The following is a 288,358-nucleotide window of genomic DNA, read 5'->3' on the forward strand; positions in this document are numbered from 1 at the left end:
GCCGTCTTGTTTGAACTCTTGTAGCACCGTCATCTTTCTGCATCTCATTGTTCCTCTATTGTGCTTTTCAGAATTCACTACATGCCAAGTTCTGTGCTAAGCAGGAAACCAGACCCTTGCCATCTAGGAGGGATCAGTCTGGCAGGAAGAGAAGGGCATAATTCAAACAGTCACATGTATGAGTTCATAATTACAGATCCGGAGACACGATCTGAAGGAAGGAATGGGGATTCTTGAAGGTGTGTAACCAAAGGAACCAGTCTGTTCTGGGGGTTGAGACTGGGAAGTGGTCTTCTGGTGGCAGAGTCCTGTTTGGAATGCCAGATAAGCTACAGCCCCCAAAAGGAGCTCATGAGAAATTGAAATCACAGTTGGATTTTAAGCGATGAGAATGATATTTATAACCTAATAAATGACTTCTGTTCTTCATCTCCTCACCACTCACCCTCAACCCACCACCCACGTGCCATGTGCCGTGCAGCAATTTTTTTGGCATAAAATATTTGAAATTGACTTAAGCACTATGACATAGCCACCTAATGTTTTGGAGAGAAAAGCAATAGAAGATGGGAACATTAGGGGGAAAATGTTCCATGTGGAATTCTTTAACCTGCCATAAATGAAACCAGGTAGCCTGGGCAGAAAATACCTAAATTCACTTCATTTGCAAATGTGAGCAGTTTCTGAGGATTCTCCAAGCCTCCCAACAAAGCCAAATACAACTCTGACCCCCATTGCCTTTCCTTTCTGGTATTTTCAGAGCAAACAAAGGGATGTGTCTCTGCAATCCCCAGGTGGCTCTAGAAAATGGATTTAACAGGTGCAGGGGAGGGGGAGGCAGGGGCTCAGCTGAAAGTTGTTATGTATTTAGAATAGTCTCCAGGAAAGCTAGCCAGTGTCTATATGTGGCTGCTTGATGTATTCCATTTGTAGTGATCCATGCCCCTTTTCACAGCCTGCCTTCTGCCAGCCCCCATTCCCTGCCTTTGAGAATTGAATCCTGTAGCTGCTCAGGGTCACCCTCCATGGACCCAGCCCCCAAAATGTCCCCTTCCTCGTCTGTCCCCTCTGCATCCAAGCTCCCAATTTTCAGTAGGGTCAATACTGAGAATAAAATATATTTTATTTTATATATTTATTTTTTTGAGGATCTCAGCTTTGTTAGAATTCATTAGGCTTCCCAGGTGGCTCAGTGGTAAAGAATCCACCTGAAATGCAAGAGACGTGGGTTTGAGCCCTAGATCAGGGACATCCCCCAGAGAAGGGAATGACAGCCCACTCCAGTATTCTTGCCTGGGAAATCCAGTGGGCAGAGGAGCCTGGTGGGCTATAGTCCATGAGGTCACAAAGGAGTCAGACACGACTTAGTGACTAAACAGCAACAAGACTTTAGCAAGCCAGAAACGGAAAAAACAATATTCCTTAACATGACAGAAAGGGAAACTACCAGAAATCAATAGCATACTTAATGTTAAATTATTAAAAGCATTCCCATAAAATATAAGACCAAGACAGAAATGTCCATTGTTTTTGATATTACTCAACATTATACAGAAGGTCCAAGATGATACAAAGTCTACTTTTTGGAAAGGAAGAATCAAAATATTATTAATTGCAGGTGTTGCCGTTATGCACCTAGAAAAGAGTTAATTGAAAAACTATTATAATGAAAAAGAGAATTAAGTGGCCAGTATAAGATCAACATACAAAAATCAATAATAATCCTACAGAACAATAATACATGACCAAAATACATAAAAGTTAAAAGATATTATTTCCAATAGCAACTAAAAACTATAAAATACTGTATATACACCTTGAAGTGGTTAAAGTGGTAAATTTTTTGTTTGTATTTTTCACAATTAAGAAATTATAAACTATATATGATTTAAATGAATAAAAAAGCAACACCTATATCAAGAAAGCTCTAAAGCATTACTTAAAAGCTATACAAATGAAGAGACACACCATATTCCTCAATACTATTGTTGTCTAGCATTATAATTATGTAAAACTGATTTTAAATCGATCGCTATAGAGGTTTGATAACTGGTAACCCCATTATTCTTGGAGAGGTATTTTCACTTTGGCTAAATAGGTAAACCCAAGTGAGTCTCCCTTTGGCAGGGTTCCAGAAGGTGTGGGGGCCATATTTTAAGGTAAGTTTTCTGTGAAGCCCTAAAATGGGAATCTTGTAGCCTCTGCCTGTGTGTATGCATTTGGTGAACATCAGTGGGATTGGGGCAGGCAGAATAAGTCCTTTTTCACTTGTTTTTCGATAGTCCACTTAACTATTTCTCTTCTCCGTTCCTTCCTTCTCACTCTTCTTGTCTTATCCCCACCACCTGTCTCAGAAGTGTGTGTTATAGGCTGACTGGTCATCATTAGAGACTTTTCTCCCTGGTCTATTCAGCACCCAGGTGAGAGGTCTGGTGTTTCTTGAATCTGAGAGCCTTTCTCAGGTGAGTGACACGACCCCACCATCTTATTTCAGCACTTGGAACTGGTGTGGCTGCAAGCTGTCGGGAGTCAACCAGAACCAGCAATTGTCACAACTGCTGTCGTTTCCCATTAGCCCAAGATCTCTTTTTACCTGCTTTGTTTTCCTGCATCAAGATCCTTCTTCACAGCAGGAAGATCTTATTAAAGTATTTCCTTTTTTAGAATACTGGAGTGGGTAGCCTTTCCCTTCTGCAGGGGTTCTTCCCAACCCAGGTATCAAACCCAGGTCTCCTGCTTTGCAAGTGGATTCTTTACCAGCTGAGCCACCAGGAAAGCCCTTTCTAGACCTATGCACCTGTATTTATGGGTGGGACAATGGCTGGAATGGGCTTCCCTGGTGGCTCAGCTGGTAAAAAATCCATCTGCAATGTGGGAGACCGGGGTTCAATCCCTGGGTTGGGAAGATCTCCTGGAGAAGGGAATGACTACTCACTCCAGTATTCTGGCCTAGAGAATTCCATGGACTGTATGGTCCATGAGGTCGCAAAGAGTTGGACACAACTGAACAACTTTCACTTTCAATGGCTGAGATGAACACATTTGAAAGACATGGGGGACCTGAAGAAGATATATGGTGTGTGGTCTCCTTGTCAATACTGCAGTTCCCAGACAGGCTTCTACTCAAGGCCATTTTGGTTGATTTCTCAAGTAATTCAGGAGTGTGATCTTGGGATGACACTGCTTAAGATGAGTAGGATGGAGATCCTACAAAATGATGTTGGGAGAAACTGTTGCTAAACCAGATCAAAGCCCATAAATTCATGACCTATGTATGCTGTGGGCTTCACAGGTGGCTCAGTGGTGAAGAATCTACCTACCAATGCAGAAGATGCCAGAGATGTGGGTTCAGTCCCTGGATCGGGAAGATCCTCTGGAGGAGGAAATGGCAACCCACTTCACTATTCTTGCCTGGAGAATCCCACGGACCGAGGAGCCTGGAGGGCTCCATGAGGTCACAAAGAGTTGGACATGAGTGAGCACATGCATGTCCTTCCTATGTATGCTGTGCTGTGTGGCCCAGAGAAATTGAGCCTGCTGATGACTATCCAAGTAGGAAAGGCAACAAGGTAACTCTGTAAATGCAGCCTGATCACCTGATGCCGAAGCGGAAACGTCAAGACTAGGGCCACCTAATGCGAAGAGCCAACTCACTGGAAAAGACCCTGATGCTGGGAAAGATTGAGGGCAGGAAGAGAAGGGGACAACAGAGGATGAGACAGTTGGATGGCATCACTGACTAAGTGGACATGAATTTGAGCAAACTCTGGGGATAGTGAAGGACAGGGAAGCCTGGGGTGGTACAGTCCATGGGGTCGAAAAGAGGCAGATACAACTTAGCAACTGAACACCATCACCTGAATTCAAGAAACCTAGCTGGCCTGTATTCACACACAAGCCTTATGTTCTTGAGCAAGTAATTTCTCTTTCTGTGCCTTAGTTTCCTTACATATAAAACAAGGATGTTGGGCAAGATTTCTAAGACTCTCTGTTTTCTTCATTTCTGAGTGTCTCAGTCTAAACTCCAATTATCGCTAGAAAATTCATTCTGGAGCACATGGTTGGCCAAGGTTCTCCCTTGTTTAAAACACATCTGCAATTCCCTGTTGACTTCAAGGTGAAGTCCATGTCTATAAGTGAGGCATCCATGGCCCTTTAAGATCTGGCTCCTGTGGTTCCATCATTTGCCACTTCCTCCTGTCACCTGCAGACGTGGGTGCTCAGTTGTGTCCGACTCCTTGTGACCCCGTGGACTGGAGCCTGCCAGACTCCTCTGTCTGTGGGATTATCCAGGCAAGAGTACTGGAGTGGGTTGCCATTTCCTTCTCCAGGGGATCTTCTTGACCCAGGGATTGAACCAACATCTCTTGCCTTGCAGGTAGATTCTTTACCACTGAGCCATTGGGGAAGAACCACTGTCCCCCTGCAACCTAGCCATATCAGACCACACAAAGCTCTGGAAACTTGCCACAGCCTTCAGACCTCAGTGAATGCTGTTTTTTCCTGCCTGGAACTCATCCAGTCCCACTGCTCCTTCAGCTGGCTACCTCTTATTCACCCTCCAGGTCTCAACTGGAAAGTCACATTTTTCTGAGAATTCTTCTCACCACCCCCTCTACTCCTGGGGGAGGACTGCTGTCATAGCTCTTACTATAGGATAGTGTGATTTCCTGTTTACTTCTGTTTCTCTCCTACTGAATCATAAGCAACGCGAAGGAACAAACTGTGTCCCAGGCCCTAACATGGTACCTGGCATGTAGCAGACAAGCAGTCAATGTTTGTCACCTAAACCATTTTTAAGCGGGTGTGCTGCTGCCCAGAACATGGTATTATGCCAGCACATGTCTTCTTCCCAGGAGGCAGGGAGTGGACCACATTTCAAAGGCTCTCTAGTGAATCGATTCAAACTGTTTCTAAATGATGGTTATTCTGCTTTCTAGAAGACCTAACTATCTCCCAAGGGGGTGGAATAGACTCCCTGTGCACCCTATCTTCCCTTGTATCCCTGGTGTGACCCTTTATCTTTAAGGCTGGAAATCATGGGGACTTGACTGCTTTTTATTTTTTCTTTTTTGCAGCATGGTAACACTCCACCAAGCACACACATCCCATTTTAGATGCATTCTGGCAAGCTGATTTCCTGTTCCCATTCAGTCAATCATCTTCCATCTCTGGCAGGAAGGAGAACACACAGCTTTGCATGTGCCAACCCCAACATATTTCTAATTCTATCAAGCATGGCTGGATGTGTGCCACCTATGCCATAGGAATTTAAGATACTTTTTTAAAAAAAAATGTGTGTGTTTCACAGCCAGGACTGGGAGTGTTCAGGCTGAATTATATATGCAGTATGGCCACGCCTGTATCTGTGAATCACTCTTGGCTGTTAGTCACTAGTTAAGGACCACAGTCCAATCTGATGGTAGCAAAGAAGCTGCGTTCCTGAGACATGCTTGGGAACCTGGGTACCAAAGATTCCTGAGTGATGAGTTAAGAGTGAATTGGACTGAAGGACAATATCAAGTCTAGTGTGAGGTCAAGTTGGCTAGGTATTCCTAGTCCATTCTTTGTAGGAAAGACTCCACAGTGAGGACAAAGGGAATTTGTGAAGGGACGAGCTGGTGGTCTTCAGTATTGGCAGCGATCCATTTATCATTTCAAACCTTTGTGATATATGAAAACTGGCCCTCCTTCTAAGTTCCTTTTTTTAAAATTTATTTTTAGTTGGAGGATATTTGCCTTGCTGTGTTGTGTCGGTTTCTGCTATACAACAGCCATAAGTATGTATATATGTCCCCTCCCTCTTGAACCGCCCTCTCACCGCACCCCATCCCTCTGTGTTGTCAGCTATCTGCTTGAGCTCCCTGTGTTATACATCTGTTTTCATATGGTACTTTCTCAATTTATCCCACCCTCACCTTCCCCTGCTGTGTCCACAAGCCTGTTCTCTACATCTGCGTCTCTATTCCCGTCCTGTACATAGATTTTGACCACAGCTGCGTGTAGATCTACTTCCTGAGGACTTCACTGTGTATCTGAGCAGTGTGTGTGTATGTTTAAACCTTTTTCTTCTTTCAGTTCCTTAGCTTATTTTGAAGTTTCAGTAGGAGTCTCCCAGGACTCATAATCTAACTCCTTTTTTGCCATTTATTCTCTGCTAAAATCCACAATGTCTTTTCTTTTCTATCAAGAGTGATTTTGACCCTTATCCTCCCTTCTTTACGCTCTGATATTTTTCTTCCATTTCTCCTTGGAACATAAATTTGATTTCCTACCTGCACAGCCCAGCATGAACCTGGTGGTAATTACTCTAATTTGCAGCTACATAGGAAAGGTGATGGGCAAGAACTGAGCCACTATTTCATTCACCCTAAACTCCTCACCTGCTGCCCCTTCTCCTCAAAATGCCATTACTTATCAAAAAGACTGAAGCATAAAATAGTAGCTGCACTAAAATTTTTATTGAAGTTTCCTTTATTTTTCTGATAGCTGGGAAAATCTTTTCTAAGAGGACAGAGGGATTTTTTTCCTTTCCTTTTTCCACTTTAGCCTATGTTAATTTTGCTCTTTTCTTGCTATCCAATTTTCTTCTCTTCAGTTCTGTTCTCAGCTGGATCCTGGTGTTTCACTCCACATATTGAACTAGCAGAGCAATAATATGTTATGATTAATAAGTGGCTTGACGGGCAGGAAAAAGCAAATCTCATTCATTGCATCAGTGCTGCTGTGCAAATTTTCTATTTTTGAAAAATGTATATAGTCAGCAGGATGGTTTTTGTCTAGCTCCTTGGCCCTTAGCTCCCTGGTTTAGCTGGCTATTCCATTTCTCTTTGCCTGCCAACTCCAAGCTTGCACAGCTTGAGGATAGTTTCCAGAAATGCTTAATGCTTCCTCACCTTAGAGACACTTGCTTGTGGAGGCTATATCCCACATCACATCACATGCATCCACATTCCACTTTAAATGCAGTTTTATAGTAGACCAACATGAGAATTTTGACTTGAGTTACATTTGACTGGTTGACATAAGAATTCTGTTTAAAATGGATAACCAACAAAGACCTACTGAATAGCCCAGGGAAAGGAAGTCAAAGTGTTAGTTGCTCAGTCCTGTCCAACTCTTTGTAACCCCATGAACTGTAGCTCACCAGGCTCCTTTGTCCTTGAGATTCTTCAGGCAAAAATACTGGAGTGGGTGGCCATTTCCTTTTCCAATAGCACAGCAAACTTTTATAACTATTATATGGCAGGCTGGATAGAAGGGAAGTGTGGGGGAGAATGGATACATGCAGATGTATGGTTGAGTCCCTTCCTTGTTCACCTAAAACTATCACAACATTGTTTGTTTATTGGCTAGACCCCAATACAAAATAATTGTTTAAAAAATTTTTTTAAAAGAAGAAATCTTGCTGTGCTCCCAGCCCTCTCCTGGATCCTGACTTACACACAATGTACAGTAATTTTTTTTTGAAAGTCGCTCAGTCATGTCCAACTCTTTGTGACCACATGGACTATACAGTCCAAGGAATTCTCCAGGCCAGAATACTGGAATGGGTAGCTGTTCCCTTCTCCAGGGGATCTTCCCAACCCAGGGATCAAACCCAGGTCTTCCACATTGCAGGCAGATTCTTTACCAGCTGAGCCACCAGGGAAACCTAATGCTAGGAGCCAAGTGTTCTTATGATCCAATTTTCTAACTTGTTGACCTTTATTGCATGTTGATCTATTTCTCAGTGTTCATCTATTCTCTGTTGTTTTGTTGTTCAGTCACTAACTCGTGTCTGACTCTTTGTGCCCCCATGGACTGCAGCATGCCAGGCTCCCTTATCCTTCACTGTCTCTCTGAATCTGCTCAGATTCATGTCCACTGAGTCAGTGATGCTGTCTAAGCATCTCATCCTCTGCTGCACCTTCTCCTCCTGCCTTCAATCTTACCCAGCATCAGGATCTTTTGCAGTGAGTCGGCTCTTCGTGTCAAGTAGCCAAAGTATTGGAGCTTCAGCTTCAGCATCAGTCCCTCCAGTGAATATTCAGGATTGATTTCCTTTAGTATTGACTGATTTGGTCTCCTTGAAATACAAGGGACTCTCAGGAGTCTTCTCCAGTACCACAGTTTGAAAGCATCAGTTCTTTGGTGCTCAACCTCTTTTATGGTCCGACTGTCACATCCATATATGGCTACTGGAAAAACCATAGCTTTGACCATATGGACCTTTGTTGGCAAAGTGATGTCTCTGCTTTTTAACACACAGTCTAGGTTTGTCATAACTTTCCTTGATCTCTATTACATGTTGATCTGTTTCTCCTAGGGTGTTTTATTTGCAAGGTTTAGAATAGCAAAAGTTTTCCTCTAGATCTCTAGAATGTTTTCCCCTTGAAATCATAGGTTCTAAATCTGCCTCCTCTAATATGGTATCCATGAGTCACTGAGCACTTGAACTGTGGCTAGCCTGAGTTGTGCTCTAAGTATAAAATACATCTTAGTTTCATAGGGGTTACAATAGCTTCATCTGGTTTCTGCCTTCATTCAAAGTATGACATATGCCATCATTGCCAGGGAGGCAATGGTGTTTATCTGATACCCACTGACACAGATATTCACTGAGGGCATGCTTCATGCCAGATGTCAGGCAAAATGATGGAGATAAAAGGAGGACAGGAGAAACAGCATCTTTGCCAAGGGCCTCTGCATCAGAGCCAGCCAAAAGCATATATGGCCATATATGGCAGTCTAACCCATACCTTGCCCACTAAGTGGGATTCTGGGGCAGGGTGGTCATACTTGAAGGAAGGGATTCATTTTTCTTATTCATACAATGGGGAAATCTCTCTCCAACCATGTCTCTTGGAGTCTGCATTTGTCTAACCAGGGCGCCTTGAACATGAGCCTCTGTGGGCCTCCCCAGCCCAGTTTCTGGCTTCCTTGATGGCTCAGATGGTAAAGAATCCACCTGCAATGTGGGAGACCTGGGTTTGATGCCACCCAACCATCTCATCTTCTGTTGTCTCCTTCTCCTCCTGCCTTCAATCTTTCCTGGCATCAGGGTCTTTTCAAATGAGTCAGTTCTTCACATCAGGTGGCCAAAATATTGGAGTTTCAGCTTCAGCATCAGTCCTTCCAAGGAATTCAGGACTGATTTCCTTTAGGATGGACTGGTTGGATCTCCTTGCAGTCCAAGGGACTCTAAAGAGTCTTCTCCAACACAATTCAAAAGCATCAGTTCTTCAGCACTCAGCTTTCTTTATAGTCCAAGTCTCACATCCGTACATGACTACTGGAAAAACCATAGCTTTGACTAGACGGACCTTTGTTGGCAAAGTAATGTCTCTGCTTTTTAATATGCTGTCTAGGTTGGTCATAGCTTTTATTCCAAGGAGCAAGCATCTTTTAATTTCATGGCTACAGTCACCATCTGCAGTAATTTTGGAGCCCAATAAAATAGTCTGTCACTGTTTCCATTGTTTCCCCATCTATTTGCCATGAAGTGATGGGAGCAGATGCCAGGATCTTCATTTTTTAATGTTTTAAGCCAGGCTTTCAACTTTTCTCCTTCACTTTCATCAAGAAGTTCTTTAGTTCCTCTTCACTTTCTGCCATAATGGTGGTATCATCTGCATATCTGAGGTTATTGATATTTCTCCCAGCAATCTTGATTCCAGCTTGTGCTTCATCCAGCATTTCATGTGATGTAATCTGCATGTAAGTTAAGTAAGGAGAGTGACAATATACAGCCTTGACATACTGCTTTCACAATTTGGAACCAGTCTGTTGCTCCTTGTCCAGTTATAACTGTAGCTTCTTGACCTGCATATAGATTTCTCAGGAGTCAGGTAAGGTGGTCTGGTATTCCCATCTCTTCAAGAATTTTCCACAGTTTGTGGTGATCTAGTCAAGGCTATGGTTTTTCCAATAGTCATGTATGGATGTGAGAGTTGGACTGTAAAGAAGGCTGAGTGCTGAAGAATTGATGCTTTTGAACTGTGGTGTTGGAGAAGACTCTTGAGAGTCCCTTGGACTGCAAGGAGATCCAACCAGTCCATTCTAAAGGAGATCAGCCCTGGGATTTCTTTGGAGGGAATGATGCTAAAGCTGAAACTCCAGTACTTTGGCCACCTCATGCGAAGAGTTGACTCATTGGAAAAGACTCTGATGCTGGGAGGGATTGGGGGCAGGAGAAGAAGGGGACGACAGAGGATGAGATGGCTGGATGGCATCACTGACTTGATGGACGTGAGTCTGAGTGAACTCCGGGAGTTGGTGATGGACAGGGAGGCCTGGCATGCTGTGATTCATGGGGTCGCAGAGTCGGACATGACTGAGCGACTGAACTGACACAGTCAAAGGCTTTGGTGTAATCAATAAAGCAGTAGTAGATGTTTTTTTTTCTGGAATTCTCTTCCTTTTTCTATGATCCAACGGATGTTGGTCATTTGATCTCTGGTTCCTCTGCATTTTCTAAATCCAGCTTGAACATCTGGTAGTTCACGGTTCATGTACTGTTGAAGCCTGGCTTGGAGAATTTTGAGCATCACTTTGCTACCATGTGAGATGAGTGCAATTGTGTAGTAGTTTGAACATTCTTTGGCATTGCCTTTCTTTGGGATTAGAATGAAAACTGACCTTTTCCAGTCCTGTGGCCACTGCTGAGTTTTCCAAATTTGCTGGCATATTGAGTGCAGCACTTTCACATCATCACCTTGTAGTGGTTGTCTGGGTCATGAAGATCTTTTTTGTACAGTTCTTCTGTGTATTCTTGCCACCTGTTCTTAATATCTTCTGCTTCTGTTAGGTCCATACCACTTGTGTCCTTTATTGTGCCCATCTTTGCATGAAATATTCCCTTTGTATTTTTAATTTTCTTGAAGAGATCTCTAGTCTTTCTCATTCTATTATTTTCCTCTATTTCTTTACATTGATCAATGAGGAAGGCTCATTTCTGTCCTTGTTATGCTTTGGAACTCTGCATTCAAATGGTATATCTTTCCTTTTCTCCTTTGCCTTTATCTTCTCTTCTGTTCTCAGCTTTGTAAGGGCTCCTCAGATAACCATTTTGCCTTCTTTCATTTCTTTTTCTTGGGGATGGTCTTGATCCCTGCCTCCTGAAACAGTGTCACGAACCCCATCCATAGTTCTTCAGGCACTCTGTCCATCAGATCTAATCCCTTGAATCTATTTCTCACTTCCACTGTATAATCATAAGGGATTTGATTTAGGTCATACCTGAATGGTCTAGTGGTTTTCCATACTTTCTTCCATTTAAGTCTGAATTTGGCCATAAGGAGTTCATGATCTGAGCCACAGTCAGCTCCTGGTCTTGTTTTTGCTGACTGTATAGAGCTTCTTCATCTTTGGCTGCAAAGAATATAATCAATCTGATTTTGGTATTGATCATTTGGTGATGTCCATGTGTAGAGTCTTCTCTTGTGTTGTTAGAAGAGAGCGTTTGCTATGATCAGAACGTTCTCTTGGTATCTAGCCTGCCTGTAGTGACATCACCATCTTGCTTTGATCAGACCGTTGTAAGTGGTTCTCTGTTAAGTGTGTCACCGGGCACAGAGGATGTCTGGCACAGAAAGTTGAAGCTGAGTTCTTGGCATGTGACAATGACAGCACTTGTCCCCAGCTCCTCAAATCATGTTTTTAGATTGTTTCTCAGAAGTGAGAGACTGTTCATTTGTCTGATTGTCTGAAAGTTTTGTGTGTGTGATGTTGGCACTTCTACCCTTTTGGGAGAAGTTGTTTCAACTCAGGTTCACGGTCCCTTTTCCTAAGCTGGGACTTTAGGGCACTGTATAAATCAGATCCTGTTGCTCCCCTGCCTCGGCCCTGTGTGCTTGCCCACCCAGTGCTGATCAGAGTCCACACTCCTTGCCCTGGCTCTGAGGTCCTGCGTCACCATGGTGTCTTCATAGCCACAATTTGGTTTCTCTTCCCTGCTGGGCACCTCAGGTTCCCTCTGGCCTCAGGGCCTTTGCACCAGCTGGCCCTCCTCCCAGAACTCTTTCTTTTGTTACCCTCTTCCTTCTTATTTCTTTTTCAGTTCTCCATTTATTTATTTATTTTTTACTTTTTGTTTTATATTGGAGTCTAGCCAATTAGAGACTTCACTGGTGGCTCAGATAGTAAAGAATTTGCCTGCCAATGCGGGAGGCCCAGATTCGATCCCTGGGTTGGGAAGATCCCCTGGAGAAGGGAATGCCAACCACTCCAGTATTCTTGACTGGAGCATTCCATGGACAGAGGAGCCCAATGGGCTACAGCCCATAGGGTCACAAAGAGTCAGATATGACTGAACGACTCACACTGCCATTAGCGAATTAACAATGTTGTGACAGCTCCAGGCGCACAGGAGAGGGACTCAGCCATACTTACACTTGGATCCATTCTCTCCTAAACTCCCCTCCCATCCAGGCTGCCGCATAACATTGAGCAGAGTTTCCTGTGCTAAACAATAGGACGTTGTTTCAGGTCTCTATTAGAAGTCACTTCAGAGATGTCTTCCCTAACTACCCCATCTAAAGTTATGATTTAATCCTCCACTTTATTCTCCATCACAATACCCTTTGTATTTTCTTCAAGGAACTTGAAATGACTTGTAGTGATCTTGTTTATTTTTTTGCCTGTATTTTGCTTAGTCTTACCCATAAAACCAAGAGATGGTAAATATATTCTATAGGCCTAAGGTGGCTACCACCTTTTAAAGACATTTTTGAAATTATAGTTGATTTACAATATTGTGTAGTCTCAAGTGTACAGCAAAATGATTCATTTATATAACTGAAATGCTCCCCATTCTCGCATGCACACACACACATACACATATATATGTATATTCTTTTTTCAAACACTTTTCCATTATAGGTTAACACTGAGTATTGAGTAGAATTCCCAGTGCTATTCAGTAGGTCTTTGTTGGTTATTTATTTCATACATAGTAGTGTGTATCTGTTGATCCCCAACTCCTAATTTATCCCTTGCCTACTTGTTTTTATAAAGTTTTATTGACGCACAGCCACTCTCATTCCTTTACTATCATCTGCGACTGCTTTCCTACCACAGAGGCAGAGGTGAATAGTCATTATTGAGGACTGCAAACCTGGGAAAACGTACTCTCTGGCTCTTTACAGAAAAAGTTTGGTGACACCACTTAGGACCATATAGTCATGTGGACGGGGGCTTGTTTTGCCAAACTTGTTTACCAGTGTATCACCAGGACCCAGTACATGCCTGGCACACAGCAAGTGTCCATTAAGAATGAACAGGATGGAAGAGAGAAGAAAGGAAGGAAAGGAGAAAGGAAGGGAGGGAGGAAAGCAAAAGAGGTCTGCATGTCTCTGTATCACTCTTACTTCTACACATCGTCTTGGCTCAGTAATTTACTACCGGCTTCGTGAGCTGTGTGCCATGGCGACACAGAAGCATGCCCTTGACTTTGAGACTAGGGCTCCGTGAATGGAGTAGGTACTGTAGCCAGATTTGTAGAAATGCTCCCCATTCACATCATCCCAGAGTGCAGCCCAAGAGTCTAATCTAAGGAATAAGGCATCATCATAGCTAGATGACCGTGACCAAGTCACCTCACTGAGCCTCAGTTTCCTCATCCGCACAAAAGGGGAGTAGTAGTCATCCTGCCTCACTCCAACTCTCATGAGCAGAAAAGAAGATAATGCATGAAGAGTGCCCAGGGCAGTAGTGGGTCCAAGAGGACCTCAACCAAAGTTCCTCCACACTTTATGTGTGCATCCTTATAAAATAAAGCCTTACTTTTTATTTCTATGTGTAGATTTGTCTTTGGGGAGGTGCTCTTTCTTTCCTCCCCTCCCCTTCCTCAGCATCAGGAACCCCTGTACAGCTTTGGGCTGTTTAAGTGTTATGATAGCAGTAGAGGTGCTTGGTCCTCAGCACTTTCTCTGGAATGAAAGCAATGTGATATGGTCTGTGGGGGAGTCGGCGCTGGCTGAGAATGCAGATATGCAGTGGCAAATTCTGTGCCAACTCTGTGACATGAAGCTGAGGAGTATGGGGACAGATGAGCCAACATCATGCTACATTCTCAGCTTAACTTTGTAAATTCTGTCTTTATACAGATAGTGACATGTAAAGAACTTTAAGAATGCAGAGGCACAGTTAGCCAGGCTCTGAGATCAGACAAATGAGGGTGACAGTTGATGACATTTATTAAATGTTTACCCTATGTTTGGCATTTTTCTATATTTCCATGTTAAAAGTGATTACCTTGTTTTCCACCCAAGGGAATTGAAACTCAGAGAAGTTAAGTCACTGTCCCTGAATTGTACAGCTAATAAATGAAAGGGCAGGGCTTCCTTAGTGGCTCAGTGGTAAGGAATCCACTAGCAATGCAGGAGATGTGGGTTCGATCCCTGGGTGGGGAAGAGCCCCTGCAGAGGGAACTGGCAACCCACTTCAGTATTCTTGCCTGGGAAACCCCACAGACAGAGGAAGCTGGCAGGCTACAGTCCATGGGTTCACAAAGAGTCGGACATGACTTAGCAACTAAACAACGAATGAAAGGGATCAGCTGAGAACCCAGGTGATCTGTCTGCAGTCTGAGCTCCTAACCAAGGTGCTGGGGAAGCCATCCAAGCTCTTTGGCTGACAAGTTCTGAGGCCTTGGGCAACCACTGAACCTTTCTGAACCTCAGTCTTCTGTTCTGTGAGAGTTTTGGTGAAAACCCAATGAAATCATTAATGAGAAAGGTTGTGCACAGTGGAAGCTGTCAGTGGGACAGTGGGACAGAGAAGACAACAAGGCATCTATTGGCTGGGTCTCTGTGGCCTGTAGAATCGAAGGACTTTTGCCCTGAATATGTCCCCTAGTTTGAGAGGAAGGGTGAACCTCAGTGGTTTTGCTGGAGAACTGTGAATCTGGCCATGAACATCCAGGGGAGGGCGCTCCTATCTCGCTGCTGGGTGAGTTGCCTGCAGCCTCACTGTGCAGCTCCAGCAAGAAGGGCTCGCCACAGGGCCTTCAGCCTCTCAGAAGTGCTGGGCTCCAGGCTGTGGCAGTGTGAGCAGCAGCCCCAAACCTGGATCCATTAGGTCGCCCAGACCCAAGGCAGGTTGGTCACAAGAAGGCCACTTGGACAGCATGTGAGGGGGTGACTGAATTTGTCATGTTTCAGCTACTTGGGAGGCAAGGCAGTGCCCAGTCCACTTCTGGAGCAGAGCTCTGACCGTCCCCATGGCTCCCTTTCAGCTCTGGGAGGAGGAAGGACCCCGGGCCATTTCTAGAACTGGGAAGGAGGTGGTTCAGATTTTTGAAGCCATTCTCACCTCTCTAGCCTGGAGCGCTCGTGAATCCCACATTCCAGGTGTCCATATCAAGTCCCCATGCCTCCCACTCCCCTCCCTCTGCAATCACACTTCAGCCTACTCGGTACTTAACTGCTTTCATCCCCCCTTCCCTCCTCCATTCACCCATCTACCGCTAATGATGATAATGATTTGATGGATTTCTCCTTTCACATATCAGATTGTCATTTAAAAAATTGTTTATTGGCTGCACTGGGTCCTCAGTGATCAATGCAAAGAAATAGAGGAAAACAATAGAATGGGAAAGACAAGAGACCTCTTCAAGAAAATTAGAGATAGCAAGGGAACACTTCATGCAAAGATGGGCACAATAAAGGACAGAAATGGTATGGACTTAACAGAATCAGAAGATATTAAGAAGAGGAGGCAAGAATATACAGAAGAACTGTACAAAAAAGATCTTCATGGCCCAGACAACCACTATGGTGTGATCACTCACCTGGAACCAGACATCCTGGAATGTGAAGTCAAGTGGGCCTTAGGAAGCATCACGACGAACAAAGCTACTGGAGGTGATGAAATTCCAGTTGAGCTATTTCAAATCCTGAAAGATGATGCTGTGAAAGTGCTGCACTCAATATGCCAGCAAATTTGGAAAACTGAGCAGTGGCCACAGGACTGGAAAAGGTCAGTTTTCATTCTAATCCCAAAGAAAGACAATGCCAAAGAATGCTCAAACTACCACACAATTGCACTCATCTCACACGCTAGTAAATTAATGCTCAAAATTCTCCAAGCCAGGCTTCAACAGTATGTGAACCGTGAACTACCAAATGTTCAAGCTGGATTTAGAAAATGCCAGAGGAACCAGAGATCAAATTGCCAACATTTGTTGGATCATCAAAACAGCAAGAGAGGTCCAGAAAAACATCTACTTCTGCTTTATTGACTATGCCAAAGTCTTTGACTATGTGGATCACCACAAACTGTGGAAAATTCTTCAAGAGATGGGAATACTGGACCACCTTACCTGCCTCCTGAGAAATCTGTATGCAGGTTAAGAAGCAAGAGTTAGAACTGAACATGGAACAATAGACTGATTCCAAATTGGGAAAGGAGTACATTAAGGCTGTGTATGGTCACCCTGCTTATTTAACTTATATGCAGAGTACATCATGAGAAATGCTGGGCTGGAAGAAGCACAAGCTGGAATCAAGATTGCTGGGGGAAATACCAATAACCTCAGATACTCAGATGACACCATCCTTATGGCAGAAAGTGAAGAGGAACTAAAGAGTCTCGTGATGAAAGTGAAAGAGGAGAGTGAAAAGTTGGCTTAAAACTCAATATTCAGATAACTAAGATCATTACATCCGGTCCCATCACTTCATGGCAAATAGATGGGGAAACAATGGAAGCAGTGACAGATTTTATTGGTTTGGGCTCCAAGATCACTGCAGATGGTGACTGCAACCATGAAATTAAAAGTCACTTTCTCCTTGGAAGAAAAGTTATGACCAACCTAGACAGCATATTGAAAAGCAGAGACATTATTTTGCCAACATATGTCCTTGTAGTCAAAGTTATGATTTTTCCAATAGTCATGTATGGTTGTGAGATTTGGACTATAAAGAAAGCCGAGCACCAAATAATTGATGCTTTTGAACTGTGGTGTTGGAGAAGACTCCTGAGAGTCCTTTAGACTGCAAAGAGATCCAATCAGTCAATCCTAAAGGAAATCAGTCCTGAATATTCATTGGAAGGACTGATGCTGAAGCTGAAACTCCAATACTTTGGCACCTGATGTGAAAAATTGACTCATTTGAAAAGACCCTGATGCTGGGAAAGATTGAGGGTGGTAGGAAAAGGGGATAACAGAGGATGAGATAGTTGGATGGCATCTCCGACTTAATGGACATGAGTTTAGCTAAGCTCTGGTAGTTGGTGATGGACAGGGAAGCCCGGCATGCTGCAATCCGTGGGGTCGCAGAGTCAGGCATGACTGAACGACTGAACTGAAATGAACTGAACTAGGTCTTAATTGCAGCACATGGGATCCTCGATCTTTGCTGCAGTATGTGGAATCTTTAGTTGAGACATGTTAACTATTAGTTGGGATCTAGCTCCCTGCCAGGGATCGAACCTGGGCTCCCTGTGTTGGGAGTGTGGAGCCTTAGCCACTAGGTCAACAGGGAAGTCCCTACCAGGTTGTCATTTCAGTAGAAACTTTCAATATCTTCACCCCTAAAAGTGATGACACAGTGTCAGTTTAGACGTGGTGTCAGCTTAGTTTTTTAATCTAACATTTATTGAGAGCTTACTATGTACAACAAAATGCTGAGAACTTCTAATTTTGTTCCCACAATAATTCTGTAAGGTAAGTGCTATTACTAGTCCTGTGTATGTATAAGGAAACTCAGACCAGGAGGTCAGCCAGCTTACTCAGTGACTGTTTGGAGGTGCTGTCTCAGATGCAGAAGTGTAATATACAGATACCACACCCAGAGCTGCTCTTCCTGTCCTGCCTCTGTTGGGATCTGCCTTGGTCAGCTTGGCTGCTGTAATGAAACACCATAGACCAGGGGGCTTAAGCACAGACATTTATTTCTCACAGTTAGGAAGACTGGAAGTCTAAGATCAAGGCTCCAACTGAGTTACTTTCTGGTAAGAACTCCCTTTCTAGCTTGTTCATGGCAAATTCTCTCTTTCCCTCTTCTTCTTTTTTAAAAAATTTCTTTATTTATTTGGCTGCATCAGTCTTAGTTGCAACATTTGGGATCTTCACTGTGTTATGTGGGTCTTCTATTGTGATGCACAGACTCTCTAGCTGTGGTTCACAGGCTTAGTTGCTTCAGAGGCACGCAGATTCTTAGTTCCCCAACCAGGGATTGAACCCATGTCCCCTGCATTGAAAGGTAGATCTTCAACAAATAGACCACCAGGGAAGTCTCTCTTCCTCTTCTTATAGAGTCACTAATTCCAGCGTGAGGGACCTGCCCTCATGACATCATATAACTTTAATCACCTCCCAGAAGCCTGATCTTCAAATACCCTTACACTGGAGGTCAGGGCTTTAGTGTATGAACTGGGGGACACAATTCAGATTGTAGCAGAGTTTTGGTCTTGAGCAGGGTCAGCAGGTTTCAGTCAGGGAGTGGGGATGTGAAGAACAAAGGTGGGCTTCTTCTTAAATACCAACTTCACCTGAGTCTAAATTGCAGCTCTGCTGCTGTGAAAGAGTGACCTTGCCACGGCAGTCAGCCTGTCTGATCTTTTCTTTCCTCCTCCAACAAATAAGACTGGCAGCAATGATGGCAAGCACCTCATGGCTATTCAGGGTTCTCTTTGAAGGTAAATCATTGACTCAAACATTAGCTAATTAGCAACCAAACCAGGAGGGTCCAGCCTAGTCCCATTGGCCAGATGGATGGTAATAATACTTTATCATCAGTGTATACTCTTTTCTAGTTTGCAAAGAGGTTTCCTTAATGTGAGCCCAGCATGGAACTGCATCATTAATTCTTCCACTAACTTTAGGATGTCATCTCAGGGCCCAGTGGACATGAGACCAGGGCACACTTTTGGCAGAGTTGTGTGGTGGGCTCATGATGGGAAAATCAAGTTTGCAAGACCAGCTGAAAGGCAGCCATGTTCTACTCCACAATTTTCCAAAGAATATTGAAAATGCAAACTTTAGATTAAAACCAGCATGTATTACCTTCTTACCAGCTACTAGGTCCTGTGCTAGATAGTTGTTTTGCATGTAAAATATTATCTAATCCTTACAGCAAGAAACAAATCATAGCATGGGCTAAGATTTAAAAACCCTAGGTTTTTGTTTGTTTATTTTAATATTTATTTGGCTGAATAATAAGTCCTGAATATTCACTGGAAGGACTGATGCTGAAGCTGAAGCTCAAATATTTTGGCCAACTCATTAGAAAAGACTCTGATGCTGGGAAAGACTGAGCACAAGAGAAGGGAACGACAGAGGATGAGATGGTTGGATGGCATCACCGACCTAATGGACATGAGTTTGAGCAAGCTCCAAGTTGGTGATGGACGTGGACGCCTGACATGCTGCAGCCCATGGGGTCGCAAAGAGTCAGACAAGACTAAGCAAATGAATTGACTGATTTATTTGGCTGAGTTGGGTCATAGTTGTGGCGCACGGGCTCTTCATTGCATCTGGTATCTTTCACTGCAGTGCATGGACTCTCTAGTTGTGACGTGCAGGATGTGCTGTGCTCAGTAATTACTGTTTGTGGGCTTAGCTGCTCTGTGGCATGTGGGATCTTAATTCCCTGATCAGGGATTGAACCTACGTCCTCTGCATTACAAGGTGGATTCTTAACCACTGGACCACCAAGGAAATCCCCCAAATCATAGGTTTTTAAAAATGGAATAGGTCAAATTTCACAGTCAAATAGCAATTTTTCATTCTTCCCTGACCCCACCAAAGGTTTGGTAGTTATCATAAAGGCAGAACAGTTGGAAGGCCCAGATGGCAGCCGATAGACTTCCCTTTGGTTTCTTTTTGTCTTACTCAATGATTCTCAAGCTTCGGACTGGGTGAAATTTGATACATAGGATTGCGAAAACAAAGCCCAAAGCCAGGGTGTAATATATGCAGTTTATAAGGGTAATTTTTGCCTTACCTATTGACAATAAATGCTGACCTTTTCTTAGAAGCAGAACACCCATGAGGATGTTTGACCAGGACGGAATCTCAATTCATCCCAGTTTGTCAGGTCTAATCCTCCCACTTTACAGAAGGAAAAACTGAGTGCCATGGGGAACAAATGGATCATGGTGGGTTGCAATACTGGAGTGGGTTGCCATTTACTTCTCCAGGGGTCTTCCCAACCCAGGAATCAAACCCCAGTCTCCCGCATTGTAGGCAGATGCTCTAACCATCTGAGCCACCAGGGAAGTCCTATACTTAGTATAGAACTGGAAATGTTTTTGTGGCATTGGCTTCTCTGCCTGCTGATTAAACATCTGACCTGCAGTTTGACTAAAAATGTGAAGGTTTTTGAAAGAATGTGGTAGGTTGGTGTCCTAGAATTGGGAAGGAAACAACTCGGCATTATTGTTTGGAAAACAGTTGGCTTCAGACTTGGCAGTATAACCAGAAAGGTACCCATGGATGGTATTAGCCTTGGAAAGTCTGTCCATTTCCACATGTACCCCAGGGTTCATTGCAGTACTATTCACAGCCTCCAGGACATAGAAGCAACCTAGATGTGCATCAGTAAAGGAATGGATAAAGAAGTTATCCATTCTACAATGGGTATTATAAAAGTTATCCATATCTACAATGGAATATCATGAAGCCATGAAAGCAAATGTATGTGAGTCAGTTGAACTGAGACAGATGAACCTAGAGCCTGTTACACAGTGAAGTAAGTCAGAAAGAGAAAAACAGCTATCGTATATTCACGCATATATGTGGAATCTAGAGAAACAGTACTGATGAGCCTATGTGCAGGGAGGAGTAGAGATGCAGACGAAGAGAACAGACCTGTGGACACAGCAGGGGAGGAGAGGGTGGAGCAAATTGAGAGAGCAGTGTTGACATATATACACTACCACAAGTAAAGCAGATAATTAGTGGGAAGCTGCTGTATAAAATGAGGAGCCCAGCCCAGAATGCAATTATGCTCTGACTAAAAACAAAGGAAATAAAATATTGGAAGTATTTTTAAAAAGAAAAAATGTCTGTCCATTTTAAAATCCTTTGCTAAATGTGAGAGTCTCAATCTTTTCTAGAGAGATCAGATAAGGTGAGTCACCAATGAAAAGCATTCTGCTTTAAATGCTTTTTAACATTTCTTCTTTCCTGTAGGCTAGATTTGGGGTTTTCATAATGAGAAGGCAGTCTTGTCCAAGGGTTTGCAGGGGAGCAGGCAGACCCCTTCTTGCTGGGGCAGTAGAGAGCATTTCTTCCCTGTCTGCAGACCTTTATCAAGAGTCATAAGCATAGCTCAGAGTCTCAGGCTTACCCTTGACTGTTTCCACCACCAAAGTCCAGAGCTTGGGTCCCCTGCCCTCAGCAGAGTCTGCAGGGGCTTAGAGACAGATCAGATCAAGGTAAGCTGATTATGTCAAGGTCATTACTTTCCCTGCTCAGACAGTTAATTATGGGACACAGAAAGGTCAGCAGGGATTTGCAGCCACCTGGTGTGTACATGTCAAGCTTGGACCAAATGTTGGAGTTTCTCCCAAGACTTGATGCTGGTGCCCTGTGGGGTGGATTTCCTTCTGTCTTCCATTCTGCTTGTCTTAGACCACCATGAACTCAGCCTTCTTTTTATAAGCCAGTGGCAGACAAGGGCTGGTCTTTTACTGAGCATACAGATTAATTTGAGTTAGTGAGAGTCCATCCCTGTGTGGGATGTTGGTATAACGTGTACCTGTAAACGTCTCAGTAGCTGACACTTGAGGAAAACTTTCATCTTAGGGAGACATTAAGGGACTAGGGCTTCCCCCTGGCTCAGTGGTGAAGAATCTGCCTGCAGTGCAGAAATGCAGGTGTGTATGCTAAACCGCTTCAGTCGAGTCCGACCCTTCGCGACCCCATGGACTGTAGCCTACCAGATTCCTCTGTCCACAGGATTCTCCAGGCAAGAATACTGGAGTGGGTTGCCAGGCTCTCCTCCAGGGGATCTTTCCAACCCAGGGATCGAACCCAAGTCTCTTATGTCTCCTACCTGGCAGGCGAGTTCTTTGCCACTAGTGCTACCTGGGAAGCCCACAGTACAGAAGACACAGGTCCAATTCCTGGGTCAGGAAGATCCCCTGGAGAAGGAAATGGCAACCCACTCCAGGTGCCAGGGATTTGTGCTTGTATATGCAGTTTTCTCACAGGGTTTGGGTTTCATCTTACCTAAAGATTAGTTTTAATATCAGTAGATGTTCAATCCCCATCTTTTTCCTTGGGCACAAGGGTCTCTGAATCTATATTTCCATGGAACAGTATTTTTGTCATTGTTCAGTTGCTAAGTCATGTCTGACTCTTTGTGACCCCATGGACTGCAGCATGCCAGGCTTCCCTGTCCATCACCATCTCCTGGAGTTTGCTCAAACTCATGTCCACTGAGTCAGTGATGCCATCCAACCATCTGCTCCTCTGTCATCCCCTTGTCCTCCTGCGCTCAATCTTTCCCAGCATCAGGGTCTTTTCCCATGAGTTGGCTCTTCGCATCAGGTGGCCAAAGGATTGCAGCTTTAGTTTCAACATCAGTCCTTTCAGTGAGTCTTCAGGACTGATTTCCTTTAGGTTTGACTCGTTTGATCTCCTTGCTGTCCAAGGGACCCTCAGGAGTCTTCTTCAGCGCTGCAATTTGAAGGCATCAGTTTTTTGGTGCTCAGCTTTCTTTATGGTCCAACTCTCACATCTGTGCATGACTACTGAAAAAAACCATAGCTTTTGCTATACAGACCTGTGTTGGCAAAGTGATATCTCTAGTTTTTAACATGCTGGCTAGGTGTGTCATAGATTTTCTTCCAATGGGCAAGCGTCTTTTAATTTCTTTTAATTAATTTTAAAACAATAGTAGATTGCCAGTTCCTCATGGAGGAAAGACTCATTGGAGAGTATTGGCAGTATTCTTGGGACACAGGACATGTGCTCTTCTGGCTTCCAGTATCCATGTATCCTTCTACTGATAATTTTGTCTGATCTTGCTTTCAACCTGTGGGCCCCTCTAGTGACTTCAGCCCTGACTTAGTAAGCATTTGACTTAGGTTTTAAATAAACAGAGCATCGTATTCTACCACAGTGATTGAGTCAGGGATGGGCACAGGAGCTGATAACAGCAGGAGAATCCAATGGGAATCCCTCACAGTCTTTCACTTGATCACAATCTGCAAATATGTCTAGTCTAAAGTTGTGGCAGCAGTTTTACCACCATGAGGCAAGAGCTGGCTGAGGATGAGGCCCAAACCAGTGGAAAGAGAGCCAAGAGATGGAGTGGAGAACCCTCATGTCAAACTTTGCCTACTATGGGTAATTGAGTTTGTGCCTCTATGTTACTTCATCAAAGAATCTTAATTGATGTAGTCTCTCATATATGAATATGATTTTGTAAGCTTATCCGTGTCATGCCTTTATAGAATGATTAGCTAGGGGAAGGTGTGTAAGCCTTCCCTTAGAAAGCTTTTCCTTGGTCATCTACCTGGTCAATATGGTAAATGAAGCCTCACATTCTGGTTTAGCACATACCAACCTGAGGTGTGAAAAGCAACAATTCCGCAGGGATTATTTCAAAAGAAAAGAGAGTTTAAATGTCCAGAATGAAAGTCAGGTATGGAGAGATTACATCAAGAAATGGGAGAATCAGCATTCAAAAGCACATGACCCAGGCCAGGACTTCAAAGTCTTAATCATTATGATGAATACTGGGTTGGCCAAAAAGTTCGTTTGCACTTTTCTCTAAGATGTTATGGAAAACCGCAAATAAACTTTTCGGTTAAGTCAATGCTTTTTGAGTATTTGTTGAGGACCTACTATGGATCCACCATGGAAAACATCAGTGAATAAGACACAAAAGACCCCTCCCTCGTTGCGTGAGCACTGAAGTGTATGTCTGTGGATGGAAAAGATAGAAAACAAACAACAAAAATAATAAATAATGTTAGAAGTTTTTAAATTCTGTGGAAAAAATATAAACAAGTTAAGGACTAAGGGGTCAGGTTAGGTGGGTTCTGAGTTTTAGTAGGTTGGTCAGATTTGGTCTCTTTGAGAAGGTAGGATGCAAGAGGCAAAGGAGTTAGCCACAGGGCTATCCGAGCACAGAGCATTCCAGATGGGAGGATGAGCCAGTGCAATGGCCCAGAGGCTGGGGCACCCCTGGTGTGTTTCAGGAATAGTAGGACGCTCAGTGAGTTTAAAACCAAGTATGCAGTTGATGATGAGGTCAGAGAAGCAATTGTGAGGGTAGGGAGATACCTGGTGGGGATAAAGAGAGTGGTCCCAGCAAGGTTTTTTCCAGGGACATGGCCTGGCTCAGGCTGCTGAATAAGAACAGGCTGTTGAAGGGAAGTGGAGGAACAAGAGGTCAGTGGTTAGACACAGCCCTAATTCAGGTGAACAGTGATGGGCGAAAAGCTTGACTAATTCAATTAAAGACAAATTCTTTGAACTTTACTCCTATGGCCAAAGAACCAAACCTTTTTTGTCGGGGGTCACTTTTGTGTTATTTTGTGCAAAAGTACTGTGTTGGGGGTGAGTATGATGCTTCACGACAAAGAATTCCTATATTCATTATCCCATTTCATTCCCACCCCAACCTTGAGGTTCTTCTCTCATTTGACAACCAGAGAAACTGAGGCTCGAGAAGATGATTGGCTCATCCAACCCAGATCACATAGTTGATGAACTGATACTCTCTGTTTTATTCTGTTGTGGAAGAATGTTCTGCTTTAATTGTGTCTCAGTAGAAGCAAAAATATCCTGGTGATAAAAAGAGCTAATTGCACCCGCGCATGCTCAGTTGTGTCCAGCTCTTTGTGACCCCGTAGACTGTAACCTGCCAGGCTCCTCTGTCCATGGGACTTTTCAGACAAGAATGCTGGAGTGTGTTACCATTTTCCCCTCCAGGGGACCTTCCCAACCCAGGATTAGAACCTGCATCTCCTGCCTTGACAGGCAGATTCTTTACCACTGCACCCCCTGGGAAGCCCTACCAGATTCATTTTCGTAATCTATGTGGTCTATAACTTTTAAGCTGCAAGTCCATCAAAATCCTTGAAAAGGATTGTCCTTCTGAAGGTGTCTCTCTAAACACACTTTCCATTTGCTTTTAACTTTCTGCAATATCATGCCTTAAGATCGAGAGTTTTTGTCCTTGCTTTCACATAAAAATGTACATGTATTATGTTCTGCTTGATTGGAATGCCTGTCTTTGCGGCTGCTGCTGTTTGTTTTGGGGTTGTGCTTGCTGCTGTCTGACATCCTTGTTTTTCCCTAGTTTGATTCAAATAACTTGATTATCTCTCTTTCAGAAGCTGAAACTTTGCTTGTTTTATAAGCAAGACTATGTTTGATAGTGAAGGCTTGGGTGGTAAGCAGAAATGGCTTTTAAAATGTAGAAAAAGAGGCACACATTACTTGAGAGTACATGCCAAGGACAAATCCAGCTGTTTTCTGGAATTCCCATCACTATTTTTGTTAATATATCACTACTTGGGCAACAAGCATTTCTTGTTGGGACAAATTACATAGTTGTGGTTTTCATTGCCATTTTCCTGCAGAGGGTGTCCCCCTCATCTCTGCACTCTCCTCTTTGAATGCACAAAATAAAACCCAAAGGCATGGCTTTTATTTTAAGCTACATTCATGAAGTGTTAAAGCAACAGAGTTTAACTAAGTCAAGAAAAGTGAATGTGGAGACTTCTGTAAGTTATTTGTCTCTGGAGGTGTCAGCCTTGTTAACACGTATATACCTTATGGTGCATCATCAGGAGGATAGTGTCTTCCTGTACATCTGTGATTCCTGTTTTCATCAGTGGAAATTAATGCACTGTTGTAGAGAAGAGAATCACTGAGTGTGTGGATATTCAAATAAACTTTTAAGTGAGAATCCTTGCTATGTAGAAGAGGAGAGGAAATGAAGAGACAGGAGGGAAAAGTGAGCACAGTTCAGAACGTCTTTGTGAAATAGGCAGTTCCAATGGAGTTAACCATTTCTTGCCTGGATTGTTGTGATGGCCCGTGACCAGGGCAGCCACCCCTCTTCATAGTCCCCTGATCTTTCCATTCTCTAAAATTAATCTGCCAAAATCAATTCTCTGGTGCCCTTCCTGACTTAACAGCCTATAGGGAGGGTGTGGAAGGATGAATAGACAGAGCACAGAGGATTTTTAGGGCAGTGAGACTGTTCTCTATGATACCATAATGATGGATACATGTCCATATACATTTGTTCAAACCCATAGAATGTACATCACCGAGAGTGAACCCTCATGTGAACTAGGGACCCTGGGTGATAATGGTGTGTAAGTGTCGGTTCATCAATTGTAGCAAATATGCCACTTTGGTAAGGCATGTTGAGATGTTGATAATGGTGGGGTGGGGGTGATGTGCACACCTAGGGGCAGGGAGAATAGGGGAATATCTACCTTCCTGTCAATTTTACTGTAAACCTAAAACTGCTCAAGGAAAACAGTCTTTACAAAAAGCCTTCAGTGACACCATATTATCTATGTATCAAACAATACTCTTGATCCCAGTGGTCAAGGACAGTGTGTAAAGGACTCTAACCTAACTCACCCAATACTGTTTAGTGTTCAGTTGTAGTGTCTCCTTAACTACAATCTAGTTAGTGGTTGAATCTAGTTGTTGAAGTCAAGGATAGTACTTCTAACTGCATTTGTAATATCACATTCCTTACCATGATACTGAGCACAGAGTAGACACACATTAAATCCTTGTGTTGACTTGAACTCATCAGAGGGGGAAAAAAAAAGCTTTTCTTGCCTAAGAGCTCTGGAAAAGGAGACTTCAATATATCTTTGGTGGCCCCTCTCAGTCCTTGGAGACCCATCAGCAGCACCCTCCAAAGGCATTGCCACATTGAAAAGTTGCAGGAGATGGTTGCCATGACTGATGCCTCTGGGTACCATCCACTTCTTGGGTTCACCTGTTCATCCATCAGCAAAGGTATATGGAGCATCCACTTTGCTCTCAGCATGGAGTTGTGGTTCTGAAAAACACAAAGTCCTGCTCTCATGGAGCTTGTGGTCTGGTGTGTGTGTCGTGTGTGTGTGCGTGTGCACACGTGTGTGTGTGTAAGAGGGAAGAGGGAGACACAGCCAACAAGTCTTCTGACACTGGAAAATATCTGGCAAGACAGGCTCTATTGGGTTGAATGGTCACCCCCAAAAGAAATGTTCATAGGCTTCCCTGGTGACTCAGGAGACACAGGTTTGATCCCTGGTCCAGGAAGATGCCACATGCCTCACAGCAACTAAAGCCCATGAGCCACAACTATTGAGCCTGTGCTCTAGAGCCCAGGAGCCACAGCTGCTGAGCACATGTACTTCAAGTACTGAAGCCTGTGTGCTCTAGAGCCCTTGCTTAGCAACAAGAGAAGCCACCACAAGGATAAGCCCAGGCACCATAACCAGAGAGGAGCTCCTACTCTCCACAACGAGAGAAAAGTTTGCATAGCAAAAAAGAACAAGCACAGTCAAAAATAAATAAATTAAGAAAATTAAAAATATGTTCAGGACCCAACCACTGGAATCTGTGAACATGACTTTAATTGGAAGAAAGGTCTTTGTGGATTGATTACACTGAGGATCTTGAGACAGTTTCATCTTGGATTATCCAGGTGGGGATAATCCAGTGATAAAGTGGAGACAAGGGAGAGGGAAGACATAAATGCGGAGGAGAAGGCAGAGAATGCAGACAGCCACCAGGAGCTGGAAGAGAAGAGCACAGATTGTCCCATGGAGCCTTCAGTTCAGTTCAGTTCAGTTCAGTCGCTCAGTCGTGTCTGACTCTTTGCAGCCCCATGAATCGCAGTATGCCAGGCCTCCCTGTCCATCACCAACTCCCGGAGTTCACTCAAACTCATGTTCATTGAGTTGGTGATGCCATCCAGCCATCTCATCCTCTGTCATCCCCTTCTCCTCCTGCCCCCAATCCCTCCCAGCATCAGAGTCTTTTCTGATGAGTCAACTCTTCGCATGAGGTGGCCAAAGTACTGGAGTTTCAGCTTTAGCATCATTCCTTCCAAAGAAATCCCAGGACTGATCTCCTTTAGAATGGACTGGTTGGATCTCCTTGCAGTCCAAGGGACTCTCAAGAGTCTTCTCCAACACCACAGTTCAAAAGCATTAATTCTTCGGTGCTCAGCCTTCTTTACAGTCCAACTCTCACATCCATACATGACCACAGGAAAAACCATAGCCTTGACTAGATGGACCTTAGTCGGCAAAATAATGTCTCTGCTTTTGAATATGCTATCTAGGTTGCTCATAACTTTTCTTCCAAGGAGTAAGGGCCTTTTAATTTCATGGCTGCAGTCACCATCTTCAGTGATTTTGGAGCCCCCCAAAATAAAGAGGGAGCTAAAACTCTTGACTCCTGAGTTTTGTACTTCTCACCTCCAGAGAATCAATTTCTTTTTTAAAAAAATATTTTTTAAATTTTATTTTAAATTTGATTTATTTGATTTTTGGCTGCACTGGACCTTTGCTGTGCGTGGGTCTTCTCTAGTTGCAGTGAGTGGGGGCTACTCTCTAGTTGCAGCGGCTTCTCTCGATGCTGAGCATGGGCTCTAGGTGAGCGGGCTTCAGTAGTTGTGGCACACGGGCTTAGTTGCCCCACGGCATGTGGAATCTTCCCAGACCAGGGATTGAACCCGTGTCCCCTGCCTTGGCAGGCAAATTCTTAACCACTCGACCACCAGGCGTGTCCTAGAATCTATTTTGTTTTTTCAACTCCCCAGCTAGCAGTGGTTTGTTACAGCCATCTCAGAAAACAAATACAGGGGACAAAATCACCTCTGATAAGAACCGTTGCTTTCAGGTGAGAAAGTTTGCAGCCAGTCTGTGGAACCACAGGTAGGGTTGGGACCATAATGAAGAGAAGCCAGAGAAGTGGGCGGAGCCACAGCAAATAGGACTTGTAGGGTTTATTGCAAGTGTGAGGGCTGTTGAGCACAGAAGGTTTCAAGAAAGTCAGCATATGTATTTAGCCAATTTTCCCCACTACCTTGTGGATGGTGTGTGTGGTGGAGTGAAGCAAAGGTGAGATTCCTTAGGATGGGGCTGCCGTTTAACTGGCTTCTGACTAGCTGAGCCTTGCAGACCTTCCTCTGATCCAGGGCATTCCTGGGGGAAGCGGCCCAGGTGAACACAATTCCTCCTCCAGTTATTCCAATGACCAGGCTTTGCATTTGGCATTTATGTGATCCTAAAGACAAAAGCCTTTTTTGTACTCTTCATGGGTTTCTCATGGCAGGAATACTTTAGTGGTTTGCCATTCCCTCCTGCAGTGAACCACGTTTCATCAGAACTCTCCAGCATGACCCATCTGTCTTAGGTGGCCCTTCATGGCATGGCTCATAGCTTCATTGAGTTATGCAAGCCCCTTTGCCATGACAATGCTGTGATCCATGAAGCATCACTGACTCAATGGACGTGGACTTGAGCAAACTCTGGGAAATAGTAGAGGACGGGGAAGCCTGATGTGCTGCAGTCCATGGGGTTGCAAAGAGTCAGACACAACTTAGCAACTGAATAACAACAATAACAAAGGCAAAAGACACCCCAGTTCAGTCCAGTTCCAGTTCAGTCGCTCAGTCGTGTCCAACACTTTGCAATCCCATGAATTGCAGCACGCCAGGCCTCCCTGTCCATCACCAACTCCCAGAGTTCACTCAGACTCACATCCATTGAGTCAGTGATGCCATCCAGCCATCTCATCCTCTGTCGTCCCCTTCTCCTCCTGCCCCCAATCCCTCCCAGCATCTAAGTCTTTTCCAATGAGTCAACTCTTCGCATGAGGTGGCCAAAGTACTGGAGTTTCAGCTTTAGCATCATTCCTTCCAAAGCAATCCCAGGGCTGATCTCCCTCAGAATGGACTGGTTGGATCTCCTTGCAGTCCCCAGAGATGGTTAATGCTGCTGCTGCTGCTAAGTCGCTTCAGTCGTTTCCAACTCTGTAAATTCATTGATTTCACATTAAGATGAGGAAACTGAAGCTTGAAGGAGGAAATGACACGAACCTAGCATCCTCAGGCTGGTAAGTTTTCACAGGCAGAGCTGAAACCTGCCCCGACCCTCCCCCTGTTCTTTCCTGGTCAGCTTTTGTTAATTGTACAGAGCAGCACATTGACAAAGGGTATCATTTGAATTTTGCACACCCCTCCTGTGAGATATGAACTTGTTGTTTATTTGCTAAGTCATGTCAGATTCTTTGCAACCCTATGGACTGCAGCACGCCAGGGCTCCCTGTCCCTCATATAATTCTTATTTTATAAATGCAAAATATTTATAAATTAAAAAATAAGGATCAGAGAGGTGAGGTCATTTTCCCAAGGTCACACAGCTTTCAAGGGGGCAGATGTGTCAATCAATCTTGGGTCTTCCATCCTTCCCAGAAATGTCAATTTCACCTGCTGGGAATGACACAGCTACCTAAATCTTAACGTCTTTCACCATTTCTTTGCCTCTGGTGACTTCTTTCCAACTTACAAGTTTTCAATTTATGATTATATGGTATTCCTTGCCCTTCAGGCAAGTTCGATTTCATTGTCCAGATGCAAAACTATTTCACAGTGAAAGCTGCAACTAAAAAGAAAAAAGAACAAGGAAGGGGGTTAATGTAGGTTGTATTGGATCTGAAAACAATTTCAGAGGTAATGTGGGGTCCATGAAACATACATTTCCTGAGAGCTGAGAAAAGCTTTACCCTTAACTGTTTTCCTTCCCAATCTGTGTTGTGTGCCATGTAAGAGTAAAGATTCACATAACTAGGAAGCAGTGATAAAGCAGGAGGCCAGGAGATGTGATGCTAAGAATAACAGGATATTTCTCACTCAGGGGAAATTAGTTGTGGATGCTGTGCTATCATCTAGATCTGTATTTGGTCGAAAAGTGCTCCAGGGTCTCTTAACCTCTCCCCTTCATCCTCGATAAGAGAGAAACTGCATTCTAAATAGATAATCTGAAATGCTATCACTTGCCTCTTGAGTCCTGCCTTGAGAAGAATGTACATGGTTATTAGAGAAAAACTGTCCCGTGTTTATTTATCCACTCTACAGATTTGATCATGAAATAGATATCAAGCCGCTTCTGTGAGACAGGCTTTGTGTGGGTGCTGGGGAAACACTGGGCTCTCTGCTTATGGGGTTGTTCAGTGTGACGAGATGAGAGTTTTGGAGAGGTGGGTGAATGCTGTAACACAGACAGAGGGACCCTGGTCAGCTCATGATGCTAGGAGAACCGAGTAGTCCCCACAACGTTGAGGAGAAGGGCTGGGGGCAGGAGGTAAAGGAGCCACAGTCAGAGCAGGCAGGATGCTGCAGAACCTAAAATCTCAAAGCCCTCCACAGGCTAAATGGGAATGTGGAGCTGGAAGACTTTGACTTCCCTTGTGGTCCAGTAGTTAAGAATCTGCCTGCCAGTGCAGGAGACACGGGTTCGATCCCTGGTCCGGGAAGATTCCAACATGCTTCAGGGCAACTAAGCCTTTGGGCCACAACTACCGAGCCCATGCTCCCTAGAGTCTGTGCTCTGCAAAAAGAGAAGACACTGCAATGAGTAGCCCTTGCACCACAATAAAGAGTAGCTCCTGCTTGCCCCAACTAGAGAAAGCCTGAGTGCAGCAACAAAGACCCAGCACAGCCCAAAATAAATAAGTAAATAAAAATAAAAGATAAAGCCCAAGAGTCACTGGAGCTCAGTGGCAGTTGCTGATCAGGGCAAGGGCTCAGTGCCAGTCTCTGAACAGCAGGCAGGACGGCATCTCCTTGGTTCTGGATGCCAGTGTATCTTTCCATGGGACTGAGGCAGGGCTACACTGCCTTGGAGCTTCAGCTCATGGTACATGCAGCCAGTGGAAGGGGCGCCTCAGGCTGGCTACATGCTCCTCAGTGGTCAGCCAGAGAGGGGAGATGTGGTCAATAAGCTCTTCAGACTCCTGGCTTCTGGATGGAAGGTGTGACAATAGGAAACGCTGCTGTATCAGTCTGCCTGTCTGCCATAGCAATACCACAGACCCAGTGGATGAAACAGCAGAAATTTACTTACTCAGTGCTCTGGAGGCTGGAAGTCCACAGTGAAGGTGTCAGCAGGTTTGGTGTCCTCTGAGGACACCCCTGGTGGATCATGAATTTAGAACACAAAGCTCTCTTAGAGCCAGAGACACAATTTATGTGAACTCGGATTTGCCTGAACTTGGCTGTGCCAGCTTGCAGGGGATTTCAACACAAACCCAACAGCTGGTAATGCTGATGTACTTGTTTCCTAATTGTTTATTTATGTATCTGCTTCTCTTGCTAAGGGCTTCCCAGGTAGCTCAGTGGCTAAAGAACCTGCCTGCAATGCTGGAGACACAAGAGATGCAGGTTCAATCCCTGCATCGGGAAGATCCCCTGGAGGAGAGCATGGCAACCCACTCTAGTGCTCTTGCCTGGAGGATCCCAAGGACAGAGGAGCCTGGTGGGCTACAGTCCATAGGGTCGCAAAGAGTTGGACACTATTGAAGTGACTGAACACTTCTCTTGCTAAACACAGGCTCCTAAAGGACAGAGACTTCAAGCCCAACACATAGGGGGAACAAACTGTGGAACTGAATTTGTTGTCTGATGTTGAGTTGGTCTCTGTACCTAGAAAGAAGGGTGTGAAAGGGGATGCTTAATTGGAGGTTAAGTGGCAGAGAAACCAGACAAATATCAGCCTTTGGACCCCATGTTGCCCTGACACTGGTCCCTGTGACCCTGTCTCGCAGGCACGCTGCCGATCCTAAAAATCCAGTCAGTATGCCAGTTCCTTTTCTCACCATCCAAGTCCAGGGATATTCTTTTCAGGCCTAATTAATTGGGATGTGAAAGGCAGGAACAACCATGTGCTGACTCCTTCCCCTCAGAATCTCTCCAGATCCTTTGCTTCTCTAGGAGAGAATTGGGGAGGGGGGGTGTTCTTGGCTGGCTGCCCATCGGTGGAGCTGCACTGTGTCTTCCTGGAGCTAAAATGAGTCTGGGGCTGCAGCCTCAAGGCGGAGGCATCCTGGTTAGAGCTCATTCAGCACATCCCATCAATCTTCTCTATGTTCTTTGGGTGACAGGTATTACCAACCTCTCCATTTTCCCAGCAGTCACTGAAAAAGAAAGCCCATCAGGTAGAAAACAGGAAGAAAGAAAGATAGTGGGGAGAGAATGGAAGAAAGAGAGAGAGAGAAAATGAATCTGTGTGTTTCTACCCATTTGTGAGTTTACTGAAATGCTAGCCTTTGTACAAAGGAAAACATTTCATGTTTCTGCTCCCTGAGGAGTGAAACTCAACAGATCAGGAAAATAAATTAAAAGAGAGGCCGCCCTTGTCACATTTTATGTGTGCAGATAATTGAAAGAAAGTGAACAAACAGAGCAAGTGAACTGTACATGTAATAGCTTATAAGATAGAACATTTTTTTTTTTTTAAGAATAAGATTCAGAAACCATGTCAATACATTTTACAGCAGTTAGTAAGTCTGTCTCTTACTTTTATTTTCTTTCTGCTGGCCATAACTGAATTAGTACCTTCTGATTCCAAGCTTTTTCCCTTTGGCCAAAAGTTTAAAGAGATACCACCTATCTCCTTATTTCCTGTCTTCCTTCATGTAGCTCTGAGCACAGACTTATTGTCTCCTTTTCCAAATGCGGGGGAAAGTGACTGGTGCTTCTCCATTCAGCCATCAGTGGGGACTTGCTCCCACCTGTAATCTGCTACAGCTCATAACCAGGCTGAGCGACTTGTTCTCTATGCAAAGTGGGAATGTCACACTTAAGAACAAGAGTCTGTTGGTGTATTTTTCACCATTAATAGGTCATTTTTTTCATTAAAAAATTCTGAGATTAGTTTTTTTCCTGCTTCCTTCCTCATTTGGTTATTGCATGTTACTCCTACAAAAATAAATATTAATGTCGCATGCCTTGCCTGAGCAGGTCTTTGGGGGAGGTCGGTGCACCTGTGTATAGAACATCTGAGCTTCCTGCCATTAAGATGATAATCAGGCTAACCTCAAGTGAAAGCATGTTGTTTGGAGTTATTCTTTGAGTAGCCAGAAAGCTGTGGATCCCTCTTCTGACTGCCTCTGAAGTCAACTGATTCTTCTTTCATGAAAAGCCCTACTGGGGGAGGGGGGCTGTGATCCTTATGTTAATACCATCTGAGCTGATTGTGCTATCAACCCTCAGATACAAATAGAGTATAAAGCCCTTATGTAATTCTGAACAGAACATCTTTAAATAAGGATCAGCAATCCAGATTGTCCAGAGGGTAGGGAGACAGCAGGAGAAACAATGGCTCAGCAAGGAAATGTCGCTGGTTAATGACAGAGCTAGAATGGCAGACGGAGGAGCAGGACAGAGTAGGAAGTGCTGTCGCCTGGTCTCTTAGGCAGAGAGCTTTGGCACCAATTCAGTTTTCAGTCAATCAGCTAGTTCAGAGATGAAATGGATTTTGGAAGTTGTGTAGTTTTACCTCCCAAACACCTCAAACTAACTCAGGGTAGAAGAAAAACCTCCAACACGTGAGATGCATGTATAATTGTGTTCTGCCTGAAACTCTCCAGTTACGGGGAATGGGACACTTTTCATGTCAGACTTTTTGATTGTTAGGCAGTACTAATAGTTTGAAACCTACTTCTTTGTAGTTTTGACTAAGAATTGTTTGGTTGAAAGTGGTAGGGAGGACTTCCCTGGTGGTCCAGTGATTAAGAATCTCCCTGCCAACGCAGGAAACATGGGTTCGATCCCTGGTCCAGGGAGATTCCATGTGCCTCAGAGCAACTAAGCCTGTGTGTCACAAGTACTGAAGTCCAGGCACCGTAGAGTCCACGCCCTGCAACAAGAGAAGCTACCGCAGTGAGAAGCCTGCACACCATGGCCAGGGAGAAGGCTCTGCTCGCTGCAACTAGAAAAAGCCTGCAGACAGCAGTGAAGACCCAGCACAGCCATAAATAAATAATCAGATAAATTAGGTGGCACAGTAGTAAAGAATCCACCTGCCAACGCAGCAGGTGCAAAAGATATGGGTTCGATCCCTGGGTCAAGAAGATCCCCTGGAGGAGGAAATGGTAACCCACTCTGGTAATGCTTTGCTGGAGAATCCCATGGACAGAGGGGCCTGGGGGGCTACAGTCCCAAACGAATAAAGCTTAAAGGGAAATTTTTCTGATTCACATACTTTCAAGACTCCAGGCAGGATGGGCTTCTGGTGCAGCTTGATTCAGGACTCCAAAGGTATTGGCAGGTCCCATCTCGGAACTATTTTGCCTCCTAGATGACTCCATTCTCAGGCTCTACTTCATGGCCTCTGATAAATTCAGGCTGATTTTTTTTTTTTTTTAATGACATCAGACCAATGACTCCTTCCTAATTTTGGGGAAGCCCATTAGCCCAAACTGGGCACATCCTCAATAACCGTTACCCATTAAAGTGAAAGGAACACAAGAGAGGCCTTCATATCTGTCAAATTTCATTTTGTTACATCATTTTGAATATTAATTAAAATTCCTCTTACAAAGGTGTTTCATTCGTATATCACCAGTCACAAAACACACAAAAAGCAATGTATCTCATTGGCCCAAACTGGATAATATATCCATTCCTTGGGCTTCCCTGGTGGCTCAGAGGTTAAAGCGTCTGCCTGGAATGTGGGAGACCCAGGTTCGATCCCTAGGTTGGGAAGATCCCCTGGAGAAGGAAGTGGCAACTCAGTCCAGTACTCTTGCCTGGAGAATCCCATGGAGGGAGGAGCCTGGTAGGCTACAGTCCATGGGGTCACAAAGAGTCAGACACGACTGAGCGACTTTACTTTACTTTACTTTACTAATGGCTTAGTTTGGGTTAAGTGCATCCGTAAAGCCTGAGACTAAGATCCCAGTATAGGTGGTTAATTTGGGAGGTAAGGCCAAGGAAATGAGGAAAAGGAAATAAAGCTTATGTTGCTGAGTTGGTTATTGCCATAAACAAACCAAGGCTCCGTCCCACTGAGGACCAGGACCCCCTGAGAAACTGTGTGGAATGTGTCTGAATTTCTCCTCTGAAGGAGAGGGCAATGGGTCGTTGATACTCCATCTTCCATCCCTGTTGGTTGAAGATTATCTGTAGAGGCCACTTGCATCCCTTCCCCAGGCTGCTCTGAGCTGCCCTCAACTCAGACTGGAGGAGCTGTGGTGGGGAGTGGGCTTCTGGAAACCACCTGAGGCAGAATGCAGAGACACAGATGGTGCCTGATGAAGGACATTACTGGTGTCCTGGGAATGGGGCCCCCAGCTTAGATGAGATCACACATGGGCCTAGGGCACAGAAGCTGTCTGCCACCACTGACCAGGGATGGTGGCCTGGAGCATGGACTGAGTTGCTTGGCTTAAACCTTGATCATGGGCTGTAATGGAAGCTGCCCAAACTACATGTGGTGAAAATGAAAGAAAGCATTACTCAAGAACAAAATCAGAAAAAAAAAAAAAGGTTACTATATCCAGACAAAGAAAGGAAGCATGTTGGGGAACAAAATTGAAAAGTCTCCACTGTACTTCTGTTGAGCCAGAAATCTGTTTTCTCACAACTCAGGCCATCAGTTAGAATGAATGCTGACTCTGAAGAGAATATAGAATCAACAGTGGTTTTTTTTGTTTGTTTTTTTCCCCCATAAGTGACAGCCCTTAAAGTATTAGGAGATAGCATATCTACCTTTGGTCTTCTTTTTCCTAATCCAGTTCAGACACACTTGGTTTCTTTAACTGTTCTTTTTTTTTTTTTTTGGCTGCACCACAATGTATAGGATTTTAGGTCCCTGACCAGGGATGGAACCCATATCCCCTGCACAGAATCTTAACCACTGGGCCACCAGGGAAGTCTCAGTTCTTTATATGACATGGCTTCTAGAACCTTCTGTGATCCTAGGTACCCCCCTCCCAACATCCTCATCACTAGGCTTCTTAACCTGTTATTCCATCAACTGAGCACAGAAGGAAGGATGGAATCAGATCCATTATAAGAATGGAAATACACCAGATAACCCTGGGCAAAGATATTGTGGACATCCTGTGATGTCACTTGAAGAATATTCTATGATATTCTAATTATCTGAAAGTAGAGGACCTACTCTATTAATTGGAAAATACTTTCCTTCTGCATTACCTAGTAATAGCTGTTGTTGTTTAGTCACTAAGACATGTCCAACTCCTTTGCGACTCCATGGACGGTAGCCTGCCCATCTCCTCCCTCCATGGGATTTTTCCAGGCAAGAATACTGGAGTGTGTTGTCATTTCCTACTCCAGGGGAATCTTCCTGACCCAGGGATTGAACCCACCTCTCCTACATTGGTAGGCAGATACTTTACCACTGAGCCAATCTGGCTAACTCTTTTGACTATTATCAAAGCTTTATCTCTAGGCTGACTCATTTTGTACAATGGAGATCAGTGGACAAATGCTGGTTTGACCTCCCCAGTGTCAGGGAACAGAATCCTGAATGACCTCTGAGGAGCCAGCCCTACTTTTGTGTTCAGCGGGTGAGGCTTGGATGGACAAGTGGTGAAATATGTGGTCTGCTCTCGGCCAGTGTCCTCTTGCCCCTCTCCAAAGAGTTGGTTGAATGGTGAGCTAGTGATTCAGGCCTGGCCAATTGGCACAATCCCATCACTGGCCACCATGATGGATTTGTGGAGGGACCCACAGACTCATGGTGGTGCATTTGGAATGCCTCTGAAGATGTAGGCCTGGAGATGCTAGCAGCCACTTGCTACCACATGGAGCCTGAGAATGAAGACACAAAGAGCAGCATGCAATGGCAGGAAGCCAGCTTAATCACATCCTTTTGGCTTCTGAGTCCTGCTGGGTTTGAAAATCTAGTGAGGGCTATTCATCATGCAAGACAATACATTTCTTATTTCTGCTTCTGTTACAAAATGAATCCTAATTAATACAGTCATGACATTAAGATATTTAATAGATTGTATCAAATAGTGGGAAAATAACTGGTTTTAAATCACATGTGCTAGGATTTAGCCTGGTGCCATCACTCTCCAGCTAGAGATGGAATCAAAGCCAATTTTCTTATCTCTGTGACCGGGGTTCCATTTTCAAGAAGGTCAAACCCAGATAATATAAAATGGTAAAATGAAGTAAAATGAGAGAATATGGGTATGGCTGCCTATATTCATTAAATGACACAGTCAAAGAATTCATCTAATAGGTCAGTGTAGGTCATGAAGCAATAGCTTCATGAAAGCATGGCCTAAAAGGAGTATTCCTGGATGCTGCAACTATGGATGCTCATAGGACATTCTGCTGAGCAATCCACAAAGCATTTTAGAGTGATTATTTCATTTAATTTCAACAACCCTGTGAGCAGGTGCCACTGTTATTCTTAAATCAGATATGAGGAAACAAACTCAAAAAGATCAAGGGACCAGTCCAAGGTCACACTGCCAGGACACAGTAGAGTTAAGGTTTCCTGCAGACAGGCTAACTCCACATCCTCTTGGTCCTTACTGTAGATCACCATTTCATCTTATGAGAAGGTCCATGAGTAATGATGGAAATCTGTGTTTTGGACAGTTGAGGTGCCCAAACACCATGCTGCAGGTGGATAAGGTACCCATTCATGCCTTTGTTTTCAAAGTAAGATGATAACAGCATGTCCTTTCCTGAGGGACTCACCTTGGGCTTTCCAGCTTCGAGGCTTCTGTCTTCACGGTGCGCTTGAAGGGCACTGATCATCTCCTGCCCAGCTTCCCCCTGCTTAATTTTTTTCACTTTTAGAAAAATGGATTTTTTAATTGGAGGGTAATTGCTTTACAATGTTGTGTTGGTTTCTCCCATACATCAACATGAAGCAGCTACAGCTTACATATGTTCCCTCCCTCTTGAACCTCCCTCCCACCCCCCACCCCATCCCACCCCTCTAGGTTGTCACAGAGCACCAGGTTGAGCTTCCTGTGTTATACAACAACTTCCCATTAGCCATCTGTTTTACAAATGGTAATGTATATATTTCAATGCTACGTTCTCAGTTTATCCCACCCTCTCCTGCCCCTGCTGTGTCCATAAGTTTGTCCCCTGCTTGATTGTTATCAATACCACAAACAACTTGACAGCAATAAAACGGAAATACTGAAAGATAGAAAAATATCCTGTAGTTCTATCTATTCTTTAAATCTCAGACTAAATGCCTCCTTCCTAGGAAGCTATCCTTAGAGTGTTCAGTTCCACACATGCATACATGTGTATGTGCTGACACACACACACACATGCATACAGCTTGTTAGATAGGATCATATATTCCTTCTCTTGCTGAACTGCAAAGGCAGGGTCCAGGCCTGGTTCATCTCTGATTCACCCACAGTACCCTGAACGCCTTGCCCATATTACCTGCTCAGTAATTATTGGTTGAATTATAAGCAGCGTACAGTAAAATTTTATGATCCTCTCCAACGGACAGTGAGTAATCACACTGATTTAAAGTCAGCCAACTTCACTGCTATCTGGCTCTTAGTCTTGGCACGGCTCCGGCTATTTCTAAAAAGTTGACATTCTTTTTGGACATGCAGTCTGACTGCACGAGGCTCTCTAGGGAATAAAAATTAGCCTGCTGTCTGAACTGTTTATGAAAACAGCTACATTTAGATGATCAAAGATTTCAGGAATCCTGGGGCCTTTGAGGTTGAGGACTGTGGTGTTATGTACAAGTATCTTGAAGAGCCATGATTTTTCTCCAGAAAGTTGCCTTCTGAGGCATTGAAGGTTCTACTCGGAAGCCAGTTTAATTTCTCACTATTTGACAGAATGAAGCAAGGTCCCGTTTGAGGAGCTTCCATGGGCATTTTGTTTTTCTCAGTTCATCTGCCCCACTCTAACTTTCAGAGAAGAAGAGTGCTGCTTTTGACCAAACTGGGATTACTTCTAAAAGAGGAGGCAGATCTGTAGCTTAAATTTAATGTATGGATTCACTTGTCATCTTGAATCAAAAATGGAGCCTGCTCAAGATTCCAAAAGGAAGTATCTGCTGTCTTGCTGACACTTGGGGTGTGGGTTGAAGTCACAGAGATAAGGACCTTGCTCTGAGTAATACTTTCATATCATAAAGCTCCTGATATAAATTTAGTTCATGCCAGGTAGGGGACTGGTATTATTTTGGCTGGTTCCTAATAAATGACCAACTTTGGTGTCTTTGCAGGAGAGGAGGAGGGACAGGAGATGCAGACTGGGGGGAAGATAGGATGAGATCCTTTGTGTAACCAGTTAAGGCCTCAGACAGCAAAGTCAGAGGCACCTGTTTTGGTGGAAAGGTAACACCGCCCAGTGTGTCAGTTTCTAGGGTGACCATTTGGTTTGCACTGAATCTCCCTCTGGGGGAAGCAGTACGTAGAGTTATGGGCGTCCCCAGCTCAGCTGAGCACAGAGGATCCTCCCCTGGATCACCCCCAATCTGTGACCTTGGGCAGATTATTCAGCCTCCCTGAGACTCTCAGATGCCTCACCTGTAAAGCAGGAACAATGACAGTACCCACCTGACATACTGTCCATGGAACTAACAAGGTGATTCAAGTTAACCCAGAGCCTGGCACACTGTTGTGTTGCTGGTTAGTCACTCAGTCATGTCCTCCTCTTTGGTGACCGCATGCACTGTAGCCCTCCAGGCTCCTCTGTCCATGGGATTTCCCAGGTAAGGATACTGTGTGGGTTGCCATTTCTTTCTCCAGGGGATCTTCCTGACCCAGGAATTGAACTCTCATCACCTTCATTGGCAGGCGAATTCTTTGCCATTGAAACACCTGGGAAGCCCCTGGCACATTAGTATCATTAAACTATTGCAAAACATCTGTGAGAAGATGCAGGTGGGACATTGTGGTGAAATATAGTGGATCGGCTGCAAAACTCCTCCTTACTCATGCGAATAGGACAGAATGCTGCAGAAAGGCATTCCGTAAACACCCAAGAGTCTCCTTCAGCCCCAACACTAAAGTCCTGGGTGCACAGCTTTTGCAAAATGATGGAAGACAGCTCAACCATCAGGAAGGAGAAGGGCAGGGGAGGAGTGTGGTGCTTTTCCCCAGCTGCTGCCGCCTGGCTCAGTGTCAACAAGGGTAGTTTGTTTGTAAACAGAAAGCTCCAAATTGCCACTCTTTGCCAATCCCCTGCCCAAGTGGGAAGAGCCTGTGATGAGCCAAGGCATCAGTAATTGCTGTCACTAGCTCTGCTGCAGAGTATGCCTGAGGAGTGAGGTTGCAGAAGAGGAGGCTGCTCATCAGACTAGCACAAGGACAGGGTAGGAGGTGAAGCTAGGAGTCAATAAAGGCCACCCAGAGCCAGGCCACTGCTCCCTTCTGGGTTGTAAAGTTTCCTTTGAAACTCTCGTGGATTTCTCCTCTTTGTTTTCCAAAGCAGGAACTAACTTGCCCCCGATTTGCCCAAAGAGGGACAAAGGCTAGGGAAGCTGCTGGCAAGGGTAAGGGAAATGCTTTTGTTCAGGAGAGATCCTAGCCAAAGCTCCTAGGAATTTTTCCAAGCCCAGCCCTTAGGAATTTGCCTGGGTGGAGTTATTCACACCAGAGATGTCAGGCAGGTTTAGACCCATGGGTTCCTCTCTGGCTTTCCAAGCAGCCAAGAGCGACATTTCCCGAATCCAGGACACAAGTTCCAGTAAGAGGTAAGACACTCTCTCCAGGTGCATGAGCCAGCAAGCCCTGCTGCCCTGGGCAGCTTTGCTGTCCTGGCCTTTCCTGGCATATGATCAACCACCTACTGTCACAACCGGAGATGTTTGGTTGGTAGGTTCCCTGCGAGGGGTGACCCTGAGGGCTTAGGCATGCAGACTTTAGAGCTAAACTGCTTAGATTCTGATCCTATTGCTTCCACCTCCCAGCTGGGTGTCCTTGGGCGAGTTGCTCAACCCCTCTGCATCTTAGTTTCCTTGTCTGTGAAATGGAGATAATAATAATTCTTGTTTCATAGGACGTTGGTCCAGATGTGTAATAAAATACAACAGTATCTGGCACATAGTAAAAGTGTGAAAGTGTTAGTTGCTCCGTCATGTCTGACTCTCTGCGAACCCATGGTCTGTAGACTACCAGGCTCCTCTGTCCATGGAATCCTCCAGGCAAGGATACTCGAGTGGGTAGCCAGGATCAAACCTGAGTCTCCTGCATTGCAGGCAGATGCTTTACCATTTGAGCTACCAGGGAAGCCCCAGTGCATAATAAGCTTTTGACAAATGTGAGCCATTTTCATTGCTACTTCTCCAGGCAGCCCATTCCAAACTTGGTTAGGCCTAAGTATGAGGAAATTCTTTCTTCAAGAGTTTTAGGTGTTTATTTGGGCTATACCACTTAATATCTATTTTGCACAAAGCAGTCATACTTTTTAAGGTGTAGTTCCCCAACTGTAAAATGGGGATCTCATTATTAATAGCATCAATTTTGCAAAGTTGTTGAAAAGATTAAGTGAGATACTCCATGTAAAACACTTTGTCCAGCATTAAGTAAGTATTGCAGTGTTTATGTGTGTTTGTGTGTATGTGTGTTTTAATACATGTATCCTATATGCTAAGATGTATGTAGGTACAAGCAATAGAAAATCTACCTGAATCTATCTTAAGAGAGAAACGTATCATAGCATTTAACAGCAAGTTCCAGGGCAGGGTACGTTTCAGGGCTGTTTGATTCAGAAGTTCCATGATATCATTAAGGACCCAGGTTCTTTCTATTACATTTCTTCCATCTGCCATTCCCAGGTTGGTAGCCAAATGGATGAAGCATATCTAGGAATTATCCAGGTACGACCACATCCAGAGATGAGCTGTTTCTGTGGCTTCCTCTTAGGAGTAAGAAAAATGCCCTGGAAGTATCCCGACCCTGAACAAAACTGATCTAGTGTCTCACTGACCACATTTATATCTCATGTCTAAACCAGATCCAGTTACTGAAAGGGGAACGTGGGATTCCTTCAGACCAATCTACCTGCATCTAGAGGGTAGATCTAGATAGGATCTAGACCTCTACCGTGAGGTCTTTTCTGTAAAGGGGAGAGAGGATATATGAACACTGTTGGGATTCTGTTAGGAACAGAGAAAGTGAAAGTGAAAGTGAGATCGCTCAGTCATGCCCAACTCTTTGCGACCCCATGGACTGCAGCCTCTCAGGCTCCTCTGTCCATGGGATTTTCCAGGCAAGAGTACTGGAGTGGGTTGCCATTTCCTTCTCTGGGGGATCTTCCCTACTCAGGGGTTGAACCCGGGTCTCCTGCATTGCGGGCAGACGTTTTACCCTCTAAGCCACCAGGGAAGCCCTAGGAACAGAGAAAGGGAACAGAAAATGGGAAGACGACAACATTCGTCCCAGAGCCTAAACTCATATTTCAGTAGCTTCTCTCTCACACTCTCTCTACCCAGGGCCTATCTAGCCCCTTTTCAAATTTTAAAAGGACACCTTCATGCTCTTTCTTCCCCAGGCATCTTTATTCCCACTAGTGGAATGAATGAGCCCAGCCCCATGTTTCCTATACTAATAAGTGCTGCCACATTCAGAGCAGGGTTGTCCTTCCAGTGTTAAAGGTGAATCTAGTCTTAGACTTCATGTGATTGGTTCAGGAAAATTTAGATTAATAGAGACTGCCTGAACTGATGGGCTCAAAGATGCATGGGGAAATTTGCAGCAACCTAAATGCAGCTAGAGATGATCATACTAAGCGAAGAAAGAAAAAGAAACATACCATATGATATCACTTATATGCGGAATCTAAAATATGATGTGAGTGAACCTCTCTATGAAACAGAGGCAGAATCATACATACGACTAGACTGGCGGTTGCCAGGGTTGGCCAGGGGTGGGAGTTAGGGGAGAGGGTAGGAGTGGAAATACAGCAGATACAATCTGGTGTATACAGAATGAATAGAAAACAAGGTCCTATTGTATAGCATGGCAGCTATAGTCAATATCCTATGATAAATCATAATGGAAAATATGAAAATGGATGTGTGTATATATATATATATACACATACATATATGTTATATGTATAACCAAATCACTTTGCTAGACAGCAGTAATTATTAGCATTGTAATTCAACTATACTTTGATAAAAGATAATTTAAAAAGATGCACAGGCAATCCCATGTCAGTGGAGTCAGGGTCTCCATGAACACAGGTCAGGCCCACAGGACCCCGGTTGCCCCGAGAAGCAGCAGCCCCTCCCACATCCCTAGTGACCATCCATAGAGAGCAGGTTCTAGGCACCTGGAGAAAGCAGGCTGAAGTGATAAACCAAGCCATTTACTATTGTTATGGACTGAATGCTTGTATCTTCCCGAAATTCATACACTGAAATTCTAATCCACAATGTGGATTATGTATTAGGACTTGGGGCCTTAGGTAATTATGTCAGGACGATGGAGACCTTCTGAAAGGTATTAGTGTCCTTATAAAAAGAGACGCATGTGAAGACGCAACAAGACCACAGCCTCTCCAAGTCAGGAGGGAAGCCCTCACCAAATACCAGATCTGCTAGCACCTTGATCTTGGACTTCTCAGCTCCTAGAACTGCGAGGAATAAGTGTTTGTTGTGGAAGCCACGCAGTCTATGGTGATTTGTTGTAGCAGCCTGAGGGGTCTAGGGCAATTATGATCTTGGCTGGTGCTCCCCAGGTTTCCTGCAAAACCTGTTGTACTTTAAATGTCTTTGTTTGTTTTGTTATGTGTGTCTGAAATCAGTGTCTTCAGCCTTCCTGCCGATGTCCTTCCCATCACCTTCTGTTCACGTCTTACTGGTTCTTCCAAGTCTGATTCACACACGACCTCTTTGCTGACTGGTTGCTAGGGGTTACTCTCCCCTCCCCTGAGGCTTCAGTCCTGTTGCTGTGTCTCACTCCCACTGCACCCAGGACATGTGACCGATATTTGTTATTGATAAACTTGTCCCTTGTCTCCTTTGGACAGTTATCCTCTGGAGAAGAGGCCAGTGTCCATGACCTTTTATATTTGCCTCCTACCCAGGACTCAGCCAGGGCATGGGGTTTGGAGCGTAGGATAAAGAGCATCATCTGGAAAAAAGGAATTAAGAATTCCAACGTGGCATTGGCCATGCTCTGGGGCTCAGTTTTCCTTAATCATGAGATGAAAGGATTGGATAAAATTGTCTCTTAAAATTTTTTTATGGTCAAGTAGATTTTTGATGGGGCTTCTGTGGTAGCTCAGCTGGTAAAGAATCTGCCTGCAATTCGGGAGACCCTATCTCAATTCCTGAGTAGGGAAGATCCCCTGGAGAAGGGATAGGCTACCTACCCCAGTATTCTTGATTGAAAGCTTCCATGGACAAAGGAGCCTGGTGGGCTACAGTCCATGGGATTGCAAAGAGTCAGATGTGACTGAGCAACTAAGTACCGCACAGTATAGGTTTTTGATTGGCTTCTCAGATGGTACAGTGGTAAAGAATCTGCCTACCAACGCAAGAGACACAGGAGCTGCAGGTTCGATCCATGGATTGGGAAGATCCCCTGGAGGAGGAAATGGCAACCCACTCTTGTATTCTTGCCTGAAAACTTCCATGGATAGAGGAGCCTGGCAGGCTACAGTCCATGGGGTCACAAAGAGTAGGACATGACTGAAAGACTGATTAAACAACGTTTGTTTACCCTCCATTTCCTCCTGATAACAACAAAATTAATTTATGGTCCTGGTATATGTGAAGAGGAAGCCTCATATCTTTTGCTCTTATGAATTATTTTCCCTCTCCTTGACTTTTAAAAGAAAAATAACCCAATTTTACTCTTTAAAAGTTTTAATACATGTTTAACACATTTTATATAGCGGCTCTTTAAACCCACTCTACCTGTGGGTATTATGCTTGATATAAATCCTCCCTAGAAGCTTCTGGCTTCTTTTGAAGGTTTACTTAGGGCTCTTCATTATACTGCCTTTTAAGGACATGCAGCCCAAACTTGTACCTGCCCAGGTGATGAGAGATTGGCTGGAAAGATGCCCTCCTTTTCTGGGAAGAAAGGCATCCCGTCTAATCCTTGGCAGGCGGTGGAGGAGAGAGGATGTTTGCAGACTGATGCCTTCAGGATCCCTCCTGCCAGGAATGAGTGGCATGTGAACGAGGCTCCGCTCAGCAATTCTGGGCAGATGCCCAAGCTCTGCTAGGATGGTCCCCATGGCCCTGGAGGAGTGATGCCAAGAATCTGTGTGCTGCCAAATAGCTCTCCACCTCGGGCGTCATTCTGGCCGCTTAATTCTCCTGCCAAGCTGTTTCTAGATCACTCTTCCAAACTACCCCATAAAATCCCCAGAAAAGGAATTTGAAAACCTGGAAATTGTGGGGAAGTATTTGGCTCTCTTCCATGCCACTGTGGAAGTGATTATCAGTAAAAGCTAAAGATAGTGGCTTGGAGTAATTGACAGGCTTACCACTGTTGGTGACATGAGCCTTTATATAGCTCAGGTAACCCTGGTCATGGACTCTCATGGGAATCATGTGCTTGAGCTTAATGGCCTGAGAGGCATGTGTGCATGGGGTTTCTGATGCCCACCTGTTGACCCAGAGCCTCTCCAACAGGCAGACCCATAGGGTTTCGTGTGTATGTGTGTTCAATTGTTGTCATGTTCAACTCTTTGTGACCCCGTGGATTGCAGCCTGCCAGGCTTCTCCGTCCATGGAATTTTCCAGGCAATTTTCCAGGTGGCCATTTCCTACTCCAGGGTATCTTCCCGACTCAGGCTTCAAACCCATGTCTCTTGCATCTCCTGTGTTTGCAGGTGGATTCTTTACCACTGTGCCACCAGGGAAGCCCATAGGGCTTTTGGGGGGAGGTAAAACGTGTCTTGCTGATGGAACAAGGCATAAGAAAGTGTTCACTTACAAGAAACCCCAATGATTTCTTGGATCTCCTGGGGATACCTGAGTTCTCAGAGTGATGATGGTGGAACAGATTCCCATAGAGATCACTCTGTGGGCCTTGGAGAATTGAAGTTAGAGGGACAATGACCTGGAAGCCATTTGGTTTCAATAATTTGTGACCCTGTGGGGTCTAGTCCCTCTTTGGACTGTCAAAAGTTTTAGCCTAGGGCAGATAGAACAAAAATAAGAAGAAAAATAAGTACATTTTGGCAGCCTGTGCAACTGAAGGCAATTTTTTAAAGACCTAGAGAAAAATCTTTGTGGCTTGAGACTACAGCTGTGCGTGAATAATGGTGTGTTTCTGTTTGTTATCACAGCACGTTGTGATGTCGTGGCCATTACTGAAATGGTGGAGAATTGCTGGATGCTGTTAAGTTTGAGGCTGTGAGTGAAAATGTTAAGAGTTGGTACTTGTGGGGATTGGAGGGTTTTTTTGCTTCATTTTCTGTTATCTTATTGCTGTAAAGGATATACTTTTAATGAGAAGTCTATATAAATTTATTTAACTTACTAGAGTAAATGTATTTACTCTAGAACCAAGGATTTTTCCTTCTCTTTCCTTCTTTCCCTTCTTTTTCTTCTCTCTCTCCTCCCTCCTTTTCTTTTATTCAGCTTCTTCTTTTTTTTTTGTCTTGCCTTAAAACCAGATGGCACTAGTGGTGAAGAACCCACCTGGCAATGCAGGAGATGCAAGAGATGCGAGTTTGATCCCTGGGTTGGGAAGATCCCTGGAGAAGGGAATGGCACCCCACGCCAGTAATCTTGCCTGGAGAATTCCATGGATGAGGATCCTGGTAGGCTATAGTCCATGTGATCCCAAAGATTCATATACAACTGAAATGACTTAACACACACAAAACCAGATGGATGTAGAATTATAGGTTCAACAATGTGTCCCCATTGCAAAATATAATTCAGGAAAACGCTGCCTTCAACTGAGATGTCTAGCTGTGCCTGCTTGAAGTCTTTAAAACTTCCATTTTCAATACCTGCCTGTGCATTCACAGTTAGAAGCATTTAAAATTCCAATAAAACATACAGTCTAAAAATGTCTTAGCTCTAGCTACCAGGTCATTCCTAACAATAAATGTAAATGGATGGAGAGCTTGAGCTTCTCAGCAAAGCCTTTGTAAGTATGTCAATATTTTTGTACACAACTGGGCAAGTACTTCCTGTTTACGAGCTTTGATGCATTTTGCAGGATGTATAGCTCACATACCTTTACCGGGTAGGTGGGGTGGCTGCTGCTTGGAGGAGGGGGAGCAGGTGCCAGATTTGTGCACTTTTCAAATCCCTGCCAAGACTCATGAGTGAAGGAAGCACTCAGCTTGAAAGCTCTTTAGCCCCCAGCATTTGCTGTTAGCTCTTCAAGAGAGCGGAAGAACTCTCTAAATGATATTTATCTCACTTCATGTTCATGGACATCATCACGTGAGACTGATGGGCTCACTGGAGCGGAAGACCTCTCATACTCATTGAAGATGATAAAATCCTTTCTCCCCTCTGTGGCCCCTTGACTTGACAACTGTACAAAGTACATTTTCTCAGAGTGCCGAGTTGTAGGAGTTGCCTCTATAATTAAGTTTTTAGAGGAAGCCACTCTGAGCTGCCTGTTCATCCCTTCATTTAGATGGGCCCACATTTCTTCTCAAGTATTCACTGATTTTTCTGCCTGGACTGCCACCATGCCGTTATGCCCCTGAAAGGAAGGACATGTCTAATTGAGGTCAATGTGAGTCACAGTTTACAGTAATTATCTCAGAGATGGAGCACTTACAGGGACATTATCTAATGAGGTCAGTGTGGGTTCCAAGACACCTCTCATCTTGGCCCCCGCAATGACAGTGATACTGGACTGCTGCCAGGGCTGGGAACATTGCTTGGAACAATGGTTCCTAATTGTGATTATCTAGGTAGAAATAGCATTGTTACTTGAGCCATAACATATAATGATTTTGAAATTTTTAATTTAACTTTTGGTTTTATTTTAGGATATAAGTGCTATTGTTGTTTAGTCACTGAGTCGTGTCTGACTCTTTTGTGACCCCATGGAGTAGCCCACCAGCTGCTCTGCCCATGGGGTTTTCCAGGCAAGAATACTGGAGTGGGTAGCCATTTCCTCCTCCAGGGATCTTCTCAACCCAGGGACCAAACCTGCATCTCCTGTGTTGCAGGAGATTCTTTACCACTGAGCCACCAGGGAAGCCCAGGATATGTATACATAATTTTTAAAAAGTCAGATAATTCTCTGGATCTTGAAATGAAAAATACCAACCTTCTACAAATTCCTCCACCCCACTATAGAACTGCTTCCCTAGAAAACCATTGTCAACTCTGGGCTGTTTTTCCAGTTTTGTACCTCCATATTTATAATGAGCACACTTATACTACAGTTTTGTTTATTTTCTGGCCTTGCATATTTTTTATTTTCTACTGTGAAAGGTGAGGATTTAGAGCGTGCATCTTCCCTGCCCCTTCACATACACACAATTATCCTTATTCTCTCAGTTTCTCCAGTGTTATTATGTTCATGAAATGACTATTCAGGGATTCTATTAAGATGACAGCATACCTTTTCTTAACAACTGAGTTATCGTTGTACTTTTTGTCTTGAAAAATTTGTTTTCCCTGGAGCTTATAATTGCCTTTTATTTTTCCCTTTGTTTTGCTGTGTACCTTTAAGCAGTGCATCCCCCAGCTCTCATCTGTACTTATAAATCTCCTCTAAATTTGTTCAACAACATCAAGTCATCTCTCATCTTCATTTTTTAGTTAACCCAGACTGGTGGATCTCTGGGTCTGCCCCTTAGGCATTTTCCTGAGATTTTCCTTTATAATCATCCTTAAAATTCCCTTGGCTTTTTGCTCTGTTGTGGATCCCCTAGTTCCTAGATAGCATGTCTTACTGTCGCTCTAGTGGACCACATCTTCTAGAACTTTCCAGAGAAAAAGAGACTCTGGATATATGAATATAATAGTTATGTCCCTTTTAGCTCATTTCTTGGTTACTTTGCTATAATAATTCTACTTCTTAAATCTATTCCAGACTATATCTCCTGTAAGATAAAATTATTATGTTAAAGTTATTACCTTTACTGTTCCCTTTATCACTTTTGATCTTTCTAACGTCAATGTTGTCTTGTTTTACAATGTTCTCTTGATATTATTTTTACTTTTATAGCAAATAAAAACCTTTCTCTATAATCATAATTAACTCTGTTTATTTATTGCTTTGAAGTAGTGAAATGAAGTGAAAGTCACGCAGTCATGTCTGACTCTGCGATCCTATGGATCCTCTATACATGCCAGGCTCCCCTATACATGGAATTCTCCAGGCAAGAATACTGGAGTGGTAGCCATTCCCTTCTCCAGGGGATCTTCCTGACCCAGGGATTGAACTTTTTCTCCTGAATTGGCTTCTTTACCACTAGTGCCACCTGGGAAGTTGTCTTTAAAAAATTTACTGACTTTTATCTCATCCTTAACTTTTTCTACTTCTAAAAGTAGTGAATCTCATGATTCATCTTTATTTCTGGATATGCTTCTTCTGAGGACCTCTTTTTTCCTCCTTTCCTGTTCCAGGCTCTCTGGGTCACCTTCATGATCATGACTTACCTTTTTTTCAATTGAAGTAGAGTTGATTTACAGTGTTGTGTTAGTTTCAGATATACAGCGAAGTGATTCAGATGTGCGTGTGTATCTTTTTCAGATTCTTTTCCTTTATAGGTTATTACAAAATATTGACTATAGTTCTCTGTGCTATATAGTAGGTCCTCGTTTGTTATCTATTTTATATGTAGTAGTGCATTATGTTAATCCCAAGCTCCTAATTTATCCCTCACCTCCTTCCCCCTTTGGTAACCATAAGCTTATTTTCTATGTATGTGGGTCTATTTCTGTTTGGTATATAAATTCACTTGTATCATATTTTTAGATTCCACATATAAGTGATGCCATATGGTATGTGTCTTTCTCTGTCTAGCTTACTTAGGTGACAATCTTTGGTCCTTCTGTATTGCTGCAGACAGTGTTATCTCATTCTTTTCATGGCTGAGTAGTATTCCACATCTTCCTTATCCATTCCACTGTCGATGGGCATTTAGGTTGTTTCCATGTCTTGGTTATTACAAATAGTGCAGCTATGAACATTGGGATGCATGTACTTTTTTGAATTATGGTTTCTCTGGATATATGCCCAGGAGTCAGACTGCAGGACCATTTGGTAGCTCTATTTTTAATTTTTTAGGGAAGGTCTTCTTCATAATGGGATCATGACTGTCCTTTAATACTGTTCTAGATGTAGTCTCACTTTCCTGAACCCAATGTATTTTTTTTTCTAATATTACTTCTCCTTTACTAGAGAAATCAATAACTTTTAAAGAAAGAGGATATTGAACTAAATTTTCTAAAACCCTTGCAAATCCAAAAATATCTTTATTTTGTCCTCAGAGTTTATTGATAATTTGGCTGAGTATAGAATTCTAGGTTGAAATGATTTGTCTCTCATGTCTTGGAAATCACTGCTCCATGGTCTTCTAACATTATAGGATGCTGAGAGAGATTTAATACCAGTCTGATATTCATTCATTTTGGTAATCTTCAATTTTTTTTTTTTTTTGACCAGAAGATCTTAGGATGCATTCCTCATCTTTAGTCTTCTTAAATTTCCAAATGATTTGTCTGAGGGTGTTTTAGATTGTATTTATTGTTGTTGCTTAGCCACTCAGTTGTGTCTGACTCTTTGCAACTCCATAGACTGTAGCACGCCAGGCTTCCCTGTCCTTCACCATCACCCAGTCTAGTTCAGTTCAGTTGCTCAGTTGTGTCTGACTCTTTGCGACCCCATGGACTGCAGCATGCCTGGCCTCCCTGTCCATCACTAACTCCTGGAGTTTACTCAAACTCATGTCCATTGAGTTGGTGATGCCATCCAACCATCTCATCCTCTGTCGTTCCCTTCTCCTCCTTTCTTCAATCTTTCCCAGCATCAGGGTCATTTCAAATGAGTCAGCCCTTAGAATCAGGTGGCCAAATATTGGAGTTTCAGTTTCAACAACAGTTCTTCCAATGAACATTGAGGATTGATCTCCTTTAGAATGGACTGGTTGGATCTCCTTGGCAGTCCAAGGGACTCTCAAGAGTCTTCTCCAACACCACAGTTCAAAAGAATCATTTCTTTGGTGCTCAGCTTTCTTTATAGTCCAACTGTCACATCCATACATGACCACAGGAAAAACCATAGCCTTAACTAAACAGACCTTTGTTCACAAAGTAATGACTCTGCTTTTTAACATGCTGTCTAGGTTGGTCATAACTTTCCTTCCAAGTAGGAAGCATCTTTTAATTCAATGGCTGCAGTCACCATCTGCAGTGATTTTGGAGGCCTCCCCAAAATAAAGTCTGCCACTATCTTAGTTTTCTGAATGTTGAGCTTTAAGCCAACTTTTTCGCTCTCCTCTTTCACTTTCATCAAGAAGCTCTTTAGTTCTTCTTTGCTTTCTGCCATAAGGGTGGTATCATCTGCATATCTGAGGTGATTGATATTTCTCCTGGCAATCTTGATTCCAGCTTGTGCTTCATCCACCCCAATGTTTCTCATGATGTACTCTGCATATAAGTTAAATAAGCAGGGTGAAAATTTACAGCCTTGATGTACTCCTTTCCTGATTTGGAACCAGTCTGTTGTTCCGTGTCCAGTTCTAACTGTTGCTTCCTGACCTGCATACAGATTTCTCAATAGGCAGGTCAGGTGGTCTGGTATTCCCATTTCTTTCAGAATTTTCCACAGTTGATTGTGACCCACACAGTCAAAGGCTTTGGCATAGTCAATAAAGCAGAAGTAGATGTTTTTTTCTGGAACTCCCTTGCTTTTTCAATGATCCAGTGGATGTTGGCAATTTGATCTCTCTGTCTTTTCTAAATCCAGATTGAACATCTGGAAATTCACAGCTCATGTATTGTTGAAGCCTGGCTTGGAGAATTTTGAGCATTACTTTACTAGCATGTGAGATGAGTACAATTGTGCGATAGTTTGAGCATTCCTTGGCATTGCCTTTCTTAGGGATTGAAATGAAAACTGACCTTTTCCAGTCCTGTGGCCACTGCTGAGTTTTCCAAATGTGCTGGCATATTGAGTGCAGCACTTTCACAGCATCACGTTGTAGGATTTGAAATAGCTCAACAGGAATTTCATCACCACCACTACCTTTGTTCATGGTGATGCTTCCTAAGGCCCACTTGACTTCACATTCCAGGATGTCTGGCTCTAGGTGAGTGATCAAACCATCATGATTATCTGGGTTGTGAAGATCTTTTTTGTACACTTCTTCTGTGTATTCTTGCTACCTCTTCTTAATATCTTCTGCTTCTGTTAGGTCCATACTATTTCTGTCCTTTATTGAGCCCATCTTCACATGAAATGTTCCCTTGGTATCTGTAGTTTTCTTGAAGAGATCTCTAGTCTTTTCCATTCTCTTGTTTTCCTCTATTTATTTGCACTGATCATGAGGAAGGCTTTCTTATCTCTCCTTGCTATTCCTTGGAACTGTGCATTCAAATGGGTATATCTTTCCTTTTCTCCTTTGTTTTTCACTTCTCTTCTTTTCACAGCTATTTGTAAGGCCTCCTCAGACAGCCATTTTGCTTTTTTGCATTTCTTTTTCTTGGGGATGCTCTTTCTCCCTGTCTCCTGTACAATGTTATGAACCTCTGCCCATAGTTCATCAGGCACTCTGTGTATCAGATCTAGTCCCTTAAATCTATTTCTCACTTCCACAATATAATAGTTAGGGATTTGATTTAGGTCATACCTGAGCACTGAAGAATTGATGCTTTTGAACTGTGGTGTTGGAGAAGACTCTTGAGAGTCCGTTGGACTGCAAGGAGATCCAACCAGTCCATCCTAAAGGAGATTGGTCCTGGGTGTTCTTTGGAAGGAATGATGCTAAAGCTGAAACTCCAATACTTTGGCCACCTCATGTGAATAGTTGACTCATTGGAAAAGACTCTGATGCTGGGAGGGATTGGGGGCAGAAGGAGAAGGGGACGACAGAGGATAGATGGCTGGATGGCATCACCAACTCGATGGATATGAGTTTGAGTGAACTCCAGGAGTTGGTGATGGACAGAGAGGCCTGGTGTGCTGTGATTCATGGGGATGCAAAGAGTCAGACCTGACTGAGTGACTGAACTGAACTGAACTGAACTGAACTGAATGATCTATTACTTTTCCCTTCTCTCTTCAATTTAAGTCTGAATTTGGCAATAAGTAGTTCATGATCTAAGCATGAACTGGTCTTATTTTTGCTGACTGTATAGAGCTTCTCCATCTTTGGCTGCAAAGAATATAATCAATCTGATTTTGGTGTTGACCATCTGGTGATGTCCATGTGTAGAGTATTCTCTTGTGTTTCTGGAAAATGGTGTTTTCTCCGACCAGTGCATTCTCTTGGCAGATCTCTATTAGCCTTTGCCCTGCTTCATTCTGTACTCCAAGGCCAAATTTGCCTGTTACTCCAGGTGTTTCTTGACTTCCTGCCTTTGGATTCCAGTCCCCTATAATGAAAAGGACATCTTTTTTGGGTCCTTTTCTAGAAGGACCCAAAAAAGGTTAATTCTAGAAGGTCTTGTGGGTCTTCATAGAACCGTTCAACTTCAACTTTTTCAGGATTACTCGTCGGGGCATAGACTTGGATTACTGTGATACTGAATTGTTTGCCTTGGAAAATAACCAAGATCATTCTGTCGTTTTTCAGATTGTATCCAAGTACTGCATTTAGGACTCTTTTGTTGAGTATGATGGCTACTCCATTTCTTCTAAGGGATTCTTGCCCATAGTAGTAGATATAATGGTCATCTGAGTTAAATTCACCCATTCTACTCCATTTTAATTAGCTGTTTCCTAAAATGTTGACGTTTACTCTTGCCATCTCCTGTTTGACCACTTCCAATTTGCCTTGATTCATGGACCTAACATTCCAGGTTCCTATGCAATATTGCTCTTTAAAGCATTGGATCTTGCTTCCATCATCAGTCACATCCACAACTGGGTGTTGTTTTCACTTTGGCTCCATCTCTTCTTTCTTTCTGGAGTTATTTCTCCACTGATCTCCAGTAGCGTATTAGGCACCTACTGACCTGGGGAGTTCATCTTTCAGTGTCCTATCTTTTTGCCTTTTCACACTGTTCATGGGGTTCTCAAGCCAGGAATACTGAAGTAGTTTGCCATTCCTTTCTCCAGTAGACCACATTTTGTCCACCACCGTCACCCAGAATTTGCTCAAATTCATGTCCACTGAATCGGTGATGCCATCCACCCATCTCGTCCTCTGTTGTCCCCTTCTCCTCCTGCCCTCAATCTTCCCCAGCATCTGGGTCTTTTTAATGAGTCAGCTCTTCGCATCAGGTAGCCAAAGTATTGGAGCTTCAGTTTCAGCATCAGTCCTTCCAATGACTATTCGGGGTTGATTTCTTTTAGGATTGACTCGTTGTATAGTATAATAGTTAAGAATGTAGATTATGCATGCCTAAATTTAAATCCTGGTTGTTTTACTTGCTAACTTGAGTAAATGTCTTAACCAGTTAGTGATTCTGTTTTTCTCAGCTGTAAAATGAGGATGAAAATAGTAGCTACTGCTTCGATTTATTGAGAGGATGAAATAAGTCACTATGTGTACAACTATTGAGAGTGGTGCCTGGCTCAGAATTGGTTCTCAACCTTTGGCTATTTTTACTATACAGGGAAGCCTGGCATGCTGCGTTCCATGGGGTCACAACGAATCAGACATGACTTATCGACTGAACAGCAACAACAACAATTGTTACTATTACTGCCATTTATTGTAAGGCTATCTTTAAACCTGAGACATTACAAATTTCAGTTCTGTGATGTGGACTTGCATTATTGTTTGACAGTTTTCTTCGTCTTTGCTTTTGCCATCATCCTTGTTCTCTGTCTCTGAGACTTTGGGCATAATTCTCTCTGTTGCTTACATTGCCCCCACATCTTTTCCTTGGCTTCTTGTTTTACTTGATAGATGATACCTTCAAAATCTAGCCTCTATATTAATTTTTTTATTTTGAAAATAACAGTTTTAATTTCCAAGATCTTTTTCTTGTTCTCCATTGTCCCATTGTTATAGTATCCATTCTTATTTTATGGATAAAATAGAATCTAGAATCTCTGTGGGTTTTTTTTTTGTTGTTGTTGTTTTTTGTATATCACCTTCTGCTCCTAAAATGTTTCCCTAGGGCCATATTGTTTTCTTTGAGTATGTCTCTTTCATGTTTCAGTCTGTCCTTCAATGTCAGAAATCCTTGGGGGTCTGTTTGTTGAAGAATAAGGTGGTGAAAAAGCAAATGGGGAACTATGGCAGGCTTTGCTTTATGGTGAATGGGTGGGGCCACCCATTATGCCAGAGTCTCCCGAAGGCCAGAATTCCTGCAGCCCTGCAGTTCTGCTCTAGGGCGCCCACACCCGCATCAGTTGCCCTTTCCCTTCTTAGAGAGGTCAATTCATTCCTTTGACCAAAAAAATGTACTTTTTGTTTGATTAACTGGATACGGTTTTGAAGGTAGGAACTGGTGCTTCCACACACAACCTTTCTGTTAATCTCGCTGTTGCAGGTACGTGTCTGCTCAGTCTCTCGGTCGTGTCTGACTCTTTGTGACCCCATGGACTGTAGCCTGCCAGGCTCCTCTGTCCATGGAATTTTTCAGGCAAGAATACTGGAGTGGGTAGCCATTTCCTTCCCCAGGGGACTCTTCTTGACCCAGGGATCAATCCTATATCTCTTGTGTCTCCTGCATTAGCTGGTGGATTCTTTACCACTAAGCCAGCAGGGAAGCCCCCTTACTATACTTGATCTTAGCCAAAAGGTCGAAAAGTGATCATTCTATTGTGATGTTGTCCGGTCCTGAGTCCTTCCAGGCATCCAGAGAGCAAAGGGGCTCCTGTTTTGGCCCAGTGTGTTCTCATCTTCCTAGCCACCACTGCCTGGTCTACTTGATGCTACATTTCCTGAAGCACCCTTCTTTAGTCCCACTACATCACCTGATTTATATCATGCAAAAGTTTGTTGTCATCTCTAAGCTGCTGATAGCCTCCATTTCGTGAATGTGGATTTGTGCTCATTTAATTTCCCTACCATCATTTTAAGGAGCAAGGCACGGAGATAAATAAATATTAGTCTGTCCTTTTGATCAGATACCATGATGCTTTTAAAGCCTAATTGAAGAACTAAGACTATAACATGGAATGAAAATATATTGTTTTCAAAGATGTACACTTTTGTGTGGTTTGCATTCAGAGCAACTCAGAGGCCCGTTAGAGGAAAACTCTTAAAACAGTCTGAAATCTTCTGGACCAAGTATTTCTCTATTAATTCAGAAAATGGTGATGCCAACAGCAGTTGTAGTCATAACAGCAACAACATAGTTTATTTCCCCAGCACTTTATGGGTTCTCAAAGCATTTTCACAAGCATCATCTCATCTTTATAAAGACACCATATTTCCTGTTAGCATTGTTATCTACATGTTTCAGCTACAGAAATCCAGGATCACAGAAAATGAGGACTTGCTAAAGGTTACACAACAGGCTAAACACTGCTCTTGTGTGATTTCTACTGTACCACAATAGAAATCCCACCCTTCTGTTTGTTAATTATTTGCATGGCATTAACTCCTGTGAGTCACTTAGCTTAAAATTGGTGCCAAGTAACTTGTGTAACTTTATACAGCCTAAAATCTTAGTATCAGCTTACTGTTTCTCAGGGGCAATTTTATTCCCCTCTATAGTAGAAGGTTTCCAGAAACAATAGGAGTTATCTGTATGTGAACCAAACCTATGCTCTTTCACTTGGCCTTACAACAAAGACCCATATGCCCTCTGAACTTCCAACTCCATTGTACCCATGAAATCTATGCTTTCAAATCTGCGCTTTTGCATTTTCCTCTGAATTATCCCCTGAGAAACAGTTCCTACATCTTGCATATCCATTTGTGTGTTAATACAGCTGGGCCTGTGAAAAGATGGTATCAAGTACCAGACCAGTGTGCACCTATTATTGGAATCTATGTCTGGAGAGAGATAATTCCACATTCCCATTGCCAATCTTCAAACCACTGAAATGTGACAGCAGCTTTTTTACCTCACTTGGAGATAACTAAAGAGACATCACCAGATGTAGACAAGCTTATACTCAACCTAATAGTTACTGGCATTAGCTTCATTTTTATTTTTAATGCAATCGATAAATAACTGTAATTTAACTGCATAGTATAACCAATGTATAGTCAACTTGGGAAATTTTTTTAAAAAGAGCAAAGATGGATGCACAGAGGTAATAACATCAAGTAGGGATAAATCCTATAATGTCTGTATATATTTATGCTTATAGATATAGATACTGAAATATGTATTTAAATATATAGTTATATAAATAACTCAAATATATATAGTTATATATTCATATATATATGAGTTATATATATAACTATAAATATATAGTTGTAAATAGAACTCTCAGATGTTCAAGCTGAATTTAGAAAAGGCAGAGGAACCAGAGATCAAATTGCCAACATCCGTTAGATCATCAAAAAAGCAAGAGAGTTCCAGAAAAACATCTACTTCTGCTTCATGGAGTACCTAAAGTCTTTGACTGTGTGGATCATACCAGACTGTGGAAAATTCTTAAAAAGATGGGAATATCAGACCACCTTACCTGCCTCTTGAGAAACCTGTACACAGGTCAAGAAGCAACAGCTAGAGCCAGACAGGGAACAACAGACTGGTTCCAAATTGGGAAAGGAGTACATCAAGGCTGTATATTGTCACCCTGCTTGTTTAACTTATATGCAGAGTACATCTTGCAAAATGCGGGGCTGAATGAATCACAAGCCAGAATCAAGACTGCTGGGAGAAATATCAATAACTTCAGATGTGCAGATGATACCACCTTTATGGCAGAAAGTGAAGAGGAAATAAAGAGCCTCTTGAAAGTGAAAAAAGAGAATGAAAAAGCTGGCTTAAAACTCAACATTCACAAGACTAAGATCATGGCATCTGGTCCCATCACTTCATGGCAAATAGATGGGGAAACAATGGAAACAGTGACCAACTTTAATTTTGGGGGGCTCCAAAATCACTATAGATGGCAACTGCTGCTGTGCTAAGTCACTTCAGTTGTGTCCAACTCTGTGCAACCCCATAGACGGCAGCCCACCATGCTTCCCTGTCCCTGGGATTCTCCAGGCAAGAACACTGGAGTGGGTTGCCATTTCCTTCTCCAATGCATGAAAGTGAAAAGTGAAAGTGAAGTCACTCAGTCGTGTCCGACACCTAGTGACCCCATGTACCACAGCCCACCAGGCTCCTCCGTCCATGGGATTCTCCAGGCAAGAGTACTGGAGTGGGTTGCCATTGCCTTCTCCATGATGGCAACTGCATCCATGGAATTAAAAGATGCTTGCTCCTTGGAAGAAAAGCTATGACCAACCTAGACAGCATATTAAAAAGCAGAGACATTACTTTACCAACAAATGTCCTTGTAGTCAAAGCTATGGTTTTTCCAATATTCATGTATGGATGTGAGAGTTGGACCATAAAGATGAGCACCACAGTTGATGCTTTTGAACTGTGGTGCTGGAGAAGACTCTTGAGAATCCCTTGAACTGCAAAGAAATCAAACCAGTCAATCCTAAAGGAAATCAACCCTGAATATTCATTGGAAGGACTGAAGCTGAAGTTCCAATACTTTGGCCACCTGATGCAAAGAACCTACTCATTAGGAAAGACCCTGATGCTGGGATAGATTGAAGGCAGGAGGAGAAGGGGATGACAGAGGATGAGATGGTTGGATGGCATCACCAACTCAATGGACATGAGTTTGAACAAGCTCTGGGAGATGGTGAAGGGGACAGGTGAGCCTGGCATACTGCAGCCCATGGGGTCGCAAAGAGTCGGACACAACTGAGTGACTGAACAACAGCAACAGCATATATATTATTACTATTAATATATTGAAATATAACTCATATATATTAATATATTACTTAAAATTCAACAAAAGAGTAGGACATGACTGAGCAACTGAAGTGAACTGATAAATGAGTTATATTTGTATTCATGAGTTATGGTTATAAACTCATATATATTTTAATATATAACTATATTTGAATATATAACTATATATATATACACTAAGATCCCCTGGAGTAGGAAATGGCACCCCACTCCAGTATTCTTGCCTGAAAAATTCAATGGGCAGAGAAGCCTGTTGGGCTACAGTCCATGAGGCCACAAAGAGATGGACATGATTCAGCAACTGAGCACACACATATATAACTATATATATAGTTATCTGTGTTACAAAACTGTATGGATACTGTGGCCTCTTTTCAGTTTAACTGCATATTGAGGTCACGCTCTTCCCATTGTTTTGAACATATTTTCCCATGACATGCAGTCTTTTTCTACAATATCAATTTTGATAGCATCATAGGGTTTCATATCATTTACTAATTCTATCTTCTATTACAGAGGAAAAAGAAATTTTAAAGGAATATGAGTGATCAAGATGAACTATTGATAATTTTGATGGTCTCAGTAGCATCCTCAGCAAGACACTCAATTAATAGTTCTGAAACACAGGTTAATTGTTTTTCAGGACACATTCTGTATGATTTAGTGCCCAGAAAGGTCTTTGATTGTTTCATTTCTGAGTTGTTTTCCTTGTTCCAATTCCTTTCTAAAGGTTAGGAACAGTATGTTGCTCTAGAAGCAATGAAAATGTTCAGCTTGATATTTTCATGCCTGCCTGTCAGGAATTGGCTGACTCCATATATTACGCTGTAGGAAGTTAAACTATTGATTGAACTACCATTAATTGAGTCTCCAGCTCTTGTGCTAGGCACTTGGGGTGTGGGGAAAACAACCAATCACACACACAAAATATGATCCCGCTCATCATAGAACTTCTAGTGTGATGAACAAATTAACAGTGATTTCTATGGACCAGCACTCCCCAGCTCTTGGAATGCAGAGGAAGTGATTTTATTTTTACAGAAAATTGGAAGAAGTGGACAGGGTTGCAAGAAGGCTGGGGTCACCTTCTTTGGGCTTTGGCCACCCTGAGGATTCGAAGGCTACAGTTACACCTGTAACTCATTTCTGCTGCCTTGGCTGTCTCAAGCTGAAGAGCTCTCGAATGGCAAACTTTATTTTTGGAGGCAAGAAGGAATTCTTCACGTGGGATAGATGATACAGAGACAGTTGTAGAAAGACAAAAAAAAAAAAAAAGTATAATAATATCCTGAAGAAAGGGAATTTGATTAATTTGTTTCCTGTTTTTGTCCATTTCTTTTAAGTCCTTTAATAAAGGTTTTGCCTTACAGCTTTTGCTGATCTGGAAGTAAGTGAATTTGTGAACTTATTCAGGGGTTCCAGTTTGTTTTATCTTTCTGTTCATAGGGAGGATAAATCCTCCTATATGATGCTGGGTAGATAGGTGACTATTCATTTCTTGAAGCTGCATTTTTTTTTTCTGTATGAGTATTTTTTTTTTTTAAGAAGATTGCATCTGATGACAAATAAAAAGCTCCATCTTTCCCCAGTTCTATCAGTGGAAATAATTCCTTGCTGGTAAGAGGACTTATCTGTGTGGTGTGATGGAGTCTTGGTGGCTGTGTTATGAGTTGTCCTTCAAACACACCAGTGCTGAAACCATTTCCCTGGTGGATGGAGCCCTACTTATTTACTCTGGAAGAAGATGAAGAAAGAATAGGCAGAATTAAGTGCTTCTGAAACATAAGGCTTTGAGAGTACTATTGCACAAAAGATGCGTTTTTGTCAGGTTATTGGAGCAAAGTCAAAACTTCAGACTCCAATCGAATTTAAATCATTGCGTAAGTTATCTATTACAGTATATAAAAATTACATCCAAACTGAGTGGCTTAAATCTGTAACAAATTTTTATTGTCTCACAATATTTATAGGGCAGGAATTCTGGAGTATCTTGCCTGGGGGTTCTGGCTTACTTTCTCTCCTGAAGACACAGTCACACTTTTGGCTGGCTTAGCTGGAGTTCTTAGATACTTGACTGGAACTGAAGGGACTGCTTCCAAGATGGCACACTCACGTGGCTGGCAAGTTTGTCCCAGCTCTTAGCAGGAGACCTTGGTCTCTTAGCACAAGGACCTTTTCCTAAGGTTGCTTGACTCCTTCCATCAGGGCAGCTAGCTTCCATAAGGTGAGTGATCAAAGAGAGAGCAAGGTGGGAACCACAAGTTTTTGTAATCCCATTCTGGAAGTCAAACTTCCACATTTCTACAATATCCTGTTGATAGAATAGGCCTGTTTAGTGTGGAAGATCTGACAAGGGTGTGAATATCAGTGTGAATCACTGGGTGCTATTTTGGAGGCTGATTATCATAGTCCACCTTCTGTGCTAATGATGGAAGCACAAAATACACTCTCTCCCTCCAGCCCTCCCCACTCCCCGCCTAAATATCATCTTATTAGCATTAGTTCAAAGTCTGAAATCTGTCATCTAAATAAGGCCCAGCTATAATTTCTTAGGTACAGTTTTGTTAGGATCATTCTTCACAGTTTAAAGACCTATAGATTTAAGAAGCAAGTTGTCTTTCTCCCACATGTACAAGGATGGAACAAACATAGGAAAACTGCTGCAGACACTCTTGTATTTAGAGGAGGTCCTTGGACCATACAAATTCTAAAAGCACAGCAGGCACAGAATGACTCTTCCTTGTTAGGCCTTAAGGATCTGGAATAATTACCCATGGCCTTTTTGGGAAACAGTTTTTTATTTTATTTTATTTTTTAAATTTAAATCTCTGGAAGCTCAGTTGGTAAAGAATCTGCCTGCAGTGCAGAAGACCCTGGTTTGATTCCTGGGTCAAAAAGATCCACTGGAGAAGGTAAAGTGTATCCACTCCAGTATTCTTGGGCTTCCCTTGTGGCTCAGCTGATAAAGAATCCGCCTGCAATGTGGGAGACCTGGGTTTGATCCCTGGGTTGGGAAGATCCCCTGAAGAAGGGAAAGGCTACCCACTCCAGTATTCTGGCCTGGAGAATCCCAGGGACGGGGGAGCCTGGTGGGCTGCCGTCTATGGGGTCGCACAGAGTCGGACATGACTGAAGCGACTTAGCAGCAGCAGCAGCAGAGTGACTTTCACTTAATAGTTGACTTGGGCTTCCCAGGTGTCGCTAGTGGTTAAGAATCTGCCTGCCAGTTCAGGAGATGCAGGAGACTCGAGTTCGCTATCTGGGTGGGAAAGATCCCCTGGAGATGGAATGGCAACCCGTTCCAATATTTTTTCCTGGAAAATTCCATGGACAGAGGAGCCTGGCTGGGTTACGGTCCATGGGGTTGCAAAGAGTTGGACACAACTGAGGAACTGAGCGTGCGCGCACGCACACACACACATAGTCAACTTACAATATGATATGAATCTCAGGTTTATGACAGAGTGATTCAATATTTTTAGAGATTATACTCCATATTAAGTTGTTATAAAATATTGGCTCTATTCTGTGTTTTGTGCATTGCATCCTTGTATCTTGTTTATTAATATTTTATACCTGGTTTTATACCTCCTAGTCCCTTCACCTGTAATATCTGAGAATAATATACTCTGTATGGATATTAGTGGGAATTGTAAAACATTTTCATCACCCTGCAAAATCTTTGTGCCCTCACTTTCCTTCCTATCTTCTTTCTTCCTCCCTGCCTCCCTTTTCATTTTTCTTTTCTTTTCTCCCTCCCTCTCTCTCTTCCTATCCCTCTTTCCTTCTTCCTTCCTTCATTCCTTTCTCATCACAGGTTTTCCTCATATATCTGGCCATCCTTTGCTATCTGCTCATATTTCAGGGAAGGCACTAAATTTGTCATTAGAAGTTCTAAACTATTTAAAAAATAAATTAAATTTAAAAAAAAGAAGTTCTAAGCACATAGGGACCACTTACTAACTCTGGGTCTCTTTGTAAGGTAAATCTGTGTTGTTTCATTGGAGAATCTCTTATGTCAGCATCTCTAGCTCATGTCTGTTAAGCTGGTTCAGTTCCCAGAACAACTGTCAGTCTCATATTTTGGGTAGAATCATCCTTTTTGCTACTGGCCTGGATTAAAACCCTGATTCAAACACCTACTGTGTATCTTTAAAAAGTAATTTAACCTCTCTGTGCCTCAGTTTCCTCATATGTAAAATGGAGAACACTAGTACAATCTACCTTTACCTAATAATAGCACTGTGAGGATTAAATGAGTTACTGTACATCAAGCATTGAGAACAGTCCCTGGCACAAAATGAACACTGAATAGATGATGTTATCACCCTTATCTTCATCAGTTGGGAATAACCCATCTGATGTGTTAGGGAATAAAGTCAGGGATCTTTTTATAACTAATATTCCATTGTGTATATGTACCACAGTTTCTGTATCCATTCATCTGTCGATGGACATCTAGGTTGCTTCCTTATCCTGGATATTGTAAAAAGTGCTGCAATGATCATCAGGGTACATGTGTCTCTTCAATTATGATGTTCTCAGGGTGTATGCCCAGTAGTGGGATTGTTGGGTCCTATGGTAGTTCTGTTCCTGGTTTTTCTTTTTAAGGACTCTCCATACTATTCTCCATAGTGCCTGTATCAACTGATGATACTGATGAGCCTATTTGCAGGGCAGCAGTGGAGATGCAGAGATAGAGAAACGACTTGTGGACCAGAGGGGGAAGGAGAGGTTGGGACAAATTGAGAGAATGGCATAGACACATGTCTATGTCTTATCACATGTGAAATAGACAGCAAGTGGGAATTTGCTGTGTGACACGGGAGCTCAACACTGTGCTCTGCGACAACTTAGACAGATGGGATGGGGAGGGAGATGGGAAGGGACGTTCAGGAGGGAGGGGACATATGTACACCTGTGGCTGATTCAGGGCTTCCATAGTAGCTCAGCTGGTAAAGAATCTGCCTGAATCATGTGGATGCATGGTGGAAACCACACAATATTGTAAAGCAAGTATCCTCAAAAAAAAAAAAAAAAAGATGACACGGAGATGTGAAAAATAATAAAGTTGGGGCTCTCAACATTCAATATGTCAGCCAATGTACCCTTCTTTTTAATAAGGCACCCCTGCCTTCTACTGTGCCTGGTGTCTCCAAGTCTAGAGACTCACTCTATCATCTTTCTCAGAGAGTAAATTTCCAGTGTTCAGTCTGGGTGGTGTGGGGAGTCATGTGGCCAGGTACACATTGGGAGGACGGACCAGACTTTGAGTTAGTTTTTCTGTTCTCAGTCCTGACTTCCCTCTGAGGCTGCCAACCAAGTTGCTTCTCAGCCTACTCCTCCACTGGCTGAGGGTTCTGGTTTTTCAGGGCTGTTGTCCTTCTATTTTCAGCTGCTAGCATTTCGTTTGTGTAACCTTTCATCCTTTTCCTTTGTCTTGTGGATTTGTTTTTTTTAAATAATACTTTTACTTAGTGTCATTTTGTTGGATGTTGGGAGAGTGAGGAGGTAAATTCACGGGTTCAACCCTCTAGCTCTAACTGAAAATCTGAAATGGATTTATTAAATAACTATTTTAAAAGTGAGCTTCATGTTCATTGTGGATTTCTTGGTACTCTGGAAGGGAACAGATGCATAAGGACACCATAATGGTAGGAAATAAAAAATTATCACTGTGAAACCACAGGATGTTTCTGATCTGTATTTGCAGGTGGACATGCCTCCCATTCCTGCTTTCTATACTTTGATTCAAAGAACTCCTTACAATGTATTACTTATTCACAGTCAGTCTCTTGTGGCAATGTAAGCTCCCTGAAGAATCTTGCTCCTTGGAAGAAAAGCTATGACAGACTTAGACAATGTCTTGAAAAGCAAAGACATCACTTTGCTGACAAGTTCCGTATAGTCAAGCTATTTTTTTTCCTAGTAGTCATGCACGGATGTGAGAGTTGGACCATAAAGAAGGCTGAGCACCAAAGAATTGATGCTTTTGAACTGTGATGTTGGGGAAGACTTGTGAGAATTCCTTGGACTGCAAGGAGATCAAACCAATCAATCCTAAAAGAAATCAACCCTGAATATTCATTGGAAGGACTGATGCTAAAGTTGAAGCTCCAATACTGTGGCCATCTGATGCAAAGAACTGACTCACTGGAAAAGACCCCGATGCTGGGAAAGATTGAAGGCAGGAGGATAGGGGGACGACAGAATGAGATAGTTGTATGGCATCACTGACTCGATAGACATGAGTTTTCTGAGCAAGCTCTGGGAGTTGGTGATGGACAGGGAAGCCATGGCTGCAGTCCATGGGGTCACAAAGAGTCAGGAGTGATGGAGCAACTGAACTGAACATTATAATTTCTGCCTTAGAGATGGGGAAACTGAGGCTCAGAAAGATTTACTGACTTGTTCAAGGCCTGTACTTAGGAAGTAGAGGAGCAATAATCTGAAATTCCAAAGCCTGATTTCTAACCACAATGCCTTCATGTTTGTTGACTGAATAAATAACTGTAGAATCTTTCACACAAAATATTTATCTGGAAAAAAATATCAGTCCAAGCTAACTGGTTTCTTCATTCTTCCATAAATCTGTAAACTACCCTAAGCTAAAAATAAAATTTACTTGAGATTCAAAGTGGTTTTCTGAACTTTAGAATACAGGTAATCAGTTCAGTTCAGTTGCTCAGTTGTGTCCAGCTCTTTGCGACCCCATGGACCACATCACGCCAGGCCTCCCTGTCCATTACCAACTCTCAGAGTTTACCCAAATTCATGTCCATTGAGTTGGTGAAGCCATCCAACCATCTCATCCTCTGTCGTCCCCTTCTCCTCCTGCCTTCAATCTTTCCCAGCATCAGGGTCTTTTCAAATTAGTCAGCTGTTCACATCAGGTGGCCAACGTATTGGAGTTTCAGCTTCAGCATCAGTCTTTCTAATGAATACTCAGGACTGATCTCTTTAGGATGGACTGGTTGGATCTGCTTGCAGTCCAAGGGACTCTCAAAAATCTTCTCCAATACCACAGTTCAAAAGCATCAATTCATCAGTGCTCAGCTTTCTTTATAGTCTGTAGTAAAACAAAATGCATTTGAAATGTTAACAAATCAAATGCAATTAAATAGCACGTGCATGCATGCTCAGTCACTCCTGACACTTTGTGATGCCCATGGACTGTAACCCGCCAAGCTCTGATTTTCCAGGCAAAAATATTGAAGTGGGCTGCCATTTCCTACTCCAGGGAATCTTCCAGACCCTGGGATTGAACCTGAGTCTTCTGTGTCTCCTGTATGGGCAGATGGATTCTTTACCACTGTGCCACCACAGTTCAGTTCTGTTCAGTTGCTTAGTGTCCGACTCTTTGCAACCCTGTCACAGACTGCAGCACACTAGGTGTCCCTGTCTGTCATCAACTCCCGGAGTTTACTCAATCTCATGTCCATTGAGTCGGTGATGGGCCCATGACCCTCTGAAACAATAAGAAGCACAAGCTAAAAAAAAAAAAAAAAAAAAATTGGAGATCCTGTGATATCTTATTGAAGCCCTAGAGATTGTTGTTAATTATTGGCCAGTGTCCAGCCATCTCATGCTCTGTCGTCCCCTTCTCCTCCCACCTTCAATCTTTCCTGAAATCAGGGTCTCTTCAAATGAATCGCTTCTTTGCATCAGGCAGCCAAAGTATTGGAGTTTCAGCTTCAGCATCAGTCCTTCCAGTAAACATTCAGGACTGATTTCCTTTAGGATGGACTGGTTGGTTCTCCTTGTGGTCCAAGGGACTCTCAAGAGTCTTCTCCAACACCACCGTTCAAAAGCATCAATTCTTCAGCACTCAGCTTTCTTTATAGTCCAACTCTCAAATCCATACATGACTACTGGAAAAACCATAGCTTTGACTAGATGGACTGCCAGGGTCCAGCCCTGGTGGATCCAGGGAATTCGAAGGTGGGGACGGCGTCGGCATCTTTAGAAAAATACATATTTAATTACAGATATATAGAGAGATTAGAAACGGATAGTGTAGTAGGAGATAGTGTAGTGGAGAAAAGGAGGCTGAATCCAGATGGGAATTCAGCCAGAGAAATGGGAGCAAGAAAGAAGCAACATGGGGGTATCAGTCTTTCCTGAAACTGATCTGATTCCTTTATTTTGGGGTTTGCTTATATACCTTTTGTTACATATAGGGATGAATACAGAGTCACAAGGGGCTCAGCAGTCCTGACCTTATCAAAATCAGGTGCTTCACATAAATGTATAAAAAAAAGGTCTTAGGGATATTACATCATCTTCTGGCCATGAGTGAGACCTGCTGACATTTTATGATCCTTTCTTTCTGATAACCAAAAAACACATTTCTTCCAAGGGTGTTTTTTCTTAAACCAGGCACCACCCTCCAAATAAAGTTGCATTCTTATAGGGTGAGGGTGTAGTGAGTTACAATCAAGAAAGGAATTTATTTAACCCAAGGTTAACAGGATTAATCTTAAAGGTTAATACTTATTTCTCCTATATGTTAGTTATATTCATTATAAGGGCAGGGAATATGGAGATTTAGCAGCAAACATCAGCCCAACAAATGAAAATCCTTTCACCAATGCTCCCTTTAAGATCTATCTAGTCTTAAGATAGTGATAAAGTTACATTTTTACATAGCAAGGACACAGTGATTTATAACAAAGCACAGTGATCTATTACAAAAGAGAAAATCCATTAACTCAAAAAGTCTAGTATTGCTAACCTTAAAAACTACTATATTTCCTTTTCTATATTCCAAATACATTGATTAATATATTCCCAGGTGCCTAAGGATATGGAGGCCTGGCAGCAATCATTGACTCAACAAGAAGAAAAAGCCCTATGCTAATTAAGACTCTCAAAATACTCCAAAACTCTGCTGTTTATGGTTGAGAGGTAGTAAACAATCATGTGCATAGTGGCAGGAGTATGGATAATCCTGTCACACAAGCTAGTCTGTCAGCAGAGAGGTCTGACCTGAAACACCCTTGTCACACCCAGGGTAGGGAATTAGCAGCAATTATTGGCGCAACAAATGAAAAACCCCTCACCAATATAATTCCTAACCAACCCACTATACTAATAATTTCTAACTCCCCAAAAGAATTTGCCTTTAGTAAGTCTAAAACGTCTCGTGCCTCTCAGGTTGGGAGGCTGTAAACAATCACATTTGGCCGGACGAACCTATACAGGCAGGCTAGATAACCTTCAGAGGAGTCCGTAAGCTGAAACACTCTTGTCACGCCCAGGAATGTTTATTGCCTTGGAGCTGCACGTTTACTCCTTCTCCGAGAGAAATGGTTATGGGGGAGAACATAAAACAGACTCTGGTTTTGGGGTAGATGCTCGGGAACGGGGTTTCCTGAGGCTTGATCACGCCTTTGCGTATGCCAAGCCTCCTTCCTCATGACCTTTGCCATGGGTGGGGTTCCTCATGCTGGTTCCCGGCAATGGACCTTTGTTGGCAAAGTAATATCTCTGCTTTTTAACATGCTGTCTAGGTTGGTCATAACTTTTCTTCCAAGGAGCAAGTGTCTTAATTTCATGGCTGCAATCATTATCTGCAGTGATTTTGGAGTCCAAAATATAAAAAGTCTGTCACTGTTTCCACTTTTCCCCCATCTATTTGCCATGAAGTAGTGGGACCAGATGCCATGATCTTCATTTTCTGAAAGTTGAGCTTTAAGCCAACTTTTTCCCTCTCCTCTTTCACTTTCATCAACAGGCTCTTTAGTTCTTTGCTTTCTGCCATAAGGGTGGTATCATCTGCATATCTGAGGTTATTGATATTTCTCCCGGCAATCTTGATTCCAGCTTGTGCTTCATCCACCCCAATGTTTCTCATGATGTACTCTGCATAGAAGTTAAATAAGCAGGGTGATAATATACAGCCTTGACGTACTCCTTTCCCGATTTGGAACCAGTCTGTTGTTCCATGTCCAGTTCTAACCGTTCTTCCTGACCTGCATACAGATTTCTCAGGAGGCAGGTCAGGTGGTCTGGTATTCCCATCTCTTTCAGAATTTTCCACAGTTGATTGTGACCCACACAGTCAAAGGCTTTGGCATAGTCAATAAAGCAGAAGTAGATGTTTTTCTGGAACTCTCACATTTTCGATGATCCAACGGATGTTGGCAATTTGATCTCTGGTTCCTCTGCCTTTTCTAAATCCAGCTTGAACATCTGGAAGTTCACGGTTCACATACTGTTGAAGCCTACCTTGGAGAATTTTGAACATTACTTTACTAGCGTGTGAGATGAGTGCAATCGTGCGGTAGTTTGAGCATTCTTTGGCATTGCCTTTCTTTGGGATTGGAATGAAAACTGACCTTTTCCAGTCCTGCGGCCACTGCTGAGTTTTCCAAACTTGCTGGCATATTGAGTGCAGCCTAAAAGATTATGTGCCACCTGGGAAGCCCCAATTAAAGAGCATAGATGGGAATCAAAATCAAGAACAAGGAAAAAAAGAACAAGATTTCTTTGATAAACTTTTTCTGCTAGCCAAGAATTAACAACAGTCTCTAGGGCTTCAATAAAATATCACAGGATCTCCAAATTTCTTTTTTTATTTAGCTTGTGCTTCTTATTTTTTCAGAGGGTCATGGGCCCATAAATTACACCTTTTGTTTGGAGAAGAGAAAACCCATTTACTTTTTCTTTTTCCTTACAATGATTATAGGATTTTTTTGAACATTGCCACCCCCTAGTCTCACACCCAACCCTAATCTATACAGTAACAATTAGCATGACCCCTATGGAGACTTTAAAGTTCTGTGGGTGAGATTGGTTCCTGCAGTCTTGGAAATTTGGCCCCGGGCTCAGTGACGCATAGAAACTTGATTAGTTGGTTGATTGTTAGATTGACCTCTGCCCGGGCTCTCAGTGATGCGGTTTTATTATAGTAAAATGATTTGTGTGGAGAGGAAATCTTGTTTGGAAACACGTGGTGTAAGCATTCATGCCATGAGATGGACATGGACAGTGCAGGCTTTTTCTCTGCCACAGCCTGCCTTCCAGGAGCCTTGAGGTCTCTCTTAAAATAAAGGAGAGCAGCTCATGACTGGGAACATTTTGGTCCCAAGGATATTCACTTGGATTTTTGGAAGCAGCTCTGGCTAAAATAAAATATTGACAGGGAAGGTTGTGGATTCTTTTCCCATGGTGTTGGTCTATCTGTGAGATGGTTCAACAGAATCATAATTACATGTCAAGTTACAGCAAAAGGATCATAGTTTTTCCTTTTAAAACTTGTCTTGATGCCATCTGTGCAATTTTAAGTCAATCACTGAACACATAGAACCAGGAGTCACATCAACATAGTTTTATGTATTTCTGACCATCTTGGAATGTGTCTTTCAGTTTTTTGGTGTTTTTGTTTTGTTTTCTTTTGGTTTAATATTTATTTATTTGCATTGGGTTCTTAGTTGCAGCATGTAGAATCTTCTGTTTTTAGTTTCAGCATGTGGAATCTCTGATCAGGGATCTCTGGAATCTCTGACTAGTTCTCTGACCAGGGATCGATCCCAGGCCCCCTGGATTGGGAGCGTGGAGTCTTAGCCACTGGACCACCACGTGGAAATCCCGTCTTTCAGCTTTAAACCTTTCTTCCACTTCAGGACGTTATTTTATCAGCCCCCACCCCCTTGTCATGCTATTGTGGGTCCCTCATCCCTGTACCCCATCGGAAGCAGAATTCAGAATCACAGCATTTTTAACATGCAACTCACTTCCCCAGATCTGTGCTCTTCACCTCAGCATGGATTCTTGGCAGGAAGCCTCCCATGCATGGAGCGCTCAGGTCTCTAGGAGTCTCTAAATTGTATTTGCATGCAGATAGCATCCTTGAGCTCCACAACTCTGTGTCCAGCCCTGCATGATAAAATGTCCACAGCCCCTTCATGTCAGGTATTGAAGTGGTGCTGCCCCTCAAAGCACCGGAAGCCGCTCAGGGTGGCTTCTCTTTGGATTCATTCTGAAAAGGAAAGACCCGTCTCTTGTCACCCACATCCTCAGACTCGGAGCTGTCCCTCTTGTCCTCCTCGTCTCTGGGCAAACACTGCTCCTTTATAGCAGCCTGGAATCTTGGGATTGTCTGCCTTGTTCACAGCTCAGCATCTTAGAAGACATCTATGATGGGGTGATTTATGCAAGTGGGCCAGTCAGACAGTCAGTGCTAGAGGAGGGGAGTTTTATAACTGCCATACAAGCTCTTCACGGAGGGTGACTATTGTCTTGTTTTGGGAAACTGAGCTCCTTCCCGCAGGTGTTTTCAGTATGGTACTGACAGCCAACAGCAGTGTGGAACATAGTAAGGCTAGAGAAAGAATACTTAACATCCCAAAGTGAAAAAGAAAAGAAATTAACAGAGTGCGTCTCATTTCACAATTTTAAACAATTTAAATTTGGGTGATGCTTTCCCATGCTGGCCCAAGGGCTTGGAATTGGACAAAGCTGTGTTTGATGCCAGTGCTGCTCTTGATTGCCTGTGTGACATTGGACAGGGCATGTCTCTATCCTCAAGTTTCTCATCTGCAAAACTCAGGTCATCAGACCCCCGTCATGTCTTTGTAGCAATTTTTATGTTACATCGAATAAGCGTCAATCTGGGGACACTGAAAGTGTTTAATGAGCAAGAGCTGTTGCTTTTATTACAGAAAGTTGGTACTATGATAACATTACGGGTGTGCTTAGTCACTTAGTCATGTCTGACTCTTTGCATCCTCATGGACTGTAGTCCGCCAGGCTCCTCTGTCCATCCGCTGTCCATGGGATTTTCCAGGGGATCTTCCCAACCCAGGGATCAAACCCACATCTCCTATGAGGAAATAAGAGTTATTTTTATTATAGAGTGTTTGGTAAATAAATTGCTTCTATATTTGAATTGTAACAGAGCTCAACTTTTTAAGCACTCCCCAACATTTTAGTAATACTTGTTTACGTATTGTTGACACACTGATTACAAATACTATCTGTTATCCAAAGAAAGTCCTTGGGTTTTATTTACATATGTTTGATTTATTTCCAGTTTTATATACTTGGGAATATATTCACTTTATCAATTTCTTTAATTTAGACTTCTTAGAATATCTGTGATGGATTTGATTAGAAAGTGCAGGGCATGCATGTTCAGTTGTGTCCAACTCTTTGCAACCCCATGGACTGTAGCCTCCCAGGCTCCTCTGTCCATGGGATTTTCCAGGCAAGAATACTGGAGTGGGTTGCCATTTCTTGCTCCATAGAAGGTGAAGAGTAGGTGACAAATTCTGTGTGAAGAACCCAAGGGCCACAACCCACCCTTGACTGTGGGAAATGCTTGAGATGTTCCAGGACTTCAGGTTATAATCTCCAGGAGCCTCAAACATTGCCATCAAAATACAGCTACTGCTGAGCTTGCACACTCTGGAGCCCATGCTCTGCAACAGGAGAAAGCTTCGCACCACAACTAAGACCCAGTGCAGCCAAAAGAAACAGCAACAACAAAAAAGACAGCTACTGGAGAGGCAAGGAACCCAAAGCAGAGGACAGAGCTGCCCTCTTTTCTTTTTGCCTGCGGACTTTCCCAGCATCAGGGTCTTTTCTAGTGAGTCAGCTCATCTCATCACATGGCCAAAGTATTGGAGCTTCAGCTTCAGCAACAGTCCTTCCAATAAATACTCAGGATTGATTTCACTTAGGATTGACTAGTTTGATCTCCTTGCAGTCCAAGGGACTCTCAGAAGTCTTTTCTAGTACCACAACTCGAAAGCATCAATTCTTTGGTGCTCAGCCTTCTTTACGGTCCAGTTGTATCTAAAGCATGCATGGCATGAAGATCCAATGTGAGGATACGTGAAGAATGTGCAGCAAAATGCTTGACATTCAGTAAGTACTTAATAAGTATTAAAAGCAGCTGCCATCACCCATAGTGCTGGTGTTTCTGTTATTACCATTGCCTTCCTCTGAGCAAGGTGTGGGCAGCACCAACCTAAGAAATTAGCATAGTTCTTGTGTAGTCTGGATGCCTTGAGAAATAGAAGGCAAATGGTGTAGGAGTACAAAGGAGTTGAGATGTGGGTCTTGTATTAAGAAGAGCTCTCTTGGTACAGATATCAGTTCAAGCTAACCAGGGAAAGGAGGGGATTGATCCTAAGGGGTCAAGCAGAGGCGGCTTGATCTCAGGGTGAACTGAAACCAAAGATGAGAAAGGTGTCAGGTGTGCCTCGGCTCTGTGCTGCTTTGAATCCTTACCCCTTCATGTTGACTTCTTTCTTTGTCTCTCTAGATGCCTTTTATTTATTTACTGTTGACCGTGCTGGGTCTTCTCTGCGGTGCCCGAGCTTTCTCTAGATGTGGTGAGCAAGGTCTACTCTGTTGCAGTATGTGGGCATCTGGCTGCTGCGGCTTCTCTTATTGTGGAGCATGGGCTCTTGGGCACGGGGGTTTATGTAGTTGCAGCCTGTGGGCTCAGTAGTTGCGGCACATGGGCTTAGTTGCCCCATGACTTGTGGGATCTTCTCAGACCAGGGATTGAACCCTAGTCCCCTGCACTGGCAGGTGGATCCTTAACCACTGGACCACCAAGGAAGTCCCAAGATGCCTTTCTGACAACCAGACCACACACTAGAATATGGCCACCCATTCACACAGAATTTCCATGCTGTATGTCCAGCCACCTCACTTCACTCCATGTCTCAGCTCCTATTGTAGACCACTGGGCAGTGTTGTCCAGGCCCAGTGGCTGCAAGTGAAATAAAAAGGGTGACATGGTGTAGGGGGCAACCCAGGGCTGTAGACATGGACAGTTGACTCCTAGGGAACCTGGATGTTACCAGGGCATCAATCCCCTAGAGCTTCCCTTTGTGGCAGGCAGACTCAGAGGGTCAATTCAGAACCACACCTGCTCCAGGCTCATGGGAATAAGGCTGTGGGCATGGTAATAATCATGGTGGATGGTTGAGTACTATCACTGAATACTAACTCTAGGTTAGGCACTGTTTGAGTCCTCTATTTGCATTAATTAGGCTAAGCTTCATGATTGTGAATTAGACATAGCTTTATCTCCATGTGACAGATAAGAAAAGTGATACCCAGAGAGTTGAAGTCATTTATACAGCTTGTAACAGATGGAGGCAGGACTTGGACTCTGCATCTCTGACTCCAAAACACACAGCTCTTGAAAGGCCCCTCTTCAACGGGAGGCAGGTCGGAGCTCCCCCAGGCTTCTCTCTGGCCATGAGTTTGGATTTGGACCTGGGCCACATTCATCTTCCACGATGTAACCTTAACCGCATTCCCTCATCTTGGGACTTGTTCCAGCTCCCCCTCGACTTGTAGGCCATCTGCTCTCAAGCCCCGCAGGCTCTATCAGGGCTGATTCTGTCGCCACCTTGCCTGGACTTCCTTCACGCCCTTGCACTCTTTGTCTCCGCCTGTCTTGTGACTTCTGCTGCACTATTGCTCTTCATCCAAATCCGCGTGCATTTCTCAGCAGTCACCGTGTAACTAACTCTGGGTCTGTTGAAAACATATTCACTTAAAGCAGTTGGTGATGGATTTATTATCAGCATCTCGGATCCTTGGTTTTAAGGTTTTTTTTTTTTGTTTGTTTGTTTGTTTTTTAATGTCTACTTTCAAACTTGACTAAGTATGTGATTTGTGTCTTTTCCATTGGGGCCAGGATAGTATATTGGGTCCTGTCTACATTTTGCCATAAGACAAACCACAGTTAAAAGGTCCAAAATGTCATCCCTAGAGGTCTGCTAAGTCGCTTCAGTCATATCCGACTCTGTGAGACCCCATAGATGGCAGCCCACCAGGCTCCCCCATCCCTGGGATTCTCCAGGCAAGAACACTGGAGTGGGTTGCCATTTCCTTCTCCAGGGACCACTAAATTGTCTGATTTAGAGGGGTATTCCAATATCATTGTTTTTATGTCTGCAATCTTGAGCTGGTCACCCAGCTTTTTTTTTAATTGTGGTAAAATATAGATAATGTTGTTGTTTAGTCACTTAGTCATATCTGACTCTTTTGTGATCCCACGGACTGCAGCCCACCAGGCTCCTCTGTCCATGGGATTTCCCTGGCACAAACACTATAGTGGGTTGCCATTTCCTTCTCCAGGGGATCTTCCCAACCCAGAGATCAAACCCACATCTCTTACACTGGCAGGTGAGTTCTTTACCACTGAGCCCCCTGGGAAGCCCATACATGCATAAAATTTATCATACATAAAAAGCCCATACATAACATAAAATTTACCATTTATTCATCCTAGAATATACAATTCGATAGAATTTAGTACATTCACGATGTTGTCTAACCATCACTGCTGTCTAGTGCCAGAATATTTCATCCCTGTGAAAGAAAAACATGTACCCAATAATCAGTTCATCCCTCCCTCACTCCCTCTAGTTCTTGGCAACTACTAATCTGCTTTCTCTCTCTGGGTTTGCCTGTTCTGGACATTTCTTATAAATGGAATCATACAATTTGTAGCATTTGTGACTGACTTCTTTCCCTTAGTATGATGTTTTTGAGGTTCATCTGCATTGTAACATGTATGAGAACTTTTAAAAGGAGCATTCCTTTTAAAGAATGCTCTACATTCTGGAATAATATTCCACTGTTTGAATATACTACATTTTGCATACCCACTCATCAGCTGATGGACTTTGGGGTTGTTTCTACCTTTGGCTGTTATGACCACTGAGTGCTGCTGTGAACATTCATGGATAAGTGTTTGGTTGAACACCTGTATTCAGTTCTTTTGGTGATATACCTAGGAGTAGACTCACGGGCTCACATGGAACTTCTCCATTTAACTTACTGAGGAATTGCCACTCTGTGCTCCATGGTGGCTGAACCATTTTGTATTCCCACCAGCAACGCATGAGGGTTTCAATTTCTCTGCATCCTTGACTCCAGTATCAACTTTTGACTTGCAGAATGAGTTTTATTACAACAGCAGGGGCAAATACCTGAATTATTTAAACTTCATTTATTTAATGAGACTATGTTAAAGCAAGAATTGGAAGCTGGTTAGCATTTTCATGCAAAATGCATCAAAGAATTTGAGATACATGAAAAGCAAAGGTTGTTTAACATGTAGGGATAAATTTGATCATTAGTTCATATCTATGGACCATATAAATGACAAGATCATAAAATCCATGGTGCTTCTTGTGGCAGGGCTGTGCACCATGATATAATTCATTTGGTATATTTTTCTGTAAAAATGTACAATAGCCCATCTTAGTGACTTCTGGACTCATCTGTATAAAATGAGTGTTTAGGGTCATAATATTATTTCATGCCTACACTTCATCTGATCTATAAAAACAGAGGCATAGTATGCTAAGCTGCTATCCTTCTTCTGAAAACATGAAGACATTTTCTGTGTACCTTCAATTTTTGCTAATGACACAAAATATTGAAACTTGTTATTTTTCCCTCTGCCAACCCATGAATGTGCTACCCTTATCTGAAATCTAAATAAATACTCATTAATATACAGTGAAATTCAAATGAGCACTTCATACAAATAAGCCTGCTATAAAAATACATGTTTCTTCAAATTTGTAGATCAGAATAACATGAAATAAATTTAACATCATTTCACATGCAGAACCACCAACCAAATAAACTAGGTTTTATGATTCAATTGCCTAAACTCAGGTAGGTAAGAAAGCATGTATATGGCTTTTCATTCTATAATCCATCATACATTTTAAGAATAGTATTATTTGGTTGAGATTTTTATAGGCCAAATGGAGAAAAATATGCATAACAGCTGATTCTAGGATGATGGGCTGGTGGAACAGACAAACCTGAGAGAAGCTGGCTATTTTCTTCATTTGTTTGTTCATTTTTTTCTTTTGGAAAAATGTTTATTTTGTCAAGCACCATGTGTACCACGTGATGTGCTTAGAGTTAGAGAGGCAGTGATGAGCAGAAAGCACCTGGTTGCTGACCTCATGGAATTTCCAGCCATCAATTGCTACAGAGGAGATGGGTGATGGTGGTAGTTCAGATGCTAAGTCGTGTCCAACTCTTGTGACCCCATGGACTGTAGCCTGCCAGACTCCTCTGTCCATGGGATTCTCCAGGCAAGAATACTGGAGTGGATTGCCATTTCCCTCTCCAGAGGATTTTCCCAACCCAGGAACTGAACCTGGCTCTCTTGCATTGCAGGCCCCACAGAGAAGATGAAGCCAGTCAGTTCTAAGGGAAATCAACCCTGAATATTCACCAGAAGGACTGATGCTGAAGCGGAAGCTCCAATACTCTGGCCACCTGATATGAATGGCCAATTCATTAGAAAAGACCCTGAAGCTGGGAAAGATTGAAGGCGGGAGGAGAAGGGGGTGAAAGAGGATGAGATGGTTGGATGGCATCACTGAGTCAATGGACATGAATTTGAGCAAACTCCAGGAGATGGTGAAGGACAGGGAAGCCTAGTGTGCTGCAGTCCGTGGAGTCGCAAAGAGCTGGACACAACTAAGCGAATGAACAACAACATTGCTACAGGGCAAGCTGTCCCCAAACAAAACGATGTCACCTCATTATGCTCACAGTTTTGTGGGCCAGGAATTAGGGTATCATCCAGAGAAGGGGTTCAGCCCTGCTCCAGAGTGGCTGGGCTGTCATCTGGGGTGCTTAGAGATGGCTGAAACCATATGTCTAAAGTCTTGCTTATGGCGGAAGACTGGATTCCTGGGTTTTCTCATAAAATTTAAGATCCTCTTTAATCTGCCAGAGAGGCAGATTTTAAAAAAAGTATCCACATTAATAACTATTACAATGAAGACAAAGTACAGGCTTCTTTCCAGTAATCAGGACTTCTTGATTGCAGATGACAGAAACCCAACCCAAAAGTGCTAATGAAAAGAAGGAAATTTAGCAATCCACCTAAGAAGTTTGTGGCTGAATCCCAAAGCTGTAATGATAATATCAAGAATCTCGTTCCCTGTCTGTGGATGAGAATTACCTCTTCACTCCACTGGCTTTATTCTCAGGCTGGGGCTCCTTAGTTGATGGCTAAGAAGACCACCAGCTGCTCCACATTCTTAGCAAACTCAACTGGAAAAGAGACTTCCTCTTTCTTAATAGTTACATCAGATGATTCTGGAATTAAACCTTGTTGGGCATGTTTAGGTTACAAGGCCACTCCTGGACCAACCACTGTTGCCTTGGAGATGAAATGCTTTGGATGGCAAGGTCTGGATGACATGTGCCCCTCTGTGACCTGGGAATGGCATCAGCCCTACATGAACCACAAGTGGAGATGGGTGTTTCTCCAAGATGGAATGAGAGCTTCTTGTATTAGAAGAAGAGGGAAATAGATGTAACCAGACAAATTACATGAAGTACCCATGAGGGCTTCCCAGGTGGCCCTGGTGGTAAAGAACCTGCCTGCCAATGCAGGAGACATAAGAGATGTGAGTTCAATTCCTGGGCTGGAAGATGCCCTAGAAGAGGGCATGGCAACCTACTCCAGTATTCTTGCCTGCAGTATCTAATGGACAGAGGAGCCTGAAGGGCTATAGTTCATAGTGTCACAAGAGTTGGACATGACTCAAGTAACTTCAAGTATTCTTTCCTGTCTAACTCAGCGAAACTGAGAGCCATGCCGGTGGGGCCACCCAAGATGGACAGGTCATAGTGGAGAGTTCTGACAAAACATGGTCCGCTGGAGAAGAGAATGGCAAACCACTTCAGTATTCTTGCCTTGAGAATCCCATGAACAGTATGAAAAGGCAAAAAGATAGGACACCAAAAGATGAACTCCTCAGATCCATAGGTACCCAATATGCTACTGGAGAAGAGTGGAGAAATAACTCCAGAAAGAATGAAGAGATGAAGCCAAAGAAAAAACAACTCCCAGTTGTGGATGTGATTGGTGATGGAAGTAAAGTCCGATGCTTTAAAGAGCAATATTGCATAGGAACCTGGAATGTTAGGTCCATGAATCAAGGCAAATTGCAAGTGGTCAAACAGGAGATGGCAAGAGTGAACGTCGACATTTTGGGAATCAGTGAACTAAAATGGACTGGAATGGGCAAATTTAATTCAGATGACCATTATATCTACTACTGTGGGCAAGAATCCCTTAGAAGAAATGGAATAGCCCTCATAGTTAACAAAAGAGTCCGAAATGCAGTTCAGTTAGGTTCAATTCAGTCGCTCAGTCGTGTCCTACTCTTTGCGACCCCATGAATCGCAACAAGCCAGGCCTCCCTGTCCATCACCAGCTCCCGGAGTTCACTCAAACTCACGTCCATCGAGTCAGTGATGCCATCCAGCCATCTCATCCTCTGTCATCCCCTTCTCCTCCTGCCCCCAATCCCTCCCATCATCAAAGTCTTTTCCAATGAGTCAACTCTTCGCATGAGGTGGCCAAAGTACTGGAGTTTCAGCTTTAGCATCATTCCTTTCAAAGAACACCCAGGGCTGATGTCCTTTAGAATGGACTGGTTGAATCTCCTTGCAGTCCAAGGGACTCTTCTCCAACACCACAGTTCAAAAGCATCAATTCTTTGGTGCTCAGCTTTCTTCACAGTCCAACTCTGCAGTAATTGGATGCAATCTCAAAAAAGACAGAATGACTTAGCACACATATGAAGCTAAAAACACAGAGTGACCTGTCTTGAAGAAGAGGTTCCTCCTTGTGCTATTACTTCTAATTATTCAACTTAAATTTATTGCATTTTCATTTTATATGATGCACTGGATTCATTGTAACTGGGCCATAAAATGAATAGGCAAATGGGTAATGGAGGGTGTTCAAGAGATCTTGGGGTTCATCAAGGGAAAAGATATGACCACTAGGTGGCAGTAGCTCACACAGGCTTTATTGAATGGCAGTTTGCATGTGAAATCCTGCACAGCAGGAGACTATCCAGAAATGCAGAAGGTCAATACTCAGAGGGGAGGTGGGCAAGGAACTCACGGGGGAGAGAGGGGTCCTCCAGGGGACTTAGGTGTCCAGGTGATGTCACTCGCCAGCACAGTGGGGAGTCTGGGTCAGAGACCAGTAGGGTCTTGGGGTCTTTATGTACCAGGGCTTATCTCACCAATGGCTAGCAGAGATTGGGCACAGTTTTGTGGGGTTTGCAAAGCAGTTGGTGTATGAGTGCGAAGTTGCTTCAGTTGTGTCCGATTCTGCGACCTTTTCAATTGTAGCCTGCCAGGCTCCTCTGTCCAAGGGTTTCTCCAGGCAAGAATACTGGAGTGGGCTGCCTTGCCCTCCTTCAGGGAATCTTCACGACCCAGGGATCAAACTCAGGTCTCCTGCATTGCAGGTGGATTCTTTACCATATGAGCCATCATCTCTTTAAGTCTTCTGCATTGGCAGGTGGGTTCTTTACCACTAGCCCACCTGGGAAGCCCTTGCGAAGCAGGCAGGCTCTAAATAGTTAACAATCTGCTTATTTAGTCTGTATTTAAAATATTTGGATGTAAAACATTTGCGTTTGGCACCTGCTGCCTTTTGAGCTAATGGGTCTCAGCCTGCAGTGAAGAAATAAACACCGTAGACTAATACACAGAGACCATCTTGGTTTATTTATATAACAAAGATTCAGTAATTACACTCAGTTACAAACATAGCAAGTAGTTAATATCAGTAAGTTAAAGACTTGAGGTACAAACTGTAGAATAATCATAATAGTAAATACCGTGTAATAGTTATGTGCCACATGCTTTGTGCAAATGATCTCATTTATTGTAACTCTCAGAAACTCTGTGAAATTGTTCCTATTATTATCCCCACTTAGAGATGGGGAAGCTGAGGCCTTAAGCAGCTTACTCAAGGTTATACAGCTAGTTGGAGAGGTGGACACGATTGAGACCAGGCTTCTAGAATCCATACTCTCAAAGTGACTGCCAGAGCATCTTTAGAGAGCTGGATCATCTTTCTTGGTCTCGGTTTTCTCACCTTTAAAACTATGAGGATATCACCAAGTGATAGCCCATAGCCAGCCTGACACTTTTTATGCCTAGGATTGCTCTGTGTAGTACCCTAGGTGGAAACACATCAATTCAGCCTCCTTGGCTACATCTTGAAGGAAATGATGAGAATGGAATGGCAATAGGTAGGGGACCAGAAGGACAGTATGTTTGCCCAAAGGAGAACACAGCACAATGGAGCAACAAGGGGTGTGTGGGGTGGAGGTGGCATAACGCAGGAATTCTGTGTGCAGGCTCTGGGTAGATATGAGTCCTGTCTTCTCCTGACCGGTGCATTATCCTTGATGAATCTCTTAACCTGAGTGTCTTCATTTGTATGATAGGAATGATGATAATGACCCTTCAGTAGAATCATTGAGGTGACTAAGTGAGGTAATGCCTATTAAGCATGTAACACCATGATTGCAAATATTGAGTCCCCATAGGTGTTTGCTGTAATAGTATTAATAATAATTATTATTATCAGTGAAGGAACTATGTGATGGAGAGAGAAGATTCAAGAAGTATAGATAGGGGAGCATCAGCGAAGGGCTTCAGTCCTAGATATTTTTAGTACATGAAATGTTTACTGTGCCAGGCACTCTGCCATCTGCTTATTTTACATTTGCCAAAGGAAAAAAAACAAAAACCTCTAGACTTGTTCCCTGCCTTTACTTTTATTGTGTCCCACTTGGCTGGTGTTGGTGGTATAACACCCCATTTGTGGTGGTGTTCTCTAACCAGACATTATTCTGGATCAGCCGTGTGAGTATTGTGGCAAGATTATGAGAATAGGAGTTGGAAAGTCATGTCATGGCCTTGGGTCTCATCTGTTGTGTATGTTTCTGAGCTTCAGATTCTGCATCTATGATTTATCTTTAATAATAATAACAGCCAATATTTGTTGGAAACTTACATTGTGCTGGGCAGTTATGTTATGTAACTGCCAGTCATGTAAATATCAGAGCTGGGTGTGAACTCAGGCTTCTGGTCCTAAAGCCCACATTATTAGTGCCTCATCATTCTGCATAGAGGCTTTAAAAGCCCCTGATATGATAGACACTCAATAAATTGTAATTCTTATAATAATTATTATTTAGGATCCATACTCTCAAAGCAACTGTATTTATTTGTCCATTAAACTTTTCCCTAATGTTTCTTCTTTGCCAAGCACCTATGATACATGGTGAACAAAATTTCATTATTGCTTTCAAGTCACCATCTAGTCCAGAGACTGTGTAGCAGTCAGCATTCATGAGGCTCTGCTGCGGCTGCTAAGTCGCTCCCACCAGGCTCCCCCGTCCCTGGGATGCTCCAGGCAAGAATACTGGAGTGGGTTGCCATTTCCTTCTCCAATGCGTGAAAGTGAAAAGTGAAAGTCAAGTCGCTCAGTCATGTATGACTCTTAGCGACCCCATGGACTGCAGCCCACCAGGCTCCTCTGTCCATGGGATTTTCCAGGCAAGAGTACTGGAGTGGAGTGCCATCGCCTTCTCACTATGAGGCTCTGCTCCAGTAAAAAATACCACTGTCCCCCAGTTCTGGTGCTTTATAGTAGCAAGGGTTTGCTTTTCACTTGCATGCCTTCTACATTTTGGCAAAGGGGAAAGAGCAATAGTGGAACCACATGATGACTTTTAAAGTTTCTGCTTGGACATGGCATGACTCATATCTGTTCACAGTTATTGGCTAAAGCAAGTCACATGGCAAATCCTGACATCATTTAGGACAGGAAGTTTGTGTCTCCACAAAGAAGGGTCCCTAGGGAGGGCTTTACAAGAACAGGTTCAAGAGGAAGAGTTTGGGAACCAATAATTAAATCCACCACAAATGGATTCTTAGGCAATTACAACATAATATGGTAAGTTCGATGAAAGAAGAGAAGAGAAGGGAGTGTTGACACTTTCAATGCACCTTGAATTTAGAACAAAGTGAAATTTATTGCATATTTTAGTTACTGAGCCCCAATTTTCTGGAAAAAGAATAGAGAAAGCCTGTAATAGATAGATTCTGAGAACTGCAAATTCGCTAGCCTGGTTAGAGTGAAATACATTGACAATAATTCTTTCCTTCCAAGCAATGACATGAGTTTTGTTAATAGCAGTGTCTATAGGCAAAGGACTTGGGAACTGAGGTATCCTCAGAATGATGTGGGGAGAAAGGCTTGTTGGTGAGAACACTATGTGCATGTACTGGAAGGCAGGGGAAGGGAAGGCAGGATGGAGAATGAGGCATGAATCATGCGGAGATTGGTCCTAGATTCTGGTAGGTTATTTGGATGCCTTATACTTCAGTGAGAGTTCCAGAAAAATATATACTTCTGCTTTATTGACTATGCCAAAACCTTTGACTGTGTAGGTCACAACAAACTGTGGACAATTCTTAAAGAGATGGGAATACCAGTCCACCTGACCTGCCTCCTGAGAAATTTGTATGCAGGTCAGGAAGCAACAGTTAGAACTGGACATGGAACAACAGACTGGTTCCAAATTGGGAAAGGAGTACATCAAGGCTGTATATTATCATCCCGCTTATTTAACTTCTATGCAGAGTACATCATGGAAAATGTTGGACTGGATGAAGCACAAGCTGGAATCAAGATTGCTAGGAGAAATGTCAATAACCTCAGATATGCAGATGTCACCACCCTTATGGCAGAAAGTGAAAAACTAAAGAGCCTCTTGATGAAAGTGAAAGAGGAGAGTGAAGAAGTTGACTTAAAATTCAACATTCAGAAAACTTAGATCATGGCATCTGGTCCCATCACTTTATGGCAAATAGATGGAGAAACAACGGAAACAGTGAAAAACTGTATTTTCTTGGCTCCAAATCACTGCTCCAAAATCACTGCAGATGGTGACTGCAGCCATGAAATTAAAAGACACTTGCTTCTTGGAAGAAAAGCTATGACCAACCTAGACAGCATATTAAAAAGCAGAGACATTACTTTGCCAACAAAGGTCTGTCTAGTCAAAGCTATGGTTTTTCCAGTAGTCATGTATGGAGTTGTACATAAAGAAAGCTGAGCACTGAAGAACTGATGCTTTTGAACTGTGGTGTTGGAGTCCCTTGGACAGCAAGGCGATCCAACCAGTCAATCCTAAAGGAAACCAGTCCTGAATATTCATTGGAAGGAATGATGCTGAAGCTGAAACTCCAATACTTTGGCCACCTGATGTGAAGAACTGACTCACTTGGAAAGACCCCAATGCTGGGAATGATTGAAGGTGGGAGGAGAACGGGATGACAGAATATGAGATGGTTGGATGGAATCACTGACTCAATGGACATGAATTTGAGTAAGCTCTGGGTGTTGGTGATGGACAGGGAAGCCTGGCATGCTGCAGTCCATGGGGTTGCAAAGAGTCAGACATGACTGAGTGACTGAACTGAACTAAACTGGTAGCTCAGTGTGCTCCAACCTTCCTGTGTCTAAATAAAAGAGAAAAGATATATAGAGTGTTTAAAATTTTATAGTCATAACTCCAAAAAGTTGTTTGTTGTTGTTGTTTCCACATTTCTATAATGAAATTCAACTTGGATCTGGAGCCAACATTTCAACTGATAATAACTCAGTCCCTTCTGGTTGAAAACTTAGTACCTTCTGGATAAATATCAAATAAATTCAAATTACTCCCCTGCCCATTCTCTTTCTCTTCTCTCTGGGTTATTGGGAGGCTGATATACAGTAAGTCCCCTACATATGAATGAGTTCTGTTCTGAGAATGTGTTAAGTCCAATTTGTTCACAAGTCCAACAAAGTGAACCTAGGTACCCAACTAACACTAGTGGCTGTATAGTGCTGTTCTGTAATAGGTTAATAATACTTTTCACACAAATAATACATAGACAACAAATAAACGCACAAAAACATCTTGATTCTATAGCACAGTGCCTTGAAAAGTACAGTAGACAGTATGTCAGCTGACATATTGGGACTGGCATTGAGTGAAGAGGCAAGAAGAGTTACTGAATGGAGGAGGGAGAAGAGGTGGGAGATGGTTGACCTGAAGGATCATCAGCAATAGGAGTCAGTGGCCAGCATGCATGATGTTGATGGCATCAGGTTCGGAGTTCTTGCTGGAACCAGAAGCATGGTCACATCTTTGAAAGTTTGTATGTAGGAGACTTCGTGGACTATCCTATCTTGGGGTCCATGAATCTTCCTCTGGGTACTTCTGGACTCGCTGGAGATATCTGCAGTCCTCATGATGCTAAGGGAGACTGGAGGTGGGATAGTGACGGTGGTAGGGCAGTAGTGCTGTCTCAGATCCTCTTGGACCTGAACTGCCATCGACTGTTGTTTCCACCCTCATACTGGCAGGTGCGCTGTGAGGTTGTCCCTGCCGCCAGTGCCCAGGGTAGGATATAAGACATTAAGTCACTCTGCTTTCAGATCCCCAAGTCTATCTGAGTGTATTTCTACCATCTCCTTCTGAGTACAAGGATTCAAATTAGGCAGGAATCAGGTCCCATACTTCCTCTTTTTCTTGTTCATCTTTCTCTGTTTTAGCCAAGCTTATTCCCTAGTCCAGGGAAGTATTTTAGAGCCTTCCTGTGCAATGAAAATCTGCTCTGATGTCATATTCTGTATTCTTCCTATTTCATGGCTTGTAGCTACAACTCTATGCTCAGTTGTCTGAGACTGATTCTCTATTGCTCAAAATCATCATTGATTTATTTGCTATCTGTAGTGCTTACTCTCAGAGAAGGCAATGGCACCCCACTCCAGTACTCTTGCCTGGAAAATCCTATGGACAGAGGAGCCTGGTAGGCTACAGTCCATGGGGTCGCTAAGAGTCAGATATGACTGAGCCACTTGACTTTCACTTTTCACTTTCATGCATTGGAGAAGGAAATGGCAACCCACTCCAGTGTTCTTGTCTGGAGAATCCCAGGGACAGGGGAGCCTGGTGGGCTGCTGTCTATAGGGTCGCAAAGAGTCGGACATGACTGAAGTGACTTAGCAGCCGCAGCAGGTAAAGAATCCACTTGCATTGCAGGAGACCCTGGTTTGATTCCTGGGTCAGGAAGATTTCCTGGAGAAGGGATAGGCTACCCACTCCAGTATTCTTGGGCTTCCCTCATGGCTCAGACAGTAAAGAATCCTTCTGCAATGAGGGAAACCTAGATTTGATCCTTGAGTTGGGAAGATCCCCTGGAGGAGGGCATGGCAACCCACTTCAATATTCTTGCCTGGAAAAATTCCATGGATGGAAGGAGCCTGGCAGGCTATAGTCCATGGGGTCACAAAGAGTTGGTCACAACTGAGTGACTAAGCACACAGCAAGGGCAGTTAACATTTCTTTTAATGAAAGGTCTGTTGGTGAAGTTTTTTCAGCTTTTATCTGAAAAAAGTCATTATTTCACCTTCATTTTTTGAAAGATACTATTATTGGTTATAGAATTCTAGATTGACAAGTATTTTCTTCAGTATTTTTAACAGTCATAGATTCTTTTCTGGTTTTCATAGATTTTGATGACAAGTCTGATATCATTCCTCTCTCTCTTCCTCCAAATGCAGTATGCCTTCCTCTTCTGGCTGATTTTCAGATTTTTGTGGACTTCCTGGCAGTCCAGGGATTAAAACTCTGTATTTCCACTGGACAGGGTGTGGGTTTGATCCCTGGTCAGGAAACTAAGATCCTCCATGCCATTGCAAAAAAAAAAAAAAAGATTTTCTGTTTTTCACTGTGTATTTAGCAATTTGATTATAATATGCCTTGGTGTAGTTTTCTTTGTATTTGTCTTGCCTGAAGTTTATTGAGATTCTTGTAGTCAGAGGTTAATAGTATTATCAAATTTGGAAAAAATTTTTTTTCACTGTTTCCTCAAACATTGTTTCTGTCCCTGCCACTACCCTACCCCCTCAGATTCCAAGTGCATGTTTCTCAGACAGCTTTATATTGTCAAAGAGGCTCTGTTTATTCATTATAGAGTTTTATTATAAAATTTCAATTTCATTGATATTTTCTTCTTCATTGTTTAATCTGCTATGCATTTCCTCTAGTAAAAATTTCATTTTAGATATGCATTTTTCATCCTTAGATGCTCTATTAGTTCTGGTCTAAATATTATATTTTTCTCCTCATCATAATAGTGTTTTCTTTTACAACCTTGAACAAACAGAGAATATCTATAGTAGCTATCTTCATAGTCATATTTTCTAATGCTATCACTTGTTATTTCTGAGTCTGTTTCTATAAACTGATTTTTCTCCAGGCTACAAGCTATACTTCTTGTTTCTTTACATGTCTAGTAATTTTTTATTGAATACAGAGCCTTATGAATTTTGCATTTTGAGTGCTAGATTTTGTTATGAAAAGTGAAAATGTTAATCGTTCAGTCGTGTCCAACTCTATGTGACCCCATGTACTGGAATCTGCCAGGCTCCTCTGTCCATGGAATTCTCCAGGCAAGAATACTGGATAACCAAGAATATTGGGTAACCGTTACTTTCTCCAGGAGATCTTTCTGACCCAGAGATCGAACCTGAGTCCCCTGCATTACAAGCACATTCTTTACTGTCTGAGCCACCAGGGAAGATTGTGTTCAGTCAGTTCAGTCGCTCAGTCATGTCCGACTCTTTGCGACTCCATGAATTGCAGCACACCAGTCCTCCCTGTCCATCACCAACTCCCGGAGTTCACTCAGACTCATGTCCATCGAGTTAGTGATGCCATCCAGCCATCTCATCCTCTGTCGTCCCCTTCTCCTCCTGCCCCCAATCCCTCCCAGACTGTGTTATACTTCTACAAAAAAAAAAAAAAAAAAGCTCATTTTTCTTTCCTGGTAAGTATTTTAGTTATGGGAAGATTAGTTTGATCCTTACAAGGCTTACTTTTAAACTCCTTTTGGGTAGACCTGGAGTTGCCTTTATTCTAAGGATCATTTAGCTTTGTTTCTAAACCTTTATCCTTTGGGAGTCCCTGCTGAACGTGCTGTGAATTCCAACCAAGACCCTCCACTTCGGCCAGTGAGCATGAAAACAATTTGTTTTCCTGTAAGATCTCTTGGAATTATTGGGCTTACAGCTCCCCAAAATGTGACTGTCCTTTCCTGGAATTTTCTCTTGCCAGATATGTAGGGTTTAATCTTACTCATATATAGAATTGATATTTAGCCAACAACTCAGACAGACTCCTGTGCAGATTTCTAGAGATCTCTGTAATTCCTTCTTTCTTAGTGATTTGTCTTGCAAATTAGAGCAGACTTAATCTTTCCAGTCTCTATCTTCTCAATTCAGTGTGAGGGGTGGGTTCTCCTTGAATTTCTCTTCCCATGCTGTGGTCTGGACATTCCATTTTTGCAGAATGCTGGCAATGATAGAACTCAACTTTGTCATCTTTTCTAAAGGATCACAGTGTTTTGCTGCTGTTCAATGTCTAAAAGTATTTGTTTCTGTTGTATTATACAGTTTTCTAGTTATTTGCAGCAAGTGGGTAATCTGAATATTCTTACTCCCTCATGGTCAAAGGCAGATGTTCTCAGAGTGATTCTATTGGATACTAGTTTTTGATTATTACTTTGCATCCTCAGAATGGTGATTAGTGCAGTGATTTCCTGAGAATGTGTAGGCTTTACTTATTCTTGGTTTGAAAGGATAGATTTACCTGAAAATTACAGAAATTCAATAAGGAAACAAATTTTATTTCAAGGGAATGTAAGGAAATTAATTCACCAACATTTATTGAGCACCCTCTAACTTTTAGGACCTTTCCTAGTTATTGGGCATATACCAAACATAAACCAAGAGATTATTTTGAAAATCTCTACTCTTACCACATTTACTATGGAGAAAGCAGAAAAGGAAGTAAAAAGCATAAATAAAGTGAAATCTTAAAATCATGTCAGATGGCAAGTGCCACGTGAATGATAGAGAAACAATAATACTCCTGGTACAAATGTAGTACTGATTGGAAAATATGGCCACTATCCCTTCATTAAACTTAATGATAGAGGCCATCTGTTAAGAGGAAAAATAGCCAACTGTATTACTGTAAATGTAAATCTACTATAGAGCTCTCCCCTCAGGCCCTACTAATCTCTCTCTAATTCATAAACACTTATCTGTCATCTTTATAGAAGTGTTTGCTAACTTGTTTATTTTCTGTGATTGGCACAGGACTGAACTCTCCATGTGAGTAAGCATCCAGTCTGGTTTTGCCCACAACTGCATCCCCAAGCATTTCCATATAGGCTCATGATTTGGAGAGTGTTCAGTCTATTACCCGTTAAACACATGTGTTGGAGAGACCCATGGACATAAGGGTTCTTGACACCTGCCTGGGTTATACTTTATGTGTTCACCCTCAATTCTCCCTTCAAAAATTATAGCCAGTTTCTCTTTGAAAGTTACCTACTGTGATTCGACTTTCTTTCTTTCTTTCTTTTTTTGCAGCAGTCCAGTCACTGCACACCCTAAATGACCAGATATCCCATTTTATTGTCACCAAGTCAAAGGCGCTGGAGGAGGACCAAGACCCTTTTCTTCCCACTGAGAAGGAAACACTCAAGAGTTCCATGATATTGATGAGGCACCTCTTAATGGATGCTCAGGTACAAAGATCAATAAATCCTATATAGAGTAGGTGGTAACCTTTTTTGTTTTCTTCTTGGTATAGGCTGCACAAAAACACTCATCTGTCACATTCATTATGACTTTGTGATAAACAGCTGCGTAATGGACATTCTGATATATTGAGTATTGGATTTCTAATTAAGTATTATTTTGGATTTAGTATCAAAGTGGCTTGTTTTTAAGTCAAAGTAATAGTGCTTAAAATAATATATGTGTTGTCTCTGAGAATTTAACAGATCTCCCATTAGCCTTGGAAAGTGAAAACCCATTTACATACAAATTTGGCAGGCATCAAAGCTGGCAGAGGCTTTGGAGTGGAGCAGTACTTATCCCAAACAGCATCACTGAGTAACTAATGAATATTTTGGTACATTTGATGCACCACCAGTAAGCGAATCAGCACTATTTTTTTTCTTATTTTTTCTTTTTAATGCTAGCAGTGAATTAATTACAGAAGATATTTGGTTCATTGCATGCTTTGTTGAGATGTGGTTCTTCAAGGTTATTCCTTGTTCACTCTTTTATTGGAATATTTAAAAACTAATGTATCTACTCCTTCTGGTTTTGTTGGTGGGTCTCTCCCGATATGTTGATGGACAAACACCAGGTGTCTTAAGAGAACTGATCATTTTCTATGTTTGTGAAGCCAAGCTGAACTAGATTTTATTTTCGTGTCTGCCTCTTCCATATCTAGAAATGTTTAAGAAAATGTTCTTTGGGTCTGGTGATGTTGTTCTATTTTCTCTTGGAGCTTTCTTTCTGCGCTTTTTTTTCTGTTCAACAGCAGATAGGTCAGAATGGTTGGTGGTTTCCCGTGTTCTGCTCTGTATCAGATTTTCTACTGTGGTTTCTTTGCTTTTGTTTCTATCATGGTGGTTTTTTATGTTTTATTATTTAAAATTAATCATGAAGCCTCGATCTTGCACCAGTAAGACTTTAACCAGCAAAGTTTTGTTCATTTCTCATCTGTCAATACTTGAAGCTGTCCCATGGCATTTCTGAGCCCCTGTATTGAGGTGGCCGAAATTATGCAAAGCCTTTCATTTTTATTCACTGTTCTCCCCTTTCCCCTTTATTATGAGCAAACCATTCAGCCTCTCCTTTCTCCCCAGGCCTGACTAGTGGAGAAAGGGAAGATTGTGAAGCTAAAAAAATAATTAAATTAAAAACAAAACAAAACAAAACCTCAAGGGGAAAAAAGGGAAATTTAGAACAATTTACCAAATAAAAGAGAGCAAATTGTTCTTGAAAGGATTAGCTCTCGGTGCCTGGACCCAATCCTATAGCTAATACAACAGCCAAGGGAACCATCTGAATGCATCCTTGATGATGTTGTGTAAACTCCTGTTTGCAAAATATTGAGGGAGTAAGAAATCATTCATCTTTTCCCTCTCCTTCATATATAAGCTTACTAGTGCCTAGAAGTGGATTTTGAGAATTTAATGTTGCTTAAGGAAATATTTTCTCCCCCTAAGTACAGGGTTCATTTAACAACTTGTATCCTTTATGGCTTTGATTACAAATTTTTCTTTACTTATCAAGTGGGACTAAAATATCTTATAATGTGGTTACTGTGTGGGAAGAATTGATGCTTTTTAACTGTGGTTTTGGAGTAGACTCTTGAGAGTCCCTTGGACAGCAAGAAGATCCAACCAGTTCATCCTAAAGGAGATCAGTTTGGAAGGACTGATGCTGAAGCTGAAACTCTAATACTTTGACCACGTGATGTGAAGAACTGACTCATTTAAAAAGACCCTGATGCTGGGAAAGATTGAAGGCAGGAGGAGAAGGGAGTGACAGAGGATGAGATGGTTGGATGGCATCACCGACTCAATGGACATGAGTTTGAGTAAAACTCCAGGAGTTGGTGATGGACAGGGATGCCTAGCAGTCCATGGGGTCACAAAGAGTCGGACATGACAGAGTGACTGAACCAAACTGTGTGGGAATATTTTATTATCTCATTCTCTCCTGGTACCAAATCAATGCCTGCTAGAATTTTCTCATTTAAATAGCTAGGGAAACATGGAACAAGATATAGTGGATATTCTGCTAAGTCATACATTCTAAAAGGAAGATCAGTTGGATCTTTCTCCAGAGAAAAATGATCATAGAAATTCAGGTAAGACAGTGGTATAGTATCTGGAAATGTTATTTCTTTTGCTTCTTATTTTTTCAAAGACCCCTCCCTCTTATCTTTTGGACTAATATAGGATGAGGTGGGTTGTGATCAATCTAAAAATACTAACTTCATTTATTTTCTTCTAAAGCCATTAACTTTTTGAAACATTATTTGTGATTATGAATCTAGGTCTATGGCTGAACTCAATTAGATTCATGTTATCTAATACCCCCAGGCTCAGATCACCTCTGAAATAACTCTCTACAAGATTAATGTTGCCAAACTTATAAAATACTGAGAAACCCCAACATTTTTGGAACGGCTGGGGTGATGTGTAGTTTTGAGTTCTGAAATAGACAACCATAGCTATATGATTTTTAATGAGAATCTTTATTGAGCATTTTGGAAATTTGGGTCTTTTCTACTTATTTTTTGGCATTGCCTCTTGTCTCAATTCCAAAGATGAACAAATGTACTTACTTCATTTTCTAAGTTCATCAGTAATGAGAGGTCAATAGCAAGTAAATATAACTTCTAGGTACCTCCTTCCGTTCAGCTGCATTTTGTGATATTAATAGATGTTTGTGTGTTGCAGGCCATAAGCTCTTCAAGAGTTGCAACCACATCCTGAACTTAGTTGGTGTAATAGCCTTCTTAGTTCCATACCCAGAGGACTCTTAATAGTATTAGATTATGATGAAATACTCTGACATCAGTTTGCAAGTTGAATGAAGTCAGGCAAAAAGTATTCCAGAGAACCTGGAAGCTGCTTCCAGAGCTGCTTAAAAGACATAATCGATTCAAGTCACATCTGCCTTGGAAGCAATAAATCCTGCTTAGGAGAATGTCAAAGGCAAAAGCATTGCTGGGCTATGAAATTCCACCTCTGAGGATTATAAAACAGTATGCACAGAGCGAACACCTCTCCCAGGTATAATGGGGGTGCCAGAGATGATTGGCAGGTCTGACAATCCATCCTAGAGAATGGCATCAAGAAGGAATATCTCATACAGGCAGCCCAGAGGCCTGCAAGTGTTTATTCATCCCCTACATGTCTGTATGAACATTTAGGGGGTGTCTAAAAGAGGCCCAGTGCCTCTATTTGCATTTCATTCCCTGTATAATCCAAAGGCCCCTCAAATTGAATGAAGGGTACCATTCAGATCACATTTGAAACCTGACCTTGTGGCTTTTATTCCTGAGAGCTCTGTCTAAACCCAAAATGCCAACTCAGCTTTGTAAGTGATTAGATTCATAACACCAAAGAGGCAATTCTTTCTGGTACAGATTAATTCTTTTACTTGTACTATGTGACTCTGCATGCTAAGAGGGGTTGATTATAGCAAATTAAATCTCCTATTGGCAGTTCTTTCCTTCTTTCCTCCAAAGACCTAATATCATTATTTATTAAGGGGTAAACAAATGCTTGGGAAAACAGAAAGATCGCTTTGTTGGCAGTAAGGTCCTTCTCTGGAAGGCTGGGTATTGAAAAGCAGAGATCTTTTGTGTCTCATTGTGGGTGGGGTCTCTTTCCACAGGACTTGGGATATGGAGCAGTCAAGGAGGTCCTGTGCTCCACTGACCCTCGGCCACTGGCCAGGCCTGACAGTGCCTCAGCCTTCTCTGCCTGGAATGTGGCTTGTCCAGGTCTGAAGGGAGAGCTCAGTTTAAGTGAGACTCAATCACTGGGACATCCTTCCCAGAGGACTATCTCTAAGAATGAAGTGAGCAAGTCTTTACATGCAAAAAAAAAAAACCAAAAAACTGTACAACCATCTTCTCTAAGCAAGTCTGCATTTACAGGCTAACAAAAATCAAGTGTTAGGCAGAAGAGGAAAGAAACCTGCTTTATCTTCTGGGCTGTCTTATTCCCCTGCTCTGTCCTCACTGTCCCTTTTCTTCTTGCCTTTTTTTTCTTTTATTCTTTTTTTTTTAATTTAAATTTATTTATTTTAATTGGAGGCTAATTACTTTACAATATTGTATTGGTTTTATCCTTCCTTCTCCCCAGTTCAGTTTAGTTACTCAGTCACGTCTGACTCTTTGTGACCCCATGGACTGCAGCATGCCAGGCTTCCCTGTCCATCACCAACTCTCAGAGCTTGCTCAAACTCACATCCGAGTCAGTGATGCCATCCAACCATCTCATCCTCTGTCACCCGTTTCTCCTCCTTCCTTCAATCTTTCCCAGCATCAGGGTCTTTTCCAATGAGTCAGTTCTTCACATCAGGTGGCCAAAATATTGGAGTTTCAGCTTCAGCATCATTCCTTCCAATGAATATTCAGGACTGATTTCCTTTAGGATTGACTGGTTGGATCTCCTTGCAGTCCAAGGGTCTCAGAAGTCTTCAACACCACAGTTCAAAAGCATCAATTCTTAGGCACTCAGCTTTCTTTGTAGTTCAACTCTCACATCCATATGTGACTACTGGAAAAAACATAGCTTTGACTAGATGGACCTTTGTTGGCAAAGTGATGTCTCTGCTTTTTCATATGCTGTCTAGTTTGGACATGGCTTTTCTTCCAAGGAGCAAGAGACTTTTCATTTCATGGCTGAAGTCACCATCTGCAGTGAATTTGGAGGCCAAAAAATAAAGTCTGTCACTGTTTCCTCTATGTCCCCATCTATTTGCCATGAAGTGATGGGACCAGATACCATGATCTTAGTTTTCTGAGTGTTAAGTTTTAAGCCATCTTTTTCACTCTCTTCTTTCACTTCTCCCCATGCCTCAGCATTTTCCCTCCCTCTCTCAACTTTCACTTCTCTCCTTCCTCCCCTGCTGCCCCATTTCTCAATTGACAAAATAAATCTTAGTTGAGATGTGGGATGAGATTCTGTTCCCCTTTGCCTTTCCTGTATCTCCCCTTCTCTTTTCTCCTCCTCTCCCTCGTGTCTTCTCCCCTCCCCTTCCCTTCCTTTCCCTTCTCTTATCTAATTTGTCTTTCTGTTATTTGTATTCAGGGAACTTGAGAGCATAGTTGCCAAGGACCTATATTCCCCTTGCCAGACAAGAAGGAGAATATCAGGAGGGGGCAATGGGCAGGAGACCAGCCTGGCATTCAAGGTCATTGAGGGCCCTGCCAGGATCAGAGTCTCGATGTGATTTGGGTAGCTTCATTTTCCTTTCTTGTTTTGTTTTCTAAAGTAGTCTCCCCTGGTTGATTATGCTTTCTAATTGATTTCTGGCAAGAATCAGGCAGATTTAACAGAAATGGTTTGATTGTTTGAGCTATCTGGACACCCTCCCTCTCTAGACTTCAGGTAGGAGGTAGATGGGTCCTCCAGGGTGACGTGATGGGAGATTCATTCCCTGTGAAGCAATACTCCCAAATATCAAGAGCAGGACAATTGAGAGAGGAGGCTGGGCCCTGCCAGAAGAGAAGAGACAACATGGTTTTCATCTTAAATTCAGGAGACGTCCCCAACTACACATGTGCAGAAAAACTCCTTGGAGGTCAAGAGGGGAGTGATGCTAACTGATGCTCACTACCCAGGCCTCTTTAGTGGAATCCATCTTGGCTAAGGGATACGAGCACACACATGGGAGAACCCTAAGATATGCCAAATATGGACTATGAACCAGGTAAATCAAAATGATTGTCCAAAGGAAAACTGGAAGAAATATCCCATAAAAGTGATTGAAACTACCACCAGGGCACCACTCTCTCTCTGAGCCCACCTGTGAGCCTATCTATACATACTGTCATTTTTCCTCCTAATAAATACTTTACTTGTTTCACTACTTTCTGTCTTTGTTGGAACTCTTCTGCACAGCTGAAGGTCCAGAGCCTTGTCACTGACCACTGGTCTAGTTGTGATGATTCAATGCTCTCATTGATGTGACCTGACCTCAATTTCTGGCTGAGAACTGAGGCCCTGCTGCAGGCCGAGGCCATCCAAGATAAGACTGACCTTGAAGTGTGGTTTGGAGCAAAGCATCTACCAGAACAAACCTGGGCTCAGGCTCCTGACCAATAAGACAGTGAGATCTGCGCAGTAGGTTTCAACACATGCTGGGAAATGGACCTTGGGTGTCAGGTAGTTGACACACACTCATTACAGAGGTAATATCATGATGACTTCTCTTGTTATCAGCACTTTCCATCCTTTCTGAATTCAACCTGTGCTCATGGTCTGGACCCTGTTGTTATTACTAATGCAGTTATCTGGTGCTTTAGGGCTGCAACTGGCTTCATAGTCATGAACGAGACCCTGTTGGCAGCTCTGGAGAATGTCTGGTCCTTACATTGCACAAACTGAGGCACCAGACGGATGCTTGACTTCTCAGGGTCACAGACACTGCCTATGAGTAGCAATCCAAGAGCAGTTTTTGCTTATCTTCTGAAATGTGACACCAGGCTTAGGCAAGACCTGGAACCCTCCCCAGTGTAGTAACAAGCAGAGAAGAGACTCTGAAATTAGAATGAGGGCAAAGAGGCAAAGTTTTCATCCTAAGAAAATTACCCTCGGATATTTTTAAGTCTACTCATGCCATCAGATTTTCACTTCTTAAAGGTCATAGAAGAAAGAAATATTTAAATGGATGTTGAAGAATCAAGTTCAGCTAACAGGAAAGCTACAATGGTAAGCTGATTATTCAAAGGAGTCTTAGCTTATCCCCTCCAGTAATCCCTGGGCTCAGTTACCCATCCTCTCCCTGTGCATTTGAAAAGGCAATGCTATTTTCCATTCTCAGATTCAAAACTATAAAATCAGCAGGTATGAAGCTTGTAGTGTCTTATATAAGACACTACACCACTTCCCATTCTGCCATGATGGTTTTGATCTTTTAAAGTCTTTTTTAAAAATAAATACAATTTAACCTACAGGCATTGTCAGGCTTAAATGTGATCCCATCAGTTATAAAGCTTCTACAATCACCTTTCCTGTTCAGGAGAAATGGAGGGTGAGATATGAAATTGTAATGCAGGCTCTATTAAGCTTGTGTTTAGGTTTTTTTTTTTTTTTTTTTTTTAAGATACTAGAAAAAGGTAGCCTCTTCTGAGACCTCTGGCACCTTTGCAAAATCCATGAGGCAGAACTTTAGGAGAAATTATGAAATGCTGAACATTGCTTTCAGTGTTCACCATGCAAAGGTCCAGGTTTAACTGGAAATAAAGCTCAAAAAGTGGGACTTCTGTCCGTTGCTAAATTGTGATGGAAAGGAGCATCTCTCAGGATATTGTTGTTGTTCAGTCACTAAGTCATGTCCAACTCCTTGTGACCCCATGGACTTAGCACTATCATACTCCTCTGTCCTCCACTATCTCCCAGAGCTTGCTCAAATTTACCTCTGTTGAGTCCGTGATGCTGCCTAACTCTCTCTTCCTCTGCTGCCCCCTTCTCCTTTTGCCTGCAATCTTTCCCAGGATCAGGGTCTTTTCCAGTGAGTCAGCTCTTAGAATCAGGTGGCCAAAGTATTGGAGCTTTAGCAACAGTCCTTCCAGTGAATACTCAGGATAATCTCTCAGGATGGGTAATATTTGAATGAAATAGTCTGTATCAGACTGGTTTAGTTTCCAATAATCTGCATAGGACTAAAAAGCAATTTGAGAATTTATTTTCAAGTCATAGAATCTTTATGTTACATTTTTAGGTACTGAGTGTTTATTTGAATGATATACTTTTCAAATTGTTGACTTAACTCACAACATGAGAGCTGAAAGTCAAGTTTTATGTGAGGCAAAATGAGGACTGCCCCCTGAGAGACAGTACCTCAGATAGCTCTGAGGAACTGCTCCAGAGAGGTAGGGAAGAAGAACAGCATGTATGAGACTTTGGTAAAGGGGGAGTACACGCAATCAAGCACACATTTTCTGAGAAGGTTTCTTCTAGTCTGCTGAAACTTTCTGCTAGTCACCAGAAGCAGTTATCACCATGAAGGATTTTGATGCTTTTCTAGATAAGAGGAGATTCAAGAATTGGGCTCATAAAATCTTCTCCTGAAAATATCTAACTATCTGAAGACCTGTCCTGCCAGTTTTTCCCAATACACAGAGTGCCTCATTTCTACTTTCCACCCTGAACTAATTTCAGGGGGTGCTGAAGATCAGCAGCTATAGCAGCTTGTGATTTCCCTGTCTCCTTGTAGAGGTAGATGGCAAGACCCCATGGCAAGTGCAAATTTGTACTTGAGAAAATGATAACATAATGGACTTCATGTTGGTCTAACCATCGATGACTCATGTTACAATGAGGGGGCTCTGACAGAGTAACAAAACCTTGGCAGGTTACAGGTGAGGAATGGGCTATAACTCTTTGGTCAGCTGCAGAGATGAGCTCTGGTTAACATAACAGGTGAAACACTTAACAGAAGCAGATAGAGTAGCCCAGAGGAAAACCTGCAGAACTATATTTCAGAAAAGACAGGAAAGAGGGGACCTATGGAGATTTGGGTATTAGGAACTAAAGAGTAGGGTGCTGTGATGGGGATAAATTGGCTCCAAGCATTTCCTCTCTCTGTGTCACTTTGATCAAGATTCAAATTCTAAAGAGTCTGACTGACCTGTCTTAGATTGTTGGATCCTCTTCCTCCTTGGACATGGGAGAGTGGACATGTTGATGGACATTCCCACCAAAACCACATGTAGTGTAGTGAGGCATTATTACTACAAGATGGATACATGGATGTGGGGCTGATGGAGACAATAAACTGACCATATATTCCACCTACATAAACCTGGTGCTTATGTCCTAGCACAGAGCTTGTTATGGTTGTTTAGGTGCAAGTCATATCTGACTCTTTGTAACCTCATGGGCTGTGGCATACCAGGCTCTTCTGTCCTCACTATCTCCCCGAGTTTGCTCAAATTCATGTTCATTGAGTCAGTGATGCTATCTAACTGTCTCATCCTCTGCCACCAGCTCCCCCTGTTGCCTTCAATCTTGCCCAGCATCAGAGTCTTTTCCAATGAATTGACTCTTCACATCAGGTGGCCAGAGTATTGGAGCTTCAGCATCAGTTCCTCTAATGAATATTCAGAGTTGATTTCCTTTAGAATTGGTTGACTTGATTTCCTTGCAGTCCAAGGGACTCTGAAGAGTTTTCTTCAGCACCACATTTAGGAAGCATCAGTTCTTTGGTACTCAGCCTTCCTTATGATCCAACTCTTACATCCATATATGACTACTGGAAAAACCATAGCTGGAGAGGGAAATGGCAACCTGCTCCAGTATTCTTGCCTGGAGAACCCCATGGACATTATGAAAACAGCACAGAGCTTGGCACTGCACTAAGGTCTAAGGACAGAGAGGGACAGAACATTGGTTCTGCCCTAGAGGGCTCAGAATATAGTGGGGCAGACAACCAGACACCAAAGAGTCTTGTGGTCAGGCGTGGGTGGCTTTGGCATCTCAGAGAAACACCCAGCTATATTTATATTTGTAGATCAGTTCCTTGTTTACAAAGCATCATTGCCAGCATTTTCTCATCTTTTCCACTCAACCATGAGAAAAGTACAGGAGGTTGGGTATTACTATCATTTCTGTCTTGCAAACCAGCTATTAAGCTTTAATAAAATAGCCCTTTTTAATATTGTTCCATCCAGCCCATCAAAAAAGAAGTGTAATTGATTTTCTACTTGGAGGTGGTGACCCTCAGAGTCTTTGCTTCCTGAAGGAGTTTTTAAATAGGGAGAAAGAGATGGTGTAATTTGGGGAAAGCAACAGCACTCATAACTCAAATGTTTTTAACTATTGTAGGAAATATACATTCCCAAAGCTAAATCTTACCCCCTCAGAATTCTAGAAGGTTTAGGGTACCAAGAACATGGTTTTCAAAAATCTTTAAATAGAATATAAAAGGTATTACCTTTTCCTCCAAAATATTATCTCCTCATGGTGCCCATTGTCACACTGTCAAATATTTTGCTCCTAAAATAATACCCAACCTCACCATTACCATTTAGATGAGTTGAGATGGAAGAGAGCAATTTTACCCCCACTGAGGGCATTTGGCAAGGTCTAGAAATATTTTTGATTGTCACAATAAGAGTGGGAGAGGTAGCGGTACTACTGGAATCTAGCTGATGGAGGCCAGGCCTCTTGGCTAAACTTCCTACAATGCACAGGCTGGCTGTTCACAGTAAAGAATTACCCAGCCTCAATGTCAATAGTGTAAACATTGTGAAAGCCTACTTTTAGACCCACGGCTGACTTTTTCATTGATCATGGGGCTCTTCCAGCCTTAGAACCATTTTCTTTGAAGCCCTACAATTGATCATAATTGACCCTGAAGATATATCTTACTTATCCATTTATTCATTTTCTCATTCAATCATTAAGTGTATACAGTGTTCTGAGCTCTGTGCTAGATTGTGGGCAACATCAGTGAACACAAAAGAGATCCTTGCTCTCAACGGGTCTTGCATTCAAGTGGGGAAGAATGACTCAATATGTAAGCAAACAGATAATGAGTTTCAATATTTGTCTTAAAGATGTATTAGGACCTAATTTCTATAAGGGTTCAAATGCTTTCTCTTTTGAATGTGACATTTAAATTGAGATCTGAGATGAGAAAGGGAGAGAGAAACTCTTCTAGTGTTTTATTACATATATCTGTACTTTAATTTACTTGTGTATGTTTAACATTACTCCATGAGTAACTGGAAATAGATCTCCTGGAGTGTTGCATAAAAATCTGAGCAAATTATTTATTCCAGAAATTTACATTTAAGTTAGGGATTTTAAAAATTTCATCTGGTCCCTTGAAAACAGAAAATCTTTCATCCTTTGCCTATGGGTGTTCACTGAGGAACCAGGATCTCTGTCTTTTCTTGCTGGATGCTGTGGACATAGCTGTTCAAGTTGTGTCCAACTCTGCAACCCCATGAACTACTGAACACCAGGCTTCCCTGTCCTTCATTGTCTCCCAGAGTTTGTTTGAATTCATGCTCAATCACCTCCTTCTCCTCCCACCCTCAATCTTTCCCCAAATCAGGCTCTTTTCCAATGACTTGGCTCTTCTCAGCAGGTGGCCAAAGTATTGGAGCTTTAGCTTCAGCATCAGCTTTCAATGAATATTCAGGGTTGATTTTCTTTAGGATTCACTGGTTTGATCTCCTTGCTGTCTAAGGACATAGAGACACACAACAGAAGGCCAGCATGCTTTCTTTGAGCTACTTAACACATAGGGGTCAGAATAGATGAAGGGAAAGTAGGAAAGATATAGAATTATTTTGAACAAGAAAACGATGAACTGAAGCCACAGTTACTTAACTGAAGAGCTGCTGTATAGCACCTGGTCAATAGTTAATTCTCAATTATACACCTATAGATTAGTAACTTTGTAAATCACCAGTAGGCAAAGCATTTCTTTCCTGGTGGTATGCTCTCCAGAAATGTAAACCAATGCTCTTCTGAATGAGACATGATTAGAAAGGTAATTTTGTTGTCAATATATTTTTTTTCACCATTATGGAATTCAATACAGACTTTTAGCATTGGTTATTTGGTACTTTTTTAAGCTGTGGCTCCCATCCGTTAGTCAGATAATAGAAAGTCTAGTGTATGCCAGATAGTTATAATTCTAAATTAACTTACATTTAGAACAATAGTTCTTGTACAGAGCTCTTGGGTCTTCCCATTCATGTTTAACTAAAACATTTCCCATAGAGCAGCCAGGTAAATTGAGGCATGGTGTTGCTAAGTGTCATTGTTCAAATTCAATGTTAGATCTGGGAGTGGAGCCATCAGGTTCTCCTAAATGCCAACTCAAGCCAAGATTTCATGTTCTTTCACTTTATTGTCTTGGAGTCATCACACTTAAAAAGAATTTAGTGTGATATAGTGACCTGGCTATTCCAAGTTCTCATTTATTCATGGGGAACTTGAAACAAATGTACTCATTTTAGCCAGCTTTGTAGTACAGGTATTTAATTTCTGAGTGAATATACTTATCTCAGGCTACTGAAGTGAACCTAATTCCTCTCCCCTCAGGCCCCCAAAGTATAAGACAAAGCGAAGACTCTCAGGATAGAATTGATAATGAGAATATTGGCATAGATTTGAATCAGTTCACTGCTGCTGTGTCACAAACCATACTGAAACGAAATGACTTAAAACAGTAACTATTGATGTACTTCTTATAAGTCTATAGAGTTTTAAAAAATATTTATTTTTTATTTGTTATCGCTGGGTCTTAGTTGCAGCAGGCAGGATTTTCAATTTTTGTTGTATCACATGGGATCCAGTTTCCTGATCAGTGATTGAACCTGGGCCCCCTGCATTGGGAACTCAGAGTCTTAGTCACTGGACCACCAGGGAAGTCCCTAAGGCTATGGATTGATTAGGTCATTCCACTAAAATGACATGGGTGGCTGGTCTTGACTGATCTCACTCATATATTTGTGGTTACTGGGTGGTCTATGGTAGCCTCATGTGGTACGATTTAGCTTTTCTACACAATCTCTCACATCCCTCTGGTGGGCTAACTCTGGAGTATTCTCCTTGTGGTGACAGAGGTCCATAAAGAGGAAATGGACAAAAGCAACTACATTTCCAGACCACGTCTGTATCAAGTTTGCTTCCATTGCATTAGCCAGAGCAAATCCATTGAATATGGAAAGACAACACCAAAGGGAGTGAAGCATGGGCCATCAATGCAATCAGTCTATCACGTAAAGCAAATCAGATGATTTCTTAGCATACATAATTCTGGATGATTTTTGATTGGTCGGAAATGGGAGTTTGAAGTGTCCTAATTAGCAAGCTTCATGCACATTCTCTTTTGGAAAGACTGCTCCAGTCAGTTTATTTAGAGGGACATGAATTGTATTCTCCTGTCCTGATATACGCACAGAAGACAGACTGTGTTTGAACAGCTGGAGGATATATTTTAGGAGGGATCTATGTCAAGTTTGGACAGAAAGATTTCAAATGGGCCCGTGACCAAGTTGAGAAGTGTGGGTTTATGTTAGCTCTAGAAACATGATGAGCCATTTAGAGACCATTTTTCTAGCTGGGCATTGGAGCCAGGTGCATGACTGATTAGTTCAACAAATGCTTCCAACCATGTGAAAGGAACAATGGTAAACATTGCAGGGAGATGTGAAGAATATAAGTAATAAAAGATCGTTGCATACTTGCTATGTGCCAAAGCCTCTGATGAGGACTTTATCTTATACCTCCATTATCTCATTTGTAAGGTACATGTTATTTCCCCTATTTTATGGAAGAGGAAATGAGGCCCAGAGAGGAAACTTACTTAAGGTTATGCATCTAGGGAGTAGGTGTGCTACTTTATAAAAATAGCTGCATTCCTTTCTTCTCTTGCACTATGACTCTGCAGCCTTTCTCATTCAGCAGGAGAGTCTGTTTCCCCACCCACTCGAATCTGAGTTGGCCTGTGATTTGCTTTGGTCAAAAGAATGTGGTAAAAGGGTGAGTCAGTTTTTCACCATTGAAAAAAGTGTTTGCTGTGGGTTTGTCATATATGGCCTTTATTATGCTGAGATATATTCCTTCTATGTTTACTTTCTGGAGAATTTTTATCATAAATGGGTGTTGAATTTTGTCAAAAGCTTTTTCTGCCTCTCTTGAGAAGGTATTATGGTTTTTATCTTTCAATTTGTTAACATGGTGTATCACATTGATTGATTTGTGTATATTGAAGAATCCTTGCATCCCTGGGATAAAGCCCACTTGATCATGATGTATGATCCTTCTAATGTGTGGTTGGATTGTTTGTTAGAATTTTGTTGAAGATTTTTGCATCTATATTCTTCAGTGATATTGACCTGTAGTTTTCTTTTTTTGTGTGGCATCTTTGTCTTGTTCTGGTATCAGGGTGATGATGGCCTCATGATAACTTTAAGGGGTGGGATGGGGTGGGAGATAGGAGCGGGGTTCAGGAGGGAGAGGACATATGTATACCTATGGCCAATTCAAGTTGATGTATGGCAGAAACCAATACAACATTGCAAAGCAATTATCCTCCAATTCAAAATAAATATCTGACTGGAAAAAAAGGGTGAGTCAGTTCAATGCCTAGACCTCAAGATGGCATGCATGCCTCTTTCTGCTGTTTCTTGAAACCTTGCTTCTGGGCTAGCCAACTAGAAGAGGAAATCTCCAGAATGAAGCAGATATGAATCTCCCTGCTGAGCCCATCCCAGACCAGGCAGCCCCCAGCTGACCTACTAAAGTGTCAGTGTATGAGCAAGCCCAGCTAAAGTCACCCAAACTCAGTCCAGAGCAGCAGAATCACCAATCCTCCTGTAGACCTGTAGGAGATAACAAGTGGTGGTGGTTGTAACCCACTAAGTTTCAAGGTGGTTTGTTACATGGCAGGAGCTAACTGATATAATAGAAGAGCCAGTATCTGAAGTCAGTTTGACTGATGACTAAGTCCTATGACTGGAAGAGGGGCGGGGAAATGTGGTCTAGCCATGAGCTCAGGGGAAAGAGAAACTGGATTTGGTGAGTCTGCAGTCAGTCTCTGCCACACATGCCCTCTGGTTTCATACCATTTGTCCAGCTTGAAACCATAATAATGGTGGGAGAAATCTTTAATGCATTCAAGTGAAGGAATGACACCATTATATTTGGGTGTTTGAAAGATCACTATGGAGGAGGTGTGATGGGTGGATTAGAGTGGGATTGCAGACAGGAGACAGTTTGTTTTGGCAAGGGATGTTAGGACAGGAAACTGTGGCATGGGGCAGGAAGATTAAAGAAGAAGGAACATTCAGAAGCTGTTTAAGTAGTACTGTCACTAACTGACATTTGGATGGGAAAAAGAAAAGACATGTCTTGGATGGATCTTAGATTTTGGCTTGCCTACTTGGGAAAATGGTAGCATCTGATAAAGGAAGTAGGAAAAGCGGGCTTGGAGGGGGAGTTTGGTTTCAGGTCTATGAAGACTGAGGAACTTATAGGACTTCTAGATGGCATTGGGTAGGAAACAGTCATATATCTCTCTCCAGCTTTAGAGAAAGCTGTGGGCTGTAGAGATAGAGCTGGTGTCGTCAGGGTATGTACTGGTAATTGGAGTTATCAGTCACAGTTCTCAGCAGCAGGCAACAGAATCTACTCTAACTTAAGTGAAAAAGCCTTTGAAGAAAAAATAAAAGCCTTTGAGATATTTTGGTAGTCCATAGAATCTCCAGAAGGTCTTGACAAGTAGGTTTTGAGATGGCTGGATGGCATCACTGACTCAATGGACGTGAGCTTGAGTGAACTTCGGGAGTCGGTGATGGACAGGGAGGCCTGGCGTGCTGAGATACATGGGGTCGCAAAGAGTCGGACACGACTGAGCGACTGAACTGAACTGAACTGAACTGAAACAGGAATAAGGAGAAGGCAATGGCAACCCACTCCAGTACTCTTTCCTGGAAAATCCCATGGACAGAGGAGCCTGGTAGGCTGCAGTCCATGGGGTCACAAAGAGTCGGACACGACTGAGCAACTTCACTTTCACTTTTCACTTTCATGCATTGGAGAAGGGAATGGCAACCCACTCCAGTGTTCTTGCCTGGAGAATCCCAGGGACAGGGGAGCCTGGCGGGCTGCCGTCTATGGGGTCACACAGAGTTGGACACGACTGAAGCTACTTAGCCTCAGCAGCAAACAGGAATAAAAGTAGCCAGGAGACACCATCTAACTCCCACAGCTACTGCCTCACACAGCACAGCACCCCTGACGCTGAGCACAGGAGTTTACAGAGCCTCCTCCAGAAATGTCCTGAAGAACCAACTGCTTATGCCTGCAGCTCACTGAAAGAGACAGTTTCCTCCCTTGCAGGGGCTGCCTCTCTGTCCATTTCCACCTCATTCAGCAAGCACCTGGGAACCTTCACCACAGGGGAATCTGGGAAATGTAGTTTTGGCTTTCTATATTCTGTAGTCCAAGGCCTTGGACCTGAGAGTTGGAATGTGTATGGATGGTATGGATGTGCCAGTGCATGGTCCCCACCTCCCCACCCAACATAAGCATAGGGGTAATCACACAGGGGAATTCCACAGGGAGGAAGAGGAGAAGAAGGAGCACTCTGGGGCGCAGCCAATAAAGTCTCTTTTTCACTTAAACTAGATTGACCTGAGTATCTATTATTTGCAATCTAAATAGGCTTGATTAATAGGGTACCTGAGTTTTATAGAAATGCCGTCCTTCCTACCCAGTGTACCCAGTGTCACCCATCAATATGCCATGTGTCCCCTTACTTGATTAACAATGGAGCCAAGGAGGACCCTAAGCAGAGGCATCTAGACACTTTTGATTAAGTTCTAGGATACTTCTTGCCATTGCGTTTACAAATGCATGTGATATTATACAATTTGTTTATGTACTTATGCAGTCAAGCACAGGGCTTGAATCCCAAGAAGACCAGTACAGAGTGACAATTGTGTTAAATCAACAACCTACTAGTTTGAAGTTTGAATATATGCACAGATGTGGCACAAAGAGTTTTATTTCTGGACCTGCGCAAAAAACCAACCAATCAAAAAACATGTGTTATTCTGGAAGCACAAGCTGTACTCTGGTGTTTATGAGTGATGTACATCACATTTGAATGCCTTTGGTGGGTTTTAGATGTACTTTTTAAACATTTTCTGGATGTGGGCCATTTTTAAAGTCTTTATTGACTTTGTTGCAATATTGCTTCTGCTTTTATGTATTGGTTTTTTGGCCACAAAGCACATGGGATCTTAGCTCCTCAACCAGGGATGAAACCTGCACCCCCTGCACTGGAAGGTAAAGTCTTAACCACTGGACTACCAGGGAAGTCCCAATTTTCAATGTATTTTTAAATGAAAGTTGAATCAATGTGTGTAGAACTTTTGGCATATCTCTTCAAAACCCCACAGTTATGCAGAATACAATTTGGACATGGATGGCCCACACGGTTTTTTTCTAGCTTCATCAAAATGGACCAACTCCTTTTTTTAATGAGTTGGATTGTGTCCTCTAAAGAAAAGTGTCTTGGAGTACTACCCTCTAAATCTCAGAAAGTGAACTTATTTTGGACATATGGTCTTTACCAAGGTAATCAAGTTAAATAAAGTCATTAGAACGAGCTTTAATTACATATGACTGGTGTCCTCATAAAAAGGGGAAATTTAGGGGCAGAGACAAACATGCACAGATAGGAGACAATGTGAAGACATGGAGAGAGACCTCCATAAGGAGAAGGACTGGAGTGATGGATGTCACTGGAGCTACAAGAAGCTAGGAGAAGGACATGGCCCAGGTTCTTCCTTACATCTTTCAGCAGGAACCAAAACTAATACCACCTTGGCTTGGGGCTTCTGACCTCCAAGACAGTGAGCCTATACATTGCTATTGTTTTTATCTTTCAATTTGTTTATGTGGTATATCACATTGATTGATTTGTGTATACTGAAGAATCCTTGCATCCCTGGGATAAGGCCCACTTGATCGTGCTGTATGATCCTTTTTATGCATTGCTGGATTCTGTTTGCTAGAATTTTGTTGAGGATTTTTGTATCTACGTTCATCAGTGGTATTGGCCTGTAGTTTTCTTTTTTTGTGACATCTTTGCTGGTTTTGGTATCAGGGTGCTAGCAGCCTTGTAGAATGAGTTCAGAAGTTTTCCTTCTGCAATTTTCTGAAAGAGTTTGAGCTGTGTACGTGTTAGCTCTTCTCTAAACTTTTGGTAGAGTTCACCTATGAAGCCATCTGGCCCTTGGCTTTTATTTGTCAGAATATTTTTGGCTCCTATAGGATAACACAGGCAGCAACTTGACATAAATCATAGCAAGATCCTCTATGACTCACCTACTAGAATAATGGAAATAAAAACAAAGATAAACAAGTGGGACCTAGTTAAACTTAAAAACTTTTGCACAGCAAAGGAGACAGTTAAAGGAAACTATAAACGGTAAAAAGACAACCCTCAAAATGGGAGAAAATAAGAGCAAATGAAACAACTGACATTGGATTAATCTCCAAAATATACAGGCAGCTCGTACAGCTCAATAACCCAATCAAAAAGTAGGCACTATACCTAAAGACATTTCTCCAAAGAAGATATACAGATGGCTAATAAACACATGAAAAGATGCTCAACATAGCTGATTATCAGAGAAATGCGAATCAGAACTACAGTGAGATATCACTTCACACTGGTCAGAATGGCCATCATCAAAAAATTTACAAACAGAAAATGCTGGAGAGAGTGTGAAGAAAAGGGAGCCCTTTTGCCCTTTTGGTGCAAATGTAAATTGGTACAGCCACTATAGAAAACAGTATGGAGATTCCTTAAAAAGCTAGGAATAAAACTACCATATGACCCAGCAATCCCACTACTGGGCATATACCCTGAAGAAACTATAATTTAAAAATACACAATATCCCAAGTTCCTGGCAGCACTATTACAATAACCAGGGCATGGAAATGACCTAGATGTCCATCGACAGATAAATGGATAAAGAAGTTGTGGTACATATACGCAATGGGATATTACTCAGGCATAAAAAGAAATGCATCTGAGTCCCTTGTAATGAGGTGGATGAACCTAGAGCCTATTATACAGAGTGAAGTAAGTCAGAAAAAGAAAAACAAGTGTTGTATGTTAACACATACATAGAGAACAGGCTTGTGAACACAGTGGGGGAAGGAGAGGGAGGGACTAATTGAAAGAATAACATCGAAACATATATATTACCGTATGTAAAACAGATAGCCAGTGGGAACTTGCTCAAACAGAGAGCTCAAACCCAGTGCTCTGTGACAACCTAGAGGGGTAGGTTGGATGGGGAGAGAGATGGGAGGGAGGTTCAGGAGGGAGGGAACATATGTATACCTATGGCTGACTCATGTTGATATATGGCAGAAACTAACATAACATTAGTTAAATTATTAGTTGACATTAAAATATTAAAAGTTACTATTGTTTTAAGCCACCTGGTTTGTGGTGCTTTGTTATGGCAGCCACAGGAAACTAATGCACACTTACTGATGAAAAGATCACAGACTAAGAAAGAATGAGACATTTTTATACCAGGTACAGTGTGGTTTGGTTGTTATGGGTTTTTTTTGTTGTTGTTGTTGAATGGCATGATACAGAAGTGTTAGTCATGCAGTCATGTCCAACTCTTTGTGATCCCATGGACTGTAGCCCATCAAGCTCCTCCCTCCACGGAATTTTCCAGGCAAGAACACTGGAGTGGGTAGCCATTCCTTTCTCCAGGGGGTCTTCCCGACCCAGGGATCAAACTGAGGTCTCCTGCATTGCAGGTGGATTCTTAGTTATCTGAGCCACCAGGGAAGCTCCTTAATGGCATGAAAGTGATTGCTATTGAAGACCAGCATGCATGTTTCCTTCCTCTAGGTCCTGAATGCTGGACCTAGAAGCTTGTATTTCATCTCAGCAAACGGTCCGATAAGGACCGGGTGACGGTGTTTTATCAGCAGTTGTTGTAGGTGTTATCCCTGTTGTTTATGCCACGGATGCCAACATCTCACATAATTTGTTGATTCCCTATTGTTGGTTTCTCTGTGTTGTGGGAGTTGTCACCTGGCTTATGCTTTGCTTTTTATCATCGTTATTGCCTCCACTCTGTCATCTTTCCAACTCTAAATCAAAGGGAAGCGTGTCTTCTCTCATCTGGGAAGTATTCCAGATGCATATTATTAGGATGGAGAAGCACTTGACATTTCAGATCATCAGGAGGGCCTCTTAATCAGTTTCAGCTGAACTTTGATACTTTTGGAGGACTCTGGGGGCAAGTAAGCAAGTGAAATGGAGATTTAGCAAAGTTCACTGGTGCAGTTGCCCTCAGACAGAGTCACAGCTGCTACCCCAAGACAGGCATGTCTCTCTCCCAGGAATGAGCATCTGTCTCAGTGTGGCAAAACTGGTTGTCATTCTTCCCCCCAGCATCTTCTGCCTTTGGGGGAATTGTGGCCTAGATTAAATCTCTGCCCCTGGACTTTTCCACCTTCCCTGACTGCCACCCGCTTCATCCATCAGCCTTCTGTCTCTTCTGACTCTCAGTGAGCCTCCCTCAATCAGGCTTACCCCTCCCACGTTGTTTGCTGTATCCCCAGACCCCTACTCTCCCACCAAGCCCTGGGAAGGCTGTTCATCTGTTCTCGCATTTACATTTTGAAGGAGGAAAAGCTCAGGACAAATGGAACTCTGCTAGTAAGGGTTTGTTTCATGCTCATCCTGTGCTCGGAGCAGGCAATGGCACCCCACTCCAGCACAATTGCCTGGAAAATTCCATGGATGGAGAAGCCTGGTAGGCTTCAGTCCAAGGGGTCGCCAAGAGTTGAACACGACTGAGTGACTTCCCTTTCAGTTTTCACTTTCATGCATTGGAGAAGGAAATGGCAACCCACTCCAGTGTTCTTGCCTGGAGAATCCCAGAGACGGGGGAGCCTGGTGGGCTTCCGTCTATGGGGTCGCACAGAGTCGGACACGACTGAAGCGACTTAGCAGCAGCAGCAGCAGCAGCATGCACTGGACTGTGTGGCTGCCCATTCTCTCTAGTCCTGCAGAGTAGTGTGGAAAGAAGCATGGAAGCAAAAATGTAGAGAGCTGGGAAGAGAGTAAGGAACCCAAGTCAGAGTAGCTGATAGGAGGGGGAAGGATGCTGGCCAGGACTTCCAAGAGGCTTGAATCCAACTAGTGTGGACATCATTAAGGTCTGTTGTAGGTAGAGATTTGGGGTTGAGAAATCTCATCCTATTAAGTGACTGTCTTCTTAGTCTAAGTGTAGGACAATCTTGTTTCTTTTGTGTCAACCTGTTTCTGGATTTTGTTGGGGTATTCAAGCATAGCATTTGTTTTTAATTCCAGTTTTATTGAGATATAACTGATAAAGAGCTCTATATAAGTTCAAGGTGTATAGCATAATGATTTGACTTATATACACCATGAAATGATTATCCCAGTAAGTTTAGGGAATATCTATCATCTCATAGAGATCACAAATTTTTTTAATAAAATTTTTTTTTCCTTATGATGGGAACTTTTAGGGTATACTCTCAGTAATGTTTATATACTAGTTATATAAATCATGTTATATATTATTTTTTTGTAACTGGAAGTTTGTGCCTTTTCAATGTTTTCATCCAATTCCCCTTCCACTCAACTCCTGCCTCTGGTGACAACAAATCTGATCTCTTTTTTCCTGAGTTTGTTTGTTTGTTTTTAAAGTATAATGGACCTACAACCCTATGTTAGTTCCTCGTATACAAAATAGTGAGTCAATATTTTTATACATCCCAAAATGATCACCACAGTAAGTCTAGTTACCATCTGTCACCATACAAAGGGTTTGCATAATTATTGACTATATTCTCCACACTGTACCTTCATACCTGTGACTCATTTACTTGTAACTGAAAGTTTGTGCCTCTTCACCTCCCTCACCTGTTCTCTCATTCCCCTTCTCCTCTCCCCTCAGGCAACCACTTGTTTCTTCTCTGTATCTATGACTTCATTTTTGGTTGGTTGTATGTGTTCATCTGTTTTTTTAAGATTCCACATATAAGTAAAATCATACAGTATTTGTCTTTATGAGTTATTGTACTTAGCATAACACCTTTCAGTTCACCCATGTTGCTGCAAATGGCAAAATTTCATTCTTTTATATATCTGAGGAATACTCCAGTGTGCGTATGTGAGTGTGTGTGTGTGTGTGTGTGTGTACCACATCTTTATCCATTCATCTTTTGATGGACACATAGGCTGCTTGCATATATTGGCTGTTGTAAATAATTCTGCAGTGAACATAGAAATGCAGGTAGTTTTTTGATTAATGTTTTTGTTTTCTTTGGATAAATAACCAGAGGGGAATTGCTGGATTGTATCATAGCTCTATTTTTAATTTTTGGGGAAAATCTCCATACTGTTTTCCAAAGTGGCTACACTGGTTTACATTCCCACCAACAGTGCATGAGGATTCCCTTTTCTCTACATCTTCACAATGCTTATTATTTGTTGTATTTATTTATTTTTTAATTTAAGGAAAATTGCTTTATACAATTTTGTCATTTTCTGTCAAACACCAACATGAGTCCGCTATAAGTGTAATTGTCTTTTTGATTCAAGAGTAGCTTCATTTCAAGGGAGCACAGTTAAGCTGTTGGTGCAGTTGACTGGAAAATGCATTTTGCCCAAAGAGGTCAGTCTATCAGGGACTTCTTTTTACAGAAACTTTGTTAAAACAAAAATTTCTTATAGAAGAAATATAAGACAATTTCTTAAAAACATTATTTTTAATGGGGTATATTACATCCTGCTAATGAGAAAGACCAAGCAGAAAAAGCAGGATTGACATGCGGGAACGAGTGGGATTGTGGCAGCTGTGATGTCCTTGCATAGATTATCAAAGAGGAGAAAGTTTAAGAAAGAACCCATTAGAGATCCTGGAAATAAAAAACACAAATGTTAAAACCACCATCTCATTTTCTAAGAGACTAGAAGAATGAACAGTTATGAAGAGCCAGCAGGACTGTCAGACTGAGATTCTCCCAGAACACAGCATAAAGGGAGAAAAATGCAAACTCTAAAAGCAAAGTGAAGCAATGTGGACCAGAGGTAACAGGAGAAATAGGGAAAAGAATAGAAGGTGAAGAGCAGGCGACATGGGAAGGCTTCACAGCTGGAGTTTTCATGGAGTGAATGAGGTCATGTATTCTCAGACTAAACTGGCTCCCAGCTTCCTCTCAAAGCTGGATAATAATAATAGTGGTAGTAGTAATAGTACAAGTAGTAATAGTAGTAGGAACAACTCATATGTTGAAATATCACAGTGACATTTCAGTTTTCAAGAATAAAGACAAAAATTGCAAAGTTACTAGAGAAAGGTGGGTTTGACTCTGTCCATGGAATTCTCCAGGCAAGAATACTGGAGTGGGTTGCCATTTTCTTCTCCAGGGGATCTTCCAGACCCAGGGATCCAACCTCTGTCTCCTGCATTGCAGGCCGATTCTTTACTGTCTGAGGCACCAGGGAAGCTGATTTTTTATTTTTCAAAGGAAATGCTTAATGCATATCTGATTCAGATAATCAATTCATATCCTAATCCTTCTTGTCACACCTGGGCTGGAAGTGAATGCGGACCAATAATCTTACTTTCCTTTTTTGTTGTTGGTGGTAAGACTTTCCTGAAAGGTGATGAACCCAGCTGCTGGCTCACTCCACCAAGGACCAGGGAGCCCCCTGCCAGGATCATTAGGATTTGTTACTCAGACACAATCTTTTCTTAAGAATGTTCCCAACATACCTGTGCTTCTCTCATTTGATTGGTGCCTGGCCTCTCTCAACCCAATTAATCTTGGGGGGAAGGGTGGGCAATGAGTTAGATAATGACTGTTGAGCAAAAATAGTCTTAAGAGGGCTGACTTTGCATCTTGACTGATAATACATTCTTGGCTCCCAAATGCCTGTAGTAGACTTTCTTTTGAGCCATTCCTTTTTCAGGTAAAGCTCTGTTTTTTCTCCTTCCTTTCTTCCCCCTTCCTTCTTCATCTCTCCCACTCCATCTCCAGTCTCTTTCTTTCTTTATCCAGGGAGTGGATGGGGTGCTTATCACTTGAGGAATCTGGTACCCAGCTCTCTTGTTCAGGGGCTTTTGAAAGTCCTAGCAATTCAGATAAGGTGGCTGGTTGGCATGCGGCCCTGGTTGCCCTGGAGCAGCTGGCAGAGAACTATTCTGCAGGTCAGGTCACTTTCCCCCACCAACATCCCACCTGGGCCAGCCTGACCTGCTCCTGAAAGGGGCCTTTGTGGATGGGTTCCATGCACAAAGCTCCAGCATAAGTTTACTCCATACTTAAATCCCTTCAGCACCAACTCACTTGATCTAAGAAGCCAAGTGAGATTCTTTGCCCTGGTACATTGTTCCTCCCCTATTTTACTTAATTATTTTGTTTTCACAGATACAAAGAGCTACCTAAATGCCAAGGTCTGTTCTGAGCATGTTTATTTATCTAATTCTCTTAAAAACCCAATGAGGCAAATACAGACATACCTTAGAGATTTTGTGCATTCAGTTCCAAACCACTCCCAATAAAGTGAATGAGGAAAGTCACATGAATCTTTTGGTTTCCCAGTGCATATAAAAACTGTGTTTACACTCTACAGTAGTGTTGCACCTAAGTGTGCAATAGTATTATATCTTAAAAAAAATATATATATATACAGAAAGTCCCCTACATACAAATTAGTTCCATTCCAAGGGCTTGTTCATAAGTCCAATTTGTAAGTCCAACAAAGTTAGCCTAGGTACCCAACTATTAATAACACAACTGGCCATATAGTACTGTACTATAATAGGTTTATAATACTTTTCACACAAATAATACATAAAAAATCACAAAAATAAAACATTTTAAATATTACAATACAGCCCCTTGAAAAGTACAACAGTGTAGTTTAATAGCTGGCATACAGGGGCTGGCATCAAATGAACTGGCTGGAAGTTGCTGACTCGAGGAGGGAGAGGAGGAGGTGGGAGATAGAATGGAAGGATTGTCAGCAATAGGAGATGGAGGGCAAGCTGCAGTTTCACTTGTGCCTGATGTCATTGGAACTCACGTTCACATCTTTGAAAGTTCGCAACTTGAAAGTTCATATGTAGGAGACTTGCTGTACTTTAATTTTAAAATACTTTATTGCTAAAAATGTTAACCATCGTCAGAGCCTTCAGTGAGTCATAATCACTTGCTGGTGGAGGGTTTGAAATATTTTGAGAATTACCAAAATGTGACACAGAGACATAAAGTGAGCAGATGCTGTTGGAAAATGGCACCAAAAGATTTACTCCATGCAGGGTCACTACAGACCTTCAATTTGTAAAAAAATAAACAAACCGAAAAAACCACAGTATCTGCTAAATGCAATAAAATGATGTAAAATTTTCCCATATTATGATTGCACAGTAGAGGCAGAGAGAAGTTACTGACCTGTGCAAACAACAGCAGATAGTAAGTGCTGGAGGCATGCTTAGAACCAAGACGCTAGATTCAGAAGCTCCTGCATTTAACCTGCACACTCTACCCCTGGGTCCTCTTTAGCTTGGTCAGAACCTCTGGAGGCTTGGCTGTCTTCCTCTACAACTGGGGTGGCTTTGGAACAGGCATCCATTTCCACTCATTCTTTCCCTGAGGTTTTCAGAGAAGGCTTTCTAATACTAAATATTGCACAACTTGCTGAAACAGTATTTCTGATCTGATCTTGCCTTTGCAGGGAGTTATCGGTGAATGAGTTTGGTCAGAAGGGGGTCTGCTCCCCTATTCTTTCAGAGCTCTAAAATGCCCTGGGCACTTGGAGCCAACGCAGGGGAAAGGGAAGGGGTAAGCGAGGGAGAACAAGCTCCAGCTCCAGGCAGCGATTCACTTACTAGATGACTTTCTAAAATGTCCGTTAGTCTCCAGGGCTGGTTTTCACGTCAGCAAAAATGAGGACACCACTATTTTAGGTAGCAGCCTCAAGAGTGTAATGAAGGAAGCAACTAATATTTATGAAGGACATATGTTGTTGCACTAGATATTTTTACATTTCTCCACCTGAAGTTTGCAATAACCATAAGATAACCTAGAGGGGTGGGATGGGGAGGGAAACGGAAGGCAGGTTCAAGAGGGAGGAGATATATGTATACCTATGGCTGATTCATGTTGAGGTTTGACAGAAAACAACAAAATTCTGTAAAGCAATTATCCTTCAATTAAAAAATAAATACATTTTAAAAAATCATGATCATTTGGGCTTCCCAGTGTCTCAGTGGTAAAGAATCTGCCTGCCAAGGCAGGAGACATGGGTTCGATCCTTGATCTGGGAAGGTCCCACAGGCCACGGAACAGCTAAGCCCATGTGCCACAACTACTGAGCCTCTGCTCTAAAGCCAAGAGGCACAACTACTGAAGCCCACACCCTAGAGCCCATGCTCCAAAACAGGAAAAGCCATCACAGTGAGAAGCCCATGCACCGCAACTAGGGAGTAGCCCCTGCTTTCTGCAACTAGAGAAAAGCCCATGTGGCAATGAAGACCCAGCACAGCCCAAAATAAATAAATAAAATTTTTAAAAAATCATGATCATCAATAGCAAAGTATTTTACAAAATTAAATGCTCTGCAAATATAAGGAGTTGTTCAAATAGAAACACATATTATACTAAGTAATGCACCAAGCAGATCTGCCTGCAAGAAGGGGGTGCAAGATGAAATGTCTAGTACCTGCACACAGTAGGGGCTCAATAAATATTTTAAAGTGGAGAATAGGGAACAGCTTCAGTGTACAACCAATGAAGTTGTAAGACCTTTCCTGTCTAACTGTGTACTTAGGACTAAAGGCTACCCTTATTACCCTGCAATTGTTTGCCTTCACTCCTTTTATCCTCTCTTTTGTATTCTGTTTGAATTAATTGCCCACTTCGGAGATCTGTAACATTTTTCAGTGTTAGTTTTTGTTATGAGAACATGTTTGTGAGTTTAAGAAATGAAGCTATTTCAAGCAGAAGAGATGGAGATTTCAAGCTAAAGGAAAGATTCACATCTCTGAATCTGATGAATGAATAATTGATTCAGAGTCCAAGGCCTTCTGGAAAATGGCCTTCACTAGAACCAAAATGTTGTCCCATAACCCAGTAAACTTAGGTACAATTCATTATGTGCTCAAGTAATTTTAGAAGCCATTATTCCATTCCGGCAGTAAATGCAGCTCAAAGTGGTATGAATTCCCCATTAAGATGATGTGGTGGGGAAAGTGAAAGAATCTTTTTGTGCAGTCAATTTATTTTAGTGTCCCAAATGTTCATAGCAACAGGAGCAGGCATGGTTGCAGCTACCATTGTGGTTGGCCTCCTGTCATGGAGGGAAATGAATGGGCCTCTCCTTAACCACCAACTTGTACTCCTTCCAGGACAGAGGGTCCATCAATTTTCTCCAGAAAGTGCAACAGAACCCATATTTGGAGGCACTGCAAATTAAACTTTTAAAAGAAAACCAAAGAAAGAAGCTTTACCCATGTCTTTTATGTGTTGTTGCTATTTTTAAAAAATTGAATACATTTGACATGCAACATTGTGTAACTTTAAGGTGTACAACCTGTCCCTTTGATCCATTTATTTGTTGTAATATGGTTGCTGATGTAATAATCTTTATTCCATTAGATAATTATAGTACAATATTGTCTCTTGTTCATTAACCTGTGCATTAGATCATGATGGCTTGTTTACTATTAATATAAGTGTGTGCTCAGTTGCTTCAGTTATGTCCGACTCTTAGGCTCCTCAGTCCAGGGGATTCTCCAGGCAAGAATACTGGAGTTGAACTAAAAGAGTGGCCATGCTTTTCTCCAGGGGTCTTCCCAACCCAGGATTTGAACCCACATCTCCTGCATTGCAGGCAGATTCTTTACCCACTGAGCTGCCAGGGAAACCCATTAATAAGTATGATTTTGTAAACTTAAATGTCATCACTCTTTTGAAGGAGAAAGGCTGGGAGTAGGTAAGACTAGTTAAACCAGTCTTGACATTTTTCACTTTTGAAATATTTGCTTGCTTTATTAAACTTGAGGTTTCTTTCCCATTTCACTTTAATTTCCTCATTATTTTCTAATCACCAGAAACTACTTCTTTACTGTTATTCTTTCGCCTCACAAACAAATAGAACAATTCTGTTCTATGCCTTGTATAGGATGTGCCAAGATTCATTTGTCACACCTGCCCTCTGAAGAAGACATCTCAGAGGTGTAGAGAAAGGGTTAGTGCAGGTGACTTTAATCTTCAAAGGAAGATCATCCAATTATATGGCTGGTTTAATCTCCTTGCATCTTTGTTGTTCAGTCCCTAAGTCATGTCCGACTCTTTTTGACCCCATAGACTGCAGCACGCCAGGCTTCCCTGTCCTTCACTATTTCCTGGAGTTTGCTCAAACTCATGTCCATTGAGTTGATGATGCCATCCAACCATCTCATCCCCTGTCAGCCCCTTCTCCTCCTTCCCTCAATCTTTCTGAGCATAAGGATCTTTTCCAATGAGTCGGCTCTTCACATCAGGTTGCCAAAGTATTGGAGCTTCAGCTTCAGCATTAGTCCTTCCAATGACTATTCAGGGTTGATTTCCTTTAGGATTGACTGGTTTGATCTCCTTGCAGTCCAAGGGACTTTCAAGGGTCTTCTCCAGCACCACAGTTGTTCAAAAGCATCAGTTCTTTGGTGCTCAGCCTTATTTATAGTCCAACTCTCACATTTGTACATGACTACTGAAAAAACCATAGCTTTGACTATGTGCACCTCTGTCAGCAAAGTGATGTCTCTGCTTTTTAATACACTCTCTAGGTTTGTCATAGCTTTTCTTCCAAAGAGCAAGACTCTTTTCATTTCATGTCTGCAGTCACCGTCCGCAGTGATTTTAGAGCCCAAGAAAATAAAGCCTGTCACTGTTTCCATTTTTCCTCATCTATTTACCATGAAGTGATCAGACCAGATGCCATGATCTTAGTTTTTTGAATGTTGAATTTTAAGCCTTGCATCTTCATTCTTTCTAAATAAAAATTTCCAACTTAGTTTGTTGTAAAGATTTTTTAAAAAATAGAAATGATACATTGCAGTGGTAAAAGCAGGATTTTTCTCTATAACTAACATTAGTTGAACACATTATTCTATTGGTAAACACATATATCTAATTAAAATTCCTTTCAAAGATAAGTAAGCATTACTGCATGGGCAGTATATACTCACACATAAAAATAATGAGAAAGCAATGGAATAATTACAGAATCCAGTCCACATCCATCTATGTTTTCATTTCTATCAGTGCTCTAATTGTAAAAGAAAATTTGGAAAAATACAAGATTTACAGAACTAAACCTGGATCTACGTATGTGACATGCAGCAAAGCCAATCTACTGACACTGGATTGTGGTGAAGGAAAATACAGCATTTATTTCAGGGCCAAGCAAGGAGAATGGGCATCACATACTCAAAAGACCTAATGCCTTTGGCGGAGGGTTTTAATGACAGTGTGAGGGAGAGGGCTGCAGAGTGCCTGATTGGCTTATACACAGTTCTCTGATTGGTTGTTGATGAGGTAATAGGGTAATGTTTCAGAAATGCCAGTCATCACCCTTCTGGTTCCAACCAGTATTGGATCCATGTGCTGGTTGCTGGTTTTGTCCAGTTGCTGTCACGTCTAGCTCTTTTGCAACCCCACGGACTATAGCCCATCAGTCTCCTCTGTCCATGGGATTCTCCAGGCAAGAATACTGGAGTTGAACAAAAAGAGGGGCTATTTCCTTCTCCAGGGGATCTTCCCGACCCAGGAATCGAACCTGTGTCTCCTGTATTGGCAGGTGGATTATCCACCTGTGGTAAGCCCCTACGTATTAATAGTTAGCAGTTAACTTGTTCCACCTGGGGGTGGTTTTAGTCTGAAAGACAACTCAAGGATATGGCTCAGGATATTATCTACAGACCTTGAGAAGGAACTAAAGGTTTTGACTTTGTTTTATGGCTGAACAGTTATTATTTTGTCTTACTTGGCTGTTTTCCTTTGCTTCTGTATTTTCTTACTCCTCTGACTAAATTTGTTCTTTGGGACTCAGGAAGACCTAGAAGGTAAAGCAAGAGGTAGGGGTCATGGTGGGTATCTATCTTACTTGTTTTTCATGATTTAATGACTTATCATATCTATTTTCTAGTCCATAGAGTCAGTTTGGTGTTTTTTGTTTGTTTTTCTGAAGGAATATAAGTGTCTGCATAAACACCCAAAAACATGTGGTTGCATTTATACCTTATGTGCGGTTTTGGTTTTCAGTGGATAATAAGAGAAAAAATTATAGTGCTCCCTGCTTATTGTTCATTGCAATAACCTTGCCATATACCAGTGGAGGAAAGGAAATCTTCGGCAAAATTGTGCAGTTCTCTTTGTGGGCTGTTTGGTGATTTCTAACAACCCCTCCCCTGTCTTTACTTTGAGTGTCATGGAAACTGCTGTACAGTCTGCAGTGATTAGACATCATCCCCTTCAGTCCACAGGGTCACAAAGAGTCAGATATGACTCAGAGACTAAACCATCACCACCACCCTGCACCCTGGTTAAGTATTCTCTGTATATATACTTTGTACTTTTTTTTTTTTCTACCTAACGTCATGAGCATTTTCCCCATGTCATTAAGCATTTCTCAAAATTGAATTATTAGTGGCAGCTGTGAGACAATAGAAAATATATGGTCTCTGTCTTCTGTTTATAGTACAAAGGTCCTTAAACTCTTGTAATTTCCTAATTGATAAGAGCATCTTTTGTTCTAATATTTGGTCTTTGACCCTCATCTGTGACACAGAGTTCCTGAAACCCTTGCAATTTCCTGGATGGTAGGAGTGTCTTTTTTTCTAATGAAGTGACTCTGAGTGATCTCCTGGGTGGCTTCTTGATGAGGGCTTGTCACCAGAAAGACCAAGCTTAAAATCTCCAGCCCCAAACCTTCATTTCTATTGAGATTAGGGAGAAGGGCTGAAAATGGACTTAATGATCAATCATGCCTATGTGATGAAGCCTCTATTTTAAAAAATCCGGGAAATATGAGGCTTGGTGAGCTTCCAGATGGGTGAACACTTCCACACTGGCAGGGTGACACACTGTGACTTTAAGGGGACAAAAGTTTCTGCACCCAGAGCCCTCCCTGTGTATCTCTTTATTTAGCTGTTCATCTGTATCCTTTATCATATTCTTTAATAAACTGACATGTTTAAGTGTTTCCCTGAATTCTGTGAGCCACTTCAGCAAATTAATCTAACTGAGGAAGGAGTCAGGGCAGAGAACCACCAATTTGTAGCCAAATTGGACAGAAGTTGTGGGTTACCTGGGGACCTACTATGCAGTTGGCATCTGAAGTGAGTTGGGAGTAGCCTTACAGGTCTGAGCCCTTAACCTGTGGGGTCTGGTTATCTCCAGGTAAATTAGATTGTATGATACCCAACTGCCATTGAAGAAAATTACTTGATGTGGTGAAAAACCCATATGCATTTGGTGACTGGAAGTGTCAGAAGTGACATATTCTAAGTAGTAAACGAGACTCACAAGAGAGAAACACAGTAGAGAGGAAATGGATTCTTCCCTATTTGGGAAGAAAGCTGTAGGTGTTTTCTAGTGTTTCAGCTGCATAACATGTCATCGTGTGGCTGTGTCAGCATTTAGCTAACCATTCCCACGAATCTGGGCACTAAGGGTCCCCTCCCCCCAGGTTTCTCATCGCTATAAATAACACAGTGATAAATCTCATTGTAAATGGATCTTTGTGTGCATTTCTAATCTTTCCTTCCAATAAATTGCCAAAGGTGATTCTAGGAGGTCAAAGGGAATGAACACTTTTACAGAATTGTATTGCTTATTGCCAAGTTCCAGACCTTTAGAATGCCAGTGCATTTGCTGGTAACAGTTGTAAATATCCTCTCCAGACCTTCATGTTTTGTAAAGCTTTGTCATGATGACCAAAATATCAAAAACTGAAATAAATTCAGGATCCAAAACTACCGTTGTTCAATTGGACTTCACTCACCCCTACCGAATTCTGACTGTGTTGGATCCTATCTTTATTTCAAATTGTGATATTTTGTATCTCATGGGTTGTTTTTGCATTAATCTTGACTTTAAAAAAATTGTATTAAAATATTATTTATCTTGATTACTGAGGTTGTTGGTATCCTTTATATTTTTTCCCCCCATAGGTGGGTTTTCTTATTTTTTGATGTGGATTGTTTTTAAAGCCTTTATTGAGTTTGTTACAATGTTGATTCTGTTATTTATTCTCTGGTTTTTTGACCATGAAACATGTAGGATCTTAGCTTCCCAGCCAAGGACTGAACCCAAACCCCCTGCACTGGAAGGCAAAGTCTCAACCACTAGACCACCAGGGAAGTCCCACAATAGGTGTTTTGATGTGTTCAGGGACATAGCACCAGAGAAGAGACATGACTAAGCAGAAGCAAAGATCAAGGAGAGTTAAATACCAGAGGGCTTTCTGAGACCTCTTCAGGGATGTGTGTGCACACTTACTATCTAAGTGGTGGAACATGCATAGACTAAGGAGGGGTTAAACTGGCATATGGCAGAGAATGGAAGTTCACTACTACTTGCCCTGAAGCTTTAGCAACAAGCTGGTTTCTTCTCCCAATGCAAACACTTCACAAAGATCTCTCCTGAGACTCCCATTCCCCTCTCATCCATTAAAAATATCGTTTACTGGAGCCATGTACCCTATTAGTTTCAGCTTTGATCTCTTTGAATCTGATCACAGACTAAAAGAGCTCCTTTGCTGTTTGTGCTGATTTAACAACAAAGAAAATGAGGATTATCTCCTGTGCCCTTAATGATGCTTCTCTATCCCCTGGCGTGGAAGAGGCAGAGGCTAATGGACAGCAGAGAGGTGCTAGCTGGTCATATTGTGCTGTCTGTCTTGTATTTTATATATATATATATATATTTTTTTTTTTTTTTTTTTTAACTGAAGTATAGTTGACTTAAAATGTTTCCGGTGCACAACAAGGTGATTCAGTTACACATATACACATTATTATTTTTGAGATTGTTTTCCATTATAGGTTATCACAAGATATTGACTACAGTTCCCTCTGCTATACAGTAAACCTTTGTCGCATATCTATTTTTTAAATTAGAAATCTAGCATTCACACTAAGTCAAATAAGTAGAATCAAATTGTCATAAATTTTTTAGTTAGGCATAAATTCACAAGCTTTCTAAAATATATATATATGTTATACATAGTATGTGTATATATATATGTATACAAAAGCTTTTCTACTATGCTTCATAAAGGCTTGAGTTGTTGTTCAGTCACTCAGTCGTGTCTGACTCGACTCTTTGCAATCCCATGGACCGCAGCATGCCAGACTTCCCTGTCCTTCACTGTCTCTCGGAATAGCTTAAGAAAGAACATTTAAAAAAAAATAAGTGATGGAGAAAATTGAAAAACATAAACTAGATGAAATGGGAGCACTGAAATGAAATAGAAAAAGTGAAACAAACTAGAAAAAAGGAAAAGATCATCTTGTATTTAGAAATCAAGACCTCATTCTAATCCCAACGTGTTTCTCATGTAAATATATACTACATGGTTGTCAGTGCTCAAGGCTATATATAAAAATAGCTATTACACCTCCTTCCTACCCGCTCCCATCTCAAGAGGGAGAGGATATATGTATGCATATAGCCAACTCATTTCATTCTGCAGCAGAAACTAACACAACATTGTAAAACAACTATACCCCGATTTAAAAAATAGCTATTACAAAATGCTCCATAAAGGTAATTTATGGGACAGTAAATAATAACTCCCATTCATTAAATTACTCATTCAAAATTTACTGAGCAATTACCCCATGCCAGGACTGTGTCTAGAGTCTGGGTAAATGGGGTGAACTAAAAAGCCACTAGTCTCTAACCTCATAGGGTTGACAGTTGGGTGGGAGAGAGAGATAAAAAGCAACTGTAATCATCACTTTGTGATCACAGGTTTAATGAGTCTAAGAAAAGAGCAGAGTCTTCTGAGAGCCTTCAGATGGCCTGTGCACGGCTATTAGTGCATTCTGTTTTCATCCTCGGAGTAATGCCAGTGGTGTAGGTATAATTTCGTGCATTTAACTGATGAGGAAATAAAGACTGGTATAGGCCAACATGCCCTGGGTCTCCCAGAACCAGGGAGGAGTATAGGTGGGTTTATACCAGCGGACTGACTCCTTGTCTTATCTCCCTATGGGCTTCTCTCCAATCATTCATCAGCCAATTCCCACCCTATCTCCCTTTTGAGGTTCGTGTGTATGTGTGTGTGTGTGTGTGTATGTGTGCGCGAGTGCTCAGTCATGTCTGACACTTTGCAACCTCATGAATTGTAGCCCTCCTCTGTCAGTGGGATTTCCCAGGGGAGAATACTAGAGTGGGTTACCATTTCCTTCTCCAAGGGATCTTCCCAACCCAGGGATGGAACCCACATCTATTGCGTCTCCTGTATTGGCAACTGGATTCTTTACCACTGGCACTATCGGGGAAGCCCTTTGAGGTTCTAAGAGGTCTACAAATGACTTTTCTGCCTCCCTGCCTTTGTGTTTGGAACTACTATGAGAGTTGACAGAAGCCTAGTGGGCAGACATCACAATGTCCCTTTTGCACAAAGCTGTTTGGAGAACAGTTTTGCTGTGCAACTGATATGTTTGTTTACTCTCTGCTCCCTTCCCCATGTACTCCCACCATGATGCCAGTCTAGAATGGACGGTAGATCATCAAGTAATTATGGAATCTTCAAGGGTTGTATGTAGCCACCCATATCACAGCCTCACCTGACTCACTGAAATGAGAACCCATCCCAAGTGCTTGCAGATTTTCTAGATTAGCTCCACCCTTTGAGAAACGGGGACCACTGACTTTTCATCTATGGATTAAGTGACTCACTCACTACTCCTTGGTGTGACATATAAGGGAATGTTCCACAAGGCCTGGAGGTCCCTCCACATGGAAATACAAGAATCAGTGAAGGATTTTTTCCCCCAACATACACCCATCTCTGCCTACTCCTTCTTGCTTACAATAAGTAAAACTCTATGTCAACTGGATTTTTTCTTTTGAAAATAATCTGCCAGCCATTGACAGACACTTCTGAAATTATGAATGTTTTCTTTCATAGCAACAAGTACAATAATAAATAAAGGTACAAACATCACTTTAAATAGGTAGGTGATTTTTGTAGATAACTGTAGTACAATAATACATTTACTGCTAACAATTTATCTTTAGATCTGGACCCAAGTTCCAATTTGATGGACAAAGTAACAGTGTATGTACCTGGCATGGATTGTTGTAGCTCTTTGTATGGCAGATGGATCCAGTTAACATGCATCTGGCTGGGAAGACCCAGGCAAAGGTGGGCTGCATGGAGGTGCTGTGTCCTGAGTGATGGCAGCCCCACAAGGATGAGACTGTGAACATTTACATGGGGCCAGTTTCTCTACTTGGTACCCTCGAGAGATGTTCCTTACAGATGAGACACTACTGTTTTGGGGATCAGGAATCATGCTGTTGTTGTTTATTCACTAAATCATGTCTGACTCTGCTATCCCATGGCCTGCAGCACACCAGGCTCCTCTGTCCTCCACTGTCTCCTGGAGTTTGCTCAGCCTTGTGTCCATTGTGTTGGTTATCCTGGCTATCCATCTCATCCTCTATCACCCCCTTTCCCTTCTGCCCCCAGTCTTTCTCAGCATCAGGGTCTTTGCCAATGAGTTGGCTCTTCACATCATGTGGCCAAGGTATTGGAACTTCAGCTTCAGCATCAATCCTTCCAATGAATATTCAGGGTTGATTTATTTTATGATTGACTGGTTTGATCTCCTTGCAGTCCAAAGGACTCTCAAGAGTCTTCTCCGGCACCATAGTTCAAAAGCATCAATTCTTCGGTGCTCAGTCTTCCTTATTATGTGGAGAAATAGCTCCAGAAAGAATGAAGAGGCTGGGATGATGGGAACGGGTGACTGATTCTTAGGTTTGATATTTGCCTGTGATGTGAATTTATTTTCTTCCTGCTCCTGTTCATGCCTTCAAGAGCATTGGAATACCTGCTCTGGGCCAGTGGTGGTGCTGGCTCTTGTAACCTAGCGAGAGTGGAAGATATTTCCATTTATAATCATCCTCCCCTGGGATGCCAGCTACAGCAAAGGCAAAACAGCTGGAGCAAGGGAACCTAGATCTTTTTTCTAATGATGGTAATTATTAATTGAAGACGCATTACTATGTGGCAGTGGGTTTTAAACTTGTTCTTAAAACCAACTGCGTTATACTCTTTATTACTGTCTGTCTGAGAAAGTGTTAGTTGCTAGTCATATTCAACTCTTTGCGACCCCATAGAACTATCCAGGCGAGAGTACTGGAGTGGGTAGCCATTCCCTTCTCCAGGAGATCTTCCTAATCCAGAGATTGAACCCAGGTCTCCTGTATTGCAGGCAGATTCTTACCATCTAAGCCACCAGGGAAATCCTAATGGCCCCTAAAAGATTTTGCTCATGTCCATTAAATTTACCATCACAGCAATCAAACCTGAGGAATTTTATAGTTGCTTATTAATTTATTTTAAAACAACATAAAACCTGTATTATGTTAATATAAGTAATTTATGAAAAATTACTATCCTACTAAACAAAAAATCTTGAGAAGAGTGTCATTATGTTTCTACAAATCTCTTTAATGTGTGGCTTAATGGGGGACATTTGGATTCTTACATCTGCTTTTACAATTACTCTGTTGCAATATCACATGTTACATAGGCACTGAGAAACTCCACTGTATACTAATGAGAGAATAAGCCTGAACAGGCAAATTGACATCTTAGAATTATCATAAATATAGTTTTGACCTCACAGATACCATGGAAAGATTTGGGGGCCCTTTCGTGTTGCCCAGATGACACTCAGGGAATGCCAGTTGTATGGAATTCTATCACACATGTGCATTTACTGAAGGTACTCATGCACCCAAAAGCAATAGCATTCTTTGGAACTGAAGCACAGTATTCACATATTTGTTCAAAGTCTAAACCTGTTTTTTTTTTTTTTTTAATTTTTAATTTTCATTACCAAGACAGGAAAAATGAGATTGGACAAAAGATTGATAGCAGAAAACGAGGGACAGTGGTGTTCTGGAGCTGGCCGATTTTTGAACATTCAGGAATTTTGCCGGTTGTTAAACTACTAGTAGCTGGGAATTTGCCATGGCGGGAGTATTTATACCATGGAAATGAGCGAAGTTTACATATCCAGGCCTTTTTATTCTCAAAGAGCTGCTTTAGCAGCCCACCATGTGCAGACCTTGCAGTCGGAGATCCAACATGGCGGCCAACGACATGATCCACCCCACTTGTTTTTGTTGTTTGCTGTTAGAGCGTGCGTGCGCATTTTCTCTGTGCTCAGTCACGTCCAACTCTGCGACCCCATGGACAGTAGCCTGCCAGACTCCTCTGTACATGGGATTTTCCAGGCAATAATACTGTGAGTGGGTTGCTGTTTCCTCCTCCCAGAGATCTTCCTGACCCAGGGATCAAACCCATATCTTCTGTGTCTCCTGCATAATAGGTGGATTCTTTACCCACCGAGCTAATGGGGATAGTAGATTTTTATTTTGTTTTTATTGTTTTAATCTGCCATGTACATAGGCAGACAAGCTCCCTCATATAGTTTTTTTTTTTTTTTTTTGTCCTAACCCCTAGCTTGATTCATACATTGATGTGGACACTTTTCCTGTAAGCCTGACCTCACAGGCATTTATGTTTTTCTCTGTGGTTCCATGTGTCCCTTCTATGTGTGGGCGTTGGAATGTCTCTTCTGAAAAGTCAATGGCTTTTTACTCCTGCCCATGTCATAGGGATGGTGTTTGCCTCTGATGTTTTGGTGAAATGGTTTAAGAACTGCAGCCCACCCTCTTCACTTGAAGACAAAGTCGCACCAGGGCCTGGCATGGGTTACCTTACGCAGACGGTTGGCATTATCCCCTGCAAGGATTTACTATTATTTGGAAATTAATGAGAGCTCCATATTTTCAGGAGGGGGAATGGGTAACTGTGATTTACAGATCTCTCACTTACCATCTGTTCATTTGCTTCTAGGCACTGCTTTCACTGCCTTAGAAATTAAGGGAAATTATGTTAAACGATCACAAATTCTCTTTAAAGTTTCATTTTGGAGAAAAACAAAAGAAGGCTTTTAAGAAGGACTAGCTCTTTTTCTGTGGGTCAATATAGTACAGATGATAAACCAGGGGAAAAAGAGTAAAATGAGATTTTGTTTGGGTTTGTTTTTAATTAAGCCCTAAATAATGATTCTTTTTGAATGTATGGAAAGTGACATCAGCTAGCTCTGAGATCTATTTGATAAATTTTGCAGGCTCCCTGTGCTAGCAGGGAAATGAGAACAGGTAGGATGAATCTGAAGGAATTCCATTCTATCTAGTCATCAGATGCCAACACCATCCCAAACCAGGAAATCTTCCTGTTTCTAACTTCCTGCCTCCAGGAATGAAACACATTATGCATGTCTGTCTCTGCTAGTAGAAATCTTATGAATTTTGTCCTTAAAATTTACACCACCTCACCTAGTCAACTCTAGGGCCTATCTACCCTGAATGTGAATACATGAAAATCTAGTTTCAGTTTTTGCTATTCAGTTGCTAAATCATGTTCAACTCTTTGAGACCTCATGGACTGTAGCATGCCAGGCTCCTCTGTCCTCCACTATCTCCCAGAGTTTGCTTAAATTCATGTCCATTGAATCAGTGATGTCAGCCAACCATCTCATCCTCTATCGTCCCCTTCTCCTCCTGCCCTCAATCTTTCCCAGCATCGGGGTCTTTTCCAATGAGTCAGCTCTTCACATCAGGTGACTTCTAGGGTCTATCTACCCTGATTTTATGCAATGTGATTACATGAAAATCTAGTTTTATACAGGAAGTTGAAGATACTGATGGTTCACTTTACATTAGGATTCTTAGAGAATTCTTTCATGTAATAAATTCTTAAAATGAATTCAAAATGACATCTGGTATTCAGAAATTAAATGTACACTCTACTTTTCAGGAACATGTTGATTTTATAAAGCAGGATGTACACCTGTATTTAAGTCTTTACTTGGGAAAATTTCCTTACATGTAAATTTATTTATTTAAAGAATAATTTTTTTTCTTTATTTAAAGAATAAATATTTTCTTTCTTTATTTATTTAGCATATTATTTCTTAAGTAGATAGAGAAAGTCATTTATTTTTACAGCACTTGGATCTTATTTTAAGAATATCAGACGTGCAGGGTTGAATTTATTGTACTGCTCCAGTTGCTGGCTGCATCATTGCTGGTCCATGCAGGGCACTTCTATATACTACCAATATATTTCTTTTACTAGTTTTCTTCCAATTCTTACAGGAAGCTAGGGCAGGAAGCCTGGTAGAGGTTACCACAGAGGTAGAAATGCAATTTTAGATAGGATAATCAGGGAAGGCCTCCTTTTTAAAATTGAAGTATAGTTGCCCCTTGGAAGGAAAGCTATGACAAACCTAGACAGCATATTACAAAGCAGAGACATTACTTTGCTGACAAAGGTCCATATAGTCAAAGCTATGGTTTTTCCATTAGTCATGTACAGATGTGAGAGTTGCATCTTGGAGAAAGCTGAGCGCTGAAGAACTGATACTTTCAAATTATGGTGATGGAAGTAGATCAGACAGTAAAGAATCTGCCTGCAATTCAGGAGACCTGGGTTTGATCCCTGAATTGGGAAGATCCCCTGGAAGAGGGCATGACAACCTGATCCAGTATTCTTGCCTGGAGAATCCCAATGGACAGAGGTGCCTGGCAGGCTACAGTTCCATGGGGTTGTAAAGAGTCAGACAAGACTGAGAGACTAAGCACAGCACAGACTCCTGAGAGTCACTTGGACTGCAAGGAAATCAAACCAGTTAATCCTAAAGGAAATCAACCCTGAATATTCATTGGAAGGACTGAAACTGAAGCTCCAATGCTTTGGCCACCTGATGTGAAGAGCCGACTCATTGGAAAAGATCCTGCTGCTGGGAAAGGTTGAGGGCAGGAGAAAGAGGTGGCAGAGGATGGGATGGTTAGAGGGCATCACTCACTGAGTGGACATGAATCTGAGCAAACTCTGGAAGGTAGTGGAGGACAGAGGAGTCTGGTGTGCTATAGTCCATATGGTTACAAAGAGTTGAACATTACTTAGCAACTGAACAACAAAAACAACCACAGTTGATTTACAATATTAGTTTCAGATACACAACAGAATAATTCAGTATTTTTAAACTATGCTTCATTTAAAGTTATCATGTAATTTTGACTATATTACCTGTGCTGTATAATATATCCTTGTAGCTTATTTATTGTATATACAGTAGCTTGTACCTCCTATCTCTTATCCCTTTCTTATCCCTTCCCATCTTCCCTCTCCCCACTGGCATCCACTGGCTTGTTCTCTCTTATCTGTGAGTCAGTTTCTATTTTGTTATAGTCATTCATTTGTTGTATTTTTTTAGATTTTACATATAAATAAAAACATACAGTATTTGTCTTTCTCTGTCTGATGTATTTCATTAAGCATAATATCCTCCATGTCCATTCATATTGTTGCAAATGGCAAAATTTCATTCTTTCATATGGCTGAGTAGTATTCACTGTATTAATATATCACACCTTGCTTATTCGTATCTTGATGAACACTTAGGTTGTCTCTATTGCTTGGCTATTGTAAATGGCTATGAATATTGGGGTGCATGCAATTCAGTGTTTTCATTTTCTTCTGATATATACCCACTAGTGTAATTGCTGGATCATATGGTAGTTCTTTTAGGTTTTTTTTTTTTTTGGAACCTTCATACTCTTTTCATCGTGGCTGCACCAATTTATGTTCCCGCCAACCGTGTACTAGAGTTCCCTTTTCACCACATCCTCACTACCATTTATTATTGGTGGACTTTTTGATGAAAGTTGTTTTGACAGGTATGAGGGAGAAGCCTTTTGAACCTAAAGGAGACTAAGGAGTGGCTCCTGGAAATGTATGGATAGGTGTATTTAGGACTGAGACAGCAAGTGCAAAGGTCCTGAGGCCAGAGTACACCTGCTATGCTTGCAGAGCAGCATAAAGGCCAGTGTGGTTGAAGCAGAAGAAACTGGACAGGATGCAGAGATGGGCTGGCTGCAAAGGTCACTTTTAGGCCCTAATGAGGGCTTTGGATTTTACTCCAGGAAACTAGTGGAGGGTTTCGAGGCAGAGTGACATGATTTGACTGAGGTTTAGAGATAACATTCTCACTGTGTTGGGTGGAGTCTACATGATGTGAGAATAAAGAAGATGAGAAGCAAGATGACCAGTTAAGGTGCTTTGATGGTAATCCAGAGGGGAGATGGTGGCAACATGGATTAGCACAGTAACAGTCAACGAAGGGGTTTAGGCCTATTTTAAAGAACCAACAAGATTTACAGATGGATTGTCCAGTTTGTGCAATGTGAAAGAGCAGGAACAAATGAAAGGATGGAGGTGGCCAGGAGCTGGCCATTTGCCAAGAGAGTCAAGATGGTGCAGATTCGGTGTGGAGTTCAGGAAGTCAAATTTGGAAATGCCAAGTTTGATATGCCTGTTAGACAGCCAAGGGAAGATGTCAGAGTAGGCAATTGGACGTGTAAGTCTTAAAATTTCAATTTGAGGATTGTAAATGTATCATTGGTGCTTGAAGCCTTAAGAGTGGATGAGATCATGAAAACTGTGAGTATAAAGGAATTGAAAAAATGGTCCAAGAACCTTGCTCTGGCCCACATTCCCACGTTAGGGCATTTGTACTTAATGTTCCCACTCTCTGGAACCCTGTTTCTCCAAATAGGTGTATGGGTTACTTCCTCATTTCACTCCTCTTTCTGCTTAATTTTCACTCCTATAGGGGGTCATTCTTTGGCCCTTGCTATTCCACCACACCTCCTCTGGCTTCGTCTCCAGTGTGTTGTTACCTGAGATGGAGGGACATATGCTTTTCCTTACTTGTTTTCTGTTAGTATCCTCCAGCTCAAGGTGAGATCATGCAGGTGGGGACTCAGTTTTGTCCCCAGATTTATCCCAGCACAAGGACAGCATCTGAAACACTGTGTGGTCAATAAACGCTTATTGAAATAATGAATAAATTCTCTTGTTTCTAATTGAAGTATTCTTGGAGATTCATTGATTCAGGCATGTGTGCTGAGTCACTTCAGTCATGTCTGACTTTTTGAGACCCCATGGACTGTAGCCTACCAGGTTCCTCTGTCCATGGGATTCTCTAGGCAAGAATACTGGAGTGTGTTGCCATGCCCTCCTCCAGGGGATCTTCCTGACCCAAGGATCAAACCTGAGTCTCTTATGCCTCCTGCATTGGCAGGTGGGAACTTTTACCACTAGCACCACCTGAGAAACCCCATGATTAATTCATTTTATTTATTAATTAGTAATTCATTATTAGGCATTCACTGTAAGAGTCATTTCTAGTGTTGGAAGCTATAAAATAGACAAAGCTTAGATTTGGAGTGACAAAATGCTTTGGAAAATCTTCCAGTAATTTTTTGTACTTGACACCAACCCATTAAGTTAGTATGAGGTGAAGAGACTTAGAGCTATGGGAATATCATTGCATTCTTAGATCTGCTTTAGTACAGTCCTTAAACCAAGTATTCTAATACCTACTGATATTCTGAAGCCATGGATTGGCAGTATCATTTAAGAAGGAATTTTAATATTTCACTGAGTTTCATTTGAGTGGCCTTAACTTGTTACACAGGATTGATCTTTTTGGGCCAATGACAGTGGGACTTGTGCTTTGGCTGTATAACAGCGTTGTTGTTGTTGAGTTGCTAAGTCAGGTCTGACTTTGAGACCCCATGGACTGCAGCATGCCAGGTTTCCCTGTCCTTCATTATCTCCCAGAGGTTGCTCAAATTCATGTCCATTGAGTCGATGATGCTGTCTAACCATCTCTGGTTAGATAGATACCTCACCAGTCCTCTGCTGCCCTCTTCTCCTTTTGCCTTCAGTCTTTCCCAGCATCAGGGCCTTTTCCAATGAGTCAGCTCTTTGCATCAGGTGACCAAAGTATTGGAGTTTCAGCTTCAGCAACGGTCCTTCCAATGAATATTCAGGGTTGATTTCCTTTACGATTAATTGGTTTGATCTCCTTGTTGCCCAAGTGAAATCTTATCACTACAAACTCTGCCAAAATCACCAGTGTTGAATATTGCCTCCTTGAAACTCTTCTGAACCATCAGATACCCTGGCCTCCCTCCTATCTTCCAACTGCCCTTTTAGGGTTCTTTGGCTGCTCTTTCCACCTCCATGGTTGTGCCCTCTGCTCTTTCTCTCTCTGTTCCCTTCCCTTGGCTTCACCTGCCATCCCATATGCTATCAACAGTGAAATATCTATCAGACTCTTGCCCTACGGGAGCCCCAGACATACACTCCTGACTCATCAGTTCTTTCAGGATGTTCATCTGTCACATCAAAATTGACATGCCCCAAATTGAATCCACTTTCTTCCCTGAAACAAATCGACCTCCTGACCTTGCCAGTTCAGTGAATAGCTTCTCCATCTTCTTGGTCTTGACTTCGAATGGTTTTGTGACTCATCCTTAATTATGCTGTGGATATGTTTGCTGTTCCCAAAGTGGACAGCTTCTATTTCTCTGTATCGAGTCTGTTTATGAGCTCTTTGGAGCCTCCCTATGCAAGGCTTTAAACAGACTTCATCCAAACCCAATGAAAAGATTCCCTGTGGTGGCTTAATTGGCAAAATCTACCCTCATTCTTTGCTGGATCATGTCATGTCTGCCTCTCATTTGGTGATGGTGTACTTAGATTCCAGATAAATACTACGTATTTTATAGCTCTGGCCTAGGCAATGAGTACCAGAGTTATCATGACCAGCAATGCTACCTAACAAGCTTAAAATGAACAAAGTTGCAAATACTTTCTCTATGAAGATGGATGTCAAGCATGGAAAGTCCCACAGTTAGCCTTCAAGGCTTCTGTTTCTTACCATACTTGTCAGGTTTTTCTTTTCCTGCAGAAGAAATAACCTAAATTTACATTGATTTTTTTTTTAAGGTTTATTACAGGCACAGCAGATGTTGTTTGTGCCTGGAGGTAAAGGTTTAGGTTGAATCAGCTTCATCCATTTATCCATCTGTTTGTTCATTCAACAAGCATTATTGAAAGCTGACTTTGGTGCTTGATGATGGTCATTCAGATGGATGGTGTGGTTCCTTTCCTGCCCCCCAAGGAGTTCCTTTTCTAGGTCATGGTTGTACTAATTCCATCTGCTTGCTGAATGGTTATTGGCCTTGAGGATGTAATCACTCATTCATTCCTTCATTCACTTCCTTCCCAGTTTCCTCCTCTTGTCTTATCCTTAGCTACTCTCCCTTTGTAGATGTTTCAGTGTGTTTAGATTCCTTGCTTGACCTTCCTAAGTACATTCAGCAGATAATTACTGGGTCCCAAACTTTATACAGATGCGGTGCAAGAGCTTGAGAAAGTGGTAATAAACCAATAGCATGATCCAGGCCTAATGGTTTTCTGTGAACATTACACAGGCTTCTGTACTCTCCTTGCCTTCTAGGAAGTTATATTAAAAAATCATACCTGCTGTAACCATGATCAGTCTAAACTGTTTTAGTTTTCTCTTGTTTCTAAGAAGGGAAATAATACATCACACAAAAATTCTCCTTAAAAACAGGATTTGGGGATATTTTTCTGTAGGAAAAATCACTGCAGAGCTTGCCAGGCAGGATTATAGTCTGGTTAATCACAATCCTGATCCTAGTCAATACTATTAGAGCAGTGTTTTAAACCATACAGCTACACAAAGAAGGCAGTCAGCAGCTACTACTGAATGCCATGTAATTTCTCTACCTTTAAGGATTTTCAGGAAGCAGGGAGAGTTGGAAGAAGATAACAGGGTGTTTTAAGTGCTGTGGATAATCAAGAGTGTTTTTCTTTAAGTGCCTCTTAAATATATGCCCATGTCCCCTTAAATCTGTCACAATAAAACATCTCATTTTAGGTGATGTATGACAAGGAGGCAATCACCGTTAATCAGAATGACACATTTCCGTTTGCTTTATGGAAGAGAAGGTGGATGAAGGTCATGAATAAGAAAACAAAGCAGCTGTGGTTCGTGACGTTTGGGGTTTCTTTTGAAATTCATTTAGGAAGTTCATATTCTATCGTTTTATGCTCTCAGCGTCATTCATCCAAATTGCCAGAAGACCTTGTGAGTGAAGATGGAAATATTTTGTCTTCTCTCCTGAGTAGAGAAATAGGTTAATTTCCTCTTGGTTCCTTGACACATTTAGGCCTGGAAGGTATAAAATCTCAGAATTTCTGGCTCCAGATATCTCTTCAGGGGGTACCAGTTCCATCCTCTGTGTGATAAGATTATACCTGCAAGGTTAGTGTTCCAGCTGGTTGCAGCCCTGCCCCTGGGAGATGTGGAATGTATTGGAGGCCAATGCTTTATTAGAAGCTGACATTAAGAGCCTCTTTCCACACTCCCCTCTTTGCATTTGGGCTTCCCTGGTGGCCCAGATGGTAAAGAATCTGCCTGCAATGCAGGAGACCTGGGTTCAATCCCAGGGTTGGGAAGATCCCCTGGGGAAGGGAATAGCAACCCACTCCAGTAATCTTGTCTGGAGAATTTCATGGAGAGAGGAGCCTGGTGGGCTACAGTCCATGGGGTTGCAGAGTCAGACATGACTGAGTGACTAACACTAACGCTAACACTTAACTCAATAAATGCCTTGCAATATCTAGTAATTGGCTGCTTAATTGCCTGCTGTTCCTTCATAAAGGAACACATTTTCCAGCTTTTTGTCTGTGGTGGGGTTGGGTGAAGGTGGTGATGGTTATGACTCATAGTTCAGCCTACCTTTGGCGCCATCAGACTTGGCTTCATGGCCAAACATTTGTAGAACCTTCTGGACATCAGTATGATACTTCATTGTACTGTGGGATATTATCCGGCTGGTATGGTCTCCCTCCTCAGAATTAAAATAAATTTACTTTGTGAAACAGAGGGAGTCTTGGCATTGAGGATCAAATACAGATCTCTCAAGAGGGATGTCAGGTTATTTGTTCTGAAATCCAAGGATAGCAGCCTTAAAATGACAGTTTTGGTCTTTGGATTGACCAAGGTCCTATGCCGTCTGTATTTTGAATTTGCAAATGTCATGATGCCTAGATATTTTGACATAATTTTATGATTTAGTATTTAGCAAGCTAAAACCAAAACCTTTTATCATCATCATTATTTCAACTAGAGAAATTATTGTTAAGCTATGGGAGGAGACTGACTGCCAAGATATAAAGAGAACCCTGCAGGATATACTTGGGCTGAGGAAGAAAGCTTTGGAAGGACAAACGTGGAATGTGGGCCCCTTCCCCAGGATGGGGTTTTGCTCATGTTGGAGAAGATGTGGTTTCAGGCACTGGATTTTGGAGAAGTCCTCTGGGTGAGTAAGAGCAGAGCTGGTACACAGTCATCAGAAAAATTAGAAACAACTAGAGAGGGCAAGGAAAGCTTATTATCTTGTAATCTTGCAGAAACAAAGATGGCGACCTGGAACGGTTACTTAGCAGCAAGATCTTATGAATATGCTTCCTTCCTTAAGCTTTGCAAAAATCAAAAAACTATAGTAGCCTTTTTCCTGGCACAAGCCGTGAACCCAGTATCAGTGCCTGAGGAACTTATTTGGGGTGTGCATGAAGCCAGGTTTTATGAACCGTCATCAACAAGCCGCTTGACAGAGACCCACTTGGTGCTGCTAGATACTGGCTTACCCGCAACATGAGCTGCCTGCCCATGCTCCTTTTGGGGTGACAGAACTCAGCAGTTTATAGTTGTGTATATCCCACTCCCTTGCATTCTTTGGTCAATTTGCTTTTTTCCTCTAAGAAATACTCCAAAATTTGAATGTCTCCCAAATTGCTATTCTTTTTCCAAATATTAGCTTAAATTTGATAGGAAATTGTACTTAAATTGCTGTTAAATTTCTTTGAACTGATCCAAAATGGAAATCTCTGGATTAGGTAAGACTTTTTGCATCTGAGGGAAATGTCATTGATTGGGTGGGAGAGAACAAAAAGTAAGAGGAGATTATTATAAAGTTTCTAATGGAACCCAAGGTCCCTGGTCCTTGGCTAGGTACTATAACCAGGAACTCAAAAGCACCAGGGCCCTCTGTCTATCTTTCATTTAAGCCTCTTGCAACATGTCTGACCTTTTCTTCTTTTTCTGGAGAGAGATCATCTCTGAACCACGGTCCCTGCATTTCCTTTTTTTTTCCTTCAAGTGACCAGGCCAAACTACACTAAAATCTTGATTTCTAAGAATTGATTTGAAGTGCACTGAAAAGGGATTCTTGTTGGTATAACTTGATCATTGGTCCACTGTGGACCTAAACTGCTGTGGTCAGAGGGACACAGTCATATTTGGTACAAACAGAGTAGTTGGGATCCCACATCAGTAGACAAGGAAAGCAATTCATGTAAGATGGGAACACACCACAGAAAGGCTCCTCAACAAACACAGAGGGGTTGCATGTGCCATTTAGAATTTATGACAGCTGGGGCTTGGGCACTGACCTCATAAAACAGGATATACAGCCTTTTTGTATTTCAGCAAGGCAAGCTTAAAAAAAAACAAGTGTGTCCACGGGCAGAGACTTTTTTTTTAAAGACTCCAAAGGGTGAATGACTGTCAAAAATGAATTTCTGACACCCCAACTGCCACTGCTTTTGATGTGAAAGTCAAGAGGTATATTAATGTAATACCCAGGATACATGCAATGAGCTCAGACTTCACAAAAGGAGCAGGGCATAGTTAAGGATAAATGTAAGCCTGGAACCAGTGGGAAGAAAGGCAAACCAGAGCACAGAATAAAGAGCAGAAATGTGCTGAGAGAAACCATGAGAAATATTGTCTGGTTTTGAAGGTAATATTAAATCAAACAAAGAAGTGTAGAAGATTCTAAGAGAAACCAAAAGAAAAATAATTTAACTTCTAAGGGTTATATCAGGAGTAAGAAGATAAAGGTGGAAGGGGACACCTAGGATACCTGGATCTAACTGAGAAATGCCAACAGATGCTGGAGAAAACATAGCTTTCCTTAATCTCCTTGAGCTTTCATTTTCTCTGTCAGGGGAAAAGAAAAAGCCTATGGGGTTTGGATCTAAGTTGGTCATCCTAGTCAAGGCTCCCTGCGTTGAAAGAACCTATCCCAGATAGCTAAGGAAAGTATTACAAGAATGTGGATGGACCTTGAGTCTGCATACAGAGTGAAGTCAGAAAGAGGAAAACATAATAATATCATATATTAACACATTCATGTGGAATATAGAAAAATGGTATAGCTGAACCTATTTCTAGGGAAGGAAGAGAGATGTAGATGTGGAGAACACACATGTGGACGCTGAGGAAAGAGGGGGGTGGAATGAATTGGATTAGGATCGACATAAATAAGAATCCACCTGCAATGTAGGAGACCCTGGTTCGATTCCTAGGTCGGGAGGATCTGCTGGAGATCCCTTGTGACTCAGCTGTTAAATAATCTACCTGCAATGCTGGAAACCTGGGTTTGATCCCTGGGTTGGGAAGATCCCCTGGAGAAGGGAAAGGCTACCCACTCCAGTATTCTGGCCTGGAGAATTCCATGGTCTTTATAGTCCATGGGGTCAGAAAGTGTTGGACACAACTGAGCGACTTTCACTTTCTATATACAATGCTGCTGCTGCTGCTAAGTCGCTTCAGTCGCGTCTGACTCTCTGCGACCCCATAGACGGTAGCCCACCAGGCTCTGCCGTCCCTGGGATTCTCCAGGCAAGAATGCTGGAGTGGGTTGCCATTTCCTTCTCCAATGCATGAAAGTGAAAAGTGAAAGTGAAGTCACTCAGTCATGTCCGACTGTTCGCAACCCCATGGACTGCAGCCCACCAGGCTCCTCCGTCCCTGGGATTTTCCAGGCAACAGTACTGGAGTGGGGTGCCATTGCCTTCTCCGTCTATGTGTGAAATAGCTAGTGGGAGCCTGCTGTCTAGCACAGGGAGCCCAGCTTGGTGCTCTGTGATGACCTAGATGGGAGGGATGGTGGGGGAGGGGATCCAAGAGGAAGGGAATATAAGTACACATATAGCTGATTCACGTCAGGTGGTGCTGCTGGTAAAGAACTCACCTGCCAATGCAGGAGACATAAAAGATGCTGGTTGAATCTTTGGGTTGGGAAGATCCCCTGAAGGAGGGCATGGCAATACACTCCAGTATTCTTGCCTGGAAAACTCCATGGCAAGAGGAGCCTGGCAGGGTACAGTCCATGGTGTCACAAAAGAGTTGGACACAACTGAAGCGACTTAGTACTCAGGCACACATAGCTGATTCACTTCATTGTATAGCAGAAATTAACACAACATTATAAAGCAAAGAAACTCCAATAAAAAGGCAAAAATAAGAAGAGAATGCTAACGAAAGTCTCAAGTAACTGGAGGAGGGTAACCAAGTACAGATGGATCTCAGGAGAACCAGAAAGAAAGATGCTAGCAAAAATGACTGCCCTCTCCAGGTCTCAGGGGGAAAAGTGCTTTGACCTACTGGACCAAATGCTCCCTTTTTGTAACAAATATTTTTACAGCATCCCCTTCCCTATCTTGGAAGATGGGGAGGGAGGTGGGAGGGGGGTTCAGGATGGAGGACACATGTACACCCATGGATGATTCATGTCAATGTATGGCAAAACCACTACAATACAGTAAAGTAATTAGCCTCCAATTAAAATAAATAAATAAAATTGATACAATGTTCTAACTGAAAGATAAAATATTACAAGGAGAGTAATTCATTTAGAACAAAAAGTAAGGTATAGCTTACTGTATAAACATTTAGATGGAAAAAATGAAACAGCCCCACATTTGCACCTGTGTGTAGAATCACCATGAATAAATGACTTCAAATATAAACTGATAAAGTCAGATTGTGCTGGTGATATAATTTTCCTAAAGGGTGATTCTTTCAGTGGTTTATTGTAGTATAACAAATCAAAATTCAACATCCCTGAGCAATCACTCTATGATGCTCATGGGTCTGGTAGGTCAGGAATTCAGAAAGAGCACAGCAAGAATGACTCTGCCTAGCTCTGTGATGTCAGTGGGGCCTCAGTGGGGAGGACTCCAGTGGTTGACCCTGGAACAGCTGAAGCTGAAGGAATCACATCCAAGATGGTTCCAGGTCACTTACTCATCTGGCCTCTGAGCTGCAAGGTTGAAGTGCGTGCTGCCTGCTTGTGGTGATTCTACATGACAGTCTCAGGGCCTTCAGGCTTCATACAGGACAGTCAGGGCTCCTAGGACAAGCGTTCCAGCTGAAGCTGCCTAAGCTTTTATTACTTAGCCTCGAAGGTCACATCATTTCTTCCATAGTCCCAGTCAAAGCAGTCACGTGGGGTTGGGGGTGGAGGGAGGAGGAAGTGACTCTAGAGATCCCACCTCTAGATGGAAGGACTGACAAAGAATTTGCAGCTCTGTTTGCAGCCACCACAGTGACTGGCTCTTAGTAAAGTGCTCACAAGACAAACTGGGGCCTTTCTTTATGTTACACATGAATTGCATTCCTGGGAAATTCAGCATGTATTAAAACCTTGTAAACAATATGGTTATATGTAATATAGCGTCAGATTCTAGGCTTGACTCTTTATACTCATTGTCCAGTAGGACTTTTGAAGATTGTGCAGGACGCAGGATGCTTCCTTGTTATATATAATACTCTTATACATTGCAGCATTCTGCGTATCCTTGACCTTTGATCACTAAATGCCAGTACTGTCAGGATGGTCACATATGTTTCTCCTGCAGACTGGCTCCCTCTGCTTATTCAGTAAATTGCTTATAGACCAAACTGGCATTCTCAACCCTGAATCTACAAGCCTTTCAGTTTATTGCTCCTGCTCAGTGGGGTTCAGAGGGTGATGCTGGCAATGACAATGATGGTGATGACAATGCTGATGATCAGGATGGTGATGGTGATGGTGATGGTCCTGATATTTATATTGGTGATGATATTAATGTTGTTGATGGTTTTGGCGCTGATCATGACAGCACCAGCAGCAGCTAACCTCACCCAAGGGCTTCCGTTTCACCAGGGACTATGTCGGTGTGCACCATCTCGCTGTACCCTGACAGTAACTGTAGGGCAGGCATCATTGTCTTTGTTTCCCAGATGAAGAAACGAAGGCTTAGGGAACTTAACCTATGTAAGTTCACAAGTTTAGAAACTGGGAAATCAAGATGTTCTCCAGGGCTCTGGACAACGCCAGGTGACATTGAGATTCTGTCCAATCGGCTTTGGCTGAGGGGAAAGAAGTGGTGTCCTGTATATAACTGGGAGTGATTCCCTCCAGAGAGGGGCTGTAGACAGGCAGGCACAGTGATCAGCATCTCTGGTACAATGGGCAAGAGGAAATTAAAGTTTAAAAATAGATGTGGAAATTAGCAGGAAACATTAGCCTGCTCTCCTGGACCAGATAAATTATCTCCTAGTCTCTCTGAGAAGATGGCAGAATCCCACCCATATTCTTTGGAAATCCTGGAAAATAAAGCAAATGTGGTTCTAATACTGGACAAAAGGAGGCAGGTGAAGTTTTTCTACTTTAGCCTGATGAAAAATTCTAGATCGTGTTTTGAAAAAGGAAGTCATGTTTGTCTATTTATTGGTGCCTGGCCGAGGAGGTCTCTGCAATGTTTTCTGTGTACTATTAGGCGAACAAGGTATCCCTGCCTAGACCATTCTCCTTGTCTCCACTGGTCCACATTTCCAGAACTGTGCTCAGGATATTATCCATGTGTCTCACCATTACATGCCAGAGGAAGAGCTTTGAAGAGCTTTGAAGGTCTATGGCTCAACTGAAGAAAATACAAAGCCATAGAAATATTTTATGCACCAGCATATCTACTAATGAGTTAGTTGCCTTCATTTAGCAAGAAAATGGTTTATAAACTCTATTTTGTATAATCTTTAAAAATGGGAAAAATAAAACTGCACGGTGTACTGTAAAAAGACAGAAAGAAAAATATCATACTGTTCTTTAATTCAATTGCAGCCAGCTGCATTTCCTCTTTTGGCTTAAAAAATTATAATATAAATGCTTTTTTGGCACATAACATACCTGCTGTAACATTGCGTATCTGTTTTATAGAAGTGTGTTTGTAAAAGTCTTCAAACGCTTCTTGGAAATATAACATCTTTATAAATAAGTGTTATCTTGGTGTTGTTCTCTGAATTAAAGAAAAAAAACAGCCTGAATATAACATATTTGATGCCCATGTAACATACTTTATATAAAAATATGGTCACATTGTGGGGGAAAATGCGGAAGATGAACAGATGTAAAGAAAATTCATACTCCTGTTTGCTTTCGGACCATTAATTCGAAGGCACACAGTGTCTCTAATGTCTTGTTTTCCTTGAATGGTATTTTCACAAAATATATGCATATCTTCTTTATGTATATGATGTCTTGACTGTCACTTAAATCCATTCAGGACCAAGCCCTGAACAGGAATCAAGTACTTGGGCGATTTCGACCTTAGTTTCTGAGATTTCTTGCCTTGGGAAATCTACTGTCATTATTAAGAAATATCCACATAGGGAGATGTTCTGAAAAAAAAAAAATTGATTAACTTTCCAAGGAGCATTAAATTCTCAGCGATGCAGAGGGACCCATTTGGCCTATCTGATCCATCAACTGTCCTTCAGCAGAGCTATCTACAAACTGCCCTTTGCAAATGAGTATGTTCCCTAAATTCTTTCTGACTCTTTTCTTTCTCTGGACCCAGGATGTCCAACAGAACTTTCCATACTGATGGAAATATTCGACATTTGCTCTGTCCCATACAGTAACCATGAGCCTCATGAGGCTATTGAGTGCTTCGGATGTGGCTAACATGACCAAAAACCTGACTTCTGAATTTGTTTAAATTAAAATAGCTTCATGTGTGAAGCTAGTGACTACCATATTGACCTATTGACCATGCTATTCAGGAATCTGGGTGGCGGGGGGAGACCCAAAGGTTAATATTTATAATCAGCTCAATCTGAGTTGAATAAAACTTCCAGGATTACCTGAGAGGTTGTCTTTTTTCAAGAAACTAATAACATTTGAAATACTGCTACTTAACGAGCACCATCCAAGAGCCAGGCAAGTTGTAAAGTAAAAGCTTTAGCAGCAGCATTTTTCTTTTATTCATTTATTTAACCTTCATAACCTCCTTATGAAGGAAGCATTATGCTCTTGTCCCACCTTTTTTATTTGCAGATGAAAAAAATGTGGCTTAAAAGGATTCAGACCACAGCTTGTTTGGGGCACAGTGAGGCCGTGAACTCAGGTCTGAGACCAGTGCCTGTGTACAGGGCTTCACATTCATAAATTGTTGTTGTTCAGTTGCTCAGTCATGTTTGATGTTGCAACCCCATTCACTGCAGCACATGAGGCTTCCCTGTCCTTCACTGCCTACCTAAGTTTGCTTAAACTCACATTAATTGAGTCAGTGATGCCATCCAACCATCTCATCCTCTGTCTTCCCCTCTTCCTCTTGCCCTCCATCTTTCCCAGCATCAGGGTCTTTTCCAATGAGTCAACTCTTGGCATCAGGTGGCCAAGGTACTGGAGCTTCAGCTTTAGCACTAGTCCTTCCATTGAATATTCAGGGTTGATTTCCTTTAGGATTGACAGGTTTGATCACCTTAGTGTCCAAGAGACTCTCATAGCTTTTCAGAATTCACAATTTCTTCTAATTAAAAATTCCAAAGGGTCTACTGACTGAACAGCTTTTTACCGGAAATTTCTATTTCCGCATGGAATTCTTTTCGTAAGATTATAAGCCCTACCATGGTGGTGACCCTAAGACTCTAATTTTTAAGTTTCTGAAATGTCTGCTAGCCCCTCAGTGGCACAAATTTTCCAGTACAAAAGTTATAGAAATCATCCATGACCTCTTAAGATGCTAAAATACATTGCATTTGCATATTTATACAGTCACATGGCAGTCCAGTTTCATGCTAGATCATAGATTATGGTCTCAAAGATACATTAAGGGCATTGTGTAGACTCAGACAAGTTACTTCATCCTTGGAACCTCTGTTTTGTCATCAGTAAAATGGGTATAATACTTTCTACTTCATGAATTCCTTTCTGTGAGTCAATGAAAGAATATATTTGAAGTACCTAGCACAATGCCTAATATAAAGTCAGTGCTCAGTAAATGTTAAAAGGTTAGTTATTATTATTATTCTATATCCATTTCAGCTGATACTGGGTTGACTGTTCATCTCTTACCTGATTTTCACTAGCAGGGAAATGAGATCTTGACAATAGAAAGCACGTGAATCACAGCCAATGAGATGTTGTCAGCTGACTTTTTCTCTCTTTTGAGATGTAAATACAGTAAAATGAGTCCCTAAATTGCTGGTTTGTATCTAATGGGGAAAAAAAAAAAACATGAGAAAAATGCTAGTTTCCCTTATGATTAACAAAATGCTCAAAGAAGAGGAGGCTCTTTCTGAGTTTTATTTCCCCAGCATGGCCCAGATTCTTGGCTATTTAATATTCATCTCTAGCTTGTATCTGTCCACACTGGTATAGCATGCAGAATATAAAGAAAGGTCAAGTTTGGAATCAGCCTATTCCAAATAGAAAGAGCCTGGGGAAGAATGAAAAAAACTAGGATCTGAGTCCCAGCTCTGCTTGTGTGCTAGTCACTTCAGTTGTGTCTGACCCTTTGCAATCCCATAGACCCTAGTCTACCAGACTCCTCTGTCCATGGGATTTTCCCAGCAAGAATACTGGTGTGGGTTGCCATGCCCTCCTTCAGAGGATCTTCCCAACCCAGAGATCGAACCAGAGCATCCTATGTCTCCTGCATTGCAGACAGATTCTTTACTGCTGAGCCTCCAGGGAACTCCCAGCTCTACAGCCCCATGCAAATTATGTGAGTCCTCAGTTGATCCATCTGTGAGATGAAGAATTTAAACCCCAGAAATCATCACACAATCCATGGTGATAACATAACTGGTTATTTGTGTCCAGTACACCAATCATGATTAAATAACTGTTTTATTAACAGTCATTTAATTATATCTGGGTGAGGTAGGGCCATGCAAGCTACTATAATTGTTATTGTTCAGTCACTAAGTCTGGTTCACCTCTTTTCAGTCCCATGGACAGCAGTATACTAAGTTTCCTTGTCTTTCAGTATATCCCAGAGTTTGCTCACATTCATGTTCATTGAGTCTGTCTAACCATCTTGGTGATGCTATCTATCTCATCCTCTGTTATCCCCTCATCCTCCAGTCCTCAGTCTTTTCCAGCATCAGTGTCTTTTCCAATGAGTTGGCTCTTTGCATCAGATGTCCAAAATATTGGAGCTTCAGCTTCAGCATCAGTCCTTCCAATGAATATTCTGGGTTGATTAGCATTAGGATTTATTAGTTTGATCTCCTTGCATTCCAAGGGACTCACAAGAGTTTTCTCCAGCACCACAGTTTGAAAGCATCAATTCTTTGGTGCTCAGCCTTCTTTACGGCCCAACTCTCATATCATTATCCAAATTTCACTAGCTTAGCATGGTAAAGGGCTTCCCTGGTGGCTCAGATGGTGAAGTGGCTGCCTGCATTGTGGAAGACCTGGGTTCGATCCCTGGGTCAGGAAGATCCTCTGGAGAAGGAAATGGCAATCCACTCCAGTACTCTTGCCTGGAAAATTCCATGGATGGAGGAGACTGGTGGGCTACAGTCCACGGGGCCTCAAAGAGTTGGACACGACTGAGTGACTTCACTTTCTTTAGCACAGTAAGAGTTTATTTCTTATGCATCTAAAGCCTAAACAGGTGCTCTTGATCAGCTCATAATGCTCCATCAAGTGGTGACTCAGAAATCTAGGCTCTTGCTTTGTGACCCTGAAATATTCAATATTCATTCCAAGGTTGCCAGCTTCTAGGAAGATTCTGAATGATGGCTTGGTGAGGGGCAGTTGGGGGAGGGGTTATGGGCCGGCCCATTGGTAGAACTATATTCTACATTCCATTGGTAGAACTCAGGCTTACTAGCACATCTCATCACAAACTGAGACTGGAAAATATCGTCTGGCTGAGCACCCAGGAGGAAGAGGAAATAGATGTGGTAAACAACTAGTCCCTTTGCTAAAGCCTCTCATTAGTATTAGATGACTAGTGCTAACACCCTCGGTTCAGTTCAGTTCAGTTCATTTCAGTCACTTAGTCATGTCCTCCTCTTTGCAACCCCATGAACTGCAGCACTCCAGGCCTCCCTGTCCCTCACCAACTCCCTGAGTTTACTCAAACTCATGTCCATTGAGTCAGTGATGCCATCCAACCATCTCATCCTCTGTCGTCCCCTTCTCCTCCCACCTTCAATCTTTCCCAGCATCAGGGTCTTTTCAAATGAGTCAGCTCTTCGCATCAGGTGGCCAAACTATTGGAGTTTCAGCTTCAACATTAGTCCTTCCAATGAATATTCAGGACTGATTTCCCTTAGGATGGACTGGTTGGATCTCCTTGCAGTCCAAGGGACTCTCAAGAGTCTTCTCCAACACCACAATTCAAAAGCATCAATTCTTCAGCACTCAGCTTTCTGTATAGTCCAACTCTCATATCCATACATGACTACTGGGAAAACTATAACTGACTAGACAGACCTTTGTTGGCAAAGTAATGTCTCTGCTTTTAAATATGCTGTCTAGGTTGGTCATAACTTTTCTTCCAAGGAGTAAGCATCTTTTAATTTCATGGCTGCAGTCACCATCTGCAGTGATTTTGGAGCCCCCCCAAAATTAACTCTGTCACTGTTTCCACTGTTTCTCCATCTATTTCCCATGAAGTGATGGGACCGGATGCCATGATCTTTGTTTTCTGAATGTGAGCTTTAAGCCAACTTTTCACTCTCCTCTTTCACTTTCATCAAGAGGCTCTTTAGATTTTCTTCACTTTCTGCCATAAGGGTGGTGCCATCTGTGTATCTGAGGTTATTGATACTTCTCCTGGCAATCTTGATTCCAGCTTTTGCTTCATCCAGCCCAGCATTTCTCATGCTGTACTCTGCATATAAGTTAAATAAGCAGGGTGACAATAGACAGCCTTGACATACTCCTTTTCCTATTTGGAACCAGTCTGTTGTTCCATGTCCAGTTCTAAGTGTTGCTTCCTGACCTGCATACAGACTTCTGAAGAGGCAGTTTAGGTGGTCTGGTATTCCCATTTCTTTCAGAATTTTCCACACCCCGGTTTCTCTTATTACAGTCAAAAGCAATGAAACTTGAAGCTTTGGGTAGTTTGGTGCTTGTGTGTGTATTCGTGTTTGTGTGTATGTTTGTCTATCTATGGGTGGCTTGGAGATATGACATTTGTATTAAACTTCTTGAAATGTTGAAAATAGTTGGTGAATTATTATTATTTTTTTTTACTTCTTGTAGATTCTTAGATTTTAGTCTCTTGACAAATCACCCGGAAACTCCATCCCCTGTTGCTAGTACCTGGTACCAAGAACACACACACTCTTCCACACATCCCTAGGTTCTCAGGGCTGTGCAGATTCTCTTTGAGTTGGCTGCTTTCACAGGACTTTATCCCAACTGGTACAGAACTGAGGTACAATGGCCCTTTCCTCACTGCATCCTTCTAAAGCATTTCTCTCTGGCTTAGAAGAATGTTCTGTACCATCCCAATTCTCTTGTATACTCCTGTCACTGTTCTTAATTGTTGTTGCTTAATTTTTCTCTCTTATATTACTGGTTTATTAATTTTCTTTCATAGTACTTCTATTTAAAGAGAACAAATATTTTAAAATAAAAATAGCTTAATATACTAATTTCTCTAGACTCATAACAGTTACAAAGAAAAAGCTAGGTAAGAAGTCAGTGATATCATGTGCAAATATGCTCACCATTTTCAGGGTAAAGAACTTTTAGAAAAGATTTTTTAAAAAGGTAAAATAATGAATCTTCTTTTGTACTTGGAATACCTGATTTTTTTTTCTATAACTTTAATGGTGGGCCTAGACTTTTAAGGGTCTGTATGTGTACTTATAAGCAGCATAGAACATCAAATGAGATCCAATTTTGTGGTCACCCATGTGTTCTGCAGGGCTTCCAGTTTGCTCAGTGGTAAAGGATCATCTGCCAATTCAGGAGATCCTGGGACATGGATTCAGTTCCTGGGTTGGGAAGATCCCCTGGAGAAGGGCATGGCAATCCACTCCAGTATTCTTGCCTGGGGAATCCCATGGACAGAGGAGCCTGGCAGGTTACAGTCTATGGGGTTGTAAAGAGTCGGACACGATGGACCATGCACAGCTATCCTGTGTTCTACATGACTATGTACTTTTTTGGTCTCAGTATTCTCATGTCTAAATGACAACAGTGGAACTTGGCTGCTGATTCTGCATTGACTTTTTGAAGATTAAATGAGGAAAATTATAAAGCATATAGCAAAAGCATCTGGCACATGGTAGTTGCCTACTGCAGAATCACTTCCTCACCTTCTGACATGGTTGGTGAAATTGCAAAGCCAAAGCAGGCTGATTCTCTGCCTGCAAAGGTCCTCAATCCAGCAGAGGACCCAGAAGCAGGAACCTCTATCCTGTTGGGCAGTGTTCTTAATAATATAAATTCTGTGCCACTTGCCCAACTCACATGCTTTTTAAATTACTGGTCAGAAAGCCTTCACTAAGTGACTTTTGTATGCAGAGCCCTTCTCTGCTTGTTCTGCCAAAAGAGAAAATAAATTGAAGGCATGGTATCTGACCTTAAGGAGCTTGAAAAGCACAGACAAATGAAGACTGTTTGAGAAAATTCCCAACTAATTTACAAATTGAACTTGAGGATCTGGGCAGGGTGTGAGGTTGATGGGGATGATGGCAGATGTGGGTGGTACAGAGGCAGCAGAGTAAAAGACAAGTTGGGATAAACTTTGGTTCCTCAACCAAATGAAACTTGTTCCTGATTTGGAAGGTGATGGATCTGAGTTAATGAAGCCAAAAGAAAACTATTAAAAAATTGTTTATGCTACCTTTCAGCAAAGAAATTTGACAGTCTGTATCAAGAGGCTTTAAAATGTGCATGTCCTTAGAGTCTGGAATTCCACGGCTGGAAATCTATTGTATGGAAGGAATCCTCAAAATGGGAAAAGCTCCATTGCTGATAGGATTATAAAATGGAAAATTGTTTGGCAGTTCCTCACAATGTTGACCATCTAGTTACCATATAACACAGCAATTCCACTCATAGGTATATACCAAAGAGAAATGTAAGCATATGTCCACATCAAAACTTGTGTACAATTGTTCATAGAAGCATTATTCATAAGAGCCAAAAAGTGGAAACAAACAAATATTTCCATCAGATGATGAGTGGATTGGTGATGTGGGGTATATTCATATAATGGAGTATTATTTAATCATAAAAAAGTGAAGTACTAAACATGGATTGTCTTTGGAAATATTGTGCTAAGTAAAAGAAGCCAGTCACAAAAGGCAACATATTGTATGGCTCCATTCATATCAAATGTCTAGGATAGGTCATCTGTAGAGACAGAAAGTAAATTAATGACTGTGAATGGGGGATGGCTTATGGTGAGTGAGTGCTAATGGGTAAAGTGTTTCTTTAGAAGATGACTAAAAGGTTCTAAAATTTGATGTTAGCAGTAGCTATACAACTCTTAATATGCTACAAACCTCTGAATTGTATGCTTTACAAAGTGAGTTTTTTAGTATGTGACTTGTGCTCAGATGCTCAGTGAAGTCGAACTCTTTGGCAACCCCATGAGTTGTGGACCACCAGGCTCCTCTGTCCATGAAATTCTCCTGGCAAGGGTACTAGAGCAGGTTGTCATTTCGTCCTCCAGGGGATCTTCTTTACCCAGGGATTGGACCTACATCTCTTTCATCTCCTGCATTGGCAGGGGGATTCTTTACCATTGCGCCACTTGGAAAGCCATGATGGCATAGCTGTGCTCAGTACTTAATGCAAGGGGTGGAAACCGACTAGGAAACACACTACTCAGCTTTATCCAGCCCCTTTCTAAGGTACTTTTCATCAAGGGTTCAAGAGTTTGGGGCTAGTCCCATCCACCATCATAGTTTATAATGATTAAGCATCAACAAAAGGAAGTGTTATTAAAATAAATTGAGTGACACAGTGGATAGGACTCTGCCTGCTAGTGCAGGGGACGTGGATTTGATCCCTGGTCCAGGAATATTCCACATGCCATGGAGCCACTAAGCCCACGGGCCACAACTACTGAGGGCCTAGAGCCTGTGTTCTGAAACAAGAGAAGCCGCTGCAATGAGAAGCCTGCGTACATCAACAAAGAGTAGCCCCGACTCACCACAATCAGAGAAAGCCCAAGTGTAGCAAGGAAGACCCAGCACAGCCACAGATAAATAAATAAATAAATTTAAAAATAAATAAAGAAAGAAAATAAACAATAACATACAAACAACAAAAATAAGCTAACCAATGGGGGAAATGTCTGAAGTACACCTGTGGTGGATTCATGTCAATCTATGCCAAAACCAATACAGAATTGTAAAGTAAAAATTAAAAATAAATAAATAAATTTAAAAAAAAATAAATAAAAGATAAATGAGGGACCTCTGTTCAACATTCTGTAATAATCTCCATGGGGAAAGAATTATATAAAGAATAAATAATTAAATAAAAAAAATTAAAAAAAAAAAAAAAAAAAAACTCCCAAGGTCATCAGAAAATCTCTTTCCTGTTTTACAGTGTTTCCCTCACCCTTTTTAAGATTTGTTTTCAGAAGAGAGAGCCTAGGGATATGAATTTGTTTGGAAACCTTTAACATCTCACTCACTGATCTTCAGAAGTTCTTCCTGTTCCTAAAATGAAAATTGAGTTCAGGACAGAAGAAACAGAGGGGAGGAAATGCTAATGAATCTCTGGAGTGACCTGGACAGAAGGGTCAGTGTACTTTCCCATTAACATGATCGTTAGCTAAGGGGAGAGCCAGGCCTAGAAAGCCCCTGAGTACCAATTGCTTAGGAAACTAATTGCAAACAGCTCTGACCTTTTGCTTTAAATCATTTCCTAGTCCCAGGAAAATCATTTCAGGCCTTCCCTGATCTTTGGCCTCTTTCATTTCCAAACCCATTTGGAGAGCTCAGTTTGCAGAAAGTTTTCTCTAAGTATTTTTAATTTAGCAATGCCCTCTCCCTGGCAGTGAACAAAGATACTCTGTTAGAAGGCGGCATAAATCACCCATGAAAGCATTGGAGCAATTGAGTATAGAATGGATTGGTGTAATCAATGTGATAAAATAATTCAAGCAGATAATCCATTCAACAAACATTTATTAAGTGCCTACTAAGCGTGAGGCTGTGGGGATATAAAGACGAATACTGTATCCTGGTCTTCATTCTACCCTCCTAGTTCATGATTGATTGAGCCAGAACCGTGGGCAACTGAGAGCTCTCAAAGGTCTATAAGAATGTCAGCCACAGGACCAGAGAAGCCTGGTTGGGAATCTGGCTGTGGCACATGGAAGCTGCATGACCCTGGCTATAGGAATAAATTCTGCCTCAAGCAGTTCTTTTTCCCCAGCATATAAAGTGGGATACTGAGCTCATTAATTTTCCGCCTTCTTTCTTCTCTGACATGCAAAGTTAAGGCTCTACATTTCTCTCTTTGGCAGCCTCCAAATTTTTTTAAATAACATTTTTAACAGCTTTATTGAGAGATAATTCACATACCAGACAGCACACCCATTTTAAAGTCTACAGTTCAGTGGTGTTGAGTATGTTCACAGACTCATGCAGCTGTAGCCACCATCGCCAGTTCTTCATCGAATCATTTTGGAGCTTCAGTGAGATAACATATATGAGGCGTGAGACAGCGTGCAGGACATTTAGGCATTTTGCTACTGGAGATTATTGTTTTTGCCATTGCAGCTGGGGATTGTATCATGGAAGATGGAAAAAGTGAGGTGATGGAGCCAAATGTGAGGGGAAAGAAGCACGTGGGACCCACTGCCTGGGTATCCTTACCAGATGGGAGTGACAGACTGTCTGTCTTAACAGCTAGTGGGTTATTTTCCAGCCCCAATATCAAGCCAACTAAAATGGCTCAATGGGAGTCATTTGGGACTAGCTTGGGTGAATGAAATTCAAAATTGCGTATCATTAGGGCTGGTGGCCACACACCAACATGTATAACAAACAAACAAGCAGCAACATACTTCTGAGATGAACAATAGTTAAGCTAAATTTAGTTCTTTTTAGCCCTTATGGCTGGAGCCCATGGGAGGCCAGACATCCCTCTGGATGTTTCTCGTTTGCTAAAGCAGTACAGCTGGCCTGCACAGGGTATGTGGCCAAGCACAGCAGTTGTATTTCAAACCAAATGGACTGCTCTGTTTGGGGTCCTGATGGGGAGAGGATGGAAGGTGTAGGCTCTTCCAGTTTCAGCATTATTTTTAGAGTGTTTATGTGTGGCTGAATCACCAGCACAAATACCACTCTTGCATTTGTTACCCTGGGCAGAGGAACAATCCATCATCAAGACTGACCATTTTCTTCTGAATGGCAAACAAGCTCTCAAAACGGTCACTTCTGTGAGCACCCAGGTAGCCAAGGGCTTTGGGATTTTGATTACTTTCATGTTGGATGAAAACTTTGGCTGTGATTTCATACATTCTCTAGCAATTTCAAATGAATGGTTCTCTCTATTTCTGGCACTCCATTGCTGAACTGTGTTTTCCAACTCAAAAACTAAAAAATTGAACAAAGGCAAAAACTCCTTATTTTCAGTAATTCATGCTTTTGTTTTTTGCTTCAATGTGGCAATTGATAGTCTGCTTTAATGGACAAGGACTTGCAGAAACAGTACCTTGACTCTAGTCTTCAGCAAAAGAGTGATTTTTAATCATTTCTGTTTTCCATGCTGTCACCCCAGAAGCCTTGTTGGAGTCTGGTTCACCTGGTGTCATTTTCTCTGTATCGTTGCTGTCTGCTCTCCAAGCACTCAAAGCTTGGGAACCTAAAATCTAAAAAAGGATGCAAGAGTTTGAATTGACTATTTTTTCCTTGTCAGTAAATTAAAAACATAAGTTGGAGTTCTTTAGATCATTCTTTAGACCACGTGAGGGCAATTTTTGCCTCTAGGGGACATTTGCTGGAGATGTTTTTGGTTGGGTGGTAGAGGTGATGGGGGTTACAGTCATCTAGTGGGTAGAGGGCTTCCCAGGTGGTGCAGTGGTAAAGAATATGCCTGCCAGTGCAGGAGATTTGGGTTCGACTCCTGGGCCGGGAAGATCCCCTGGAGTAGGAAATGACAGCCCACTCTGGTATTCTTGCCTGGGAAATCCCATGGACAGAAGAGCACTGTGGGCTTCAGTCCATGGGATCACAAACAATGGGACACAAGTGAATGACTGAGCTCACAGTGGGTGGAGGCTAGAGGTGCTGCTGAGTATGACACAAAGCATAGGACAACAACCACCCCTCCACCAACAATGGGTCTCTGGTCCCAAATGTCAACCATGCTTAGGTTGAGACAGAATTGTATGTTTACTGAAGATATTAATGGACACAGAATTGTATGTTTACTGAAGATATTAATGGACACCTGAAGATATTAATGGACATCACCAGTGGTGATGATGATCAACTTGCTGTCCTTTGTCTCTTAGCCTTACCCAGTGAGACTTGATCTCATAGACAGACAATATGGCCCAGTGATCAGAGAAGGTGCTTCGAATCTGAGAGGCCTGGACCTGGGTTCAGGGATAACAGAGATGAAGGGCATGGATCCTAGTCATTTATGTGCCCAGACTATATCAGCAGCAAAAATGAATTGAGGATTGGGAAGACAGGAAACATCTGGGCAAGGACAAGCTCCCTGGTACAAGGGCCCTTCCATGCCCATGGAACATCTCTGTGACAAGGATGCTCATGCTGCCCTGTGGGCACCATCCTCCAGACAGATGGAATTCCTACCAGCTGCACAGGATAGAGGCAGGGCATCTCTAGATTTCAGCTCCTCCATACACTTCCACCAGGCAGCCACCAGAAGGGGCCTGCTTGGTTTCTCTTTCTGTTCTTCATGGAGATGCCAGGAGGGGTGATGTTAGCTGGCCCAGGATGAGACACCTACCTGGCCCAAGGTGCCCCAAACAAAGGAATAACAGGACTCAGACAGACATCCCCACCCCTCACCCCACTGCCATGATCCCTACTGTTGCTACAAGAACCTACTTCATCAGCATCCACAAGCTTGGCCATCATGGGAAGCTGTCTCTCTTCAACTTGGAAATCCACATCTGTTGAGCCTATTGTCCACATTTGGGATCTCACATTTCCTTCTGGGCCATAGCTGTGCCATCTCATTTTATCTACGTCTAGACTAGAGGTTGTAGAATCTCCTATAGGAGCCAACTTTGCAGGAAATCAGGAACAATCCATTTCTGTTGACTGAGGGACATTTCATGAACAGAAGTACCATGGACACACACTTCATGAGTTCACATCCCAACTCCACCATGACTGAGGATAACCTGCAGCAAGTTTTTTAAAAATTTCTCTAAGACCTCGTTGCCTCATCTGTAAAGCGGAGATCACAGTGGTACCCCCTTCATAAGGTAGGCATGGAATTTAAATGAAATCATAAATGCCAGCTGCTTAATTTAAGCCCTGGCTAAATGAAGGAGACTACAGAGGCTATTGTGTTGGGGTGTTGGGTTCTATCACACTTGTCTCATCTGTCAAGTGTGATGAGAAAGCTTGGGCTAAGGTGGTTTTGTTGTCCCTCTCATTTGGCAGATACAAAAAGCAATGTCCAGAGAGGTCATATTCTAGGAAGTGAAGAATCAGCACAAGTACTTGACTTCTGGTGTCTACCATGATCTGGCTTCCACTACAAAGCTCTGCTGTCTCTTCAAAGTTGTGAATGCTTCATGATCCAGCAGTCCCACTACTGGGTATACATCCAAAAGAACTGAAATCAGGATCTCAGGATCTTAAAGATATATCTACACTCCCATGTCCATTGCAACACTATTCACAATAGCCAAGATGTGAAAACCCCCCAAGTGTCCATTGACTGATGAATGGATAAAGGAAATGTGATATATCCATACAATGGAATATTATTCAGCCTTAAAAGGAAGGAAATCCTGCCATTTGAGACAACATGGATGAAGCTGAAGGACATTATATTAAATGAAATAAGCTAAACACAGGACAAATCCTACATAATTCCACCTGTATGAATCATCTAAAATAGTCAAACATATAGAAGCAGCAAATGCATTAGTGGTTACCAGGCTCTGGGGAAAGGCAGAAGTGGGGAGTTGCTGTTCAGTTGGTATAAGTTTCAGTTACACAAGATGGCTAAGTTCTGGAAGATCTGCTGTGCAGCACAATACCTAGTGTTAGTATGATGGCATTATGCACTTCGGAATTTGGTAAGAGGGTAGCACTCATGCTAAGTGTTCATACCACAAAGCAAACAAAATGAAACATAAAACCAAAGGGATGCAAGGAAACTTTGAGAGTTGTTCATATGTCTATTCCCTTGCTTGTGGTGATGATATCACTGGTGTTTGCCTATGTCCAAATTCATCAAACTGTACATACTAAGTATGTACACTTAGAATATCAATTAACTTCAATAAGCTGTTTTTTTTTATTTAAAAAAAGAGCAGTTAAGTGACCACCCCATCCACTAGAAGCCCTCGCTGCCCTTCATCTTCTAGTGGTCCTGAAAAGTTCGTGTTGTCTCCTGTGGGTTACAGCACTGAAGGCAGCTTTCAAATGCAATCCTTTTTGGAAGACAGAAGCAGACTCAGAATAATGGTAATGATAAAAGTTGTTAATAAAACTAGTTAGTACTCATCTCTTTACCAGGTGGTTCCTGTACATCTTGCATGAGTCAGCACTGATTCCGCTACCCTCCTACGCTTTTTGCTCACTGAATTCTTCCAATCAATGTGTGTGGGGGAGGGGGGTGGTATTATCATTCTGCCCATTTTACAGATAGGAGAGAGAGAGGCTCAGAGAGGGACTTGATCAGGGCCGTTATGGCAAGTGGGGATGGTCCAGAAGCAAGAAAGAAAGTGGGCTCTAAAAGAAACATTGAATTCCTGGCAAGGGTCAGAAAACGGAACTAGGGTTTCATAATGCTTATTTTCTCAGAGACCCAATTTTTTAAAAACTTTTTATTTTACTTTAGACTATAGCTGATTAACAATATTGTGATGGTTTCAGGGGCACAGCAAAGGGACTCAACCCTTCATATACATATATCCATTCTCCCCAAACTCCCCTCCCACCCAGACTGCCACGTGACATTGAGCAGAGTTTTATACAGTAGATCCTTGTTGGTAATCCATTTAAAATATAATAGTGTATATTTTAAATATATTTAATTTAATTATATTTAAAATATAACAGTGTATATTTAAAATATAACAGAGACCAAACTTTCTTAAAATGTAGTTATGATATTTGCTTTTTGTTATCCATCTCCTCCTGTCCACCCTGCCTCCAAAGTGTGTGAAACCTTCTTCCCTGTGGATAACAGCTTGGGGCTCTTACATAAAGCAGCTGTGGGGAAGTCGTGCATTGTTTACACAAATCATTTGCCTGATCTGACTCTGCTCTGTTTTCTGACCTGTTGCTCCGTGAAGTATCATCTTCATGACGCTTTCCAGAAAGTGTGGCCTGAGCTCACATTTTCCTTTGGCCAAAAGACACAGATTCCCTCTGAAGTTATGTCATACTCCTACACTTAAAATTTATTCTAAATAGTGGAGAAGGAAGTAAATCCCAATATTGTAAGCTGTTCAACCGAGAGGAGAGTTACACAGATAAACAGATAATACCTCACCTTGTAGCTGCCAGTTGTGGGAAATGGTAACAGATGGGGGAAAAAAACAACCTGAAAATCACCCTGTGAAGCCAGAGGGCAAATTCAGAGAGGTTGTCTGAGGTTTCCTTGTGGGGAAGCCCAGTCAATGTCAAATACGACTTGCATGAGAATTATCTTCCAGCGTATTTGTGCATCATTTCTCAAGGAAGAAGAGAAAGAAAATTCATGGAAAAAATTGCATGTTTATTAAAATATTTACTGAGTACCCACTCTCTGCCAGCTGGGACTATAGTGTAACTTCCTGCCGCCTCCCCAACTCTTCGTACCACCCCCCCTCCCCGCCACCACACCCATGATGCTTTGCTGTTTTCTGTTTGTTTCTCTCTTGTTTGAAACCGTTTTCCCTTTTGGGCCACCTCCATAAACTCAGCATCCTTCTTTTTTCTTGGAGCACACATTCACCTTCTCTTCCCTCAGAGCTTCTGCAAGCCCTGAAGCATCAATCAGATAAGTCTGCTGACCTGTGGGTTCCTAGGCTGGCCCTGCCCTAGCCCACAGGCAGAAGGCAAAACCTCCTTCCTTTCTCTTCCTTCTCACTCCCATCCCATCTGTGGGAGGAGGAGGAGGAGGGAGAGGAAGAGAAGGAAGGAGAGAGAATGGAGTGATTTATTATAACATCGACCAAAAAAATTATGCTCCTTCATTTAGACCATCAAAGGAGCCATAGTGGGTCTTGATTTCACATAACTCTTCCTTCCATGTGAACTTATCCTAGTGAATCTAAGAGAGAAGGAAATTGTAAAAGTCATGTTAGAAATTTACATGTAGTCAACAATGCTCTGTTATTGTGCACTTAGAAATTAGTTAAGAGGAAAGATCTCATGTTAAGTGTTCTTACATCAGTAAAAGAGACAAACAAATAACTTAATAGAATTTGCTGGCTCTGGGAACCAGTGTGTAAAGGAATGTCTACAGCTGTTGCTAGGGACAACATTATTTACCTCTTTGTAAATTTAAGATAGGGTCTGTGCTCCATGACAGGGAAAAGGAGTTTCTAATCTCACTCTGGGGAAAACATGTAATTACAGGTTTTTCAAACTAGATAGGCAGTGGAGCCCTGATATTGTCATCTTGCAGAGGATTGTGTAGTTTATGCATGATCACAAGGCACACAGCTACCCTCAGGGCCCATAAAAACCCAGGTTTCCTGACCCAGAGCTCAGTCTCATATAGATGAGTAGAATTGAGCTTACTGATTTTTCAGTTAATCCATGTTCATTGCTAAAACAGTGGAAAAAAACATTAAATAGAGAAAAAATAATCACTCATAATCACCTGCAATGTTGTCACTGTGTTGTTGTTGCTAAGTCCTGTCCGACTCTGCCACCCCATGGACTGTAACATGCCAGGCTTCTCTGTCCTTCACTGTCTCCCAGAGTTTGCTCAAACTTATGTTGTTGAGTTGATTATGTTATCTAACCATCTCATCCTCTGTCATACCTTTCTTTTCCTGCCCTCTATCTTTCCCAGAGTCAGGGTCTTTTCCAATGAGTCAGTTCTTTGCATCAGGTGGCCAAAGTATTGGAGTTTCAGCTTCAGCACCCGTCCTTCTGATGAATATTCAGAACTGATTTACTTTAGGATTGACTGGCTTGATCTCCTTGAAGTCCAAGGGACTCTCAAGAGTCTTCTCTAGCACCACAGTTTGAAAGCATCCATTCTTCAGCACTCAGCCTTCTTTATGGTCCAACTCTCACATCCATACATGACTACTGGGAAAACTATAGCCTTAACTAGAAGGACCTTTGTCAGCAAAGTGGTGTCTCTGCTTTTTAATACACTGTCTAGGTTTGTCATAGCTTTTATAGAAAACAAGATAACCTCCTAGGGTACTGAATTGCCTTCTTTTAGTCCCTTGAAACACTTCCAGATACTCCTGACTTGACATACCTGTGCCTCACTATTCCCTCCACCTGGAACATTCTCCCTCTGGGTCTTTGAACACCTGGCTTCTTCTCTTCATTCATGTCATGCTCAAATGACACTTTGTCAGAAAAGCCAACTCTGGCCACTTGATTTAAAGAAGCAACCTGCCTGCCTGGCCTCACAGGGACTCTCTAATCTGTTTACCTTCTTTATTACGTTTGACCATCTGAATTGACTTTCTTCATTTGCCCCTTTATTTAGTGACTTATTCATGCCATACCTATTTACTGAAGGCTTACCATGTGCTGAGCGCTGTTCTGGAAATACCGCAGAAGACAAAAATGACCTGACTTCCAAGAGCTGAAGGGCACTTGGAGGGCACACACTCGGAGGGCACACACTCGGAGGGCACTTGGAGCATTTTGAACAGAAGAGGGACATGATCTGGCTTGTGTTTTAGAAGGTCCATTTTGGCTATTGTGTTGAGAAGAGGCTGCCGGAAGACATGGCAGAAGACTGTTTAGGAGGCCCTGACCTTCACCCTGGCAAGGGAGGGTGAATGCAGGCGTCAGTTTGGGAGCACACATGTACATACACTTATACTTTTGCAACAAAGTGAATTTGTGCTCACATATTCCATTCTATCATTGTACTCCTTACTCAACAATATGTCATCTGCATCTTTCCATATCAATAAATATGGAGCTTTATCATAATTTTAATCTGTTTGTATTAGTCTCTTGCATGGTTGTATCATAATTTATCTAGCCAGTCTTGAATTAAACACTTCAGCAGTTTCACATTTTTCACTGTGATAAACAATCCTTGCAGTGAGCATTCTTAAACATACATCCCTGAGTACATACTATTCCAAGTATTTTTTTAAGATAAAGTCCTAGAGATAGAATCACTAGGTCAAAGTCTATCAATACACGAGGGCTTTTTATTCAGGTTGGCAAATAGGACACCCCACTAGCTGTGTGCCTGTCTTCTTACTCACCCATCCAGTTTTGGGTATGACCACCATTTTTATTCTATGCTAATTCCATAGATTAAAATTTGGTATCTTTTGTTGTTTTTATGGCCATTTCATGACATTGCACGTGTATTATTTGGGCTGTTGAACTTTTAAAATTAGTTTTTCAGAGCACTTTGTACATTAAAGACATATTGTCATGGATGTTACAAATTTTTAAGGATGTTTCCATATAATCCTTCCATTTTTTTTCAGAAATTATGAAATATTACATGCATGTAAAAAAGATACTTATGAGAGATATAAAATATAATGAAACAAACTCCTGTGTACCCATCACCCATCTTGAGGAATGGAACATTTCCAGTACTCTAATTAGTTCCCTTTTCCCACCTCAGCCAAGCTAATCACTCTCCTGAATTTAATGATTCCCTGGCCGTTATTTATAGTTTTAGCTAACACTTATATCTTCCTGAACAACATGGTTTTAGTTTTACAAGGTTTTGCACATTATGTAAGTAAGATCATACTGCAAATAATCATTTATGATCTGTGTTTTTCAAACACTGTTATGTGTGTGAGCTTCTTCCTTTTTGAAGCCTGTGTGTATGTGCGTGCTTAGTCACTTCAGTCCTGTCCAACTCTTTGTGACCTTATGGACTGTAACCTGCCAGGCTCCTCTGTCTATGGGATTTTCCAGGCAAGAATACTGGAGCGGGTTACCATGCCCTCTTCCAGGGGATCTTCCCAGCCCAGGGATCGAACCCACGTCTCTTACATTTCCTGTGTTGGCAGGCACGTTCTTTACCACTAGTGCCACCTGGAAAGCCCTTTGGAAGTCTGTAGCTCAGCTACTTTCATGGTTGTCAAGTAATCAGGCTTGGTTCTCATACCCTTGACTTGCAGATTTAATTTAGATTTAAATTCTATTTAGATTCTTTATATGTAGATTTCCTTGATATTATGGTTCTACTTTGCATTTGGGACAGGTTCATAGAAAATGAAAGTTGCTCAGAGTGTATTTCTAAAGCATTTCAGAACAACTGTTCACCTTTGTTTTTTTCCTGGTGATAACCTGCCTGCATGTTGGCATGCCAAACATCTGCCACATATGTGCAGGGAACCAGTGGTGTTTGTACTGCACATTTCAGCTGAGAAGTACAGAGCCTACTGACAAAATGCATAAGGTAATTAGGCGTGAACTAACGCAATTGGTTCTCATTTTTGCAAATGTACAATGCCACTCTCAATCTATTGTGTTTTTTCCCCAGTCTAAAAGCATCACAAATTAGTTTGGAAAGCCAGAGATTTTCCTGGCAGAGACTGACTGCACAGATGCTCCTGGGTTCATGACCACCATATGCAAGCCTTTCTGAGCACCACTCAGGGCTTTATGTTTGAAACTCTGTGCTGGTATAGGTGAAGGATCATGAGAATTCCAGACAGGAGACGTGAGTTCTAGATGACTACAAATGAGTCATGTGACTTTGAACAATGTATGTCCCTTTCTGGACAGATATTCTGTCATTTGCAAAGTGAGGGGGTTAGATATTCTCACTAAATATGTAATTTTTTTAGCATCTTCTGTATGCCAGGAGCCAAAAAACATTTGTAATAATAAAAAGCATAATCTGCACTGCTTAGAATATGCATAATTTAGAGAAGAGGGACAAAGAAGAATGAGACCATTTCAATTTGGCAAGACAAGCAGAGGTGTGAATACAGCAGAGTAAAACAACCCCTAGGCCAACTTGGAAGAAGTTAAAGAGATGCTTGTTTGGGAAGTAACATGGTACAGGGCCATGAATGATGAAGTGAGAGACATTGAGAGGACAAGGGGGAGAGAAGAATATTACTCGACAGGAGAAGTATGTGCTAAGGCAAGGAAATGTGAGAGAGGGAGAAGAAAAACAAAAAAGACACATGCATGGTGCTCTTAAAACATGGATCTAAATTCTTTGACATTCTTCCCATGGACAGGTGGAAGTCTATGTTCCATCTGTCTTAACTGTACATTTTATCTTATTCACTGGAACTTGAGCAGCCATGTAAGAAATCCAGCTATCTCAGGGCTTCCATACTGTGAGGAAGCACAAGCTAGCCACTTGGGGAGGCCATGGATAGGTGCTCTGTTTGGAAATTCCAGCTGAGCCCAGCCTTTGAATCATAACTGGCCCTAGCACCACAAGTATAAGCAAAGAAACCTCTACATAATTCCAGCCTCAAATGATTGACATATTGTCTGCAGAGGCCTCCAACATCATGAAGCAGAGACTGACCATCCCTGCTGTGCTTTATGAATTCCTGACCCATAAGATCCAGGAGAATCATGCAACAGTGGTTTTTTAATACCGTTACATTTTGAGGTGGTTTTCCATGCAGCAATAAAGGATGAGGACAAGTCCCTTTCAGCTCTAAAATTTGGATGTTCTGTAAAACCCAAATATAGCCTTCTGTTCTTCCAAAAGAAAGCTCTGACTCCATGAAATTTTGGTTTGAGGAAATGGTTGTAGAAACATCAGGACAGACATTGAAATCTCCAGAGAAATTAGAGTAAACAATCCCAAATTGATTTAAGTCATAAAGAGAATGTCTGATTCACACAACTGGAAATCACGGCGTGAATCCAGCAGATCAGCTGCCAGCTGCTCAAGGGATGGTCAGAATCTGATTTTCTCCAAGTCTGCCCTGTGCTTTTCTCTGTGTTGCCTTCATTTTTCAGTCCGCACTCTCGAGGTGGTAGTAAGATGGCTACTATCAGCATTTACAGAAAGAAAGGGTGTCTTTCTCCATAATTTCATCACATCTCCCAGGGCTGACTGATGTTCACTAGTCTTGAACTGGACCCCACTCAGATTCTGCAGCTACCTTTGATCCATGACTGTAGCCATGGGAAAGAAATACCTGGATTGGCCAGGCCTGGGCCACATTTCTACCTTTGAGTCAAAAGACATTGTTTGTGACTTCCTAACAGTGGAAGAAACAAGGTTCCCATTTCTTGTTTTATCAGAAGGAGAAATAGATGCTTTGTTGTTGTTTAGTCACTAATTTGTGTCCAGCTCTTTTGTGACTGCATAAACTATAGCCTGCCAGACTCCTCTGTCCATGGGATTTCCTAGGCAAGAATACTAGAATGGGTTGCCATTTCCTACTCCAGGGGATCTTCCCACCCAGGGATTAAACCCATATCTCCTGCATCTCCTGCATTGGAAGGTAGATTCTTTACCACTTAGCGACCAGGGTTGCTTACCAAATAAATAAATATATATATATATGTATATATATATACATCCTCTTAGGCAGAAACTTCTTGGTCTGTTTGAACCAGACACCACTTGACATAACCTAAAACTACTCAGGCTTCCTAGAACTATCCTTTGTATGGGTTTTGTTAACACCAAAGCAACAAAACAGATCTCTGATATAGGCTATAGAGAAGTATTTCTCAGACTTTAGAGTTTTGAGAGTTCCTAATACTAATCCATTCTTTTCGTCATTCTTTTTGTTGTTATTGTCATTAATTAATAAACATGTCTGAATTTTGGGCTTCTCTGATAGCTCAGTTGGAAAAGAATCCACCTGCAATGCAGGAGACTCTGGTTCGAGTCCTGGGTCAGGAAGATCCACTGGAGAAGGGATAGACTACTCACTCCAGTATTCTTGGGCTTCCCTTGTGGCTCAGCTGATAAAGAATCTGCCTCCAATGCAGGAGACCTGGGTTCAATCCCTGGGTTGGGAAGACCCCCTGGAGAAGGGAACAGCTATCCACTCCAGTATTCTGGCCTGGAGAATTCCATGGACTATATAGTCCATGGGGTCACAAAGTATCGGACACAATTGAGCAACTTTCACTTCACTTTTTCTGAATTTTAATGAATTCTCTGCACACTTTTATTCAGGACTAAACATTGAAGCAGTTTATCTCAATTTCCTTCCAAGTAATAGTCTCTGGTTAAAAATCAGAAAATAGTTTTAAGGATCTTATTCTAATCATTATGTTTTACTCAAACAATACAGTGTACAGCTGCCAAGCTCTGTATACACCTTTTATTCATGTTCCTTTGCTTCAAGTTCTCCATGTTGGATCTCACCGTCAACTTCAGGACTCTAAAACACATATGCATGAGAACTAGGACTTTTTTCTTTAGACCAGTCAATAAAATGGAACAAAAAGAGAACCAAAGTCAGCAAGTCTTTCAAGAGATAGCTTATACATTATGGATAAAATGTGAAGCATAAACACAAAGATCTAAGGAGGCAAAAAGGCAACTTGCATGATAGAAACTGTATGATGAGAGTTAAAAACAAACAAACAACAACAACAAAAAGCCCATGTCTCCCCTCCGGGCAAGCTCCATGCTCGATGGTGAACCTAAACTATCTGGCAGGGAAGATTCTGGCCCTGGAATTGAATCTAACATATGTGACCTATGTTTGTTTAATTCCTTGGCATAATTCAGGGATCTTCCTCATTTGGGGGTGTCTTAGAATTCCCACGCACAAAAGTGATAGCATTGATATTACTGCCTGAATCAGCATCTGTTGATCTGTTATGATTACCATCATTTTATTACATGAAGAAAAGGATCCTATCCTCTTTAAATATGATGAGGTTGGCTGAGATAAAATTCTCTCAGTCTTAGAAAGCTCTCAATTATTTCCTTCCCTTGGATCTGACCTGGTCTTGCCATCACCTCAGGAAGGCAACATACCCTCCCCCTCTCATCATGTTGGATCCACTATCATTTGGGTAGAGAAAAGGGAGAGAATCAGGTTGCTGTCAAATTGCTCAGACTCCATGTTAGACATCCTAGGGAAGAGAAAAGGGAGCCTCCTGTGCTTTCCTGAGATTTTCCTTTATGTAACATCTGGGAAGACTCAGAAGGCCAAGTTGGTCTCTGACATTGGTACAGGGACATCCAGGCACAGCCTGAAGTTCCTCCTGGATCCCTAGGGTAGACTATGAAGGCAAAGCTCAAGTTTCTCCAATTGCTAGACAATGGCCAAGATCAGAGGAGAGCCCAGTCTGGCCAGTGGAGCCCAGACCCCAACATAGGGTCAAGAGTGAGAGGGAATAAACCCACTCCTATCTTGCATTTACATCATGTATTGTATCTGTGTCTTCATGGCAGTATGATTTTTATCTGGAATTGTGTTTTTCAGGCTAGGAACTATTTTCTAAGGATCCAGATGTTCCTAGGGATGCCTGTCCCATCTGGTTTCCATCTTAGTCACAGGGTTGGACATGGAGCTTCATTTTATATTCAGATATGTCCCCTTCGCAGTAACAAGCTGCTGGATAAACTGGAATCCACACAACCCAGTGTGATTAGTCTGCAGCAGAATTTCATTACCGTGGCTTTAATTACAGCCCAGAATGTGAGTGATACTGAGTTTTTCCTGGAAAATAAAAGAAGCTAAACTCACACCCCTGCTCTCTTAATTATACTGGCCTCTTTCTGTCTCCAACATACCAAGGTCTTTCCTAAGCGAGTGCCTTTGCTGACACTGTTCCCTTCACCTGGAACACTCCTCCCACCAACAGCATGGGGGATTCGTGCCCATCCTTCAAACATTAGTTCAAGGTTTCACTTCTTCTAGTCCCTCTGTTGACATAAAGCCCAACCCCATTCTATTTATTCTCTCCCATGTCTCTGTTTATATGCTTCGTAACATATGACACAGCAAGTATAACTACCTCATTGGTTTGTTTGCTTACTATCTGCTCATCCTCCAGCCCCGGTGACAAAGTCAGGTCCATGAAAGCAGGTGTGTTCCCTCTGTGGTTCACCACTGTGTGTATCTCCTGTGCCTGGCACAGGTGTGTACTCAATAAACCTGAATTAAATGACTGAATACATGAGAAAAGATTCAAGGCAAGGATCCCAGAGGAAAGCATCAGGCGAGTGCTGCTGATTTGGTTGGATTACAAATCTCGTGGCACTGCTGAGGACCCCGTGAGCCACTAGCCACCTCTCTTGTGGGTTCAAGGCTCTCTGTGTGCAACTGGACCTGTAAGCACAGGGGACAATGGGCCTCTCACCAGCCCCTAATAATCCTCTTCCATCAAAAATACCTCCTAGCCATGCAGGAAGGGAACCAGCGTTCATTCAGTTCTACCACACAACCAGTTGCATAGAGGCAATGAACACTGACCTCATGTAATCCTCACAAACATCCAAGGAGGGTCTGTTTCCCTGACCCCCCATCAGGTGATGATGCAGAAGCTTGTGGAAGCTAGGTGTCTGGGCAGGGGCACATAGGTGGCCTATGAATGACTCAGGATCAGCACCCACTTCCATCTGCTGCTAAAGCCTGGCCCCTTGAATGTAACACAGCATGTCTCCACACAGCCCTAAGGCTTCCTCATGAACTCAGGAAGCTTGTAAACTTTGTCATCTGTTACCCACCTGTCTCCATCTCTATGTTTTGTCTTCTCTACTGTTTGTACCCAGGGTTTTCATTATTCTCTAGCTGCCTGGTCCTAGGCAAGCTACTTAGTCTCTGAGCTTGAGTTTCCCAACCAATGAAATGGGATGATTATAGTACATATTGGGCTTCCCAGGTGGTACCAGTGGTAAAGAATCCACCTACTAATGCAGGAGATGCAAAAGACTTGGGTTTGATGCCTGGGTCAGGAAAATCCCCTGGAGGTGGAAATGGCAACCCACTCCAATATACTTACCTGGAAAATTCCATGGACAGAAGAACCTGGTGGGCTACAGTCCATGGGGCTACAAAGAGTCAGACATGACTAAGCATGCATCTATAGTACAGATTACATGTGCCTATTGAAGGGATTAAAATACTCAAACGAACCCTTGGATACTACCCAGTAGGTGTTAGCTATAATAATTGCGTGCATGCAAACTTGCTTCAGTCGTGTCTGACTCTTTGCAACCCCAGGGACTGTAGCCTGCCAGGCTCCTCTGTCCATGGGATTCTCCAGGCAAGAATACTGAAGTGGCTTGCCATGTCCTTCTCCAGGGAATCTTCCCAAACAAGGGATCAAACCAGTGTCTCTTTAATCTCTTGCATTGGCCAGCAGGTTCTTTAGCACTAGGCCACCTGGGAAACTCTAATAATTATGATATTATTATATTAAATTAAATATTAAATTTAATGTTATCTTAAATATTATTATATTATTAGTTAGGGTAACTATGACCAACCTAGACAGCATATTAGAAAGAAGAGACATTACTTTGCCAACAAAGGTCCATCTAGTCAAGGCTATGGTTTTTCCAATAGTCATGTATAGATGCGAGAGTTGGAGTATAAGGAAAGCTGAGTGCTGAAGAATTGATGCTTTTGAACTGTGGTATTGGAGAAGACTCTTGAGAGTCCCTTGGACGGCAAGGAGATCCAACCAGTCCATCCTAAAGGAAATCAGTCCTGAATATTCATTGGAAGGACTGATGTTGAAGCTGAAACTCCAACAGTTTGGCCACCTGATGCGAAGAGCTGACTCATTTGAAAAAACCCTGATGCTGGGAAAGATTGAAGGTTTGAGGAGAAGGGGACGACAGAGGATGAGATGGTTGGATGGCATCACTGACTCAATGGACATGAGTTTGAGTAAACTCTGGGAGTTGGTAATGGACGGGGAGGCCTGGCAAGCTGCAGTCCATGGGGTTGTAAAGAGTCAGACACGACTGAGCAACTGAACTGAACTGAACTGAACTGAACTAATAGTTGCTTCAGCAAATAAACCTAAACATCTCAAGGGCTTAACCCTCATCTCACAATCCAGTATGGGTCAGCAGAGGGGCTCAATTCTTTGCGACATTCAGGGCTCCAGACTCCACTCATTGTCCAGCTCCATCATCTTCTGCAGAATCCACCACTGAACTATTTGCATCAGTGGACAGTGAGAGGAGAGAGGGTAGAGGATTGTGTAAGAGATTTTGCAGGCTGGCCTGGAAGTAGCAAACACTTGGGCTTCCCGCATAGCCCCACATTATTACCTGGGGTAGGGATATGTATGTAGTCTAGCTATATGTCCAGAAAGAAGAGGAGAACCAGCTGTGGATGTTACTGAGCACTAAGGTTTTCTGCTACATTATTACAATTATAATAGCTATTCCCAAGCCCATTGGCCCATTTTAGCAATCCATCTGGGCATGTATTCCCTAGAAGGTACCTTGCCTTTCCTAAGTTCCCTCCTAACCATTGACACTTATGTTCCCAGCATCCTCTTTCTTTAGAACTTCAGAACCATGATCACATAGAAATGTCCCCCACATTAGAAAACAACTTTTTGAAAAAGTCATTAGTTCTGAGTGATTGGCTAGTAATGGGTTAATGTATAATGTATAATTGAAATAAGAATCCTGGGGTGGGTGGTGGGGAAGGAGGAGCTATTTGGGCTTTCTGCAAGGTGTGACCTTGTCCTTGCAGGTGAAGTTCAAGTGGAGACCTTGATGACAGACTGTTCTTTGCTCCCTCCTTTCAAGATATAACAGGCACTTCTGGGTAGGGGAGGCTGCCTCCCTGCCTCCACGTGCCCTGGCTTTCTACTGCCCACACTGTAGAATCTTTTATTCTCCCCTCTCCAGACTGCCGAAAGGGCACCTTCTGCATACAAACTAGGACCTGGACGTCCTGAGCAGTGTGCTTCCTTTCATTTCACAGAGCCCTCCCTGACTGGATAGATATGTTGCAGATGTGTGAGCTCCTCCAGCCATTATCCATCACGGAACACTCAAAAAATATTTAATGAGTGGTTTCTTTGAGTGAAGGAGTCATTCCGTTTCTGTAACACAAGGGGAGGAACACGTATTTTGGGTTCAGGCTATTTTGTTTTTGGAGTTTATAAAATGTTTTAACTGGCAAGTCTCTCAGAAAAGATTTCCTATCTAAAAAACAAAAACAAATTTAAAAATCTGTTCTATCTGATCTGCCTTTCTGCATTTTTCTAAGCCCCTGGTTTTCTAATTAGGAGGCAAGAAGAGGAAGTTTTATTCCCGTGCCCATTATAGCGTGTGACCGTGTTTCAATTATATTTTTCTTTTGCCTGGATAAGGATAATGAATAGATCTTTATCAAATAATTTGAGAGACTTTATTATATCCAGCAACTTGTGCTAATAAAATGCACTTGGAATCTCATCTCTTTGAAGTTTGCACTGACATCTGCAGGAAGTCAGAGAGGCCCAACCCCAGCATTTATGACCTGCATTTCTGAATGTACTATCCACATGGTTTTGTAGAAGTCAAAGATGCATGAAACCATTTCTTTTATTGGCAACTCAAGCCAACCCTCCTAATGGCCCATTTACCCCAAAATCAGTAACAATCACAATACAGGTTCAGAAATTAGTGAATACACTGCAAATGGTCAAAATGTAGTCCCTTAAACTGCCCATACAGTATATTGCCTTTTCTTCCTAGAACTGGGACAGACAGCTCTCTGATGGCCAAGCACTGGGTGAAATAGAAGGGAACTTATTTCATGAGCTTTTCTTCTTAATTTGGCTGTGCCAGGCTGTATTTGTGCCATGCAGGATATTTGTTGTGGCATGAAGGGTTCTTAGTAACAGCATTTAGGATCTAGTTCCCTGACCAGAGATCAAACCTGGACCCCCTCCATTGAAAGTGCTGAGTCTTAACCACTAGACTACCAGGGAATTTCCTCAGGAGCTTTTATATAGGCACATACATACGGTCAAATGTAGCCCTTCCAGCAAGATGGAGAACGATCCCAGCAAGATGGAGAACGACAGAAACTGAGCTCTATGAAGGAGTCACATGTGATTCTGCCATCTCCCACTATGCAGCACATTGAGAGGAATGAGGGCAGATTTACTTGTAACAATCAGAATGATCTATCCATCTGTCTCACATTTACACTGTTGAAGTCACCCTAAGTAAGTGGTAAGTGGTATGACTTAGACAACGATCATTCACTGAGCGCTTACAATGTGCCTAACACTGGGCTAATCTTTTACAAGTGTGATATCATTTTATGTTTTCAATAACCTAATGAGTTAGGTAGTTTTATAGATAAGATAGCCTGATTGAATTACTGAAAAGTTGTATCATTTGCTTAAGTAAATAGTGAGCAAAATAATTCAAACCAAGACTTGGTTGCCTCCGAAGTGCTTCACTACTTGCAAGTCATCACTAATGACCTCACACCAGGCAAGAGAGTGAGTAGAATTGAGCTAAACCTAGAAGAGGAGCTTGGTTTTTCATTTCTGGCATAGAGTGTCCCTGCTCCAGCCTCTCTCATCCTTAGGTTTCTACATGCAAGTAGTCCCAAATAAAGTGCTCATTACTCTAGATTCCATTTCTAGAGTTTCTCTTTCCTTAGTATCAAAACATCTTACCTGGTTCTCTTCAGTATCCTTCTATGCCTGCAACTCAGGAAGGATACAGTCTCTAACCCTCCATCTACTGGTTGATCTGAGTTACAAGGGTTTTTTCAATACATGGAATCACAACCTACCACAGTGCTTTTTGTACCCTCAAGGATGAGCCAAATGACTTTGCCCACAGTTAACATTAAATATACATATGGATGTCAGAAAATAGATACCCCATCTCACCCCACCAACTTTTGTGTAATGAAATAATGGTCTTATCTTGAAGCCAAAAGGAAGGAAGGGAGAAAGGGAGGAAGAGAAGGAAAAAGGAAGGAGAGAAGGGAGGAAGGAAGGCTTTGTCATCTGTTCAGTGGTTAAAAAAAAAATAATGGCATGCACCCCAAAGAATTTTGGGGAGAATTAAATGGGATAACATATTCAATGGATATGGCACAGAGTAGGTCCTCCTGCCCCCCAAATTTTGTTTCTTTTCCCAGGAAGGGCTTGAGTCTTTCCTACTTGTGAACTCATCATTGAATTGCAAGACTTATAAAGACATAGGCATTCATCCTATTTCTTTAGCAACTCTTCCTCTCCCCTTCCCTGCCCCAAGTGGTACGATTGGAGTCCTTGCTGTATTCACCCAACATGACAATCAGCATGTCTGACTAGCTGATGCTTTGTTCTAAGGCCATGTCAATGCTTAATTACCCTTTTGACCAGAAAGTTCATCCTTATCTCTTAAGTCCCTTCTGCTATAATTTAGTTTATTTTTTGCTTGTTCAGCCCTGAATGTAGTATGTCTTTATTTTTCAAAGCAGCATTGCAAAGAAGGGGGAAGGCTAAGAAAGGAAAAATCAGGCAATTTAATGAAAGGCTAGTTGTTTCTATGAAGTGTCAGAGCTGGGAATATAAAAAGAGAAGACAGGGAAGGAGATATGGAGACCCTCATTGCAATATCTCACAATGAACCATCCACAGTCCTAAAATTATATTTTAGATTATTGCTTCTTTTTTGTTTTTTTCTTAAGACAGAGGTCAACTGTAATTTTGGGAGAGGGACTTCTTTTGCCATTAGCTTAATTGAGAATCTTTACCAGGGAAAGCCAAATGCATTGGTGAGTTGAGATAGTTGGCTTCAGAATATTAAATTCATTTCTCAAGGACTGAATTTTATGGCAGCTGGGATGGAGCAGCAGAGGAGGGGTATTGTTAGACCGGATTAAGTCCTAGCTCTGCCACTTATTGGCTGTGAAGCCTCATGCAAGTGGGTTTTGCTCTGGGATTGCACCTGAATTGTAGCTATTTGTGACCTCACAGAAATATGTAAGGGCTATATGATTTAATAGAAGTGAGAGAAACCAACATTGCTGACTTCTTGGTAAATGTTCGATAAACGTCTCTTGTGTTGGAGTTTAGATCAGAGTGGCTTCAAATTCGGGAGGCAGGGAAAGGTAATAATGGGGGTTGGTAGGGAGACCCCAAGGTCTCAGGTTATTGACACATTGGATGAGCCACAGAGCAGGTGGATGACTTGCAGGCATGGCGTCCACCCTAAGATGAAGCCACGAAAGCTTGGAGAGTCCTGGGACTGCTTGTGCAGCTCTGGACGGGACAGTCTGTCCCAGATGCACACAGCTGTGAGCCTCTGAGGGCCAAGGCTAAGGCTCTCTGTAGAAGGTATATTGTCCTCTCTCCTTCCCCAACTGGGACAGATGGAGCTGAGCACAGGCTCTCACTGTGCAGAGCTGGGACAACGGCCACGGCACAGAAAAAGGCACGTGATGTCCCAGGCTCCCCAGACACCCGTACCAAGGCCTCCTTTTTAACTGTCCAGCCCTCTGTGGGATGCCTTTCTCTTCCAGGCTTAGGAACATTCTAGCACCCCTCCCCAGGTGTCCTGGCAAGACCCTCATCCATCACGTTGACCTGGCTCTGGTTCAGTAACCATCTGGAAGCGGCACATTCATTGCACTCATCTGGGGTTCATCAGCTTTCCCAAAGGAGGTGTCAGAAACTCCATCCTTTCCGCAGACATGGCTCCCTTGAATGCTTTCATCTCTCAGATCAAGAAATCTCAGAGACGTGAAAGGAATCTTTACTTCAAGGCTAGACAGACAGCCGCTTCTAAGACTTGAGAAGGCTTTGGAAGAACTGGGGGGTTCCTCTGTGAGCTCCAGAAATTCTGTGATTTAATCCCACTCTACTGTGTGATGATGGGTAACTTCGAGCCTTTTGACTGATTCTAGGAAATATGAGAGCTGCTGAGATGTTGTTCACTCTCTCCTTGAATGCACGAATGTGCTGTTGCCAAATTGTGAGGTTTTACAGAGGCACAAAGCAAGTGGATGTTTCTTTTGAAAATGGAGTACACTGCTAACTCTATTTTCTGAGTTGTCTGTTGTCACTGTTTTTTATAAGGAGTATTTTCTTCTTTTTAAATTTTGTTTATTGATTTATGTATTTTGTGTCTGTTTGGGGTCTTTGTTTTGACATGCAGGCTCTTTGTTATGGTGCACGTGCTTCTCTAGTTAGAGTGGGCGGGCTTCTCTACTTGTGGTGGGCAGGCTTACTTGCCCCACAGCATGTGAGAATTGAGTTTCCCAAACAAGGATCAAGTCTAAATCCCCTGCATTGGAAGGTGGATTCTTAACCACTGAACCACCAAGAAAGTCCCTTTTGATTTCTCTAAACAGTCATTGCTTTTGGTTTCTCTAAACAGTCATTCTAGTATTTCAGCAAAATTTTCAGGACATCTCCTCCTTTATTTGCTTCTCTATTTCTTATTCATTCAACAAATGCTTATTAGGATATATCACATGCTCTTCTAGACACTGAGGCTACAGAAATGAGCTAAGAAGATAAATATCCCCACACTTGTGGAATTGATATTCCAGTGCAGGAGGCAGACAAGAGACGAGACAAATCAAATATTGGTTTGGTCAAAAAGTTCATTCAGGCTAATCCAAAAGAACTTTTTGGCCAACCCAATACACAGAATGTCAGATGGGTAAGTGCACGGAGAACATGAAGAGCCATAAGGGAGGGAGGGCAGTCTGGACATTGTGCAGAGATTTGAGGAGGTGAGCCGCCCATGGAGCATGCCAGGCAAGCAGAACAGCACCTGTAAAGGCCCTGAGGCAGGAGCATTCAGGTGTATTTCGCATCAGCCAGATGGCCAGTTTGCCTGGAACAGAGCAAGACATGAAGGAACAGTGGGAAGAGAAGAGAGAGATCACACAGGGGCCATGGCAAAGGGTGTGAGCTGACCTTAACTGGTGTGGGAGTCAGTGGAGGGTTTTGAGTCAAGAAGGGACATGATCTGACTTCTGTGCTAAACTGCTCCCTCTGGCTGCTGTTCTGAGAATATGTCCTAAAGTGGTGAGGATGGAAACAGGAGACCAGTTACCAAACTCCTGCAGGTTTGGGGTCGGGATGGGGAGACAGCATGGGTGGGAAATATTAGGAAATCAGAACTATATCGTGCCTATTTGCAGGGCAGGAATAGAGACGCAGATGCAGAGAACAGGTTTTCGGACACAGGGAAGGAGGGGGTAGGACAAATTGAGCGAGTAGCACTGATATGTATACACTTTGTTGTTGTTGTTCAGTTGTTAAGTCATGTCTGACTCCTTGCGACTGCATGGATTGCAGCACGCCGGCTCCCCTGTCCCTTCACTATCTCCCAGAGTTTGCTCAAACTCATGTCCCTTGAGTCGGTGTTATCTAACCATCTCACCCTCTGTCACCCACTTCTCCTTTGGCCTTCAATCTTTCCCAGCATTAGGGGCTTTTCCAATGAGTCTACTTTTCTCATCATGTGGCCAAAGTATTGGAGCTTCAGCATCAGTCCTTCCAATGAATATTCAGGGTTGATTTCCTTTAGGATTGATTGGTTTGATCTTCTTGCAGTCCAAGGGACTCTCAGAAGTGTTCTCCAACACCACAGTTCAAAAGCATCCATTCTTGGATGCTCAGCCTTCTTTACGGTCCAGTTCTCACATCTGTACATGACTACTGGAAAAACCATAGCTTAGACTATACACACTTTTGTCAGCAAAGTGTTGTCTCTGCTTTTTAATATGCTGTCTAGGTTATAACCAACAAAGGCCCTGCCTCCAAATATCATCACATATGAATTTGGGGGAAAGACAAACATTTTGCCTATAGTACTGTTTAAGAAGATGGGATGGGGAACTGGACTTTTCTGGGTTCCAATCCTGGCTCCATAGTGTGTGACCTTGGACAAGGGATCTAAAATTCTGAGACACAGTTTCTATAGCTGTAAAATACTTTGGCCACTTGATGTGAAGAGCTGACTCATTTGAAAAGACCCTGATGTTGGGAAAGATTAAGGGCAGGAGGAGAAGGGGACGACAGAGGATGAGATGGTTGAATGGCATCACTGATTCAATGAACATGAGTTTGGGTAAATTCTGGGAGTCAGTGATGGACAGGGAGGCCTGGCATGCCACGGTTCATGGGGTCTCAGAGTCAGACAGAACTGAGTGACTGAACTGAACTGAAAATAATGTTAGGGGATGAATTGTGTACCCCTCCCCCCAAATTCAAGTCGAAATTCCAGTGCTTCAGCATGTGACCTAATTTGGAAGTAGGGCTCTTGCAAATGTAACTAAGATAAGGTCATAATGGAGGAGAATGGGCCCCTACAACATAATTGCTGTCTTTATCAAAGAGGTTTATTTAGAGACTTCCCTGGTGGTCCATGGCTAAGACTCCAGCCTCCTATAATTGAAAGTCCTCAATTATATCCAACTCTTTGTGACCCCATGGACTATACAGTCCATGGAATTCTCTAGGTTAGAATACTGGAGTGGGTAGCCTTTCCTTTCTCCAGGGGATTTTCACAACCCAGGAACTGAACCCAGGTCTCCTGCATTGCAGGCAGATTCTTTGCCAACTGAGCTATCAGGGAAGCCCTAAAGTCCTGGAACACAGTTAATAAAGAAAAGAAGTCAGTAAATTTCAGCTCTGATCCTAGCCGTAAACTTACCATCATCATTTTTATCTCACGTCCCCATTTCCTCGCCTAACATTCTCTCCACTATGTTTGAGTGCCCAGGCCTTGGGTTAAGGTGAGCTAAGTCCTCAGGACAGAAGGCAGGCGGTTCCCACAGGCAATCAAATTTGTTATCACAAGAGTTGTTTTCTCAGCTATCGATTCACCACATGGCTGCTTCTCCAGTTGCTTCACCTCCCTTTGTGCTCATTCTCCACCCAGGAGACCCTTCCAGAAGGCTGTGAGCAGGTTGAATGGTCATTAGTAAGATCACTTTGACATTTGAGGGTGGAAAGTGCGTGTCACCCTGAGACATAACTCCTTCCTTCCCATCACTCTCCAAGATTGATCCTTCTCCTCTTCCAAAGGTCTCTGTCTTAGCTTAAGAGTGTCCTGTGATTTGAGCTACAGTTTCAAACAAATTGTTCTGGAAGTTCTGGCATGCCAGAGTTCCACACAGCTGTCTCCCTCTTTGCTTGAGAAGTTCTAGAATTTGCTATGAAAAGTCACAACAACCCTGACTCAATTCCTGCTGATATCAGCAGGGAGATACCTGGAGACTCGTTTTACCCAAATGCCAGAGTCCCCAGTGGTGATGAACAGATGACTGCTGTCCATGGAGTGCTTTTAGGGTACACGTGGAGAAGTATTAAGAATTTAATAGTCATACATTTAGCTGACATTCAGTAGATAATAATATGACCAGCACATCAAACAAATAGTGCAAACTTTAGATTTTGTTTGTTTTTAATAATTCATCATTTTATTTTTAACTTTTGTTTTATTTTTCATTATTATTACTTTTTGGCCACACGGCATATGGGATCTTAATTCCCCTACCAGGGATTAAACCTGTGCCCCACACATTAGGAGAATGGAGTCTTAACCACTGGACCGCCAGGGAAGTCCTGGTGCCCACTTTTTGAATTAAATTTGTATGAAAAAGAAAAAGAAGCTGCATTTTGAAAATGTTAAACAAATCATGCAAATGGTATACAGGGAAAAGTGACAAAAATTTGGAAAAACACATGAGGCACTAGACAATCCATGTGGGCGCTTAAACACAGGGGCACTGCTTTGATAATCATGACTTTCAAAAGTTAGACTTTCTGCACATTGCTAGTGATATCAGCTCCGTCACCGTGCTTTCCTTGCCCACGAAGTTCTGAACTAGAGCTTTGTTTGAACATTTCATTTTGTTCTCATTTTATGCTGTGGAATTCAGGGAGGTCGCCTTGCCTTGGACCTTGTCCAATGTCATCTATTCCTGGAAGGACCCCCCTGATAAAAACCACTTTAAATCTCTCTTCAAAACCCTTGTTAAGCCTTCTCTCCAAATTTACTGTTTGAAACTGTTCTGTAGTAAGAAATACAGGCCTTTCTGCGAGCCGTTCCTCAAGCTCTCTCTTGTAAGGTTGTTTGTAGGAGCTGTAAATTGCTCAGTTGTGGCCATGAGAAGTTATAATGAAACCTCCAGCCATACCAGACCTGCAGCTAGACCTGAGATTAGCATCTGAGAGCTGGCTGTTTCATTCTTCTTTAAAACCAGAGAGGAAATATGCTACCATCTGTGCAACCTCCGTAAAGTACTGTATAACCCAGACAATTCCCACTGTGCGATCCATGAGCTCTATTTCTGGCTCAGACCATGCAGTAGGTATGTGAATGTGTGTCAGTTTTCAAATTTACGAGCTGATTTACACACCACCGATGACCGTTTGCGACTTTTGTAATGACTTTTGTAATTTTACTCTGAGATTTTAGGGCAAGCCCAAATTAAGTGACCCTATGCATTTTATAAAGTTCTTTGAAGATTCCTGGAGCTCAGCTTTCCTGCCCAGGGTTTCATATCATCTTTCTTTATCCCTCTAGGCATGATTTATGTTGAACAGAGATAATACACTGATGTAATACAAACAACAGCTAATTACAAAAATCACTTCTTCTAACAACTTGAAAGAGGAACTGGGTTTAAATGAGGAAAACAAGCTGGGTTGTGTGTTCCTCATTTCTAGATGGCAAGCTGAAATGTCACAGGGTGTGCCCTCAGCTGTCAGCTTCTAATCTAATTAGACAGGATAATTGGGGAGGCTGAGCTTGCTGGCGGCTGACAAACATATTAGCCTCATTTCATTCACACTAATATGATGCTGGCAACATGGAGCTTCCATGTAACCATGTCAGCCTTGACTGGCCCCTGTGGCACAGAGAAGAAGGCTTCTGAACTCAAAGCCCAAAGTCTGGTTCCATCTAGAAATGGTTTGTGGATATAGGGATCTTGACTGAAGAGGATGGGTGTGGGGAGCAGGGATGTTGACTGGAGAGGATGGGGAGAAGGTGTGTGCTGGGGAAGAGCGGTGTCAAATCAAAACTGTAAATGCAAACTGGATGATTTTTGTTTGGAGGAGGTGGAAAGGTAAACCAAATTGCTAAATCGCTATTAAGGAATGCTGCTGCTGCTGCTGCTGCTGCTAAGTTGCTTCAGTCGTGTCTGACTCTGTGCGACCCCATAGACGGCAGCCCACCAGGCTCCTCTGTCCCTGGGATTCTCCAGGCAAGAACACTGGAGTGGGTTGCCATTTCCTTCTCCAATGCATGAAAGTGAAAAGTGAAAGTGAAGTCACTCAGTTGTGTCCAACTCTTCTCGACCCCATGGACTGCAGCCTACCAGGCTCCTCCGTCCATGGGATTTTCCAGGCAAGAGTACTGGAGTGGGGTGCCATCGCCTTCTCCACTATTAAGGAATATACCTTTTATTTCTTTTAAGGACTTGGATTACACAGAGCCTAAATTGATAGAATGTTGCCTAGGGTATCCTTTTAGAAGGCCTTTCCTGGGGATGTCCTTTTAGGTGGCTCAGTGGTAAAGAATCCGCAGAGGAACTTGATGGACCATGGTCCATGGGGTCACAAAAGAGTGGGACATGACTTAGCAACTAAACAACAATAACAACAGCCCTTTTAGAGACCTGCTGGCAGGAATAGCTAAGAGGGATTCCTCACCATCTTTTAATTTCTCCATCTGCAAGACTGATAATTCAAACAAGACCCAGCCAGTCAACCTTCTGGCCATTCTGATGTATAGGCCATCAGTTCCTAGGCTCTGTTTGCTACCAAATATTTTTAACAGCCACTTCACCCATTGTATTCATCTTCTGTTGCTCCTATTACAAGCTACCACAAATTTAGCAGCTTAATATGATCCTCATTTATGATCTTGTTAATGGATCTCGATACTCATTAAGGTCTCTTCTGTAAATCAGAACTCTTGGTGCACTGTGGCTCAGCTGGGTCCTCTGCTTTGAGGAGACCGAATCTAATCTGTGGCAAGACCATGTTTCTTTCTGGAAATACTAGACAGAAATCTGCACCCAAGCTCGTTTGGGCTGCTGGTCAAATTCAGTCCCTTTCAGGTGGACTGAAGTCTCCATTCCTTGTTGGCTGTCATGGCGACAAGGGGCAGGAGGTGGTCTTTGCTCCGAGAGGCTATCTGCACCCTTCTCACGCTTTCCATGTGTGCTGCTTCCAGCAATAGTTGGTCACGTCCCTTTCACACTCCACATCTCTCCAACTTCTTCTGCCTCAGCTCTCTGCCCCCGGTTGAAGAAAGTTCTCTTCTTTTAAGGATTCTTGTCATTAGATTGAAACAGTCCCAATAATGCAAGATTGTCTCCCTGTTTCAAGGTCTATAACCTTAGTTATCTCTGCAACATCCCTTTTGCCATGTAACAGAACATCTTCACAAGATTCAAGGGGTTAGGGCATAAACATCTTTTGAGAAGGATAAACAGTGATTTCTACATGACTGTACATGCACGAGAGCTTCCCTGGTAGCTCAGCTGGTAAAGAATCTGCCTGTAATGCAGGAGACCCCAGTTCAGGGTCAGGATTCCTGGGTTGGGAAGTTCCCCTGGAGAAGGGATAGGATACCCACTTCAGTATTCTTGGGCTTCCCTGGTAACCCAGATGGTAAAGAATCTGCCTGCAGTGTGGGAGACCTGGGTTTGATCCCTGCATTGGGAAGATCCCTTGGAGGCGGACATGGCAACCTACTCTAGTATTCTGGCCTGGAGACTCCCCATGGGCAGAGAAGCCGGGCAGGCTACAGTCCGTGGGGTTGCAAAGAGTTGGACATGACTGAGTGACTAAGCACAGCACAGTACATGCACAAAAATATTTTATTTCATATAGTTTAAATGTCCTCCCCTGGATATTATCTGCATTCATAATTGTAATTTAGCAAACACTTTTTTTTTCATAGATCAGTTCAGTTCAGTCGCTCAGTTGTGTCCAACTCTTTGTGACCCCCATGGACTGCAGCACGCCAGGCTCCCCTGTCCCATCACTAATTCCTGGAGCTTGCTCAAACTCATGTCCATCGAGTCGGTGATGCCATCCAACCATCTCATCCTCTGTCGTCCCCTTCTCCTCCTGCCTGTTTTCATAGATAGCACTATGTTAAATTTTGCCCCAGGCAGTATCTCAGCTACCACTCATTATTCCAGATTAGTGGGGTTCAAAATAATGAAGTTCCACAAAGTAAAAAAGAAAAAGGGGTCTACTGTTCTTGGTCTAAAGGCATCTGACTGACCTCCCTGTAAACGTCCAGTCTTGTAAGTTCAGAGCTGCTAGCACTTTGGGAATCTGGACTTTGGTTTAATTAATCAAATATGACAGGTTGATAATATGAAAAATGGCTCTAAAAGGCACCAAGATTATACCACATGTACTTCATAACAACCGTAGTAAACGGTTGGATATAAACTCACAAATTTGATAGTAAGAGGGTACCCAAGCCTGCTGGTTATGGTAAGATGCACAGTGGTGATGAAAGTAGAGAAAGCACTGTCCTTGAGTAGGTACCTCTGGGTACACTCAAGCAGCTGCATTGAGCATCGTCAACAGGATGCTTTCTAACAGCTCTACTCAACTCAAGCTTAACCCCAACAGGTTGGAAAAGCAAATTTCCTCTAGTCCCTACCAGAGAAACAGAAATCTATTCCTTGGCACGGAAGTATTCTACCTTTCTCCCAAGTAATCCATTTTCTACATGTCCCCACAGCCTCCTGTGACTCAGGAAGGAACAGATGCAGACAGTGATTAAGTAATTTATCAAAGATGACACCGTGACAAAAATTAGACCAGGACTCAGGACTACTGGCTGTGGCCAGAGGGGGGATGCTCTCTAGAGGGGGTTACCAATCAGGCAGTGATTGAACTTTTCCCTTAGTTTTCACTTTCATCTCTTAGTGAATCAATCAGAAAAGTAACTAACCACATATGACTCTCCAAAGAGAACAACTGCTAGGTATTTCAGTTTGGAGCTTACCTAGAATGAATACTCCCTGGAGTATCATTTCCTTTAAAGCAAAGATGATGGTTTGAATCCTGACTCCACTGGATCTGAATATCTTACAGTGTCTGGCACTGAGGATAGATGGATAGATGGTTGGATGGACAGATGGACAATGGATAGATAAATGGGTGGATGGATGGGTAGACGGATGGATAGCTGAATGCATGAGGAGGTAGATGGATATATGGAGAGATGAATATCATGGATAATTATGACTTGGTATGCCTTTGCGTGTTAGTCGCTCAGTCATGTCCAACACTTTGCAACCACATGGACTGTAACCCACCAGATTCCTTTGTCCATGGGATTCTCCAGGCAAGAATACTGGAGTAGGCACCATTTCCTTCTCCAGGGTATCTTCCTAACCCAGGTATTGAACCTGGGTTTCCTGCATTGCTTCTGGAAACTTCCCTGGTGGCTCAGACGGTAAAGTGTCTGCCTACAATGAGGGAGTGAAGTCGCTCAGTCCTGTCTGACTCTTTGCCACGCCATGGACTGTAGCCCACCAGGCTCCTCCATCCTTGGGATTCTCCAGGCAAGAATACTGGAGTGGGTTGCCATTTCCTTCTCCAGGGCATCTTCCTGACCCAGGGATCAAACCCAGGTCTCCCGCATTGCAGGCAGACGCTTTAACCTCTGAGCCACCAGGGAAGCCTGGGTTCAATCCCTGGGTCAGGAAGATCTCCTGGAAAAGGAAATGGCAACCCACCTAGATGGGTGGGATGGTGGGGGAGGGGATCCAAGAGGAAGGGAATATAAGTACACATATAGCTGATTCACGTCAGGTGGTGCTGGTGGTAAAGAACTCACCTGCCAATGCAGGAGACATAAAAGATGCTGGTTGAATCTTTGGGTTGGGAAGATCCCCTGAAGGAGGGCATGGCAATACACTCCAGTATTCTTGCCTGGAAAACTCCATGGCAAGAGGAGCACCAAGCTGAGCTCCCTGTGCTAGACAGCAGGCTCCCACTAGCTATTTCACACATAGACGGAGAAGGCAATGGCACCCCACTCCAGTACTCTTGCCTGGAAAATCCCATGGACGGAGGAGCCTGGTAGGCTGCAGTCCATGGAGTCACAAAGAGTTGGACAAGACTGAGTGACTTCACTTTCACTTTTCACTTTCATGCATTGGAGAGGGAAATGGCAATCCACTCCAGTGTTCAGAATCCCAGGGACAGAGGAGCCTGGTGGGCTGCTGTATATGGGGTCGCACAGAGTCAGACATGACTGAAGTGACTTAGCAGCAGTAGCAGCATAGCCAATTAACAATGTTGTGATGGTTTCTGGTGAGCATCAAAGGGACTCAGCCATACATATACATGTATCCATTCTCCCTAACTCGCCTTTCATCCAGTCTGCCACATAACACTGAGCAGAGTTTCATATGCTATTCAATAGGTATCCATCTTAAATATAGCAGTGTTTGCATGTCCATCCCAAACTCCTTAACTATCCCTCCCCCTCAGCAACCATAAAAAGAACAGTATCTTTGATCTAAGAAGAAATATAACCAAAGTCTAAGAAATCCCATGGACAGAGGAGCCTGGTGGGGTCACAAAGAGTTAGACACAACTGAGCACACATGAGGAAATTATATAGAGAAAATATATAATCATTAAAAGAACAAAAGAAACAATATCCAAGAAAGTTACCATGGCAGAAAAACCATTTTTGTGGTTTGTGTTCTTGAAACTACTTATCTCTTCCTGTGGAATCAGAATCCTGAATGCCCTACACTGTTAGACATTATTCATTAGATTAGTGGCAGAGGGTAATTAACATTTTCTCCACCTTCTTTGCTATCACACACAAATATACATGCACACCCTTAATTTGATAAGGAGTGTGCTGTTTTATCATGTTCATGACATTTTGCTTTGTTTTTATCTATGTTTAATGTCAGGTAACCACTCTTCTGTGTTCCGGTGAAAGAGTAAAGAGAGGATATTGTTGGTGGTTTTTCACACTGCTGGTTAAGAATCAAAACCCACTTCTCTACCCTGGGTATCTCTCTGCAACACCATTTCCTTTCCAATTGTAAATTACTCTTGCATAGCTCCTCTTTCTAAGGGTCCCCCCCTGTTCAACTTTTATCTTCCTGATTAACAAATATGCTAGTGAGCAAGTGAGATTATGAGCAAGCACAAGAGATCCTTAATGGGAGCCAGGAGTTTTCAGGGGTCCTTCTCAAGAGCAACAACACTGGTGCCTGGGACAATGCCACTTGATATCTACTCATGCACATCAGGGCTTCCCCTGGTGGCTCAGATCGTAGAGTCTGCCTGCAATGCGGGAGACCCAGGTCTGATCCCTGAATCAGGAAAATCCCCTGGAGAAGGGAATGGCTACCCACTCCAGTATTCTTGCCTGAGAAATCCCATGAACAAAGGAACCTGGCAATCTACCTTACATGCAGTTGCAAAGAGAGTCGGACATGACTGAGTAACTAACACTTTCACTTTCATGCATATCAATGGTCTGGCTCTTTGCAAAGGTATTGCAGTTACTGTTTCTGATCATCATAGCAACCTTTTCAAGTAGAAGTTGTCATGCCCATTTTCAGATGAGGAAATCCAGTCGAGATCCCAAATAAGTTGGAAGCCAGCTCAGACATTACATCCTTGGTGAAGCCCTTTGATCCTTCAGATCAGGTCACCTACTTCTTTCTTTGTGATATCTCAACAACAATACGTCTCTCCCTGAAAGCACCGGAATGGTTGAATGACATCTGTCACCATGTCTGAGTCTTCTTTTTATTGCTGCACACAGGGCTGCAGTGTTTTGCACAAGTTAGCCTGACAGTACCTCCTTGCTGAATGAATGTAGGGACTCATAAAAAGCACGATGATACCTAAGGGGTTTCTACACCATTAACGACTTAAGGAGAAAAATTCCTTCCAAGGACAGAAACATCTAAATGTCTTATTCTTTTATCCCCACACATCCAACACATCCAACATTTTTCTCATCAGCTCTCCTAAAAACATTATGTCTGTTCCTTTATATATTTATATATGTTTTATTGTCCACCAATACCCCCTTAGAGATGGTAGTATATTTTTAAAATAAATTAATTTTGTGACATAACCCAAATGAAACTAAAACTTATACTTTGGCATTTCTTGCCTTGTTAGGGTTGGCTTAATTAACAAAGCTACATGTGGTTGGTTTATTTTTTTTTAAAGGCAGTATTAGGACCAAGCCCTCAACTCACAATGGAGTTTTTAGTGGCCCCTCATCTATTCCCATCTAGGATATTCTGGAGCCAAAGCGTGAGTTCCAGTTCCCAGTGTGTCTGCATTGCCATTTGCATTCTTCTATCTATTCAATAACTTTGTCGACCCTTTACTTTGCTGGGACCTGGGGTACAAGGGTGAGCAGAACAGATTTTGAACCTATCTTCACAGAGTTTACAGTCTAATAGAGTCAGGACATCATTTGTGGGCCCAGTGAAAAATGAAAATAGGGGACCCCTTGTTCAAAAGCAGAAATTCAAGGTGGTAACCATAGAGCGTTAAACCAGGCATTAGACCCTACCAAACACGGGGCCCTGTGTGACTACACAGGTTACATATCCATGCAGCTGGCCCTGGAGGAAGAAGACAGATACTAACACATACACAAATCTATAACCACAGTTGAGATTAGTTCAGATTCCATAAGGCAAATTATAAGATATTGAATCAACCCCCACCATGACTGCATTGTGGTTTGTAAAGAGTAGATGCTCAAAAAATGTTTACTTAATTGACAGCTCCAAGTGCCTTGATATTACAGAAAGGATCTCCTTGGGCTGTCATAAAGAACATGAGGGATTACTATACTAATAGTAGCTAAATATATTGACTGTGGTTGACAGCACAATCAGTGCCAGGCACTGCATTAAGCCCTTCTTATGTTTGTGTCATTGAATTACCATATGGTCCTATGTGTTAGGAATGATATCATCCCCATTTTTTAGATAAAGAAACAAACTTTGAAAGATTGGAAAACTTGCTCAAGGGTCACCCAACTCATAAATATTGGGACCAGCAAGCCAGCCACTATTTGCCTGACATCTTAGCCTGTGTTTTTAATTACCATGCTACAAGTCTCTTCAAAGGCAAAAGCAATATTTAAAGTCTCTCTATTACATCCCATCCTGCCCCACTTTGGAGAGGTTCTCAAGCTATTTTCCTTCCAGTTAAATTGCATCAGTCAACATATATTGAACCTAGTCCTTGTACTGTGCAAGGCCCTGAGAACCATTCAGGAACCTGCAGTCAAGCTAGGCTAATGCAGTTGATTCTCTTGCATAATAAACACCCAGAGGTTGATGGTTAGGTCTGGTTTTTCATAGGAGATTGCCAGGACTAAACAAGTTAATATATATAAAGCGATGTGCATGGTGTCCTGTCCACAGTGCTCTGTAAGAGCTAACTGTGGTATTAACGTCATTCTCATTGTATCCAGGGTCCATGGTAGTGACTAGCACATAGTGAGTGCTCATCCTCAAAAGAATGGAGGGAAGTTAGGAAGTCTCGGGAGTTATTGGATAATATGGCTTGAAAACCAGGGGACTTTTTGTATTGGAAGAGAAGAATGACAATACAGTAATAGGGCTGCCAGTATGTCGCAGTGTTAGTCACTAGTCACGTCTGACTCCTTGTGACCCCATGGACTATAGCCTGCCAGCCTCCTCTGTCCATGGAATTCTCCAGGCCAGAATACTGGAGTGGGTAGCCATTCCCTTCTCCAGGGGATCTTCCTAACTCAGGGATCGAACCCATGTCCCCCTCATTGTGGGCAGATTCTTTATCACCTGAGCCATATGCCAAAGGAGGAAGAAATTAAAGAACACAATGAGAAGAAAGAGTTAACCAGGAGAATCAGGATGGGAGGTGCTCTCACCTCTCTTTTCAAAGGTGACACATTACCTGTGGGTGATTATTCCCCTCTCCCGTTGGCTTTCAACTTGAAGTTTAATAGGATGATGATATATATGTATATATAAGAGCATGAAACCAGAATTTGACCTGCTAGGTTAATAAACACTAGCAGTTACTGTAACTCACAAATTACAGGTCCCAATTTTCACAGCCGGGTTGCAGGCATTAATTAAAACTGGTGTTGCAAATCACAGCATTTTGGAATGCCTGCAATGTTTAAATTATCAATGGTGTTGCTACCTTAATTTAAAAAAGCAACTTCCATCATTTTTCAAAGAAGAGTACCCTAAGCCAGAATAAGCCTATCTCTCATGCTCAGAGGCATCAATGTGCTAGAAGCAAATGAAAGATTTTTAATGTCTTTCAGTATGTTTGAGCACAAATTACCAGACTCGCTACTGGGGCCACCTCTGCCCATTATAAAGTACAGAATAATTAAGCTGATGTTAGTATCAGTGCTTCCCAGGTGGTGCTGGTGGTAAAGAATCTGCCTGCCAAAGCAGGAGATAGAAGAGACACAGGTTCTATCCCTAGGCCTGGAAGATGCCCTGGAGTAAGAAATAGAAACCCATTCCAGTGTTCTTGCCTTGAGAATTTCATGGACAGAGGAGCCTGATGTGCTACAGTCCACGGAGTTGCAAAGAGTTGGACACGACTAAGCGACTAATACTAGTATAAGTAAATTTTAAATTTGGCTAGGTTGTCTTAATTTCTTTTTCTCTTCTCTCTCTTTCTTTCTATAACTAAAACTACCATTTAATAGAAAAACCTATAATCACCTTTTAAAATTTATTTTTTAATTCTCTCTTTCTCAAACATGCATTTTTAATTGGGGCAAAATTCCTCCCAGGGAGTGAAAATTGGCTCTTGGGAGGGGAGACTTATATGTTATTATTTCATGGCCCTCTAAAGGGCCACAATACATAAGCAGATATATAGTATATGTGTGATATTAACATTTCATGGGGTGGGGTGGTGAATAAGAAAAAACTGTCTAAAAAGACTCCTTAGAGAGATGATAGTGATTTTACAAAGCTTGAGAAAATCTGCTCTAATAGGATGGCTTATGTTACACTTGATTTTGAACCATCCATCTACTTTGTGATAAAGAGTATATCTTGTTGTTGTTGTTCATTTGCTAAGTTCTGACTCTTGGAGAGCCCATGGACTGCGGCACGCCAGGCTCCCCTGTCCTTCAGAATCTCCTGGAGTTTGCTCAAACTCATGTCCGTTGAGTTGGTGATGCCATCAAACCATCTCTTCCCTATCCCCCCCTTCTCCTCCTGCCCTCAATCTTTCCTAGCATCAGGGTCTTTTCCAATGAGTTGGCTCTTTGCATCCATGGCCAAAGTATTGGAGCTTCAACTTCATCATCAGTCCTTCCAATGAATATTCAGGGTTGATTTCCTTTAGGACTAAGTGGTTTGATTTCCTTGCAGTCCCAGGGACTTTCAAGAGTCTTCACCAGAACCACAGTTCAAAAGCATTAATTCTTTGGCACTCAGCCTTCTTTATGGTCCATCTCTCAACATCCATAAGACCCAAAGAAGAACCCTCACCATTCCAGCCTCCAGAACACTGAGAGAGATTTATAAGCTGAAGAGTTGAGGATACTTTGTTACAGCAACCCAGACAGGCTCAGACAGGCACTATAGAGAGAAAACAGAGAAATAGGTGAAAAAAAAAGAAAAATAAAAAGGGTCCATTGTTGGTGTGAACTGGTGAACATCCTGCTAGAGAACTGGGAGAAAGTCAGGTTTGAAGGAAAGAACTAACGGCAAGAAGAGCCATTAGATGCTGGAAACATCTGAGTTGGATCAGAGAAAGGGAATGATGGAGGTGAGAGGAAATGCCGTGAAAAACTCAGAGAGCTGTGTTGTAGAGAATCAGCTGTGGCTACAATAGGGAAACCAAGGAAGTACGAGTTAGGGGTCAGCAGTAGGGAACAGAAGTTAATGAAATAATGGACAAGGTCATGGGGCTGACCGTCCCTCTCACATAAGGGCAGGAGGGACAGGGAATTTCTGTATGGGTACTTTAGGGAAGGTAGCATTGTTGTTAGGTTGCTCAGCTGTGTCTGACTCTTTTTCGACCCCATCGACTGACTATAACCTGTCAGGCTCTTCTGTTCATGGGATTTCCCAGATAAGAATACTTTAGTGGGTTACCATTTCCTTCTCCGAGGAATCTTCCCCACCCAGGGATTGAACTCCCATCTCCTGCTTTGGCAAGCAGATTCTTTACCACTCAGCCACCTAGGAAGCCCATAGCATAGGGGATAAAAAAAAGACATATTTCTGAAATTTCTGTCATTTTTCTAGTGTTAGTTAATACCTCTAATCAGATCAGCTCAATTCATGTGCTCAATCCTGATCAGTCCTTTTGGAAAACCCAGCTCCAATCAAACCATGTGGGGAGTGAATGGAGGAAGATTTAGATTAGGATGTGTTACTGCCAAAAAAACAGAGATTGAATATTGAGGTTGGGTGAGGGGAGACCGCTGATTACTATCATGTCACACAGAGCTGCTTTCCAATGCTGGCACCTTGGCAAAATACTCCATGTCTCTAAGCCTCGCTTACACCCTTTGTATTAACTGTGGGTGATAACAGACCTGCTTTACAGGATTATGGTGAAGACTGAATGATTCAGTGTAGGTCATGTTGCTGGCACCTAGTCAGTCCTTGGTAAATGTGAGCCTTCTTCCTCCCTACTGAGGAATTCTGTCCTACCACCACAAAGGTGTATTTTGTGTTGATTAATATGTGTCCACAATAAGTAATTGAATGAGGAGAATCAGTGATGAGATTCATAATTCATTAACTACGTGCTTTCAATGAGCTTATTAACTCATGAATTCTCAACAAGGTTACTTGTCTTCTGCACTTTCAATATCCCTCTTCTTTTCTGGATCTTGGAAGGCACTGATATATTCTCATTTTCCTTTCAATATTTTGCCTGCCATCCTCACTTGATTCAATTCAGTTCAGTTCAGTCGCTCAGTCGTGTCCAACTCTTTGCGACCCCATGAATCACAGCACACCAGGCTGCCCTGTCCATCACCAACTCCCGGAGTTCACCCAAACTCTTGTGCATCGAGTCGGTGATGCCATCCAGTCATCTCATCCTCTGTCATCCCCTCCTCCTGCCCCCAATCCCTCCCAGCATCAGGGTCTTTTCCAATGAGTCAACTCTTCACATGAGGTGGCCAAAGTACTGGAGTTTCAGCTTTAGCATCAGTCCTTCCAATGAACACCCAGGACTGGTCTCCTTTAGGATGGACTGGTTGAATCTCCTTGCAGTCCAAGGGATTCTCAAGAGTCTTCTCCAACACCACAATTCAAAAGCATCAATTCTTCGGTGCTCAGCTTTCTTCACAGTCCAACTCTCACATCCATACATGACCACTGGAAAAACCATAGCCTTGACTAGATGGACCTTTGTTGGCAAAGTAATATCTCTGCTTTTGAATATGCTCTCTAGGTTGGTCATAGCTTTCCTTCCAAGGAGTAAGCGTCTTTTAATTTCATGGCTGCAATCACCATCTGCAGTGATTTTGGAGCCCAGAAAATTAAAGTCTGACACTGTTTCCACTGTTTCCCCATCTATTTCCCATGAAATGATAGGACCAGATGCCATGATCTTCATTTTCTGAATGTTGAGCTTTAAGCCAACTTTTTCACCCTCCTTTTTCACTTTCACCAAGAGGCTTTTTCATTCCTCTTCACTTTCTGCCATAAAGGTGGTGTAATCTGCATATCTGAGGTATTGATATTTCTCCCAGCAATCTTGATTCCAGCTTCTGCTTCTTCCAGCCCAGCGTTTCTCATGATATTCTCTGCATATAAGTTAAATAAGCAGGGTGACAATATACAGCCTTGACATACTCCTTTTCCTATTTGGAACCAGTCTGTTGTTCCATGTCCAGTTCTAACTGTTGCTTCCTGACCTCCATATAGGTTTCTCAAGAGGCAGGTCAGGTGGTCTGGTATTCCCATCTCTTTCAGAATTTTCCATATTTTGTTGTGATCCACACAGTCAAAGGCTTTGGCGTAGTCAATAAAGCAGAAATAGATGTTTTTCTGAAACTCTCTTGCTTTTTCGATAATCTGGTGGATGTTGGCAATTTGATCTCTGGTTCCTCTGCCTTTCCTAAAACCAGCTTGAACATCAGGAAGTTCATGGTTCACGTATTGCTGAAGCCTGGCTTGGAGAATTGTGAGCAGATTAGTGCCTGGTAATAACATCGTTTGGCGGGAAATGGGGTGTAGCCAGTGAAGACAAGAAGAGTCCTCAAGGTGCAGCAAGGAAAGATCTCCCCCGTATTGATTTGCAAAGGCTGCTGTAACAAGGGACCACAGAGAGGCTTGTTGCTGTTGTTTGCTAAGTCATTTCCAACTCTGTTTGACCCCATGGACTGTAAGCATGCCAGGCTTCCCTGTCCTTCATTGTCTCCCACAGTTTGCTCATATCCATGCCCATTGAGTCAGTGATGCTATCCAAACATCTCTTCCTCTGCTATCCTCTTCTCCTTTTGCCTTCAATCTTTCCCAGCATCAGGGTCTTTTCCAGTGAGTAGGCTTTTTGCATCAGGTGCCAAAGTATTGGAGCTTCAGCTTCAGTATCAGTCCTTCCAATGAATATTCAGAATTGATTTCCTTTAGGATTGACTGGTTTGAGCTCCTTTCTGTCCAAGGGACTCTCAAGAGGGAGGCTTAAACAATAGAAACTCAGTGCTTCACAGTTCTCATGTCTGAAGTCTAAAATCAAGGTTCCAGTGAGGTTGGCTTCTTTCTTTCTTTTTTTATTTTTATTTTTTTGGATGTAGACCATTAAAAAAAATTCTTTATAACTTTATAAAGATTTTTTATCCCTGACCAAAGATCAAGCCCACACCCCCTGCACTGGAAGGTGAAGTCTTAACCACTGGACCTCCTAAGAAGTCCCTGAATTGGTTTCCTTTGAGGTCCTCTCTCCTTGGATTGCAAATAAGAATCATTTCTCTTTGTCTTCACATGGTTGTCCCTCTGTGCATGTCTGTGTTTTAATCTCTTCTTATAAGGTTACCAGTCATATTTGATTAGGGCTCACCCTAATGCCTTCATGACTTCTTTAAAGACTTTATCTCTGATATAGTCACACTCTGAAGTATTATGGGTTAGAAATTCAACATATGAAGTTGGAAAACACAGTTCAGCCTGTAAGAGCTTCTTATAAGCTATGATCCCACCAACAAGGCTCCAGACCACTCAAGCAGATTAAAACTCTTTTGGATACACTGAACTGGAACCCACTTAAGCCACTGCATGCAAAAGGAGAGTTCACTGGAGAGCTGCAAGGTGTAATCCCCTGAGACAGGAACTGAATTCCATCTGTCCTGTCTCCATCTCTCTCCCAACATGTTTCTCATCACTGCTTTATTATTCATATTCTCTCTCCTTCTATCTTGTTTTCTATTTCCATGGGGTCCAACAAGACACTTAGTCTCAAGATAATATGATCTTTTACACTAAACAGTTTTGGTCTCTAAAGTCTTAAATTGAAATTCCCAAGAGAGAAAAAGCTGATTGGCCGTTGGTCAGCCCTAATTGGTTGATCTTAAGCCAGTCCTCATTGCTGGTCTAATCAGCTGTGTCTGAGCCATAAGGGAGCTGGGTGGTGTAATTGAGAACTGATGTCTCAGGCCAGTCCATTCAGCAAGTACTAAGGCAGGGAGTTCCCATGTAAGGGAATGGAGGCATGAACAAGCAGCGTATACTGTGTAGCATAAACTTTGGCATTCTCATTTGTGAAGTAGATGTGATAACATACATGGCACAGAGTCATTCTAATGAATAAATGAAATAAGCTGTAGAGTTCTTTGGTGACCTACACCATGTAAAGCTTGTGCAGAGTTCAACAGGAGCTTACCAATTACATTGCTATGTCTCTGATTCAGTTGGGCTTCCCTGTGGCTCAGATGGTAAAGAATCAGCCTCCAGTGTGGGTGACCTGGGTTCGATCCCCGCTGGAGGAGGGCATGGCAACCCACTCCAGTATTCTTACCTGGAGAACCCCCATGGACAGAGGAGCCTGGTGGGCTCCAGTCCATGGGGTCACAAAGAATCGGACATGAGTGAGCAACTAAAGCACAGCACAGCCCTGTATCACCTCTCAGCACAGAATTGCTGTGAAACAAGTCACACCAAAACCCAGTGATGTAAAACAATCATTGTTCTCATGGAGCTGTCAGTTATCTGATGTTGGTTAATGTAGGCTGAACTCAGGTGGGTGTGGTTCTCCTCCTGGGACCAGTGAATTAGTTAGGGTATATCCTCCTCATGGTGATGGCAAAGTTCAAGGATGCAAGTAGAAGCAGTAAGACATCTTAAATCTCAGGAATCTGTTTTTAATTTTCTTTTTTAATATTTTTTCTCTTTAAATGTGATACCATCCTAGAACTGGACCATCTGGGTCATAGCTTTATAAATGTTATATGTGTGGCAAATCAATCACTAACACTTTCATGGTCACAACTAAAATACAGTCAGGGTTTCCTTTGAATTCATGTGAGTGTGTGATTTTTCACAAGGGCTCCTTACTCCAAAAAGCAAGACACATAAAGTTCAAGGTCCTTGTGAATTCAATCAAATTTTACTTATTCAGTGATGTAGAATTTGTAGAATTTTTATTTAAATAGAGAATTCAAAAGAAAAAGTTAGAGCTGTGAGACTTGGGAAAGACCTAATGTCTCTCATTTCCTAGGGAGACTGAAGCTTGGAAAGCTGAAATGACTTCTCCAGGGCCTCAAAAGTAGTTCCAAATGTCCAAATGTGTGTGTGTGTGTGTGTCTGTGTGTCTGTGTGTGTGTGTCTGTGTTTGTGTGTGTGTGTCTGTGTGTGTCTGTGTGTGCGTGTGTCTGTGTGTGTGCTGGTTGTGCTGGTTGCTCATTGCTGCACACTGGCTTTCTCTAGTTGCAGTGAGCAGGCGCTGCTCTTCACTACAGTGCGCGGACTTCTCGTCGTAGTGGCTTCTCTCGTTGCAGAGCATGGGCTCTAGGGTATGCAGGCTTCAGTAGCTGTGGCACATGGGCATGTGGAATCTTCCTGAACCAGGGATGGAACTCGTGTCCCCTGCATTGGCACGTGGATTCTTATCCAGTGCACCACTGAGAAGTCCAGATGCATTTATTATTGATCTGAATGAAACATGGACCAGGCTAAATCTGGAAATGCTGCTTTGGAAATGGAGGTTAACAGTAATATACCTGAGGGTTTTTTTGTTTATTTGTTGTTTTGTCTTGGATCATACCTAACTTGGATTAGCTTAGAGGTGTTATTCATTGTTTCTTGGGCCCCATCTGGAAATTCAGTGGAAAGGTATGAGTTGGTAAGTGGGATAGGAATATAGAAAACATGCAGTTCAGTTGCCACACTGAGAAGATTATTTTCTACCTGCTCTCTAGCTTTTTCATCAGTCTCCTGGCTCTAAAACTCCTTATGAAATAAGTCTTAGCAGTATACTTACGGGCTCCCCAGGTGGCACTAGTGGTAGAGAACCCACCTGCCAATACAGGAAACTCAGGTTCCACCCTGGGTCAGGAAGATCTCCTGGAGGAGAAAATGGCAACCCACTCCAATATTCTTGCCTGGAAAGTCCCGTGGACAGAGGAGCCTGTCAGGCTACGGTCCATAGGGTGGTTGCAAAGAGTCAGACACAACTGAAGCTACTTAGCATGCATGCGTGCAGTTATACAAACCTCTAATTTCTAAATTACTTCTCCGTGCTTCTCTACCGCTGGGATTTGATTATTAACCTTGATAGAATGACTGGTAGGGGAATCAGAGATTAAGAAAATGTTAGATGATCATTCTAATTTTAAAAAATGATATAGTTTACATTCAAATTTCACAGAATTAAATGCAAGACAAGTGCTAATAAATATACAAAAAGGCAAAAATAAATCCTAATGTTCTCCACCTCACAAAACACAAAGAGCCGTCTTAACTACAAGAAAGATGCCCTCCTTTGAGCCATTTCTTCACTTATACCCTCTTCTCCATCCTCTTCTCTTAACCTTTCTGATGGCCAAGCTTGTCATTTTGGAAACAAGATCTTTCTCAAATTCTGAAAGCTGGGGAAAGTATTTTTATTATTCTCTCGGCCTTGGTTAAAAAAAAAATCTTCTAAGGAAAAGCACTTGGGTAAAAGTAACAGATTCAAAATATGCAAATTATGAAACACTCATTCGGTAGTCATATCAGGAGCCAAACTCTATTGCCATCAAATGAGATTCTCCCATCTGGGAGAGCCGGAGGTTTGCTTTTCTTATTGATGTATTTCTTTCCAAGGTACCCTGTGCTAGGGCACACAAAGACTGTAGCACTGCATGTGATTCTGATGTCTTTGTTGTCTGCTTTGGAACATTAAAAAAGATGCAAGTTATGAGCTACAAACATTGCCTCAGGGTTAATATTTTTGTAAATGAAAAATGTGATGAATGGACATTTGCACATCTCTAATTATTATAGCTCTTTTTAAGCAGAAGTACTTTGTTGAATGTGTTTCCCTGTTAGCTCAATCGGTAAAGAATCTGCCCACAGTGTGGGAGACCCAGCTTCGATCCCTGGGTCAGGTAGATCCCCTGGAGGGAAAAATGGCAACCCACTCCAGTATTCTTGCCTGGTGAATCCCATGGACAGAGGAGCCTGGTGGGCTACAGTCCATGGAGTTGGACATGACTGAAGCAACTTAGCACATATGCACTTTGTTGACTGAAAGAAGCAAAATAGCTCCTTTGCTCATGTCAGCATGATCTTAATGTTTTATGACTGTAGTCAACTGGCTTCTTTTGTTGAGTATATTTCATTACTCACATCCTTTTCGGCCCAGACTCTACGTTCACCTTAGATATACATATTTTTTTAATTGTATTTCTTCTCATTTCAAGGGCCTACAGAGTGAGGCCAGCCAAGAATCTAATGAATTCTATTGTCCACCATGCTAGACAAAAACGTTGATCCTGATTCTGACTTCATTTAGACAAAAGAAGCATCCAAGGAACTCAATAAAATGCAAATTCCAGGGCCCACCTGCACAAAATCTACTGTGATATGCTGACTTGAAGTTTGGGAATCTATCTGATTTACAAAATACTGCACAATTTTGCTGCAAGTGATCATCAGTAGATAAGACTTTGTGAAACACTGGTGTGCTCATAGAGTGTGGGCCTTCAGCCACAAAACTGGATTTGAATTCTAGTTCCATCATAGAATAACTGTGATGCTCTGAGTGCAAATTACTATTCGTTGTGTTCTTCGGTTTCCTCGTCTGCAAAATAAAGTGTTAATGTTTACACCTGAGAGGATGAGGTGGTTGGATGGCATCACCAACTCGATGGGCATGAGTCTGAGCAAGCTCCAGGAGTTGGTGATGGACAGGGAAGCCTGGCATGTTGCAGTCCATGGGGTCGCAAAGAGTCAGACACGACTCAGTGACTGAACTGACTAAGACATGCAGATGACACCATCCTTGTGGCAGAAAATAAAGAGGAAATAAAGAACCTCTTGCTGAAGTGAAGAAGAAGAGTGGAAAAAGCTTGCCTAAAACTCAAAATTGAAAAAACTACCATCTTGACATCCAGTCCCATCATTTCAGAGCTAACTGATAGGAAAACAAGGGAAACAGTGACAAACTTTATTTTCTCAGGCTCCAAAATTACCGTGGACAGTGACTGCAGCCATGAAATTAAGACACTTGCTCCTTGGAAGAAAAGCTATGTCAAATCTAGATGGCATATTAAAAAGCAGAGATATTACTTTGCCAACAAATATCTGTGTAGTCAAAGCAATGGTTTCTCCAGTAGTCATACATGGATGTGAGAGTTGAACCTTAAAGAAGGCTGAATGCTGAAGAATTGATGCTTTCAAACTGTGGTGCTGGAGAAGACTCTAGAGAGTCCCTTGGACTGCAAGGAAATCCAACCAGTCCATCCTAAAGGAAATATGTCCTGAATATTCATTGGAAGGACTGATGCTGAAGCTGAAACTCCAATACTTTGACCACCTGATGCAAAGAACTGACTCATTGGAAAAGACCCTGATGCTGGGAAAGATTGAAGGCAAGAGGAGAGGGGATGACAGAGGATGAGATGGTTGGATGGATCACCAACTTAATGAACAAGAGTTTGAGCAAGCTCTAGGAGATGGTGAAGGACAGGCAAGGTTTGTGTGCTGCAGTCCATGGGGTTGCAAAGAGTCAGACACGACTGAGTAACTAAACAAAAACTACATTGCAGCACCATCGTGAGGCTTGAGTGAGTGTTTGTGGTATCCAGATGGAGCTCAATAAATGTTCCTTTTTAAAAATCTCTTCAATAGTTCTTAAGTTTAGCTCCAGTGTTCCATGGCTCATTTCTTATTCAAGAATATGACTCATTAGAGAAAAGTTAGCATGAAATGAAAGAATTGCATGGGATCAATTTCCTTCATGTGTTGTTTTGCTTACACTTTAAAATGACAACATAGATTATAGTTATAAAATGTAACTATAATGCATATTAATATTTTAAAGAATAATTTTCAAAAAACCACCTGTGCCAAATAACCAGGCACTTGCCACCTGGTTTATTAAATAGGACATGACCAAGATCTTTAGAGTTTCCTTTTTTCTATTTCCTAATCTTGTCTGCCTCCCCTGCCTTCTCAGTGGCAAGGAAACCACTGTCCAGTGTTTGGTATTTATCATCCCCATGCATTTCTTTAGAGCAGTGATCCTTAGACTATAATCTCTGAACCAGCAGCATCAATTGCTCATGGAAATTTTCTAGAAATATAAATTCTCAGGCCCCATCTCAGACTCACTGAATTAGAAGCTCTGAGGGAGAGACCCAGGAATGTGGGTTATAAAAGACCCCAGGTGACTGTGATGCACCCTGGAAACCACAGCTTTGTAGCAAGTAGTATGTGTGTGAGAGAGAGATTAAATAGTGTGTGATTTACTTTTACCTGATTTTGACCTTTGTGTCAATGAAATCATCCTTTATTTATTATTTTCTCATTGATATTTTTCCTACATTATGCTTTTTGATGTTCATATGTATTCATATGTGTACTCATAAGGTCATTCATTTGGCAGTTATAGTATCCATTATTGAATATATGGCAATTTATTTATATATTTTGCAGCCAAAAAACATTTGGATTTTTTCCTAATGCTTTTCTGTGTTTAGCAGTGCTACCATGAACATTCTTGAATATTTAACTGATGCACCCGTGTGAAAAATGAGTCTCTCTAGGGAAGTGCTTCTCAGATTTTTATCATGTCATAGTGAATGTGGGAAATGATAATATTTGTAAACAGGGGGCAAACAGGCTTCTTGGGGTCTATCATGGAACTCCTGAACTCCTTTTGAACTGTCCTTCAGTGTGGATGAGAAGGAAATCTACACAAAACTCCAAAACTCCTCAACTGGCTTGTGACTGGGCTTCTAGAGGCAAATGAGACTTTGCCAGTTAGATGCACTCCCCCAAGTTGGGGAAGGTCTTAGAGGGTCCAAAGCCATCCTTGTTTCTGGATGTTCCTGCAGGTTCCCTGTGATAACCTCCCTGTGCCTTTCCTCATGTATTTGAGAGACAAGAAACAATAGCAGGGTAAAGGCCAGTCAAACCTACAATGGAATACCACTTAACACCTGTGGGGCTGGCTGTTATTAGACAGATGGCAAGTGTTGGTGAGGATGTGGAGAAATCAAAACCCTCATTCCTTACTGGCAGACAAAGAAAATGGTATAGCATTTTGAAAAATGCAGAGACATCATTTTGTCGACAAACTCCGTATAGTCAAAGCTTTGGTTTTTCCAGTAAATCAGGTATGGATGTGAAAGTTGTGCACCAAAGAACTAGTACTTTCAAACTGTGGTGCTGGAGAAGACTGTTGAGAGTCCCTTGAACTTCAAGGAGATAAAACCAGTCAATTCTAAATGAAATCAACTCTTGAGTTTTCATGGGAAGGACTGATGCTGAAGCTGAAGCTCCAATACTCGGGCCACGTGATGCAAAGAGCCGACTCATTGGAAAAGACCCTGATGTTGGAGAAGATTGAGGGCAAAAGGAGAAGGGAATGGCAGAGGAAGAGATGGTTAGATAGAATCACCAACTCAATAGATATGAATTTGAGCAAACTCCAAGAAGGACAGGGGAACCTAGCATGCTGCAGTCCATAGAGTCACAAAGAGTCAGACATGACTTAGTGACTGAACAACACAGCAGAGCATTTTGAAAAAGCCTGTCCAAGGTTAAACATAGTTACCAATTGACCCTAGGTATATACACAAGAGAAATAGAAGCATGCGTGCACACAAAAACCTGTACGTGCATGTTGATAGCAACATTATTCACGCCAACCGCAAAGTAAAAACAACCCAAATGTCCACCAGTTGAAGAATTTTTTAAAGTGGCATGTTCATACAGTGGATTATTATTCAGCCATAAAAAAGGATTGCAGAACTGATACATGGATGAGGAATGAAGTGGATAAATATGGATAAAACTTAAATACAGTATGCTAAGTGGAAGAAGCCAGATACAAAAGACTGCATATTCTATGATTCTGTTATGTGAAATGTCCAGAACAGGCAAATCCATAGAGATGGAAAATAGATCAGTGGTTGCTGAGGGTGGGAGGGGAGAGGGATGAATCAGAACTGACAATTAATAGTCTTCTTTTAGATGAAATGGAAATGTTCTGGAGGGGGTCTTCCCAGGTGGTGCAGTGGTAAAGAATCCTCCTGCAAGTGCAGGAGACACAAGAGACATGAATTCAATCCCTGGGTCAGGAAGATCCCCCTGGAGTAGAAAATGGCAACACGCTCCAGGATTCTTGCCTGGAAAATTCGATGGACAGAGGAGCCTGCTGGGCTATAGTCCATGGGTTTGCAGAGTCAAACATGACTGAGCTACTGAGCACACACACATACCCCTCAATGGTCCCACAACTTGTGAATACATTAATAACTTCGGCATTGTACAGTTTTAAAGCATGATTTTCATGGTATGTGAATTAGATTCTCATTTTTTTAAAAAAAGAAATAATGGGAAGGGCTCACTTCTAGACTTGGTTTCCTAAGTCTATGAAGATGACTGCCTGAAGCATCATTTAGGGGCAGTAAATCCCAAAGTGGCTCCATTCTGTATATTCCTGAGGGGTCATGGTGGCAAGAATGTTAATCCCTCCAAAAATTTTCTAAGCACTTAACTTCCAGTGGTAAATTGCTCTCTGTTTTAAAAACATGGAATGGCTTTTGTCTGGGGCATTGTAGGCCCAGTCTCTAAGTCTTGTGTCCGACTCTTTACAACCCCATGGACTGTAGTCCGCCAGATTCATCTATCTGTCCATGGGATTTTTCAGGCAGGAATACTGGAGTGGGTTGCCATTTCCTCCTCCAGGGAATCTTCCCAAGCCAGGGATCAAACCAGAGTCTTTTGCACTGGCAGATGGATTCTTTACCACTGTGCCACCTGGGTAGCCCTGCTCTCAGTATCCCATGGACTGCAATCCACCAGGTTTCTCTGTCCATGAGATTTTCCAGGCAAGGATACTGGAGTGGGTTGCCATTTCCTTCTTCAGAGGATCTTCCCAACCCAGGGATCGAACCCCGGTCTCCTGCACTGCAGGGAAATTCTTCACCGACTGAGCTACAAGGGAAGCCCCAGTAGTAAAGCACTCTATTCTAAATACTTAGAATAGCTTTTGCTTGAGGCATTGAAAGTGAAAGTGAAAGTGAAGTCGCTCAGTCGTGTCCCGCTGTTTGCAACCCAGTGGACTGTAGCCCACCAGGCTCCTCTGTCCATGGGATTCTCCAGGCAAGAATACTGGAGTGGGTTGCCATTTCCTTCTCCACGGTAGCTTCCCAACCCAGGGATCGAACCCAGGTCTCCCGCATTGCAGGCAGACGCTTTAGCCTCTGAGCCACCAGGGAAGCGCTTGAGGCATTAAGCCCTGACTAATCTATGGCCACCCTGGAATTCCATCCATTCCCAAAGTCCACCTGCCTTCCTGAGGATAACAGGATTGTTGTCCTAAGGCACATGTAACAAGTACTATGAAGCCCTTTGATTTTGGCCAAGGTATGAAATGGTATGAAAAGTCTGAAATAATACCTTATTGTAGTTTTGATGAGCATTTTTATTTATTACTAATAAAGATGTAATTAGTAATTACATTATTTACTTATTAAAAGATTTGGCTTCCCTGGTAGCTCAGTCAGTAAAGAATCCACCTGCACTACAGGAGACTGGGATTTGATCCCTGTGTCAGGAAACCCCCTGGAGAAGGAAATTTCAACACTTGAGTATTCTTACCTGGAAAAATCCCATGGACAGAGGAGCCTAGAAGGCTATGGTCCATGAGGTCACAAGAGTCGGACACAACATAGTAACTAGATCACCAATTGCTTATTAAAAAGAGTAATAAGAGTTTATTATCAATTTTTATTTCTTTTTCTATGAAATACTTGTTCATGTGTTCAACTCACTTTTTATTTTTATTTTTTTAAATTTTACTTTATTTTACTTTACAATACTGTATTGGTTTTGCCATACATCAACATGAATCCGCCACGGGTGTACACGTGTTCCCCATCCTGAACCCCCCTCCCACCTCCCTCCCCTTACCATCTCTCTGGGTCATCCCAGTGCACCAGCCCCAAGCATGCTGTATCCTGCATTGAACCTAGACCAGCAATTCGTTTCTTATATGATATTATATATGTTTCAATGCCATTCTCCCAAATCATCCCATCCTCTCCCTCTCCCACAGAGTCCAAAAGATTGTTGTATACATCTGTGACTCTTTTGCTCTCTCGCATACAGGGTTATCGTTACCATCTTTTTAAATTCCATATATATGTGTTAGTATACTATATTGGTGTTTTTCTTTCTGGCTTACCTCACTCAGTATAATAGGCTCCAGTTTCATCCACCTCATTAGAACTGATTCAAATGTATTCTTTTTAATGGCTGAGTAATACTCCATTGTGTATATGTACCACAGCTTTCTTATCCATTCGTCTGCTGATGGACATCTAGGTTGCTTCCATGTCCTGGCTATTATAAACAGTGCTGCAATGAACACTGCTTTTTAAAATGAAGGTGTATGTAATTATCACATTGATTTTCAAGAGTTCTTTGCCCATTCTGGATCATAATCCTTTGTCACTAGTTATACATGGCACATATCTTCACCTTTTTGGATGATTTGTCTTTTTACTCCTTTAGGTTTTGATGGAATTTGAGTTTTGTGTTTTCTTTAAGAAATCCTTCCTTATCGGGGTGAGAAAGATATTATCCCATATTGTTTTGTAAAAGTTCTGGAATCCTGTCTTGCTTTTTAGTTGCTGGGCCATTTGCAACTGGTGTTTCTCTGTGGTGAGAAAGGGCCCAGTTTAATGTTTTCCGCTTATGGATAACCAGTCTTTTGAGCACCCCACAGGTTTGTAATGTCACCTCTGTCATAGCCAAGTTTCCATGTATGTGTTGGTCTGTTTCTGGGCTTCTGTTCTATTCCATTGTTCTGTCTTATATCCCTCGATGAATATCACATTTTATTTCCCACTTCTTGTTGTTCAGCTGCTCAGTCGAGTCCAACTCTTTGTGACCCCATCAACTGCAGCATGCCAGCCTTCTCTGTTCTTCACCATCTCCCAGAGCTTGCTCAAATTCATATCCATCGAGTCGGTGATGCCATCCAACCATCTCGTCCTTTTTCATCCCCTTCTCCTGCTTTCAGTCTTTCCCAACATCAAGATCTTTTCCAGTGAGTCAGCTTTTCGCATCAGGTGGCCAAAGTATTGGGGCTTCAGCCTCAGTATCAGTCCCTCCAATGAATATTCAGGATTGATTTCCTTTAAGATTGACTGGTTTGGTCCCCTTGCAGTCCAAGGGACTCTGAAAAGTCTTGCCTGACACCACAGTCTAAGTTGGTCATAGCTTTTCTTCCAAGAAGCAAGCATCTTTTCATTTCATGGTTGCAGTTACTGTCTGCAGTGATTTTGGAGATGAAGAAAATAAAGTCTGTCACTGTTTCCATTGTTTCCCCACTATAGCTTTATAATTATAGATAGTGAGAAGAGTGCATATTCTCCTATGTGGCTTTTTTTTTTTTTTTAAGAAATGCCTTGGCTATTGGGAGTATTTTCTCCTTCCATTTTTGGAATTTTTGAATCCATTTATCTAGGTCCATGAAAATTCTATTTGATTTATTTCTTGGAAGTGCATTAGGTTTAGGATAAGTTATACCTTTATAATATTGAGTGTTTATATCCCCGAGCATTGGATGTCTCTTTACAAAGATATTTGTAATGCCTTTTAATAAAATTTTATAATTTCCTACACATAAGTCTTTTACATCTTTAGTTAGATTTATTCTTAGGTACTTAGTTAATATATGCTAAGATAAGTGCTGTTTTTAAATTGCATGTTCCATTGCTGTGTAGAGAATTCATTGCCTTTTATACATGAGGAGACTTGCTAAATTCCTTTATTCATTCTAATAATTTGTCTATATTTTTTTGAATTTTCTATGTTAAAAATTTTTTTTGAAAATTAACAATTTTATTAGTCTAATCATTATATTTTTTTACTGTCATTTAAAAAATCTTACTATGCTACCTAGATATTCTAGTATCATCTTGAATAGAAGTTTGTTTTCTTTCAAATTCAAGTTTATTTATTTTTAATTGGAGAGTAATTGCTTTGCAGTTGAATAGAAGTTTTGACAGTAGGTGTGTTCTTGTGCTATTCCTTATTTAAAAGAGAAATTTTAAAGAATTTGACACTTGGTATGTTGTTTGCAGTTAGTTTGGTACATATCATTTATTAAAATAAAGTAAGTCCCTTCATTCCGAGTTTGCTAAAAATTATATCATCATCATCATTGTCATCTTCATGATTAGCAACTGAATTTTATGAATTTCTTTTTCAATATGTATTGAGATGATCTTGTATTTTTCTATGCTTTATCAATATGATGAATTACATTGTATTACTCTCCAGGGGCTGCCATAAAAAGTATCATAAACCAGGTGGCCTAAACAACAAAAATGTATTGTCTCAGAGTTCAGGAGACCAGAAGTCTGAGATCAAGGAGCTGGTGGTATTGATTCCCTCTAAGGGACAGGGAGTCTGTTCACGCCTGCTTCTACCTTCTGGTAGCCCCAGGCATTATTGACTTGTAGATGTGTACTTCTTGTTTCTTCACATCATCTTCTCTGTGCATGTTGGTCTCTGTCCTAATTTCCCCTTTTAATAAGGACACAGTCATTTTGTATTAGAGTCTGCCTTAATAACCCTCATCTTAACTTGCTCATTTGCAAAGACCCTATTCCCAAATAAGCTCCCAATGGCAACCCACTCCAGTACTCTTGCCCGGCAAATCCCATGGACGGAGGAGCCTGGTGGGCTGCAGTCCATGGGGTCGCTAGGAGTCGGACACGACTGAGCAACTTCACTTTCACTTTTCACTTTCATGCATTGGAGAAGGAAATGGCAACCCAATCCAGTAACAGAGTCGGACACGACTGAAGTGACTTAGCAGCAGCAGCAGCATAGGTATTGGGATTAAGCCTTAACATCTGTTGAAAGGACACAAGTCAACCCATAATGATTTACATAAATGGTTTACTGATTTTGAACTAACTAATGATTTACTTATAGTGAACTAACCTCACATTCCTTTATCATGTTATTATTTGATACATACATTATTGGGTTTGTTGTTTTTGTTCAGTCATTAAGTTGTGTCCAACTCTGTGACCCCATGGTCTATAGCATGCCAGCTTCCCCTGTCCTTCAGTCTCCTGGAGTTTCCTCAGATTCATGTCCATTGAGTTGGTGATGGTGTCTAGCCATCTAGTTCTCTGTCAGCCCATTCTCCTTTTGCCTTCAATCTTTCCCAGCACCAGGGTCTTTTCCAATGAGTTGGCTCTTTACATCAACTGACCAAAGTATTAGAGCTATAGCTTCAGGATCAGTCCTTTAGTTTCCTAATATTTTAGTTAAATTTAATTTAAGGATGCCTCTATATATATTCACCAGTGTGATTGGCTTCTGATTTTCTTCATTGAACTGATTTTGTTTGGCTTGGATATCAAAGTTATAGGAGTTTCACAAAATAAGTTTTAGAGAAGAGTTCTTTTTCTTTTTTCTACTTTAAAATTACTAATGAAAATTTTCAAACATATAAGGATAGAGGAAATAATGTAAAGAACCCTCATGTACCCATTACTCAGCTTCAAAAATTAACAATATATGACCAGTTATATTTTTTCTATTACATACTCTTATCAGCTTGGGCCACTATAGGAGACGACCATAAATTCTCAACTTAAACAGACATTTATTCCCTAGTTTTGGTTGGAGATTGTAAAGTCTAAGATCGGGATACTGGCTGATTTGGTTCTTGGTGAGGACCCTCTTTCCGCTTTGTAGAAGACTGCTTTCTTGGTATATCCTCATGTGATGGAGAGAGAGATCACCTCCCTTGTGTCTTTTTCCGTAAGAGCACTAATCCCATTTATGAGGGCTCCACCCTCATGACCTAATTACCTCCCAAAGATTTTACCTTCAAATACCACATTAGGGATTAAGTTTTAGCATATGAATTTTGCAGGCTTCCCAGGTGGCACAGCAGTTAAGAAGCTACCTGCCAATGCAGGAGACGCAAGAGATGTGGATTCGATTCCCAGGTTGGGAAGATCCCCTGGAGGAGTGAAAGGCAACCCACTTCAGTATTCTTACCTGGAAAATTCCATCAACAGAGGAGCCTGAAGGGCTGCTGTACTTGGGATTGCAAAGCTTCAGACACAATTGAGCCAGTGCACACACACACATGAATTTTGGAGGAATACAAACTTTCAGCCCATAATACACACCCAACTCTGAATTATTTTAAAGCAAATCCCATAGATCATATCATTTCATCCAAAAATATATCAGTACCTATCTCTAAAAGGTAAAGTGTCTTCTTAAAAACACAGCCACAATGCCACTTACAACACCTAAATTTTTTTCAAAATTATACCAAGTTAGAAAAAGCAGTATAATGGACTCCCATCTGTACATTTCTCAGCTTTGATAATTACCAATTCATCACCAATTTTGTTTCATTTCAATTCATACCCATTACCCCCTCCAAATTATTTTGAAGCAACTCCCAGACATTATGTAATTCTACCTTTAAATTTTTAATATTATGTCTAACTGATAAGGATTCTATTCTTTAAGAACACTGCAGTACATTAGCATACCAAAAAATTAACAATAATTCCTTAATCTGATCAAATCTAATCAGTGTTCAAGTTTCCCTTTATGTCTGAGGATTTTTTTTTAACAGTTGATGTATTTGAATCAAATGCAAACAAAATCTAGATGTTGCATTTAGTTGACCTGCTTTTTATGACTTTTAACATGCCTAGTTTTCATCTCTCTTTTTATTTATTTCATTTTGGTCCATTTATTTGTTGAAGAAACTAAATCATTTGCCCTATTAATTTCCCACATTCTGGATATATTTAAGTCCATACATGGTATCAGTTAACATTTTCTTCTTTCTCCTGTACTTTCTGTAAAACAGTGGTAGGTAAATCCAGAGGCTTGATCAGATTCAGTTTCTTTTTTTGGCAAGACTAATTCCTCAGTACTAATGGTTCTGTGTATTGTGTCAATCAGGAGGCACAGAATGTCTGTTTTGTAAAACTATCTCACAGAGTTTTTGAGTGGCCATATAATTTGTATTTATCATAGGTTTAAGGAGTTTCAAAGGATATAACTTCTGGCATATTATCAATATTGATGAAAAATGTCATATTACTCATTTAAATATATCCAGTGTAATCTAAACACTAAAGTAATTTAACATCCTCTCCCTCATCTTCCTGACAAGTCCCTGTATCACCTGGCAGGGAGCAGACAGCATGTGAGATCTTAGCAGGCAGACTGAGAAAGGAAGACCGTGCAAGGAGCTTAATTAGGCATACCCAGTCCCTTATCCCCAACCCAGAAATCAGAGAAGACACTGAGCTACTGATGGAGAGAGACTTGGGATAGTTCTAAACTACTGTTCCTTCTGCGGAAAACATGAAATCAAAAGAAAAGAGGTTCCTGCCCTCTCTACCCTTATATTTACATCCTTAGGCAGTTGCTCTCAAACAGAGCTGGTCTCAGAATCACAGGTAATTCTGAGATGTTAGAAATGGACGTGTCAGGAGATTCTCATTCAGAGATTCATGGAGGGGGCCCTGGAATATGTTAGGTAGTCATGTGAGTTCAGTACTGTCAGGGATGTGAAGGGTTCTAAAAAACCAGCAGTTATGCAAGTGGTGCCTCAGTCCAAAGACAATAGCTCTGAGCAAGTGATGCTTACCCCCTGGAGTTATTGAGGATTAAGGCACATCCATTCTCTTAAATATTTATGGCCTGTCGGCTGGGTGCAAGGCAGTGTCCTGGACCCTGAGATGGGTGGGGAAAGATAAAGAGAAGGAAAAGATGCCACAAGGAGGGAGATGGGCCTTGAACTCATCCAGTAGTAGCAAGGATGTAGGAGGAGGTTACAGGGCAGAGCAGGAGCATCTTGGCTGTTCTAGAAGATGTGGAGTGGGGTGGGATGTGGACCACCCTCTTCACCCCCTTACTGCAAGAAAAGAACTCACAAGTGTTGAGGGTAAACCCCTGTTAGGAGTTGAATGTTATCTCCCCAAATCTCCTGTGTTGACATCCTAATCCTAATCCCCGGGGCCTCAGAATGTGACCTTATTTGGAAATACAATACAAATCATTATAGATGTAATTAATTAAGAGGAGGTCCTACTGGAGAAGAATGGACCCCTATTCCAGTATGATGGCTATCCTTACAAAAGAGGAAATTTAGACACAGAGACATGCATACATGTGAATGAGAAGGCAGAGATCAAGCCAGGGGATACCCAAGATGGCCAGAAAACCACCAGAAGCTAGGAGAGTGGCATGGAACAGATTCTTACACAGCCTTCAGAAGAAACCATCCCTGTCAACATCTTAGTCTTGGACCTCTAGCCTCCAGAACTATAAGGTAACAAATTTCTGTCATTGACTTCCCTGGTGATCTGGTGGTTAAGAATCCACTTGCCAACACAGGAGCCACAGGTTCCATCCCTGGTCCAGGAGGATTTTACCTGCTGCAGGGCACCTAAGCCCATGTGCGGTAGGTACTGAGCCTGAGCTCTGGAACCCATGCTTTGCAACAAGAGAAGCCACTGCAATGAGAAACCCACACACTGCAACTAGAGCATAGTCCACACGAGTCACAGCTAGAGAAAGCCCACTCTCAGCAGCAAAGACCCACTGCAGCCAAAAAGAAATAAATAAACCCCCAATTTTTTTTGAAAGTTTAAAAGAATATTGTTGTTGTTTAAGCCACAGAGTTTGTGGTACATAGGCACTGTAGCCCTAGCAAACTCAGATGGCCAAACATAGCCATTCATTTGGTAAAATGACAATCGCTGTTGGTTAGTCACTCAGTCATGTCCGACTCTGGAACCCCATGGACTGTAGCCCACCAGGCTCCTCTTACCATGGGATTTCTCAGGCAAGAATACTGGAGTGGTTTGCCATTTCCTTCTCTAGGGGATATTCCAAACCCAGGGAAAGAACCTAGGTCTCCCTCATTGTAGACAGACGCTTTACCGTCTGAGCCACCAGACAGTAGCCCACCTTTATTGAGTGAGAGCCCCTGTCCATGCCAAGCATTCTGTAAGTGCACTTCATCTCACTTATGCCTCATGACAAGACTAGGAGGTGAATATTGTTATCATCACCATTTTACAGAGGACGAAACTGGGACATGGAGGTCAAGCAGCCCCCCTGAGGTCACATAGGCAGTAAGTAGTCAGGATTCAAAGCCAGCATGCCTGGAATCTGTCGAGCCCAAACTCTAAGCTCACACAATCCCAGTTACACTCAGAGCACTGAGTGTTTGTCCAAAGGCACTTGAAAACAGTTTCACTGGATATTTCTGGAACAATTTCTAACCATTCTTGACTGGCACAATGTCATGTCAAGAGGTGTTCTGTTTCGCTTGGCTTCTTAAATCCTCTTGGTCAAAACAAAATTCCAGGGGCCAGCCCACTTGGGTTTGTCTGAAAGAGCACACATGCCTCCAAGTCCGAAAATCACCTGCCTGTTTCTCTACCAGATTTGAAGGGTAAAGGGGGTTGAGATGCACATGTATATTTTATCAGCAGCAGCGGCTTCAGAGATTGCTGCTACACACACAGGGCAAGCCGGCTGGAAGGCAAATTGCAGCCACATCCCTTTGAAGGAACTTTAGTGCCACTGAGCAGGACAGGAATCCCAGGATTGCCATTGCCTGACTTGACCTAGGACCCAAGGACTGTTTTGTCATCAAACAGGACCCCGAGGGGTAGCATGAGGCTGAGCTGCCCCCTGCCCCCCACCTCTGACCCCACCAGGTGATTTTGTCCCCCTGAACCATACCCTTCAGTTGGGGTTTTTGCAGAGCCTGGCCCAGCCTGCACTCTGGGGCTTTGCAGCTGCCCTGAACTATTGGATTGAGAATCTGGGATTTTATTTGATCAGCCCTCATCTGAAGCCAGAAGTGGCTGAGCATCTCCAAGCCCTGGGGTGGATGGATGGGTGGGCAGGTGAAGCACTGTTGCTGAACAGCATCCTGGCCAGCAGCCCTGGTAGGCGGTGGGGAGTTGGGGGCAAGTCAGCTTGTGGAAAGGATGGTGATCCCAGGCATATGCAGAAGGTGGTGAGGAAAGTGGGAGCCTGTGGGGATGCCTTTGAATTGCACAGAAATATAGTGATGACCATGTCAAAGGTGCTGGAACAGACACGCCTGCATTTTCAGGCCAGTTTCCACACCAACTCACTTTGCTGTCTCTAAATCCCACCACAGGGACTGCCCTAGTGGTCCAGTGGGTAAGAATTTGCCTTTCAATTCAGAGGATGTGGGTTCAATCCCTGATCCTGGACTAAGATCCCATAGGCTGAAGGGCAACTAAGCCTGCCCGCCACAACTAGAGAGAGGTCACATGCTGCATTGAAGATCCCACTTGCTGCAACTAAAACCCAACACAGCCCAAAATAAATATTTTTTAAAATCCTGCATATAGGTTTGCTGAGATCAATGCCTGTGAATCATCTGGCCCAGGCCCTGGAGCATTCTAGAAGTTCAATAGATGCACCTTCCTTACCCCCTTTTCTTTCTGCCTTTTCCTCTATGACAGTGAGATTTAAAGTATGTTCTGGGGGTCATGTTGTTTCAATTCAAGCAACATTGATTCAGTGCTTTCCATAAACAAAGCACACAGCTTGGCACAAGGGGTAAAGAAATGAACAACAGAAACCCTGGTCCCTACTGTTGTGTCACTTGCTGGAGCCCTTGAAGTTCCAATGGGACATGGGAAGCCACAGCCTACTGATTCCATGAGCCCACTTCCCACAAGGGGTGACCTACTCTCCCAGTTTGCCCAGGGTTGAAGAAGTTTCCTGGGACCTAGGGCTAAAATTAGGAAGGTCCTGGGCACATTACAAGAGGAATCATTGGTAGCCTTTGTTCCAACACCCCAGCTCCCCCCATGCCCTTACTAAGTGCCCATGCACTTACTATATAGTGTTAAGTAATCCATTTGAATCAGCTTAATTCTGCTTTTCTCTCTTATATATAGTGAATTCCCAAGGATGGTTTTGTCAGAAGAAATATTTTTGTTGCATAAAAGATCTTTTATTTTTGGACACCTTCACTTCCTTGCCCTATTCTCTGAGCTGTTTCTTTTGCACACATTTTATTCATACCATACTCTCATGCACCAGATGTGACTGAATTGCTGGATAGGACATACATGCAGAACTGCTCTCTCCATCTACAAAATGGGGTTATCAGTACTTGTTTAAAATTCCCACTGAGAGGAGAGCTTACAACGACTTGAACTTGAAAATTATTGCTGTAAATACAACTCCACCTGAAACATGTGTCTTAGACAGGAAGTTCCTCTCAGTTTATCTATGTGCTTGAATGATTCCTTATTCCTTACTATTGAATGAGACCTTATTTGTGAGAATAAAGAAGCCACAGTCTACCTTTGTGCCTGAGTGTATTCAAGCATCTTGCTCTGCAAGGGTATTTCTAAGCATCTCTGCCATTCTAGGGATTCAGGCCAACGATCCTCATTAAAGGATGCTCTAATTCCTTCCAAGACACTGATGCCCCACTCAACAAAAACATAAAGGCCCTGAGGCTCTGAACATTCTTGCCTGGGCAGACACAGTTTTACCGAGGAAACAGTAGCTCAACATGGTGTGTACCTCAAGCTCCTGGGACTCATTTCACTGCAGAAGTCAGGACAGCTTTGCACTGACCCCAAAATCTTTCCGCCAGGGTTCTTTTCTGCCTCCTCCAGGAGGTCGCACTTGCTTCACAGTTTGTGAGGTTTCCTTGACACTGGCATTGCCTAGGGACACTGGGTGCCCTTTAGGGAAGAATTCAGCCAGGAAGATAATAGATGCTAATGTCACAAGGGGAACCCTGAGGGGAAAGAATCAGAACTGGGAGAGAATCACCTTGCAAGAAATGGAGTGCTGTTTCTGTAATTTCCCCCCGGAATTTTGATCTGCCCTTGCTGGGGAATGAGGTCAGACAAATGAGTTTATTTATTCTCTTGGGTGACTACCAGAATGGAAGGGTCGCAGAGCAAAGGCAGATTTGGGGAGCAAACCACAATTAATAATATTATCCAGAAGTTGGCACTTCCAAGATTTTCTTTTTTACTTTCACAGAATATTAATTGGGCTGCCATTTCCTTTTTTTTTAAGACAGAACAATTCCCTGAAGTCTGAATCTTCCTTTCTGGACTTGCCGACTCTATCAAGGCATTTTTGTCAAGTCCCCAGATTTTAAATTATTTTTTGAAACCAAACTCCCACTTGTCACAGCAGAAACGTGTTCTTCATTCTAAGAGGAAAAGCCCCATTTTCTAAGGCTTTTCTTAAAGAGGTTGTTGATAATGGAGGCAACTGACTTCAAGAGGAAATAACTCCACCCAATTAAAAAAAAAATGGGCAAAGGATCAATAGACCTTTCTCCAAAGAACATACACAAAGGGTCGATAAACATATGAAAAGATGCTCAAGATCATTAGCCATCAGGGAAATGTGAGTCAAAGCCGCAATGAGATACCATTTCACATCTGCTAGGATGACTGTAATAAAAAAAAGATAATAACAAGCATTGTCAGGGATGTGAATAAATTGGAACCCTAATACCTTGCTGGTGGAAATGGAAAATGGTGCAGTCACTTTGGAAAACAATCTGGCAGCTCCTCAAAAGGTTAAACAGAGTCACCATGTGGCCCAGAAATTCAAGAGGATCGAAAATACATATACACACAAAAACTCGTGTGTAAATGTTCATACCAGAATTATTCAAGTGGAAACAACGCAAATAACTTTCAAGCGATGAATAAATAAATTAAATGTGGTATATTCACATAATGAAATCCTGTTTGGCAATAAAAAGAAATGGGTCCTGATACATGCTATAATCTAGATAAACCTTAAAAACCTTAGGCTAAGTCAAAGAAACCAGATATAGGAAACCACTTATTGTATGATTCTGTTGATAACCATAAAGAAAGAAAGAGGTCAGTGATTGCCTCAGACAGGGAGTAAGGAAGAGGGAAGAAGGGGGAAATGAGGGGAGTGACTTCTAATGGACAAGGTATTTCTTTTGGTATGATGAGAATGTTCTAAAATTGCTGATTATGATAATGGCTGCATAATCTTCTGAATGTACCAAAAACCATTGAATTGTATGTTTTAGATAAATGAATTGTATGGTATTTGAGTAAAATCTCTATAAAGTAGTTGCTTGAGAAAGGAAATGAAAGGAAGGAATTGATTCTGGAAGTGGTTGTGCAGGACTGAGTGATAGTCATCAAGGTGACGGATGAAGAGCAGAGCCTTCCAGCAGCAGCCTGTGCAAAGGCCTTGTGGCAGGAGAAAGCATGATGAGTTCAGGGTTCTGAAAAAGGCGAGTGGGGCTGAAACCCAAGAAGTGATGAAAAGCAAACAGTGAGGGGAGGGTGGGCAGCAGCGAGGGGCAGGTCTTAGAGAACTTTACAGGCCAGGGAAGAGTTTTGTCTTTAACCTGACAGCACAGAAAGTTGTTACAGGAAATGACTATCAGATTTACTTTATGATAAAATGGACTGAGTTGCAGTGTGGAGAACAGATTGGAGAGAAGGTAGAGAGGAAAGTGAAGGACCATTGGCAGATCGTGGAGCAGATCAGGCATCGATGGCAAACAGCACCCGGGAGTGTCTGGTCATCACAGGCACCTTGAAAAGTAAGCACATCAGCTGTTGTTGCTGGTGAATCTGAGGTTCTTGCTTCATCTCCAGAGAATTTGTGGATGAAGTGATAGGTGAGAAGTAAATATATTTAGAGAGAAACACTCCACAGACTGTGGACCATCTCAGAATGTGAGAGAACTGAAATATGGTGTGGTTAGTTTTATGGGCTGGGTAATTGCATAGGCTAATGAGTGGGAGTTCTATACCTACTCTTTTGAGGGAGGAGAGGGAATTTCCACGAATTGGGACACCTCCCACCTTTTGACCTTTTATGGTAGGCCTCAGAATTGTCATGGTGTTTGGTGGGTGTGTCATTAAGCTAATGCATTACAGTGAGCATATAATGAGGCTCAAGATCTACTAGAAGTCAAATTTTCCACTAACCTGGGCCTAGTTGGTTCTAACTAGTCTTTGTCATATCTTACGGTCATGTCATTCTTTTAAAGGTTGTACCCTGCTCCCTCCTCTGCTGTTTCACAGTTACCATCTTCATTTGACACATGAAGAAATGGTTGTATGTGAGGTTCATTTTAACTCTTGACCCTCTCCATTTTACCCTTAGCTGAAACAGGAAATCCTGCTCCCCTCACCCTCACCCCTGAAAAAACAGGTCTCTTTTGGTTCTTGACTGGTGCCAAGTTGGCACTGTTCTCTCCTGGATTTGCTGAAAGTAAATGTCACAAGGCAAAATAACTATGCACCCAGGAGACACAATCTCCATTGGAATCCCAGCTCACCCACTGAAGAACCTTGGCCTTAACCTCTCTATGAATCAGGCTCCCAGTCAGTGAACTGTTGATTCACTCAACAGCGCTCAGGGGAGTGTCGAGATAATTAAGTAAAATAATTTCCATAAATAACTTATGACAGAGCCTGGTATATGTCAAGTGCCCAATAAAAGTTGGCCACTGTTACAGTTTTTACAATTATTATTACTCTGAACAAAAAGCAGACATACAACAGCAGGCTACTCCTCCCATCCCAGCATTTGATGGCTTCAGCATTTCACTGGCACCTCTGTAAGCAAAACTCTCCTCTTGCATTTCCTGTGCAGCAACCAACAGTTCAAAATCTGGCCAGAACTGACCAAGACAGAGGCCCAAGAGGCTGGTGCTCTGGTGGCCAGGTCTCATGTGGATCTAAAGTCCCTGACCACGGAGTGCTGTCCCTTTGCATCTTTACGTTGTTCCTGTTGCATTCCTGTGGAAGTAGAAGGCTCCCTCTGAAAATGATCTCTGACCACTTCAGTCAAGCACAGACATGAGACCAGGGCTGGCTTCCTGGGTGTGCATTCTGTGTAGCTGCCTAGAATCGTGTTCTTAGAGGGGCCAACGCTTGGTTCAATTCTCTGCTCTTGCTGTCTTGAAATCCTTAGTCATTTTTGAACAAGGGGTCCTCTCAGCCTTTTCCTTTTACACTGGGACCTGAAAGTTGTATCATTATAGTGTGATACTGATGCCTCTCCAGCTACTAACAAGCACAGGAAGTGTGGTGGTAGAGGAGACCAGCTATTAGCTTATTTAGATTAAGCAAGGGACACCTGGTGCAGGCTATGGCTGTGGGCATATGCTTGCCTTCTAAGCAAGGATTTGAGGTAGTTGTTAAGATTAAAGTAGCCAAAAGGCAAAGAGGGCTCAGGAAACATTCTCTTGTCTCTCTCTCTCTTTCTCTCCTCGCCGACCCCCTCCCTCCCTCCTTACTGTTTAGTGCCTCACTGCAGCTATGAAATGAAAAGACATTGCTACTTGGAAAGAAACCTATGACAAACCTAGACAGCATATTAAAAAGCAGAGACATTACTTTGCCAACAAAGGTCCATATAGTCAAGGCTATGATTTTTCTAGTAGTCGTGTACAGATGTAAGAGTTGGACCATAAAGAAGATTGAGCACTGAAGAATTGATGCTTTAGAATTGTGGTGCTTTTTGTAAAAATTATTTATTTAATTGGAGGTTAATTACTTTACAATATTGTATTGGTTTTGCCATACATCAATTGTGGTGCTGGAGAAGACTCTTGAGACTCTTTTGGACCACCAGGAGATCAAACAAGTCAATCCTAAAGGAAATCAACCCTGGATATTTATTGGAAGGACTGATATTGAGGCTGATGCTCCATTACTTTGGCCACCTGATGCGAAGAGCCAACTCGTTGGAAAACACCCTGATACTGAGAAAGATCAGTGGCAAAAGGAGAAAGGGACAGAAGAGGATGAGATGGTTAGATAGCATCACTGACTCAATGCGCATGAATTTGAGCAAACTCTGAAGGACAAGGGAACCTGTGTGTGTGCTCTGTCACGTCTGACTCTTTGTGACCCCATGGACTGTAGCCCACCAGGCTTCTCTGTCCATGGAATTTTCCAGGCTAAAATAGTGGAGTGGGTTGCCATTTCCTCCTCCAAGGGATCTTCCCAACCCAGATATCAAACCCATTTCTCTTGTCTCCTGCATTTGGCAGGCAGATTCTTTACCATTAGCGCCAACTCTGGGAAATAGTGAAGGACAGGGGAGACTGACAGGCTGCATTCTGTGGAATTGCAGAGAGTCAGACGTGGCTTAGTGACTAAACGACAACACCTCTTCGGGCTAAGAACTGAACCATGTCCTAGTTCATGTCCTAGGGCCGCCATAATAAAGTAAGCAGACTGGTGGCTTAAACAAGTGAAATTGTTGTCTCACACTTCTGGATGCTTGACAGCCAAGATCAAGGCCTCTCTCCACGACTATAGATTGCCGTCTTCTCCCTATATCTACACACTTTCTCATGTATTCTGTGTCCATATCTCCTCTTCTTATAAGGACACTAGTTATGTTAGATTAGCACCAACCCTAATGACATTCCTAAATTACTTCTTAAAAAACCCTATCTCCAAATAGTGTAGTAGTGGGGGTTAAGACTTTAAAATGAGAATTTGAGTGTGTGATGGTTAATTAGTATGTCATCTTAACTGGATCCTGGGCTGCACACATATGTGGCTAAATGTTGTTTCTAGGAGTGCCTGTTGGGGTATTTCCAGATGAAAGTAACTTTTGAATTGGTGGACTCAATGAACTGATTTGCCCTCTCCAATGTGAGTGGGCATCATCCAATCTGTTGAGGGCTAGTGTGCTGCAGTTCATGGGGTCACAGTCAGATTCAACTTAACAACTGAACAACAACAACAAAGTATAGAATGAAAAAGGCAGAGGATGGAAGAATTTGCTACCCACCTGACTGAGTGAGATGAGACTCTTTTCTCCTGCCCTCAGCTTCCCTGATTCTCAGGGTTTCAGATTTCACTGAATTGCACCAGCAGCTCTCTGGGTCCCCAGCCTGCAGACAGCAAATCCTGGGACTTCACATCTTCCATAAAATAGCATGAACTAATTCCTTGTAATAAACCTGTTCCTGGGTACACATCTAGGAAGGGCCTATTGGTTCTAGAGAACACTGACTAATGCAAAGGAGGCCATATTTCAGCCTATGGCCATGTCCTTGGAGACAGCAACTGCTTCTTAAAAAGGGAGTGGGGGTGGGGCCATCTCAGGACCTTGGGATGGCAAATGCCACATCCATGTGTGTCTATTGATACAAGAATTCACACAAAGGCGTTGCTTTCAGCCTCTGAAACAAGTATCATAGTGCAGTTCAGTTCAGTCGCTCAGTCATGTCCAACTCTTTGAGACCCCATGGACTGCAGCATGCCAAGCTTGTCTGTCCATCAACAACTCCCGGAGATTGCTCAAACTCATGTCCATCGAGTCAGTGATGCCATCCAACCATCTCATCCTCTGTCGTCCCCTTCTCCTCCTGCCTTCAATCTTCCCCAGCATCAGGGTCTTTTCCAATGAGTCAGTTCTTTGCATCAGGTGGCCAAAGTATTGGAGTTCCATCTTCAGCATCAGTCCTTCCAGTAAATATTCAGGACTGATTCCCTTTAGGATGGACCAGTTGGATCTGCTTGCTGTCCTAGACTGTCAACGGTCTTCTCCAATAGTCCAAAAACATCAATTCTTCAGCTATCAGCTTTCTTGTCCAACTCTCACATCCATACATGACCACTGGAAAACCATAGCTTTGAACAGATGGACGTTTGTTGGCAAAGTAAGGTCTCTGCTTTTCAATATACTGTCTAGGTTGGTCATAGCTTTTCTTCCAAGGAGCAAGCATCTTTTAATTTCATGGCTGCAATCACCACCTGCAGTGATTTGGGAGCCCAGAAAAATAAAATCTATCACTGTTTCTCCATCTATTTGCCATGAAGTGATGGGACTGGATGCCATGATCTTTGTTTTCTGAATGATGAGTTTTAAGTCAACTTCTTCACTCTCCTCTCACTTTCAACAAGAGGCTCTTTAGTTCTTCATTTTCTGCCATAAAGGTTGTGTCATCTGCATATCTGAGGTTGTTGATATTTCTCCCGGCAATCTTGATTCCAGCTTGTGCTTCATCCAGCCTAGCATTTCACGTGATGTACTTTGCATATAAGTGAAACAAGCAGGGTGACAATATACAGCCTTGACATACTCCTTTTCCTATTTGGAACCAGTCTGCTGTTCCATGTCCAGTTCTAACTGTTGCTTCCTGAACTGCATATAGGTTTCTCAAGAGGCAGGTCAGGTGATCTGGTATTCCCATCTCTTTCAGAATTTTCCACAGTTTGTTGTGATCCACACAGTCAAAGGCTTTGGCATAGTCAATAAAGCAGAAGTAGATGCTTTTCTGGAACTCTCTTGCTTTTTCAATGATCCAGCAGATTTTGGCAATTTGATCTCTGGTTCCTCTGTCTTTTCTAAAACCTGCATTAACATCTGGAAGTTCACAGTTTACGTATTGTTTTAGCCTGGTTTGGAGAATTTGGGGCATTACTTTGCTAGTGTGTGAGATGACTGCAATTGTGCTGTAGTTTGAACATTTTTTGGCATTGCCTTTCTTTGGAATTGAAATGAAAAATGAACTTTTTCAGTCCTGTGGCCACTGCTGAGTTTTCCAAATTTGCTGGCATATTGACTAAAGCACTTTCACAGTATCATCTTTTAGGATTTGAAATAGCTCAACTGGAATTCCATCACTTCCACTAGCTTTGTTTGTAGTGATGCTTCCTAAGGCCCACTTGACTTCTCATTCCAGGATGTCTGGCTTGTGAGTGATCACAAGTCTCATAGGCCCACATTAAATCCAGATTCTCTGCTCTGCTCACCTACTACCAGGCTTTTGCATCTAGCAAAACACCACATGGGTGGCACTAAGAACAGACAAATAATAAATTTTTAAAAAATGGCTCTGCAATCCCAGCTCTGACTTTTCACATCTGAAAAAGGGAGGTACTTTCTACAACTGCCACAAGGATTCTATTAGATATCCCAGGTAAAGCACTTAGCACATGGCACTCAGTAACTAATAAGCATTATTAAAAACCATCTGCAGCTTTCACATAGCCTGTTCATTCAGTCTGAAAATTATGGGTAAATATGGATCACAATAAACTGTGGGAAATTCTGAAAGAGATGGGAATACCAGACCACCTGACCTGCCTCTTGAGAAACCTGTATGCAGGTCAGGAAGCAACAGTTAGAACTGGACATGGAACAGCAGACTGGTTCCAAATAGGAAAAGGAGTATGTCAAGGCTGTATATTGTCACCCTGCTTATTTAACTTCTATGCAGAGTACATCATAAGAAACACTGGGCTGGAAGAAGCACAAGCTGGAATCAAGATTGCCGGGAGAAATATCAATCACCTCAGATATGCAGATGATACCACCCCTGTGGCAGAAAGTGAAGAAGAACTAAAGAGCCTCTTGATGAAAGTGAAAAAGGAGAGTGAAAAGGTTGGCTTAAAGCTCAACATTCAGAAAACTAAGATCATGTCATCTGGTCCCATCACTTCATGGCAAATAGATGGGGAAACAGTGGAAAGAGTGTCTGACTTTATTTGGGGGGGGCTCCAAAATCACTGCAGATGGTGACTGCAGCCATGAAATTAAAAGATGCTTACTCCTTGGAAGGAAAGTTATGACCAACCTAGACAGCATATTTAAAAGCAGAGACCTTACTTTGCCACAAAGGTCCATCTAGTCAAGGCTATGGTTTTTCCAGTGGTCATGTATGGATGTGAGAGTTGGACTATAAAAAAAGCAGAGAGCCGAAGAATTGATGCTTTTGAACTGTGGTGCTGGAAAAGACTCTTGAGAGTCCCTTGGACTGCAAGGAGATCCAACCAGTCCATCCTAAAGGAGATCAGTCCTGAGTGTTCATTGGAATGACTGATGTTGAAGCTGAAACTCCAATACTTTGGCCTCCTGATGTGAAGAGCTGACTCATTTGAAAAGACCCTAATGCTGGGAAAGATTGAAGGCAGGAGGGGAAGGGGACAACAGAGGATGAGATGATTGGATGGTATCACCGACACAATGAACATGGGTTTGGGTGGACTCCGGGAGTTGGTGATGGATAGGGAGGCCTGGTGTGCTACAGTTCATGGGGTTGCAAAGAGTCAGACATGACTGAGTGACTGAACTGAACTGAAGGGACTTGCCTGGTGGTCTAGTCGTTAAGACTCCATGCTCCCAATGAAAAGATCCTAGATTTGATCCCTGGTCAGGGAACTAGTTCCCATATGCCACAAATAAGTGTTTGCATGCTGCAATTAAAGATCCCATGTGCTGCATTTCAGACCTGGTTCAGCCAAATAAGTTAATTAATTAATTTCTAAAAGACTTACTTATGTACAATAGTTATTTTTAAATTGTATGTAAATAATTCCTCAAAAGCCGTGCAATTTCCAGAATGCAGTTTTAAACTCATATTTTTGATCAATCAGAGCCCCTAGATCAGCATTCCTGGAGAACTTGAATTCTTGATGTGGCACAGAATTGACCTGATTTTTTTTTTGGTGAGGAGCTTGGGATGATAACTCATTGTTTGAATTTTCTTTATATTAGTCTTGATTGTTCAGTCTTCTAATTTGTAGGCCTGTGGTTATTTTCATAATCTTGTCTGTAAGTATTTGTGTGAATTGTGCTAATGGATTTTAACTGTTCTTGAGTGTGTGCAGGGAGAGGAAATTAGTCCTCGTAAGAAACCATATATGAATTGAGGGAAAATTTAATCTGATGAGGGGGACAGTAATAGGAATAAGAGTTTTTTATATATGCTAATATTTTTATTAGTGTTTGCAAATCCACTTAATGACTTAGAAATTGAATGACAGTTTTATATTCTTCAGGTGAGCCTAGGATGATAAGAACTGTGGGGAAGGGAGAACCACTGACCTTGAAACTTTTGAAGATGACTGGTTCCCTGAACTTGATCCAGGCTTATGGTCTGTAACAGACACTGCGGGCTTATTCGTCCAACACCCACATCTGCTCTGGGCTCCTTCCCACTTGCCTTTCTCTATGAACATTTTCCCATCCTGCATTGCAACTGGAAGAAGTCATGTGACACCATTCTGACCCAGTGAGGACCAAGCAGAGATCTGGAGGCGATGATGCTAGAAAACATTTTCATTTTTGGATGAAAAGAAATAGAAGATGCTGCTACCACCAATCTCTCTCATTTCACCCTTACACTTGAGTACAGATATCATGTCTAAGGCTGCAGGAGTCATGTTGGGGCCATAAGGCAACAAGATAAAATGCTAAAGATGGCGGAATGGAAAGACAAGAGGCTGAGTCCTTAAGCAGTTGAGCCAACTTTGAACTCCTTGTCACATAAGAACATAAACCTGATCTACATAAGCCACCACTGGCAGGTTTTCTGAGGCTTGCAGTCACATGCATTCCCAATGGACATGTAATTCTATGGACATTCTCAGTGCCTTACAGAGTACTTTTCAGGAAAGTTTCTATAGACATAATCCAGAGAAACCCCTGAACTAGGGTTTGGATGACCTCAAGGGGAATAGCGTAGGCAGATGACCAAGTGGGCTCAGCCCAAACAGAAGCAGTGACATTCCACAGTGAGAAAGCAACAAGAAAAAGCTGAGGCTGGGGTGGAGATGTGGGTAAATTAGGAAGGGGAGCCCAGGATGACTGCAAACGTAGCACCTTTTCTCTATGGGTCTCCGCAGTGCTAGAGCAAAGAATGGGCTGCGTTGTTCTGCCAGCCTGTGTTGTTTGTTTGTGTTGTCTGCTGACATTGCTCCCATGCTGCCCTGTCACAAGAGCAGTAGAATCCAGCCATGTGTGCACTTCACTCTGAGGTTTGCACAGCATTTTAGCATTTCCTTTGTTTTCTGAACAGTCCAGCTGTTTTTCATTGTAGCGATGTTATGGGGCAAAGGAAGCAGGGAGGAGATAGATGGGCTGAGATGCTGGGTGGCACCCCAAGGAAGAGCCTCATGAAAACTTGCCCACGTGCCCTAAGCAGGACTCCTCTGCTTAGGGACCCTTCTGGGATTTTCCTTCCACAAAAGCTGGGAGGAAAAGGAGTCATGAGACCAGAGGGTAAGCAGAATCTCCAAGGGCTGGGCTGATGTGGGCTGGGCTGATGCAGGCTGGCAGGGGATGATCTATACTCAGTGAGTAAAGGCAAGGTGCAGAGTGGATGTGTGGCCTCCCTGTGGGCATCTGACTTTCCAGAAGCCATCCACCAGGCTGACTGGGCTCACCTCCCCTGTGAAGGTGCAGAGGCGGGGATGACAGGCTCTGGGTGATGGATGGGCTCCTGCCTCGCCCCTTTCCTCTTCTCTCTGTGTGTCTGCGCGGGGCGCATCATTCCTCATGTCAGACGCGGGCACACGCTGATGGATGAGCTGGAATGCTGCTGTCTCCTCTGAGCACCTGTTTCCTTCAACCCCACCCCCACCCCACTCCCATGGCAGACACCACAGCCTCAGTTTTCTCTCTGGCAAACACGAAGAGTCTGAGGGCAGCCTAGCTAGGGTGGAAAAACACCACTGAGGCATGTGGTTATGTTGTATTAGGTGGACTTAACAGGTCTTGGTGACCGCTGAGCAATGTTAGGATTGTGGGGCTGGGGAGATGACAGCTGATCTAATGCTTATGAGAACCAGCAGTGAGACAGAACTTGCAGTCTGGTTGTGTTTAAGTCTCACTTGACCCTGGCAGGTTTGCTCCTACTTTGCAAAGAAACAGTCTCAAACTATATTGCTTATATGAGAATCTGGCACAGATACTAAGTGGAACAGATAGAATTTAAGCTGACTTCTCTAGCCCCAAAGACTGCCAAGGAGTAGATTAAATGTCTGTGAAATATCCCTTCAAATCTGAGATTCTGTATTTTGAGGCCACCATGGATGACATGAGCTACTAAAGTACTAAATGATGCATTAACATTTGGCATCTTCCCCTTGCCCCAAGAATTCCATCTCTAGTTTCTTTGCTTTCTTCTCCTTCTTTTCATTCTTATATTTTCCTCCCTTTCTTCTTCCTTTAAGGAAATTCAGCACCTCTATACATTTTGAATCCCTTGTTGACATTGTTGGCTGGGGTCTTGCTACATATCTTCACAGGTTCATGAAACCATTTAGAAGATGGGATAGATATTGTCCATTTTCCTTATCTTTGTCAAGATTACCCCAAGAGCTTGATCTTGGTCCATTGTTCATACGAAGCTCTCCTGTCCCATTTGATTTTTCTTGAGTGTGTTTTATATATCTGAGAAGCACCGAAGATGCAGAGTAAAATGGTCCAAGGTTAAAACTGACTAATTTTTCTGGAGGCTTCCCTGTTGGCTCAGTGGTAAAGAACCTACCTTCCAATGCAGGAAATGTAGGTTTGATCCTTGGGTTGGGAAGATCCCTTAGAGAAGCAAGTGGTTACCCACTCCAGTATTCTTGCCTGGGAATTCTCATGGCAGACTACAGTCCATGGGGTCAAAAAAAGAGTCAGACTTGACTTAGCTACTACAAAACAGTTTTGTTGGAGTCAGCAGGCTCATAGATCAGCATCTTTTTGCAGCCCCCAGAGAGCTGGTGTCCACATGCCTCCTCTCTGAGTACAGCATCTTGGCTCTCCATACACAGCCTCTGTGTCTTGAAGGAGGTGAGGAGCCTTTTGGAAGCTTCTAACGACTGAAGCGACTTAGCAGCAGCAGCAGCAAGCATTAAAAATAGCCATAAGTAAATCCATTGCCCACCGCTGTTCAGAGGTGTCCCTAATGAGATTCTCCTTTCCAACAGACCAGTAAGATAACAATGGAAATGAACTGCATTGCATATTCACTCTGTGACATTTCTGTTCTAAGTGTATTGCATGAATTAACTTACCTTCGCCATAAATTGATGAGGAGTAGTTGGTGATGGATAGGGAGGCCTGGCATGCTGCAATTCATGGGGCTGCAAAGAGTCAGACATGACTGAGCAACTGAACTCGACTGAACTGAACTACTATAATTGCTACATATAGATGAGAAAACTAAGGCTCAGAGAGGTGAAATAACTTGGTCTTGGTCACACAGCTAGTCAGTGGCAGAGCCAGAAGAACATAGGCAGTTGGAGCCCAGAGCCCATTTGCTTAACCATCGTGTAAATTTGTTTTGTGCCTGTATGTCATCAGTGCATCTGGAAAGCAGAAGCATTCACCACAGTAGGTCTCTGTGCATTGTGAGGGAGTATGACTGACCTTTCCCTCTCTGCTCTCCATACAAAGGTCCCTGGGCCCAGATGCAATGAAACAAATAGTTTCTGGCATGGTTGGCAGCTCCTGTGTGTCAGGCATGGTACCATATCCTGCAGATAGTTATTTCTTTTTTTTTTCTTTTTCTTCCAGCTTTCTTGACATATAATTGACATACGGCATTGTATAAGTTTAAGGTGTACCATGTGATGATTTGACTTACACACATCATGAAGTGATTATCATAGCAAGTTTAGTAAACATCCATCATCTCATATAGAGACAAGATTTTTAATTTGCTTTTTTAAAATATATTTTTGAGTATAATTGCTTTACAATGTGGTGTTAGTTTCTGCTGTGCTACAACACGAATCAGCTGTATGTATACATATATCCCCTCCCTCTTGAGCCTCCCTCCCTATTCCACCCTTCTAGGTCATCACAGAGCACTGAGCTGAGCTCCCTTTGCTCCGCAGCAGCTTCCCACTAGCTGTCCATTTTATATTCAGTAGTGTGTATACTTCAATGCTACTCTTTCAATTCATCCCACCCTCTCCTCCCCTGTGTCTGCAAGTCCATTCTCTGTGTCTGCATCTCTATTCCTCCCTTGCAAATAGGTTCCTCAGTACCATTTTTCTTGATTCCATATATGTGCATTAATATACGACGCACAGTGGTATCACTGTGGTACCACTCAGTGGTATCATAGTGGTATTTTTCTCTTTCTGACTCACTTCACTCTGTATGACAGACTTCAGGTCCATCCATGTCTCTACAAATGACCCGTATTTAAAGCTTACAGCATCCTTGCAATCTGCTGCTCTCCCATTTCACAGACGAGGCCACTGAGGATCAGAGAGGTTTTTTAATTTACCCAAGGTCAGGCAGGTGGTATGAAAAGCACCTGAAATTCACACTCAGATTTGTCTGATTCCATCTAACAGGTGGAATTGGGATTTTACCAAGGATACTGTCCAGACCTGTCCAGGACATTTCTGAAAAATCAGGCCAAGTAAATTATAATACTATTAATATGAAATACCTAACCTCCTGGTTCAGTTCAGTTCAGTTCAGTCGCTCAGTCGTGTCCGACTCTTTGCAACCCCATGAATCACAGCATGCCAGGCCTCCCTGTCCATCACCATCTCCCAGAGTTCACTCAGACTCACGTCCATCGAGTCAGTGATGCCATCCAGCCACCTCATCCTCTGTCGTCCCCTTCTCCTCCTGCCCCCAACCCCTCCCAGCATCAGAGTCTTTTCCAATGAGTCAGCACTTTGCATGAGGTGGCCAAAGTACTGGAGTTTCAGCTTTAGCATCATTCCTTGCAAAGAAATCCCACCTCTGTATATTTCATCTGCAAGTACTTTATGAGTCAACTATCTGTGGGAATAACTCTGCATCAACCCCAAAGTGCCTACATCATAGACAGCCCTCTAGAATCACAACTCCTTGTCCCCACCTGGCTCAGATCTTCCTTTAAGAGCCCTGGGCACAGAAGTTCCCAATGGATGTAACCACATTTGATGTCATAGAAAGATATGTGGCTCTGGAGTCAGACAAACTCAATTACCTTCTAGCTGTGTGATCTTTGGCAAGTTATTTAACTTCTCTGAGCCTCAGCTTCCTCATCTATCAAATGAGGATATAGATACTTAAGTCAAAGGGTGAATGAAGAGGTAGAGAACATAATTACACATCCTTATTGCAACCACAAAGCTGTGGTCCTCAGGTCCCACTGACCTCCCCACCCTACCTCCAACCCCTGTGCCAGGCATCCCTGCGTACAGCATCTTGGCTCTCCATACATAGCCTCTGTATCTCTAAGGAGGTCTTCAATAATTTTTATTCAGTTACTCAAATGTACAGTTGTTTCTCCTGCTCAAAATTCTTTTCATATGCTGCTTCTTAGACTGTCTATTGTGGTTGTGTGCTCAATCATGTCCAATTCTTTGCAACCCCATGGATTAGAGCCCACCAGGCTTCTCTGTCCATGGGATTTCTCGGGGAAGAATACTGGAATAGGTTGCCATTTCCTTCTCCAGTGGCTCTTCCTGACCCAGGAATTGAACTTGCATCTCTTGTGTCTCCTGCATTAAAGGCAGGTTCTTTACAGCTGAGCTGTTAGGGAAGACTGTCTGTACTCTGCCAAAAACACAGACCCTCCCAGCTTCTCCTTTGACAAATACATGCATGCACATATACACGTATATATGTGCACACAACACACACACACACACACTGCAGAGACAGACACACACACTCACATAGGCACACATATTCACGTAGATGCAGGAGGCACATACATTACATGGTTAATCCCTACACATTCTTTAATTCTCAGCTCATTTTTCTCAGGGAATCCTTCCAGAGGCCCGACTTCTTGGTTAAACAATTGCAAAGAGCCACGTTCCTTCCCTTCACTGTGTTTGTTTGCATTTACTCCCTCTGGAATCCTAGAGCGCCGCCGGCTCCTCTCCCACGGTGGGCAGGAGCCCACATCTGCTCACTGCCGTGACCGCTCAGGTTGGAATCCTGACTCCACTGCTAACCGTCTGTGTAACCTTGGATGAAGTCACTGTTCTGTGCCTCAGTTTCTCCATATGTAAAATGTCAAATAATAGTATATACCTCAAAGGTTGCAAGGATTAAATGAGTTATGCTAGTGATATCACTTAAAGCAGTGCCAGCCTTCAAATAAATACAGTGTGAGAGTCATCTATGGTTATTTGATGAATGAATGGATGTCTGGCACAGATAAATTACTGAAGAGATGGTAGTGACTACTCATGTTATTATTACTATCACTGCATGTGGGTCACCTTTACAGGTGAGTGCTGCAGTGGTGGGTCAGCATGTTACTAGCTGGTTACTTTAGCTCTCCAGTGGAGAAGCCGATGGCACCCCACTCCAGTACTCTTGCCTGGAAAATCCCATGGACGGAGGAGCCTGGTAGGCTGCAGTCCATGGGGTCGTGAAGAGTTGGACACGGCTGAATGACTTCCCTTTCACTTTTCACTTTCATGCATTGGAGAAGGAAATGGCAACCCACTCCAGTGTTCTTGCCTGGAGAATCCCAGGGATGGGGGAGCCTGGTGGGCTGCTGTCTATGGAGTCACACAGAGTCGGACATGACTGAAGCGACTTAGCAGCAGCAGAGAGGTGTAAGCAGTAGGTAAGATGTTAGGATTCTGCACCAGCCTGTCTGTGGTCTAAGCCCCATGTCTATAATTCTGTAGCCAGAGCTTTAATCTCTGCAAGCCTCACTGCATTTCTCATAGGCTTGTTGTGAGTTCTGGATGAGGTGACACCCTGTACATGACCAGCTCACTCATGTGCCTCATTCATGGTCCACAATCAGAGAAAGGAAACTCCCCCTCCTCCCACCATTACTGTTGAGGACCATGGGCTGTTACCTTTGCTCTGGCCAGACATCTTGAAATGATACTCCTTTTTTTGGTACTGCATCTATTTTGCAGCGTTCAGTCTTCCCTAGTTGTGGTGCAAGGGCTTAGCTGCCCTGTGGCTTGTGAGATCTTAGTTCCCTGACCAGGCATTCAGCCCACAATGGACCACCAAGGAAGCCCCTCAAAATTTTACTCCTTGGAAATAAAATGGACCTGAGTTTTTGCATTTCCTTTTCAGAAGATGAGTTGTGTCATTGTTGTGAATAAAGACTAGCATGATTATGTATGTGTTTGTGTGTGGCACGCCATGTTGTGTTGAAATTATCTAGAGGCAGAGGCCCTGGGCTTAGTTATATATCAATTAGCAATGACTTCAGCTGCAAGAAACAGAAAACCTGACTCCTGGGGCTCATATAGGAGGCTTAGTTTTTCCTCTCTGCTAATAAGGAGTTAGAAGGCTTCCCTGGTGGCTCAGTGGTAAAGAATCCACCTGCCAATGCAGGCGACCCAGGTTCAATCCCTCAGTCGGGAAGACCCCCTGGAGGAGATGACAACCTACCTCAGTGTTCTTGCCTGGGGAGTCCCATGGACAGCGGAGCCTGGTGGGCTATGATCCATGACGTCGTAAAGAGTCAGACACAACTTAGTGACTAAACAATAAGGGATCAGAACCTGGGCAGCTGCCAGCAGGTTTCCCGGTCTCCTCCTCGTCAGGGCCAACGTTGCTGTAGTCCTCTAGGTCTTTCCTTGGATCGTTGCTTCTGTTAAAAGTAAGTGCTGGGCTAGGTCCAGGCATCAAGTTTACATCAAGGTGGAAAAATGGAGCAAGGGTGGCACAAGTGGGTCCATCCTCTCTTGTCAGAAAAACAAACACAAGTTCCCACCGGTGTCTTGTTAGCCAGAACTGTATCAAGGTGGCAGTTTGGGAGAGCCACCTGCGGTACTGGGGGCTCCGGTGGCTGCCACCCCCACAATGGTCCTTCCCTATCCCCACCCCCGCGCTCAGCGGCAGTCCTGGTCCCGGATGCTGTTCTCTTGCACCACCCGCCCTGTGGGAAGCCCTGTGGACACACGTTCCCCTGCCCCCCACGTTAGCCAACAGCTTCATCCCCTCACTTTCACTCTTACTCATTAGAATACAGAATAAAACACATGGCCTTGAATTTACTCAAGTTTACATTAAAAATATAAGTCTGGTACAAGCATCAGAGTTTCTGATGAGTAACAAATTACAGGAGACATCTCAGGGGGGTGTGACACGGTGGGTGAGAATAGCGGGTGGAAATGGCCAAAACACGGCCATTGAATCAGTTTAAAGTAAGTAAAACTGGCTCTGTCTTCACGGCTGTTATTTGAAGTAATCTTCCTTGTAAATGGCGCAGAAATCAGGCCAAATGTCATAGGCTCATGTCACTCATTGAATCATCTCTAGGTTCCTCTGTCTCCTCTCCAGTGAAACTCAAGATGGCGTGTACATAAAGACTCATCAGATGATGTTGAAAATGGAGGATACACCTCTGATTTATGGTTAAGGGAATGAAGTTCTTTATGAGTTTAGATTTATGAACTACCTCTCCTTCCTCCCGCAACACACACACACACACACAATTTTAATGTTCTTTTGATATATATCTCTGCCTGTTCTTCGTGTCTCTTATTGTCATTTAATTACTCCATGAATTATTTTTAGTTTGCAGACTAAAATTTTGGACAGGAATAAAAGCACACCTGGCACAAAGCCCGTGGCCTCCGCTTAATGCTGTTTCTCTGTACAGACATCCAAGTCTTTGGAAATGGCAGAGGCAGGGGTCAAGTCCCCCCTTGCTTTGTCAGAGGTGAGCGCTGGTTCTCAACCATGGTAGGAGGCATTGTGCATGTAATCGGTTACTAATAATAGAGCTGACAAATTATTTACTCTTTTCCTTTTTAATAAGCTGAAGCAAATTCAAGACTTTTAATTCCTTCTTTGACTTCATCGTTGATCCACTGGTATTTTAGTAGCATGCTGTTCAAGATTTTTAATAAGGGCGGGGGTGTCCTTGTGGTGAGCAGGATACTGTGGCTAAGGAAAAACATGTTTTACCTGTAGCCAAAGGAGAGAGCAGCTTCCCTGATGGATCAGTGGTAAAGAATCTGTCTGCCTTGAAGGAGGTACAGGTTCGATCCCTGGGTCAAGAAGATGCCCTGGAGAAGGAAATGGCAACTCACTCCAGTGTTCTTGCCTGGGAAATCCCACGGACAGAGGAGCCTGGTGAGCTACAGTATATGAGGTTGCAAAGAGTTGGACAGAACTGAGCAACTGAGCGCACACCCGCAAAGGGGAGCCAGGCTATTGCTGATATAAAGTGAGTAGTTGGGGTGGTCCCAGGTGGCACTAGAGGTAAAGAACCCGCCTGCCAATGCAGGAGACATAAGAGACAGGGGTTCAATCCCTAGGTCAGGAAGATCCCCTGGAGGAGGGCACAGCAACCCACTCCAGTATTCTTGCCTAGAGAATCCCATGGACAGAGGAGCCTGGCAGGCTATGGTCCATAGGGTTAAAAAGCGTCAGACATGACTGAGGGGACTTAGTACACACACACAGAAGTATCAGTTCACTCAACAATTCTTTACTGAGCTACTATTATGTCCCAAGCACTGTCTTCAGTTTAGAGCAGTGGTCCCCCATCTTTGTGGTACCAGGTATCTGTTTCACAGTAGACCATTTTTCCATGCTCCAGGACAGGAGCAGGAAAGGTTTTGGGATGATTCAAGCACATTACATTTATTGTGGACTTTATTTCTTTTATTATTACATCAGCTCCACCTCAGATCATCAGGCTTTAGACTCTGGAGGTTGGGAAGCATACAGAGGGAGAATAGAAAGATAATTCCTGCTTTCTTAGAGCTTACAAGCTGGGGGACATAAACATGAGATGAGACAAATAGCAAAAATTATTAGACTGTGCTACAGCACTGCGTTTCATCAATCATTGCTGAAAACAAAGCTGCAACACCAGCCACTCCTAAAGCCCAGGGGCTTCCTTCTCATTCATGGTCTGCTGGGAAACTGCAGGTTCTGCTGATCAAGTTCAGGTTTGAGTCTCTCATCCTTCTTGGCTGAGCAGTACTTGAAACCAGTGCTCAGGTTTTCTCCTGGGGAGTGGTGGGAGTTCTAGAGGACGGTGTGTGCAGGCCAAGTCACTTCAGTCATGTCCCACTCTTTGGGACCCCATGGGTTGCAGCCCACCAGGCTCCTCTGACCATGGGATTCTCCAGGCAAGAATACTGGAGTGGGGTGCTATTCCCTCCTTCAGGGAATTGTCCCCACCCAGGGATCAAACCACGTCTCTCTTGTCTCCTGCTTTGGCAGACTGGGTTTTTTACCACTAGCAATGCCTGTGGAGCCCTCAAGAAGACAGTCCTGGCCTGTAAAACTTCTACTCAGATCACATTTGCTAAAGTCCATTAGCCAAAACAAGTCATATGGCCAAGCCCCAAGTCAGCAGGGCAGGGAATATCCAGGAAGAGGAGAGCAAATACTGGCCAAATAGTCATCAAGTTTATCACAAATATTAAGAAGGAAGTAGCAGTGGTTAGTGGGAGCAGGCAATGGCACCCCACTCCAGTACTCTTGCCTGGGAAATCCCATGGACGGAGGAGCCTGGTAGGCTCTAGTCCATGGGGTCGCTACAAGTCAGACACGACTGAGCGACTTCCCTTTCACTTTTCACTTTCATGCATTGGAGAAGGAAATGGCAACCCACTCCAGTGTTCTTGCCCGGAGAATCCCAAAGACGGGGGAGCCTGGTGGGCTGCCATCTATGGGGTCGCACAGAGTCAGACACATCTGAAGCGACTTAGCAGCAGCAGCAGTGGTTGGGAGGCTGTTTTATGTAACATGGTTAAGAAAGACCTCTTTGGGGACTTCCCTGGTGGTCCAGTGGTTAAGAATCCGCCTTGCAATACAGCAGACTCAGGTTCAATCTCTGGTTGAAGAACTGAGATCCTACATGCCACGGCACGACTAAGCCCACGTGCCACACCTGGAGAAGCCCCTGTCCTGCAACTACTGAGCTCACCGATACAGCCAGAGAGCCCATGCGTCTCAACGAGAGGTCCTGCATAACACAGCAAAGATCCTGTGTGCTGCAACTAAGACTCTGCACAGCCAAATAAATCAATATATTTGAAAAAAAGAAAGGCCTGTTTGGGGAGAGTTGGGGGACATTGGAGCTGAAAAATATCCACCCTGTGAAGAGGCAAGAAGGGTGTGCTTGGCAGAGAGACCTCCCGCAAATGCAAGGGCCCAGAGACAGAAAAGTGTTGGCAGCGTGGTGAGCAAGGAGGAGAGTAGGCTGTGGAAGAGGTGGGTATATGACCTAGGACAGATCCTACAGGGATTAGAGAGTCGGGCTTTTATTCCAAGTTCAGTGAGCAGCCACAGCAGAATGATGTGATTTTTTTTTTAAAGATTGTTCTTGATGTGGACCATTTTTAAAGTCATTATTGAATTTGTTACATTATATTGTTTCTGTTTTACATTTTGGCTTTTTTGTCCACAAGGCATGTGGGATCTTACCTCCCTAACCAGGGACTGAATCCGCACCACCTGCATTGGAAGGAGAAGTCTTAACCACTGAACTGCCAGGAAAGTTCCTAGATTTCTAATCTGATTTGTATTTTCAAAAGGTCCTTGTAGCTTCACCAAGGAACGTAGATTAGAGATGATGACCTTGACTTGACAAAGAAGGCAGCAATCTCAATGGAAAAGAACAGTTGTTGTCCAGCTGCTAAGTTGTGTCTGACTCTTTGTACCCCTTCAGAATGATCCCAAGCTGGGCCTGCAGGGATCTATCTGTTCCCAGGACTCATATTAGGCTCAGGGTCCCCTCTTTACTCTTTGACAAGCCTGTTCTTCCTTTCGGGAAACTTGGCTTGATGCTTCACAGCCCTGTCAGCAGATGAAGTGAGACAGATGCCAGCAGCAGGAAGCATGCCTTAAACACGAAAACCTCTTTAGATCATGATTGTACAGTCCTGTTCTAAATAGAAGACACTTGGCAGGCATTCACGGAAACCAGGTCCCAGACATGGGAAATTAATCAAGGCTGAGGCAGTTCTTGCTTTCCAAGGCTGCCCTCTTCTCATCTTCTGGGTCTCGACCCACATGTCACCTCTGCCAGGAGGCCTTCCTTGATTGCTCTGCCAAAGTCAGGATCCCTATGTCACTTCCTATTACACCACCTTGTTTTCCCTTTGTAGAACTTACTTCTTTGTATATTTGTGTTTTATCTGTCTCTCACCAGGCTCCTCCATCCACAGGATTTTCCAGGCAAGAATACTGGAGTAGGTTGCCATTTCCTTCTCCAGGGGATCTTCCCCACCCAGGGATCAAACCCAGGTCTCTCACATTGCAGGCAGACTCTTTACTGTCTGAGCCACCAGGGAAGCCCCTCAGTTCAGTTCAGTCGCTCAGTCATGTCCGACTCTTTGCGACCCCATGAATCGCAGCACGCCAGGCCTCCCTGTCCATCGCCAACTCCCAGAGTTCACTCAGATTCACGTCCATCAAGCCCTTAGGAAGATGGAAATCTCCTCCTTCTCTGTGTCCTGCCACCTAGTACAGGATTTGGCACTTGGACATTTGATGGAAGCATAAATATATGAGTGAAAAAGTGCAACATGCACAGGGAACAAGGCCATTCTTCATTGATAATATCTTTCCCTGTTTTAGAACTGACAGACTTCCCCAAAACCTTTCCAACTACATGCTATAGTTGAAATGCATGACAAGTTCGGAGCTGAAGTGCCTTGAGTCATAGCAAAGAGTGGGAGAGAGCAGACAGGTCTGTAATGAAGTTGTCACTTATTCTCAAATCAATAGACCATATTGTGGAAACAGGTATGGTATCTCCCATCTTGCACCAGGAAGGACTTGAGAAAGTGAGTTGAGATCAGTAGGCAAGCAGGAATCTCAAATGGAGGTTCATGAGCATTGCTCCAGAATCCCCAAAAAAGAGTCAGGACATATAGCGATGACGCGGAAACAGATGTATCTGCCCAGAGGTTGAGTGGATGAGATCGTTAACATTAAGGAAATTGTAAGACTAAACATTAGGCCCCTCTGAATGGACCTGTGGACACAGTGGGGAAGGAGAGGGCGGGGCAAGTTGAGAAAGTAGCACTGACATTTATATACTATCATGTGTAAAATAGCCAGTGGGAAGCTGCTGTAGAGCACAGGGAGCTCAGCTCAGCACTCTGTGGTGACCTAGAAGGATGGGATTGAGAAGGTGGGAGCAGGCATCCTCTCAAGATGGAGCGGATATATGTGTACTTATAGCCGATTGACATTGTTGTACAGTAGAAACTAACACAACATTGTAAAGCAATTATACTCCAATTTAAAAATAAATAAAAAGACTGTTGTTGTTGTTCAGTCATTCAGACATGTCCAACTCCTTGTGACCCCATGGACTGCAGCACACTAGACTTCCCTGACCTTCACCATCTCCCAGAGCTTGCTCAAACTCATGACTATTGTGACAGTGATGCCATCCAACCATCCAATCCTCTGTCATCCCCTTCTCCTCCTGCCTTCAGTCTTTCCCAGTGTCAGGGTCCTTTCTAATTGGCCAGCTCTTCTCATCAGGTGGCCAAAGTATTAAAGCTTCAGCTTCAGCATCAGTCCTTCCAAGGAATATTCAGGATTGATTTCCTTCAGAATTGACTAGTTTGATCACTTTACAGTCCAAGGGACTCTCAAGAGTCTTCTCCAACACCACAGTTCTAAAGCATCAATTCTTTGGCACTCAGCCTTCTTTATGGTCCAACTCTCATGTCTGTATGTGACTACTGGAAAAGATTAGGCCCCTCTAACCAGAATGTTTTAGTTGATTACTCCTGTTGGACTCCATGAAAAGAAAGAGAAGTCGTTCAGTCGTGTCTCTTTGTGATCCCATGGACTATAGCCTACCAGGCTTCTCCGTCCATGGGATTTTCAAGGCAAGAGTACTGGAGTGAGTTGCCATTTCCTTCTCCAGGGGATCTTCCTGACCCAGGGATCAAACCCAGGCCAGAATACTGGAATGGGTAGCCTCCCCCTTCTCCATGGGATCTTCCCAACCCAGGGATCAAACCCAGGTCTCCCACATTGCAGGCAGATTCTTTACCAGCTGAACCAAAAGGGAAGCCCAGACTCCATGAAATTATATGCCAAATATACAGCCAAGTGTCCACATACTGTTACCTGGGGAGAGGATCATAATTTTCTCAAAAAATGTCTATGATCTCCAAGAAAGGTTAAAGCCTGCTACTCATAGGTCCCTTATGGAGACAATCATCTAGATCATAAATTCATAGAAACTAAAGGTAAAAATATATCTTCCTTCTTGATTACCAACAATCAACCCTCCTCTTGCCTTTCCAATTGTTGAGAACTGTCTGAGTTGGAAGGAGGGTGGCTAGATGGGGTTATGTGGTGGGCCAGGGGGAAAGTAGAACATGATAAGAGCTCATGGCATTTTTACATATATCTTTACCTAGATGCCTTGGCCATCCACATCCCATCTTGGTTTAGCTCTTTGAAATACATTTCATTCCAGGTTATAGACTAAGGATTAATCTACAATCTAAGGATTGTATTCTTGCTTGGTGTTTTCAATGATCAAACAAAGAAGCCAAAGGAAGTTGATGTCAGTGTTTCATCAAGTGTGGTCCGTGGACCATCATCTGGGATACCTGTTAGAAATGCAGATGTCTGAGCTCTAGCTCAGACCCACTAAATCGGAGTCTATAAGGATGGCGTACAGGTATCTATAGACTGGTTTAGTGGGTCAGAGCTCTATAAGGGTGGTATAGGAATCTATGGGCTTTTCTGGTGGATCAGTGGTAAAGACTCCACCTGCCAATGCAGGAGATGTGAATTTGATCCCTGGGTCCAGAAGATTCCCTAGAGAAGGAAATGACAACCCACTTCAGTATTCTTGCCTGGGAAATTCCAATGGACAGGGGAACCTAGCAGGCTACAGTCCATGGGGTTGCAAAGAGCTGGACATGACTTAGTGCCTAAAGAACAACAATACAGGAATCCATATTCTTACAAATGGCTATTTGTTTATTTTTGGCTGTGCTGAATCTTCATTGCTATACATGGACTTTCTTTAGGATTGACTGGTTCGATCTCCTTGCCGTCAAAGGCACTGTCAAGAATCTTCTTTGGTGCGGTGTGGGCTTCTCATTGTGGTAACTTCCATTGTTGTGGAGCACAGGCCCAGGAGGTGTGGCACATGGGTATAGTCACCCTGTGGCATGTGGAATCTTCCCAGATCAGGGATGGAACCCATGACTGCTGCATTGGCTGGTGGATTCTTAACCACTGGACCAACAGGGAAGTCCAGAAGGATCCTCAAATCATTCTGATGCACAACAAAATTTGAACCTTAGTCTTAGTAGGAGCTCTCAAATGTTTTCCAAGTTGACCCCAGTGAACAAAACCTGCCTTTGCTTGAGTTCTTCTCTCTTCCTAATGATGTCTGTCCAATTCTATCTGTCCTCCAAGCTTATCTCATCTCCCATTGCATCCAAGAAGCCTTTTTCAGCTTTCAGACTTCTTCAGCTTTCACTGACTTTTAAAAAATGAATCCAGCACCTAAAATTCTTGCCTTCTGCTCTTTTTCACATGTGTAACTCTGATCCCTTCAATTCCATTATAAGCAATGGGCTCCTCCTCAAAGGCTGCTTTGCACTCTACCCAGCGCCTCGTTTATCTCTAGGGGCAAGAAGGACTTTCAATAAACAACACTTCCTCCAAAGCATACCTTTTTCTCAAAATGTTAGCAAGCACATTTTAGACTCTACAAAACAGAAACCAAATAGTTTACCAACTTAAAGTATTAATGGTGGCTATGTCTTCTCATTTGGAAATCCCAATCTCCTCCTTTTGGTTTCCCAAGGCTGCCCTTCCTGTTGGTATTTTCTTTTGAAATGATTGGAAATGAGCCCAAAAGAACTCAAGTTCCATTCTTTGGTGCAAAGAGTTGGTGCAAGAAACTGGTTGGCTCAATAGTTTGCAAAGAAGCTCAAAGAGTTTCACCTACTCATGTTTGTTTTCATACAATAATACCTCAACTGGATGCTCTTCTTTGAGGTTCAAAGACTTCAAGGAAAGGGTGTTGAGTTCAGCATTCCCTGAGTACTTGGTCAAGATCTTGAGAAAAAAATCTGACTGGGGCTTAAGCCAAAATATACACAGGATGGCTGCACATCTGTGTGCTCATCACCCTTTACCCTTGATTTCTATCTCATGGGGCCTGTAAGCTTCAGTAAGCATCTGGAATTTTTGAAGCTTGCTAAAATCACATTCCATTCTGGGAAAGTTTGGTCATTCCCCAGAATCATGTCAAGCATTGCTATTTTTCTTTCAGGGGTCATCCATAAGGAACTGGACACTAGATTCACTTCAGTGCATTTCCAGTGATCCATTAGGCTTCTGAAACTAGTGGACTTTAAATATATTCCCAAGGGTACATCTGAGTTTTATAAAACCACTCAAAATCTCTTTCCTAGTGCATGGGGGCATTACCACACCAGTCCTAGTGCATGACATATTAAACGTTTGCCTTTCCCCTTCATTCTTGAACAGTTGGCCTGGTAGCCATTCTTGGAACTCATAACAGAGATGTCAACTGTGGAAGCTGATGAAGTCATAGGACCATGTCATCTTTCAAAAAAACATTCTTTTTGGAAGTCTTAAGAAGCATGATTACTCCGCAGCCAAAGCTTGTTCTTACCTTTGAAAGAAGGATTAACATGAAAAACTTAATAACACATATAACATGACTTTTCTCTTTTTCTACATATTCACACACCTCTACATTTGAGAAGCATGTAAGTCTACTCTACCGCATTTTCATTAGCCTGTTTCAGCTAAACTTTTGCAACTTGGACTGGAGTGAGCTCTTCCTCACTAGAAAACAGCCAGCTGAAAAAAGACTGCAATAACCTAGGACTACAGCAATGTGCAACTCAATAACACCCATGTTGGGAGCAGAATCTGCTTGCATATTTTGAGAAATAAAATATAAGCCATGATACCAACATTATTGAAGCAATTTATACCTTGATATTTAGGGATATTTTAGAGGATCTGACAACTCCCTGAAGATAAACGCAAGACTGCAAATGTGTGTGCACACTGAAGTTTTACTGGGGAAAGGGTCTAACTCTCATTCAATTTTCAAAGGAACCTGTGACCCCTGGGTTTCCCGGGTGGCACTAGTGATAAAGAACCCACCTGCCAATGCAGGAGACATAAGAGACACAAGTTTGATCCCCAGGTTGAGAAGCTCCCCTGGAGGAGGGCATAACAACCCACTCCACTATTCTTGCCTGGAGAATCCTATGGACAGAGGAGCCTGGTGGGTTACAGTTAATAGCATTGCAAAGGGTCGAACATGACTGAAGTGACTTAGCGCACATGCTGTATCCCCACGAAAGGTTGAAAAAGGAAAAATAATCCTTCATTCGAGATCAAGTGTGCCTATTTGCTGAACCTAAAAACAGGCTGCATCACATGTCAAAGCAATATTAATTCTGAAGACAACAGAGGAAAATATCTGACATTAAGCCAGGTCATGTAGGGGATCTGGCTGTCTGACTAGAGAATAATATAAGGCAGTAGTCCCCAATGTTTGTGGCACCAAGGACCTGTTATGTGGATGACAACTTTTCCACGGACCCGGGGTTGGCTGGGTGGGGGATAGTTTTGGGATGATTCAAGCATATTACATTTACTGTGCACTTTATTTCTATGATTATTACATTGTGATATGTAATTAAATAATTATATAACTCACCATAATGCAAAAACAGTGGAACCCTGAGCTTGTTTTCCTGCAACTGGATGGCCCCATCTGGGGGTGATGGGAGACAGTGACAGTAGGGTGCAAGTTCCTGTGAAATTGTAATGTCACTGCTGCTCTGACAGGAGGTGGAGTTCAGGTGGTAACGTGAGTGATGGGGAGCAGCTGTAAATACAGACGAAGCTTCGCTCACTCACCCACTGCTCACTTCCTGCTATGTAGCCCAGTTCCTAAGGCTTCCCTGGTGGCTCAAACAGTAAAGAATCTGCCTGCAATGCAAGAGACATAGGTTCGATCCCTGGGTCAGGAAGATCCCCTAGAAAAGGAAACAGCGACCCACTCCAGTATTCTTGCCTGGGAAATCCCATGGGCAGAGGAGCCTGGTGGGCTACAGCTCATGGGGTCACAAAGAGTCAGACACAACTGAGCAACTAACAGTTTCAGTTTCAGCCCAGTTCCTAACAGGCCACAGACTGGGGACCCTTGATATAAGGGACAGGAGTCAGCTTTTCTATTTATTAAAAAAAAGAAAATTATGAAAATTTCGCTGAACGTCTGGGTGGCAAGGAAGGTCTCTGCTAGGAACCAAAGTTTCAAGGATGGATTGGCCTCAGCTTTGTCTTTAATGGGCTCATAGTCTACAGTGAGAGGCAAGGCAATCCGCTCTGCTTCTAAAATGATGGTTCATGTATTTTTGCTCTGCTGCAGGAAAAATCTGACAGAAGCAGCTTGGGTTCAGCAGCAAGGAACTCCAGGGTTAATGGAATGGGATAGAGATTCTCTTGCAGTTTTTGGAAACCACACGAGTTCAGAAAATAGGAGACCTCTACTTCCCTCTGGAAAGCACACTCATCTTGTCTGTCTTTTCACTGTGCCTTCTCCCCATGAGGGGAGGAAACATAACAATTTCTGTTTCGAGAGATTAGATTGCTTGGCTGACTGTTGTGGCCCTGGGTGGGACAAAAGCAGACATCGTTAATGGAATGTGTAGCTGCAATTATTTTTTGGTGGATCATTTTGAAAGGTATTTAACTGGAGAACATTAGCACAGCTTGGGCAAAAGTGCTTTGTGGGAAAATTAAATCCCCATATTTCTCCATCTCTGCAACTGTTCCCTAAGTGCAGCCTTTTAAAGGAGGCTTTGGCAAAGGCCAATGTGTTGAGGCTGGTTCTGAGAGCCCCTGGACCATACACAAGCTCATCTCAGTTGGTCATTGCTTTGTGGCCCTCACTGCTCACAGCCAGTTTTTAGAGGCTTATAGCCTATCCAACAGGCCACATAGAAAGGGGTGAGAGGGATGTTTCAGAAGAGAGGAGGTGAACCTGGGGTGAAATGGGCTTTGGTCTCCATTACAGCCCTTCCTGATTCTAGCTTATTTGGATCTGAGATCCTGCTATTGAAAATTGCCCAGCCCTCCCTCACTGTGAAAGTAAGTAATCCCAGGTGACTCCTGGAAAAGCAATGCCTAGTTCTAAGCCACCATGAGGAACAACCCCCTCCCTGATCACAGGGGATAGAAACCAAGGTGAGCAGAGTAACCAAGAGTAGCCAGGCACAGACCAGCATATGATGGGTAAGCTGCTGACACTACCTCTCCCAAAAAGGCCTAGATGCTGCCACATTTAGCTCCAAACCAAGCGGCATCTGTAAAGTCCAGGGTTCTACCTACAAAGACACCTTCACGATCAAAGTTAATTCTTTGAAGGACAGGATTGTTGTTGTTGTTCAGTCGCTCAGTCATGGCCAGCTCTTTGGGGCTCCATGGACTGGAGGACACCAGGTTCAGATTGGCTTTTTCAGGCATTTGGCCCCTGTTGGAAGTTTAGGGATGAAGTCAGCATAATTTGACCTTCACGTCCCCAATTTATTCTGTTTCACTCAATGCTGTGGTCAAGGAGTGCAATTCTGCCATCCGTTCCTATTCATTTGTTCTCCAGGATCTGTTCATCTCATTATGCTGAGTTGAACCCTAAAGCATGGAGCAGAAAATAGAGTACGCAGCAGGGTATTTAACAAAGAGATCTTGACTCTAAGTGGTCCCAGGAGTTAATATTCTGCCACCTCCTCTGTGAAGTCCTGCCTCATCCTCCTATTGAAATAAACCATTTCTTCCCTCTCACAGCTGCCATCCTCTGTACTTGTCTGACAAAATACTCTACACTGCTTTAGCATGACGTGTTTATTCCCCTGGGAGTCCCCTTGCTATAATCTCCCAGTGCCATGTTAGACACTCAATAACTAGCATGAACAGTTTGGTTAAAGTCTAGCAAGCCTGATGTTTTGAGCTCCTTCCCCCTTTAATGATAATCACACAGCAATCGCTTACACCTCTATGGTCCAGGCAGTCTGTCTACATTGCATCCTGTATGTATACCTCTTGCTACAGCCCTCTAGTGGAGAAGATAATTATCTTCTTTTATAGTCTCCCCAGGTGCCTGAGTGGAAAAGAATCTGCCTGCAGTGCAGGAGACATGGGTATGATCCTGGGTCAGAAAGATCCCTTAGAGTAGAAAATGGCAACCACCCCTAGTATTCTTGCCTTGAAATTTCCATGTGCAGAGGAGATTGGCAGGTAGCAGTCCATAGAGGTCACAGACAGTCAGACACAACTGAGGAACTGAGCATGAACGCGCACACACACACACACACACACACACGCACAGATAAGAAAGCCAAGGCTCAAAGAGACTGAGGTGCTTCCCCCAAGATCAAGGTCATTAACTATGCTAGTGCCAGACTTGAATTCCAATCTACTTAACTCCTAAGATTGTGTTATTAATCCTGCTGGGACCCTGACTGTCCTCAAATACCCATGACAGCACTTCCAGCTCGGTGATGCTTCCCACCACTGAGCTAGAAAACAAATTCTCCATACAAAGAAGCAATAACATATAGTGGCTAGCTACCAATGGTGCTAAAGTAGTGGGTGAACATTTGATGAGAAACGGCATGGGTGTGGAGTCCAAAAATATCTCCCCTCAAATTATTCATTAACTAAAAAGGGAGAAGTTATGACCAACCTAGATAGCATATTCAAAAGCAGAGACATTACTTTGTCAACTAAGGTCCATCTAGTCAAGGCTATGGTTTTTCCAGTAGTGATGTATCAATGTGAGAGTTGGACTGTGAAGAAGGCTGAGCATCGAAGAATTGATGCTTTTGAACTGTGGTGTTGGAGAAGACTCTTGAGAGTCCCTTGGACTGCAAGGAGATCCAACCAGTCCATTCTGAAGGAGATCAGCCCTGGGATTTCTTTGGAAGGAATGATGCTAAAGGTGAAACTCCAGTACTTTGGCTACCTCATGCAAAGAGTTGACTCATTGGAAAAGACTTTGATGCTGGGAGGGATTGGGGGCAGGAGAAGGGGATGACTGAGGATGAGATGGCTGGATGGCATCACTGACTCGATGGACGCAAGTCTGAGCGAACTCTGGGAGTTGGTGATGGACAGCGAGGCCTGGCGTGCTGCGATTCATGGGGTTACAAAGAGTCGGACATGACTGAGCGACTGAACTTAACTGAACTGAGAAAGGGAGAAATAGTAACTTCACATAGGAGGGAACTGACAGATACAACCTTGACCAAGTGATCAAAGAAAACATCATCAGTATGGGGACAGAAAAAGGATAGTTTGTGCTTGCTGATGTGAGACACCGAGAAGGATACAGCATCACTCTGATCTTCCCGCCAAAAATCAGTTCAGTTCAGTTCAGTTGCTCAGTTGTGTCCAACTCTTTGCAATCCCATGGGCTCCAGCACACCAGGCCTCCCTATCGATCACCCAGAGATGGCTCAAACTCATGTCCATTGAGTCAATGATGCCATCCAACCATCTCATCCTCTGTCATCCCTTTCTCCTCCTGCCTTCGATCTTTCCCAGCCTCAGGGTCTTTTCAAATGAGTCAGTTCTTTGCATCAGGTAGCCAAAGTATTGCAAAGACCAAAAACTTGAATCTCATCACGAGGAAATGTTAGGAACATGCTACAAAAAAACTGGCACATGTTCAAAAATATCAAGGTCAGGAAACATAAAGAAAGACTGACTAAAGGGCTATCCCAGATTCAGTTCAGTTCAGTTCCATTCAGTCGCTCAGTCGTGTCCGACTCTTTGCAACCCCATGAACCCACCAGGCCAGGCCTCCATGTCCATTACCCACTCCCAGAGTTCACCCAAACTCATGTCCATTGAGTTGGTGATGCCATCTAACCATCTCATCCTCTGTCGTCCCCTTCAATCTTTCCCAACATCAGGGTCTTTTCAAATGAGTCAGCTCTTCCCATCAGGTGGCCAAAGTATTGGAGTTTCAACTTCAACATCAGCCCTTCCAATGAACACCCAGGACTGATCTCCTTTAGGATGGACTGGTTGGATCTCTTTATAATCCAAGGGACTCTCAAGAGTCTTCTCCAACACCACAGTTCAAAAGCATCAATTCTTCTGCTCTCAGCTTTCTTTATAGTCCAACTCTCACATCCATACATGACCACTGGAAAAACCATAGCCTTGACTAGAGGGACCTTTGTGGCAAAGTAAGGTCTCTGCTTTTTAATATGCTGTCTAGGTTGGTCATAACTTTCCTTCCAAGGAGTAAGCATCTTTTAATTTCATGGCTACCATCCGCAGTGATTTTGAAGCCCCCCAAAATAAAGTCAGCCACTGTTTCCACTGTTTCCCCATCTATTTGCCATGAAGTGATGGGACCAGATGCCATGATCTTCATTTTCTGAATGTTGAGCTTTAAGCCAACTTTTTCACTCTCCTCTTTCACTTTCACCAAGAGGCTCTTTAGTTCTTCTTTGCTTTCTGCCATAAGGGTGGTGTCATCTGCATATCTGAGGTTATTGATATTTCTCCCAGCAATCTTGATTCCAGTTTGTGCTTCCTTCAGCCCAGTGTTTCTCATGATGTACTCTGCATATAAGTTAAATAAGCAGGGTGACAATATACAGCCTTGATGTACTCCTTTTCCTAAGGAATCAATCTGTTATTCCATGTCCAGTTCTAACTGTTGCTTCCTGACCTGCATACAGGTTTCTCAAGATGCAGGTCAGGTGGTCCCAGATTAAAAGAGACTAAATATTCCAGCTTAAAGGTAACTAGGTACAATGCATGTTCTGGGGTTGTAGCCTGAACCAGGGCAAAAATAGTTGTTTCAGACGTTACTGAGACAAATGGTAAAATTTGAACATGTACTGTAATTAGATAACAGTGTTGCATCAATGTTAAATTTTCTGATTTTGATAACTGTACTGTTATTATATAGGAGACTATTCTTAGGAAATGCATACTTCAGTACTTAGAGTTACATGGGCACAATATCTCCAACTAACTCACTGGTTCAGAAAAACATAATGTGCATATGTATACAAAATATATAGAAAGAATAATAAAGCCAGTGAAACAAAGTAGAAATGGTAGGTGGATCTGGATAAAGGCATGTAGGAGCTTCATGTGCAATTCTTACAACTTTATAATTTTCAAAATTAATTGAAAACATTTTTAGAGTAGCTGTTGAACATATAGGTGCTGAAGATAGACTAACTGGTCTTAAATCCTGGATCTGCCTAGTGCTGGCTGTGTGACTAGGCAAGATACCCAACCTCTCTGTGTCTCAGCTTCCTTTCTTGCAAACTGGAGCTAATATCATACTTACTCTTAGGATTTTCTGATAATTAAATGAACTAGTACATGCAGATTAAAACTTGGTATCTGATAAGCACTCACTAAGTGTCAGCCAAGATTTTCAATCAATGTGAAGGTCAACTATGCCAGTTTCTTTGGTGTCATCCTGATATGTATGAGTTCCTGGTTTGTCGGGTGACCTCCAGGGGTGCAGTTCTAAAGATGAGCCAATTGTTTTTAGATTTGGAGGCCATTTTATCAAACACACGCTGTTCTTGAAGGGCTTGAATGCAGTGCAGTTAACAATAATTAATGAGACATTGGCAGCCTCATATTTTTGGCCCAGTCAAAATGTGTAGAGTCTTACTGCTAATTAAGTCTCGCGTTTTTCCCAGAGCAATACCACCTGTAGGCTTGCCTGATTTATGTATTTATTTTTACAAATGGCAGTTACCTGACAGTTTTTGGAACCTGAGGAAAATAACTATAATTTTGAAAAAAGAAATGGAGTCTCCCCAAAATGCAACAGGATGGGCCCTTTAAAAAATGATAGTTAGATTTTGGTGATGCACCAAAACTAAATTGAAGTCTAAAACCTCAGTCTAAAGACTACTTTATGCCCACTATTAATAGTTGTAAGGTGCTGTGCAAGACATAACTGGGGACTTGAAGGTGAATAAGATATGGGCCTATTCTCAAATTACACAGTAGAGGACTTCAGAGTCTGGAACAGAGTGACCAGCGTAAGAGAGTGGAGTGGGATGAACTCAAAGTAATGGACAGACCCAGATTTCTGGGGCCTTGAACGCCGTGGGAAAGAATTTGGGTTTGATTCTAAGTGCCACAGGAACCCACTAAAGAGTATTAGGCACAGGAGTGGTATTAACTGATTTACATTTTGAAAACAAAAATTTCTGGTAGTTGTATGGGTCAAGTCCAAAATAAGATCTGATATGAAGCTGTCATAGTTTATCAGTCAAGGGATGATGATGCTGCTAGTTGGTGATGAACAATGGGGAGAGAGCCCAGGTCCCATTCCATAGCTATTTTGCAGGTAGAGCCGTTGTGACTTGCCAGTGAGATTGGGTTGGGTTGGACTGGATTGCACTGGATTGGGTTGGAGTGAGGGGCAATGAGAGAAAGACAGGAGCCAAAAATGGTCCTAATTTTGAAAAAAGAATAGGATTTTACCATGCAGGAGTGGGAAGGATGATGTTTTAGGAGGAAAGTATGAGCATGAAGTGAGAAAATGGCACCCATGACCAAGGAAGCAGGAATAACTGGAATCTTTCTGGAGAATGACATGCCAAAGGGAAAAGTTTGGGGTATATGATTTGAGCTAGAATGTGCCCAACTAAAGAAAATGAGTTTCTTTCTGCAGACAACATGGAGCCATCACAGGACTGAACAGATTAGAAATTTCTCAGCAGGCCTCCAGTGGTTAGAACAAGTCCACCACCTTCCTAATGACCCATTCTGGAATCAATGACTTAAAGAGTATTTTGCATCCAGCACAAATCTCTCTATTGGTTCCATGGAAAACACACACATGCACACATTGTCTAGCTCACCGATTTTTAAAACGGTTTCAATTCCCTTTTAAGGCTGCTGGTGGGTCGGCGCATTTACCAGACTATTGGCAATTCCACACATTCAAATTACAACTTCCAACTTCTGCGAATAAAAGATCTTTATGTTTCCCAGTTGTGAAGTTTACTTGCAATTTCTATGCAGAGCGTTCCTTCTGTGCTTGCATTCAGAGACTCTGTGAGCACATCTGCTCGCTGCCGCATTTGAGAATTCCTAAGGAAAAGAGTTTGTTGGTGAAAGGCCTGACAGCCTCGGTTCTTTCCAAAGGTGCCTCGCAGATGCTGTGATGGAGAGAAACTGTCACAACAGAGGCACTGAACCCGACTGTGTGGCCAACTATTTTGAGAAGTCAACAGCAAAGGAAGACCACAGTGACAATATTGATCAGAACCCATCGGGCTTTTTGTCCCATTGATGAGATGATCTGTTTGAGGCTTCTGGGGGCCATTCAGTCACTCAGTAGATATTTGAAATAGTGGATGTGAAAGATCTCCATGACTGTGTTGAGAAATTAGAGGTTAAAGGTTGTTCTCATCACTTACTGAGCTGCAGGACCAATATGCATGCACCACAAGAGGAAAAAAGGAATAGAGTAAAAGATTATGATGAAACAAGGAATTTGCAGGCAGAGAGACCTGGTTTGAGTCTAGGCTCTATCCTGTATTAGCCATGAAGACATTGAAACTTATCTCTCAAAGTCTCTCATTTCCTTACCTGCACAGTCACATAGTAAGAATTACTTTGTGAAATTTTGGGGTTCATTACTTGTACACAGTTTTTATCTCAGAATAAGTTCCCAATAATGCTTCAAAAATCCCCTTCTCTTATAACCATATTGAACACAGTTCTCTACATTAAGCCATTAGATGGACAATAGGAATCAGAGGGGTGAGGAAATTTAAAGAAGCATTGGTAAGTTGAAATAATCAGGAAGGCATTATGGAGATCAGAAATTGTAACTCGATATTGAATCATAAGATGTCGACAGGGCTTTGTAGTTCTCTCCTGTAGAATTTAATGTTGTGTATTCTAACTGAGATATGACTGGAGTCTAAAGAGCAGGGAACAGGCCTGATTCTTCCTTGTAGTGGTTCCAATGCTTAGCATGGAAAAAGGCACCCTTAAATGGTCTAATATATATTGGATGGATGGATGGATGAGTGGGTAGATGGATGGAAAGATGAGTGGATGAATGAGTGGGTGGAACTAATGACAGAAATGTTAAGAGACTAACATCCTAAAAAAGAAGAAAGCACTGCAAATATATGGACATGGGAATCAGATGGGCCATGACTTTGCTTTGGTTAATAATGAGTTCAAGATGCTTGGAACAAGGGATGTGTACTAGGGAACCACAAGAATGTAAATGTCTCAAAATTAGAACAAAACACAGGGTCTTCTGTAGGCTGAGAAGAAATGCTCACCTGATAAAAAAGTTAATTGGAGCACCTTCAGCTGGAGAGTATTAGATGAAAAAAAAGATGTTATAGTCTGACAGCAGTGTGAACAAAAGACCTAGAGGTAACAGAAAGAGGACAAACCAGCCAGAGGCTACTATGGAGAAGCAAAGGGTGAACGAAATAGAAATGACTTTAGGAGTTAGCAGGCCCAGGTTCAAATCCTGGCTTGGCTGTGTGAAGCCAGGACATGTTAGACATGCCTAACATCTCAGAGTCTGTGTTTTCTCAGAATGCCTGACACATAGTTCCATTCCCTTCTCCTTGCAATTAAATTTGCTTTGGAACTTTCTTTAAATAATAATAACACTTAATACTGAGTACTTCCTTAGTGGAAAGCTCTGTATCAGAGCTTTGTAGACTTTGTCTTCTTGCCCTAACTTAATGCTTACAACAATTCTAGGAAGCAGATATTATTGCCTCCATTTAATAGATGGAGAAACTGAGATTTAGGGAAGCTTAATGATTTGTGCAGTCTCTCTCAGCTCATGAGAGAGGCAGGATTTAAACTCAGGTTGGCATGATGCCTGATGTTACATTCATTATTTCTTTTTTAAAAAATTAATGATTTACTTTAATTGGAAGATAATTACTTAACAATATTGTTCATGGTTTTCACCATACATCAGCAAGAATCAGCCCCAGGTATATGTGTGTCCACCACATCCTGAACCCCACTCCCACCTCCCTCCACACCCTATCCCTCTGGGTTGTCACAGAGCACCAGCTTTTGGTGCCATGCAACCTAGATATCCATCAGCAGACAAATGAGTAACGAAGTTGTGATACATTATTTCTCATAAATCTTTTACTAACATGTAATCTGTGTGGTGAGTAGCCTCCTAAAATAACTACCCCCTCCTGATATTCACATCTGTGTATAATCCGCTGCCAGTGAGTTTGGACTGGACCTAGTGACTTGCTTCTCTCAGTGGAAGATGACAGGTGATGAGATGTTACTTCCATGATTAGGTTACAAATGACTGAAATTTCCACCCTGGCAGCACCCTTTCTGTTTCCTTCTTGGCTTGGATGCTTTTGTGAAGCAAGTTGGCCTATTGGAGGAGCCCACGTTACAGGAACTTGCAGGTGACCTCTAGTCTACAACCAGCAAGTAATGGGAGACCCTCTGTCCAAAAGCCCATGAGGAATTGAATCTACCCACAACCACGTTGTGAGGTGAACGTAGAGCCACCCCAGCTGGGCCTTGAGATGAGGCTGCAGCCCCAGATGACATCTTCCTTCTGTGACTCTAAAGCAGGGGACCCAGTTAACCCAGTCAGATTCCTGACCCACAGAAACTGTGTGATCATCGATGGTATTGTTTCAGGTCTTATGTTTTAGGATAATTTGTTGTGTAATAGTAGATAACTAAGGAGAAGGCAATGGCAACCCACTCCAGTATTCTTGCCTGGAAAATCCCATGGACAGAGGAGCCTGGTAGGCTGCAGCCCATGGAATCGGGAAGAGCTGGACACGACTGAGTGATTTCACTTTCACTTTTCACTTCCATGCATTGGAGAAGGAAATGGCAACCCACTCCAGTATTCTTGCCTGGAGAATCCCAGGGACGGGGGAGCCTGGTGGGCTGCCACCTATGAGGTCGCACAGAGTCAGACACGACTGAAGCGACTTAGCAGCAGTAGCAGTAGATAACTAATACAAGAGGAATAAAGAAAAGGAAGTTAATCATTATTGGACAGCTTTATGAATTCTCGCCAAGGAAGCACACCTGGGTGATCAGCACTGCAATCATGAACTGACTGATATAATTAAGAGATAGAATATTCCCTGGTGGCTTAAGTGGTAAAGAACCTGCCTGCAGTGCAAGAGACCTGGGTTCAATCCCTGGGTCAGGAAGAACTCCTGGAGAAGGGAATGACTACCCACTCCAGTATTCATGCCTGGAGAATCCCATGGACAAGAAGCCTGGCGGGGGCTACAGCCCATGGAGGTTGCAAAGAGTCAGACATAACTGAGCAACTAACACTTCATCTCAGGACCCCAAAAGCTGTGCTCATAACACCTCCTGGTCCCCAGGCCCCTCCACCCCAAAGAAAATTTTTCTTTTGATTTCTGTCACCATAGATTAGTTTTGCCTGATGTTGAACTTCATAAAAATGGAATCATGGAGTAAGTACCCTTTGAGTGTGACTTCTGTCTTGGGCCCTGACTTCTGAATCTCTCCCTTAAATTTCCTCATCAGTGGAATAAGTGATCTTCTTTTTTTTTTTTTTTTTAAATAAGTGATCTTCTTTATTAGTCTTATCTTGCTATGATCTTTATCCCACATAACTAATTCTGTGTATTTTATCTAGCCCATATAATAATTCTATCGATTCTGCATAGCAAATATCCCCAAAATGTAACTGAGAAAAAGCTCAGCTTTTCCTATCTATAGAGATGTGATGCTTATACTTTTTATAAAATTCATTTAAGGAAATTGAACAACCCTTAAGGGATTCGGTTTTTGTCCTTTGTTGTCCTAAATTCACCAGGACATTCTGGGTAAGTCACTTTAACTTTTCTGGGCCAAGGTTTTCTCTTGTGCAAAATTAGGCAGTTTGACCTAATTTTAAGTTCCCACTGTGGAGTCCTAAACTTACAAGGAGAACCTCTAGATCATGACATACCCTGTGATGTTACCCCTTTACTCAGATATGTTGACAAACATAAGTAATTTTCAAAATCTAGTTTAATTTTAATTCATCCTGAACACACACAAAATTGACCACTTGGGATGGAGAGAGATTATAAAATGAAATAAATAATAAATAGGATGTGAATTCAAAAGGGTTGGGAATCATAGGCCTGGAAAAAAATCATGGCTTAGCTTTTTCAAGTGGAAAATGAGGCCAATAAAGACAAATTACAATGATAATTGCCTAATTGTAATCAGTGGCAAATTATGGGTAAGTGGGTAACTGGGCAGTTAGTCCCAGAAAAGGCCATTTGCTCTGTGATATTAGACACAGATTTGAAAATTTAGCCTTGAATAAAAACACTTTAATTCCCATGGGCAATTTCTTTCCACTTCTGTACATGTAATACTTTCCGTTGGTTATCTGGAATTTGTAGAGTCCTGTGTTTGCCTATACTCACACCAAGAAAAGATGGTACTACTTGTAGGAAAGGAGAGTGAGTTCTCAGTGGTTGATTTTGTCCTGAACCTAGGACATCTCTTGGGGTCTCCTTGCAGCTAGATTTGTCTAAAATTTCTATGGTAGCTTTCTACTTAAGCCTGATCAAACTTTGAACCGTCAAATTTCCACACCTTATTTACAAACTCACTTTTTTATTAAAGCAAGTGAAAAGAAACTTTCTCCAAACCCATTACTCTCACGTTTTTCTGGAACTTGCCTCGCTTCTCATGGACTTCATTGTGAATGACCCTCGCCTCTGCTCCCTAAGCCCTGGTCACATGGATTCCCATCAGTTCTTAGAGGAACACTTAGACAAGACACTTTCAAGCTTCTAGGACTTTTTGGCACATGATTAGCCCCTTCTAAATGCTACTTTCAAGAAGCATCTCCCACCCATCCTAACCAGTAGCTTCTCCCCTGGTCGTCTCTCTTACAGCATCCTAATTCTTACAATGATAGACCGTCATACTTCCATTCATTTTGTTGTGGTGGTTGTTTAAAAGTAAAATCTTTATTAAGTATACAGTAAGTCCCCACATACAAATGACTATTCTGAGAGCATGTTCTTAAGTCCAATTTGTTCCTAAGTCCAGCAAAGCTACCCTCGGTACCCAAGTAATACAATTGGCTATATAGTACTGTACTGTAATCAGTTTATAATACTTTTCACACAAATAATACCTAAAAAATAAACTAATAGAAAAACATTTTAATCTTAATAGTATAATACCTTTATTTAATCTTAATAGTATATAGTACCTTTATTTTTTTAAGCCTCTTGTTTTATTTTTTTAATTAATTATTTATTACATTTTACAATATTGTACTGGTTTTGCCACATATTGACAGGGATCTGCCACAGGTGTACATGCGTTTCCCATCCTGAACCCCCCTCCCACCTCCCTCCCCATCCCACCCCTCTGGGTCATCCCAGTGCACCAGCCCCGAGCACCCTGTATCATGCATCAAACCTGGACTGGAGATTCATTTCACATATGATAATTTACATGTTTCAATGCCATTCTCCCATATCATCCCACCCTCACCCTCTCCAACAGAGTCCAAAAGACTGTTCAGTACACCTGTGTCTCTTGCTGTCTCACATACAGGGTTATTGTTACCTTCTTTCTAAATTCCATATATATGCGTTAGTATACTGTATTGGTGTTTTTCTTTCTGGCTTACTTCACTCTGTATAATTGGCTCCAGTTTCAGCCATCTCATTAGAACCGATTCAAATGCATTCTTTTTCATGGCTGAGTAATACTCTATTGTGTATATGTACCACAGCTTTCTTATCCATTCATCTGCTGATGGACATCTAGGTTGCTTCCATGTCCTGGCTATTATAAACAGTGCTGCAATGAACATTGGGGTACACGCGTCTCTTTCAATTCTGGTTTCCTCGGTGTGTATGCCCAGCAATGGGATTGCTGGGTCATATGGCAGTTCTATTTGCAGTTTTTTTAAGGAATCTCCACACTGTTCTCCATAGTGGCTGTACTAGTTTGCATTCGCACCAACAGTGTAAGAGGGCTCCCTTTTCTCCACACCTTCTCCAGCATTTATTGCTTGTAGACTTTTGGATCGCAGCCATTCTGACTGGCATTAAATGGTACCTCATTGTGGTTTTGATTTGTGTTTCTCTGATAATGAGTGATGTTGAGCATCTTTTCATGTGTTTGTTAGCCATCTGTATGTCTTCTTTGGAGAAATGTCTGTTTAATTCTTTGGCCCACTTTTTGATTGGGTCTTTTATTTTTCTGGAATTGAGCTGCATGGTACTGGCACAAGGACAGAAATACAGATCAATGGAACAAAATAGAAAGCCCAGAGATAAATCCATGCACCTATGGACACCTTATCTTTGACAAAGGAGGCAAGAATATACAATGGAGAAAAGACAATCTCTTTAACAAGTGGTGCTGGGAAAACTGGTCAATCACTTATAAAAGAATGAAACTAGAACACTTTCTAACACCATACACAAAAATAAACTCAAAATGGATTAAAGATCTAAATGTAAGACCAGAAACTATTAAACCCCTAAAGGAGAACATAGACAAAACACTCTCTGACATAAACCACAGCAGGATCCTGTATGACCCACCTTCCAGCATACTGGAAATAAAAGCAAAAATAAACAAATGGGACCTAATTAAAATTAAAAGTTTCTGCACAACAAAGGAAACTATAAGCATGGTGAAAAGACAGCCTTCAGAATGGGAGAAAATAGTAGCAAACGAAGCAACTGACAAAGAATTACTCTCAAAAATATACAAGCAACTCCTGCAGCTCAATTCCAGTACAGTACCTTTAAAAGTACAGTACCACCAGGCACCTCACTGCTGCCTTTACACTTGATTCCAGACATCCTGGGCTTGAAATAAAGCTATTGCACTACCGTACTCTATACATACAGCACAGTAAAGTACACAAAAGCACAACCACTTGTACAGGATGCACACTCGTGACAATGTACACCAGACATGTGAACTAGCTTACGTGTTTGGACAGGCAAACATATGTTTGCATCTTTGAAAATTCACAACTTGAAGATTTGTGTGTAGGGGACGTACTGTAATTTACATGCCATAAACTTTGCCGTTTTAAAGAGTACAAATTTTAAGAAAAAGTACAAATCAATGGTCTCTAGTATATTCACAAGGTGGGCAATCATCACCAGAATATTTTCCAGAACATTTTCTTCACTCGAAAAGAAACAGTCATTCCTAATTTTCTCTTCCTTCAAACCCCTGGAAACCACTAATCTTTCTGTATCTATGAATTTGTCAATTCTGGACATTTCATATAAGGAAATCCTATAATATGTGGTCTTTTGTATCTGGCTTCTTTCATTCAGCATGTTCAGTTTCCTCTACATGTAGTCTGTATCAGAATTTTATTCCATTTTTGTTTTATTGTTGTTTTATCGTGTCTGTTTGTGACCCCATGGACACGAGGCTTCCCTGTCCTTCACCATCTCCCAGAGCTTACTTAAACTCATGTCCATTGAGTCGGTGATACCATCCAACCATCTTATCCTCTGTCATCCCCTTTTCCTCCTGCCTTCAATCTTTCCTAGCATCAGGATCTTTTCTAATGAGTTGGCTCTTCACATCAGGTAGCCGCCGAGTATTGGAGCTTCAGCTTCAGCATCAGTCTTTCCAATGAATATTCAAAACTGATTTCCTTTATGATTGACTAACTTGATCACTTTGCAGTCCAAAGGACTCTCAAGAGTCTTCTCCAACACCATAGTTCAAAAGCATCAATTCTTTGGCACTCAGCCTTCTTTATGATCCAACTCTCACATCTATACATGACTACTGGAAAAACCATAGCTTTGTTAGGAAAGTAATGTCCTTGCTTTTTAACACACTGTCAACTCCATTGTAAGAATATACCACATTTTGTTGTATGGTTATACCTCATATGCTTATCTATTAATCAGCTGATGGATAATTGAGTTCTTTCCACTTTCTGATAAGTATGAATAATGCTGCCGTGAACATTCATGTGCAAATGTTTGTGTGACATTTATTTTCCTTTATTCACTTGTTCTTTTTTCTGTCTTCACCATCATTATGAATGTCCATGAGGGTAGATTCTTCATCTGTCTCATTTACTGCTGTTTCCCCCAAACCTTGTTACTGTGCCTGGTAACTGAAAATATGAAAAGTGAACACAGAAATATCAAAACAGTGAAGCAGATAGTATAGAATATATTTTTAATATAAATTTATTTATTTTAATTGGATGCTAATTACTTTACAATATCGTATTGCCTTTGCCATACATCAACATGAATCCTCCACGGGTGTACATGTGTTCCCCATCCTGAACCCCCCTCCCACCTCCCTCCCCATACCATCCCTCTGGGTCATCCCAGTGCACCAGCCCCAAGCATCCTGTATCCTGCATCAAACCTGGACTAGCGATCCATTTCATATATGATATTACACATGTTTCAATGCCATTCTCCCAAATCATCCCACCCTCTCCCTCTCCCACAGAGTCCAAAAGACTGTTCTATACATCTGTATCTCTTGCTGTCTCGCATACAGGGTTATCGTTACCATCTTTCTAAATTCCATATATATGCATTAGTATACTGTATTGGTGGGTTGATTTTTTTTCCTGGCTTACTTCACTCTGTATAATAGGCTCCAGTTTCAACCACCTCATTAGAACTGATTCAAACTAACTTTATTGTTACAATAAATTTCATGAAATACTTACAAACCTTATACCCAGTAAGACATATACACTTTATACACTTGTGTCCAGTTGTGTACAAGACATATACACTTGTGTACAATTTGGTAAGTTTTGACAGATGTAAACAGTTGTATAACTACCATCATAATCAAAATTAAAAACACCACAGTCAAGATGTAAAACATTTACATGACCTTAAAGTATTTCCTCCTATCTCTTTCAGTCCAAGTCTAACCCCCAATCCTCACCCTAAGCAAACAGTGATCTGCTTTCTATTACTGAACAAGATCTTTGCTAGAATTTTGTATCAGCTGACTCACATACTGTGTATTTTGTGTGTGTCAAATCTTTTGTTTAACATCTTTCTGATACATATCCTTCTTCTTTCCTATACTGGTTGGAGTGGATAGTCATTCCCTTCTCCAGGGAATCTTCCCAGCCCCGAGACTGAACCCAGTTCTCCGGCGTTGGCAGGCAGATTCTTTACCGTCTGAGCCACCAGAGAAGGCCTCTGATATCAGCTGCATGTTCCTTTTTATAACTGAGTAGTATTCCACTGGAAGTATATCCTACAATGTATTTATACATTCATTTGATAAGGTGTATTAGGATTGTTTCCAGTTTGGGGCTTTATGAATAATGTGAGTATAAACACTTGTGTACAAGTTTTTGTGTAAGACATTTTTTTTCCCTCTTATGTATAAACTTGAGTGGAATTGCTGCATCAGTGGAAATTCTCATTTAACTTTATAGAAACTGCCCAAAATAGTTACAATGCTTTATATTCCTATCAGCAATTCATGAACTTTCCAAGAGCTCTCCATACTCACTGCACTCGATATTATCCATCTTTATATTTTAGTCATCTGGGTGGATATGTATTGGTATCTCTTTCTGGTTTTTATTTGAATTTCTTTCATGGCTCCATGATATTAAACATCCTTTCATGTGTTGTTTTTTGTTGTTGTGTTTTACTTTGGTGAGTATCAGTTTAAATCTTTTGCCCATTCTTTTGTTGCTTATTTTCTTAAAGTGTTCTTTATATATTCTGATTCTAAGTCCTTTCTCAGATATATGTTTTTTTTCATTTTCCTAATAGTTTTTCAAAAAACAAAATATTTTAAATTTGGTACAATCCAATAATCATTTTCTCCTATTTTCCTTTAGGGATTATGCTTTCTTGTGCCCCAATTAAGGCATTCTTTGCCTTTGTCAGGATCATAAACACTTTTTTCTTGTTTTCTTCTAGAAATTTTATAGTTTTAGCTTCTATGTAAAGGTCTAAGTGGGCTTTGTATTAATGCTGTATATGATATAAAGTAAGGGTTGAGACTTACTCATCTGTACCCATTTGGTCCAGCATCATGTGTTGAAAAAACTATTCTTTTCCCTTTTAATTCTTTGGCTCCTTGTTGAAAATCAATTGATCATACATGTGTGCATCTGTCTTTGAACTCTTACTTCTGTTCCATTGATCAACATGTCTGTCCTTATGTCAATACCATACTGTCTTGATTACTATAGTTTTTCAGTAAGTCTTAAAATCTGATAGTATAAATCCTCCACTTTTGTTATTTATAAAACTTATTTTGCTAGTATAAGTATTTTGCATTTCTATAGTGTATAGTGAAGTTGCTCAGTCATGTCCTACTCTTTGTGACCCCGTGGACTGTAGCCCACCAGGCTTATCCGTCCATGGGATTCTCCAGGCAAGAATACCAGAGTGGGATGCCATTTCCTTATCCAGGGGATTTTCCTGACTAAGGGATTGAACCTGGGTCTCCTGCATTGGAGGCAGACACTTTAACCTCTGAGCCACCAGGGAAAATCTTGTTAATTTCTAAAGAAAATCCTCATGATTTTGGTTGGGTTTGTATTGAATGGGCAGGTCAATTTGGGTAGAATTCACACATTAAAAACCTTAAGACTTTCAATCCATGAGTATGTTATATCTCTCAGAGTTTTTTTAAGGTTTTCTAAATTTTTCCAGCAATATCTTATAGTTTTAAGATATAGGTATAGATTTTATACCTGTTTTCATGTATTTATCCCTACATATCTCATATTTGTATGCTACTATTTTAAAATTTTAATTTCTAATTATTTTTAAATTTTAATTTCTAATTATTCATTTTAACATATATAAATTGAATTGATTTCATGTACTGACCTTATATCCTGCTATCTTGCTAGACATTTATTATTTATAGTAGCTTTTTAAAAGATTCCTTTTAATTTTCTGTATAGATGATCATATCATCCAAAAGTAAAGTTTTACTTCTTCTTTTCCAATCTGTAAGGTTTTTTCTTTTTATCATGTAAGTACATTGAAAAAATCAAATGAATGCATTGTATTTATCCTATGGTTTTCTCCTTTATTCTCTTAATAAGGTGAGTGACGCTGACTAATTTTCAAGTTTTTTTTAATATAAATTTATTTATTTTAATTGGAGGTTAATTACTTTACAATATTGTATTGGTTTTGCCATACATCAACATGAATCCACCACAGGTATACATGTGTTCCCCATCCTCAACCCCCCTCCCTCCTCCCTCCCTGTATCATCCCTCTGGGTCGTCTCAGTGCACCAGCCCCAAGCATCCAGTATCCTGCATCAAACCTGGACTGGCGATTCGTTTGGCATTCCTAGGATACATCTTACTTGATCATAATGTAGTACTCCTTATATATAATGTACAGTTTTACTTACTAAAATTATGTTAAGAATTTTTCAGTCTGTATTCCAGTAGTTTTCTTCTCTTACAATATCTTTGTCTAGTTCTGATGTCAAAGTGATTCTGACCCCACAAAATTAGGTGGGGCGAGCTCCCTCCTCTATATTCTGAAAGAGTTTTATAGTGTTGGTTCATTTCTTCCTTAAATGGTTGATAGTATTCATAAATGAAGTCATCTGGGCACAAAGTTTTCTTTATAATAAGATTTTTAACATAAATTTAATTTCTTTAGTATATATAGAGCTATTCATACATTCTACTTCTGGGGTTCCATTTTGTTTATTTGTGTCTTTCAAGAAAATTTTCAAATCCCCATACTGTTTTCCATAGTGACTGCATCAATTTACATTCCTGCCACCATGTATAAAGGTTCCCTTTTCCCCAAATCCTCATCAACATTTGTTATTCATGTTCTTTTGAGGATAGCCATTCTGACAGGTATGAGTTGATATCATGCTGTGCCTTTGCACTTCTGGATTTGTATTTTCCTGGTGATTGGTGATATTGAGTATCTTTTCATATGCTTGTTGGCCATCTGTATTTCCTCTCTAGAAAATCTATTTAGTTCTTCTGCCCCTTTTTTAATTGTTTGTTTTTTTTTTTTTCGATGTTGGGTTGTATGAGCTGTTGATATATGTTGGATATTAATCCTTTATTAGTCATATCATTTGCAAACACTTTCTCCCATCCAGTAGATTGTCTTCATTTTATCAATGGTTTCTTTTGCTGTGAAAAAGCTTTTAAGTTTAATTGGGTCCCATTTGTTTACTCTTGCTTTTATTTCCTTTACTTTAGGAGATAGATCCAAAACTATATCACTGTGATTTATATCAGAATGTTCTGCCTTGTTTTCTCCTAGGCATTTTATAGTATTGGGTCTTATATTTAGGTCTTTGATCCATTTTCAGTTTATTTTTATATATGATATTAGATAATGTTCTAATTTTATTCTTTAACATGTTGCTGTCCAGTTTTCCCAACACCACTTACTGAAGAGACTGTCTCTCTTGCCTTGTATGGTCTTGGTTCCTTTGTCATAGGTTAATTGACCATAAGTACATGGGTTTATTTCTGGGCTTTCTATTCTGTTTATTCATGAAAGTGAAAGAGGAGAGTGAAAATGCTGGCTTAAAACTCAACATTCAAAAAAACAAACATCATGGCATCTGGTCCCATCACTTTGTGGCAAATAGATGGGGAAACAATGGAAACAGTAACAGATTTTATTTTCTTGGGCTCCAAACTCATTGCAGATGGTGACTGCAGTCATGAAATTAAAAGACACTTGCTCCTTGGAAGAAAAGGTATGACTAACCTAGACATCATATTAAAAAGCAGAGACATTACTTTGCCAACAATGGTCCATCTAGTCAAAGCTATGGTTTTTCCAGTAGTCATGTATCAATGTGAGAGTTGGACTGTGAAGAAAGCTGAGCACCGAAGAATTGATGCTTTTGAACTGTGGTGTTGGAGAAGACTCCTGAGAGTCCCTTTGACTGCAAGGAGATCCAACCAGTCCATTCTAAAGGAGATCAGCCCTGGGTGTTCTTTGGAAGGAATGATGCTAAAGCTGAAACTCCAGTACTTTGGCCACCTCATGCGAAGGGTTGACTCATTGGAAAAGACTCTGATGCTGGGAGGTATTGGGGGCAGGAGGAGAAGGGGACGACAGAGGATGAGACGGCTGGATGGCATCACTGATTCGACGGACGTGAGTTTGAGTTAACTCCGGGAGTTGGTGATGGACAGGGAGGCCTGGTGTGCTGCAATTCATGGGGTCACGAAGAGTCGGACATGACTGAGCAACTGAACTGAACTGACTGAAAGGAAATCAGCCCTGAATGTTCATTGGAAGGACTGATGCTGAAGCTGAAGCTCCATACTCTGGCCACCTGATGTGAAGAACTGACTCACTGGAAAAGATCCTGATATTGGGAAAGATTGAAGGCAGGAGGAGAAGGGGACAACAAAGGATGAGATGGTCGGATGGCATCACTGAATCAATGGATATGAGTTTGAACAATCTCTGGGAGTTGATGATAGACATGGAAGCCTGGAGTGCTGCAGTCCATGGCGTCTCAAAGTCAGACATGACTGAGAGACTGAACTGACTGACTAATCCTGTTTCATTGATTTGTAAGTCTGTTTTGTGCAATTTTGATTACTATAGCTTTGTAGTATAGTCTGAGGTCAGGGAACATGATTCTACCACCTGACCCAATTCCACTCCTGGATATATATCTGAAAAAAAACCCCACTAATTTGAAAATATGTGCACATCCCAATGTTCACAACAGCATATTTTATAATTACCAAGATATGGAAGAAACTTAAGTGTCCATCAACAGATGAATGAGTGAAGAAGTGGTGGTATATATGCACAGTGGAATACTTCTCAGCCACAGCTGTTTGCAGCAATATGGATGGACTTGGCAATAAAAGAGATAGATAATCAGTGTATAATGTCATGTGAAATCTAACAAATACAACAAACTACTAAATATATCCCCCCCCAAAAAAGCAGACTCAGATATAGAGAACAAGCGTTTGTTGTTATTCAGTCACTAAGTCATGTCTGACTATGAGCTACTGCATGCCAGGCTTCCCTGTCCTTTACTGTCTCCCAGTGTTTGCTCAAATTCCTGTCCATTGAGTTGATGATGGTCTCTAACCAACAAACTAATGGTTACCAGGAATGGGGAGGGGCAATATAAGGGTGAGGGAGTGGGAGCTACAAACTATTGGTTGTAAGATAGACTCAGGATGTATTACATCTAATATTTTGCAACAACTGTAAATGGAAAGTAACCTTTAAAAATTGTATGAAAATTTTAAAAAAGAAAAAAAGTCTACTTAAATTGTTTTAAAATGTATTGACAAAGCATTGTTCAAAATGCTTTGCCATTCTTTTACTGTCTATAGAATCTCTCATAATGTAGGATCCAGTGATATCCCCTATTGCATTTCTGATATGGTAATGTCTCTTCTTTTTATTTCTTAATCAGTCTAGCTAATCGTTTATTAATTTTATTGGTTTTTCAGAAATTTTAGTTTAATTTTTCTCTATTATTTGTCCATTTTTTATTTTATTGATGTCTGCTCTTTATTATTTTCTTCTTTTTTTATGTTTGTGAATTTTTTTTAATTAATTAATTAATTTATTTTTTATTTTACTTTACAATTTATTATTTTCTTCTACTCATTTTGGGTTAATATTCTCTTCTTTAGGTTCTTCATGGAATACTTAATTCATTAATGATGAGCCTTTAAAAAATCTTTTTATAGCATTTAAAGCTATAAACCCCTTTCTTGTATATTGTATTTTCATTTTAGTTTAGTTCAAAATATTTTCTATTTCTCATACAATTCTGGTTTTGACCCATAGATTATTTAGAAGTATTTTCTTTAATTTCCAATTATCTAGGAACTTTTCACATATTGCTCTGCTATTGATTTCTTATTTAATTCTAGAATGAATGCTGAAAGAACATAGTCTGTACGATTTTAAATCTTTTGAATGTGCCGAAAGCCTCTTTTTGGAGTTCAGTGTCTGAATTATCTTGATGAACATTGCATATGTATTTGAACAGTGCGTGTATATGCGGCTGTTGTTGGAGCAGTCTATAAATGTCACTTAGGTCATATTGGTTAAAAGTGTTGTTCATGTTTTCCATATATTTACTGATTTTCTGTCTACTTCTATTGATTATTGAAAGAAGAGCGGTGGAGTTTCTAGCTATTTTAGGTATGTGGCTTTCTTTTTTCTGTTTAGGTTTTGTTTCATGAAGATCAAGTTTGAAGCTCTTTTATTTAGGATTGTTATGACATTTTGATGAACTGACCTGAGTATCACTATGTAATGTTCATCTTTACCCTGTTAATATTCCTTGTTCAAAAGTCTATTTTACTGATGTCAGTATAACCTCTGAAGCTTTCTTATGATTCTAGTTTACAAGCTATGACTTTTTCCTGCCTTTGACTTTCAGCCCATTTCAGCCCGGGAGTTGCCCTTGGGTTGCTTCCAGGTCTTGGATATTGTAAATAGTGATGCTGTTTTTAATATGTATCTACTTATTCTCCATATTTAAAATAGGTTTCTGGTACATAATATGTAGTTGGGTATTGCATTTTTCATTGTAGTCTGAAAGTCTCTGCCTTTTAATTATAACTTTTAGATCACTTTCATTTGATGTATTATTTACACATGTGCACATGACCAACCTAGACAGCATATTAAAAAGGAGAGATAATACTTTGCCAACAAAGCTCCGTCTAGTCAAGGCTATGGTTTTTCCAGTGGTCATGTATGGATGTGAGAGTTGAACTATAAAGAAGGCTGAGTGCCAAAGAATTAATGCTTTTGAATTGTGGTGTTGGAGAAGACTCTTGAGAGTCCCTTGGACTGCAAGGCGATCCAACCAGTCCATCCTAAAGGAAATCAGTCCTGGGTGTTCATTGGAAGGACTGATGTTGAAGCTGAAACTCCAATATTTTGGCCTCCTGATGTGAAGAGCTGACTCATTTGAAAAGACCCTGATGCTGGGAAAGATTGAGGGCAGGAGGAGAAGGGGATGACGGAGGATGAGATGGTTGGATGGCATCACCAACTCAATGGACATGGGTTTGGGTGGGCTCTGCGAGTTGCTGATGGACAGGGAGGCCTGGCATGCTGTGATTCATGGGGTCACAAAGAGTCGGACACGACTGAGCGACTAAACTGAACTGATAGGTCTACCATCTTGCTATGTGTCTTCTATTTGTGCCATCTGTTCTTTGTTCCTCTTTTCCTCCCTTCTTTTGGATTATTTGAGTATTTTCAAGGGTTCCATTTTTACCCTACATGCCCCCCCCCGCTTTTTTTTTGGTCATGTTGTGTGGCTTGCAAGGTCTTAGTTCCCTAAAAAAGGATTGAACCCAGGCCCCAGCAGTGAAAGCATGGAGTCCTAACCACTGGACTGCCAGAAAATTACCTCTCCATTATTGATGTATTATCTATTATCTAGACTTTATTTTTAAATGTCACTCTGTGGTTTGTATTATGTATCTTTAAGGTATCACATATAATTTCAAATGATATGTTAGCACTTCCTGAATCTTATAACAACATACTTCTATTTTCTCCCTCCCATTTTCTGTGCTACTTTTATCTTAGATTTTACTTCAGCACATGTTATAACCTTCCTTCAAATGTGTTACTGTTTTTATTTTAAACAGGCAATTATCTTTTAAAGAAATTTAAAATGAGAAATAAATTTTTAAAATTGATGTATAGTTGATTTGGGCTTCCCCAGTGGCTCAGCGGTTAAGAATCCACCTGCAATGCAGGAGTCATAGGAGGCACAGGTTTGATCCCTGGGTTGGGAAGATCCCCTGGAGGAGGGCATGGCAACCCATTCCAGTATTCTTGCTTGGAGAATCCCATGGAAAGAGGAGCCTGGCAGGCTACAGTCCATATGGTCACAAAGAGTCAGACATGACTGAAGCAACTTAGCACACACACATGCTTAGTTGATTTACAATACTGTGTTGGTTTCAGGTATATAGTATAGTGATTTTTTTTATTATATTCCATTATAGGTTATTATAAGATATTAGGTATAATTCTCTGTGCTTTACAGTAAATCTGTTCTATACATAGTAACTTGTATCTATTAATCCCATACTCCTAATTTGTTTCTCCCCTTTGGTAACCATACATTTTTTTTTCTATGTCTGTGAGTCTATTTCTGTTTCAAATTTAGGTTCATGTGTATTATTTTTTAGATTTAACATGTAAGTTGTATCATATAGTATTTGTCTTTGTCTGACTTATTTCACTAAGCATAATATTCTCTATGTCCATCTACGTTGCTATAAGTGGCAATATTTAATTTTTTATGATTGGACACTAGTCTACTGTATATATACACTGCATTTTCTTAAGTCAAGTGTCTGTTGATGGGCCCTTGGGTTGCATCCATGTCTTGGATATTGTAAATAGTGATGCTGTTTTTTAATATGTATCTACTTATTCATCATTTTCAGTTATTTATTCATTAGTACATTTGTTTTTTATCTTTTGGAGTGCAGGCCTTTCAGGGACAAATTCTCTCAAATTTCATCTGTCTAAAAAGTCTTGATTCTGGCATTTTTGGAAGATATTTTTCCTGGCTATAAAATTCTATATTAACTGTTTTTCTTTCAGCATTTTGAAAATGTTGTTTCACTTGCTTCTGGATTGCACAGTTTTTAACAAGATTTTTGTCATTTTTCTCTTTACTCCTCTGAATTTAATATGTCTTTTTTCCCTTCTGCTTTTAAGATTTTTTCCTTTGACATTTATTTTTCATCATTTGATTATGAGGTACCTTTGTATGGGTTCCTTTTTAAAAAAAATGATGTTAACTTTTTTTTTTTTTTTGAGTGTGCTGGGCCTTCGTTGCTGTGGGGGCTTTTACCTAGTTGTGGTGAGGGGGGATATTCTCTAGTTATGGTGCATGAGCTTCTCATTGCAGTGTTTTTTCTTGTTGCAGATCATAGGCTCTAGGGTGCACGGGCTTCAGTAATTGTGGCACATGAGTTCAGTAGTTGTGGCTTCCAGGCTTAGTTGCTCAGTGGCATGTGGAATCTTCCTGGACCAGGGATTGAACCCATGTCTCCTGCCTTGGCAGGTGGAGTCTTTACCACTGAGTCATCAGGGAAGCCCCTCTATGGTTTTCTTTGTGTGTATCCTGCTTGGGGTTCATTGAGTTTCTTGAGTCTGCAATTTATAGTTTTAATTAAATTTGGAAAATACATGAATCTATTATCTTCTAATAATTTTCTTCTCCCCATGAAGCATATATCAGACCACTAGATATTATCCTATAATTCAATGAAATTCTGTTCATTTTTCTTTCTATACTTTATTTTGGATAGTTTCTATTGCTACGTCTTCTAGATCACTAACATTTTATTCTTCAGTATTTAATTTGTGGCATTTAAATTGCTAATCCTACCCAGTGAATTTTTAATTTCAGATATTTTCATCTCTAGAAGTTCCACTGGGTCTCTTTACAGCTTTGATTTCTCTTTTCAACATATTCATGTTTTCCTTAAATACTTGAAAATAGTTAAAATAACTTTTTTAACCTCCTTCTCTGCTAATTCCATCATCTTTATTATTTCTTGGCTGATATCTTTGATCATTTATTATTTTCCCACTTCCATGTCTGTCAAGTAATTTTTATTGATTGTTGGACATATAAATTTTACATTTCTGGGATTAGATTTTGTTGTCTCCTTTTAATAAGTGCTGGGCTCTATTTTGGATGAGGGTATCATTTTACTTGCATGCAAGTCAGTTTCATCCTTTCTAGGCTTGTTTTTAAGCTTTGTTATAGTGGGTCTATGATAGCCGTTGCTGCTGCTGCTGCTAAGTCACCTCAGTCGCGTCCGACTCTGTGTGACCCCACTGATGGCAGCCCACCAGGGTCCCCCGTCCCTGGGGTTCTCCAGGCAAGAACACTGGAGTGGGTTGCCATTTCCTTCTCCAATGCATGAAAGTGAAAAGTGAAAGTGAAGTCTCTCAGTCGTGTCCGACTGTTTGCAACCCCATGGACTGCAGCCCACCAGGCTCCTCCGTCCACGGGATTTTCCAGGCAAGAGTACTGGAGTGGGGTGCCATTGCCTTCTCCACATGATAGCCGTTACTCTCCTAAAATGCTCTTAGGTGTAGCCTTTCATAGAGAGGGGAGAGATGGTCTTTATTGAATATCCCAAGTGACTGCTGAATCACCAGTGATAACTCTGCCTGGAATCAAATGAATCACAAGCCTGTGTGAGCTCTGGGAACTGGTCAGCTCATGGCTCACTGCTGGGTCTTTGCCTGCTTCATGGAGATTCATTCTCTACATGCATGTCTCTGTTTTCAGCAAAGACTCGGGGGTACCCCTGTGCAGATTTGGGGTGTTCTCTTCCTGCAAACTCCAAGTTCTCCAGGACTCAGCCCTCATATTCCATTCCCTTAGCTCAGTGTTTCTGTCTCCTCACCTCAACTCAGCAAGTCCTCAGAACTCTGCTCAGGACTCCACCTCCCTTCTCCACAGTCTGAGTTAAGCCTCAAGGCATAAAATCAGGGCAATCATAAGACTTGCCCTGTTTGTTTCCATTCTCTCAGGGATCACAGATCTGGTTTGTCTGTTGTCCAATGTCTGAAAACAGTTTCATATACTGTGTCTAATTTTCCAATTATTGACAGCAGAATAGTAAATAAGCTCCCAGTTTTCCCATTATGACTGGAAGCAGAAGTCATTAGTAGAATACATTCTTAAGCAGAGTAAAATTTGATTATCTTATTAGTAACCCTGACCCATTAATAATTTATTCCGACTGTAATCTTATGTATCGATTTGGTCAGAATATTACTGTCATGATTGTTACTGTTATTGAAGTCATAAAAGAATTATAACTATCCATTGTTGAATGTTTATTATTTGTCAGCTATGGTGCTAAGCATTTTACTGTTATTCTTTACAGTATCACTATTTTTTTTTAATTTTATTGGAGTATAGTTGCTTTACAATGTTGTATTAATTTCTGCTATACAGCAAAGTGAATCAGCATAACATATACATGTATCCCCTCTTTTTTTTGGATTTCCTTCCCATTTAGATCACCAGAGAGCACTGAATAGAGTTCCCTGTGCTCTATAGTAGGCTCTCACTAGTTATCTATTTTATGTGCTATTCTCACTAGTTATCTATTTTATGTCACTCTGTTGTGTCTGACTCTTTTCAAGTCTGTGGACTGCAGCCCACCCGCCTCCTCTGTCCGTGGGGATTCTCCAGGCAAGAATACTGGAGTGGGTTGCCATGCCCTCCTCCAGGGTTTTTTCCCAACCCAGAGGTCGAACTCAAGTCTCCCACATTGCAAGTGGATTCTTTACCATCTGAGTCACTAGGGAAGCCCAAGAGTACTGGAGTGGATGGCCTATCCCTTCTCCAGCAGATCTTCCTGACTCAGGAATCAAACCAGGATCTCCTGCATTGCAGGCAGATTCTTTACCAGCTGAGCCACCAGAGAAGCCCTATCTATTTTATACATAGTATCAATACATATATACACATAATATGTCAGCCCCAATTTCCCAATTCACCCCACCCCTCCCCTTTCCCTCTTGGTATCCATACATTTATTCTCTACATCTATGTCTGTATTTCTGCTTTGCAAACAAGATCATCTATACCATTTTTCTAGATCCACATATATGTGTTAATATGTATGTTTTTCTTTTTCTGACTTACTTCACTCTGTATGATAATCTCTAGGTCCATCCACGTCTTTGCAAATGACACAATTTTGTTCCTTTTTATGGCTGAGTAAATGATAGCTCAGCTGGTAAAGAATCCACCTGCAATGCAGGAGACCCCAGTTCACTTCCTGGGTCGGAAAGATCCCTGGGAGAAGGGATAGGGTACCCACTTCAGCGCTCTTGGGTTTCCTTGTGGCTCAAATGGTAAAGGACGTGCCTGCAATGTGGGAGACCTGGGTTCAATCCCTAGGTTGGGAAGATCCCCTGGAGGAGGGCATGGCAATCCTGCTCCAGTATTCTTGCCTGGAAAATCCCCATGGACAGAGAAACCTGGTGGGCTGTAGTCCATGGGGTCACAAAGAGTCTGACATGACTGAGCGACTAAGCACGTATGCTTGGCTGAGTAATATTCCATTGTATACATGGGACATGACTGACAGGATTTAGCATGCATGAATAGTGACTTTTTTGTTAGAAAAAAACCAACAGTTGGCTAGCTTTCCTTTAACTTCAATATCACTTGCTTTGAATCATAAAGCTTCTACCTACAAAGTTATGCTTATATCAGAACATAGTGTTTTAAACTTTGGATTGAGGCATTCAACTCTACAAATTCAAGTTTTCCATGTTTTTCAAATTAGTGGGTTAGATATTTGAAGTCTCTTGCAGCTCTAAAGTTTTGTTATTTAAAATATTAATTTTAATAGAAAAAAATTATCAGTGTTTTCACTTTGTTTTTAAACTACTTTAAAGAGATTTAGTTTTAAAATTATATTCTCTGCAGTTTAATACAACCAGTCACAAGAATGCACAGTAGCATTTCCTGGCGACCCCAAGGTCAAAATATACCATGAAACACCCTTTCCTCTTCTGAAATGTTCATTCATCAGGTCTTACAAAATTTGGTTTGTCAGGTAAAGATTTATTGATCAAGGTGTAGCCAAACAGTCAAAGGAAATGCTGAGTGTTTGTCTTTTTTAAAAAAGATCCATCTTAAAGTCAAAACCAACCAAGAACATTTTGTATGGAGAATGGCCAAGCCAAAAAAAAAAACAGACTTTTATCTGTGCTAAGATGTGGTTTTGTCTTTCTCCTATTCAAATTCAAATGACGGTGTTTGGGTTCTAAAATACTGTGAATTGTTGAGTAGTTTTTACTTAAAAGTGTAGCATAGAGGGTATTTAATTGCTCCTCTATGAAGGACAAGCAGCATTTTAAAGCCCAAACCTGTGTTTTATTACTAGGGATGTGAAAGACAGTAATGGAACTTAGTATTTTTAATTTTGTCCCTGACTCACTCACGCAACCCTAGCCAGCTGTGCAGTCAAAGTTACTGCATTTATTTGATCAGAACATGATCACTGTGTACTATAGAAGCATCATTCATTTCTTATTACCATTGATCTCCAGAGAGTTTCACTCAGATCTTGCCAAGAATTTCAAATGGCAGGTGGTGGGGCTATATTTTTCTATGATTAATCATATAGTCCAAATTCAGTGATTACAGCTCATTAAAGAGAGCAGATTTCCTATTAATGAATGCTTAATGCCAGGATGTAAGAATCAGAAGTCCCAGACTTAGAAAGAAGGCAGACACTAGATTCTAAAAGAGTAGCTGTCACCCAGGGGCATCCCTAGAGAAACTAACACTCTCTGGCTTCCTTCAGCACAAGTTCACTAGTTCACCTATCAAGGACTAGTTCACTTCAGTGTTAGACATTTCACAGTTTATTCAATGTAAAGATTCCACCTGCAGAGGCAGGAGATGCGGGTTTGATCTTGGAGCTGGGAAGATCCTCTGAAGAAGGAAATGGCAACCCATTCCAGTATTCCTGCATGGGAAATCTCATGGATAGAGGAGCCTAGTGGGCTACAGTCCATGGGGTCACAAAGAATCAGACGTGACTAAACCCCAACAACAAAGGGCTTTATAGCCAAATATGACTGTGAAGACTCGAGACATCATTTTTAACACCCAAATTATCTACTGTTTATTCAATCCTAACAAACTTATTAGAGGCTATCTGAAAAACTTGAACTGAAAAGGCAAGAAGAGTTACTGACTAGAGGAGGGAGAGAAGGAGGGAGATGGTAGAACTGAGGATCGTCAGCAATAGGAGAGGTAGGGCAGGCTGCAATTTCACTCACGCCTGATATTGATGGCTCAGGTTCTGGTTCCTTGTTGGATTCAATTCTATTTACCCTCTTGGAAAAAAATGATCCAGTGATGTCTAGGTAGTAATGTGTTTGCATCTTTGAAAGTTGGCAACTTAAGCATCTGCATGTAGGGGACTTATGGTATGGAATGATGATATTTTATAACTTTATCCCACCAGATGCATTTAAACTGGAGAAAATAGTCATGTATCTGAGGCAAACTTCTGTTCATGTTTAAAGACTTATTGGTCTCCTCTCCATTCCTATAACTTTATTTGTCCTTCCTTGCTCCTCATACAGCCTCCAAACAGCCTCCTAGAATCAGCTTTCCTTGTCTCAGGTCCATTCTCTATACAACTTCTTGATTGCCATGTTATAGGAATGTGACATCTGAACTCACTGTGAGTTGTTTCCATCTTTTATCTGAAGGAAAGGCCTCTTCTAATGGAATTGACTAGTTTAGTTCCCCAATTTTGTGACTGATAAAACATCTATTTCTGCTTTATTGACTATGCCAAAGCCTTTGACTGTGTGGATCACAATAAACTGTGGAAAATTCTGAAAGAGATGGGAATACCAGACCACCTGACCTGCCTCTTGAGAAACCTGTATGCAGGTCAGGAAGCAAGAGTTGGAACTGGACATGGAACAACAGACTGGTTCCAAATAGGAAAAGGAGTACGTCAAGGCTGTATATTGTCACCCTGCTTATTTAACTTATATGCAGAGTGCATCATGAGAAATCCTGGGCTGGAGGAAGCATAAGCTAGAATCAAGATTGCCAGAAGAAATATCAATAACCTCAGATATGCAGATGACACCACCCTTATGGCAGAAAGCAAAGAAGAACTAAAGAGCCTCTTGATGAAAATGAAAGAGGAGAGTGAAAAAGTTGGCTTAAAGCTCAACATTCAGAAAATGAAGATCATGGCATCTGGTCCCATCACTTCATGGGAAATAGATGGGGAAACAGTAGAAACAGTGTCAGACTTTATTTTGGGGGGCTCCAAAATCACTGCAGATGGTGATTGCAGCCATAAAATTAAAAGACACTTACTCCTTGGAAGGAAAGTTATGACCAACCTAGACAGTACATTAAAAGCAGAGACAATAGTTTGTCAAGAAAGGTCCGTCTAGTCAAGGCTATGGTTTTTCCAGTGGTCATGTATGGACGTGAGGGTTGGACTATAAAGAAGGCTGAGCACCGAAGAATTGATGCTTTTGAACTATGGTGTTGGAGAAGACTCTTAAGAGTCCCTTGGATGGCAAGGAGATCCAACCAGTCCATCCTAAAGGAAATCAATCGTGGGTGTTCATTGGAAGGACTGATGTTGAAGCTGAAACTCCAATACTTTGGCCACCTGATGCAAAGAGCTGACTCATTAGAAAAGACCCTGATCCTGGGAAAGACTGAGGGCAAGAGGAGAAGGGGATGACAGAAGATGAGATGGCTGGATAGTATCACTGACTCGATGGACATGGGTTTGGGTGGACTCTGGGAGTTGGTGATGGACAGGGAGGCCTGGCGTGCTGCGGTTCATGGGGTCACAGAGTCAGACACGACTGAGCGATTCAACTGAACTGAACAACAGAGCTTTATTTCTCATTCATAATAGGTGCAGTTTTAAGTCATGGTGATGGGGCAGGGGTTCTAATATCTTCTCACTCAAGAGCCAAGACAAATAGAGCCACCGTCACCATCTGGAAAGGCATACAATCAGTGCAGCAGCAGGAGGGGACAGAGCAAATCACACATTTTCTCTTGAAAGACTTTTTCTTACAAGTACATCCACTTCCATTGCATAAGGTCATATCAAGCTACCTGATGGATGAGCAGAGTAGTGTGATCCTACCAAAGGCCCAGGCAGAGAAGACCTGGAAATATCAGTGAACAGCACAAATAACCACATCATCTACTATTTTGAAACAGGAGGGAAGAGGGCAGTCAGGGCACAACCTTTAAAAGAATAACATACCTGAAGGACATGACATGAATTGATTAGAACTAAATAGGCCCAAGATAGTGGACTAGTTGACTTCCACTGGACCTTGAGCCTCAGTGTACGCTTATTGTAGCACATCAGCAAGCTAAATTACATACCCACAGGTACCATAACAGTTCCAAGGCTGATCATCAAAGACCAAAAAGTTGGCAATGGTCCAGTTCCTCAAAATCTCTGCCCCTTCCCTGAAATAGTTGGAATAATCCTCCTACTCATTAGCCTGTGAAATTACCCACCCCATAAAAACTAACCACACCACATTTTGAGACTTCTCTTACCTTTTGAGTATGGGAAACAGAGTACTGCCATACTCTGTCTGTGGAGTGTGTTTCTATCTAAATGTATCCACTTCTTATGTATCACTTTGTCTCTCACTGAATTCTTTCTGCCATGAGATATCAAGAACCTGAGCTTCATTGGGTCCTAAAACCAGGTATGTGATCTCAGTTGGAAGACTGTGGATTTTGGCTGGGCTCAAGTCCTAGCCATGTGGGTTCTAGTCCTGGCACATGGGTTCAAGTCTCAATCTGAAGTGAACAGTTTCCCTTCTTCCTTAGGCACGAAAATACCCTTGTCCCTTGGGCTCCCAGGGGCACGGTGGTAAAGAATCCACCTGCCAATACAAGAGACATGAGTTTGATCCCTGGGTCAGGAAGACCCACTGGAGGAGGAAATGGCAGCCCACTCCAGTATTCTTCCCTGGAAAATACCATGGACAGAGCAGCCTGATGGGCTACAGTCCAGGGGGTCACAAAGTGTCAGACACCATTCATTCCTTACGAACATTCCTTTCAGGCAGGACATCAAGCTCAAGGCCCAGAATCTCTGTACTGTGTAGTCTGGATCCAGCACTGAGAAGATGAGGAAGCTGTTTATCTCACATGTACTCTGTAATGATGGCATAGGGACAGGGTAAGCTTAATAAGTGCTTCCATTCAGAAAGGGCAAGGACATTGGTCTGTGGCAATTCGATAATCCTGCCAGGCAGATATTATGAGAATTCCCTCCCCAAAGGAAAGAGCATGATCTCATCTCTGGGAGCCTCTCCCCTGCCCATTGGCCCTTGAAAACCCCATCTGTATCCTCCCAGAGATTCTTCCTTTGCACACTTTTCCCTTGGCCACATTTTGAATCAGGGAATAAGTCCTCCTTCAGAGAGGAATGCTTTTCTCACCTCACTCTCTGCATGTACAGAGTTAAGACCCAAAAGGTCATTTGAAGTCTACAACCATCACATCCTCTATTAGTCAGATAGATCTCTTATTATTACAACTTGGCTCCCAAACAGATGCCTAGTTATCATTTGAATTCCCCCCAACAACTTGTGCTGATAGTCACACCCATCATTCATTTCAAAATACAGTCCTCATAGTTGCTATGTTTCTCTGCCTGCCTCCTTCTTTCTCAAAATAAATCACTACATTTTAAACCTATAAGGTGTTCCTGAGAGAATTGCATCCTTATTTTTTTCCCTGTGATATTTGCCTCACTTTGTAGGATTCATTGTATCTTTACTTTTGTGTTGTTGTTTTCAGTCGCTAAGTCATTTCACTCTTTGCATTACCATGGACTGCAGCACACCAAGCTACTCTGTCCTTTACTATCTCCTCGAGTTTGCTCAAATTTGTGTCCACTGAGTTCTTGATGCTATCTAACCATCTCATCTTCTGGTGCTCCTTTTCCTTTTGCCTTTGATCTTTCCTAGCATCAGGGTCTTTTCCAATGAGTTGGCTCTTCACATCAGGTGGCCAAAAAATAGGCGCTTCAGCTTCAGCATCAGTCCTTCCAAGGAATATTCAGGATTGATTTCCTTTAGGATTGACTTGTTTGATCTCCTTGCTGTCCAAGAGATTCTCAAGAGTCTTCTCCAGCACCATAATTTGAAAGCATCAATTCTTCAGCACTCAGCCTTCCTTATGGTCCAACTCTCACGTCTGTTTTCACTACTAGAAAAACCACAAGGAGCTTCCCTTTTGGCTCAGCTGGTAAAGAATCTGCCTGCAATGTGGGAGACCTGGGTTCAATCCCAGGGTTGGGAAGATCCTCTGGGGAAGGAAAAGGCTACCCACTCCAGTATTTTGGCATGGAGAATTCCATGGAATGTACAGTCCATGGAGTCGCAAAGAGTCAGACATGACTTACACTCTCACTAGAAAAACCATAGCTTTGATTATACGGGCCTTTGTCATCAAAATGATGTGTCTGCTTTTACTCAAGACACCTCAATCCAGTCATAGATTTAACCATTGTGTATGATGTCTACACCCTCCATCTCATCCTTGCCTCAGACTGAGTTTTACTTTTGATGTTTACTGTTCCAAGATTTGAATCCATAGAGCCTATAGTTGAAAAGCAGTTATTCATTCCAACCTTATGAGTCTTTGAATTCACAGACCCTTTTCCTTCCTTTCCTGTTTGCAAGTGGCCAACACTTTTCTGAGTTAATCTCATATTTGTCAAATGCAGTCAATAGCGATCTTTACACCCTAGTCATGTTCTGTTTTCCAGCCAATTCACCTAAATGTCCATCACCTCATTAGGGGTGTGATGTACCTCCCAATGTCACCACAGATGATAGTTCTGCTCCCTAACATGGATCACCATAACCTCGGACTACAGTTTCTTTGCTGCTTACTAGTGATTGCTGACCCAGTGCCACGGGTTTTAGGTTTGAATTACAGCTTCTGCAAGGTACCAGTTTCTCGATGAGTGAGTAAGGGCTACATAGGCTGCAGTAAAAAGCATCCTTAAATTTCAGTGTCTTTAAACAACAAAGACTCATTTCCTACTTATACCACATGTCCACTTCTGGTTAGAAGAAGTCTCTGCTCCATGAAGCTGTCACTCAGGGACCCACGGTCATGAATCCTTGGCAATCTGAAATATCTCCAGTAACCATGACAGGAAAATGAAGGTACACTGACTCTTAAAGGCTCCTTTCTAGAAATTACCAGGCATCCCTGCTATTCACATTTCTTTGTCCAAAACAAGACATGTGACTTTGTTTGACTTCAGGTGTGCATGGGAGTACCGACCTGCTAAGTTTCTGAAAAGGAGGAAAGTGCTCAAACTATAGATTTCTACCCTATCACTGTTATTGCCTAGCCCCCTCCTTCAGGTTGTTAAGGATTTTTACCAGCCGAACCATGTTAATTATGTGATCATTTCTCCATTTAAAATATTCAGGCTTTACAGGTGCAAATATAGATGTTGTTCTCTGAATAGTTATTCAATATCAAAACTATCTGTGTAACCTTATTGAAAATTAATGTACAATTTCCATTAGGCTGTATAAAATTATAGCCCATGGCTTTCTAATGGGTCTCTTTCCTCCCATCCTTGCCCTCAGCACTCATTTCTTAACAAAACGGAAGCTAGAATGACCCTTTTTAAGGCGTGTGTGTGTGTGTGTGTGTGTTAGCCACTCAGTCGTGTCCGACTCTTTGCAACCCCGTGGACGGTAGCCTGCCAGGCTCCTCTGTCCATGGGATTTCCCAGGCAAGACTACTGAAGTGGGTAGCCATGCCCTCCTCCAGGGGATCTTGCCGACCCAGGGATTGAACCCATGTCTCTTACATCTCCTGCACTGGCAGACAGGTTAGGTTCTTTTACCACTAGCACCACGTGGGAAGCCTTTTTAAGGCATATCTCTGCTCAAATCCCTCCTTTGTTTCCCCATCTCACTCAAAATTCTAAATCCTTATGCCTGCCAGCAAGACTGTGCATGCTCTGGCCTCCCTGCTCGCTCTTGCCTCACCTCTTCCCTCTCTCTGCTTCCTCCACCTACCTGAGCCACCCTGGAGCCCTGTGTGTCCTCAGCCATGCCAAGCACTCCCCTGGTTCAGGGCTGTGCACCTCCATCCACCCAGTCTGTGTGCAGCTCCTTCCCTCCTTTCTTCTAGGACTAAGCTCATCTGTAAGCTTCTAGTTTTCTCAGGTGGTCTTCTATGATTGTCCCATATATAACGAGCCCCCTTCCTCATTATCTATTCCCTTTGTTCTGCTTCATTTGCTCTACAGCCTTCATCGTGTATGTTTATTTCTTGGTTTGTTCATCATGGGTCTCCTCCTATCCACATCAGCTCCATGAGGGCAGCTCTTTGTCCTTTGTGTTCACATGTCTCCAGTGCCTGGAAGAGCACCTGGAACAGAGTCAGTGCTCAGCAAATGCTTTACACAATGACTGGAGAAATATGTCAGTGTCAGTTAAGAGGTATGCCCCAAGAAACTGTATTTAGAAATATAAAGTGTCTGGGGCTTCCCTGGTCTGGGAAGATTCCACATACCGAGGAGCAACTAAGCCTGTGCATCATAACTACTGATGCCTGTGGACCTATAGCCCATGCTCTGCAACAAGAGAAGCCACCACAGTGAGAAGCTCACATACTGTGGCAAAGAGGAGCCCCCCTCCCTACCTCACCAGCACTAGAGAAAGTCTATGCACCTCAACAAAGCACCAGCACAGCCACAAATAAGGAAATAAATATTTTAAAAAAGATTAACTGTCGATGTTTCCAAATGGTCATCTTATTAGAAACTAGGGGGGCTCCAAAGTTAGCAATAATCCAATGTCACTGTAACTGGCTTGTATTTTCATTTATTCTCTTGAATAGTAGAGAAAGGGTAGATTACAGCTGGCAGGTCAGAAACCCATGACCACACATATCCTGAGCTCCAGCCATCCCAGACTGTATTTACTGTTCCCCCACACGCCCTGCCCTTCCCACTCTCTATGACCCCCCTGTCTGGCACGCTCAGCCCAACTCACTTGCCAAGGCTAATCCCACTCCTGGCTCCAATGCCACCTGCTTGAGAAACCCTCTCACTCCCCCAGGTGGCCTCTGTCTCTCCCTTCTCTGTTCTCCCTTAGAGCTAAACTTCTATCCCTTTTCTATCTTTGTGGCCTGATAATGTGTGGGCCTGTCTTTCTCAGTTCCTAGGGTCTGATTCTTTGAGAGTTATCTCCTGTTCATGCCTGATTTCCCCATAGCACTTTGAACACAGGTAGCCATAGAGATTTGCGTATCAAAAACCTGTGGTGGTCCGGTGGTTAGGACTTTGCCTTCGAATGCAGGGATTGTGAGTTCAATCCCTGGCCAAGGAGCTAAAATCCCATATGCCTCAGGGCCAAAAAAAACAATACATCAAACAGAAGCCATAAAAAGGAACAAATCTGATTCAGTTCTAGTGAGGTGAAGGAACCTAGAATCTGTTATATAGAGTGAAGTAAGTCAGAAGAGGAAAACAAATACCGTATATTCATGCATATATATGGAATCTAGAAAAATGGTACTAATGAATCTATTTGCAGAGCAGGAATAGAGATGCAGATGTAGAAAACAGACTTGTGGATACAACTGAGGAAGAAGAGGGTGGGACAATTGAGAGTGTAACATTGAAACATGTACTTTAGCATACATAGCCTAGGTGGCCAGTGGGTAGCTGCTGAATAAGACTGGGAGTTCAGCCTGGTACTGTGCGACAACCTAGAGGGGTGGGATGGGGTGGGAGTCAGGAGGGAGGTTCAAGAGAGAAGGTCCATATGTATGCTTATGGCTGATTCATGTTGTTGTAGGGTAGAAACCAACACAGTATTGTAAAGCAGTTATCCTCCATCTAAAAATAAGTTTTCAGTTCAGTTCAGTTCATTTCAGTCACTCAGTCGTGTCCGACTCTTTGCGACCCCATGAATCGCAGCACGCCAGGCCTCCCTGTCCATCACCAGCTCCCGGAATTCATTCAGACTCACGTCCATCGAGTCAGTGATGCCATCCAGCCATCTCATCCTCTGTCATCCCCTTCTCCTCCTGCCCCCAATCCCTCCCAGCATCAGAGTCTTTTCCAATGAGTCAGCTCTTCGCATGAGGTGGCCAAAGTACTGGAGTTTCAGCTTTAGCATCATTCCTTCCAAAGAACACCCAGGGCTGATCTCCTTTAGAATAAAATGGTCCACATCAAAATTTTTTTAAATAATAAAAAATTTTTTTCAATTTTATTTTTTTATTAAAAAAATAAAGAACCCGTGAGTTTGCAGTGGACTGATTCCCCACTTCACTGATTAAGACTCTTTCCTGGGTCCTTGGATGTGATCCTTGTATTTCCTTAAAGGAGAATGGGCTGTCACCCCACATTGTCACCTGTGCAAATACTCATCCAGCATCTCCAATACTAAATTCACAAGTAGCCATAGATAAAGGTCTCCTCTCATGAACCATGGAAAAATAGTGCTCACAAAAGGATGCTTCAAGAGGGGGGAAATTAAATAAGATGAACTCACTAAGCTGAATAAAATTACATTAGCATCAGAAATTCTGCTATCTAAGCCCTTGGATCACTTGCGTTTTCCTTATGAATATTTTTGTATGTTCAGTGAACAGAAATGTCTCTGGCTCATGTAAGGGGAATAACTTTTAATCTTTTTCTTCAACTATAGACCAGAAAGTAAAAAAAAAAAAAAATCCTATTTTCCCTACAGAGTAACAATTTAAGCCTCCAGTAATGCCTATGCTACCCTTCACCTACTACTTCAAGTTTTCTCTGTCCTTGGTCCAAATGTTCCTCCTTCTGCCAGTCTTAAGTTTCTTTAGCTGCAGTTAATATACATGCATGAATTTCAAAGGAAATACATTGCTGTTTGTTACGTTTTTCCATTTTTCTCTGAATCTCTTTTCTGCTCTCAGTTTCCCGCCTCCAAATCTCCCTGTACTTTGTGAAGTCATGTGTGTGTGTGTGTGCGCCCATGTGTACACACACATGTGGAGAAGACATTCATAACTTAAGAAACTCTAGATTCTACGTATACTTAGTGGATCAAAGGATTGTATCTTAATCAAGATATCACTATAAAACTATACTTCCAAAACATAATTTGAAAAATTTATTGGAAGGCTGCCACATTTAAGAGAAACATTAGTAAAATGATTACACAGAAGAAGTTGTTATCAGGTTGTAGGAGGAGGCTCAAATGGTAAAGAATCTGCCCTTAATGCAAGAGACCTGAGTTCAGTCCCCGAGTTGGAAAGATCCCCTGGAGAAGGGAATGGCAGCCCACTGCAGTATTCTTACCTGGAGAATTCCATGTACAGAGGAGCCTGGTGAGCTACAGTCCACAGGGTTACAAAAGGTCGGACATAACTGAGTGATTAACACTACTTGCAGAAGGATATAGAACATATATTCAAGACTTGGGTGCCAAAAAAAAAAGAAAGAAAGAAAGAAAGAAAGGTAAGAAATTCAAACTGTTAACACCTTAACCAAAGAAGGAATCTTAACTATTTAGATGATCAAACAATCTGTGTAACCCAACTTCAGACTTAGATAGATCCAGGCGCTGAAATAGCATTGTCAGAAATCTCTCCTTTCAGATTTCTTTTTCGCCTTTATTGGCATCAATTTTAGGGATGACCTTCCCACAAGGTGATAAAATGGCCATTAAGAACACTGAGGCTGCAATCTGTCAGGTTAGAAGTTCCTGCAGAAGGAGACTGTCTTTTTTTCAATGGTTCCAGAACAATTCCTGGGGAAGTCTTCCCTTTGCCCAGTTTGGAGAATGTTCTCACCACTGAGCCATTCACTGTGGCCAGCGAAGGAGGCTGAGGTCAATCTCACTTTAACCATGTAAATTGACAGTGGGAGAGGGGATGGCCCCCCATGGAAATTCAGATGCTATTACCTGGAGAAGGACTAGATATTACCAGACAAAAGTGATACCTATCCCTATGAAGTAGTATACTTCATATGAAGAAATACTGAACATATTGTGAAAGGCTTGGTGGGGGAAGATCACTTAAATGTAACCTACAGGAATGCAGTAGAATGAGAGCAAGCTGGGGGAGTGAGCCAGGTGTGGCCACTTCCAAATCCTGCAGAGCACGTTCGACTGGACAGTAAAAGCAAAGGCCACTAAGCCAACCTGACCCAAAGCTGAAGCCCAGCCCTGCCTCTAAGTAACTCAGCCAAGTCATTTAACTTCCTAGATGCCAGTTCCCCCCAGTTTAAAGGATGAGTCTCAAGGTCATTGATGAGCCTGTGCTTGGCCCCCAGCCAGCTCAGTGCTCAGCCCTAGGAGTTATCGCTCATTGTGTGTCTCTCTCACCCCCTCCCCTTTCAGCATGTTGCATAGGATTTTGTTTCAGGTTTGCCTTGTGGGACGGAAGCATCTAATTTAATAACACTTGTAATTAAAGAATCCCTAACACTTCCTAAAGCTTGCTAATCACATGCATTAACAAGGACAGAGTATTGCCAATTCTGAACACCTGGAAGCTGCTTGGGGCACCCTCGGCTCACGACAGCTGTGACAGCTGTGCGGGTTCTCTGTGAATTCCTTGGAATGACACCTCTGCAGCACAGAAGCAGAGGAAGCCCCGTGACAAGAGAGAATCGTCATGTCAGATGGGGGGAAATGAAACGCTATTCACTTGAGAAGAGGGGAGGTCTCATCTTACTGTGGCAGATAACTGCTTGCTGGCCAGTTAGAGGACAGAGTTCACTGCCTGTTTCTCTTTCTACTAGCATCTCTTTTTTTCCCTCTTCTCAAAATTCCCCAAAGCTAGTGTTGGCTGACTCAGAAGAGTGAAGTGCTCACCATCCCTACTGCTCCAGCCATGCCCTGTAGCCATGGAGGAAGTAGCATTTGACTGACACACAGACTCTTTCCTGTGTGGAACAGCTGGAACAGCCATCACCCTGGGAGCTCCAGTGCATGCATCAGAAACAAGCTGAAGACTTGAAGCTGAAGCGGGAAGGGCCATTCCAGGATGCACACCTGGAAAGCTGGACTTCTCATCAGGAACTGTGACCCTCTTAAACACATGCATGTGGTCGTCAAGTCTTTCAGAAGAACCCAGACAACTGGATAAAGCTAAAATGTTGATGAAAAGGGATGGTTATGTACATTAGGTTCCTCTGTCCATGGGAATTCCTGGGCAAGAATACTGGAATGGGTACCATTTCCTTCTCCAGGGGATCTTCTTGACCCAGGGATCAAATCCATGTCTCCTGCATCGGCAGGCAGGTTCTTTACCACCGAAGCACCTGGGAAGCCCATACATTATGCTACATACATGCAATAAAACACTGCATAATTATTTCAGATGAGACACCTTCTATGTGGCCATCTGGAAAAACTTGTAGAATATATTGCTATCTGAAAAATTCAACCTGCAGAACGGTAATAGCTTATGTAGGGTATATACAGTTTCATAAATAAAGGTGCATGCATTTACATTTATAGGTTGATACGTGAGCAGAACTCTGGAGGAGGGTATAGCAACCCACTCTAGTATTCTTGACTGAAGAATCCCATGGACACTCGAGGAGCCTGGTGGGCTACAGGAGTCAGATACAACTGAAGTGACTTAGCCCACATGCACACAAAAATGTAAAAAGCCATTCTTAGCCTGTAGACCATACAAAAATAGGCCACCTAGTTTGCTGGCCCCTGCTCTGGTTCATCCGTTGTGATTACTATATCATTAATTGTACTATGACTTATTAATGGGTTCTTCCATTAACGATATTTGGTTTATCTCCAGGCTTTTGCTCTTGAGCAAAGTGTATTCTTAGTATCTCCTGTATTACACATGCAAGAGTTTCTCTGGAGAACTTTCCCAGGAGTGGAATTGCTGAGTAATGGGAGATGTGAACGTCCATCTTCGGGAGGAACGCTGAGGACAGCAAATGTACCAACCTTCCTCTTGTTGAAATTTGCTGTCTCTGAAATGACTTCCCTGGCTGTCTGTGCTCCAGGATATTCATGTATTACGTTGCTTTTTTGTCTGCTTGTTTTATCTTTGTGCCTTCACAACCCAGCTCAAATGTAATTCCTTCCCAGGCACATCCTGGAGCAGCGTGATTGTACTACCATCCTATGGATATAAACATGGGCTCCAGCGTTAGACTTGGCCTTGGGTCTGGGCTTTGCTGGTTTCTTGCTGTTTGACCAAGGGCAAGTCACTTACAGCTTTGAACTTGAATTTTTACCTCTGTAAAGGAGTGAGAATCCTAGTGCCCCAGTTCCTTATGTGATGGTAAAGAAGAGAAAATCACTTAAGTACCAAGAAAAATGAAACTGGATGGAAGCATAAGTAAGAACCAGAGAAGTGACAGCCTCTCTGGGACTCATAGAAGAGCCTAGTGGAACTCTCCTCAGGACTCTGCTCCTGGCAGAAACTGGTGTGGGCTCTGGACCACTCCACTTTTCATTGACTCATAAAATATTTATTGTGCATCAACTTCTTGCCAAGGGCTTCCCTGGTGGCTCAGTGGTAAAGAATCCACCTGCCAGTAAAGGAGACATTGGTTTGATCCCTCGGTCAGGAAGATTCCCTGGAGAAGAAAATGTTAACCCACTCTAGTATTCTTGCCTGAGAAGTCCCATGAACAGAGGAGTCTGGTGGGCTACAGTCCATGGCACTGTAAAAGAGTCAGACATGACTTGGTGATTAAACAACAACATCAACGGCTTCTTGCCAGGCTGTTCTTTTGTTCAGTTGCTCAGTCATGTCTGACTCTTTGGGACCCCCATTGACTAACATGCCAGGCTTCCCCATCCTTCACAATTCTCTGAGCTAACTCAAACTCATGTCCATTGAGTCGGTGATGCCATCCAACCATCTCATCCTCTGTCATCCCCTTCTCCTCCTGCCCTCAATCTCTCCCAGCTTTAGTGTCTTTTCCAATGGGTCAGCTCTTCACATCAGATGGCCAAAGTATTGCAATTTCAACTTCATCATCCACCTTTCCAGTGAATATTTAGGGTTGATTTCCTTCAGGATTGACTGGTTTGATCTCCTTGTAGTCCCAGGGACTCTCAAGAGTCTTCTCCAACACCACAATTCAAAAGCATCAATTCTTCAGTGCTCAGCTTTCTTTATGGTCCAACTCTCAGTGATTTTAAATCAAGAAAATAAAGTATGTCACTGTTTCCATTGTTTTCCCGTCTATTTGCCATGAAGTGATAGGACCATTCTAGGTGCTTGCAGTACAACAGGGGACAAAATGGTAATCCCTGCCCTTGAAGGGCTGACATTCTAGTGGGAGACAGACAAAAGCCAATGGACATGATCAGTAAGTATAGACTGTATTAGAAGTCAATGAGTGTCGTGGGTAAAGAAAGAGTACAACAGGAAAACAGGTTGCAGGTGGTGCAGGGCGGGTGCTGTGTATGTTAACTAAGGTGGACTGGGCGGAGTTTGTTGTGGGAATGGCATCTGAGGAATGACTTGAAAGAGGGAAGAAGGAGAGTGAGGTCGCCTTGGAGGGGGAGTGTTCCAGGCAAAGCAAAATTGGGTGAAAGACCTGGACTGAGGCTTCATCTGGCCCCAAGAACCCAACTGGAGCAGAGTGAGTGACAGAGGGGAGAGAGAGCTCAGGGCAGTAGGGAATAAGGAGTCAGATCCTGCAGGGGACAGTGAGCCATCACAAAGTCTTATGTGGGAAGTCAACGTGGGCTTAGGATCAGAGGAGGGATGGGACAAGGTGGCAACCAGATGAAGGTGGGACTGGAGCTGGGATCTGCTTCCAAATTCATTCATGCAACTGTTGGCAGAGGCTTTAGTTCCATGCCACGTGGACCCCTCCATGGATTCACTCATAAGTTGGCAACTGGCTTCTCCTATAATAAAAGATTAAATAGAGAGAGGCAAAAAACAGAGAGACTGTCATTTCTGCCTTATTTTGCTCCTTTGGAGCAATGCACTAAGTCTGGCCCCACACTCAACAGGAAGAGATTGATTCAACCAGAGAACAAATACTAGGGGGTAAGGATCCTTCTGGAGACAACCTAGGACAAGGAGAACAAAGGCAGGAACAGAGAAGCTGGTTAGAAGGTTCCTGCAGTGATTCAGGAGAGAGCTGCTGATGTGTCTCTCACCAGGGAGGCAGAGGCAGAGGAGGACAACATCATGGGACTCTGGGTATAGTTTGTTCATAAAGTCAAGGGAATCTCCTGCCTGATTAGATGTGAGGTATGAGAATAAGAAACGAGGTAAGGATGACTCCAAGGGTTTTAGCTAAAGGGTGGAGTTGCCCTTACTTGAGAGGGTTTAATAGTAGCTAGCAGCAACCCACTCCAGTACTCTTGCCTGGAAAATCCCATGGACAAAGGAGCCTGGTAGGCTGCAGTCCATGGGGTCGCTAAGAGTTCGCACTACTGAGCAACTTCACTTTCACTTTTCACTTTCATGCATTGGAGAAGGAAATGGCAACCCACTCCAGTATTCTTGCCTGGAGAATCCCAGGGATGGGGGAGCCTAGTGGGCTGCCGTCTATGGGGTCTCACAGAGTCGGACACGACTGAAGTGACTTAGCAGCAGCAGCAGCAGCACAGCTCAGGATTGGAAGAGAAAATAGGTCTATAGTTTGGACATGAATGCTGCCTAGACAGTTTGGAAAAGAAGATGCAAATTCCAGGGGGAGCAGATTTGAGTAGCTTAGTTAGCTTGAGTGAATGGTCTCTCTTTGGCAGTCGGGAGGATAGGAGCTGGGGGAAATATTTTAGGTGATATTCACATAATATAAAACTAACATTTCAAAGGGTGTGATTGAGTGCCATTTAGTATGCTAACAATGTTGGCAATCTTAACTTCGATCTAGTTCCCAAAACAGTTTCATCACCCTAAAGGGAAACCCTGTACCCATTAAACAGTTAGTTCTCATCCCTCCTTTTCTCCCGTGCCTAGAAACCACACATCGGCTTTCGGTTTCTATTCTGGGTATTTCATTTAAGTGAAATCATACAATATGTAACTTTTTTAATCTGGCTCCTCTTACTTAGCATAATGTTTCAAGGTTCATCCACATTTTAGCATGTGTCAGTACTTTATTCCTTTCTACAGCTGAATTATATTCCATAATATGGATATATCACATATTGTTTCTCCATTCTTCAGTTTATAGACATTTAGGTTGTTTCCATGTTTTGGCTATAATGAATACAGCAGCCATGAACATTCACATACAAATGCTGAACTATTTTCAATTCTTTTGAGTATATATCTGGGAGTCAAATTGCTGTGTTATATGGATGACTTTCTGAAGAACCATAAAACTCTTTTCCACAGCAGCTTCACTATCTTATTAATACATTCCCACCAGCAATCTATGAGGCTTCCAATTTCTCTATCTCTTTGTCAACACTCGTTATTGTCGGTTTTTATTTTTGGCGTGCTAGTATCTATGACATGGTGTCTCACTGTGCTTTTGATTTGCAGTTCCCTAATAATGACTAGGGGCTTCCCTGGTGGCTTCATTGCATGTAGTAAAGAATTCGCCTGCCAATGCAGGGGACTCAGGTTTGATTCCTGAGTTGGGAAGATTCCCTGGAGAAGGAATGGCTACCCATTCTAGTATTCTTGGCTGGGAAAGCTCATGGACAGAGGAGCCTGGTAGGCTGCAATTCATGAGGTCGCAAAAGAGTTGGACACAACTTAGCAACTAAACAGCAACAACAATGACTAATAATGTCCAATACCTTTTATGTGTTTCTTGTTCATTTGTGTATCTTCTTTGGAGAAATGTCTACTCAAGCCCTTCCCCATTTTTTTTAAATTTGCTTTTTTATCATTTTGTTGGATTATAAGTATAACTGGATAGTAGACCTTTAGTAATTATATAATTCATGAATACCATCTCTCATTCTGTAGGTTTTTTCACTTTCTTGATAGTGTCCTTTGATTCACAGAAGTTTGTAATTTTGATAAAGTCTGATTTATCCAATTTTTCTTTTGTTGCTTGTCTGGAGAGTGGGTGAAATCTTATCCAAGTCAAAAATTTGATGGCTTTATCAGAATGAGGTGAGAATATATGCCAAGTGGGCAAAACAACAAACATCTACCACAATTAGCAACTTCACAGGTTGTTAGACAATTAAATGAGATGACACATACCAAGCATTTAGCACAGAGCAAGTGCCTAATAAATGTTAACTCTTATTATTTGTGTCTAGCACAAGTGTTTGATGTGTAATTTGGGAAAGAATAAATATGGTACAGACAGATGCTACGTTTTGTCTCTTGGTCTCTGTCCAGAGTAAGTAGACTGTCTAGGGGGAGAGAGGGAGAAAATGGTATTGGAAGCATCCCTAGTGGAAAAGAATCTGAATTTTTTTTGACTTGGCAATAGTTTAATAGTTCAGTCTTTAGGGAGGAAAATATGTTTAGGATTCTATTTTACAAATACTATCTTTCCTCAGTCAGTTTTATTTGTTGTGAAGACTTAAAGCTGAGTCTAGATGCATGCACAGGTCTGGAAATCCCTAAAATTCTTCTCCCTTATTCCTTTTCTACCTCTCTAGCAAGCAGTTTTATGTAAGAAAGAAATGGCCTTCTCCATCTGAGAAATTTGTTTCAGGACTACTTGTGGCTGTCACTCTTGATTATCTACCTAATGGTTATCTCCCTCTTTTCTTTGATCCTGTTGTTGTTGTTTAGTAGCTTAGTCATGTCTCACTGTTTACAACCCCATGGACTGTAACCCATGAGGCTCCTCTGTTCATGGGATTTTCCAGGCAAGAATATTGAAGTGGGTTGCCATTTCCTTCTCCAGAGGATCTTCTCCACCCAAGGATCAAACCCTCCACTCCTGCATTGCAGGTGGATTCTTTTCTACTGAACCACAAGCCTATTCTTTGATCCTAGTAGATGATTATATCAAAATTCCATAGAGTAGTCATATCATCTGGTGAGCTTGGACCCATTCTAATACTCCAAAGAGAGAAGTTCATCTTCCTGAGCTAGTCAAGGAAGTTTCTCTGTCCTCTTGCCCAGGTATTGGTTTAGAAATGGCATTGACCTTCTTCTGGCCAATAATATGTAAAAGAAAGCTTTCTGTGTGGCTTCTGGGAAAGGTGTCCTTAGAAATAAAGAAAGCTGATGGGAGAAAATGTTCCTCTTCTTGCTGTATGCCATTATGTCTGCAGAAAAAGGCAGGAACTCTTTTAGCCAATATGTGACCCCAAGTAGAATCCACCATGTCAAATACAGTGACACAGAAGACCTGGATCTTCTGTTGGTGGTGTTGAGCAAATGAGCCAACCCTGGATTCATCCCATCTTCAGAATCCATGATAGAGAGGGGAGAAGACAAATGTCCTTCCTGTTTACACACTTTCAGTTACATTTCTTGTTGCCAATAGTTAAAAGCACCCTAAAGGATGCACAATATCAGGAAAGTGAAAGTAAACGTCACAAAGAGTCTGACTCTTTGCAACCCCATGGACTATACAGTCCATGGCATGCTCCAGACCAGAATACCGGAGTGGGTAGCTTTTCCCTTTTCCAGGGAATCTTCCCAACCCAGGGATCAAACCCAGGTCTCCCACATTACAGGTAGGTTCTTTACCAGCTGAACCAGCAGGGAAGCCCGTATCAGGAGAGACCCACATATGCAACCCATGGTGGAAAGCAGCATTCTCCTAGTTGGGCAGGTAACCAAATCAATCCTTAGGACTAATGTAGAAAAGATGTCAAGATTCCACTACCCAGAAACCAATAAAGGAAAAATCAACAAGGCTCTTATTTTTATTGGAATTCATAGATGAGCATGATCAGTGGTAAAAAGAAAGAGATTGGATTCTTTGTGAAAAAAAAAAAACCATAGCATAGACATTCAAAACTCCCAACTGGTATTGTCCCTTAGGAGATGCTCTTGTTCTCATTCTCTGAATGGTGAGGAGGAGAAAACGGCAGTCAAAAATCAGTGCTTGAACCACTTTAGACCCTCAGCAAATTAAGTATCCCATGAATATGAATTAAGTATCCACTATATATTAGGCACAGGAGGGGAGGGAAATTAGATTGTGTGAAGCTGTGTGTTAGGGTTGTCCAGAGAAACAGAACCAATAAAACATAAATATTTATAGAAAGAGATTGATTATAAGGAATTGGCTCACATGCTTATGGAACTGACAAGTCCCAAGATCAGCAGGGTGAGTCAGCAAGTTGGAGACTCAAGAAAGACGATGGTATAGTTTCAGCCCAAAGATTGGTAGACTCAAGACCCAGGGAGAGCTAATGTTTCAGTTTAAGTCTAAAGGAAAGGCAGGCAGGCAGGAGGAATTTCCTCTAATTTAGAGAAGAGTCAGCTTTTTGCTCTGTTCTGGCCTTCAGCTGATTGGGAAAGGCCCATCCATATTGAGGTGGGCAATCTGCTTCACACAGCCTGTCAATTTAAGTGTTGTTGTTTAGTTACCCAGTCATGTCCAACTCTTTACAACCCCATGGACTGCAGCGTGCCAGGCTTCATGTCCTTCACTATCTCCTGGAGCTTGCTCAAACACATGTACCCTGAGTCAGAGATGCCATCCAACCATGTCATCCTTGGTCATCCCCTTCTCCTGCCTTCATTCTTTCCCAGCATCAGGGTCTTCTCTAGTGAGTCAGCTCTTTTGTATCAGGTGACCAAAGTATTGGAGCTTCAGCCTCAGCATCAGTCCCACCAATGAATATTCAGGATTGATTTCCTTTAGAATTGATTGGTTTGATTTCCTTACAGTCTAAGGGACTCTCAAAATCTTCTCCCAACACCATAGGTCAAAGTTATCAATTCTTCGGCACTCAGCCTTCTTTATGGTCCAACTCTTAGATCCATACGTAACTACTGGAAAAACCATAGCTTTGACTGTACAGACCTTTGTTCACAAAGTAATGTCTCTTCTTTTTAATATGCTGCCTAGGTTGGACATAGCTTTTCTTCCAAGGAGTGAGCACCTTTTCATTTCATGGCTACAGTCACCATATGCAGTGATTTTCTTGGAGCCCAAGAAAATAAAGTCTGTCACTGTTTCCGTCGTTTCCCCATCTACCTGCCATGAAGTGATGGGACCTTAGTTTTTTTAATGTTGACTTTTAAGCCAGCTTTTTCACTCTCCTCTTTCACCTTCATTAAGAGGCTCTTTAGTTCCTCTTCACTTTCTGCCATGAGGGGGGTATCATCTGCATATCTGAGGTTATTGATATTTTTCTCATCCATCTTGATTGCAGCTTGTGCTTCATCCAGCCTGACATTTCACATGATGTACTCTGCATAGAAATTAAATAAGCAGGGTGACAATGTACAGCCTTGATGTACTCCTTTCCCAATTTGGAACCAGTCCATTTTTCCATGTCCGGTTCTAACTGTTGCTTCTTGATCTGCATACAGGTTTCTCAGGAGGCAGGTAAGGTGGCCCAGTATTCCCATCTCTTTAAGAATTTTCTACAGTTTTTTGTGATCCACACAAAGGCTTTGGCATCGTCAATAAAGCAGAAGTAGATGTTTTTCTGGAATTCTCTTGCTTTTTCAATGATTCAGTGAATGCTGGCAATTTGATCTCTGGTCCCTCTGCCTTTTCTAAAATGAGCTTCAACATCAGGAAGTTCTTGGTTCATGTACTATTTAAGGCTTGGTTGGAAAATTTTGAGTATTAACTTGCTAGCATATGAAATTAGTACAATTGTGCGGTAGTTTGAACATTTTTTGGCATTGCCCTTCTTTGGGATGAAAAATGACATTGTCCAGTCCTGTGGCCACTGCTGAGTGTTCCAAATTTGCTGGTGTAGTGAGTGCAGCACTTTCACAGCATCATCTTTTAGGATTTGAAATAGCTCAGCTAGAATTCCATCACCTCCACTAGCTTTGTTCATAGTGATGCTTCCTAAAGCCCACTTGACTTCACACTCCAGGATGTCTGGCTCTAGGTAAGTGATCACACTATTGTCATTATCTGGGTCTTTAAGGTCTTTTTTGTATAGTTCTTCTGTGTATTCTTGCCACCTCTTCTTAATATCTTCTGCTTCCGTTAGGTCCATATCATTTCGGTCCTTTATTGTGTTGAATTCATCAAAAACCACTCTCATGGAAACACTCAGAATAATGTTTGACCAAATATCAGCCCTCCCACCCCAGCATGGCCTTCATCAATTGACACATGAAATTTACCATCACAAGCAGCAATGGGTTTCCTCCCAAAATACAGTCTTCCCTCCTTCCACAAGTTGCCCATAAGCCCTTAACTTCTTACCATGGTTAATAAAACACCTCTCAAATTGCTATGCAAATATGCACAAGATACCTGTTTTCCTTATCCAGCTATTTTAAGCATCAGTCCCAGCACACTTCACTGTGAATTTTCCCAGCTGTAGTATTCTGTGGAATTCTGCAAGGCAATGGACACATTTACGTATCTGGATGTTTTATTCCTCTTGTTACTGAATACATAGCTGGAAACAACAGGGATGTGAGGGAAGATTGAAGGGTCTTCCATCAGTGCACTGGATGAATACATTCAGTGAATTATAAACATCTCCATTGTGCCAGAGTTGCTTTTTGCATCATTAAATTGCTGGCTCATTGGAAGCTATTTCTTATTTATCTTTGGGTCCCCCATGCCCTATTTCCATTCTTTGCACAGAGAAGACATTCTTGAAATATTTGTTGATTTAGATATTAAGCTATGCATTTCTTTTTAAAAGGCTTGCTTTATATAACCAAGTTTTACTGCCCTCCAAATCTCTCAAAATATTTTCTCAGGGCTCTTCCTGAATCACTAGGCATCTTCTTGGTCAGTCAGGGCTCTTCCTGAATCACTAGGCATCTTCTTGGTCAGTGTGGAATGCAGGGGGCACCAGCTTGAGAGTTAGAGAGAGCTGGATTCAGACCCCAGCTGCAGCAGTTGCTCAGTGAGCTTACCATGTTTCTTAACCTCTCTAAGCCTTAGATTATTTTTTCCTCTAAGGAGGGAAAAAAGTGTACATTCTTTTCCCCAAAGTTATGTACTGTCTAGAAGACACCTCTCTAGTTAACCTGATTCTGATCTCATGTAAGTTGCAAACAACCAATAGCGATTCAAAATATTTCTTGTCAGTAGACATGTAAGTCATGTTCTGTCCTGTGGTGGCAGAGGTATCCTGATCTTTCTTGGCCCATTGTGGAAGAAGCCAGTTTTTCCTTCATCTGCTATTCATCCCAACATTCTTGAGCTACAAATGTGCTTGTTTTCTGACCTCTTAACATTTGTTTGGTTCCCTCATTCTGAGTGAATTTAACATTTTGGGGTTATTTGTTTATTTTGTATCTGAATGATATAAAATGCAGTGGTTAAAGAATCCACTTGCAATGCAAGAGATGCAGAAGACCCAGGTTCAATCCCTGGGTCAGGAAGATCCCCTGGAGGAGGAAACGGCAACCCACTCCAGTATCCTTGCCTGAAAATGGACAGAGGAGCCTGGTGGGCTACAGTCCAAAAGTTTGCAGAGTCAGGCACAACTGAGTGACTGAGTACCACAACCTCTCTGCATGAGTGTCATGGTTTTCATTCTTTGTTTTTTTCCCACTACACTGGGTCTTTGTTGCTGCAAGGGCTTTCTCTAGTTGCAGGGAGCAGGAACTACTCTGTTGTTGCAGTACATGGGCTTCTTCTTGCTCTGGCTTCTCTTGTTGCAGAGCTCAGGCTCCAGGACTCACAGACTTCAGTAGTTGTGGTACAT

Source organism: Oryx dammah, unplaced genomic scaffold (genome assembly GCF_014754425.2).
Source record: "Oryx dammah isolate SB20612 unplaced genomic scaffold, SCBI_Odam_1.1 HiC_scaffold_21, whole genome shotgun sequence".
NCBI classification, from domain to species: Eukaryota; Metazoa; Chordata; class Mammalia; order Artiodactyla; family Bovidae; genus Oryx; species Oryx dammah.